This window comes from Vipera ursinii (genome assembly GCF_947247035.1).
Source record: "Vipera ursinii genome assembly, chromosome: 3".
NCBI lineage: Eukaryota > Metazoa > Chordata > Lepidosauria > Squamata > Viperidae > Vipera > Vipera ursinii.
Genome location: NC_139516.1, coordinates 152,163,940 through 152,452,297, shown reverse-complemented (window position 1 = coordinate 152,452,297; position 288,358 = coordinate 152,163,940). Strand labels below are relative to the sequence as shown.

Below are 288,358 nucleotides of genomic sequence, written 5' to 3'. Positions count from 1 at the left end.
GGGAATCATATTATAATTACTTTTATTACAAGAAAACTGCAATCCATATGTAAGTTGGATTGTGCTTCAGTTTCTTGACTCTCATCTAATGCACTGGTAGGAATAGGATACAATTAAAAATACCCACTGCTTTACCCAAATTAGTTGAAAAAAAGAATAAAGCTGGTATTCACCTGCATGTCAGCACAACCACATTCCAAAGCAATCTCTCTCTAGAAACTTAATGTAGATACAGTATCCCATAACTCATGCTATAATGTGAAAAGGATAACCATATAATTGGTCTTTCAAATATGTTTCCATATTTTTTTATGAAAGATAAATCTCAAATTGCTCTAATATTTAACCCTACATCTATTTAAATACTTATGGAAGTATAAGATCTTAGTACCCTGTACTCACTAATATATAAAATATTAGTATAATGATATATACAGTATTTAAAATTGTATTTTCAGGGACTTTTAAACTTAGGAATTCAATTAAAAATCATATTATGTATATAAAACAAACTTAAAAATGGTGAAATCATGCCAATAATCTTATCTATGATTCTTGGTTAAATACACAGCTATAATTTTTAATAAATGAAAAGTCTCAAACTTTATAAAGACATGAAGCCACATGATGTTATTATCTGTCAGATATGTATGTATGTATGTATGTATGTATGTATGTTAAGTATTTATTAAGTCTTTTGAATACCTTGCTGGTTAAATCTTCTTTCCTGTTTCAGCCTAACCCAAGGCTATCCGCAGGCTATAGTCACAACTTACGACAGTTCATTTGAATAATTTGAATAATTTACACACACACACATATATATATATATATATATATATATATATATATATATATATATATATATATGTATGTATGTATGTATGTATGTATGTATGTATGTATGTATGTACTGCTAAGCTTGTAAGCTGCCCTGAGTCTTCGGAGAAGGGCGGGATATAAATGGAATTAAAATAATAAATAAATAAATAAATAAATAAATAAATAAATAAATATGACAAATGCTTGTTAACTATTAGATTACCTTGCTAGGCCCCAAACATGGGACAAATCTTTATCTTCTCCCCTTGCTTCTTTGCTAACAAAGCGAGAGAGATCCTGTGGCTTAGAGGTGAAAACAACTGCCTAATGTGTAATCAGCCCAGGTTCGAATCTCGGAAGGGTATGGCTGACTGATGAAAACTAATAAGTTTGAAATGCATATCAGTCTCCCTTAATTCTTTGTTAGCAATTTAAAATTTACACACACACACACACACACACACACACACACACACACACACACATATATATATATATATATATATATATATATATATATTTACATATATATATTTACATATATATATATATACACACACACACGTGTGAGTGTATGTATATATATATATATGTATTTGAAATCTGCAAAAATAAAAACGAACTGGGATATAAGAAAAAATTCTTTATTGCTGAGCTTTCGTCAACAAGCTGTTGACATCATCAGAGCAAGGGCTGAATGATAAGGGAGTCAGTACATACACTTATATGGTAATAATAATGGTCAAATTGTGGACTGTGGGTGTGGCCTACTCGTGACAAGCTTGCTCGTGTATAATCACAGTGGTTCCGGCTTTGTCTGACCGAGACCAGCTTTTCCAACAAAGCCGGAACCACTGTGATTATACACAAATGAGCTTGTCACGAGTAGGCCACACCCACATTCCACAATTTGACCGTTATTATGCTCAGTGGGTTAGGACGCTGAGCTTGTCGATCAGAAGGTCGGCAGTTTGGCAGGTCGAATCCTGAGTGCCGCGTAACAAAGTGAGCGCCTGTTACTCGTCTCAGCTTCTGCCAACCTAGCAGTTCGAAAGCACGTAAAAATGCAAGTAGAAAAATAGGGACCACTACATTGGGAAGGTAACAGCGTTCCGTGTGCCTTTGGCGTCTAGTCATGCCCGCCACATGACCACGGAGACGTCCTCAGACTAGCGCTGGCTCTTCAGCTTTGAAACGGAGATGAGCACTGACCCCTAGAGTCGGAAATGACTAGCACACGTGTGGGGGAACCTTTACCTTTTTTATTACCATATAAGTGTATGTACTGACTCCCTTATCATTCAGCCATTGCTCTGATGATGTCAACAGCTTATTGACGAAAGCTCAGCAATAAAGAAGAATTTTTTATTATATCCCGGAGTTCATAAAATAAAATAAAAACAATGAACTCTGGGATCTAAGAGAAAATTCTTCTTTATTGCTGAGCTTTCGTCAACAAGCTGTTGACATCATCAGAGCAAGGGCTGAATGATAAGGGAGTCAGTACATACACTTGTATGGCAGTTATAACCACCACAAACACGGAGCCGAACAAAAGCAGCACAACTCACCAGTTCAGGTCTAAGGCTGGCAGCTGAGACCAGCCCATCCACTCAAAACACACCCCCACCCAATCAGAACACAGCCCCCACTCAAAACACACCCCCACCCAATCAGAACACAGCTAACCCCCCACCCAATCAGAGCACACCTCCACCCACAGAACACACCCCCTCTGGCAGTTTAAAAAAGGAACAAACAGCCACTACCACACACTTCTCCCAGAAGAACGAAGCTGAAGCCACCAGCCTGAGGATGACGGATGGGATTTCGTCGAAACGTTGCTCTTACACCTTCAATTCTATGTGGGGAAAAAACCCGAATGACCAGAGATCTACATATATATATTTACACAAATATAAAATTTACACAAATATGAGCTGTCACCGGTGTGACTACTGCCTGTCGATGGCCTTCAGGATAGGCTGACACAGGAAATAAAAGATTTGTCCCATGTTTGGGGCCTAGCAAGGTAATCTAAAAAAATAGTTAACAAGCATTTGACATATATCTCCCCTTGCTTCTCAGCTAACAGAGCGAGAGAGATCCTGTGGCTTAGAGGTGAAAACAACTGCCTAATGTGTAATCAGTCCAGGTTCGAATCTCGGAAGGGTATGGCTGACTGATGAAAACTAATAAGTTTGAAATGCATATCAGTCTCCCTTAATTCTTTGTTAGCAATTTAAAATTTACACAAATATGAGCTGTCACCGGTGACTACTGCCTGTCGATGGCCTTCAGGATAGGCTGACACAGGAAATAAAAGATTTGTCCCATGTTTGGGGCCTAGCAAGGTAATCTAAAAAAAATAGTTAACAAGCATTTGACGTGTGTGTGTGTGTGTGTATATGTGTATATATATATATATATATATATATATATATATATATATATATATATATATATATATATATATATATATATAGGTTTATGACTTATCCCAGCAAAATCAGTATATTCTTCTAATTTAATATAAGCTTCTAATAAGCTATATTAAGAGGAAGCAAACCCACATTCACTAGCATTGATGATATTATTCTAGTCAGGTAATGAAACATCTGTAAGAAAACAGCCAAACTCAAAGAGCATCAATAGCTCCATAGTTCAACCTTGAGCTACACATATTCTTCTCTATTCTTGTAATTGTTTATATTTAGATATTTCAAATAAACACAAAATGTAAAAATGATTTAGCTATTTAGCAATGTAGTTATTAAATATATATATTGCTTCCTTTTAGGTTGGTTTGCTGGATCTTGAACTGAATCAACTGACCAAATCACTATTCTTGGCTCTAGTTGCACTTTCACTTGTTATGGTAACCTTGCACGGATTTGTGGGACCATGGTACCGCAATCTTTTTCGGTTTCTTCTCCTTTTTTCTTATATAATCCCAATCAGGTATGTATAAAATGAAATAAAATATAGATATAACTTTTTAAAAATGTAGTTACAATTCTTATTGTGAATAAAATTGATCTAAAGAGGATGCTATAGAACAGAGGTTTTCAACCTTATCACAGATTGTACCACTTTTAGGACATGACAATATTTGAGTACCACCAGTGCTTAGCAAGGTGTCAAAAACTTGATGACTAAAAAAACCCCGGGGGGGGGAATTTGGGGTTTTACTGATTAGATTAATTTGTTGTTATAGAAATGGCTAGTTTATAATATTACGGAAAAGTAAAAAAGTTGAGGTTCAATGTTAATGCTGCAATAGAGGAAGTCTGTTCTTTTTCTCTTCTCCCCCTCACTTTTCCCCCCCTTTTCCTCCCCACTGTGTTCTACTATTTGCTTTTGTATTTTTGTATTTTATTCTATATAATAAAATATAACAAAGTGTAGGAAAAAAGGGAAAAAGTACCAGTTTTAATTTCTTTGGTGGCTGTTCCTTTGCTGAATCACTGTCCCTTTGCACTGACAAATGTATGATGAATTTATCCATGTTTATTAATATGCATCACTACCAGCTAGCTCAGGGGTCTTCAAACTTGCCACTTTTAAGACCTGTGGACTTCAACTTCCAGAATTCCTCAGCCATCATGGCTGGATGAGGAATTCTGGGAGTTGAAGTCCACAGGTCTTAAAGTTGCTAAGTTTGTAGACCCCTGAGCTACCTGGTTGGCCCTTCTTAGCTCTCCTTCCACAGTGTAATAATAATGCACACACACACCCAATCCCTTCCCTTTGCACAGGAATCAAGTGCAAAGCAAGAGAGGTTCACAAAATAAATACATAAACTCCAGGGGGGGGAGTTTCTTTAAGCTGCCTCATTGGTGTCACGTTTCACAATGTTGCAACCCAGACTGAAAGGCTCCGGCAATTGCAAAAAGCTTTAGCTTTTTTAAAAAAAACCTGTTTACCTTCAAAGCAAACTTTCTAAAAGCCATAGACAGACTCATGATAAAGGGGTAAAACTAATTACATTTGTTTAAAGGGATTAAACCTATGGAAGTCAACACTTTGGACTCATTGCTAGCCTAAAATATAGACTAAAATATTCCAATAACCAAAGCACACAAAGGAGCCTCTGAATTACAAAACACTGTAAAAACTGTACAAAAATCCTTATGGTAACCCAATCAAGCTACCAGCTGATCCAGAACTAAATAAACCCACCTCCTTTCCAACATGCCGGTTTTTCATTTCATCAGCGCTGTTTGCATTCTCCTGGCTAGAGAAAACGAATCAGGGGACCTTTTCTTCCAGCAACAGCTGCTGCTTCTCTGTCTTTGTTTCATCCCTGCCGGCTGACCTCTCCTTCTCTTTCCCTGTTGTCTTTTTCCCTTTCCTGCCCAAACCACCTCCTTTTATAGCCTCTCCTCTGCTTCCCTGCTTTTTCCTCAGTTCACCTCCAGCTCCATGCTGCTTCCGGAAGCACCAATCAGCTGGAGCCAATCAGCTGGAGCCCTGCCGGCTCCTGGGGCTTCTGCCGAGCCCAGACAGTCCTGCAGCTGCAGTTGCCTCTCTCTCAGGCTTGGCTTCCTTCGGCTCATTCCCCTCCCTTGCTGCATTGGGCTAGCAGTCGCGTACCACTTGCCACATGGCAAAGTACCACAAGTGGTACGCGTGCCACCAGTTGAAAAGCCCTGCTATAGAAGATATACTATGTACTCTGTTAAAGGATCATTGTATAAAACTCCATGCTGTTGTATCTTTTATTTATTTTGCTGGAATAGTTAATCTATACTGTACAATATATTTAGTTGCATTAATGTATTTTATATAACATAATCTTACTAGAAAATAAAATTTCTGGAAAGGTGTATATTTGGAAGATTTTATTTTAATTAGATACCTTAAATTTTATTGAATTAAGAATGTCTGTGCTTTACTTTCAGTTATGTTTAAAAATGTTAAAAAGGAATAAAAGATATTATAATTAAAATCTTACGGTTTTCAAAATAGTGTTATTTTATTAGGCAATGGTGCTTAATTTTGAATCTTTTTGACTGTTCAGTTTTCTGCATAATATGACCTAAAATATTATCTGTTTTCCACATAGTCCCAAAACTAGAAAAAGAGCACCCAATTAAACAGTTGTGTCAAAAACATTATATTGTTCATTTATTTATTGAAGAAAATGATCCAAAGCTACATATCTGTGTGTGGCAAAAGTGAACCTTTGCTTTCATTAACTGGTGTGCCTTCATTGGACAGCAATAACTGCAACTAAAGCTTTCTGATAATTAAATTAAATATTTAATTTCCCATCTTTATTATTTTTATAAATAACTCAAGGTAGCAAACAAACCTGTACTCCCACCTCCTCCTATGTTCTCCAGAACACCAAATTTGTGAGTTGCATTGGGCTGATCCAAGGTCACCCAGTCGGCTTTAATGCCTAAGGCAGTACTAGAACTCAGTCTCCTGATGTCTAGCTTAGTGTCTCTACCACTATACCAATTTGGCTCTCTACATATTTGATCAATCCTGCACATAACCTTAGAGGAATTTGGCTCAATCTTACAGAACAGCTTCAACACAGAACTGCTACAGTATCTTCCACAACACTTTTATAGGATTAAGGACAGGACTTTGATTTAGCAATCCAAAACATTAGTTTTCTTCTGCTTTAATCATTCTTTAATCATACAGCTTGTGTATTTGAGCTCATTATCTTGTTGCATGACCCACTTTCTCTTGCGCTTCAGTTCACAGACAGATACCTTGACATTTTCCTGTAAAATTTGTTGGTACAGTTCAGATCTTGTAGTTCCATCAATGAAGCAAGCTGTCCTGGTCCACAGGCAACAAACCAACTCCAAACTATGATACTCCCACCACTGTGTTTTATAGATGGAATAAAGTTCTTATGCTGGGATGAAGTGTTTGCCTTTCCCCAGTATAACATTTTTCAGTCTGTTTTGGTCTCATCCATTCACAGAACATTCTTCCAATAGTCTTCTGGTTTATCCACATGGTTTTTTGCAAACTGTAGGCAGGTAGCAGTGTTATTTTTAGAGTAGTGGTTTTCTCCTTACAATTCTGCTTTATTGTTCAGTGTTCTTCTGATGGTGGTGTCATGAGTGTGATATTCAACAGGCCTTTACTTCCTTAGATCAGGGGTCCCCAACCCCCAGTCCATGGATCAGTACCGGGCCACAGCATGCCAAACAAGCAAAGCCTAATCCACAGGATGCAGGCAGCACATAAAACCACACCCCATCCGGTCCGCGGAAAAAAATCTCTCCACGTAACCAGTCCCTGGTACCCAAAAGGTTGGGGACCTCTGCCTTAGATATTACCAGAGGTTTCTTTGAGACCTTCCAGAGTATGACATGCCTTGCTCTTGATGTGATCTTGATTGGTCAGCTCTAACGGTAGCGTTGAATTACCTCCATTTGTAAATGATCTGCTTGATAGTGGACTGATGGGGTACAATTTTTTGGAAAACGTTTTGTAACCTTGTCTGGCCTGGTAAGCATTAACAACTGTTTTTCAGACTGCCCTCAAAAATCTCCTTTGTTCCATCCATAATACATTATCACATACAGTAATTGTGTGATAAAAATTGATCTTTGATAGTTGAATATTCTGAATTCCACTTTTTAAATTGAGTGCAGGACTTCTCACATTCACACCTAATTATCATCCCATTGATTAAAATGTTCCCTTCAAATGAACTGATAATCCTACATACATACACCTTACATACAAATGCAGTAGGTAGCTTTGGAATGTTTTCCTAAATAAGTAAATGAACAAGTATGTTTTTGATTCAATTGTTTAACTGAGCTACCTTTATCTAATTTTAGTACTTGTGTAGAGGACGGATCATGTTTTGGTCATATTTATGCAGAAAATTGAACATTCAAAAGGGTTCACCAACTTTTAAGCACCATTATATATTACATAGAAATAGAGAAATTACTATATTAAATACCTGCTTTTTATTTGTTTTATATTTTAATTGTTGGTTTGATGTGAAGGTAGTGATCAGTACATCTAATATTGTAAAAAAAACAAATAATAGATTTTTACAATTATAATTAAAGCAACCATATTGTCAGCAATCAAAACAATAAGGCATTTTGCTCTGTGCACAGGAAATACAGCTTCTTAAAATATGAATCACAGCTTCTTGAAGTCTGTTATCCTCATTAGTTCTTGAGAAGAATTATAGCATCTTTCTGATCGTTTGAGATTATGGAATAATCTCTGATGTGTTTTAAACTCTCAAAGAAAAGATGGAGTGTAAATGAAACTAATTGATAACAAAAAAGCAATATTCAGCATGTAGGAGTCTTTAAATTTTGTTTTGCCATGCATAAAGACTTTCTTATAGTCCGAAGAAAAGACTGCAAATTATTTAATAGCTATTGTTATTTAAACAATCATGAATTTCATTGCATTGCATGAAAGTAAACAATTTTATTTTATTTTATTGTAAATAAATTGTAAGGAGCTTTCATATTGTGCACTTCATTGCTAGCAAACATTTTGTCTCTTTTTGAGATCTACATATAAATTCTGGATCTACATATAAATAAACTCTTAGGGCACACAAATATAGTATTTTGAATTTTGAAATGTAAGACTTTCTTTACTCACTAGAATATATCTGATGAGAGAGGGCACGTATAGGATAATTCTCTTAACACTACAGGCAAGAAAATGGATGTAGTACAACAGATTTCAGCTTAATACTGTATGCTGTCCATTTCCTAAACATTAACAAAAACAACTTATATGGAATTGAAGTAGCATAGAGAAATTTAATGCCAAGGGAGGAGAACTTTATAAACTGAAGATTCCCTGAGTAAACTTCATTATTTTCATGTGCAATGAGAGCTTTTTGTGATGGCATGGTACATTGGACTATTGGAGAGAAAACAGTATCAGTTATAACAGTCTATTTTGGAATGGATAAGTGTTCAAGTGCTGCTGTTTCTTTGTCATCCTAACCTTGTTCCAACCATCCTGTGTCTTAATACATAAATACTACTACAACAATGCATAAGATTCAGAAGGACCATAGTGAATACTATAGGTAAATTTGTATGAATGTGCTGGACTTTGGAAAGGGAGCTCAGTAGTGACCTAGATTCAAGTTGCCACCATGCCACGGACGTGCTCATTGGGTGGCTTTGGGCCCGCCATTTTCTCTCAGAATAAACTAATTGGCAGGCTTGTTGTGACAAAATAAGAAACGATCTCTGTGCAAAACAGGCTTGAGGTCTAAGAAAAAGATACAGTCTAAATCAAGAACAAATAAATGTCAGCGTGCTTAAGAAAGTGGTGGATTTTGGGGGGTGTTTGGGCTTAAGTATACGTATGCAATTGATTAGCTCTGAATTAAATAAATAAATAAGGGCACAATTGACTTTGAATGTGTAAGAGTTTGTATGGTTTTTCATGTACGTGCCTTTGATATTTATGTGTCTTCAGTGTTTTAGATCATTTCAACTCCTCTGCCCATTTTTCAGTACACCCAGGCAATTGTTTATATACTCAGGCATTTCTTTACATAACCCCACCTACATTTTGAGCACTGTCATTCACATGCCCCTAAAAGCAAGTCTAGTTTTTAATGGAGGGAAAGTTATGCATCCTTTCTCTAGTCCTAAAGCTAAAAGGATAAGAGCCAAGGCTATGAGAGGCTCACCTTTTCTTGGCTTGCTCCACTTGGGAAGAAAGAGCAAAAACAGTTGCTGCAGCAGCAGGTACATTATCCTAACTTACATATGTGACAGATTCATTATTTATTTAGAGTATTCTAAAATGCTCAGTAACTGTTTAATGCATATTTTATTATATATTGTTAACAAAACAAGTGAATAGAGTGCTTCTGTTTGAGGGTTCATATTAATAAATTTAAAAAGGAACTTGATATTTTAACTTTAAGGACCTAGGTCCTCAGTGAGTTTAGAATCTGCTTGATTTCCCTTTAACCCAGGATGGCAATGTTCTGATTATATTTTTCAAGATATATTTATGGTGCATGGCTTTTTTGAGATTGTATCTTACTAGGTAACCTATAGTTGGCATTATTTCATAGATGCTTATTTTAGCTTCATGAATATTTATCAAAATAAAGTTTTGTCTACATTAGAATCTGAAAAATTACTGCTGTTGGCGAATATTTAAGATTTTTGAGTGATTATCAGTTATTGCTACATTAATGTAAAGCTAAACCACATGATCATATGAAGTTGGCAGTTGTTTATATGTAATCAAACATCTACAATTCATCAAATATTGGGCAGCAGCAAGTAAAATGTAAGCAATAAGGCAAGCTTAGTTAGAGATAAATGGTTTTTTATACTTCCCCTGTAATTCTTTTGCTACTACAGGTCAAAAATTCTCCCAAGGAATTTTATTTGGGCTAAAGGCAGCTGGAAATTATTGTGCATGACACTACAAAACTATTCTAAGTAAATCATTGGGTGAAAGGATACTATTAACCCATCAGGAGATCAGCATTCTACAAAGCTGGCAAGGTAGTGACTAACAGGATAACATAACATTATTGTAGGGTCTTTCCAAATGACTTTTTTAGCACAGCTAATTGCACAGTTGTTGCGCATGATCCTGACATGTTTCTCAAGGTTGCGCTTTTCCAGTGATCTCTCATTTTCTCAGTTTGCAAGTTACAGTACTTCATGCTAAGAAAACAATATTTTTCCTCATCTAGTTTAGTTGTAACAACTCTGAAGAGTGCCATTAGAGTCAGACAATTGTGAGAAATTTATAACAAGCATGATAGTTTACATTCTCATAGCATGTTCCTGATTTACATGATGTGGAGCCTTTCTGTACTAAGAACTCCAAGTTCTGTTCATTGGGAAATGATTAGCATAGGGTCATTTATTAATTAGCATTCCAAGTTATCATTGGTGACAATTTCTATAACTTAAAAAGAAAATTTGATCAAGGTTTACATTCAAGAGTCGTTATTTAAAGAATTTCAAGATTACTATTCTCACTGAGAACTGTGAAATACCTTCTTGAAGGCAACAGATTTAGAATTTTATGAACAAGTTGCAAATTGTTGATTTCTGATTTATTGGACCCGGGAAGGAAATATGAGAGAGAGAGAGAATATTTGGATGCTTTGGACTACAGATTACCTTCAGTTGGAGGTAGATGGTATGAATTGTAAAAAGACAGTGGTAGAAAATCAAGATAAACCAGTAAAAATTACAATAAACGTTTTGTTTTTATTGCCAAAAATTAGTAAAACTCTTTATTGCTTTGCTGTTGGAAAGGTTTTAGGTTTCCATTCTGAGATTATAAACACTCTATTTTTATACACTAAAGAATAAATATTGAATAATCTTGAAAAAATATTTAAAACATTTGAGAATAGTTCAAAATATTTTTATAACTTTTTCAGACTTTTGAACAGTTTTTTTTAAATTCCATATAGAAGGAAGGTATGTACTGTAGTAGCCCTAATTCATTTTACTTAAAAGTTTATATTCTATGTGAACATTAGTCACAAAATTTTTACTGATGAGGTTTTTTTCAATATTTTCAGGATTGTACCTGCGGGAGATTGATTATTTATTTATTTATCAGATTTTTATCCTGCCTTTATTACTGTATAAAAATACCTCCCACATCATTCATGGATAGGTTACTTATTTGATTAAAGAAATTAAATTTACCAAACCCTCTACTACTCCAAACTTCTCTTTTAGATCTTGGGAACAGTTCACATAAGATGTCCAAGTTGTATGAGCAACATTGTTTTTTTGCAGAATGAATCTTAAGAAACAGTGGTTTACATTACATATACTCTCCTTTCAGTTGATTACCCACAGTGTACAAAATATATACACTATTTAACTATGAGACATAACAATAATGCCTGAAATTCTTAATGATTGCTTTTGCTAGCCTGAAATTTCAATCGGTCTGTATTTGGAGATGTCTGGATTGTTTTCTCCAATCAGTTCCTATCCAAAACACAGAAGAAGTTTTGAAGACTGAGAAGAGTGTAGGTAGAAAGAGATTGCTTTCCTGTTATGTATATTTCAGCGTCAGTGCAGTAAATTATATGGATTCTGGGATTATATAATGAAAGCTTCATAAAAATTATTTGGAAGGGAAGTTTTGAACTAAAAGACATAAAGATAGACTTTTGCCCAAATGTATTAATACCTATCTCTCTCTGTACTATGATTGAGTATAATCTCATATAAATCAATAAGTAACCAATACATGGATAGCAATAAAGGACATAGTTGGTAACTCAATTTCAAGTCATAACTGCTCTTTCCCACTGTGTCAACATGAGCTCTTAAGGACAGAGCGAAATCAAAGATTACTTACAACCTGCTGATTGATGCTGAAGACATGCACCAGCTTGAGCACACCAAACCACCATACTATCAGAAATGTCTGAATTAAATTTCAACTGGGTAGGCCACTCTAGAAAGATAGGTTTGGTATTTGAGACAAGCACCATATTCTGGATCACTATGTTCAGCTCCAAGACCTGTTCTCATAGCTTTGGCAACTCTAAATTCCAGCTATTCCTACCTAATGCCAGGTTGCCCTGCAATAAACTTCTCTCATCTATTACTTGATTGCAGAGAAGAGGGTTGATCTTATTTGCATCACTAAAACCTGGTTGGGCCTGTGGGAGGGTCCCTCTCAGGAATGTGCCCTCCAGGTTACAGGTGTAGCACAAATCTACAAATTTGTGTAACCACAAATCCACAGCAAGGATACCAGAGTGGCTCTTCTAATATGGAATCTTAGATAGCCTTTAAAAGCGCTTTCCCAGGTATGAGACCCTCTGTGAGATTGAACCATATAATTCAGTTGGGACTGTTGTTTGTTTATCTTTCTCTTTGCAGTGTAGTGTCATCCTGCCCAAGCTCCTCGATTATGTGGCTAAGTTTGCAGTGGGGTTCCCCAAGCTAATATTCCTGGAGGACTTCAGCTTGACTTGTTTGGACCCACAGTTAGAGATGGCTTAGAAGTTTATGGCCAACATACAAACATGGACACAATCCAACCTCTTGAGTATTCAGCCCACAGTGGAGACCACACATTAAATCTAGTCTTGTAGCATTGGGATCAAGAATCAGAATGTATTAACTTCAGTCCTTTGCCATGGACAGCTGATAGCTTCTTGGCTCTGAAGTTTTCCATGTCCACCCCCCCACACACACACACTGCAGGAAAAGGAGGCTTCTTCAATTAGCCTGCCTGGGCAACTGGTAGACCCAATTGAATATCAGAAGGAATTTGTAGTTTTGTTAAGACTTTGGTTGCAACTTGAAATGAGCATGTGACAAGTGCAAACAAAGAAGCAAGTTCACTTTTCCACTCATATTCTGTCTGCAGATAGCCAACTGGCATCCCTATTTAGTGTCCAGGCCCCTTCTGAGTAAGGAGAGGCCAAGGCAACCTTGCAAGGCTGCTCTAAAGAATATTCTTATGTCTGTCAAAGTTGTTCAAGTTGAATGTTAACTAGGTAACCTCTATAGAGGTTGTCTGGGAAGAGTTTGAGCCAATTACTCCTGAGAAAATAGACAAGATCCTTGGGGCTGTATGTTTTGCCAGCTATGTTCTGTACCCATGACCCTTCCCACTTCCTGGGAAGTGGCATACAGTTGGGTTGGAACAATAATTAATGCCTCATTGTCAGAGTGAGTGGTGTTACTTGCCTTTAAGAAAGCAGTGATATGCCCTCTCCTTGTGAGGCTATCCTTGGACTTGACCAAGTTGGACAACCTTTGCTCAGTCTCCAACCTTTCCACTTTAGAGGTGATTGTTGAGAAGGTGGTAGGCACTCAGTTCCAGTCCCTGGATGAAGTGGATTATATGGATCCTTTTCATTCAAGGTTCAGGCCAGATTACAGGACTGACAAAGCATTGGATGATTTTGTGGGTGACATGTAGAGGGCTCAAGATGAGGGTGATGCATTCATCCTAGTCCTCCTAGAGCCCTCAGCGACAATCTGAATAATCAGCCATGGTATTTTTTTAGACCTGCTTCAGGTTTGGGAGTTGGAAAGTATGATTTTGCAACCATATTAAAAAAGAACTCACTTTAGAATATAAAATATATATATATGCTTACAGTAAATGTTTTTCCCATGACAAGTTATGACTTATCATAAGAGAATAATATGTCATTACAGAAGTCTACGATTAAGGTGCCAAGTATAAATAAAGGTAAAGGTTCCCCCGCACATGTGTGCTAGTCGTTTCCAACTCTAGGGGCCGGTGCTCATCTCCGTTTCAAAGCTGAAGAGCCAGCGCTTGTCCGAGGACGTCTCCATGGTCATGTGGCTGGCATGACTAGACGCCAAAGGTGCACGGAACGCTGTTACCTTCCCAATGTAGTGGTCCCTATTTTTCTACTTGCATCTTTACGTGCTTTCAAACTGCTAGGTTGGCAGAAGCTGGAACGAGTAACAGGCGCTCACTTTGCTACGCAGCACTCGCCAAACTGCCGACCATCTGATCGACAAGCTCAGCGTCCTAACCCACTGAGCCACCGCGTCCCTAGTCTGTCTATTATATATGTGTGTGTGTATTTAATTAATTATAACAGGACATACTTAACAATAAAGGATGGAATAGGTGAAAATAATATTGCTGATTTCAAAGGAAAAAAAAATAAAGCATGGTTTATAGTCATTCTTAGTGATGAAATTCCAGTTTCTAAGAATATCTGTGTATTCTTTATTTACATAAATTAAATTGCAGATTTCATTGCACTATGTCCTTTTTGTTTGTTTTCTATATTCCAATTAAAGTTATAAAATTCAGGAGATTCTGTTTTCTTTCCAGTTTACGTGTAAATCTAGACATGGGCAAAGCAGCATATGGTTGGATGATTATGAAGGATGGTAATATACCTGGAACAGTTGTCAGGACAAGTACCATACCTGAAGAATTGGGACGCCTAGTATATCTACTGACAGATAAAACAGGTACATCTTGGAACTGTATTTTATGGATGAGTTTTATTCAGAAAATATACTAGTGTCAGTATATATTAACCAGTATATCTTGATTAGGTAAAGGTAAAGGTTCCCCCGCACATGCCTGCTAGTCGTTTCCAACTCTAGGGGCCGGTGCTCATCTCCATTTCAAAGCCGAAGAGCCAGCGTTTGTCCGAGGACGTCTCCGTGGTCATGTGGCCGGCATGACTATACGCCAAAGGCGCACGGAACGCTGTTTGATTAGGTGCTTCAATCTAATTGTCAAATTAGTTCCTCTTAATACTACTGTTTTTGGTACATTTAGGTGATTAACTGTGTAAAAAGCACAATATGGAATTTAACCAACCAGAATGTCTCTGTAGATGAAAAACTGCAGTATGTGTGCAAATTACAACACTGTGCTCAAAATGAAAGTAATGTGTAGGATTTTAAGCCAAAATTTCTAAGGCTGTTAGTTATCACTATTCTGTATCTAAACTGGTAGAAATAAATAGGAGAGATGAGAAAAGTTGCAATGGATATTGTTAAGTATTGGATCTATTAGTATTTCCACATAGTTTCAAAGATACTTGAAGTATGCCATAGCATATCTAATTTCCCCATTAAAACCTGGTTGCTTAATTTCAAAAGCTATGATTCTTTCAAGCATTTCTATGAATGGTCTCTTGATAAGTTTATACCTTCTTACCACATACCATGTGGGGGCTTGACTATATTGGAAATTTTACAAGAATAAAGTAAAAGCTTACAAATATCTTAGTATAGCTTTAGTTTCTCTTGAAATGATTAAGAATTATTTGTAAAGTCTAAAGTGCATTACATTACTAACATAATTGCAGGTAGTCCTTTGTATGATTGTAAATTGGGTTTGTGTTTCATCAATAAGCTTTTTGACAAGAAGCGTCCATCACTGTGGCTCTCTCATTTACCACAGCAGAATAGAAAATGAAGTATCCCAATGATTGCATTATAGTTTCCTTATTGTGGGACAAGAAAGCAATGTGGTATAATTAGGTTTGATTGGAGTGCATGTTTCCGGTAAGATCTGAAATTAATGATGTTGCTATAGTGACACATCTGCGGCCACCAGTGCGTGAAACATAAAGTAATTCATTCGACAAGAGAAGACATCTGTTAACCGCAAGGATGCAGAGCATATTGACACTGACCAGAAATACTAGACGTTATGTGATAAATGAACAAATGATGCTTAAACAGGAGGACAGATAATTTGTACTTAATCTGCTGGGAGAACTTTAATCTTCTCACTGGCTGCATTTGACAATACCATTGTTTAAAGAACAATGCTGCAGAGAACTCATAAATTTTAAAACTTAACTCAGGGTGCAGCCTATTAAAGCAATACATTAATTCCTTTGTTAGAGAGTTTTTATCTTCATGTAGAACAAAGCCATTACTAAAAACACCCACTAAAACAACAGGTTCTTTAGGACTCACATTTTAATTATAGCATCCATTACCCAAAGTGCCAGGTTGTTTGGACTTGAATCACATATAAGTTTGACAGAAAGGCGTCATCCATTATTGGGGGGAATGCTGTTTCGAGTGTTTTCCAAGGGCAGCTGAGCATGACATTTCAGTCTCTCTAGGGCATGAAAGTTCCTACAACAAAGAAAAAACAAAGATACTTGGCAATATTTATTTAATGTTTTTGACATCTAGAGTGTGATACTCCAACTTCCCTGCCCTTCCTGACAGCAACCATAGTATTCAATTATAACAAATAAAAACCATCTTCCAAGCACAGTTATTTACTAATGCATATGCGTGCATTTGAGTGCTGTAATTAACATTTTAGCGGCTGTGTGGACCAAATGAGATACTTAACACATGTAATAGTTGAACAGATGCATAGAGTAATGGAATTCATAATCTACTGGGGAAGCCCTGTAATAAGAAATAATGTGTTAACACTGGAGGTTTGCGTTTAAAATTTATCTACAGTTAACATATGTTAAGCATTGCATGGCAAAAAAGGGAATGTCCTTTCATGAAATTAATGCAGATGGTGAGTTTAGTATTTTGGATATCCAAGTAACAGTATTTGCTTATAATTACCTATAATTTGGAATATGTTTGTAATAACTTCTTCTATTTATGCATAAGAAGAAAATAGGAATCCGGGGTAAAGTCTTCTTTGTCATAATATGCCAATTGTAAAACTGTCATAGAAGAGGTCTGATTGGGCCATTGTATTTTTTGTTTACGGTAATTTTAATTTAAAATTTCTCATGGCTTCTGAGAGATTTTTAATGTCTTAGTTCTACCCATTGTCATTAAGTAGTATGTATGTATTTATATATTTATTAGATTTTTATCCCACCTTTATTGTTTCATAAGTAACTCAAGGCAATGAACATACGTAACATTCCTCCTGTTTTCTCCACAATTCGTGAGGTAAGAGAGAATGATTGGCCCAAAGTCACCCAGCTGGCTTTCCTGGCTAAGGCAGGACTAGAACTCAAGGTATCCTGATTTCTAACTTGGTGCCTTAACCCCTACACCAAACTAGCTCTCAATTTTTTGTTCAGTTTTCTGAAATTGTACCCTAATTTTAGAGTTTGAAACTATTGTATAGTCAGTGTTTATTCTTGGGCAAAGGAGAACTCAGAAATTTTAAAATATGTTGCTTATTTTTTTTAATAAATACATGTTTACTATAATTTCTTCAGCTTATCTAGATCAGTGTCAGGTTTCTTCATATATGCTAAACCATATTTTTTGTGGACTCTGGCATGCCTTCTGGTGCAAACACTATCAATCCCTTTATCCTGTTCATCTTTCTTTAGTATTGGATAATGTTGCATATGTTGCCATATTCTTCTTGATACTTCCTCCAGGGAGCCCAGAATATGTAAAATGTTAGAAGAACATCTTCTGAGGAAGATTCAGCATGCCCCCAAGACTTAGACTTGAAATTCTAGTCCTTTGCAAGACTATTTACCTGTTAACTATCTTTCTCATTTCATGAGGTATCTAAGGCCACATGACAATGGATTTATCAATGTCAGCAGTATGGCCATATGAGGATCTATTTTGTCAGTATTGCTTTAAGTCCCAAACTTATTCTAATAAAGAGAGGCATGTTAGGACCAAGATCTACTGGCCCTTCTGGCAATTCTTCCACTTTGATACAATGAAATGATACACAGAGGTCCTTCAGGACTCATTAAAAATCCTTACAAATATTTATTAAAGATTCTTATACCAATTGCATCCTCCATTTGAGTGCCATTAAAATGTTTCTTTATATGAATTGGATGAGTGTTTATATTTCCACATATGGAATGATCAAATGACTAATGCACTTTGCAAGGAACTTCAGTTTTCTTCATTTTTCACTACATTTCAGAGCTGGGAATAATAATAATAATAATCAAATAAAAAACTGAGTCAATTTTACCTTTTAAATTAGTCATAACAAATTTCAGACCTAATTTTAGGCTACCAGATTTCCCCATCAGGCCATAGAAATCTCAAGGAAACCTAGAACATTCCTGAAATATTTTATCATATGTTACAGGCTTGCCACAAAAACGCTTTATCCTTCTTTTAGTATAGCAACCATGGATTTGGGAGAAAAAATACATTTCCTAGCCACTTCCAATTCAGAATTCCATTCTATCTTACTTTCATCAGATCCAGGCCTTCCAACATTTCTATATTTTTTACTTTTGTGTTTAATGATATAATTGCAGGCAAAACTATTTAATGCTATAGAGAACATGTTTGATAAATAGCAGTCTAGAAATCTCTCTTATTAAAGTTTCTGGAGTTCACAAAACTAAAACATTAGTAGAATTCTGAAAACGTGTTTTAAAATGAAGCAGAAAATTCAATTATAACAGTTTGTTTTGTCCAAGCATATGTGATAAAAGAGCTCTGTTTTGGAGTCTAGAAGCTGGTGTTTATAACTTTTCCTCTATGTTGAGAAAACCTACATACATTTGCCTCAAGGTGGCAAGATATCAAAGGCCCATTTTTGTCACCACAGGAACAGTGTTGGGAAGTTATTCTGAGGTGTTTTTCTTCACAGGCGAACTATATTTTGTTACTTGAATTATCTAGCAAAAGACTCCTATTCTCTGATTTATTTTTGGTTCCTTTTACCAACTAAATTTATCACTGCTAGCAGTAGGCAAAATGCTTCAAATGCAAAAACATTTTCTGCTCAAAACAGCTGGCTCAAATGAGTTATCCCAACCATTATGGAAGTGCCCGAAGCAGCTCTATTTCAGGTGCAATTCTGAGCTTGAATTGGCTCCTAATGGTTGGAATGACCCATTTTGAAACTGACGGTACTATTTCAAACTTGAAATGTGTATGTTTCAGGCTCAAGTAACATTTCAAATTTATTTTTCACATCCTTAATTTCTGCCTTCCACCCTCCTACCAAGAAATTTTTGGCATTCACACCTGTTGGTGAAATTTGTTTTAAGAGGTAGGTTGACTGGTTGGATTAAACCATTTATAGGCTGCCCCGCTCCCAGTGACTCTCAATGACATATGAAGATGTCTCATGCCTTATTTTCTAATGAATTGTTTGAAATTGTGGTTTATTAAACTATATTTTTCAGTACATGATGACTTTTTCACTTCAGCTTGAAGAGCTTACAAATTATTTACTTTGCACTCTGCCCCAGCACATGATATAACATACTAATTATTGTTTTTGCTTTTAATTAAGTTGAAACTTTTTCCCCATTTATTTTCTTTTATCCAATGGATGATAACAAGTGCACTTTTTATACTTCTTTTTGCAAATGCTAAGCTTTATCTGAGTAGGTTACCATTTTTGTTAAAGTGAATTAAGATGACCAGGGTTAACATTTGTTAACATGTATCCCACTGATTGTTGCTGCCCTGTTGTTGCACATTGGAGGAAAAAATCTTTTCTTGATTTTATTACCTTTTCATAAGGGAAATGGGTCCCTGCCAGAACAGTATATGTAAGATATATATTTCCTTTTGTTCACCTTTCAACATTTTTCAGATTTTACCTTTTACAGGTAATCCTTGACTTATGACCACAATTGCACCTGAACTTCCGTCACTAAGCAATGCAATTGTAAAGTGGCTCTCATCCAATTTTATGACCTTTTTTGTCTCAGTCATTAAACAATTTACCGCTGTTGTTAAACAAATCACATAGTCGTTAAGCAAATCTGGCTTCTCTCATTGTCTTTGCTCTTTAGAAGCCTACTAGGAAGGTTGCTAATGGTGATCATGTGCCCCTGGGATGTTGCAACTGTTGTAAATTTGTGCCAGTTGCCAAGCAGTCAAATTTTGATGATATGACTGTAGGGACACTGTGACTGTCCTAAGCGCAAGAACCAGGTGTAAGACACTTTTTCAGTGTCATTGTAAATTTGAATGATTATTAAACTAATCAAGAACTATCTGTATATGATTGGAGGAGTATTTCCTTTGCCCGTTGAAACATTACAAGATCCTATACTGTTTAATGTAATTAATCCTAGTACTACTGCTACAGGTTTACTTCAGTGTAGGGACAGTCATGAAATCAGCAAAGGTAAATGAAATATGAGCAACCACAGTCCTATAGACCTGGATTGGATCTCTAGCCATAAGCAACCACAGGAGGCAAGAGAGGTAAATGGCAAAATGTGCATTGCAATTTATTATGCAAATCACCTGACTGGAGAAGACATTAGTAAAAAGAAGTCATTTGCATTCTGACTTTGCAACACACATTTTGTCATTTTTTTTCTGTCAGATACCAGATACCAGATACATATTTCCCCAGCTTTTATTGACCTGTTTTGACCAGATACTTTTACACACAAAAGATGTTGGAACACAGCTTTTATAAATTCCGTGATATAAAAATAAAAGCTGTAGAATCATATATTCCATAATAGATCTTTTTATTTTAACAAAACTATTTTCATTAGTATTAAAATCCAAGTCAAATTTTCACAGTCTCAATTATAACCCATAACTGTTTCAAATTGAGGATAATTCAATATATGGGCAAATAGCAGAAAAATAAAGTCCTTTATATAAGAATTTATTAATCATTAACAGATTAGGTGAAGACTAGAATACTGATAAACCTTGACATCATCATCATCATAATGCATTTTTATAGTTCCTGACTCTGAGATATTGGTTTTTGGAAGGATACCATTTATTGATGTATTATGGGTAAAATCTGTCTGATTGCCTTTAACCAGATTGGAAATTCTTAATATAGTAAGAATGCTACCAAATTCTTACTATATTAATATGTATAGTATATGGAGATGAAGAAAAATAAATAAAAACTTATTTGTAACTTTTATTTTCAACTAATTTCAAGTAATTATGACATATATTCCTCCTTCCCTATTGCAGCTGTTCCATTTCATCTGCAACCCAACCAGAAGAAATACTGTGTGGGTTGGTATTTGCCCTGCTCTTTGAAGCATAAACATAAGAAATATTTTTCTTCTTGAAGTTTATACTATTTTTCCCAAACTACAACAGACATTGAATGAATTAATTCTCAAAAATGTTAACATTTGTGATAGAAAGGGAGTGGAAAGGATTCTTGAGTTAAGACAATTAGTTCTTGGCACTGATGATTTTCCTAAAGGAAATCAATCCTGAGTGTTCTTTGGAAGGACAGATGCTGAAGCTGAAGCTCAAATACTTTGGCTAACAAATGAGAAGAGAGGACTCGTTGGAAAAGGCCTTGATATTGGGAAAGATTGAAGGCCAAAGAAAAAGGAGACGGCAGAGGATGAGATGGTTATATTGAGTTATTGACACAATAAACATGAATTTGGGCAAACTCTGGGAGACAGTGGAGGGTGGGGACCCTGGCATGCTACGGTCCATGGGGTTGTGAAGAGTTGGACACAGCATAGTTGCTCAACAACAACTAATAATTTAAAAAAGAAAGACTCAAGCAGAGTTAGCTCAGTTGACATATCCATTCCCATGGACAAAAAAAATATGTTTGTCCTAGAATTAGAAAAAGTAGATTAGGCAATTGTGTTAGACTGTACTTTTAGATATCTATATATACTGCTCAAAAAAATAAAGGGAACATAAGATAAGACATCCTACTATTAAATACAGTACATTGTGTTGTTTAAGTGTTCCCTTTATTTTTTGAGCAGTATAGTTTGGCTTTTTCTTAATAGTCCTTTTCAGTGAGTTTCATTATTTTATATGAAATTAAATAATATTACTACCGTATATGCAATCTGCTCTGCCTATTGATACTTCTTTCTTTAAGCATATGAGCCCAACTGTGTCCTGTTCTATCCAAACACAAGGATAATTATGCCCAATTAAAAGAATAAAAACCCCAAGTAAAACAGATGTTGGAACTGTTACATCAGGAAGATATCCATTGGAACTTTGGGGTGGGAACTGACCTTGGAAAAAGTCTAGATTTACCAGAAATTAAAAAAAGAGAGAGAGATGGTATGTGAGCCAGAGCTGCTGTTTTTGCCTTCTGCAACCCTAAAATAATAATATTTTCCCTTTGATTTAATATAAAGCTCTCCCTTGATTTTAAATACTGTTTTAAATGTTAAAGTTTGTTCCATTGAGAAATTCAGCCCATTTCTGAAAAGTATATTTGAATTCAAGCGCATTCCATGTTTTTAACCTGTAATCTTGTTTTAGTTCTGAAATCTTCATATCCCTGTTTAAATCACCTAATGTAGGGGTGTCAAACTCAATTTCATTGAGGGCCGCATCAGCATTGCGGTTGCCCTCAGGGGGCCGGGTGGGTATGGCCAGGCTGGCCACACCCACCTACTGGGTGGGTGTGGCCAGCTCTACATCGTTCGCATCAAGGGTGCCTATGGGGGCCCGGGCAGGAGTGGGGACAGATCTGAGGGTCTCTGGCAGAAGGAGGGTCTCTGGGCCAGGGCCAAGGCAGTGGGGGCCATTCCCTCACTGTTTCCAGGATGGCTTCACGGGCCACATGAAACCACTTCGCGGGCCGCATCCGGCCCCCGGGCCTTGTGTTTGACATGTCTGACCTAATGAGACACCATTTATGCTTTCTAAGGAGGTTGGATGTACAAGTTGTTAGAACAGGTCTATTTAATGATAATAAGTTCACATATTTAAAAATCGTATGGCAACTATAAAGTTAATAGTGTATTTGAGGGAGTGGTAAAAATGAGAGTAATTTTAATATCCCCATTGTCCAAAAAAAGGCTTTACCCTTTTCTGAGTCTTAATTATTATGTATATAAACTTGCTTGACTGAATTAACAAATGAATCTGTCCACTGATGACTTCTTGACTCTGCCTTATCATCACACCCTATATCATCCACTCTTCAATTAAAGCTTTCTTGGAATCAAGGATGTCACTGTTGACAGTGGTGAACATAATGTCACTCCTTGACTGACACCCTGTAGTTTCTTACAGATCAGAAGTAATCACTAAAAACATACTATTTGTGTTGATTTTGAAATTCAAGGTTTGGCACCAATTAACAGGCTAAATTTGTTGCAATGGGAAGTAGTTATAATTTTCAGTTGTCTGCTAGAGGTAGCATGCTATCTGCTTTACTACATGATTTTTTAAAAAACATGTTTCCCCTAGTAGTACATTTTTTTTCTAAAGCAGTATAGTTTATAACTAAAGAACTTTTTTTCTGCAATTCTTGTTAATATTCACATGACACAATTAATATTGACAGTATTGAAAGGCTAGAAATGAGGTGCATAAGCATGCTTAAACAAAAAAATATGTCCCATTTTAAATAAGAGCCTGTAGAGTGGCATGAAGTCAGTAGAAAAGTAGAAAAAATAGTTGAAAAAGCTTCTATTAGAGGCCATTCCTTAAATAGAAGGAATGCTTGCCATCATGCCATGTCATATCATGTTACATGCCAGTCGTTAAAACTGAATGTCTTAACGTTTCAAACATTTGCAAATCCTTTCAATAAAATATTAGTACTATCTTACATTCCTTAGAGGATTACAGTATAGCTGCAATGAACAAAGTAAAACTGTTCTATTTCCTTCTGTATAGATCAGTTAAACTGAAAAAAGATAAAAGTTTTAAAGTAAGGAAAATAGAAGTTTGAGCAATAAAGGTTAAAGTATTTTTTTAAATGTATTAACTGTGAATTGCTAATTTAATAAAATAGGTATATATATTGATCTAGAGTCATGATTTACTACTGGGAGAGTAGAAGGTATGATCATATTTCCTACTATATCCTACTATTCTTGTAGACTTATTGTAACAACTAGAGTACCGTACCAAAATAGTATTAGTGGCTAGGTTTTGGTCTGGTGTAGCATGTTGGCTCTTATATTCTATCAGGGACACTCTAGTAACAGAAACAAGAAAAATAATTGTCCTGACTAGGTGATTTTACATTCAGAATTGAAGTAGACATTATCAGTATTGCTTATCATATTTTAGCAATGTGCAAAATGTTTTGAATGTGGTCTGTATTACATTCAAAATGCCCCTCTTTGTGTGCAAATAAGTTTTAAAATATGAAATAGTAAGAAACAGACTTCTATGATCATTTGGGGAGAGTTGATCATTTGAAATCACTTAAATTTAAGTTTAAAACATTCTTTACCTCCAGGCACTTCCAGAATTATTGAAACAGTCCATTTTAACCTCCAGCCATTTCAAATTTTAAATGATTCAAGTTAAAAATATATTGCACATCCTTATGTACTTAGTAATATCTTGATTCTCCAAACAGTTACTCAGCAAATGAAGTCAGAATTTGGATGCAACGGGCAGAATTTTAGTTTTGCATTTCAAATCAGGACAAATTGTACTATGTGCATCAGTTTATATAATTAAAATTATGCAATAGAAATATTTTTATATATTTATATCAGCTTTCATTATATGCATATATGTAGTTAGCATTTGGGCATTGTTGATGTTGGTTCGTGTCATTTGTATAATTTTATTTAATGGAAATTCAGAGGGGAGATTTTCCTTTTTATTGAAATGTGATTCACAAACACTATCAAGTAACACAAATCAAGGATGCATAGAAAAAATAATAAATAAAAAAGAACTATTACACATAAGCATTCATATTTACCATATATCTAAAAATTGCCAGTAAAAGATCTTTTGCAATTAAAATAAAATACAAAGTCCAAACTAACTAATAGAATTGTGATTACTCCCTCTGGAGCTTCATTTAACTTTATGATATTTTCTAACATGGCAAATGAACATGCCTTGTTAAGCCACCTTTCAATTGTTAAATATCTACAATGTTAAGCATTTTTTAACTGCTACAAATAAATACGTTCCTTGTTTTTAAGCTTGAGGTTTGATCCCATGAATAAGTACAGTAACCACATCTCTGGGAAGCATTTAATTCTTTGTTTAGTAATGATGCTTATCTCCCCAATTTCATGCCCAAAGAGTATCACTTTGTCGCATGACCACCACAAATGAAGTAAAGATATGAAAAGCCGTTTCATTTCTGGAGATTCGGGGTTAAAAGGCAATAGCCAAATCGGTTGTTAAATTGTGATTTTATTTTAGTCTGTGTTATCAATAGTATGCCAAGTTGCATATTATTCCTGTGGCATTCTAAAAAGCAAAAATAGTATCTCTACAATCATCTTTATTTACAAGAATGCTTCTGGGTTCTGTGTAAGCATTCATTATTTGGAAGTATGCTTACATGGAAAGAAAAAAAGGGGCATGCTGGATTGGTAGAAAGTAAACAATCTGGTTGGGATTAATTTTATATTCCTGTGTGCTGATAAGTGAGTGTTTTGTGACTAGTCATACCCATTATGGCAACTATTTGGGGAGAACCCCAGGATCAACTTTCAAAACTTCCCTACTTGCCCAAAGGAATTCTGTGGTATATTAGTATAGTACAGGGGTGTCAAACTCAATTTCATTGAGGGCCGCATCAGCATTGTGGTTGCCCTCAGGGGGCCGAGTGGGTATGGCCAGGGTGGGCGTGGCCTACTGGGTGGGCGTGGCTAGAGTACTATAGCCTACTGGGTGGGCGTGGCCAGCTCTACATTGTTCGTATCAAGGGTGCCTATGGGGGCCTGGGCAGGAGTGGGACAGATCTGAGGGTCTCTGGCAGAAGGAGGGTCTCTGGGCCAGGGCCAAGGCAGTGGGGGCCGTTCCCTCACTGTTTCCAGGATGGCTTCGCGGGCCACATGAAACCACTTTGCGGGCTGGATCTGGCCCCCAGGCCTTGTGTTTGACATGTCTGGTATAGTACATATGGTCAGAAATGTACAAATCATTAGAGATCTTTGCTTTTTAGTGTAAACCCTTTGAGAATGCTAGCATTTGATTCTATATTCCAAAAATGACTGTAATTCCACAATCTTTTATATATATTTGGATTATGCAGTATATCTTAAATACAAAGTAGGTCAAATGGATTTATTATAACTTAACACAAATAATATTTTCATCATGAAACTTATAGTTTGCATCTATTAAATGTTTGTACTGCAGGTACACTGACCCAGAATGAGATGATATTTAAGCGCCTCCACCTAGGTACTGTTTCATATGGAACAGACACAATGGATGAAATTCAAATTCATATTATCAATTCATATTCCCAGGTATTTAGTTTTCATTCTTACTTTCCTTACTTAAGTTATGTTTTTTTAAAAAGCCCAATACAGGAAAAGCTAGAGTGCAGGTAGACCTCGACTTACAAATTTGTTTAGCAACCATTTGAAGTTACAGTGGCATTGAAAAAAAGTGACTTACCACCAATCCTTGCACTTGCAACTGGCATAGCACAAAATTCAGGTGCTTGGCAACTGGCATGCATTTATGACAACTGCAGCATTCTGTACGTGGGCACATGTGACCTTCCCAGATGGTTTCTGACAAGCAGAGTTAAACAGGGAAGCCAGATTCACTTAACAAATGCAACAAAATTTGACACAACTCACTTAACAGCCGCCTTTCCTAGCAATGTAAATTCTGGTTCCAACTGTTGCAAGACAAGGACTACCTTGTACTGTAAAATAATCTCAGTGCAATTCATATTTATTTATTTTGTAAATTATATTTTTGATTACATGATGAAAAATATTTCAAATCCATGTGAAATTACCTACATGAAAGACTTAACTTGTATTAGTTCTCAGAGATAAAATTTCAGGTTCAGATTTGAATAGTTAAAGGATACAAGAATAACAAAGTTGCCTCAGAGAGAATAGGACTGCATAAGAATTACAAAATCATTTTGTCTGTTTTCAGTATAAAGATCTGCAAAGAGGCTGTGCCTCTTGGAAAACAACCAGTGGCAACAGCTCGTATATTTGTACCTCATCACATTTCTTTGTCAGTCTGAACTGATATGCTATTAATCAAAGGTCATCAAATGGAGTTTATACAGTCAACTTTGCTTCAAATGGAGTTTATATAGTCAACTTTGCCTCAGTATATTCTTGCATCTGAGTGGCATGAAATGTTCAATAAGCCCTGCACTTGTGTAACTTAAATGTCTGCTATTTCCCTGGACAAGATAGAAGCCAAGCAATAAAGTGAAGCAGGGCATAGGAGATTTCTCCAAAAGAATGCATCATATCATATGGCAACATGGATGGAGCTTATTCATTGTAAGACTTGCTTCATCCTCATAGTCTATGTGTCCATCATGTGCTACCATTTATCAAAGTATAGCAAACAACATTGTTTCAAGATATCTTTTTCTTGAAATAAGTTATATAAATGTAAAACTTTTTTGTAAAAATATTAATATATTTTCAGCGTGAATCTGATACCAAATAAATATATACCCACTTAACAATAAATGCAGTATGGGATATAAAGTATAATCCGCTACATAGATTATTGCCATGAGTCCGTACAGCAACTGTGTTAAATATACTAGTGTAACTTCCATGATAAGTGGTATATTTGGAAAACCGATATATATACAAAAACACCTTTTACTCATAATAATACTGATAAGTGTGTGAAAAAGCTAAGATACTATGTTTTACACAGCATACTGAATTAACTTTCAAAATATTTAAAGACCTCTCAGCTTATAGCCTATGATTTTCATCACAACTGCAATTTATCAGCTACATGATAAGTTTTATTAGTTTTAATGATGTCTACCACACATTGCCTCTTGTTCTGCTTATTTTACTGAACTACAGCTTCCAGAATTAAAACAAAAAACAAATGTTGCCCAATGCACAAGCTTATATACATAAGGATATTAATAAGCCAAAATTATTAAAAATAATTATGAATGGGTTAACATTTGCATTCTGTTCAACACATCTACATTTGAAAGACCAGTTGAGCTGTAATATGATTAGTAATATGATTCAATATTTTTAACACTTTTATATAATAATTTCCCCCATCTTTTTTAGATCACAAAGTATCAGTTACAAAACTATGCAAGTATAAGTGACAAAGAGAAGTCACATTAATGGGGAATTAAGTACAAAATCTATTTAATTTATACAATACATTCCCATTATAAGCCTAGCACTTTGAAGTGAGAATACCACAACAGTGATACTAAATAGTAAAGCATTTTAAAAGGAGAGATAATTTTTTTTATTTTATTTATTTTATTTTAATTCCATTTATATCTCGCCCTTCTCCGAAGACTCAAGGCGGCTTACAAGCTTAGCAGTTAAGTAAATTATTTTATTAAATATCCCAATAATAAATTCATTTTTACCATTTGTTATAAATTAGGGGAAAATAATGTTCCATAAAAATAAATAGCTGTTTAATAGTTGCTTCAAAAGCAACTGTTGTGCATTTATTTACTTAAGCAATAACTATTAATGCAGCCAGTTATACAGTGGTTCTTGTATGGTATTGATTTTTCTCCCTTGTATGTGTTCAGTTTTATTAAGATGACAATAGTCAAGTAGGTCCCCTCTACTGAAGCACACAAATCTATTATAACCTGATTATATTTCCCCACTGGAAGCATTTTGTGACAGAGGGCATAATCTTTAATGGAATTTGTGTGAAATTAAATTACACAAGCATCAATAAACATAACATAATTCAGAAGGAGTATTTCTGCTTAATTTATTAGTAGTTGCAATGGCATCAGAGCTAGTAGATGGCAAAGGCAAAGGTTTAAAGCAACAGCTGAACAAAAGTGCCAGATGATGAGAAACTTAAATCTTTTATTAGACTGCACTGTAATTTGAGGGGTAAAATATTCTCAGTACCGTGTTCAGTATATGAAATTTTTAAAAATGCTTGCTTGCCAAACAGGATTTCAGTGTTATTACCCTACAGAAAATCTAAAGTTAGTTTTGATAATACTGGTGAGAGGACAGAGAATGTTTTGCAGTGTTAACCCAATATAATTCTTTTCCTAATATATAAGACACATGTATTAAGGCACATGTTGAGAGTAACTTAAAGCTACAAGCTTTTGTAGATTTTCAACATAACTCCTAAAGGCACCTACCGGTATGCCTGACTCATCTTTTGCTTCTTGGCTTCCTATTGTTCTTGAGCTGTGGTGACATATATTAGGAAAAGTAACATGAAAAGTTTCCCTTAAGAAAAACTCCAGATTATTCCAAGAATGTCTTTACATTAAAACAATTCACCTACCTATTTTATATGTTCACATTAATTCAAACATGGTAAAAGGAAGCATATGGTTTTATCATGTTTCTTATTTGCACAGTCCTTCTTTATAAGTGAAACACATAACTAAAGAAGGGAACATTTGTCACAAAATTTAAAATTAACAAAATATAAAACTTTATAATCCAGTTATTCCAGTCCGAAGGGAAATAAATTGGTAGTTTTGTTTTAACTGAATATTCTATTTATATTTCAAAGATGCATACACAGTCTAGTGGAAACAATACCAGCTCAACACCCTCCAGAAAGATGCAGCCCTCTGCACCTAAAGTTCGAAAAACGGTCAGCAATCGAATACATGAAGCAGTAAAAGCTATTGCATTGTGTCACAATGTTACACCTGTGTATGAATCCGGAACAGGAGTGACTGGAGAAACAGAATATGCAGAGGTAGATCAGGATTTCAGTGATGAAAATAGAACTTACCAAGCTTCAAGCCCTGATGAGGTAAGGCTGCCAAAATTTTAATTTGCACAATTGTCAAATGAATACAGCAACTGTTCTTAGAGTTTACAAGAAAACAAGGTTTTCTGATATGGCAGAATTAACAAATCATTTGAAGATGTGTTTTGTTTTTGGCAGTACTGTTCAAAGCAATGACATACTTCTGAAGGCTCATTGCAGCCACGCAAAATACTTTCCCAAATTATTGTGCTTGATCATATTTTCACATAAGTTCGTTCTGCTGGAGTCGATTGTTTAATTCACAGGGAACTATGCCAGTTATATACATTACATTTACTTGTGTCTATTCCACGTATTTGATTTATAATCATTTTTCACTTTTGTGGAATAAGCCCATATCAGGGATATTTCAGACATCTTTTCAAATATACCTTTTTATGTTGGGCTTCATAAGCCATTATTTATTTAATTATTTATTACCTTTAGCAAAGTGAAAATGTTCTGATCTGAAGATAGTCATTTCAGTGTCCCAAGCTTGAAACAAAAAATGTGTTCTAAAAGTTTTCTTCAAACCATGAAACAGTATCAAGGCACATAAGTAGCAAAACTGTGGGCTGTTGCTTTGCTACTTGTATTTAGAACATTTTTTTTGCCAAAGTTTTCCTGTCTTGCTAACTTAGACTAGATGGGCTGTTGTGGGAATACAATTTAAGAGGAAAGAAGCTACTTAATATAAGGTCTGATAGAAGAAGAATGCTTACAGCAGCATGGCCGAGTTATTTAGTGACTATGTGTATGCTCTATATCTTGTTGTAATACTAGTATTATTCATAATTAAAAGTACTAGAGACCTTGGGGATTTGTTAAAAAAAAATTAAGTCAGCCAAACAAAAACATCAGAAGAGAACAATGTTTTTGCTATGTATTTCTTTCCAGATTGCCAAGATTAAAAAAAAAAGTCAGTAAAGCCAAGGAGGTTTTTTTCAAATTGAAAATATTGAGAAAAACTTGTAGGGACACATATTAGTAAAATGAATGCTAAAAAGTTGTTAAATTTTGGGTTGGGTATTACAGGGGGATTAATTAATCAAATTACAGAAACCTCTGCTTTTTGTTTTCTGAGAGAACTGTTCTGATAATAGCTGTTATTCTAATGGATTTTTAGCTTTTGAGGCCATAATTGTATTCTTACTGTTTCTAGTGGACATTTATTTTAATGTTTTCATTAACTATATTTTACACAATTTGAAGGGTAGATAAGCATTCAGTGACTACCAGCCAGCCACTGTTACGGACCTGGGTGTGGGAAAAAAGGAACCAGCAACTGATTCTTACTTTCCATTGTTAAATATAGCCAGAATGCTTAAAATGTTTCAAGAAACAGAACACCCAAAGCTTTGAGTGGCATTGTTTGTTCTAGAGATGAACCAAAACATATTTTTCTGCTTTTTGCACAGCTCTATTTAATCCCTCTTAACACCTGTGTTTTAATTTATTGCTTTTACCTGACTTTTTACATTGTTTTTGGATGTATAAACAGTTTTGTAGTCTTTGTAATCTACTATATTTTATTGGTCTTTGCAAGGCTTAATGTCTGAAAACTGATTTGAGGGAACTGGATCATAAAGTGGGCAAAAAGAAATAAAAGAGCAGATCAGTAGAGTGCAGTCTCCTGAATCTGGAAACTGAAAGAATACAGGAAAACCTTGATTTGTGGGTTTCTGGTTTAAGTCATGGCTGATTGAAAACATCTCACAAATGACCAGAGATGACAATCAGTGTATAGAATGAAAGATGAGTGATGAGTGATTAGACCGGTTCTTCCAAATTCTCTAGAAAAGGGGAGAACAGGAGTTGACAATGAGTGCTCCTCTTGAAGCGATCTCCCATGAGTTTAAGCACCAAGAGCCAAGGGAAATGACATCTTTGTTGTTAGCAGTGGCAAGGTCGGTTGGCGACCCCCAGGGGGAGAGCCTTCTCTGTGGGAGTGCCAGCCCTATGGAACCAGCTCCCCCCTGAGCTTCGGATGGCCCCAGATCTACAGTCCTTTCGCCGCGGCCTCAAAACACTCCTTTTCCACCTGGCTGACCTGGACTGACAGGGATTTTAATTATGTTTTTAATTTTTAACTCTTAATTTTTAATTTATTTTAATTTTTATTTTTATTTATTCTACAGGGGCCTTTAATTTTAATTTTTATTTAACTTCTGTATTTATTGTACGTTATTGTTGTTAGCCGCCCTGAGTCCTTCGCGAGATAGGGCGGCATGTAAGTCCCAATAATAAATAAATAAATAAATAAAGTCATTAAATCCAAAGAAGGTAAAATCAGGTGTCAAATTAAGCTTGCCATTTTGAAAGTATGCCCTATAAAGTAGCTAAACTGAACATTTCCAAATCTGATTAGAAAATGAGTTCGGCTGGTAAGCATTTAATATGCAATTGGCAAAAAGCAAAACAAAAAATTAATTTAAGAAAGTTTTACTGGGGAGACCCGAGACATTTGGAATCTTGGTTATCTTTGCTATAAGATTTAAAAACAAGCATATAATTAAATAATATACTCGAGGGAAATGACTGAAACAGAACTGAACCCATATTAGGAACTGAGGCTTGATGATGGTTGCAAATGGATGCTAGAGACAATTAAAGTACCAGGCAGAAAGGAGTTAAAATGGTCAAGCTAGTTATAATCATTTCTTATTTAAAAGAGTTTTTGTAATAACTGAAATAATAGTAACTAAAATATTAGAAATGATACAGATTTCAATCGATAATTTTTTAGAAAATTGTGATATTTTTTTTTAAAAAAAACTTACCTGATAAATATATTACTGTGTTTGAAGAGATGGAAGACAACAAAATTGGTATTACCAAATTGGGAATGCAAAAGATGCATCAAGGAATGAATTTGGCATTGGAACAGTTGCAAAAAGAAATTTTGGAGGATGCCTCTTTATGTAAAGAAAGATTTGAACATGGAACAGATAAGACAAGATATCCTGGAGAATCCCTCTATGGGATTTACAATGTAGGCTGGTGAAAGCTTTGAAGATTCTACTTAAATGCTAAAGATGGATAAGAGATCAAATACTGTGATGCTGTTGAAATTATTTAAATGTTAAGGTTATGAGAAGCAAAAAGAACTATAAAGTTGGACTATTTGATTAAGGATAAATTATTCATTTGATATTTTTGGTAACTTTTTTGCAGAACAAGGACAGAAAAGATTACAATTTCTGGTTTGCATACAGATAAAAATTAAGTTATGGGGAGAAGATTTTTTTTATTTGTAACTTTACAAGAGGGTGAAAGCATATTAGCTTATGCTCAGCAAGATAAAGGTTAAAAGCCACTTTATTATTCTCTTTGTTAGCTTTTTCTTTTCTCTTATACTTTTTCTTTTCCTTTTGTTCTCTTTTTGCACCTTCTAATTTTTTTTATTTATATCTTTTCTAGCTTAGTTTGTATTAGTTTTACAAGCTTATTAAAAACTTCAAGAAAATTATACTTAAAAAAGACAGGCCTTGATTTGTCCTTACCATGCTTTGAGATTTTTAGGCAAACAAATTTTGGATTGTATATCTAATGACAGCACTTTATTTTCTTTCTGCCAAAACTTGGACTATTTAAAATGCAGTCAACCCAGCTTTTTGTTCAATCCCTCCACTTACCCCTGGTTTTCTACTATTTAGCAAAATAGCTTCATTCTGTTCGGGCAGGCATTTGTAGCTAATCTTGCCTGAACAGTCAATCAGGATTTAGATTGCTTAGTTGTGGACTAATCAGCATTATTTTGTAATCCATAAAATTAGTCTTCTAAATGTTTTTATAAATTAAACTTTTTCTAATGATTTTTCAAATTTTGTTAAAAAAAGGAAAAAGTTGCAGAAATCTTTAAAAGAGCCTGCAAGTCTTTGCAGGAGTTGTTTTTTTAAAAAACTAAATTTAAAAGAACATGTCTTCATCACACTTTTTAAAAAGAGCTATATTGATGCAATGCCTGAAAATTACTGGAGCCTAAGGAAAATAATGTAAATGGTTCATTATTTAGCTTTCTTACAGTTTGATTGACAGATGATGCTGGTGTTTCCCAGTCACACACTTACTATTTTAAAAGTAATTTTATTGAATAAAGCTGTGAATATTGGACCCTGGAGCTTTATTTAGCAAAACAGCTCAACTGATTTTCTTTTTCACTGTATAAGTGACCTATCAAAATATGTTTAGTTAATAAACAACCTTTTAGCAAACTACTTTTATGCATTCAACCTTGAGTAATAAAATATCTTCAGTTTTATTTACTGTGGTATGTAATAATATTCTTAGAGTTTATAATATATAGAGTAATTTGCAGGATACGTTCACAGCATACTCTAAGAAAGATACAGTTTATAATACAGCTGTTTCTTCCATTCCTAGAATCTATAACTCTAGCTATTCAAATGCACCCTAATCGTTTAAGAAACTTAACACCAAGGCATCATTATAATGTATATAGCTACTGTAGCTTCAGATTAGTAACTTATTCTGTATTCATAGCATGAGTTCTACTTATACCAGTCTCATTGTTTCTTATGGTAAGTGATCAATATTTCATTTTCTGAAAAAAATCGAGTTTCATTTGTCTATTCCTAATGCCCTCAATAGGATAGCAAAGAAAGCAAACATGTTGAGGACTCAAATAGCATCAGCAGAGTCAGTTCTATAGTGCAGGGCTTTTCAACCTTTTCACCCATTGTATCACTTTTAGGACAAGGCAATGTCCGAGTACCACCAGTCGCCCAGCAAGGTGTCAAAAACTTGACACACACCCCCTCCAAAAAAGGAAAAAAAATGATAAAGTACAGGTAGTCCTCGACTTACAATTGACTTACTGACTGTTCAAAGTTACGACGGCACTGAAAAAGTGACTTATGACCATTTTTCACACTAATAACTGTTGCAGCATCCCCAGGGTCATGTGATTTACATTCGGATGCTTGGCAATCAATTCATATTTATGATGGTCACATTGTTCCAGGGTCATGTGATCACCTTTTGCAACCTTCTGACAAGCAAAGTTAGTGGGGAAACCAGATTCACTTAACAATCATATTATTAATTTAATTTCTCTCTTTCTCTCCCCTCTTTCTTTCTCTCTCCCCCTCCCTCTTTCTTTCTCTCCTCTCGCTCCCTCTTTCTCTCTCTCCCTTTCTCTCCCTCTTTCTCTCTCTCCCTCTCTCTATTTCTCTTTCACTCTCTATTTTTCCCTCTTTCTCTCTCCATTTCCCCCTCTTTCTTTCTCCTTCTCTCTCTCCCTCTTTCTCTCCCTCTTTTTCTCCCTCCCTATTTCTTTTTCCTTCTCTCTCTCCCTCTTTCTCTCTTCCTCTCTATTTCTCTCTTTCTCTCCCTCTATTTCTTTCTCTCCCTCCCTCTTCTTTCCTTCCTTTCTTCCTTCCCTCCCTCTTTGTCCTTTCCTCCTTCCCTCTCTCCCATTGTCATTTCTTTCCTTCCTTCCTAATCCATTTTTACCAAGAAACCTGATGCCCACTTAACTCTTTATGAAGCACCGGAGGAAAGTTGGGGAAGATCTGTCAATGATACTTGGAGGTTGCTAGCTCATTTAATAAGCTTTATTCCAGCAATAGAAACACCTCGTATTCACTCAGAGTCAATCCACACACGCCAACAATGCTGCTGTGGACCGCGGGGCAGGAAGGCACCCTTCACATGGGAGGGATGGAAGACGCACCAAAGCACCCTTCGCCCTGCTCACCTTCTGCAGACATGGCCGGAGTCCGGGTGGGGGGAGACCCGGGGCTGAGGCGCACTCAGGGAAGCACACGCTAGCAACTCAAAACCAGCTGCTCTTGGGGGACAGAGGCACAAAGCCGGCCAGACAGGGCTCGGAGCGGTTGACCGTCCCAGACTACAGCTGCGCTTCCACCTTTCCCAGGGCAGCCCCCACAGCAGAGCACAGTGCCGGGCACCAGCATGCCCCACTGCCACAGAAGCGGCCCACCGGAGCAGCCCCAACTCCTTCACCCCCAACAGGCCCTTGTCCCAGAGCCTCCCGCTGCTGGAAACCTACAGCAGCGGCATAGCAGGGCTTGCAAAAAGCGGGGCAGGTGGTGGTGGCTGCGCCAACTAAGGGCAAGCAGGGCAAGGCCGCTCCTTCTCGAAAGCCAGGATTTCGCTGAGGAAATCAGAATAATTGTACACTGGGCATAGCTATTATGAATGATTATTTCTTACAGTAATTTGTAAAAAAAATGCCCTCCATATTATTATTAAATATTAATGTAATGCAGAGGAAAAATTAAAGGAAGAGCAACTAGGCTAAAAAGGAACATTAAGGCCTTTATTTAGTTATAGAAATGAATATGTTTAGAATAAATTATTTGGATGTTGAGACAGAAGGAAGAATTCATTTAAAGAACAGTACATTAGGTCTTTGAGGCTTCCCAAGCCTTACAAAATACTGCAACTTTTTGAGTGTGTCTCAACTGCTGCATCTATTTTAGGAGCAAGATATGTATTGAGTTTGCCACCTCTAATGGAAAAAAAAACTAGAGTAAAATTATTGAGTATGGCAGATTTAGTAGTTTTTTTACATACCTTGTTATTTAAAGCAGGATAGAAAAGAAAAACAAAAGATTTTGTTAGAGATAGAAGGTATATATAATTATGGCTAGTTATGAAAAAAAGAGATTGATTTGTTTGAAAATGGAATAATGGAATGGCTTAACTACAGTATTTCGCTGATTTTATTCAACTTTCTGTCAACTTTCTTGTAAGTTTGTCCTTTTTTGTGTAGAAGCCTAAAACCAGAAATATCATGGAATAATCAGTTTAAATTTGGAGTAGGGTTGACTGCTTTTGGCGCAGCAATCTTGGTCAGATTGGTCAGAAGGTGAATTGGTGTTCTCTTTTTTTTCACGATGTATTGAGGCTAAGACTTAACAACGGCTACTATTTATGCCATGCTTTTCTTGAATCACAGAGGCACTAAACTGGTGCAAAGTGCAGCAGCACGGACACTTTTGGGGGCCTCCCGATACTCCCATATCACACCTCTCCTCCGTGAGCTGCACTGGCTTCCGGTTGCCTTCCGAGTGAAATTCAAGGTGCTAACAATGACATACAAAGCCCTACATGGCATGGGTCCGGACTACCTACGGGAGCACCTTCTGCCAATGTCAACATCCCACCGTCCTGTGCGCTCCCACAGAGAGGGCCTCCTCAGGGTGCCACCGCTCAAGGAATGTCGGCTGGTGGCCCCCAAGGGGAGGGAATTCTCAGTGGGTGCGCCAGCCCTCTGGAACTGCTTGCCAACTGAAATCCGGATGGCCCCCGACCTCCGCACCTTCCGGCGCGACTTAAAAACTTACCTGTTCCAGCAGTCCGGCCTGGCCTGATAGCTCTAATTGGGGTCCCAGTTTGTTTTTACTATTGTTTTTCACTATTGTTCAATCTGTATACCTACCTTACTCTGTACACCGCCCCGAGTCCCTCGGGAGAAGGGCGGTTTATAAAAACAAATAAATAAATAAATAAACCTATGGTCCAAACTCATATTAGTTCTGGAACAGCAGTGGAATTAATACATGTGATAATATCAGTGGGAAGGAATGTTTTATCTGCTTCTCTTTCTAATATTTCCTCTCATAACTGAATAATTAAGTAAAATAAGTAAACAAGTAAAAGGGAGAAGGGCAAGACAACTGAAGGCTGCACCAGCTTTGATAGTTAGAATGATCAAAATGGTACCTGTGAGCACTGAAGTGCTTGTCTCTAGTGTCTGTGGAGCAAGACTGATTCAGGTCACAATAGACTTGGGGGAACCCTTCAGTCTGCCTGAAGGTAGTAATTCACAGCAAAAGAATTAAGATCTGATTTACATGTGCAACAGATGAGAAAGCAAAATCCTGAATTAGCTCTGTCATTCAGAAGAATTACATTTCTTAATTCTCTATGTATCATCCCTGTGCAAAAAATCCTAAGTCTTAAACCAGGCAAAGGAATTAAAGCTTTTCTCTCTTTAGTGGAAGAGATATATCTGCTTCCAAAATGGTCTCTCTCCTCCCTGCCCTATGCCTATGGAGATCCTATGCAGATTTAATGGTTCAGAAACCTGTAGAAGAGAGCAAGCTGGTGTTTAGCATTGAAAATAAATACTTCTCTTGTTGAATCAAAGAACTAGAGCAAAGGCGGAAAAGATGCTTCTAGAATCAGTCCAAATGTTTCAGTGGTAGTACAGTATTCAAAATAAACTAGACTATGGTCCTATTTCATGCTCATGAATTCTATGAGCAAGAGAAAAAATGTGAGATACAAGGTTATATGTTTATATAGCCATTGCTCACATGATACAGTTAAATAGACTTGGAGTAGGATGCTGTGGAAACGTTCAGACCCAGTCTATTGTTCTGAAAACTAGCCCCAAAGGAGTAGTTGGAACCTGAAATAGACAATTCGGAGCCAAACTCAGTCAACCATGTCAGGAATTCAGAACTCTCTCTGCATTCAAAGCAGGAAAAAGGGGCCTGTCCGATTTATATGTTTTGTGCTATCAGTCCACACAGAAGAAGTTACAGGAAAGAGATGGCAAAAGGGTGGAGTCACAACTCCATACCTACTTTATCCAAGAGGCCATTTCTTTTTTAATTACTGAAAAAAGAGACATTTTGTCTCCTAATTTCCTCCATCTGGGAAGATTCCAGAAATGGCTGTTATACAACTGACTGAGTTGTCTATGAACTGCCCTGCTAGAAGGAGAGTTGATTACCTCAAGGAGTAGCTAACTGTTGGGTTATCTCGTCAGAATTATAATATATTTTCAGTTTTAAGTATTTTTATATTTTTTAATATATTTTGTTAAGTGTTGAGTACTTAATTTTAGAATAACCTAATAACTACAAAAATCAGGTGATTTAGTTCCTTGATTTTTCTGTGCACACAGGTATAGCTATCTAAAATGAGGTTGTGCTATAAACTGCCAACTCAACCAGCATGTGAAGCCAAGCATAAACTAAATAATAAACAGATGTGAGTCACCAAATATAGAACATTCAAGTCCTCCGTTGCAAAGGGGCACAAATGAGATGATAGGGTATTAACGGAAAGATGCAATTTACAGGTCAGAATGTAATAGTAACCTTTCACAGTGAAAATTGAAAATTAACCTTTGGAGTATTGGATCATTTGCAACTAATATAGTAGGCTTCTTAAACTTTAAAAAGCATTGTTCTTGTGGATTCAAAAATGACATTGTAAACTATATTTATTTTGCTGTCTTCCTCCTATAGCAATCTTTTAACAAAATTGTAATTTAGAGATACTATATTAATGCAGTTCTGTGAAAAAGCATTTGCCTCCTTTCGGATATTGCATGAATATTATCAGAACTTAATGTATTACTGGTGTAAAGAGGGATCTGAGTGAACAATAACACCATAAATGGATTTATTTCATACCCAGATTCATCCAAATAGCAATATGCCAATATTATTAAATTTATTTACCTCCCATCTCATGAATCAGGGCAACTCTGAATGGCTTATAGTATCATAAAAAATATACAAATACAAAGATAATTATAAAAACAAATTAAAATTACAAAAAAATAAAACTAAAAATGTTGAAGCAAAGGAATGGAGATGCCTTCTCTATTAATGTGCCAGTCACTCCAGCCAGTAGCTTCTCCTTCAAGACCCAGTGCCAGTCATCAAGCCAGGTTTTAAGGCTTTTCCTAAAGGCTAAAAGTGGGGTAGGGGCAGATCTTATCTTCTGCAGCAAGATATTCCCAAGGTCAGGGGCCATAGCAGAAAAGCCTCCTCTGGATCCCACCTGCAGAAATTCCTTGGCTGAGGGAATTGATAGTAGGCCTCTTTTGCCAGCACAAATAAGCCAAAATTATTACCTCCGGGGGTCAGTACTTGCAATCAGATATTTTCCTGTTGCCATTGATCAGACTTTCACATCATTGTATGGAAATTTGGTTTATTCCTCCATGTAATAGAGGAATTCAATTTCAATTCAATACCTTCTGAAGGTTTTCTAGCATAGACTGCTCTTTTTAGACCCTTCCACAATTGTTGTTCAGGTCTGTGTCTGGAATGTAGCTTGGCTGTTGCAAAATACTGTAATCATTTACTGTACTTGTAGACTTGGCTTTTCTTTCTGTGTGAGCAGTTTGCATTTTAGCTTCAGCTGACAAAGAGTTTATATTTCACAGCTACCTGTCCATCTTTCCAAGAAGGACAGTTTTGTTTATGAAGTAAATTAAATAAGCACCAAACATTGATATCACTTTTTTTACTCAAATTTCCTTTATTGTATTAATAGGATCTTATGCAGCTCCAGAGTCACCTTAAAGGGAAGACGGACAGCATAAAAATTTAATTAATTAATAAATACAAATGTATATGTTTTGCTTATTATCTAAAAGCTTTTCAATTACAGTCAGGTTTTTATTATCTAATTTTATCTGCCTTGAACTCTTCATTTGGATCAAATTAATGAGCATGTTTGCATATTCAGTTTTAATTTGTCTGAACCAGAATGCTGTTCTATGCTAGATATGCAGTCAGATAGACAATATGGTGGCAGACTTGAGCAATACATTTCTGATTTTTTTTTCATGCCAGTATATACATAGCTAGTGCATCCTAGTACTGGATCAATATAGTATTAAATTCTGTATCTCCTCAAACGTTGTCTCGGCCAAAAGAATATATCAGATTTTACTGTCCTACTTTGGAATAATGCTTTGAATATACAGGAAAAAAATCTAATATCAGAGCACTCTCATTGCCAGTATTTGGGTTATACTACCTAAGGAAAATGTCAGTAGTAAGAATTATGATTGAATAGCAAAATTATACAAAGTATGGCAAAAATGATATTTTCATTTTTACGGTATTAGAATTTAAAGGAAGCTAAATACTGGAGAAGTGCTTTGAAAAAAAGGCAGTTGCAAATTCTTTAGTTTCCACAAAATTAAATTGTGGGATATAGTCTTATATTCTTACTTAGTGAAGTCTGCCAAATTGAACTTCTTTAAAAGGGAATTATACAAATTTGTAATGATAAGATTACTAATGGTTACTGAGTTTTCCCCCTAGTTAATTATTTGTTTGCTGAGATTTATGTGCTGTTCCAGTGCAACAGGACTCTGAAGAGCTTACATTTTCTTCTTAAAATAAAAGGATTAAAATACCAAAAAAGCATAATAAAATGAAAAACAGTAATCAAAATGGCAATACAAAAGTTACTAAAACAGAGATTAAGGTTATGAGAACAAAGTGTCCAACCACAGCCAAGTAATTTTTACTGGATCTCTTCCTAGGGCTTTTTTTTTTAAAAAAAAACAACAACCTTGTTTTAATGGCTTTCCTGAAACATTTAACATTGTAGGAGTGAGTTTGATTTTGAGTAGTAAGCTATTTCAAAAAATGAGAGGCTACAAAACTGAAGATTTGACTTAGAGTAGAGGTGTCCAACCTTGGCAACTTTTAAGACTTGTGGACTTCAACATGCTGTTTGGGGAATTCTGGGAGTTGAAGTCCACAAGTTTAAAAGTTATCAAGGTTAAGCACCTCTAATCTCGAGTGTTAGTGAAATGCAACAAACAAATAATAGGTAAAGGTAAAGGTTCCCCCACACATGCGTGCTAGTCATTTCCGACTCTAGGGGCCGGTGCTCATCTCCGTTTCAAAGCCGAAGAGCCGGCGCTTGTCTGAGGACGTCTCCGTGGTCATGTGGCCGGCATGACTAGCACGGAACGCTGTTACCTTCCCACCGTAGTGGTCCCTATTTTTCTACTTGCATTTTTACGTGCTTTCGAACTGCTAGGTGGGCAGAAGCTGGGACGAGTAACAGGCGCTCGGGATTTGATCCACCAAACTGCCGACCTTCTGATCGACAAGCTCAGTGTCCTAACCCACTGAGCCACCGCGTATACATACAATAAGAACACTAATACATTACAATGATTAAAATAGATTAAAGAGAGAATAAATATATAAAAAGGAAACAAGGGGGGGGAAAGGAAGGGGAGATAAAAATAGTTGTTTAAGGATTGAATTTTATAGTGATATAAAATGGTCACTGGTGATGAAAGCAATATATTGTCTCTCACATCAGGGATAGTTTTTTGCTGTTATACATCAGTTGACAAAATGTACTTTGTCTAATAGTTGCTTCTGTCCAATCCAAATTGGGAATCATACAAAACAGCTATACAAAACACAATAGTTATTGATTGTACTGAATCTACCATCATTTTTATATTGTATTTCTTTTTGCTTGTTGATATTTTTTGCACTGAATTTTATTGTGTTCATCTTGATTTACACGGGGTACAATTGACCATAGTCACTATTGTATTTTGATCTAGGTAGCTTTGGTTCAGTGGACAGAAAGTGTTGGTCTTACTTTGGTGAATAGGGATTTGACTTCAATGCAACTGAAAAACCCCAGTGGACAGATTCTGACATACTATATTTTGCAAATTTTCCCTTTCACATCTGAGAGCAAGAGAATGGGTATCATAGTGAGGGTATGTATTGTTCATATTTTCTTTCCTGATTGGAATCCTGGTGAAAATATCTGATCTTGAAAATGTATATATGTGTAATATAAGCACTGGAAGAAAACATAAATGTGCTCCAAACTATTTTCAGAGTAGATTTTGTTTTCATCAATTTTCATAGTATGAATGGATTCATTTTCTAATTTTTATAGATTCTGTATTCTATAAATAAAAGGAATAAATATTGTACATGTGGTTTTAGGTCTGCATTTGTTTCTTTTGAACTTATGTTATCGCTTTACTTATTTTTAGGATGAATCTACAGGTGAAATCATGTTTTATATGAAAGGTGCAGACGTTGCAATGTCTTCTATTGTTCAGTATAATGATTGGCTAGAAGAGGAGGTAAGAAATACTCCTAACAATTGCTTCAATTTTGGAAAAAGCAAGTGTTTTTCTTTACTATTAAAATGTATAACAGTGGAATTTATGAATAGAAACTGAATAATAATCTTTTCTAATCCAGTAATATCTAATTTTGTCTACATCAAATTAAAAAAAACAAACGAGTAATGAATTTGGGAAATTTTCATCTAAATGTTCATCTAATAATTGAAAAGGAGACAAAAGATAAAAAACCAATTTAATGAGTAATGTAAAATGTTTTTTTCTGAAAGCAGTATTTATTAGAAAGCAAGGATATTACGTTAACTCTAAACAGTCATCATAAACATGCTCTCATATATGCTCAATCTGTTTTTGCTTTTACCTTGGATAGAAGAAATGTAACTGAAAAATATATTTAAATTATGTATGAAAGCATATGTTTTTACAAAATAAGTGCATTATACTATATTGCTATACTGTACACCAGCAGTTGTCTTTATTTGACCTTACATACAGATAATATGGTAATGTGATAATCACACAATGCATGTTCATAATGGTATTGGCAATATAAATCAATAGTCGCTTCAGGCAGTTTGATTTAATCAGGGTCATGAATAAATTAAATTCCCTGAAGACCTAATAAAGTGTCATAAAAATTACTTTTGGTGATAATGATGTACAATTAATTGTAAAATACTTGTTTAATTTATTTAGCATTAGGAGGTCAAATCAATACACATTTTGCATTAGCATGACAGAATTTTGCTTTTTAAAAAAACTAATGGATCTTTTTAATTTTATTATTTTACTAGAGAACAATAAGCTTATTTTCCAACTGCTTTTATAATACAGTGTAGACATTTTATGTGATAAATGTACATGTCAGCCTGAAAAAATAATTTTGAAACTATACTTTTTTAAAAAAGGAACAGATACTCACAGATGGTGATAGAATAGGGACTTTGGAAATCAAGTGATCCGATAAGTCAGGAAAAGAACCAAGGAGAAAAACAATATTTGCTCCAATCTGTGTTTATTGCATTGTTCCAGTATATTTATGTGAGATATTGCATTCAAGGAAAGTGATTAATTTCTAAAAGTTTCATAAATAATGTTAAAGCATTTTTTATCCTACACTTAGGACAAAATCTACAAGTAATTTAATTAAAAATTCTAATGAAGAAAACAATGAAGCATATTTTTTAAAAAACCAGGAGAACAAAATTTGGAATAAGAGCAAAATTGGTGGAATGAAAATACTTTTTGGGAACTGTTTAAAACCCATGGTTCAAAGAGCATAGTAAAATTTTTAGCAGAAGAAATTCCCATCATTAGGGCATCAGTAAAATGACTGTCCTTTATACTCATAGCCTTGTTGATCTGAGCAGTATGCCTGATTAAGCTTTCTGCAGCTTAATGTAGGACACTGAGAAGTTTAAATAGGAAAAAGTTTTTTGTCATGTAACTTGGATCCAAATATTCCCATGGTTAATTGAGTTGAATTTGCCGGATTCCCACAAGCATATTGGCATAGAATTTTATGCTGACATTTTTGGACTTTAAAGGAACATTTAGAGAACCTTACAGTATTCTAGACTGGAGTTCTAACTGGTTTCTCTGCTAGATCTTATTTCAGAAACCAGGCTAAGCTTGTGAAAGGTCCTTCTAGCCAAAGAAGTCACCTGTGTTCCAAAAGATGATACAGATTTCCATATGCTTTAGATTACGCAGGGAGAATGTAGACATTCCTCAGACTGATTGCAAATTTGTAACCAGACAACAGTTTTTCTGCCAACAGTACATTCACCTCCAACTATTTTAAGCTTCAGTTAGTTTGCCTACATCATTTTCAAATGATAGATTGATAGAGACAAGAAAAACCTACTTGTCATCTGTAATACAGCCCAAATCTCCATGTAAGTTCCCTCTGTAATTTCCTGTATTATTAAAGGTCATGGACAAAAACCAGCACAGGCACTTCAGAGGCCAAGTGGCCATGGGATAAAAGAATCCCTCAGCACTACTTTTTTTAATTAGCCCTTCAAAAATAACCAGAGCTAATTTAATTTCCACTTGAAGGATGTAGAGAGCATAGGGAATGGCCTTGAAGGACAGGACGAAGAGCTACTACCAAGACCACGTGAGGTGTGAGCCCATTCCCAGAAACTAGTTTGAGTAAAGGTCTCAGGAGACCCCTCCCTAGTTCATACAAAGATAAAGGGAGGGGAGCACATTCAGACTTACAAGGTTCTGTTACTATAGATGTTACAGTAATTGTTATCTACAGTACATGGCATTGGTTCCTTAATCTGGTATAGAGATGACAAAGGGTCAAAGAAACATATAAGGCAAAACTGTTAATTCAAATATCAGGAGGTGGCAGGCGTCAACCATCAGGGAGGACGTAATTTCACAAGAAGTTAAGAACTTTAGATAATACATTCTTAATTGAGAAAGAATTCCAGCAACCGCTCTTTTTCAAGAGCAAGTCCCTTTTGAAGAATCAGTATTTTAAACCCCCCTGTGCCTTTTTCTTTTGCCCACCAAACCTAATATTAAGATGCTTGGCTCCCTCTTTTGAGCAGGAGGTCCAGTTTCAAAGTTTCCTTTATCTTGTCAGTTATCAAATCTATTGTGATATTGCCTTTCTCTGGCAGTATGAGAACGAACTCCCACAATAGGAGAGTTACGGGGGCAGTTTAAGTAATCTTACTGTTGACAATATGTAGCTGGCTTGATGTCTCAAAAATAAAAGCATGGTTGTGGATGAATGTACAACTTAATGTAAATTGACTTGATACTTTTTTTTCTTTTTGTATCAGCATGATTCATAACTATTTTATAATTATTTGCAATTTTAGTGTGGTAACATGGCAAGAGAAGGTCTGCGCACTTTGGTTGTTGCCAAAAAATCCTTAACAGAAGAACAATATCAGGATTTTGAGGTAAAAAAAAAGTTGAAAGACAAATATTACACTGAGCTCCAGTAATGGCAAAAAAATTCCTATTTAATTCACATATCTAATTTCTCTTTACTGTAGACAGTGATTGGTGAGCTCCACCATCACTGACTTCATCATTGCCTTAATTTCTACACCTTTCTTTTTCTGTTTTTCCTCACTTTCCTCTGCTTCATCTGAATCTTTTTCTCTTATTACTATGTTCATAAGTGTTTCCACTTAAGGGGGTGGAGATTTTTTTTATAAACACTTCATTCTTTCTAAAAGTTATCCATGCTATAGTAGAAAATATATCCTGCTCTGTATCCAGTTAAGTCTATAACAAGGTTTCAGTTTCACTCTTATATATTTTGTTGTCATTCTGTTCTCCATTTCTAATATTCCAAGCAATGTTATGATTAATCTACAAAGATATCATATAAGCAACACCTGAATTAACTCACGTGCCTAAACTCCACAAAACTTACTTTTGCTTATCATTCATATTGACTAGTAGTGATACAAGCATGGCCCTCTTTTCTGATTGCAGCGAAGTTTGTAAATTAGAAGAGAATTGTCCCAGAAGACTTTATGTTTCCCTGTGACCTGTGACTTTTCCAGTTGCACCAAACTATAATTTTCTATAAAACCCTCCTTTCATGTTAATTATGTGCCAGGTTTTCAGGAATGCAGTAGTAAATACTGAAATATTATTACATCTTCTCATGTGTGAAACTTCAGTCCAGATAGTGTGGTTTCTTTGATTCTATCAACTTCAAAACCCGAGATCAAATCTTGAATTTTACAGGTATAAACCATTTGGATATTTACATTTGTTTCTGTCTTTGGTATTATTTATGTTCGTTTACTTCTGTATGCACATCATAGGTGAAATTTGAATTTCAGATTCTAAAATGAATCTGTGAATCAAATAACACTCTAGGGCTTGCATTTTGGACAACACAAAAATCTTTCTTATCTACTTGAGGCTACAAATTACATTTTGTTTTGTCTTAGAGTCGATATAACCAAGCAAAATTAAGTATACATGACAGAATGCTCAAGGTGGCTGCAGTTGTAGAGAGTCTAGAAAGAGAAATGGAATTATTGTGTCTCACTGGAGTTGAAGATCAATTACAGGCTGATGTTAGGCCAACACTAGAGATGCTACGAAATGCTGGAATAAAGGTACTAATAATTTTTTTTATTCTTCAGTTATATATATATTTTAAAAAAGAGGAACAAACAGCCACATGCTTCTCCCAGAAGAAGGAAGCAGAAGCCTCCAGCCTGATGATGACGGATGGGATTCCGTCGAAACGTCGCCCTTACACCTTTAGTTCTACGCGGGGGAAAACCCGAATAACCAAAGATCCATATATATATATATATATATATATATATATATATATATATATATATATATATATATATATATATATATGTTTGTGTGTGTGTGTGTGTGTGTGTTCTCTTACCTCAGATCTGTTGCTTTAACTAAGAATCCAGTCTGTTTCATGTGACAAACATAAGCAACTAGGAATGTGTTATTGCTGGTCCAACTCCTATAGGTAAAAGGAACAGAGAGAGAGAGAGCGTGACAGAAAGTTGATTTTTTTTTGTAGAATGCATTTGAATATATTAACTAGAGACAATTACTTTGCCTTATGTAAAAAAGTACAGAAAATTCATTTGCATTTTGATTTTATCAGCTCTATACAACAATACTTACTAAGAGGGACCATACCAATTTTTCTAAGAATACATCCACATATATATCTATTTACATTCTACTGATGTAAATTATATAACTGAATACCTTAGTATTTCATATGCACAGAAGCTGAGATGGAGCAGATCATATTATTAAACACATTAGGATTTGCCTTCCAGGGCGTTAAATTTCAGGGGATTTTTTTACATGTCTTATCTTACTTTTTCTTTAATGGATTTATGCCTTTTGGAGGACATTTAAATCTCTATTCACTATCCAGAGTTCCTTTGGTAGATGGACAGCCATATGAATTTGTTTATAAAAAACAACCTATTGGAACCATAATATTAGTTTATAACTTAGTTATTTCAAGGTTTAATTGGATAATATACATTTCAGATATTTGAATGCTTGTCATGAATAATAGTAATATGAATTACTATGATTTATAACAGGATTCAGAAAATAAAATCTTGCAAGAAACTAATTATATGGAAACATATATTTGTGGAAGGAAGCGTGAAAATATATTTTATTCCTTTTAACTGTATCTGTCCAGTTAATAGATGACCTGAGGAACTACCATATTTGAATAGATAGAATGAGTTTAAATGCTGATACTTCCTATTATTAAATACTCGCTTTTCCCTCCATAGACCCCTACAGCTAGACTCTGCATCTATTTGATGTAAAGCAAAGCAAAAGCAGTAATTTAAATCTTTACATTTTTTTCCTTAAGTTAATTTGAGAAAGATACGTGCACAGTTTTTAATATAATAAATGATTAACAGTTAAATTCTAAAATTATCTCATAGGTATGGATGCTAACAGGAGATAAATTGGAGACTGCGACTTGTATTGCAAAAAGTTCCCATTTAGTGTCTAGGACACAAGATATTCATATTTTCAGACCCGTAAGTAGAACTGTTGATATATTTTCCCATCATTCTTAGCTGCTATTGTCTTCTTTCCTAGAACTGAAAGATGTGTTGGTTTTCTGCACATTTGTTACATAAGATCAAAGAATTAAATGCAGAACAACATTAATTGCCAAACACCCAAATTTTGAACATGTAACCACAAGGCACTGCAACAAGCATAATTTTGTGCACAAGCCATAAGTTCATTCTTTTAGCACCATCATAATTTCAAATGGTCACTGAATGAGTTCATAAATTGAAGACTACATGTGTAACACAGTTGTGCAGATAGTAATACAAAATGGGCATGCATGTGGAGGACAAAGGAAGAGTGCATACTATGCACACACTTCTCTGTAGCATCTTCTGACATGACTTATCCTGCTCAAAATCAAGGCTAAACCCAGTAGGAGTTCACATAATGAGTTGCAGATATTCATTTGGACTAAGCATCTAAAGGAGAAGTTTTAAGCAGCACTTAAAGTTCACAAATCCCCCCATTTTTATGATCCCATAAACACTTCCCCCTCCTCCCCTGTTCATTCAACCAAATTTTCAAACACATGTTTTTGGCTTTTTTTGTGGAAAAGAATAAGGGAGGCTATTAAATATCCACTAGATTTGTTCACTCTTTAAATATTTTGTTGTTAATATAAAATATCTATTTCATGTGTATTTCTCAGTGTTAAGGGGATTTGAAATGATTAAATTGAGAATATAATTTTAGCTACATGAGGCTTGAAATTATTTTGGCATAAGCATGTTGTGCTTCTGTGTTAAAGCTTGCCTTTCACACACTTGTCTTTTCCCCCAAATGCATCTTTCTTCAAGTCTTGAGGACTTGATTTCTGGATGGTCATTGCCAGAACTTTCTTTGGGGTGGGAGAGATAATCAGAATTTTCAAGTTTCTGATCTACAACACATTCTTTCTTTTTGAAGAACTCTAATTTAAAACTCTTTTGTAAATGTAATGTATATGAAACCAAGTGGGAGAAAATGTAAGCCTCCCAGTGCAATATAACTTTGATGCTGCAAAGGTTGTTGTTTCTTAATGAATTTTTATTTAAATCAACAAGTTGTCTTCCACTTTTTACAGCTTCTACGGTATTGGACTGAAATTCCATTTTCATAACAATTTATGTATCTATGCACATCCATTTAAAAGTTGCCCTAACTCTGTTTTACCTTTTATTCATTCATTCATTCATTTATTTAGGTAACCAACCGTGGAGAAGCTCATTTGGAATTAAATGCATTCAGAAGGAAACATGAATGTGCTTTAGTAATATCTGGTGACTCTCTAGAGGTAATGGCCTAGCTTTCATCACTTGCTGATAATGTTGTTTGTGCAGGTAGGTAGGTTGATAGGTTTTCCAAAGGAGTCCCAAGCAGTGCCTTTGGTGAATCACACGAGTCACATTTGTTTTAAATCAAGTATTCTAAACTTCTGCGTATCTTTTCTTCACAATATTATCGTGTGGGTTTCCGTGATATATACAAGGGGTCTGAACAGAGAAGAATCACTGAAGTTTTGTGTGCTTGATACATGTATTCTGTGAACAAACTCATCCAATGTTCAGTGTACTACTATGGGAAATAATTGACCCTTTAGATGCAGTCACCAGTTGTACCATCTGTAACCATGCGTAACCTCAACCAGATTCTTTCTACAATGGATGTTTAGTCCTTCACATCACAACTCAAGAATTTTGGCCCATCCCTCAATAGCAAACTGCTACGAGTCCGTACCATTTAACTTTTTCTTTCATGAACTACTTATTTCAGGTTTGCCACCATTTTAGGGTTCTTTGAATTGTCTAAGTCAAAGTTTACTCTGTTCTTCTTTGTATGTTCTCTTACGGACATTTGTATGTTTGCAATCATGACTCACTTGTACTTCATTTTAACTGATTCTTTCATCAGTAATGGCTCCTTGCTCAGGTCCTAGTGCAGCTAACCATTCCCAAACTATGACATTGCTTTCTCCATTTTTAACAGTTTGTATGGGCTTCTTATTATGCAGTAGTGTTTGGTTTCTATCAGATAGAACAATAGCCGTGCAACCCCCAAATTTCCATTTTTGATTCATCTGCTCATAGAACATTCCTCCCAAAGTCTGAAAGATCATCTAGGTGCTTTTTGGCAATCTTGAACTGAGCATCAATATTCTTTTTAGTGAACAATATCTTCTTCTTATAGGGACGCAGTGGCTCAGTGGGTTAGGACGCTGAGCTTGTCGATCAGAAGGTCGGCAGTTTGGCGGGTCGAATCCCGAGTGCCGCGTAACAGAGTGAGCGCCTGTTACTCGTCCCAGCTTCTGCCAACCTAGCAGTTCGAAAGCACGTAAAAATGCAAGTAGAAAAATAGGGACCACTACGGTGGGAAGGTAACAGCGTTCCGTGCGCCTTTGGCGTCTAGTCATGCCGGCCACATGACCACGGAGACGTCCTCGGACAAGCGCTGGCTCTTCGGCTTTGAAACGGAGATGAGCACCGGCCCCTAGAGTTGGAAACGACTAGCACGCATGTGCGGGGGAACCTTTACCTTTACCTTATCTTCTTCTTTACTGCTATTAAGTTCCCCAACAAGAACTCGTCTTAAATTTGCTATCCCTAACTTTACTGAGCTTCAGCTGGCTGTGCAATTCAAACTCCACAGAACCCTCCTAGAGATTCAGGGCAGAATGCTAAATAAGAATCTAGATTGCAACTGGATTGCAGCCATATTAAACAATAGATTGCATTTTGTCAGCATGAGGATACAGTTCCCTCTTATTTTTTATATATATGACAGCTGAAAAATTAATGAATCTCTTCCCTGAGAACAGCTGGCTCTCAGCAGCTACTCCATACTGAATTCCATTTTTTCCCAAATGCTTTTTTGATGATGGGATCACGAACACTGACTTTATCCAAGGTGAGAGGTGGGGATTACCTAAATTAAGCAGCAGCCAGTTCTAAAAGCAATTTATCATGTTAACCTTTGCGGCTGAAAAGGAGTAAGCCAAATATCTGGGCTAGAGAAAGCATATACAAAACAGACTTTCTCACAATTCTTGCACATCACCAAATACCAATCAGGAAATAAAAGCATATTTAACAATTTTCAGTTTTAATTGAAGTAAATTCCAAGAGAATTTACTCTCCTAGCCGTTTTCAGACTGGAATGCATGGTTAGCCAAGAGACCTACAGAGCTGTGTGACAAGGTATCCCACTAGTAGCAGAAATGTCCATCATCTCCTAAAGAACAGCTCAAAAACATCACCAAAGAAAATTTGAAAAAAATTCTCAAACACAGTCATTTTAGCAGAAGAAATATAAGAAATTTTTAGCCGAGGAAAGGATATCAAGGAACATCTATTTAGCTGCTACCGTGTTTCCCCGAAAATAAGACCCAGACTTTTTTTTTCTCTCCAAAAGAGGCACCAGGTCCTATTTTCGGGGGATGTCTTCTTCCATAGTCTCACCTCGCGATGGTGGCACTGACAGCCTTGCCCAGCAAGCCTACTTCTGCAGCCACTTGCTGCCACTCGCGTGCATCATCCCCTGCCTCCATTTCACTGTCAAGCGCCTTCAGGAGATGCCTCTGCAGCTGAGAATAAAGCTCTGGATTGATGCGCATGGCTCTCTCTAGCCTCCATTTCATCCTCAGAGGACTTCCAGAAAGGCCTCTACAGCTGAGAACCAAGCTCCGGATTGACATGTGCGGCACCCCCAGCCTGCATTTCGCTTATATTAGTCCCACCGCCAAAAAATCAAATTAGGGCTTATTTTTGGGGTAGGGCTTATTTTCGGGAAAACACGGTAAAAATTGTCACTGATAGCACATAAGGTATAACAGGTTTCAGCATAGTAACGTAGAATACTGACCTTGTATTTCATTCTTTCTAGTGAAAACAAGGAAATGGGAAAGTTGGAGGGGCAGCAACTATTGTAGTAAGACACAAAACAAGTGCTCAATCTGACCATAAAGTTTTCCTCAGTAGAGGAAATATGTGTCAGCCATTTTATTTTGGTCATTGATTAGCAAAACAATACACAAGAGCCACAACACTGATTAAAGTAAAACCAGCTATAAAGTCATATGCCGCAAATAAATATTGTAAGCTACAAGCAAATAAAAGTAAAATACAAATTGTAAGTTAATGAATTTGGGATGTAAAAATTAATATAGTAATCTTTTCATAGGTGTGTTTGAAGTACTACGAACATGAATTTGTAGAACTAGCATGTCAGTGTCCAGCTGTAGTTTGTTGCCGGTGCTCTCCCACCCAAAAAGCTCACATTGTAAAATTGTTGCAGCATCACACAGGAAAGCGCACATGTGCAATAGGTTTGTATCAGTTTTGGTTTCCTTTCGATTGTAAAAGTCATCAATTATTTGGCCTCCTAGTCACAATAATGAAAAATAAATGAATCTTTTAAAAAGATTGCCACAGTATCGTGTAAAAATAACATGATGATATGGCAGTCCTTTAAGAAAATGCTAAACATAATAAAGGAACATTTTTTTCACTTTGTTTTCTCAAGATTTTTGCTAAAGCAAATCAAGTACAATTAAATCTCAGAACAATGACCAGACAGAGTTTAAAATTGTCAGCCAGTATTTTTTACTGGACTATACATAGCTGTGGATTTGAAGGCCAAAAGTTACTTTTTTCCTACATTTTGTAACATCTCCTTTGTAGTTAATAGGGCAGCTTTGGATATATCTCCCAAGTCATGGGGAAATAGTGATAATAAGAAGCAATAGCATATTTACTTTTTTTGCTTTCCTAAATTGAAAAAATAAAAACCGTTTTTAATTTAAAATGTAATTCAAATACCTTTATAGTAATACAAGGTGAAATGAAATGCAGCTAGTAAATATGAAACATTGCCAAACCAAACTTAAATATTCTGCACATGTTTTTTCAGGCGATGGAGGAAATGATGTCAGTATGATCCAGGCAGCAGATTGTGGAATTGGAATTGAAGGAAAGGTATATTTTCAAATTAGATTAAATGAGTAATTAATAATAATATTTTAGGATTAACAGATTCAAGTTATAAGACAGCGTAATTTGTGATAATTATGCAAACATACTTCTCGTATGTAATAGATCTTTGCATTCATTACCTCTTTCTTTTGGTCTCTAAAGTAAGCCATATGGTTTTTATAGATGTGCATAAAGTTATAAAACTTGAATTTCTTTCTTCAGACCTCACTACTTTATTATCACTATATGCTGGTATGATTGCTGCCCCTCCCTGAATTCCTGTTTCTGACCATACAAAACTCCAGAATTCACAGACTACTTTCTAAATAATTTTATTTAATTTGCTTAATGTGACTGACCTTTTTCTCACAGTTATTTTATATTTTTGTTTTATTCTTCTCTGGCTTTATTCTTCATGTTTACAAATGTCTTGTGAAGCCTTTTGCCAAACCAACCATATGGCCTCAGGCTATACTTCGAAAATGTCACTTATATAGTAAGGATTCCCTGTGTCTACTTTGTTTAGGTGAGCAGCCCATAATTGATTTGTACGTTCAGTAGACAGATCAGATACAGCAGCTCCTCAAGATTTCAACCCTCTCTCTGGAAAAAAATATTTTATACACCTAGCATGCCCCTGGAAGATTGCAAGGGGTGAGACATAAGTTGACATGTGTTGAATCCTTAAATCCTTCTGTTAAATAGTGCCCAGGAGTTTGCCCTTAAATTTGTTTGGCCCTGATCCTACTGGCTTTTCAAAAGTCCTTAATTTTCATGACGTACAGGCTGAAACTCTTCCCAGATTACGGAACAGGATCCTGATGATGATGATGTTATCCATTCAATCGAGTCTGACTCCTGACAATTCTGTGGGCCAAGTCTCTTCACATCTTCAGATCTTGCACTAATTTGAGTTCCTCTCTGTTCTTGCTGGTGTCAGCTTTGATGGTGAACAGGATCCTACCTCAGCCAATTCAGATGACCCTGTCTAGCCAGAGTCCAATTCAAAAAGGACCCAAGTGATTTTATCCATCCTTAGAATAATATTTTGTGAAGGAATTCCAACTAGCCTTAGGGATAGGGAAGGAATGACTGGACCTTTTGGGACACACTTTCACCCTAGGATGAAGATGACTCTTTGCTTCATACTGTGATGGACCCTCTCGTGGTGGTTGCTGTGCAAGAGGAGGGGAGGGCAGTTTCCAGCTCCATCTAGTTCTGCTTTGCCATATCTGCCCATTGACCCTGTCAAGTGGTTAGGTCCAGGGGAGGGCCTGTGTGGAGGGTAGCAAAGGAGTGATTCCTTCTTTGTTGCTCTTGAATTGCCTGAACTGTCTTTCACAGAGAAGGGGGAAGTGATTTTGACAGGGGAGGTGGTGTAAAGGAATATAAATTTGGCCTTGAAAATGGGGGGAAGACTGAGCAATAATTATGGGGGATTTTCAGAAAAGATGACTCATTCCTGAGAAAGAGGAAAGCATAAAAATAACTCAAAATAACTCTGTAATAATGTGTTTGGTATAATACGGATCATGGACAAACTCTTGACAGGCTTTCAAGATTCTGTTATTCTACTTTGAAACAATGAAGAGCATTTCTAGAATTCCTGTCATGTCTGTTTCTTGACACTGCCTATCTCAGAGGACTGACATATTCAGAACAGTCCTTCAGACATTCCTCTGGTTGGGACTCAGTCACTCTAAATAGGATTTCTGAATAGCATTCTGCAAACAGGATAAAAACAGAAACTAGTTGCATTTTGTTGCCTTCTCGTCATAGTGTAGTCCTGATCATATATCAGTTAAAGTGGGCAGATTCCTTATTTTTCTCAAACCATGAGGAGTATCCTTTGTCATTTCATCTGCGAGAGTTCTGCTTTCTGACTGGGCAAGACAAAAACTGACATGCATGTTTTACTGTTTGTTGTAGACCTAAAAGACATGGGATAAGTTTGTTGGGTCTAATCCAGGGGGGCTAGAAGATCAGCCTTTAATAGTGAGAATTGTTCAGCCCCCAAAGAGATGATACCCTCTAATGACAAAAGCTGATTACTATGGCTAGGAGATTGGGACTCAAATCATCTGCTATCCAGGCTACTAGGTATCTTCCTCAGTTCAATTTCTGCCTGTACCCAGCACCCAAAATACAGCAACCCCCAGGTCCAAATAGATGCTACATCGTTTGGTGAAATGTTAAGCCAATCCTGCAGAATATAAACAAGTGGAGCTTTTGATTTTATCAACTTGAGAATGTACTTTGGGAAACATTTGACCCATTTCATCAAGAAACAACTTAACAACAACAACAACGATGCTTATAAATCAGTGAGGATGAAAATTTCAGCTTCTATACTTGGTGCTACTATAACACTTTTCAACAGATGCAGGATGCAGTACATGGTCATTGTCTATTTCTTTTAGTATGCATTTTTAGGGAAAGCGGCACTGTCCAAATACATGATCTACAGAGAGAAAAATGTTATTCTTTCTAACTGAGCTTCTTCAAGTGATCTATAAATTCAAGTAACTTGTTCTTCTCTTCCTCAAAAGTAATATTTGGGTTTGGATTTTCATTTTAGCAAAAGCTGATGGAGATACAGAATTCATACCAGTATATAGGGCAATTCTGAAAATGCCCAATTTCTGCCAGAAAAAATATATCTTAGTTCTAGAACATGGGTGTCCAACCTTTTGGTTTGCCTGGACTGCATTGAGTGAAGAGGAAGTGTCTGGGCCATATATAAAATATATAATACAGTTTTATAATATAAAATCACATAATAATGTTCAGTTTACAACCTTGTGAGCTGAATTACTAGCTCTCCAAGTCCCCTGGGCTGCAGGTTGGACACACCAGTTGTAGAACATTTTGAAAGTTGTCCTCCAAGTTAATCTAAGCATTTTGAGAATATTAAGCTTAGTAAATTACCAATTCTTCCACTGTTGCTCAGATTTCTCTTTGTTTACATGTTTATACATATCCAAAGTGCTACACTATATTTACATTGATCATTTTACTTTTTATTTAGGAAGGGAAACAAGCTTCCTTGGCTGCTGATTTTTCTATAACACAATTTAAACACATTGGTAGACTGCTGATGGTGCATGGTCGAAACAGTTACAAAAGATCAGCAGCTCTAGGTCAATTTGTCATGCACAGAGGCCTTATTATTTCAACTATGCAGGTACCTATTTTTTGTTGTTTATGTGGAAAACAATTTATAGAACCATTTTTTCTAACTTTGATAACGGCTTCCACAATATTATATGATGTATAATAATCTCCGTGTAACTGCTTATATTTTTCTAGGCCGTGTTTTCGTCTGTCTTCTATTTTGCATCTGTTCCTCTATATCAGGGTTTCCTAATGGTGGGGTAAGTAGCAATCACAATGCTTCAAACACTATTTCACAGAGAAGCAGTTTATCTAAAGACAATATTCAACTATTTTAACATTGTTTTTCCTCTATAAGGTATGCAACCATATACACTATGTTTCCAGTCTTCTCTTTAGTGTTGGATCAAGATGTAAAACCAGAAATGGCACTATTGTATCCTGAGCTTTACAAAGATCTTACCAAGGTGAGAGCATTGCAATCATGCATGTAGCCAGCATTTTTTGAAGTACAAAACTGGAGACAGGACACAAGGCAAAAAAGAACAACTCCTTATGCCTGATGAAAAGTCTGCAAAGATTGGGTGGTTTAACGTGTGGCTTGTGCAGATTTAATAAATAACCTATGTGACTGATAAAAATTGCTTTTATCTTTTGTATATTTTTTCCCAAAAAAGTTCATTTTTAATTTCATGTTCCACAAATATGATTCTTTTAGTGCCTAAAATAAAATGTACTCAATCCACTTAATCATAATAGTAAAGTTGGAAGGGACCTTGGAGGTCATCCAGTCCAACCCCCTGCTCAGGCAGGAAACCCTACATCATTTCAGACAAATGGCTGTCCAGTCTCTTCTTAAAAACTTCCAGTGTTGGAGCATCCACAGCTTCTGGAGGCAGGTTGTTCCACTAATTAATTGTTCTAACTGTCAGGAAGTTTCTCCTTAGTTCTAGGTTGCTTCTCTCCTTGATTAGTTTCCATCCGTTGCTTCTTGTCCTGCTTTCAGGTGCTTTGGAGAATAGCTTGACTCCCTCTTCTTTGTGGCAGCCCCTGAGATATTGGAGCACTGCTATCATGTCACCCCTAGTCCTTCTCTTCATTAAACTAGACATTACCCAATTCCAGCAGCTGTTCCTTAGATGTTTTAGCCTCCAGACCTCTAATCATCTTTGTTGCTCTTCTCTGTACTCTTTCCAGAGTCTCAACATCTTCTTTACATCGTCTTTTTGGTTTTTTACTTTTTTACTTAGTCTTTTTGGTTATTGTTATTTTGTTAAATCACTAAAATAATGCTGCAGTGTAGTTTAAATGACTTACCCACTATATTATAAAGCCAGATCCCATGTGAGTTTATCTCAGCCATTCTTTTAAATATGCATGGGCATTCATACATCATGAGGTAATACTGTCTCAGAGGTTTGCTGAACTCTGGACTAATACACGTAATCTAGAATTATCTTAAGATTAGCTTTCAACAACAAATATCTTGATTTTGGCCTATATCTACAAAACTGAGAACATTAGTTGTCATGTCCCTGGTAATGACAAGCTTGATAAATAATTCTAAAGAAGTCAAATGTTTGCAACTCCTTTGTATTATTTTGGGTTTCTTGTATTCTTGTATTATAGTTGTTGAGTTCTTAACAACTGGGAAGATTCTTAACGGGCCAACATGAAGATTGTTTCTCCTTTTATTTAACATGTCAGATGCCTTTTTCTGCAGTTGTAAAGTAACCTAGTCTTTGTCTTTTACTCTAGGGACGATCCTTATCATTTAAGACCTTCCTCATCTGGGTTTTAATCAGTATTTATCAAGGTGAGTTGTGCTTCATATTTTCTGAACTAACAAACAGTATTATTTGAGTTTCACAGTTACATTTTTTCATTTACATTTTTATTTTAACATTTCATTCACATTATTTTCAATGGCTGTTTAAAATCTGATACTGAAATAACATAAAACCTCTTCTTAATACCATATAGGTCATTTGTATGTTTTTTGTTTGATGCAGGCCACTTTTTTTTTTAATTCCATTTATATCCCGCCCTTCTCCGAAGACTCAGGGCGGCTTACAAGCTTAGCAGTAGCCTTCATTCTATGTATATGCCTGCTTATACTTTAAAATGAAGGAGTTTTTTTTAATAAATTCCTTTCATGCATTCCCATCACTGCATGAAAAACTGAGTGTAGACATGCTTGGGCATTAGATCCTGTCCCCTGAGTCCACATGGATAGTTGAATATCATAAAGGTGTTTTATGTGGTTTCTGCATTGTGTTCATATGTATAAATCTCCCTTTGAATGTATGAATGTCAGGGATATACTCAGCATCATAATGTGAGATCATGGGGGTTGGAAATATTTGAATGGATTTAATCAAGTTCTAACTAACACAACCAGAAAAAATAGACACTTGAATTTCATATACTGCACAATAGTTTTGCACTCTAGAAATTATTTCAAGAAGTTTGCATTGTAGTATTAGTTAAGAATATACTTTCTTTTTTAACATATTTATTTTCATTTATCAACAAGAATAAAATGCAAAACAGAAAAACAAATATCCAATACTAACAATGAAAAAAAAATCTTTCTTTTTAAGTTCACAAATAAATGAAAGCATGTTGTACCCCTAAAGTAACTTATTTCTATGATAGATGCTGGGAATGCATCTAGGTCTTAACATTTACAGCACTGTTCTCAAAATGATTGCAAATCGCTTTTTACAGTGAAATAATCCAAAGTTGCAGTTGTAGGGCACATGCATGTGTACAGTGAGTTGGTAATAAAAATGCGTATGTCCATGTTTTTTAGGTGGCATTTTGATGTATGGAGCCCTTCTGCTTTTTGAATCTGAATTTGTCCATGTTGTTGCCATTTCCTTCACGGCATTGATCCTGACTGAACTCTTGATGGTTGCTCTCACTATACGCACCTGGCATTGGTTAATGATCGTGGCTGAAATCTTCAGTCTTTGCTGCTATGTAGCTTCTCTTGCATTCCTTAATGAATATTTTGGTGAGTAGCTCCCACATGTATAATATTTTTTAAAAAAATATGCATGTTGGAAAGCCTAATAAGTGCATCTAAAACATAAAGATTAATTTGACACAGGTCTTTTAGGAAATTCTTTTCAATAGTACTGAATTTTATCAGCTATAGTGCTACAGCTGTACAAAATTTATTAAAAGAAATTTATTTAATAAAGATCTTAAATGTTATTTCAGAGGCTTACATACATACTAGGATCCTATCCCTTCAAGAGCTGAATTCAGACTTCTGCTGGGCTAACACATTTTCTAACACAATATACCGGTAGATTTTAAAAATAATGTTCATTTATGCCGTATTTTTACTAAACATACATCTATCAATCTTTAGATGCTGCTAATCTCTTTCTATCTTTAAGATCTTTCTAATAATTCCTTTATGATTTTATTTTCTCTCACTTTCCTGCCCTTCTATGAATCTGTCCTTTTGTTCTTCTGCCTGATTGGAGCAGGTATAGGCAGAGTGTCTTTTGGAGCTTTCTTAGGTAGGTATCATTGCTATTTCCTTAATGATAAGATGCCACTTAGGAAATCCTACCCAAAAGAAAAGGCAGCTTGAAGACGTTTGAGTTTGTGTGTATATATGATTTTTTTTTCTCTTGGTCTCTATGCATACACATGTACACAAAGCTGAAGTACAGTATTGGGCCTGTCAAAAAGCCAAGAAAAAATGACTCAGCTTGAATCAATTTTCAATCTGTAATTAAAATTTGGATGGATCATCCATAATACTAGTAGTCCTTGACTAAGAACCACAAATGAGCCCAAAATTTCCATTGCTACGCAGAACATTTCTTAAGTGAGTTTAGCCCCATTTAAAACCTTTCTTGCCACAGTTGTTAAGTGAATCATTACAGTTATTAAATTAGCAACGTGGTAGTTAAGTGGATCTGGCTTCTTCTTTAACTTTGCTTGTCAGAAGATAGCAAAAGGTGATCATATGACCCTGGGACACTGCAACCGCCATAAATACATGCCAGTTTCCAAGCATCTGAATTTTGATCATATGACCATGGGGGAATGCTGCAACAGATAGAACTAGGAAAAAATGGTCGTAAGCCATTTTTTCCAGTGTTGCTGTAACATTGAATGGTCACTAAATGAATGGTTGCAAGTCGAGATTACCTGTACTTGATTTGATAAAATTATAGCCTTAAGAAATATATTCTGTGCTTCTGTGATGGTTATTGTATAACAAAAATGTTTTCTCTATTACTTTTAAAATAAAAATAAATATGAGGTAATCGTATTCAGTCTCTGAGCTACTAAACTGAACAAAAACAAAGTTGCATTTATGTGTTATTTCTTATAAGTATATTGAATACATTTCTACTGTAATATACAAGAATAACAGTGAAAAAGGACGCATGAAGAGATGTACACAATTAAAACATTATTAATTCAAAATTAATTTTTATTTAGCTAATAAATAAAATCAAAGCCATCTTTGATTTTGAAGAGCTGCCTCTGTTCTTTAGTGTATTTGCCTTTGAACAATGATAGAGTTATGTTTCCAGATTTGTCTTGATGGTTGTGTCATTCAGACTGCGGTGAAAACGAGTGATGAAAAACATGTTTAGAAAAGCCACGTAACAACATACTTTGTTGTAAAATTAATCATGTCCTGGCATATATTTCATAATAAATGGTTTTGTGTTGAATCAAATGTCTCTCCTGCATATCCATGTACATTTCTTGGCAACACTGTCCTCTTTCTCTTTCTCTTTCTCCTGATTTTGATCTATTCTAAGATTCTCTGCTAGTCTGCCATCCAAGCACGGTATCTAACCCTGAAGTCCTTCCTAAAACATGTCACAATGCGTCAGTGTCACTTGCCCTTTTTCCCCTGTATAACTGATGTCCTTTTTTTATTCCCATAGATGTTGCCTTTATCACAACAGTGACCTTCCTATGGAAAGTGTCAGCCATCACCGTAGTAAGCTGTCTTCCACTTTATATTCTGAAGTATTTAAAACGTAAATTTTCTCCTCCAAATTATTCCAAACTTACCTCGTAAATGTGACTGAACACCTGTGTTTTCCATCAGTACGACTTTAGCTAGAGATTGCTTCAAGCGTACTCATTCTACTTAAGTCTGTGATAGATTAAACAAGCGAGGGAAATGATCACAAGAAATATGGAGCAAAACAGCACAAAGAAGATGAATACTTCTGTTAAGTATTACAGCAAACTTGATTGACATAACTGTTGAGTACAAAAACTTCCATTTTGTATGTGGCTTTTTAACAGTTTGAGTTAACAGTGCTTCTGAATTATATAATTGCTACTATAAAGGGTTTATTCCTACTGCACTATTTTTCTGATCATGAATAGAAGATGTTGTTTCCTATAAATCTAGGCCTTCCTAATTTCTTTTGTAGAAATATTCACTCCCGTGTAAAGTATATCATGCCTAGAAACTGTAAAGCTCATTGTCTATACTTGCTGCTATATGTAACTCTGATATATGCACTGTATGAATTATGTACAGCTGTCTGTGTAGCACAGTATTTGTTTGGGATCAGTGGTCCTCTTTTTTATATATTCTCTATTACTAGCTGCATTAAGGAATCTGAATGGCTGAGGAATCGACAGCAGCCTTTTAACTGCAAATGGAGACCGGGTTGCACAAAATACTATGAAAATAAACTTCTGTACATAATTACATTACATCTACCGTTCTGTACAGACCACTGTAAAATTAATGTTCAGCAAATGTTTTACAGGCTCCCTATCTGCTTCATAATTGTAAAACTGCACTCTAGAAGTGTCAGCACATTACTAGACTTTTCCCGTATAGAGGTTAATTTTGTATGAAAAGTTCAGCAACAGTGCGTCTGCAGCCTTCATTTATTTTACTGGCAGGATATACTAAAGCCATTTTGAATGATTGGAGGTTATTGCAGTGGCCATGCCTTAGAGATCAAGTCCAAACAATGAAACAGTGAGCAACTATGAATACAGAAATTTCCTCCCTCCCGATACCAAAAGAGAGCTGATTCATGTCTGTTCCTCCCAGGGGTACAGGCTGATTATTTTGGTTTATATGAATGAGGGCCCCCACACTCCATGTGAGTATAGGCTGCATCTAGAGCTTTGAACCAGACTAGTAAATGCACATTGTAATCTGTTTACTTAAGGTAACTCAGGTAAAAAAAGAATGACGTGGGCCTAATAGTGGTAGAAAATCTTATCATCTTCCAGAATATGATTTGTGTACTTTTGAGTTTCTACAAAACAAGAATAAAGTAAAATGACTCTCCTTAGTCTAATGTAATCTTAATAGTTGTCTAATCATACGTACTGTATTGTTATCTAGAACACCTTCCTTTCATTATATTATTTTCTTTTTTCAAAAGCTACATGTACATAGCGATTCCATATAACCTGATACTTCTGAAATAAAGATATAAATTAGTTATTATATCATTTTTGTTAGCCCGATTCACAACAAAATTCACTGTATTTCATCTTGTACAACCATAATCTTATGCCACAGTTAATTTAAAAGGATGTTGAACTGAAACACTCCCAGAAGAAGACTGTTGTTGAACTACTTGAGTTCTGATCTCCTTTGTTTTGAAGATATTTAATAGTCAATCTTGCTTTTAAAATGTTTCGAGCCATTCTTCATTATAAAAGCAATAAAAATTTCCTTTCTACCAAATATTTTTGGAAGTTTGTCAAATAAAATACGTTGGATAGCATTTATTTTATACCCTTTAATAGCCCTTTAATGGGTTAGAGAACAATCATTTAATTGCAACGCCCACTAGATGTCACTGGGAATTTGGGGGGGGTGGGGTGTTTGCTGGCACACTGCTTTTTACCCTGTGCTTTAACTATTACTGAAAAATGGAAACTGAAACACCCCTTGCTGTTTTAAAACCCTGATAAATAATTAGATGCAAATCATTAGCCCTCAATGAACAAAATATTTTTAGCAATGCTATATGCAGTCTCAATATTATCTGAATGTTTCAATAACAGTAAATTCCCATGATGATGATGCTATCCATTCAGTTGTGTCTTATTCTCAGTGATTCTGTGGACCAGCTCTCTCTGCGCATTATCCACTCTTGTATAGCTTCTTTATGTTTATGCTCTGGTTGGTGTTGGCTTTGAAAGTTCCTTCTTCCAAACTTTACTCCGTTTTTTAAAAAATTCTCCCAAGTTCCAGCTTCCTCTGTTCACTTCAGGACACAGTTTGAACAAGAAAGATGCCACATTTCTTTCTCTGTCTTGAATCAATCAGTATTATCCTACGGGGTTTACACAGTGGTTTCCTGATTTGTGTACAGCAACTGTGCCAGCTTGACCAGATGTATTGGCAATCCCAGAACATTTAGGGTTCTCCACAGCTTATCATGATAAGATTCAATGGAAGGCTTTCTTGTAGTCAATAAAGCAGATGTACATATTCTTTTGATGTTCTTGAAATATTTCCATGATCTATTGTAGATTTGCAGTACATAGACAGTGCCATGACCCTTTCTGATGCCAGCTTGAACATCTGGTAATGCCCTTTCAGTGGTCGGTGCCAAATGTTGTATGATCTTACGGAGAATCTTGCTAGCGTGAGGGATGAGGGTAATTATGTGGTAATTGGAGCAATGTTGGAATCGTCCTTTTTTGGCAATGGAATGAACACTGTTTCCAATCCTGTGGCCATGTGTTCATTTCCCAGATTTTCTGGCACAAGGATGTGATGGTTGTGGGTGGTACAGGCCTCAACAATTCTGTGGGGATGGTATCGACACCTGGGGTCTTGTTGTTTGGCAATTGGCTCATTACCCAATTCCCATACTAATATACACAGTTCAACATTGGCAAAATAGTTGTTACCCAGAAAAATAAAATAAATTTTTGGTGCAGTAAAATCCATGAAATCAGTCCCAATTGGATGGATGTAAAAGTTTTATTCAAGTATTAAGTAGTTTTACTCAAGTACACAAATATTCAAAAATATTTATGTATATTTATATAAATGGGTGGGTGGGTGTAAGACACCTATCACAAAACTTTTCTTCTCCAGTTCTTACCTTTCACAAAGATAAAATCCAATTCTACAGAATAATTGTAAATGAAATCATATTTAAGCTGTACTTTCCAAAAAGCTAACAAACAAACAACTACATCTCATGAAATAAAATTGGAAAAAGGCGGAACCTTTTCTACAGCTCTTGTACTTAAGGTTACCTAGCTGCCAACAACCTAACCTAGGTGCTTATCATGTAATTTTCCAAGCATATTATAAAAGACTGGTGGAAGCTGCAGGATTACAGTGGCCAATTTATGCCATGATTTCACTATATCTAAGAGTGTAAACCATGGATAAATGTCAACAACCTCAAGATTTCAGTTTTAACAGCTATGATGATTATGCTATTTTTGTGTGAATAAAATCAGACTGTGCAGGACGTAATTTAACATTCTCCTTTATTACCAAAACTAAAAATACTGCTGTGTTCACCATAATTTCTTCCTTCTATCTGCAATGCCATTTTTGCTTTTCTCAAACGCCTGTTCTCTATGCAGATGCCGGTGTAAGAAAAGCTGAAGAATCAGACCCTGCTACCTGCAATGAGCTTTGTTTTAACAGCATTCTAGGCTGATATTACTATTATTATTATAACTCAGTTGAAAAGAAAATAATAATAAAAAAACCCTTCAATGTGCTTTCCCCCCTGCAGGGAAGAAAATCAGCAGCGGGGAATCTGAGAGGAAACAGTCCCAGCATTATATGTAAACAAACAGGAGGGTACAATATCTTTTAAGGCTATTGAAGATGCCTAAGAATTTCTCTGATAAACAAAACAGCCAGAGCTACATGATTCCCAACCAGTATTAACAACCTAACAGATGCCCTCAGCAGGGTTCACAGCTGTTAACTGTGCGAGTAGGATTTTGCTCAGCCAATTGTGGGTGAAAAGCTTCTCCTTCAGATGCAGAGCTACAGTCAAAGGCCTATTTGCCACTCCATCAGCTGAAAGCCATAGATTTGATGAGTGCCTTCCACAGCAGAGTCAGCACAGTCAGATGCCGGGCTCAGAAAACATTCATGAACTGTTCTACAGTCACATGTCTTTCCCTTCTGCTGTTACTTCTCTTCCAATGTAGGGTATTCAGCTATCTTCACTTTGTCTGTCTGTCTGTCTGTCTGTCTCTATCCATCTATCTAAAATTTATAAAGCTTCCCATCTTACTGTGTAGCTCTGGGCGAATAAAGCTCTAGAATAAAACAAGCAATTAAAACACAAATAACCGTTGAAAACAATATAAAATACAGGTAGTCCTCAGCTTAACAACAGTTTGTTTAATGACCATTCAAGAATACAACAGCACTGGGAAAAGTGACTAATGACCATTTTTCACACTTACCACCGCTGCAGTGTCCCCATGGTCATGTGATCAAAATTCAGACCCTTGGCAACTGACTCATGACAGTTGCAATATTCTGGGGTCATGTGATCCCCTTTTGTGACCACCTGACAAGCAAAGTTAGTGGGGATTCACTTAACAACCATGTTACTAACTGAACAACTGCAGTGATTCACTTAACAACTGTGGCAAGAAATGGGGCAAAACTCAAAAATATTTAGCAGAAATTTTGGGCTCAATTGGGAACGTAAGTCGAGGACTACCTGTATAAATGAGATCACAGGAGAATGCACCAACATTTCACATGAAATATAACTTATCTCCTGGACTCCCTATAATCATAGAATTCCCTGCTTGGAAAAAGAAAAACACGTTTTAAGAGCTTTCCAGAAGGACGTTTCATCTACATTTGCACTTGCCAAACTTACTTTGTACGTTGAGCTTGCTCTGTACGCTGAGCTTGTCGATCAGAAGGTCGGCAGTTTGGCGGGTCGAATCCCGAGTGCCGCGTAACAGAGTGAGCGCCTGTTACTCGTCCCAGCTTCTGCCAACCTAGCAGTTCGAAAGCAGGTAAAAATGCAAGTAGAAAAATAGGGACCACTATGGTGGGAAGGTAACAGCGTTCCGTGTGCCTTTGGCGTCTAGTCATGCTGGCCACATGACCACGGAGACGTCCTCAGACAAGCGCTGGCTCTTCGGCTTTGAAACAGAGATGAGCACCGGCCCCTAGAGTCGGAAACGACTAGCACACATGTGCGGGGGAACCTTTACCTTTACCTTTAAGGAAATGCAATCACATATATTGAGAAGAAGGGGGAGATGAGAAAGCAAAATTTTACTCAATGAAAACTTCTTAATTTAAATTGTCAGAGAACCTCAGGTGGTTCTTCAAATGACTTTCTATCTAGATAAGCCTTTTTCTGCATGCCAGCACTGATACTTTTTTCATAAATAAAAGATTAGGGCTGGAAACTGGCTGGAAAGATTAGGGCTGCCCATGTTGGCTGGGAATGCAAATTCTGAACAGACATAGTAGTTAAAGAGACAAAAATGGAGACTTCTATGGTAGAGCAAGTTCAAAGGGAAATAGTCTGCAGTTTGCATGAAAATAAAGCATTATAATTGGTTGTGGATATAATTTAAATGTCTCTGTCCTAACGTTCAGAAGTTGGTGCCTCAAATTCTAAATTGCCAGTAAAATTATCTGTCAAGTCTCAACTTTGATCTGTTTAACTATCAGAATATATTGAGTTGGCCAAGCCAGGTAAGAAATAGTGGTAGACAAAATGCTCTGTTTCCTTAGGCATATTTCCTTGAAATCCAAAAGATGTTTCATTCTATTCTCCTAAACACTTTATAGCAGGGGTATCAATCTGCCGGCCCACGGGCCAGATGCATCATGCTAAACCTGCACCCACCCTACTGCCGGCAATGGAAAAAAAGTTGCGATACATTGCGACACGTCACGTGACATTGCGAGTTTGACACCCCTGCTTTATAGAGTAGATCAGTGTTTCATTTCATTTCATTTCTCTCTTAGTGAAATGAAAACAAAGAAAAACAACTGATACCACAATTCTAGACAGATCACTTAATATAATAAGTCTTGGTTTTGATTAACATCAGTAAAGCTGTGCTGCACAATTATTTGTCCGAATAAAATGCAATGCTCAGAGAAAACAAAGCAGTCTTAAGAAAAATCACATTACTTGAGATAAATATGAAGTAACATACATCTGATATGAAGTAACTAACATCTAATATGCATGAATTAGACAGGAACTCAAGTAACTTCAAAGAGGTATAACAAGGAAAGGGAGAAGAAACAAAAAAGGAAGAAGACATAAGATTATCCAGAATTAGGAAAGATTGAAGCCCACGGGAAGCAGCGATCTTGGGGATGTAAGCTGTGGTGATTTAAAAGATTGTGGGATAAATTGTGAAGGTATTGAGAAAGCAAATGAATCGGTGAGAGACTTCAGAAAATAATTAGACCAGCAAAGAATGGATGGAAAGAGAGATTAGAAGAGCAAATGTGGTAAGAGGAAATTCATCAGAATGGGACAGTTCCAAGATGAAAGGGAAAGGTGGGCGAGAAAAGACAACCAAGTTGGGTAGTAAATAATTTTGGAGACAATTAGATGTCAGTACTGTTGCCAACATTACTGGCAATGAATCACCGATTTCAGGTATGCTCGTCAAGATGTAGGGCATATTGGATGTGAAAGTGGAAATTCAGGGGTGACAGCAGCGCAAAAAAGATCCCTTAGGAATAGCATTATTAGGCATGATAATTATGCTTCCTATTAATCACTGGAAACACCCAGAACTTGCACAGATACATGTAACAGTACATGAACTGACTTCCACTTATAGAACTGCGAATCCCTCTTTTGTTGGGAAGTAAAATATCAAGTGGAGCATACTATATATATTATAAATTGCCACCTGGTTCAAGGAACACAAAGTTCAATTGACATATTTTTATGGTAAGATCCTTTCAGCTTACCTAGTTGCCATGAAAATCCAGCTACAAATTAGCTTGCACCCATTAAATCTTAATGCTTTCACCCCATTGATACAGCTATCATGAACTCTTGCTTGTCCCAGCAGCTGTGACAATATCTCTGTTTCATCTGATGAACAGAATTAATACCAGGGAAGGTCCATGTGCAGCTGAAAACAGGGAAAAATAATTCCACAGTGCTTATATAATACATAATAAGGAATAAAATGTTTTCCTTGAATACTGTACAATAATCATAGTATTCAATTTGAATTTAATTTAAAATGAATTTGTTCCAAATATCTGAAACTTTGAAGACCAGAACAGTCAAATATTTTCAAGCTAAAGAGCTAAAGATCCCAGACCTTTATTCACAAAACAGGAGCTAAAATTGATTTGATTCAATTTAAGTATTTTATCATTAGATCAGCAGAAAACTGTATTACCACCATCTGTGCAATTGATATTTCACCTTTTTGCCTTGACTGGGCTCAAAATATATCGTATGTTTGCTATCTGAGTGATAGACCACCATCAGATCCCTGGCTCTAGGCTAGACAAGGGAGTCAAAAAGACACCTTGGTAAGCATCTTCCTAGGGTTGTTACAAAAATCTCACAGCTGTGTCCGTGTGGTTTTCAGGAATCAAACTCAACATAGGATCTTCAATCTTATTTTTATCCCAATTTTTATAATGTCTCTGAAGCAGGGCTTTTTTTGTCATAGAATGCTCAGAACGGAGTTCCGGCACCTTTTCTGGATGGAACCTTGTAGGATAGGCAAGGAGGGTTGTATGACATGTGTGAGTTCCGGCACCTTTTTCTTTTACAAAAAAAGCACTGCTCTATATCTCTGAAATAATATTTATTTCAAAACAGTATGCACATATCCAGAGGGATGGGATTTCAAAATGGCGTATTATAATCATTTCAACTGGAAGGCATCTTCACTGGAAAACGGAAGGAAAGGCTGATTGTCCTAGCCTGCAGTTCTCTAATAGTTTGGCAGGAGGGCTCCATTTTAGAAGGCCTAATCCTAAACCATGCCCCTCAATGCTCTGGACCCAAGGGAGACTTCTGTCTAATTAGTCGACCACTGCATTTGGTATACAGTGGTAAATAGCACACAGGAGAGGGCTAGAAATTATGGAGAATGGAAAACAATAATATGCTATTAAAGGCTTTGTGATCCAGTGCAAGCCTCTTCTTCCTCTTTTCTCTGCTTTACTGGCTGATGAATCATCTGCCCAGCTGCTTTCCCCTTGATAGTCTTGTACATGGCTTCTTGACTCAAGTATAGTCTCAGCCTCAGGAGAGTCTGTATCAGTATCTTTTATAAAAGGAAGGACAGCAAGAAATTTCCATAAGAATAGTCATCACAACATGGGATAGGAGAGGAGCTACAGCACTATGGCTTCATTCCAATTTTTTTTTTAACTTTGCATTTTGAGAAATCATTTTGGAGAATTTTCAACATAGTTTTATTTCCAAGGCCGCAATGTATGGTATCTGCCAAAGTAGGAATTAGTCGAGCTCATGACAAGATTCAATTAAAAATGAAAACAAAGATTCTTCTAGATAATATAAAGCTGCCTAAGTTTTGATGTTTTTACTTCTGACCCTTCAGTTTTTGTTAGTGGTAGATGAAGCTGCAAAACGGCTCACTCAAACACATTTTATTGCTAAATAGTAGCTAAAAGTGAAACCTATGGCTAATCCTGTGCGCTACGTGATTCAAATAGTAGTTCAGTTTAGGTTTCAAGTATTGGTTTGGAAGTTTATGACCACTTATGACTATTTAAATTGCACTGAAAACATTCAGCAACATTCAGAATAAGTTACTAGTCCTTTTTAGGACTAAGCTCCTTTTTCTTCTAAGTTCTTTCAACTCAACTAGCTGGTAAGCTCTAGTGCAGGCAAATTCACTGGCAAAATTATATCAGAAAATGCCCAGTATGTTCCTGGGCCTAACATCTATGCACATAAATGCTCAACTCACTGTTGAGTCGTCAACTCTTCACATATTTGAATGCATTGGAGACACATGCAAATTTTTAAGCAGATGGAATAACTTTCCATTTTGTTTTCAGTGATATATGTTTACGCTGAGGTTATGTAATTAGTTTCTTTCTAAAACATCTTGTATCTGAAACAGGAGAATAAGAACATGCTTAATGTCTTCTCCGTCATTTTCATAAATGGTTGTAATCAGTAATGTGGCCTTTAGTTTTCATCTATTATATTATGCTAATGGAGCCAATTTATTGTAGTAATTTAAGTATTAAACTAGGACCAAGAGACCCAGGTTTGAGTTCTACCTTAGAAACACAAGGCAGCTAGGTGACTTTTAAGTCAGTCATCTGCCTCCACCTTAGAACAGGAAGTCAAAGTATATCTTACTGGCTGGAGAATTCTGGGAACTGAAGTCCATACATCTTCAACTTTGAAAAACTACTGCTGATCTATAACTTGCAGACAAGAAGACTTCATCTTGAAGGGATTGATTTGGGCTGGGAATAATGATTTTAATACTAGAGTAAAGTTGTACCAAGTTTCCTCTAGGTCCCAAGCTATTTACTAATGATAATCAGAAAATGCAAGAAATAGTGAAACAATATGAATAATGCAAGATGTTTTGCTGCACAGTAGAAAATATTGGACAAGTGTAGGGGAAAACACTCATTGTTTTCTAAGTTGGTTATATGTACAGAATTTTAAAATGTTGCAATAGCTTCCAGGTGAATACATCTAACCAAATACACATATATGGTAGTTTATGTAGTTGTTCTATTACCCTTTTGTCGAATATGCTATTCAACTTTTTGTTCTTGTTCTTGTCTTACCATATGTAACCCAGAAGAGGGTGCTATACACAAGGAAATGATTTCAATTTTTTTTTTAAAAAAAGACAGCAGAGCAATTTCTGTTTTCAAGATCCTGACGCCACAGAAGTATCACCAGTTTGTTTTACTCGCAATATCCTTATGCTCAGAGGACTTCGTAAGTTAAAATAAATATGCATAAAACTGCACAAGACACATTAAAATAAAAAGAAGTTATGGGTGGACACTTCTCTACGGAATTTTGTTTTTAACTGTGTGGCATCACCTGTTTCAAACAGAAAGAAGAACTTTAAAATTGGCACTTTAAATGCTGCTGGTGTGTTTAGTAGCTACATGTGCTTAAATCTAAAGCTGATTTGGAATTTTTCAAGATGGATGACACTCAGAAGGTCGGTAGCTAAGTTCCAAAGTGAATTTTATTTTCCTCACCAATTTGCTCAAATAAAGAGTTATCCAAGATATGTTGCCAGTGTTGCTAAAATATATAAAAGTCAACGTTGTTTGCTCAAGAAACCAAGCCTGGGATTGCTGGCTTCTATAGTTTGTAGGAGGAAAAAAAAGGTTTTTTAAATCAACTGCATCTTTGTGCTGCTTTTTATTGAAATAAATACATCATGTACAAGAATATACAAGAAATAAGAAAAATGAAGTTATCTTTTAAAAAAATGTATATTTCAATGTTTCTGTCCATGAAGATGTTTATGTAAGTAAAGGAAATCTATGTTTAGTATAGCTCAGCAATAGAATCAGATTTGAATAAAAGGATCCTTAATTGCACACATTTTGCATTGCTCTTTCTTGTTATCTCTATATATTTCTATTTCAGTAAAACAGAATTTCTCTCATTTGCAAATATATCTCCTCCCCAATACTTGTAATTATTTTGTGGTCACAAGGTGGTGGCTAACAACTGAAACTGAATTAATTTTTTAACATGTGCCAGTTACTCAAGTGGGATATAAATTTGTGTCTGCATCTATAAGTATGTTCTTCTGTTTATGTGTGTTCTGGACATAAAGCAAATGATAATTTTGAGGGATGAACAAAGCAGTGCAACACGTGTGCTTTGCTTATGTTTTATTTCTAATAAATCTTCTTTGGAATCTGTATCTTTGCAGCTGGCTTCCTTGCAGGGAAGTGTCTACATATCAGAGATTTGAATCTACATGTCAGCCTGATGTTGCAGTAATAACCTAGAGGGTTCTGATTAATTAAAAAAAGGAGCTTGAAATAAGCTTCTTTCAGTTCATCCCTTGAGTCTCCTCAATGTGACTGTGGTGCTCCTTGCCAGACAGCGGATCATATATTGACTAGCTGCCAATTGAGAGCTTAAACAGGAGGAAAAGCAGATTTTCTCCAACTAACAAATACTGTGCTTAATTGGATAAATGGCCTAGATATTAATATATAGAACACCATATCAACTAGTGTGCTTCAAAATGAAACCTATAACTTATATATAACTTCTTTACTTTACCAAATTGACTACACATTTCTATCATACATGTACCATGGTATTATGTGCTCGTTTTATATATTTTTACTACTGTTACCCATGTATTCTATGCCATACACTAAATATATAATAAATAAATTGGTCCTAAATGAGTTAACCTGCCCATCTGGTAGGCATAACAGGTTTTAGTTCCACTTTGCAATTCTGGTTGAAGAGACGGTTGTTCAGTCGATATGATCACAATTTCATCATTTGAAGTTTTATTTCGATTTAGCGTCCACCTCACTCCAGGCCAAGTCAGAGCGGCTCTCAATACACAAAAAACACAGCATTGAATAAAACAAGATGGAAACTGGTTGCCCTAAACAAGAACATGTTCAGCAAGGGCTTCCCTCCTTCTCATCCCAAGATTTGGGAGAACAACTAGGTCTTCAAGACCTTAGGGAGCTCCAATAGAGTGGCAGCCACAGAGATTTCGGAGGCAGGGGGAGATCTCCTTCCAGATGCCAGGTGCTACTGGGAAAGATGTTGTGCTGCTTTGCATAAAGTCAAGAACTGATCATGATACTCAGAGGAAAGTTTTGAACCCAAGGAAATTGGAGACCTACTGTTAGTGGGGGGAAAACTACTAGAAATGGCAAAAGATAAAGAGTCATGTTATTAAGAGGGATCTTTTCAGCGGTGGGATTCAACCGGTTCGCACCGGTTCAGTAGAACTGGTAGCTAAATTTTGTTGAGTTCAGAGAACCAGCTGAACCCATGCTGGTTCTTGAAGTCCGTTCTAGGCCTCAGAGGCCTGGAGGTCTCCCAGCCCTAGAACAACCTGCCGGAAGTGCATTGACGTCACTTCTGGAAGTCTGTTCTAGGCCTCGGAGGCCTGGAGGAGGCCTTCCAGGCCAAGAACAGCCCACAGGAAGTGCATTGATGTCACTTCCGGAAGTCCATTCTAGGCCTCAGAGGCACAGGCCTACATCCACGCAGAGAAGCGGGTGTTAAGGTAGTTGAATCCCACCACTGGATCTTTCCTTGAACTTTTGGCAGAAACTGATTTAATGCTCAGTTATATGCTCTATCATCCTGCGTCCTACCTCTCTGATGGTTTTCAATGCCCACTTTTCTTTGCATCCACAAACGCCTATTCCAAACCCATGCTTAAATGTGTGGGCAAGCAAACATCCACAAGAAAATTGCACTCGTTAGGCAGGAGGGCATAGAAGTATTATGAATCTACTGTGTGAAAAAATTAAGGATGTTGTCAGACAGCCTAAAAGGAGAGAGATTAGGAATGTCTCTATTGCTGTCTTCTCCGTTTTAAATCCTTGCAGCAGAGCCACATAATCCCCCCCTCTCTCTTTTTTTTTTGCTCTGAATCATCTGGGGTGGGAGGGTAGTTAAAGGAGCTTCCCCTATTCCCCCAACCATTCTATAAGACTCAGACATGTCAAACTCGCGACGACATGTGACGTTGCGCAACGTATCAGGACGGTTTTGCCATTGCCGGCAGTGGAGTGGGCGCAGCTTCCGCATGACCCCTCCGGCCCACGGGCTGGCAGTTTTACACCCCTGCTATAAGTTATGTACAAAAACAAAAAATTCAAGTAGGACTGGGGGCATCCAAATGGTGATGGGTCAACAAAATTAAGATGGTAAGAGTCAATTACACAATTGCTTCTTTACTTTTTCAAACTCCTACCCCCAGGACATCCCAGTCCAGTTCTATCCATTCACTGCCCTAATTGTTTAAACCAGTTGGATATCGTTCTGGCCTATAAAATGCATTTAGATGTTTTTAATTTCACATTACTTTAAAAAAAAATTCCAATGGCTTGAAAAAAAAATTATGTTCAGATAGCTCTGGGTCGAAGTATTGAATATTTTTATTTGATGTCCTTTTTGTGGTACAGTAGATAATGAATACACGTAGAGAGTTAAATTGATTGGAAATGATTTAAGATGACTTGTAAAAATTCAACGGTTTACCTTCCGTGAAGCACAAAATTATAGCATTTTTTCAAAATTGATATAGAGATACATTGTTAATATATGCAAATTTTTATCAAGGGCCAGTGCTGTTCAGTCTTTTAGGGATACCTAACAACCTCCTTGGTATTTTATTTCATCGGCATTCCACCTTATTTCCAGGCAATCCAGGATAATATATGTAGTATTCCCTCTTCCAATTTTTCTCTAGAAGAATCCTATGAAGTACTTTGGGCTAGAGGAGTAAATGGTCCAGGCTAGCCTGCGGTTAAGATCCATTTCCTTGTTATAGCTTAAGTCTAAATATCAGCCCCTGCAGAACAATGGGGTATCAATGGGGAAAACCTACAGAAGGGGCTGAGACTGGGCTGGGGGAATGGAACAAACAACACATGGAACAGACAAATGGGGATGGGGGGAATCCTTCAAATCTCTCTTTGTATGCAAAGACTTGCTTTGTTTCAAACTTTTAAACTGAACTGCTGGTCCAGACATAGAGATGACATCATAATAGGATGGGGATAGCTGATAAATTTCAGGAATGCTCCAGACTGTGAAAGGATTTGGGTACCCTTGGGAGATAGTGTGCTGGAATTTACTATTACACAATGGAAAATTATGTCTTAAAGGAAAGCTGATAGTGCATTTAAATGGAAAGTTAATGAAATGGGGAAGAGGGAGAACTAATCGACCGATGGAGTGAGCCATGATAAAAAGTGCAGGAATAACTATGAAGAAAATGGAATAGATGTAATAACATGCAGGGATAAAACAAATGCTTAAACTGGTTCAGGTTCAAATCCTATGGAATATATGCTGAATTTAATTGAAAGTAACAGGACTGCAGATTGTAGGAGAGAGCACTCCTTCATGGAACAATGTCAAAAAACAATTAGGAATATTTCTTGGGGTAGATTTTCTGGAGATGAGTGACTTTGGTTCTTAAATGAATGAAAATAACTTTTAAAAAAAGTCAGATTAAAAAGTACCGGTAATCTTCAATTTAAGACGACAACTGAGCCCAAAATTTGAAAGCGAGATATTTGTTAAGTGAGTTTTATCCCATTTTACAACCTTTCTTGCCACATTTGTTAAGTGAATCATTGCAGTTGTTAAGTTAGTAACAAATGAATGAGGCTTCCCCATTGACTTTACTTGTCAGAAGGTCGCAAAAGGTGACTCAAGAAACAGCAACAGTCATAAATATAAGTCAGTTGCTAAGCGTCTGAATTTTGATCACATGACCACAGGGATGCTGGCATGGTCGTGAGTGTGAAAAATGGTCATTGAGTCACTTTTTCAGTGTCACTGTAACTTTGAATGGTCACTAAACGAACTCTTGTAAGTCGAGGACTACCTGTATGTTATTTTACGAATGAACTCAAATGTTGGATTATTATTATTTGTTAAATTTATTTTCTGCCTATCTCAACATGAGGCCATTCTAGGTGGCTTACAACAATAAGAAGGAAGAAATGAAAAAACAGAAATATCTGAAATGGTATAGGGCAGGGGTCAGCAACCTGAAAAAGCAAAAGAGCCACTGGGAACTGGTTCCATCACACATAAAAAAGTGGGAGCAAAATGTTTTTTGCGCATGCGCGTGTGTGGATACACACGCGCAGTTCCACTTTTTTCTATGTGGATGCACCTGCACGCCAGCGGCAATGGGTCTCCGTGGTGACGGGTGCTGGGTTGTGGCACCGCCTTCAGCCCGGGCATCGCCGGAGCCACCCCCAGGACCTCCAAACTGCCGCCCGAACACCCGTTTGGAGACCTGCTGGTGCCGGTTTAGAAAGGTGATGCAGGCCGCGGCAGCTTTCTAAACCGACACCAGCAGGTCTCCAAACGGGTGTTCGGGCGGAGGTGCGAGAGAGGTGCGCGCGCAGCTCTCCAAACCTTTGGAGTGGTGCACGCGCACCTCCTCCCGTTCAGAGAGATGCGCGCGCACCGGGCAACTGAGAGCTGCAGGAAAGGGCTCAAAGAGCCGCATGCGGCTCCGGAGCCGTGGGTTGCCGACCCGTGGTATAGGGTTTCCTACCTGAGCAGGGGGTTAGACTAGAAGATCTCCAAGGTCTCTTCAAACTATTATTACTATTACTATTATTACTATTATTTACAGGTAGTCCTTGACTTACAACTGTTTGTTTAGTGACCATTTGAAGTTACAACGGCATTGGAAAAAGTGATTTATGACCAGTTTTTCACACTTGCAACCATTGCAGAAACACCATGGTCACGTGATCAAAATTCAGATGCTTGGCAACTGGCATGTATTTATGACAGCTGACATGGTGATGACATGGGATCACCGTCTGTAACCTTCCCAGCTGGCTTCCGATAATCAAAGTCAATGGGAAAAGCCAGATTCAGTTAATAACTATGTGATTCACTGAACAAATGAAGTGACTTACTTAGCAACTGTAGCAAAGAGGGTTGTAAAAATGGGGCACAACTCACTTAGCAATGGTTTTGCTTAGCAACGCAAAATTTGCTCTCCACCGTGATCGTAAGTCGAAGACTACCTGTAAGATAATAAAACAATAAAATAAACAGTGCAACAATGAAAAAGATTAAACAAGGAAAGATATTATAAGTTGGCATTAAGTACTGTATATCTGGATCCTGTACTGAAGTTTCCTTCTGCAATGCTGAAGTCTAGCTAGACATTATGAAGAAGCTTTTATGTTCTACAAATGCAAGTCCTCTACCTAAGCCTCTGAGATACGCTTTGAGTCCTGCTGGGCAGTCCTTCACATGGCCCTGGTTAGGCCTGAGGGATGTTAAACTGCAGCAGCTCCCTTCAGGGACTCTCCACTCTAGAAAAGTAGAATCCCACCGGTTCCACCTAATGTCTTTTAAGCTGCCTCTGCTACCAGTGGCTTTGGCATCTTTCTGTTGAGAAGTAAAATTGGATGGAACTGTTTGGATTTCTGCCTCCTAATCCCAGAGAGATGGTTGAAACTCTTTTGGGAAAAGGGCCCACAGAAAGTGAGACTATCTGATCAACACAGATACAAACATGGAGGAATTTGTGTAAAGCACACTAAGCTTTATTCCTCTGAACTACCAGAGTTGTACTGTAGCTTAGGACAGGGGTCTCCAAACTTGGCAACTTTAAGCCTGTTGGGCAATTCTGGGAGTTGAAGTCTTAAAGGTGCCAAGTTTTGGAGACACCACCCCCCCCTCTGGCTTAGGGAATCTTTCTGGACCCATTGCTGTTTGGGGAAGAGCAAATGGTTGCAGTACTACAGTAGGCACCAAGATGGATTTTGTATGTCAACTACTATCCAAACTCAGTGCAGGAGGCATGTCCTAAATGACAACAACAACAACAACAAAATACTAAATTTATATGCTGCCCAATTTTCAGCAACTCTAGGTGGTTTACAAATTGTAAACCAAAGCAAGAAATGATACAAAAACACAAAACAGCAAAAAAACTGAACAAACATGGCAGAGAAAACAAAACTAGATGGGAACAAAGAAAAAAGAAGGAAAACGGATGTCAATCATCCTCACCAAATACCTTCAGGTCTCTTTGAAATACTAGTAGAGTGAGGACTGTTCAAATCTGTTAGGCATATGGTGATAGCCTACATAGTTGGGTTGAAAATATATAAACTATGATGTTGTGACTTTAAGATGTTAATTGGCCAATGGGTGTGTAAGTGTGCTCATGGCCATAAGAGGGAGCTAGGAACGTAGCTTCTTTCTCTCTGAATTCACTGCTCTCTCTACTATTACTGTTTTGCTGTACTGTTGGTTTACTACTGTGATAAACCTGAACTGTGTTTTTGACCTCTGGATGGGTAAGACGACTTTGTATTTGGAATACTCCTTGGACTGTTACTATTGTGTATGACCTGGACTGTTTTCTTTTTGACTATGCATTTTTGTTTTTACACCACCTCAAAAGTAAAATACTTTCTGTTTTCACAACTCACTGTACTCTTGTGGTTACTGTGTGACTCTTACTGCTTTCAGTACCCTTTCTTGTCTGTGCAACTCTTTGCTAGCACAAGGAGACCTCTGCACAATTTCCTAACAAAATCTTAGGGGGAACCTCATAATTACATCTAAGGTGGACTGTACTAATGCGCTCTATAGGCTTTTCTCACAATATGTCCCATCTCCCTCTCCCTCTCTCATCTAACTATCTATCTATCTATCTATCTATCTATCTATCTATCTATCTATCTATCATCTACCTATCATCATCCAGTGGCGTAGCGTGGGGGGTGCAGGGGGGCTGGCCGCACCAGCCGCAACATCTTGGGGGGGCGCTCGCACTTGCAGCTCTCTGCCCCTGCCTGGCTCACTCACTCTCTCTCACTGCAGTGCTGGCTGTGCGAATCCGATCCGAGCCGCCGGGTCGCCGCCCACTGTGGAGGGGGAGGTGCCAGGCATGCGGTGCGGTGTGGAGAGAGAGCGAGGGACTATCTGGGGGAGGGACAGTGCAGCGGCCAGGTGCTTGCCCCGGGTGCTGACAACCCACGCTACGCCACTGTCATTATCTGTCTCTCTCACTTTCTGTCATGTCCCTGTGATATTGTCCCCAGGCAGGCTTAAGTTGGCGTTAGCTGTAACAGTATTAGAATGGCACTTCTCACTTATTCTGACACTTTCCAAGTGGTGCAGTCACACATTACTTTGTATAATTATACCAATAACATGGTTTCATTCTGATTCAAATGTAGATGGCATTTCACTGCAGCAGCAGAGATTGGTCCAAGGTGAACTGGAGACCTTCCAGAACTCTGCTAAATATGGGCATAGCTACCTATATTACAGCTGAACAGATACACAAGCCATTTAAAGTCCACAATGGCCCTTCCTAATTAGCCTCTTCCCAAGATCAGTGTTGCTGGCGAACACTAGTGATCCGGGTGGGATAGACAGACGCCCTCCTCACCTTTGGAATGTTCTTCTAAGAAGCAAGTAGTTGATTCCATTTCCAGCTGCTCTTCTGATAAATCAACTCTCAGTTTGGCTCCTGGCAGTTACTTTAGAATTAAGTAATATACGATGACTGCTTTAGCATTGTATTTTGCTTGAACAGTTGTAATTTAAAGCAGTTTGCATGTAACTTTGTTGGTGTTATTTTATTCCATTGGTTTCAAAGGCAGTTATGAAATGGATTAAATAATATATAATAAATTAAAGCATCCCCATTTTCCATAATGACTCAAAGCTACTGCTTCAATATGCTGTCTAACTTGATTCTCCATTTGCTCAACTGTTCATTAAAAAGCCTGGATGGGAACAAAAATCAAAAGGGGGGGGAAGCCCCAACAAATCTTCTGATCTTTACAAAGTATTCTCGAAACCCACAAATATAGACAGTGAATGGTTGTTTGAAAATAGTGGCTGCTTTATGAAACTACAGTTGAAGCATAGAAAGTGCCATAAACATTGCTTTAACCTATAATCTGATTTCTTTGGTTTGGGCTTAGTTCAACAAATGAACTCAGTCACTGGCTGGTAAAGCATAGTAGTTTATTCAAAAAAATCTAATTTTAAACAAACCACGGGTTAACACTGGTGTACTCCATCTTTGAAAAATGCCATAGTCTTTCCTTTAAGGCTGCAACAAACTTTTAACAAATCAGCACTTAATACAAAACATTCCTCAGAGACCAGATACCACTATCCTGTTCTGCAAATACATTGTTTTTGTCACATATCTTGTCATTCTGGTCCAACAAGGCCCAGTCTCACCTTGGGGCGAGTCAAGCAGCAAACAAATTTAATAATAAAATAATAACAATTCTAAAATCTTATGTGTGTGAGATTCCAAAAACTTTTGGGAGTCTGGGAGTACTGCTTATTGAATTTTCTCTGCTTTTCTATAGCACATGTTTTAATTACTAATACCCTTGCTTTCTTAATAGAAAGTGGGGTTTTGATGAGCAAAGTTCTGTATGCTGGTTATGTCTTTTTAAATTTCAGGTCACATTCAGCATTCAGCCTCTTCTCAATTTGGATTTGAGAATGACAAATAATGAAAATCTATCTCCAGTAGATTTTTATTCTACTGTACCAAAGATGAAAGGGGTATACAGATGTTCTGTACAGCAGAGATCACATCCAAAATACTTTATAAAATAGTCCCTATTTACAAAGGTGGTGGCCATAAACATTCATTGACCCTTTTTTATATTACTATATATAAAAGTGGGAAATTGATCACTTTTGTAGTCCCCACTTTTGACTATTTTAACATATGCAGGTCAGGGACAGTCTATACCAGACATGTCAAACACAAGGCCTGGGGGCCAGATCCGGCCCACGAAGTGGTTCCATGTGACCCACGAAACCATCCTGGAAACAGTGAGGGAACGGCCCCCACTGCCTTGGCCCTGGCCCAGAGACCCTCCTTCTGCCAGAGACCCTCAGATCTGTCCCACTCCTACCCAGGCCCCCATAGGCACCCTTGATGCGAACGATGTAGAGCTGGCCACACCCACCCAGTAGGCCATACGCACTTTAGCCATGCCCACCCAGTAGGCCACACCCACCCAGGCCACACCCACCAGGCCCCCTGAGGGCAATCGCAATGCTGATGCGGCCCTCAATGAAATTGAGTTTGACACCCTTGGTCTATACCAGGGGTAGGCAACCTCGGCTCTTTTATGGCTCATGGACTTCAACTCCCAGAATTCCTGAGTCAGCTATGCTGACTCAGGAATTCTGGGAGTTGAAGTCCACGAGCCATAAAAGAGCCGAGGTTGCCTACCCCTGGTCTATACAGTAATGCAAGGTTTTGTTTTTTTTAAAAGTATTTTTGGAGCAAACCATTCCAGAATGCAGGGGTGTCTATTCCAGAAGAGAGGTCTATTGAGGAACACCTGGTGGTATTCTGACAGTTGCATCTGACCCTTCCGTGATGAAAACAGCGGTGGGATGGTCATACCAAATTAAAGTCAGCCCAACGGTATCCATAACAACCATGTGTGGGACTTAGCAAGCTGATTCTGTGTGTGCGTGTGTGTCACTGCGGTGTGTATGTGCGCGGGGTCTGTGGTGGTTTTTAAACGATTACACGTCTGCTGGGGCAAATCCAGGACAGGCCTGTGTATGTGTGTTGTTTCAATTAAGGTTGCAGCCAGAAGTAGCTGGCATCTGGAAGCGAAGGGAGCGCGGGGGGGGGTAGTTTCTACCCCCGAGCGACTGAAACAACAGCCCGACTAAAAATAGCGTTGTTTTCTGTCCTGCCGCTCCTTGCAACTTCGTTAGTCATCGCCGATCCCTAAAATAAAAAGTTCGGTCCGCAGCCTCTCCTGGTAGCCCATGTAAACAAACTTGGGGTGTGTGTGTGTGTGTGTAAGCAGAAGGGAGTCCCCTCGGCTTGGCGACGGCAGCCGCCAGTCGAGCCAGAGTCGGGGCCGCCGGGGCCCAGCGAGCAGGCAAGAACATCTGGCGGTGGGGCCAGCGGCGCGCCGCAGCGAGGCGGCCAAGGTTAGTTGGCTGCAGTTCTTTGCAAACTCCCTCGGCCTTGGAGGCCGGCCACGGTCGTCCCGGCAACGGCATTAAACAGGAGGCAACAGACCGGGGATTCCGTCATTCCGGCGCAGAAGGAGGCAGCAAAGAAAGCACTGAGAGCAGACAGGAAAGGAGGGAGTCGCTTCTGTCCCCGCGCGGCAAGCGATCCAAACCGGCCGGCGGCTCCCAACCGCGGCCTAGTCCCCACCTTGCAGCCCGGCCTTGGGGAGGGAGGGAGGGAGGAGGACGGGGGGGGGGGTTTGCAGAGACGGCGAACGGCGTGGGCTCATCTTGCCCACGCCGAGCAGTGCCTCCTGCTGGGGTTGCCCGGCTGGCATCCAGCTGGCTGTCTTCCCGCACCCTTGTGGGGATGCCAGCGCAAATTCGTGCTTGAAGACGCGTGCTTGCAAAGATATAGCGCCGTGGCCTTTTCCCACGCAAAAAGAAGCCAGGACACGCCCGGCAACTTATTTACTTATTTATTTATTTATTTAGATTTATATACCGCCCTTTCCCTAAGGACTCAGGGCGGTTTACAGGGTATTTAAAAGAAAATCAATGCAAACGTTAAAACAAATTAAAAAAGATTAAATAAAACCCTGAGAAAAAATAAAAACCCAATTAAAATTAAAAAATTCTCAGCCTGGGCCAGAGAGCTCAAAGAGCCAGGTCTTCAGGTCCCAGCGGAATGAACGGAGGTGGGGGGGGGAAGTTCTAAGCTCTGCAGGCAGCTGGTTCCACAGGGCAGGTGCACCCACTGAGAAGGCCCTACCCCTGGGTGTCTTTACAATCTTTAACCAGCGTCACCCTGAGAAGACCCTCCCTGTGGGAGCACACTGGACGAAGGGAGCTTGATGCCAAATATCCTGGACCCTCGCCATTTAGGGCTTTATAGGTCATCACCAGCACCTTGAATCTCACCCGAAGGGCAACCGGAAGCCAATGCAGCTCACGGAGTAGAGGTGTTATATGGGAGTATCAGGAGACCCCCATCACGACTCACGCGGCTGCATTCTGCACCAGCTGAAGCCTCCGGGTGGTCCTCAAGGGCAGCCCCATGTAGAGAGCGTTGCAGTATAAACGGGAGGGGGGTCACGAACGCATGAGTGACTGTGCGTAGGGCATCTCGGTCCGGTTAGGGTCACAACTGGCGCAACAGGCGAACCTGGGCAAAAGCCCCCCTGGTCACGGCTCCTATATGATCTTCAAAAGTGAGCTGCGAATCCAGGAGGACGCCCAAGTTGCGAGCCCTTAAGAGGCGCTTGGACGAGGAGTTGCCTATTTTTGCTGCCTATTTTTGCAGCCTCGTTTCAAAATGGGGGTGGGGGAGAAATAGGATGGGCTCGACAGGCTCGACGGCGCGCTGATTGCAAGCCGCCCTCGAAGGACGCGCATCCCGAGAAGAACCGACTGCAACAGCAAGGGCGTGCGTAGACACACGAGCACCGGCACGTTGGCAGAGCGACCTGCGCGGCCACTGTGTGCACAACCTGTTACCTTCGGGTTTGTGAACCTGGCTCGCGAAACGCGGAAAGTCTCTGCATTCTTAGAAGTGCGGTAACCCCTTCACGCAAACAGGTCGCCTTTGGATGGCCGCCAGCTCTGCGCATTTACGTCTTCTGACGGGGATTCAAAGAAAAATGAGCGGTCCTCGATGAAATCCAAAGCCTCACCCCAGGCGTAGTTTTAATCACGGGAGCGCGAATGTAATTGGGAATAAATCTTTCATCCATCTCTCCATCCGTAATAAAAGCATCTTTTTGCGAGCAATTCAAGTGTGCTCCATTTGTTTCTTGTTCGCGAAACTAGAGAGGATGGAAATGTTGTGTAAATGTGTAATAAGTCTGGGTCCGCAGCTTTGGAGTGGTAATGATGGCAACTGGGCTATCCCGGCAGTGCAGGTGGCCAAGATTATGAACACACAGGCGGGTATAATAGTTTCTGCACAGGAAAAATACGGACAAGGAGGGGTGTGACTCGGTGTGCATTTCAATTGTGCGGCCCTTCCTAACTTGCACATACGTTTTTTGAACGTCCGGACTTACGTCTGCTGACTAATCCGCCGACAGTCAACAAATCCCTATTCTCTTTTGTAACTAAATTAGATTGCTTTCTCTCTTTACGTCTTAACCATTCAATGAATTGTCATTTTACTGCTCAAGAATCAAACGCGTCTAGTCAGTCGCCGGTTCCTCTACCTGGGAAATGTGGCGTATCATGTAATCTTGCACACGGAACGGGAAGTCCCCGAACTCTAAAATAAACCAAAAACTAAATAGACAATTAGCGTTAATCACCCACCCACCCCCATTTAAATCCTTGCTCATGTTTTACCCGCTCTCCGCCTACCCACAGAGAAACATTTTCACGCTTCCCCGAAGTCCTGAAAGTTAGCCGAGGAGAAACAGAAGATACTGGAAAGGGTGAAGCTACTTCCGACAGGCACACACTGGGAGAAGCTGCCTAAGAAGAGGACGGGGTGGGGGGGAGAGGAAGAGAAACTGCTGGGAGACAGAAAAGCAGTATTGGTGGATCATAGGAAGGACTCCAGGACGGTGCATAGAAAGCTCACAGAACTACAACTCCCAGTGGCTCTTGCCAAGATTTTCTGGAGTTGCAACAAAATCAGGGCCAGTTAAACCTGAGCCCTGAACTACCGGGGGCTTTAACCGAAGCAGTTCGGAAAATAAGCTAGAGATGGAACTATTAATTTTTATTGGATCCATTTTGTACTGTAGCCGTACCGCTGCCCAATGTGCTCTGCACAGGACCTAATGGCGATGGCGCGTCCTGTAGTTGGCTTTAACCACACAGTTGCCCACAGTTAATGCCCATTTAACTGTTAGGAGCGACCCCCAAAAAAAGCATTCGGAACCTGTTTGATACAGTGGAGACGAAGGCACTCAGTTCACGAGTGGCCCAGATAATGAGGACAGCGCAAGCTTTCGCATTTCAAAGAAACCTATTCCAAGCGACTGCGACAGGACCCCGTTTTCTTCCCCATTTTCTATTAGTGCCTTCAAACCTGCACACGCCGAGAAACGCACACGCGTTCGCCTTCTTCCTCTTCTCAACTGCAGGGGCGCTAAACTTTGCACAACAGCGTGCGCACGTGGCTGCCACGGCCCGAACTCCTTGCGAGTTCAGCGCTGTGGCTACTTTCTCTGTCCTCCGGAACTTTGTTTGGGCAAGGAAACGTCGCCCCCGCTACGATTTCCATTCCGTTCGGTCAACCCTGGAAGCCGATGCCCGAGGTGACACCTTTCTCCGCAGAGCAGAAGGAAACGAAAACCCGACTTCCCTTTTCGTTGATTTGGCTTGCTTTCCTCTCCCCCTCCTTCCCAAGAAAAAGGAAGGCAGCTTCTGTTTTGGAACTCCAAGCGGCGGAGCCGGGTGGACATTAATTGATATTTTCACCGCCCAGATCTTCCTTTTGCCAACAGGAAAGGAGCCGCGAGCCTCCTTTTGACAATTGGGGAAAAGGAAAGAAAAAACTCGATACAGTATATATATAACGCGTGCACCGGGAGACACGCTAAAATAGAAGCGTGTGTGTGTGTGTATGGGGGGGGGGGGGAAACTGACAGTCACTAACAGCGACTGCAGGCTCTACTGTCAATTTCATCAGGGAGGGGGCGGGCAGTGCCTTTACGTCGGGAAAAGCTGCAAATTTAAAATTCCGATCTCCCCGCTTCGATCGCGCTGCTTTCAAAAGAGTTACAGAACAAGAAGAATGTCAATTACATCTAATTGGTCGGGACCCTCCCACTCTCAATATTTCTACAGAAATGGGACTTTCCTTCCTTTTGCTTGCCGATTGGCGCTCTTTACCAAATTTCCAGAGAATTCGACTTTTCTTTTTTTAAAGCACCCCCCCCATAATTTCAGCACGCGTAAGCTCCCAAACCTTCTTCCACCCCTGCCTCCCTCCCGTATTTACTGAAACTAAGGGAGTCCCCTAACCCTCCCTTGCTCACGTCATCCCCAAACCCCTTTTGCGGCTCTCGAAAAGCCGTGTCAACTTCCTTCGGCACAGAAGCCGGGTTGCTAGGGTTGGGGGGGGGGGGTTATGGGACTCCTCTTTCGGCCTTCCCGCTCGGCTTCCAACCCCCCCTCCCCTTCCCGGTCGCTGGCTCCTTTGCAAAAGCAACGCAGAGTCGCTCCCGGGAGCTGTGACATCACGCTGCGCTGGGCGGGGAGAGGGACTGGGAGGTGGTGTGTGTGGGGGGGTGTTTTCCAGCTTTAAAAAGGCAACCAGCGACGGGTTGCCGTGCGTCAGAGAAAGACTTCAAAAGAGATTCTGCAAACTTGCCTGAGCAAAGAAAACCCCGGCCTCGAATAAAGCGGCAGCAGAAAGGGAAGAAGAGCGCGCCAGACTTAAAACTTCCTCGAGCCGGCGGGGCGGGCGCGCGGGCGCGCTCGCGCTCCCTCCCTTCTCCCGGGAGCAGGAGCCCTCGCGCTCGCCTTGCGACCCCTCCCTCCCTCGCGCGCCGCCTCTCCTGCCCGGGCCCGCTTCGGGACGCCGCCTCCCCCCCCCGGGAGGGGGGGGGAAAGGAAAACCCGCCGCCTCAGAGCCGAGCTAAAAACTTCATTCCGAAAAAAGTCCTCCAATAAGCAGCAGCTGCCGTCACCGCCGCCTGGCCTTTCCAATGCTGTGGTGACGGGGCAGCGCCAACCTCAACTCTGCCCTTTCTGTCCTGAGAGAGGCGCCGGGTGGCCGGCATAGCGGGACGTTGGACCGAGAGAGAGAGAGAGAGAAGCCACATCTACCTCTTCTGCCTTCCCCGCCATCGCCTCGGGCAAAGCGGATGCCCCGGCGGTGATCCGGTTATAACTCCGAGCCGCTTCGCGCCTCCAAGAGCCTGCCGGCGGGGGTGACAGAGAACTCGAGCTCCGCTTGCCAAAGCCGTCTCAGCCGCAGAATGAAATCGGCCGAGGAAGGTAAAAGTCGCGCTCGGCGGGAGCCTGCTCGGCTTTGCTCTCTCCGGCCGGCCGTTCCCCCTCCACCCACCCTCTTCTTTTGACTGACGTTTGCTCGCCCCGCTTCTGAGCGCAGGCTGAGGAGAGCCGCGACGGCGGGAGTTGGGGGGGGGAGAAACCCGGGCGGGCGGGCGCGCGAAAGCCGACGGGCGGGACCGGCTGGCCGGGTCGCGGCGCTGGTGGCCGTGCCTGGGGAGGAGGGAAGCGGCGGTGTCCCCCTGGTGTTTCCCCAGAGCCGCCCTGAGGGTTCGCCCGCTGCGACGCCTTGCCAATAGGTGTCTCCTCCTTCCCGCGGATTTGGGCCCCGAGGATTGGCCAGTCCGGAATCCCTCGACGAGGAGACACTTGCTCTCCCTTGCTCTTTTGGGGAGGGGTGGTGGTGGGTCCTTGGGGTGGGCGACATTGCCCTCGGCTGGGTGAGGCGCGGGTAGGTGGCTTGGATACGCGACCGAAACCGGTTGAAAGCCCCGTCCGGAGGGCAGATAGTGCGGCAGCCCTGGGAAACCAAAGGAATCTCAGTGGGAGTTTTCAAGTGTTGCAGCTGCCGGCCTGCCCGGGTCCTCCTTGTACGTGTCAATGCCTTACACCAGCGTTTCCCAACCTTAGGAACTTGAAGATGCGTGGACTTCAACTCCCAGAATTCCCCAGCCAGCTATGCTGGCTGGGGAATTCTGGGAGTTGAAGTCCACGCATCTTCAAGTTCCTAAGGTTGGGAAACGCTGCCTTACACAGAGTTAACAATGTGCAGAATTCATCCCAGTCCATCCAATTACTTGTAACCGCTAAATGTTATAACATTCTATAGCGCAGGCTGGGTTATGATGAAAAATGCCTTAAAAAAGAAAAAAAAAGCTTTGATAGAGCACACCCTATAATTTAAACCGCTTGTCGTGTTTACAAAAAAAAATATGAATAAATTCTCTTTTAGAGTGGAGGAACAGTTGGAAACTTCAAAAACGGCACCCTCTTGTAGTGACTGCTTTATTGGTTGGGTTATCTTCAAAATACGTTTTGTTTTACTAAGCAGTGTTTTCAGCCATTCCAACTGTAAAGCCTACTTTTCTGGTGTGACAGCTTATTGTATGTCCTTGTGAAAAGGGTTTTTATTATTATCATTAACAGTTGCACAGAAGCAAAGGCAATCTCTCTTGCTAGGTAACAGTTGCACAGAAGCAAAGGCAATCTCTCTTGCTAGGTTTTATTATAGCGATTCAGATATAAGTGGTTTGTAAACAAAGACGCTTCTGTCTATAAACAAGACAGATGGGAATAAGTGGATTCAAGCAGATGGGCAGCCCAATCATATTCATCTTTACTCTTCTGAAATCAGCCTCAGATGCAAGTATGTAAGAACAGAGTTTGTATCCTAACAACACTGCGTACACATGATAATATTGATACTATCTCTTTGGAGAATCAGTTTTTATTAGAATTTTGAATTTAATAGAAGTATAAACATTTAAGAAAAATAAAAAGAGAAGTCAGGAAGAAAGAAAAGAAAGAAAAAGAACATAAATGTAGAATTATGACCTGGTCTTTTTTCTATCAAGTAGTATCATTTTGATATCATCTCGATTGGCTGTGAATACCTATCCTTTCATACCATGATAAGTTGAAAAATTCAATATCCCTTCCTGTGATACAGAAAGTGTATAATAAACATTAAATGACAACATTTTGCATTCTTGCATTGAAAGATAAGCCAAAACCAGAATGCACTACTCCAGAGGTCCCCAGTCTTTTGGTCACCAGGGACCGGTTCCTTGGAGAGAGGTTTTTCTGCGGATTGGATGGTGCATGGTTTTGTGTACTGCCTTCATCTTGTGGATGAGGCTTTGCTTGTTTGTGTGGACTGGTTGCTGGCATGCCGCGGACCGGCACTGGTCCATGGACCGGGAGTTGGGGACCCCTGCACTACTCCATTACCAGAATTAGTACTAGTTACTGAGACATATGAAGAAGTTTTAATGTCCATCTATCCTACTTAAAACTTACCCAAAAGCTTTGTATTGCTTACAATAAGCAGTGTGTGTGGAACTAGACAGGCCTGAGATCAGATGCATCTTTTCAAATGATCTTAAGACGACGTACAGAAAAGCCGTATCTTCATTCTTCAGAGAATTTCTTCTATTTGGAAAAAAAACAAATGCTTTGAGTGGCCTCTAGATGAGAAAATGGATTATAAACTATATAAATACGAGTTGATTTACAAATACTTAATATATTAGTGTGTTCATTGCACAAAGTCATGAAATCCCTTCCTTGTGGATTTCCCAGATAAAACATTGCACTCTAGACATTTGAAGGCAAGCCAAAATCCCACAAATAATGTGATCCTATGCATATTTTGTAGGGAGAACTTTGTGAATCCACTTGAAGTCATTCTTGAAGTGTTGAGGTTCTTTTTAAACCTTGGCATGGCAGTGTCCCATGTTGATTGAGCATGTATGTGTGTGTCAAGGACCCACATACCAGGGCTGCCCGAGCAAAGCCCCCTTCAAATGTCTTCACAGCCTAATACTTATTCTAAAAGACTTCTTATGGAGAAAGACAGATACTATCCAGAAGACGGAGATGCAGCCCTGGCTGAAATCCAAGATAACTTCTTAGGAAAAAAAATAGTTGGATTCCATTGCAAGTCTCTTTTGATCAAAGTGGTACTGTCAAATAGGCAGCATTACAGGTACAGGTTTCTTGCACCAATATTTTTGCTATCTGGATTGTTTCCTCCATAATTAGATTTAATTATTTATGCAGAAACCCACTGTTATCTACCTAGTTTGATTACTGATTGTACTCTGAATTGGAAAACGTCCAAAGGCCTCCTTTTGAACTAATTCATGCCTTTACGCAGTCCGTAGCAGAACATTCTTGTTGGGTCTGACTTCAGCCATTGCTTTGATGGCTGTGGACATTGATGTCCGCCAATCCTAACTGAAAACATCAAGGAACTTAAGCAAAATGAGGCACTTCCTCAAAAGGAGAAATCAAGCCTGAAGGCCCAGCGCAATGTGGGCCTCTGGGAGGAAAAGCAGATATTTAGCTACTAGATTCCATGTGCTTCAGAGACATTTGTGGATGAGGATGTGTGGATAGGCCTATGGAAACAATGAGGTTTTCTGTCATATTTTGGGTTGGTAATAAAAACTAAAGCAGGAGTTAATGAGGCTGCCCTGTATTCCTTTAGAGAAGTCTCATGCCTTTTTTTAGGCTTTTTAAAAAGATACCTTAAAAAACTTTACAGGTCCATATAGCTCATATTTATTCTTTCTTGCTCACAAACAGGCACCTAGATCAGAAGATTGCATATAGAATATTTCTATGTTTTGATTTTATTTCACTTAGGCCCCATCCCATTTGATGACCTTGCCACTTCTGAGTGGCTTCCATGGGGCAGTCCACCCTATCGGACCAGATGCATAAGAAGCCTTTCTTAGAAGTCACATATTCCAAGATCAGGTCTTTTCTGCTGCAACAGTCTAGTCTTATCTTACTATGTGGTTCAACTAGCATTGGCTGATTTCTTTTGGATGCCACATTAGGATTTTTTTTAGCTCACTCAGACTTTTCTTTGTGGGATTTCTCTTTCTTTTAGGTAATCATTAACATATTTTGACAATTTCTGACATTTTAAAATTATTGTTTTATCTGTTTCATTGTATTTTATGACAGCCGTCATTATCTGGATTCAAAATTGGGGCATAGGTCTAAAAATGTAATTCATTAATTGAATGTGAAGCTAGAAATTAATGATTTCTACATTATAAAAGCCTACTGTCTCTATGCAAAGACCACACAATCCTCTATAGAATTCATATAGAAAATTTTCAGAAGATAAAAACAGACGGAGAACATTTTCATCTTGACTTAAGGAGGCTTGTTGAAATTTAAGTCATAAGGCAGAACTCAAAAAGGAGCAGCAGAAAGAAAGGGGAACTGCAAATACTGTCAATTAATTACTTTTTTAACAAGTTAGACAGTTGTGTGTAATATGTATTTGGCATTCCGTGGGCAGTTTTCATTGTGGAAGACCAATAATAGCAGAAAGAATGCTACTATAATTAAGCCTTACTAAGGTCCTGAACTTGAGAGAAAATTAAAAACAGATAAAGTACAACATTACACATCTGCTTGAAACGATTTATGTTTTATGTTTTATAGGCACCACATTTCCAGTTGTTTAGTGGACTTTTTAACCATTGGTTTATCTTCCTAAGCTTTAAAGGAAACAATCCAATGCATTATCTAAAATGGAAAAGCCCAAATGAGACCAAAACAGTTCTGAGCAAATTTGATGGAACTGTGGGAGATGTGCAGTTTCCAGACTCAGGAAGAATCAGTTGGTGCCAAAGAAATATCAGTTGGATATATTTAATGGTAAAGTTCTATTTTGGTTTGTAAGTCATACAAATGTGTTCCATAAAAAATAGTTCTCAAATGCATATACTGTATATACCTGTGGAATAGAGCAGACAGCAAGATTAACATTTGGTTTGCACTATAACGCCATAATTGTAACATTTTTTTCATTAATCATGCGGGCTAAGGTTGATGGGAATTATCCAAAACTCCTAGAGGGCATCGGGTTGTCTGTGTGGTCTGAACTGTATTCTCTCTTGCATACAAAAATGGTAAGCCAGAACTTCCTATACTTTATATAGGTGAACTTCTTGTACTACATTTCCACTTGGATAAACATATCATTTTGATAATGATATTGTAATAATAATAACAATAACTGACAGCAGATGCCACCTTTGTACAGAAGCTGAAGAAACAGTGGACCGTTTAGTTAGCAAGAAGATAACACAGACTGATTACAAACAATGGCATAACAAAGTAGCAACAATGGTGTATTGGAATATCTGTAAGAAATGCCATTTGCCTGCAAGCAAGAACTGGTGAGACATAAAATAGACAAAGTAATAGAAAACGAAGACACTTAAGTGCTTTGGGACTTTAGAATTCCAACAGACAAGCACCTGCCACATAACACCCCAGACTTAGCAGGTGGCAGTACCTGGAAATAACAGAATAGAAGAGAAAGAAACACAAAATGCAAAGACCTGCAAATGGAAGTAGAACGACTGTGGCAAAAGAAAGTAAAGATAGTACCAATAGTGCAGGCGCCTTGGATGCAATCTCAAAACATTGGAGCACTGCTTAAGTACCAATGCTTAAGCATTGACAAAATCACCATCACTTGCAAAAGGCAACATTACTTGAAACAACTTACACCCTGCGACAATACCTTTAACACCATCAAATAACAACATCTGCCTATCCCAGGTCCTTGGGAAGGACTCAATAGGTAGATAGCTAAATCCAGTATAAACATCTGGCTGACTGCAACCAACTGTAATAAGACCTGAATAACAAAGTACAAATATAATTAAAAAGTTTGTCAGGAGATAAATGAGTTTAACAAATTAAGTAAGTAAGTAAGTAAATAAAATAAAATGAAATGAAGTTGCTAATTAACAATACCCCCAAACCTGAGATTGCCTTAGTAGAATCTGTGGCCTTTCCCAAATGGGCCTCAAAAACAAAAGGAAAAGAAAGTAAGGTTCACTGAGCCAGAATGTTCATAAATATTCCTAGCTAAAGGCTGCCCACAAAATTTCTGAGCGTGAGAGTCTTCCATCCAATTTTTCACACCCTCAGCATTTTGAGGAAGTTTGCTAGGCTAGTTTTACACTATTGATGACATATAAGATGGCTGGTGGTTAAGGTGCCACCAGATTTTAATTTATGCACTAGAGACAGATTCCTTGTGTGTACAATCACACTTGGCCAATAAACATATTCTAATTCTATTCTGCTCTACTGTATTCTGAAATGGCTTAAAATTATCAGCTACCTTTATGGCTTCATACCCATTACTAGATTTTTCCAGTTGATACGCATTTATTTGGTCAGATATTCCTATCCCACTTTTTATCCAAGAACTGAAGGCAACTTGCATGGGGATCTTCCTTTATTTTATCCCCATAACAAATATGAAGGTAGTTGGATTTAACTTTGGTTATAGTCCAACAGTAACTCACTATGCTGGCTCAATTTTCCTCAGAAAGCCAACTTGTGAATCACTAATCTGATTCATTTGCATTTGATCAGGCTATTCCCAGGTGTCTAATCATGAGCTCGTGAGCATACTGGATTCCCCCCCCCCAGTGTGTTTTAGAATGCAGAACTTTATATATGTGCATGTGAGCAAGAGCCAGCTAAAAGGTATCTATTAAAATATTAGGCAAATAAGTCTTTCAACATTACACATGCAACATCTCATTCCTCAGCACCTTTTTCCTTCAGGACATAGACACACACACACACCCAGTAATCAGTATAATACTGTTCCAGTTTACGTTAATTTTCAACCATTGTATCAGATATTTTACTACTAGTTCCCGCTAGCAACAATTCTTCCTATATTCACTGATCTTAAAATACTTCCAGCTTTGGGGACCAGGTCTCAATTGGTGTTCTGTGATGCACTGCTTTCTTCCTCCACTAAGTATAAATCCCAAAGTCAAAATTTCGTTTTTCTCTTTATCCTATCCAATCTAACAGTGGTTTCCAAGCCACAAGAAATTTAGTCAGACTGTTGTCTCTAGCTAGCTCCATCAATGTCAAAATCCCTTTTTCCATTTGTAGGTACCGGTATATGCTCCTCTTTCCATCTTTGTGCATAGAATATTCTTGCAGCCAACGTCATGTATAAAAATGAAGTCCCATGTTTCCATTTCACTTTTGTATTCACCATCCTTAAAAGCTTCATGTATCAATTTTACATCCACTTTCAAAAATTGGATACATACCTGATTCCAAAAGTTCTTTAGCCCTCTTATGTATTCACCAAAGATAAAAAATACCTTTGTACCACCCTTCAGTGGGACTTCCAGGATGGATTTCAGACAAACAAAAACCAACTCCAAGATAAATTATACATAGTGTTACTAATACATTACTAAATAAATAACTCTTGCTCGATACTAAAAGAATTCAACAATGTGACAGCAGTCATCTTTCTCATAGGAGGCATTCTAGAAATAAACATCACACGTTTTACACAGGTAGTCTTTGACTTACAACTAGTTGTTTAGTGAGCATTCAAAATTATAACAGCACTGAAAAAAATGACACGACCTTTTTTCACACTTAGGATTGTTGCAACACCCCCATGATCACGTGATCAAAATTCGGACAGTTGGCAACTCGCTCATGGATGGTGGTTGCAGTGTCGGGGGGCATGTGATCACTTCTTGCAACTTTCTGACAAACAAAAAGTCAGTGGAGAAGCCGCAATCACTTGACAGCCGTGTTACTAACTTAACAACTGCAGTGATTCACTTAACAGCTGTGAGAGTAAAAATGGTAAAATGGAGCAAAACTCACAACTGTCTTGCTTAGCAAAAAAATGTTGGGCTCAATTGTGGTTGTGAGTCAAAGACTACCTGTACTAGTCACTCACTTTACTTTTGATCCTAGAAGCACAGATTAGCTCAACAAAGATTACTTCAGTGATCGGCAAGTTGAAATAGGAATACTTTAAAACGGGTTCCCAACCACCAGTCCGCGGCATGCCAGAAACTGGGCCACACAAACAAGTGAAGCCCCATCCACAGGATGCAGGCAGCACACAAAACCACGCCCCCTCCAGTCCGCAGAAAAACTTCTCTCCATGGAACCGATCCCTGGTTTGGGCGGGGGGGGGGGGGCAGGCACTGCTGTTAAAGTTCCTGCTGTTTTTCTAAACTTTCTAGAAGGGGTTCACATTGTGCGCCAAGAGGGGGGAAATTATTTAAATGCATGAATTGCAATTATGCCAATTAATTAAACAAATTTAATTACATTTAAATAAAGTTTAATTTATTAATCTTTCCTACTGTTCCCAGCTTGCTGCACATTTTTAAAGTTCTTAAAAAAATATTCCTATCCCAATTTCACATTGCTTTAAAGATAGACATTGTATGCACGTATTGATCAAAAGCTGGGGTAGTTCTTTTAGTACTGATGACTGCTAACTTTAGGTGTCATTGCTACAGACAGCCAAGTTCCCCTTAGTGTCTGTAAACTGGAGACTGCAAATTTCCTCATAAAAATCTGATCAATACAGTCTCACCTGGATTATTTTTCCTGGTATATTGTGCCTAGAGAACCATATCATGGCATCCCAAATTATTTTAAAATAAATAAGCAGAAAGAAACTGTTTCTACCACAATGATATAAGAACTATTGAGGTTGGGGCAGATTTTTCTTTGTTATTAAAGCCTGGTTGCATGTCATTTATGCTTAAGTGATTTATGAATTAGGTCCATCCATGCCCAGTGCTGAGTTTCAAAAAATGTTTTTTAGTAATCCCGTTGATTCATCCAATCGGATTATAAATAAGATGTTTTGTTAAGTATAGTAGTCTGCTGCCATCATTTGGGGAAAACCTTCCATTAAATGTTCACATAGGGTTTTTCAGTCTGAGATCTAAAGCTCATGGCTATAACTAATGTTAAATTAATATATGGTGGGCATCTTTTGGCTTCAACAGTTTTTGTATATCTAACTTCTAGATCAGGGGTGTCAAACTGCCGGCCCATGGGCCGGATGCATTATAAAGAAACTGCACCCACCCCATTGCCGGCAATGGTGAAAAAGCTCCAATACATTGCATGACGTCATGTGACGTCACGAGTTTGACATGTCTGTTCTAGATGGATTGTGGACTATAATGTCAAATTTACACCTGATATAAAAATTATCCTGCTTTTTATATGTGTGTATTTCACTTAAGGGAGCAGAAGGATGAAGGATTAAAAATAGCAATTCCTTACTTAGACCTGTTTGTATGGGTTCATTTGTAAGCATTTTTATCAACTCAAAAATATGAGATCAGAAGTATGTAACCCGCAACCCCAAATATTTGCAATCTAAGTTCTTTCTTGAATCTTTTGGTCTTGTTTGCACCATAGCAATGCTAGGATGAATCTTGATGAACCCATACATAAGTCTTCCTGAGGCCTTCTGCAAGAAAGCAGATTATTTTCCAGTTCAGCTGCTTCTCCAGCCATGAATAACATTGCGCACTGGTGGTGGGAACTCTGTCTATGCCAGGGATCCTCAGATCCCTCCCTTCTGGAGTGAAGTCACCATCTTTTATCCATAATTGTTGGTTGCCTTAAAGTATGGCATTGGCTTCATTTCAAAACAAGGGCAGAATAATAAAGATAGAGGAACGATGGCTGGAGAACACCATTTTTATGCTCTCTCATTGGCCAGCTAGAGGCAGTACTGATCTACTCATGAGAAACAATCATGAGGTACTTTGTAGGAGAATGAGGAAGATGCTGGAGGGGTGAGAATGGATGGTGTGTAGAAATATAAATAAATATATTTTTCAAGAAGATAAAACAGATCTGCTGCTAAGAATAACAGAAGCCATTGTGATAAGAGCCAGCATTTCCCAACATATTCATATTTATATTTATATTCATTATTTGTACTACTAAATGGGAAACCAGGAAGAGCTGTTTGATGGAGTAGAATAACTATTGCAGAAAATGTGTAAGGCAGTATAGCATTTCTTAAATGGAAATTGAGAGGAGAATGAGAATAATGACTTTCACGGAATAATGATATTTTCCTGATGATGGGCTTTTCAGGTCTCAGACTGGAAATGGGATTCCCATAGTCTACAGAGAAATACCATTTCCATCATTAAAAACATTTCTTTGAAATATAGCCTTAGTAATCTAGGAGCTCCACAGTCCTAGTTTCTGGAATGGTGAGGTCATTTGCATGTGGCAGACTTTAAAACTATTTTGGCAAACACAAAAGCATTATGTCTCCCAACACAGAATTAAAACCTTGTCTGTTACAAGCTTTATTTTTAATTAGCATCAAAACACTGAAATGACTGCTTCTAGTTAAAAACACATGTAAATACATCCCAAAAACAGTTACTAAGCACTGTTCTACTAGACAACTTTTGTGAAACAAGTTAATAATAAATGTATAGTTACACCCTATTTGTGCATGTCAAAGAAAATGAATTTGTGTGTGTGAGAGAGAGACAGAGAAGGAGAAAAAGAAATTAGAAATGTTCTTTTCTGTGCCCTAGTTGTGCATATCAAAGAAAAATGAATTTGTGTGTTTGTGAGAGAGAGAGACAGAGAAGGAGAAAAAGAAATTAGAAGTGTTCTGTTTCTGAATTTGGGGAGTTAAAACTAAAATCCTACCATCATACATATTACTTGATTTTTTGAATAAAGCTTCAGCCCAATTACATTTCGAGCTCCCTGGGACCAAGCCTCACTGATCTCAGTGGGATTTATTTCTATGTAAACACATATAGAATTGTAGCATAATAAAAGAAAATGAACTTCACGTTTGTCTTAGCTCTTTGGTTTAATTATCCTGAATTTTCATCTCAAAGTTATCATGCTTTTTAATGTAATGATCTGACTTAGTGCATTGGAATCTGTATTATTGATACATAACACATGAACATTTCCTATTGAGCTTTCCTTTTATAGAGTTTTATAGCCTTTGTTATTATTAGGGACGCGGTGGCTCAGTGGGTTAGGATGCTGAGCTTGTCGATCAGATGGCCGGCGGTTTGGCGGGTCAAATCCTGAGTGCCACGTAACAGAGTGAGCGCCTGTTACTCGTCCCAGCTTCTGCCAACCTAGCAGTTCGAAAGCACATAAAAATGCAAGTAGAAAAATAGGGACCACTGTGGTGGGAAGGTAACAGCGCTCCGTGCGCCTTTGGCATCTAGTCATGCCGGCCACATGACCACGGAGACGTCCTCAGACAAGCGCTGGCTCTTTGGCTTTGAAATGGAGATGAGCACCAGCCCCTAGAGTTGGAAACGACTAGCACACATGTGCGGGGGAACCTTTACCTTTACCTTTTTATAGCCATTATAGTGAGTGGTATTGCAACTGAGTAACATATGGTAATAATGATAATTACTAAGTTTCTGCCATTTTCTTCCTAAACGACTTGGATATTTTTTACCCCCACCCTCATCTCTCATGAATACACCTGGTTCTTGCATTTATGGCAGTATCTAATTAATCTTAAACAGGGCCAAACCTAATCTGAAGGCTGTAAGCTTGCCTGGAAAATCAGAGTGAACGTCACTGGCAAACCACTTCTTTATTGGTGCCAGTCTAGACATCAGGAGTTGATACCTGAGTTTTCTGATCAGTGTGATCTAAGAAATTGGAAACCTTCAGCAGTTGGAATTTTGTCTGCTGGGGAAGTGAAATACAAACCTTATCATTAATTCTCCAAGTGAGATTTTTTTTCACACTTTTCAGCCAGTTCATTATTTCACCTCCTACTTAACCTCTGTATATCTTGAAAGATGACTCTTTATGACATAATATAATTTTTACCCTTTGTAGGAAGTTGGGCAATTACGTTTGTAGTTTTCAAAGTCCTCATTTCCTTACAGAAAAAGATTCCAGAAAATTAAGGGAAATGGGGAAAGATATTTTCAACAAATATAGAGATGGACCAAAATTAAATACCCACTAGAAACCACCACACAAGATTTCCAAGCTGTGTTAAAGAATTTTAGGCAACATTTTTGAAAGTCCATAGCAATACACTTAAAAGTGAATTTGATGCATTAATGTTGACCTAATCGTGGCAAATTTTCCAATTTGTTTAGTAAGTAGAGACTAGCAAAACTTGGGAAATGCAAACTCTGAGGAGGAAGGATCTCTGTTTCAGGTGAACATTGAAGAGAGGGAGGGCCAGTTCCAGTTTGGAGTTTGTTTGGTTTTTTGCTTTCCTTCTAGAGAAGGGTTTGGCTTATCAGGTAGGATAACCTGGGAAGACTTGGGACAAGCTGAAGGAAATAGCTATTTTACATGCATGTGGAGCTAGCATTATGAATCAATAGCAAACATGCACGAGCTGTTATTGTTATCTTTGGACTTACTTTGTTCTACCTACCTTGTAATTATCTCACCCTGATCAGGAATTCAGCCTGCCATGCATCCTGGGTCTGGGCTAGCTAGAGAAGTCTAAAGAAGAGAAGAAAGCTGGTTCCAGTTTTCTCCTGGGTGATGGTGAAAAAAAGGACTGGCTGCCTCCCACTTCTGTACTCACCATGTTGTCATTTCATCTTTAGTTTCTGGGTATAATCATGTAAAATTAGGATAAATCTCTCTAGATATAAATGCATATTGTTTCATTTCAAAACCATGATAGGGTAGGTATGTGTCTCTTCATTTGGCTGAGTGAATCTACTGAGTTCTGCCCCAAATTCAGATCAGTAAGCACCACTGTTGACATTTAGGTATTATCATAGATGCACATATATTACAGTGTTGACAGCAGGATTAAAGTTCCCTATTAAGCAAGGTGAAGCCCACAGTCTCAAGTGGTGAATCTTTGATGAGAGAAATAAAGGTAAGAAGTGCCTCACTGAATGTCTAGGACAGTCAGGTGTCTTAATATTTAGAATACTATTCTGTTTGCTGCCAGCACACTGCTATTACTTCAAGGTTCCTCAGACAATGACAGAAAAGAATGTTTTTGTTTGAAGACATCCTATTGCTGAAGGATGATCATCTGAGAAAGGCTAGTGTAATAACTGGGACTAATTAATATAGCAACCTCTTTAAAGAAATACAAATAATGTTTTGTTTGATTATATCTTATCTCCTAGTACTGGGTTGCTTGACAATCTACAAGCAGAGATTGAGACAACGTATGTGAGTTCTAACAAAGTTAAGTTGGTTAAAAGTTCTTAAAATTGCAATCCCCTGAATAAAAAAGTGTGTGTTTGTATGCGTCTTAGTCTTTGTTGATTCCTGGCACCACCTGGACTATTCCCTGCAGTTTTCTTGGCAAGGTTTCGGAAATAGTTTGCCATTGCAACTTTCCTAGGGCTGAGAGAAAGTGTCTGGCCCAAGCTGGCTTTGTGCCTAAGACCGGACTAGAATTTACAGCCTCCTGGTTTTTACCTTGGCGCCTTAAACCACTACATCCATCGGGCTTTCTCGAATAAAAATCGGACAGCAATAATAAATTATTGTTTAATTTATCATTTCAATTTAATTATAATTGTTAATTTATAAATAATTAAACCCCAAACCGGGCTGATAAAAAATAAATAAATCCGATTCCAATTCCTCATTGCCTTTTTCCATGTATTATATTTCTACTTCCAGGTTTAACCTCACGGCCCTGGCATTCCACTACTAACCAGGTATAATTCAGAGGCCCCCCCGGGCAAAGCTGTTGCCCTTTTTCTAATTAGCCCAAGCCAGCCGCCATTTCACTCCAGCTAACGGTAAGGCCGGCTTTGCCCAGAGGTCCCCTTAGCTAGGTGGCCCAGCCCGGGGTGGGAGCGAGGCCAGGGCCGAACCCCTTCGGGCTGTAACTCGAGCGGCGAGGGGTTATTTTAAAATGAGGAACCCAGAGAGGCTTGCCGAGCAGAGCAACTAGATCAGGGGTCGGCAACCTCGGCTCTTTTATGACTCGTGGACTTCAACTCCCAGAATTCCTGAGCCAGCTACGCTGGCTCAGGAATTCTGGGAGTTGAAGTCCACGAGTCATAAAAGAGCCGAGGTTGCCGACCCCTGAACTAGATTGTTGATGTTTCCGGGTGTAGATAAACAAAGGGAGGAGGAGGAGGAGGATCTCACAGACAGGCAGCGATAGCGAGATAAGGGAGCCAGGCGCGCTCGTCAAAGGTCACGTTCCAGCGACCCGGGGAGGCTGCCTGGGCGTCCTGGGACCTGCCAGTCACAGACGCGGCCGGAGTGGAGCGCCCGACCGCGGAGAAGCCGGCGCGACCCCCCCGAGGCCGCGAGTTCCCTTGCCGGGCTAGCCAGCAGCAGTAACGCTCCCTCTGCAACAGGTGCCTGCGGGACTGGTGGGGGGAGGCGGCGGACATTCCGGCCCCTTTGCAGCCCCGGGAGAGGAGGAGGCGGCGGCGGCGGGGCGCACTCGTGCCCTGCCGGGTCTCTCTGCCTGTCGAGCCATGAGCGGCCTGGAGGAAGACCCAGAGTTTGACTTCGATTTCCTCTTCGAGTTTAACCAGAGCAACGAGGCTGCCGGCGGCAAAGGTTGGTGACGAGGCAGCGGCGGCGGCGGCGGCCGTCCTCCAGGGACGGGACGGGACCGGAGAGGGGAGGGCGGCGAAGAGCGTTTATTTGCAGCGCGTTAAATATAGCGGTTCTTCTGGGACGGGAAAGAGCCGTCTCCACAATAGGCTGAGCCCGGGGAACTGGAGGGAGGGAGCTCGAAGCGCCGCCCGTTGCTGGGCTTGAGGCGTCTCGCTCGCTTTGCCTTCGACGGCTTTCTTCCCCTCTCCGCCGCTCCTCCTTCAAAGCCAGCGGAGTCCAGTCCTAGGGAGTAGCTGGGATTTGGGGATGTTTCTCCTCACTACTTCCTAAAGGACGAACAGAAGCAGAATCTTTTCTCACGAAAGGCTTGGGGGGGGGAGAGTCGCGGCTTTTTTTCCCCGTGGGGAGATGGGCTGGAAATGAAGTTGAACCCTCTGCCCTTGTGCTGTCTCGGGTTGGTATTGACGCCCGGCTTCGAGGGTTCCCCTTTTTCAAAAATGCCCGACCTCCCCCGCAAAAAAGACAATTCCACCATGTTACGGTTTCACTAGAAGCGGAAACTGGCAGAACTCTTGCCAACTCCGCCCGGTGGAAACAAAACAAAACCAAAGACAGTTGTTCTCTGTTCCATCAAGCAACTTCTAAAACAAACAAACAAAAAAGACAAGAGGCAGGTCTACTACTGAAGTGTCACGGTGGATTTGTGAAAAAACAACAACAAAAAGCATTACTGTTTCATTGGAGAACTTTTAAGAAAGGACCAGTCCTTCGTGTCACTGCTCCATGGTGGAAATTGTTTTCTAAAAGCCAATTTTTTTTATCCTCCTGCTTGGGAACTTGTGAAAAATGCAGGACAGCAAGCAAGGGGGTAGGGGTGGGTGTCAGGTTCCCCTTAACTACCCACCTAGGACTTGTGGATCAGCCTTGAAGTTCTGTAGAATAAAAATTGTTAGAAGCATGCTGTGTTCCTGGACCTGTGTCCTAAGTCAGGTGGCTTGCCAAATTTGCAAAAAAGAGAGTAGGGGGTGGAAATGTCATGCAGGGACCAGAGATAAGCAACTTGTTATTCCTGCATTGGCTTTCAACAAGGGAAGAAATGTATGTATGTATGTATGTATGTATGTATGTATGTATGTATGTATGTATGTATATAATTAATTTGTTTGCTGCCCATCTCACCACAAGGTGACCCTAATATATAGATTATAAATATCCCCTCAGGTTGCCTGTTTAATCCAGGATGTGATGAAATTCAATTCACATAAGTGGCTGTAAGGAGATGGTCCTATATAAACTATGGTTTGAAAAGATTTCTTTTGTGAAGCTGTAATTCTTTGATATGTACACTAGTACCTGGATCCACCAAGCCTCTGGATTCCAGTCCTCATGTAGCCTTTGTATATTACTAGTAGCTGTGCAGTGGCATTAGTGTAATTGGATACAGAAAAACAATCTTGAAAACTTTCCCGTTTATATAACGTATGTATATATATAACCCAGTATGTTTCCTTCCTAACCCAGACTGCATCAGGCATTTAGACAGTAGGTTGCACTGCTCTCTGAGCATGAAATTTCCATATTATAATGCAGCTGTTGCAAAGAAGGTGTACAGTTGTATGGATCTAATTCGTATACTTGCAGATTCTCTGTTGTGAGTCACAACCCCTAAGAGGCACAAGTAACTTGGATGGGGTCTTTTAAATGTTGCCTTGGCTACAGTAATTGAGCAGGAACTTTTCAATATTACTACTACAATGAAACTTTTTTTTAACCTCGAGGGTTGCCCAAATTCACTTTCGGGAGTTGTGGAATCACATACTTGAAGAATGAGTGATAATAACCAAATCAGTATATTATCGGTGCAATCAGGCTGGAAAGTAATTGAACAACATACATAGCTGTGACAATGAAATAGATAATGGCTTGTATTATGGCTACCCTATTGTAAATGAAATAGATTTTGAGTCAGGTTTCCCACGTCTGCTTTAAAGGTAAAGGTTCCCCCGCACATGCGTGCTAGTCGTTTCCGACTCTAGGGGCCGGTGCTCATCTCCGTTTCATAGCCGAAGAGCCAGCGCTTGTCCGAGGACGTCTCCATGGTCATGTGGCCGGCATGACTAGCACGGAACGCTGTTACCTTCCCACCGTAGTGGTCCCTATTTTTCTACTTGCATTTTTACGTGCTTTCGAATTGCTAGGTGGGCAGAAGCTGGGACGAATAACAGGCGCTCACTCTGTTACGCGGCACTCGGGATTCGACCCGCCAAACTGCCGACCTTCCAATCGACAAGTTCAGCGTCCTAACCCACTGAGCCACCGCGTCCTATTCAGATGTTCCAAATCCTCCAAATATTAAGTGTGAATGGAGTTGTCTGTTCCAAGTTCATCTGCCAAATACTGCTGTTCTCTACCAGCTGGGAAGGCATGGAGTAGAAAAGTGGAGATAATCCCAATTCCATTAATTAGGTCACAGGTTTTTCCTTATTATTTTATTCCAACTATTTTAGTGTATTTAAAAACACAGAAAAGTGCACTTGTTATTACCCATAATATATGCAATTTTGCATAAAATATTATATGACATTAAAATATTATACGAATGGTACAGGAATTGAATGTACATATATTAATTGCACCCCCATACACACTCTGTAAAATGCTACAGTGCAAAAGTACTGTATAGGCTTGTTTGTATTCCACTTTCTTCACTATACCTTCTTCGATGGATACATCTTTCCTAATTATTTGTCCATTGTACCTACTTTTAATTAGAGAAGACTCCATGCTGTTCATCCGAAAACTGTTCTTCTTGTGTTAATTCCTCTATAATAGATTTAACATAGGGTATCTTGCCTTCTCATAGGAAAGTAACATTATCCACTAAGGAACAGAGGTATAGTGTGTAAATTGAGGGTGCCAAACTGTGAGTCTGATCTGCTCCTGGAAACAATTTCAGGAGTTGGTAAGCACGTGGAAAAGGCTGAAAGTGCTCTTCCATGTATGAATTTTGCTTGCATTTTTTCTCATAATGACTGATATTCTGTGTGGGTTTTTGATTGAGGGTAATTTTTGAGTCATTTCCTGCTTTCTGTGCAGGTCAAAATATTCTATGTACACAAACTATAAGCAATTAGGCCTCAGTATTTTAGAATACAATGGTTTTAGATAGAACGCCAAACTGGAAAGAGAAAAAGCCCTGTTTTATTTGTGCTGCTCCACACCTGGATGTTAATGGCCATCCTTTGGTTAAATAATAGGCGTATAATAGGTGTTGAATGTACTAATGGTGTTTAACGTGGAAAAAAAGAAGAAGCCCCAAATGTCACAGAGCTACTTCTGTAGCAGCTGGAGTAATATTGTATATCCTTTGTCAACATTGTCATTTAACTAGCAGAGGAACATTGGAGTTCAGTTGGGAATAGAGCCATGATCATTAATGGAGCTTTTCCGGATCTCAGTGTATATGTTAGGGGAGTGACATCGCCTGGAGCATTTGCCTCCGGGGCAGAGGAAGGAAGCAAACATTATATGTAGAGGAAATGAGAGGACGCATTGCCTTTTTGCTTCAATCACTGAAGAATTCTTAAAAAGCAACCAAAGCTAAAGGCGTGTTGAAACTTGAGGTAGGGCTGATAACAAAAAAAAAAAAAGACAAGCGAATGGTTGGAACAGTGGAAATGGCAGCTTGTAGTTTGTAATGGATTCATAGCCTTTTATGAATACCTAGAATTGTTATTGTGTATATTCAAGCATACAGTATCATACGCACATGGAAAAGAAAGGATAGAAAATGTAATTACAATAGGTCCAAGAACTAGCCATTGTGAGTCTGTGTTGAGGAGCTGCTCAATGGAATAATGCACCTTTTCACAAGGATTATGGGAAATTGTGTACGCCCTTAGAAAGAATAACAGCAGGGTTCAGAGAAAAACTGCAGCATGTTGAATTTTGCCCCACTTTTTTTGCTCATTCTCCCTCCTTTTATTGGTCGGCAATGTAGCTCAGCCGTACAGAATTGCACAATATGAGTGTTTATTTATTACAGCAAAGGCGAGAGGACAATTTAATATGGAAAAGAAGGGTGAAATTAGATTATATGCTGTGTTAAAGCATAATTGATTTCCACTTAGTTTAGTATATTAAAAACACACAATCACTCAGATTCAGCTCAGCAGGTGAAATTTAGCAAATGTTAAAAAAGGTGCTTCAACATTCAGATCAGTATTTAAAAGCACTTCCCTCTCCTGTGTATTTTGTAAATTGGAGTCAATTTCTTGTAGTAAATAACTCATTTAATATTTTTTTTAAAAAGTTGGATGCAATTTTTGGCAGGTAAGAAAAGATAGCTTGATTGAGCAGAGCATTAGTTCGACTTACAGTAGCAAAAGAATAAAGGGGAGATAGGGTTGTGATGGTTGTTTTATTCTATAGAATCTGTTAAACTTTCCTGTGGAAGTCTTTTCTTCTCATCAGTTGTAGAGTGTATGCAGGATTGGCCACTTTTCTGGTGTTTGGAAGCCTGCTGCATTTTGAACCAACTATAATTTCCAGGTGGTAGTTATAATTCCACAATACAGCACAGTGATAGCTTTATAAAGAGCACATTGCAGTAATTCAGTCAGAGGTGAGCAGGGCATGAATAACTGTCTGAAGGGCCTCTTGATCAAGGAAAGGGTAACTGGTGCACAAGATGAACCTGTGTGCAAAGACCCTCCTGGCCACAACTGCCATGCACTCACAGCTACTGTTCTATGAGCAGTAGCTGTGAGTCCAGAAAGACCCCCAGTTGCATACCAGTCTTGAATCACGAAGCTGTCATCTTTTCCACAGCCTTCCCAAAAAAGGGAAGATTGGAGATTGGCTGATAGCAGCACTGACCTTTTGAGAAAGGTTTTCCTTCAAAGTTGGTGGGAGCACCCCCTCTTTCAAAGAGGATGATGCCACTATATGGATTCACCCCATGGTCACCTTAATAACCCAGGAGGGTCCATGTTCTAACAAACAGATGGTCAGGCTAACAGAATTGAAAACTTTGTCCTTTTCCTTAAATGTAATAAAAATCAAAGTCTAGATCAGGGGTGTCAAACTCAATTTCATTGAGGGCCGCATCAGTATTGTGGTTGCCCTCAGGGGGCTGGGTGGGTATGGACAGGGTGGGCGTGGCCTACTGGGTGGGCATGGCTAGAGTGCGTATGGCCTACTGGGTGAGCATGGCCAGCTCTACATCGTTCACATCAAGGGTGCCTATGGGGGCCTGGGCAGGAGTGGGACAGATCTGAGGGTCTCTGGTGGAAGGAGGGTCTCTGGGCCAGGGCCAAGGCAGTGGGGGCCGTTCCCTCACTGTTTCCAGGATGGCTTCGCGGGCCACATGAAACCACTTCGTGGGCTGGATCTGCCCCCCTGGCCTTGTGTTTGACATGTCTGGTCTAGATAGTACCACAAAAATTCTGCGGTTAACTCACTTGAATTTGACCAGTCAGAATCCAATTCCAAGCAAATCTGAAAGATTTTGTCTGCCAGATAGCATGAATAGTTCTTGCCACAGCTCTGGAAATGTTCTTGCTGTCCTTAGTGCCACGACATAGGCCCTAATATGGGCTCTTATTCATGTTTATCAGTTATAACAATGTAGTTAGAATATAGAGTCTGATGGGCACAATAAGAAGTATCTGTGGGTGCATTGGTGCCCATTGGATGCTATGGGGATCCTAGCTGTAAAGGTAGGCCTGCAGACTTCTTCTGCAGTACCACAGTACATTGAAAAAACTTCAAATTACAGAAGCCTACAAAGAGTATGCATCATTACAATCTAGCCATTTCTAGAGAGGGTAGCTCTGTTTACTTGTACCAAATTTATAATCAAAATATATCAGCGTAAACCTATTGGCATTTAAACTGCTGCAGTTTTCTGTTCTTCATACTTTTAAACCATAATTTCTAAAAAGATTGTTTGTAATGCTTCCTGTATGTCACATAATTTATGATACTGTAGAGGAGGTTGAAGATGCCTTTGAATGTTTTGAGGGTACCAAGAAAGGTTACTTGGATAATTTCCATTCTTTCTGCTCAGTTCAAAAGGAGTCTCCAAAGAGCAGCTTGTATCCTTGCTGTGGGGTGCAAGGTGAATCACTGCATTCTTCTTTATACCAGAAATGCTAAAGAAAGTGCACAATACACACTGACTTTCATGCAGTAACATCCAAAGGTGTGTTCGCTCTACAGATTTCTGCTTGTTCTACTATTCTGTACTAACAGCCTCCATGTTTTGTTTATGTGGTTGAAGGAGAACAATTTATTATTTTATATTGGAGAGTGATCATACCGTATTCACTGCATTCAGTTTATTTCTGTTTACGTTGGTAATAAATTAAGTGTACTTTATGTCCTGGCCACTGGCCCTGGTCTGATTCTGGCACACCATTTAAAGGTTAAATACTTCACTCTGCTCAAAAATAACTTGATAGTCCTGTTATAAAGAATGTCATTGCAAATTCTGACTTGAAAAAAGGTAAATGGAGTCTAAGAACTCAAGTGCTAGTTAATTTCCAAGCTTATTTCACTGTCTTTGTCTAGAAGTTCAAGGCTGCATACATAGCTTTCCCTTCTCCAATTTGTGTGGGTTGTTGTTGTTTTTTTGCAACAATTCTGTGAGGTAGGTGGAGCCGAAAGAAGGTGACTGGTCCCAAATCTTTAATGAGCTTCCACGGTTGAGAGTGGACGTAAACCCAGAACCTAGAACTCTTTGGCCCTAGTTCATTCTTGAATAGCTAAATGACACTAGCTCTTTGCCTTTTCTGAAATAGTTAAGGTAGGCTTTGATTCCAGAGAAAGCTGGAATCATGACAGGAATTCAGTTTACTAATAAATTAATTTGTTTGTGTGTATGTGAGCAACATCTCATGTCACTTTTTGTTTTTTGTTTATCTTTTTACAGAACATTATAACTATGCATCTTCAAATATAAATTCAACTTTGCCTCTAAATGTGGCACATTCTTCACTGCCAACTCCATGTCACGGCCTTCAAACATCTATTCCAGTCATTCCAAATGTCTCATCAGCTAATCATCTTTCAGGTTATGGAGGGCATGCTGACAATAGCACTGCTGGATATTATTTGCCTCCAAGTGTCAGACCTAATGGAGTGCCAGCATTAGAAAGTCCTAGAATTGAAATAACCACCTACTTAGGACTGCATCAAAACAACAATCAGTTCTTCCATGAAGCTGAGATTGATGAATCCACCCAAAACACAAAGAGATCGCCTTCTACCGCTACTTTGAATTTACCAAACATTGAGGCTTACAGGGACCCATCTTGTCTGAGCCCTGCCAGTAGCCTGTCTTCCAGAAGTTGTAATTCAGAAGCATCTTCCTATGAATCAAATTATTCCTATCCTTATACTTCGCCCCAGACATCTCCTTGGCAATCGCCCTGCGTATCGCCCAAGACCAATGAAACTGAGGAGAGGTATCAGCGAAGTTTAGTTCCCTGCACACTCCTTAGTTCACCCCGACATTCTCCTTCCACGTCTCCCAGAACAAGTATTACTGAAGAAAACTGGCTGAGCTCTCGCAGCTCTAGACCATCATCTCCCTGTAATAAGAGAAAATACAGTTTGAATGGCAGACAGACTTCCTACTCTCCACATCACTCCCCAACTCCTTCTCCCCAGAATTCTCCAAGGGTTAGTGTGACTGATGAGACATGGTTGGGAAACACTAACCAATATACCAGCTCAGCCATTGTCGCAGCAATCAATGCCCTCACTACTGACAGCACAATAGATATGAATGATGGAATTCCTATCAAGTCTAGGAAAACCGCAATAGATCACACTCCCTCCATGGCACTCAAGACTGAGCCTAGTGGAGATGATCAGGGGACCATATCACCGATTACCGATTTATCACCAGAAGAGTTTCCTGGGTTCCAGCACATCAGGAAAGGAAGCTTCTGTGATCAGTATCTTTCAGTTCCGCAGCATCCTTGTCAGTGGCCCAAATCAAAGCCTTTGTCCCCAACATCATACATGAGGTACAGTTTCTTTAGATGTAATCTTTAAAAGAAAAGTCTATTTTCTATTTTGCTTTACCTCCTCCCAATAATGTCTTTGTTTTTAGTACTTCAAATAGTTAGTCATAGACATCTAGAATCATTTTTATAGCGCTATGTTTTTGCTTTTGTTACATGGTATTATTCATTTTCACTTTGGTTGGTAAATTCAAACCAATTTCAGTAGATTCTTAGGTATCCATTTGTTTCCCATCTGGGTAGTATTTTTAAAAATCCTAAATCAAAACAGTTACTTTTACAAACTTGAAAATAGATTGTGAATGCTTGATTACAGGGGAAAGTATCATGCAATGTAAAATAGAATTACAGTAATATTGCAGGTTTACTTTTAGCTTGTTTTATTTCCTATTATTTTTAGCTTGTTTTATTTCCTATTATAGCAGTTTAAAAGCACTGGTTTGTATGGGTTTTGTTGGTATTTGTTTTTTTATAGTATGTTGGGTGATTTTGTTTCAAAAATGTCCTCTATCTATCTATCTATCCATCTATCCATCTATCCATCTAATATATTTAACTTACCTAGAGGCAATTCTAAGCAGCTTACAATCAATAAACACCAATATAAAACATTAAAACAATAAATAGTAGCATTAAACTTGATTTAAAATTGACAGAGATGGGGAGGAAGGGCACAAGATGCACACAGGGAGGAGATGGGGGTCTACCTAATCTATTTACTGTCTCCAGCATGACATGCCAGGCCAATTGGCAGAGCCAGGCCTTCAGGCTCTTCCAGAAGACTCGAATGTGGGTACAGATCTCACCTTGGGGAGGGGAAGAGGCACGATGTTCCAGAGGGTGGGAGCCATGGCAGAAAAAGCTATTCTCCTGGATCCTGCCAGCCAGAGTTTCTTGACCAATGGTGCCTGCAGCATGCCTCTTTTGCTGGCACAGATGGGGAGGAGTAATCCCATTGAGGTGAAACAGTGCCTCAGATAACCTGGACCCATGCCATGAAGGGCTTTAAAGGTAAAAACTAATACATTGAATTAGACCTAAAGCAAACTGGCAACCATTGTAGTTCATGAAACAATGGTGTAATACGGGCCACCCTACGGACTCCAAGAACTATCTGCGCAGCTGCATTCTGCGTCAGCTGTAACTTCTGAGTACTCTCCAAGGATAGTTCCATGTAGAGTATATTGCAATAGTCCAAGCATGAGATGACCCTGGCTTGATTGACTGAGTGCAGGGACTCCCGATCCAGGAAAGGGCACAACTGTTGCATAACCCAACATTGCGCAAAGGCTCCCCCATCCACGACTGTCCCCTGTTCTTAAGCAAGTGCCACAAGTCCAGGAGAACCCCCCAAGTTGCAGACTGATATGCCTGGGGCAGTGCAACCCCATCCAAAACTAAAGATGTTAATGTACCAGATCCCAAAGCTCCACATACCCAAAGCCACTTGGTCTTACCAGGGTTCAGCAGAAGTCTGTTGTCCCCTATCCAGATCCCCACAGCCTCCAGACATCAAAAGAGGGCAGTGACAGCATCACTTGGGTCACTGGTGATTCTTTCAAAATAATTTTATTTGACTTCTTTGTTTTATAGTATGGGTTTTATATATAGTCATTAAAATAAAATAGTTCTAGCCTGCGGTCCTACATCGAGTTGTCTACATGGTGTGGTCAAAAAAATCAAGAAGGTTATGATGGTACAGTTGAAGCTCCACCTGCTTTTTTATGTGCAATGCCACCACCTTGACTTTTTTGACCCATACCCATTGGTCACTCCTGTCTACATTCAAAAAAGTCATAGCATAAAAGTACAGTAGGAAGAAATGAAAAGAGAAGAGATGAAAGAGGCACCAAGTTCTAAATCTGAAATGAAAATGGTTCAAGGAGGGGAGAAACCCAATAAAAATTAGTCTTTCTGCAGAGCTCACGGAATCCTGCTTTCCATCTCCTGTAGTGTAATGGAAGTAATAATATAATAATAGAAAGATAACATGCAAAATAAAATTAAAATTAAAACACAGATCTTAGGGTTATGTTGCTCTGTTTGTTATTAGACTGTCTTGTCTTGCTTTTTGGTGTTTGTGTATATAATGGCCAACTCCCCAAAGACATATTAAACTAACAACATGCATACACACAGCTGTAACTTCTATTCCATAAAGCTCATGTCTAATGTCTACTATTCAGACATTGTTTTGCTATTTTGCAAGCTGGGAAGCCTTAGCAGCATTCTGGACTTTTTGTTTTTTTGCATGTGATAGATAATATGGGCCAATGGTCCTTTGTTATATGCAAAGTCATCATGCTGTTCTGTATTTTTGAAGACTAGTCAAGAGTCCAAATAGCAGTCACATGTTGTAAATTCTCTTGTACACTTGAGAGAAAAGGAGTGGTAGAAATGTTTGAAAGTAAACAAAAGTCATTATGGCTTTGAAGTAGCCCAATTTTTCTGATACCCCCAGTGATGAGTTAATTGCTTTCAATGCCCTGAAAAGTTTTGGTCCAAAAGCAGGACTTGTTGAAGTATTCTCTCTTTTCTCCAGTGGCAGTCAAAGCATTGGTGCTGGAGATTTGATTTTCTATAGAAAAACTGTACAAGAGAAAATATTAAGAAACCTTTCTTTTTTCTGTGATTCTGGCCTTTAGTATGAAGCAGTAACGTTTCAGCAATTGTCTTGCATAAATATAAATGGGTTAGTGTTTGCTCAATTACCTTTATGCAGGACTGCCATATTCATCCACCTTTCTATTTGCTCTGATCTTATGTCCCTTCTTACATCCATCAGTCTAAGTTGCCTTGGTGGAGCAGTGGGCTAATGCCTCCTTAAGTAACACCAGCTGCCTGCAATTAGTGCAGGTTCGCATCCCACCAGGCTCAAGGTTGACTCAGTCTTCCAGCCTTCTGAGGTAGGTAAAATGAGGACCCAGATTGTTGGGGGCAATTAAGCTGACTTTGTAATAATGCCGCTTGGGGGAGGTGTGAAAGCCCTAATAAGCAGGCATATACATAGAATGAAGGCTACTGCTAAGTTTGTAAGCCGCCCTGAGTCTTCGGAGAAGGGCGGGATATAAATGGAATTTAAAAAAATAAAAAATAAGTTCCTATAAGCAAATTATAATTTGATTAAATATGTATGTATATATGTACGTATGTCTGCATTGCTTTTGGGTGTCCAGAGGGTGAAGATCAAAAAAGTAAAAACGGTTGGTACAATTAAACCCTTTGCAAACATATGTCTTTAATGTGTGTTGTGAATATGTAAAAAAGAGCTGGGCCTTTGATCGTGTTGATGTATCCATGATCTTAAGGTTTCTGCACGCTCACTCCAGATGCCCTTATGCAGCAGAGCTAAGACATGATGATACCATGTAAAGTGGGTGATGCTAAGGTTTCCATGGGACGTAGAGTTTTATATTTTTGTAAGGGCTGGTTCCTTTTTCAGGTGCATAAATCCTGCTTGAAGATTTATATATTTCTGTTTTTTGCTTTTTTCTGGAAAAAAAAGCAGGAGATCACACATTTGTGTTTTGGTGAATTGTTACTAATTTATAGAGGTGTGATTAAGGCATCAGAAAGGGAATGTATCCAACCCATGTTTAATGTATCAGACCATGCAATCTATTTTTGTCTCATCCTTTTGAAGTATATGTGGGTCTGTCCAAAACTGCCATGTGATCTTTTTAAGGTAGGTGTAAACATTCAGAACGTAACTTTTCAAATCAATATTGGATTTATAAATAAAATTTTCTTCCTGCAAATCCTCTAGTACCAGCTTCTTCTCAGGCTTTATTCTACTAGGACTTCCTAGGTGCAGAGTATGTGGGCAATAATATATAATATGTGTATCAAGATGATGGTATCTGTAGTGTCATAATATGAGGAAATGTGTATCTCTTAACATTTGCTTAGGTTATAAAACTTAAAATGGGGTTTAAAGAAAGTTTTAAGCCACTTCTCACCAAGTTACTTTAGTTGGAAAAAAATAAAGTATTTTAAACATCAGGAAAAATCCTATGATGATTGAACATATAAATCTTTTATCATTCACTAATTTACAGAAACATGTTTTTCTTTTGTTGTTTTAATACCGCATGGAATTAAAATGAAAACAGCAATACCCAGAGTGATAATGATAATAAATGCATTCCACTATTATGCATATAATAATTTTCCACTGTTTTGCTTTTGTTTAAAAAATGTGTTTCCTGATTTCTTTTTCCCCCCAATATGTTTCCATGTGCTCTCATTAACTTGTGCTCCAGAACATCTGGAAGCTACTGTAAAAGTCTGATTTTTACCAATCTGATGCCCTGGACCTAGTTTCCTGTAACCCATGAATGCTTTCATTTGTGTAGGTAAAAAAGCTGAATTGAGATGTCAGCACAGTCTTAAGATGCTTGCTTGAAATTTAGTGTTTTAAATATCCTAGCAAAAAGTAGCCATTTGTCATAGTATATTTGGAATCATTCCCTGCTCCTGGATTATTTTAAGTGTCTGTTCTGTTTCAAAGTCTAGGTTGAGTTCCAACAAATAATACAGATTCCGATATCCACCCTGTCATGAGGTTTATTTGCCAAAACTATTATATTACCTCCTTTGTCTTTTCCAGAAAAAAATACCTAAAAAGGATTATTGGAAAATTCCTAAATTAATAGGGTTTGTTTTTTTTAACATAGATCCAGTGATGATATGGACAATTAAGTTAGCCAATACTTTCTGACAACAGCTATCTACATTCAAAGATAGATCACTGTTGAATCTTAAGATTATAGAATATTACAAATATGTCATTCCAAAGAACTTATTGAAATTAGTGCTACTTGCACTTTACAGTATTCATGGTTAAGTGACATACAGGCATTTATTTATCCCTTATATAATGGGAGGAGAACAGTTTTATGGGAGCCAAATATCAGCAACTCAGCCAACTAACTCATTTTATTATGAAAGCTTATTCCTCTGTATAACATATGTTAGTCAGAAAAGGCGCTACCAGGTTTCTGCTGATTACTTTTAATTCCTTAAGTAATCTGCTGAGTATATCTATAATCAGTTTTACAAGAGAAAATTATTTTTTAAAAAAAACTAGACAAACTACAGGGTTGCAATGTTGCAAGCAAGTTCAAATGTTAGTTACAACGCAATGTTTTCTGAGATCCTAGCTGAGCACAACTATGGTTTTAAAAAAAAGTTCCATGGTCACTCTATAGTCCCTCAGTTACGTGAAAGTGGCTTCAGTATTATGACCTGGGAAGACTACCAACTGCAGTCAATCAATCCAATCTGAAAAACTTAAGAGAAGGAACTTCCACCTAATTCTTCAGAGCCATAATAATCTGTGGATTCTCATTGCACATTTGGCATTTATATTCTGGTTCTGGATAAATCCCAAACATCTGGGTGCTGTTTTTGCACAAAGAGCCACAGTTAAAGCCTTATGTGTAGATGTATTTTCTGTGCATTTAATGTTCTGCTCTGTTTGCAATCAGGTAGCCTTTTATCTTGCATGCCAAGTTTTAGCATGTAGAAAACGTTTACAGCAGAACCAGGAGTTCATAAGGGAAGTATTGATACAAGCAGATTAATAGCCATGTGAATCATGCTGCTCCCAGCAAAATGGAATAACTTATCTAACCTTCTCCATCTATGATGGAAAATACTCTAGAGGCAAATGATTACAGTTTTGTGAAGCAAAAGAGAAGCTAAAATATTTCAATAAGCTGTTCTTAGCTTTTGTTTAAGTGCCTTTGACAACAGGATTGTTCAGTGTAAGAGAAGTAAGTATGTGAGTTTTATATGCCATAGTACTCTTAGTACAAACTATGTAATGCAGAATTATAACGACAATATTACTTATGAACACCAGTCCTTAGAATTGCATGGTCTTTCTTCTCTTCTTTTGATTCAATAGAAGATTGAAAATGAAAATACCTACCTTCCCTATAATTTTCAATCTTCTATTGAATCAAAAGGCAGAGAGCATCATTTACAGCAGGGGTCTTCAAACTTGGCACACTGGCTGGGGAATTCTGGGAGTTGAAGTCCACAAGTCATAAAAGGGCAAAGTTTGAAGACCCCCTGATTTACAGTTTGGAAAGCCAAACATCAAGTTCACAATGATAATGTTGATGAATCTCAAGTTTAACTAACAGAAATAAGCAAAGAAGACCACCATTAGATTTTATTTATTTATTTTATTTTTTAAACTGGACCTGGACATTTACTTTGAATACCAGAGCTGAGCTCTGGTCTTTGATCTGGAATTATGTGAGGTGATCAACATGTATGCATGTAAGGAAGGGCAAAGTTCTAGATTCAAAGGGGTAAAATGTGACTTGGGATACACATGGCCATGCATGTGGCACCAGCCAAAAGCAATTTAAAGCAGCTGCATTTTTCCTTGACTTACATGTGATGTACCAACCTAGGAAGGATGCTTCGGTTAAAAGAAGAAAAACATTTAACTTAAGTCTAAATAATGTAAATCAACATACTCTCTATAAATCTTCATATCTTTGTTCTTAAAAAACATCCTTGCTCCACTATATTCCTAACCCTTGCAGAAAGCTATTCTTTTCGCCTTCATCTCTCTTTGAACATCTCATCAGCTGCATCCAACCACAACATTCTCAAGTTTCCCCTTTCTCACTCTTCCTTCCACAATTATTTTGTAATTCAATTCTCTATTACCAAACCATCACAACGTACTTTTTTATGTTGGTCAGTTGTTTGTGTATTCAGTCCACATATTTTCAGCATCCATTCATTCTGGACCCCATTGTTTTGTTTTTCACCGCAGACACTCCTGAAGTAATCTTATTCCTGCTGCATTCAATTTACTTTTATCTTTTTTTCCTGACATATCCAGTTCAAGCTTCCATGTAATGAAATAGCTAGAAACTATTGTTCCTTCCCTTATATAATTTAGCATGTGGGTGGAATTTTGTCACTGTTACTGTTAAATACGGTAACTGGGACTTGAAATCTGGGACTTGCCTGTCTTTTGCAAACAGTACAGATAAATATAATTTTACTCTTTATTTAGAGCCACTGGTAGAAGTATTTCAAACTCTTAAGTCACGCTGGGTCATGTTCTTATCAACCAATCATGGATTATAATTGGGTCTGAAGCAGCCCCTGAAGACTTCTGTTGAAAATGATGGGGTTTTTTAAACAAGTTGGTTCTTAACATATAGTACTCTATGGAATATATTCCTCAGATTTTTCTCTTGAAGAATCTGATGTGTAGTATATAAGCATCGAGGTTACTTTTATTATTGTATTTGCCATTAAAATATATTTCTTTTATAACTAAAAATCTTGGTGCTTTTTAAACTTCCAGGAGGGCTGTATAACTCATGAATTTCTTCGCAGCGTTAATTTGTAGTTGAGAACCACAAGATTTATTTCCATGAGAATAGGTATAAATGCAGTTGTAGTAATAACCATTCATTTACAGTATTTTTTATGGAATATTAAGAAGCCTGATTTTTTTCTGGGGACCTATTGATCTATTGATGTATATGCTCAGCCTTATCTTCCTTTCTTAATGCAAGGGCTGGAAAGGAAAAAATACAGTAAAGGAAAGAATAAACTGAAATGTCAGTGAGAAGGTACAAGCTATATTTTTCTTACCCATTGACGAAATGAGGAGATACCTCTCCCCATATTGTTGAGAACAAGATAAATTTATTCCAGAATCCAAAGAGACTCCTTTTGCAGTTACACAATGTATGGTAATTTAGAAACAGGTGCTGATGCATTCAATGGTACTTATAAGAAGACCAGTGTGGAAACTAGTAAAATACACTTATATGGATCTTCATATTAGATTGATATTTATTTCAGATAGGGTTATGGCCATCTAGGCATTTTAAACTGTTTATTTTTGGAATGGAGTGGTTGAGAAGTGCTGACGCTTCTGTGAATATTGCTTCTCTTTCTGCATAGTATTGGGGGATCAGCTGTTCAAACATTCTTATTTACCATGAGAAGATGAACTGACCAGTATGTTTTTACCAAAATCTCTGATATGTTACTGGTCAGAAGCAAAGGATGTGTTTTCTTTCTATATTCAGTTGCATCATCTACAACAAATATGGTACCGTATTGGTACTGAATCACATTAATGTGCTCAACGTATATTTTTTTTTCCAGAATGTTTTCACTTTTCAAGGTTGCAATAAATTGGCCATATGCCTGTTCTCTCTATACTTTAAACACATGGATTGGAGAGGACATTTAGCTGCTCTTTAGCTCAAAAGTTCTTCTGCTACATTTCTCATTAGATGATAAACAGTCAGCAGAATAGCCTGATCCCATAGGATAAAATGTGCACCTTATCTGCCAGAAGGTTCAACAATGAGAACTACTTTCATGTGCCTGAAATAATCACAGTGAAGTTATTTTATTGTTTGTCATGGCATACAAGAAATTGCTTGTGACTTCTCCCCCATTTTGCTATCTTATCGGTTTATTCTACCGTCATTGTGTTATTGGCATTTTTTGATTATTGCAGTAGTGGCTATCTTTGTTCTGTTTAATTTGAAGTTCTTTACATCTATTCATCTTTGTGTCTTCTCCTTCTGTCCTGTAAGAAAACTTCTAATATCATAAATAGTTGGGTGGTGATCAACACGATTTGTAATGTATCTTGCAGCTTTTTCTTAGTAAACAGCATCTGAATTACCTACCCAGCTGAATTAAATGAAAATCTTCCAAGGTTCCAGAACAACTAGAAAACCCACATTTTCCTTAGCAAAAGTCAGCAGGACACTTCAGTCGGTCTCAATACAGGATGCTGCAATCACATTTGCTTCACGCATATACTATATTTTAGATGTATTCTTAAAATACCTTATTGGACTGGGCTTGGGTTTCATCCTCAAAGGAAAAAAAAAGTCTGTCAGAAGCACACACCTTTCAAACTCAAATGCTGCACAACCATAATACTTAGAGGAGAAAGTCATTTAGGGTCAGCTGATAGTCCTCTAAAAGATTTGTAGGAAATGAGTGAAGTCGTCTGACTCCCAAATGTTTGACAATACCAACAATAAAGTGACATTATGTCTTATCCTAAATTACAGTATTGAAACCAGGAAAGCTTCATATAAACCAAAGTGGATATTTGTGCAGAAGAACTGAACTCTATTCACTTCTCAAATTCAGATCTAATCTCCAGTTCTTGGACTCATTCTAGTCATTTCATTCTAACTGAATGTCTTCTGCATTAGTCTCCAGATGATGCATTTCAGCTTTCTTATGAAAGCAAAGATGGGCAAGTCTGCCCTTCCCTGAAGGATACTTGTTAAAACCAATGAAGTTTAACTTAGTCATGTTGGGCCCAATTAATTCCAGTGGAGCTACTCCAAATATGATTACCAATTTAGTGTTGTTATTCATGCTTACATTAGAATTTTAATTAAATGTGAACTGTGTGGCTGCTTTCTACAAAATCAGCAACTCTCCTTTTAATCAAGGTCTCTGGTATGGTTCAGAGATCTAAACAGAGATAATGAAGTGTATGTGTGTGTAGACATAAACTCACATGTATACACAGATTTGTGAGGTTAGTTTCTATTTTTATTATTTTTTTCTCTTTAAAATTTAAAGCACTTGGACCATTTTGTTGATTGATGGATTAGTGCTTTTAAGAAAGAAATACCATCCACATGTCATAATCTGATATATATTTTGTCCTCTGAGGGGGGGAGGTGGGGGGGAGGAGAAAACCCTTCTTATGTATGAACTGGCTAAAGAAGAGAAGCATCTGTTTCATAATATATAGTGATCATCACCAGGAGATATACAGCTGCTTTATATTATATAAATTATTGTGTAGTCGAGCAGGATCTCTCCAGATAATTATCCAGGAATGCTTCAAATGACGGCATATGTAACAAAGCATTGCATGAACTGGACTGAATCTTTGTAATTTTCCAGTTATGCTTAAAGAAGTCTAAATCAGTCACCTATATGCAGGCTACTAAATACCACATTCCCATGGGCCATGGGAAGAATGCAATCATGAAATTCATTGAAAAAGGAAAGACTCTGAAAAAGATTTCATTGTAGACAGCCACCATTGAAATCAGGAATTTGAAGAACAAGAAGGCTTGTATGCTATACACATAAAACCTTTGACCTATAAAACCTGAAAAAGCTGGGTGGGGGATCTTATTATTGCAAGAAATGCTGATTCTAATAGAAGATTGCTTTTTTCTTAAATTCTTCTTAGAGTATAAGTCAAAGTATTTCTGTGATGAGGGACCAAGCTTTCTTAGTTGTGGCTTCTTGGTTATGGAACATATTTTCCACTCCATTTGGTCGGTATCCTTTCTGATATTGCTTAGTTTAGACATGGCTACCTATGCAGATTTTGAACAAAACTGAAGATATTTTAACTATGGAGCCTGTTCTCCCCATATTGAATAAGAAGATGCTCAAATGACCGTGAATCCATCTTCTTCCAATCTTGACATAGTATGCTAACGGATAGACATTTGTTTGCATTTGAATGAATGCACGTAGAAACATCATTCAGACCTGGATTAATGTAGCAAGCTTGGGAGCAGCATAAGGAAGATTGACCTGTGCTTAGAACAGCCACTGAAAAAAAAATCCAACTAATATTCTATAGTGTTTTGTGGTGTGTATTCACTGTTAGCCACAGATTAAGGGGGGGATCCTCTGTGAAAGCTTGTTAGTCTTGTAATACTGTGTGGTATCTTGAAAATCGTATAAAACCAAAATGAAGAATCTGTGGCCCTTCAGAAGTTGGTGAATTACAGCTACCAACATTCTTCACCACTGAAGTTTTTGTTTGGTTAAAACCACTGGGTATTCTAGGTCAGCTATAACTGGAAAAGTGAAGACTCCTACCCATCCACCCAACCGATAGTTTTATTAAGATACTCACACAAATGAGTAGAGAATTATCGTTAACTGAAGTCAAGTCAGTATTTGGTTTCCCTAAGAGAAGGGAGCACAAGTTTGTTCAGGCAAATTAAAATTAAAATTGACTTACAATTTAATTTAAACCATTTGATTTTATTCTCATTGTATTTAACATTACTCCTTTATATTACATAAAATATTATAATTGGGCAAGCCAGACCCAACCTTTGTGTCTTCTGTCTGACCCTCAGCCTGCAAGTTGTACATTCTTGCCTGGTAAAATGATAGTGTTAATGGAAAGAGACCTTTCGTTGAGTCAATTTGTGGGGCTGATTGGAATTTTCAAAAATTGTTAGTAAAAGAATTTTTATTGCTGACAAGTTGTTCAAAAGGTGAAGCTTATTGAATACAAATTGAAGGAACTGAAGTACTGATATTCCCCAAAGGCTATTTCTGCACAAAATTGAATTTTAGGTGGGGGGTATTTTTCCACATCTTACAATCCACCTTTATCTATTATGATTAATGGGTTGATGTCTTAATGTATTGTATTTTTAATTCTTTTTAAGCGAAGCTTAAAATGTTTTCCATTTTGTTTAAGCATCTGATAGCATTTGGGCCTATCTAATCTGTGTCATCCATAAATCTTCATAAAATAACCATTACCTTTTAAATTACTTATGTCATACCATTATCTCCATTGATGAAATTTTAAATGTAAGATGGTGACGGATGATCTGCTAAAAGTGGCCTCTAAAGTAATAGTGCCAGATTCTTGTGGTTTATGATAGCAGAACTGTTGTTAATATTTAATTCCTGCTGTTCTCTATTATAGCCCATCTCTGCCTGCCTTGGATTGGCAGTTGCCATCTCACTCAGGACCTTATGAACTCCAGATTGAAGTGCAGCCGAAGTCCCATCACCGAGCCCATTATGAGACGGAAGGCAGTCGAGGAGCTGTCAAGGCGTCTGCTGGGGGACATCCAGTGGTGCAGGTAATAGCATTATTCTTGGCAGCATGTGTATTTTTTTTAAAAAACCAACATCCTTAATAAGGCAAGTAAAATGACCTTATATTTAATGTAAGTATGTACTCTGTTTTGGTGGATGGAAAAAGTCTTTTATTTGTTCGACCAAGAGCAGCTCAGTGGGTATTTCGTACTTCATGATAGGTATGCTAGTTGCTCCTGGAATTCTTCAGAATAGGTATTATATGAAAGGTCTAACTAAATGCCCAGCCTCGGTTGGTGCCAGTTCAATGCAGAATCTGGTGTTTCTTTGTTGTTGTCTGTTGAATTAGTCTACTACCTAAAGGGAACGGAAAGTATTGTTATGGAGGAGGTAACAGTTTTCATCTGAGGCTTGGGGTACCAAGAAACTAGCCAAGGAACTCATCACCCCTTATAATTCAATGTAAGTAAACTAGTCTATAATGTTTCTTTATTGACATAACTAATAACCCAAGATGAACTATGAAGTAAGGCATCAGGCTAGAAGCCAGGAGACCATGAATTCTAGTCCTACCTTAGACATGAAAGACCAGCTAGGTGACTTTGGACCATCCTTACAGGGTTGTTGTTGTGAGGAAAAGGAAGGAGGACAAAAGAGTATTAAGTATATTCACCGCCTAATTAAAAAAAACAATAATAAAGGCAGGATAAATGTATACATACATACATACATACATACATAGGGAGAGGCAGTTCTTTATATTAGATTTCCTCATATTCCTAACTGTAGATTCATTTCTACCTGTTTCTGCATTGTTTGTAAATTTTCTCACACATACACACACACAGGGGCATTCTTCCTGCTTCTACATTGTACACATTTGAATACATTCTTTTGCATATGTGCTATTTGCAAGTGATATCCTGATACACTTTGTATTTTCTCAAATATGTGCCTTTTTATTACAATATTTTCAGTATACAGATTTCTGTATCCATGCTTTGAATTGCAAAGCATAATATTCCACATAAACTTTTGAAAAGTACGCATTACTCTGTATAAATGCATTTTGACTTCCTTGAAGGGCATAAAGACAGGAATTGGGGCAGATCATAAAAAACAGAATTGAACCAAAAAATGTCTCCTCCATCCCAATTTCTATGGTGATATCCTCCTGATAGAATTTCCTCCTCATAAATATCCATTGGACATTGAATTTCATTATATTTTTAGTATAAAATACTTTGAAATAAATATAATTTATTATTTTGCTCCCTTTGGTTTTAAATTGAGAGTTGCATTTTTGAACATTGTTATTAATCATGTTGCAAGCTTCATCATCTGAAAGCAATTGAAAATTCTAAATTCAAGGGCGACATCCAGCAAAACTTGGGCCAGTCTTTTTGCAGTTTGATTTTAGTAATATATTAGCATGAAGTACTCTTAGCATGGTTCACTATTAACAACTGCTGTCTCTTCCTGTCTCACAGTATTGCTCTTTATTTCAGGGCTTTTCAACCTTTTCACCCACTGTACCACTTTTAGGATATGGCAACATCCAAGTACCACCAGTCGCCTAGCAAGGTGTTAAAAACTTGGTGACCAAAAAAAAAAGGAAAAAAGTGATGAAGTACAGGTAGTCCTCGACTTACAACAGTTCGCTTAGTGACTGTTTGAAATTACAATGGCACTGAAAAAAGTGCCCACCAAGCCAGAGCCGAGCAAGACACCTGCCTGCCTACCCGGCGGCGCTCTTCCTCCTGTCCGAGGTTTTCATTGTTGTGAGCATTTCTGTTGAGGATTGGCGATGGGGGGAGGGTGTTTAGTTTTTATTCCCCCTGTCTGCTGGGTGGTTGCAGCAGGATTTGGTCACTTCACATAACCCTGGGACACTGTGACCGTCATAAATATGAATCAGTTGCCAAGCATCTGAATGTAAATCACAAGACCCTGGAGATGCTTTAACATTCCAGCTGATCGGTGCTTCTTCTGGGCTCCGAAGCACCGGGATCAGCGCCAAGCTCCAGCTGGAGCCTGGCGCTGATCCTGGTGCTTCCACTCAGCCCTGAAGAAGCGCTGATCCTGGCGCTTCCGCTGAGCCCTGACAGCCCTGCAGCTCCAGCCATCTCTCGCTCAGGCATGTGCAGTGCTGCCACTGGTTCAGCTCATTCCCCTCCGCCGCCACTTTTCTAGGATGGTCACGTACCACCTGCCAGGTGCCAATGTACCACAGGTGGTACCCGTACTGTTGGTTGAAAAGCCATGCTTTATTTTACATGTGATATTTAAAGTGAAATTTATACAGTGCGCTAGTTCCTTAGGATATATTTTGGTAGCTGCCTAAAATGTGTGAGGAGATAGACTGTAGATGGGAGGCATGAATTCACAATAGCCAATTTGTCATTTAAAATTTCCACTCAGTGATTGGAAAAAAACAAAATGCAGTGCCAACATTTAATTGAGTTAAATGTATCCAGGAACCACCACCACCCCCTCCCCGCAGTCTCTTTCTACGGTGTACGGAAATAAAATAAAACAAGATGCATGTTGTATTTAGATAGAATTGTGGAAAAGAAAAAAGGGAAATGCCGGAAGGAAAAAAAGGAAAGCAAAATTCTGATCAGTGGAATGATGCCGAACTTCCTCCTGTTTTTCATTCCAAGCGACAGATGACGTGCTTGTTTTGTGTGAAATATAACAGGATTTTGAAGGGTTCCCTTCCCACCCACCCACTATACTTTTTGCCTATTTGGGCAGGCTTGTCCTCTACTAGTGCATACAGGTAGTCCTTGACTTATGAACACAATTGAGCCCAAACTTTATGTTCCTAGGTGAGACATTTGTTAAGTGAGTTTTGACCCATTTTATGATCTTTCTTGTCTCAGTTGTTAAGTGAATCACTGCAGTTGATAAATTAGTAACCCGGTTGATAAGTGAATCTGGCTTCCCCATTGACTTTGCTTGTCAGAAGGTCACAAAAAGGTGATCACATGATCTTGGGACACTGCATTTGTCATAAATTCGTGTCAGTTGCCAAGCATCTGAATCTTGATCACATGATCATGGGGATGCTGCAAAGGTCATAACTGAAAACTGGTCATAAGTCACGTTTTTCAGTGCTGTTGTAACTTTGAACTGTCACTAAACGAATTTTTGCAAGACGAGGACTACCTGTAGTGTCTGATCAGTCACACCCTCTAGAGATGTGCCAGGCCAGGGGTAACCCAGTAGGCCCAGCTTACATGTAAAATTTAGCCCGTCAAGAAATACGAACATGCAGACCTTTGTAATGCATGCCATCATGGGCATTTTCTGAAAGAAAGAAAAAAAGGAAATCTGTAAACTGTTATTAAAGAACAAAATACCCCAGAAGAGGTGGTACCAAGACAGGGGCTGGGCAAAGAGCTTAGCAGAACACAACAAATACAATGCTTTTCCTTCTGAAATATTATTAAAATAGTCTGTAGAGTTAGAAAGAAACAGTTGGACAAAGAAATTCCAATCGTAGTAGTGGTGATAATATTTGAGCTCCCCTCAACCGGGCTACAAGAAGAAAATCTAATCATGAAAATAGATCAGGGTTGTATCATCATGGGTGAGTCTATGACCATTTCCTACATTCATTTTATGAGTGAGTATAAAAAAAAATCATCAGAAATGTACCTTAACACAGGTGTGGGGAGGCATTAAACATTACAACTCCTGTTAAAATACCCTCTCTTGTCTTGTTCCATATTACAACAGTCCCTATTTGTTTCCATAATTAATTTCTGTGTTGGTTCTATAGTTTTGAAGCTGGACATTATTCTCCTTCATCACTCTTACTCAATGTACAGTAGTAAAATTCTGAACATATTCTGGCTGAGCATACATGCCTAAACATCTCCCTTTTAGGTGAAATAGTTGGGATGTTCAGTATTCTTGCTGCCACATCAGATGGTTGCTGTATCATTATAACTACTTAAGTGGCTCACTAATTCTCACTTTGTTCTTAGTTCAACTCATTGTCCCCCAGCACTGCTCTGATGGCTATCACCTGTTTACATGGGAGCACCTTTGGTACGTCGTTCTTCAGAGTGAAAGTACAAGAAGTCACCTACACATTTTTTTTGTAGTTTCATACTCCTACATGTTTGCTCTTCACTTGTTTGAGTGTTTGGCTACCATAGCAGCCTCCAGTTATCACACGGATTTCTAAATGCTTGAAGAGTGAGATGAGCTGACACACCTAGAAAGTGCTAAAAACGTTTGAGAAGAGTGGCTAATCAAAGGTGGTGGTTAATTGGTTTGGTGAGGTAATGCTTGGCAGAGTACTTCATGCCTTGTCCTAAAAGCAGTGTTACTAAACATAATCCTCTTCAGATATTCAGTACTTTCCTCCGTGTTATTTCAAAGGAGGAAAAAGATTCTTCTGTTCTGGGAATTTAAGATTTGGGGTTTCAAATCCTGCCCTCCCACCAACATCCTGTACAGCCTGAGGCGACTCATTTCATTTCTCTGTTGATATGAATGTAGAAAATATTTTCATGTTCATGTACTGTGAGGTTTGTCAGCACAAGAGCACTGAGGCTTTGTACACAGGAAACAGAAGAGGAAGGAAAGGTAATCAAGGGTTAGAGCCAAAGAAAATCTTTCATTTCTTCGGTGCCTAAAGAAAATTGTTTCTCAGTTTGTAGGCTCTTATTCTTAATATGGCACATTGACTGGCATGTCCACAACACTCTGTACAGAAAGGAAGGGAGAGCAACGTGGCAATAGCCGTGGGTCTTGACCAGGGGGTCTCCAGAGTTGGCAACTGTTAAAAGTTGTGGACTTAAACTCCCAGAAATTTCTCAACCAGCTATGCTGCCACAGTACGTGCCACACTCACTGCAGAGATTAGCAGCAAGTGAATTGTTTGTACTTTTGTCAATGCCCAACCGGATAAGCTATTAACCTATAAGGAAGAAGTGGTCTTCCTCACACAAATAATTACCTTTGAAATGGAGAGGTCAGCTTGGATTCAGATGTAGAGAAGACAGAATTGGAAGTAGGGAGATAGACCGAGCTGCAAACAGGATAACCAAAAATCTTGAAGGAGGTCAGGGATAGGTTGCCAGGGGATGTGGAGGTCAAAATTGTCAAGATAATGATTTGATTTGAGATTGATGCCCCACTCCTTTTAGGAATGCTATGCATATGACACATATAAAAATGGGCTGGGCTTTGATCACATGGATGTGGCCACCATCTTAATTGTTTATGTCTTCCTCCACCAAATATCCCTGTCTTTAATTATGATTATAGTATCTCTATTCCATTTCCTTACGTAACATTTGGGAAACATGAATAAAGCCATTGTCATTGTCATCAACCATTCAGTCATGTCCGACCCTCTACCACTCTATGGATCAGTACTCTCCATGCCGCTGTATCTCCAACTGCTTCCTTCAGATCTGCCATGATCATCCTGAAGTCATCCTTTACAGCCTTTTTCCATTGATCACTCCCAGCATGATTATGAAATCATAATGGGAATGAAATCCTAACTCATAAAATGCAGAAAGGGCATGAGTTAATTTTTAGATAGAACCCACGTTATCTCCTCACCACAAAAGCCACCACAAAAAGGCTTTAGAAAGTGACAAAAATTCATATACAAATATATACTAATTCTGATAAGTCAGTAAACTATTAAAAATACTTTCTCTATTTATAGGTGGTTTAATTTTAAAGAAACTCATAAAGTAGCAACTGAGAAAACTAGCTATATAGCCTAATTGTAAAATATTAAAATATATGAAGATTTGTCAATGCTTGCCATTAATTGTTTCCTAGGCATCCTACATGTTTGTTAAATATTTGGACGGAATAATCTTATTTGAGGGTATATAAGGAATTTCTCTTACAATGTGTTTTGCAAGCTATTTAATATTAAAGGGCATTAAACAAGAAGGGAATTAACTCTTGGTGAATTGAAAATATACGAAAAAGTCACTGGATTGCACATATGCCATCATAATGTATGTCTTTTACAGACCTCTTAAGTGGCCTGTTAAAGAATCAAATTTATCTTTTCCTTGGATAAACTTGGCATCAATTCATCTGTGTTCACATGTTGCCAAGCACATAGCAGAAGGAAAAGTGATTAGTGTATACCTCCTCATTTTTGTGCATCTAGTCAGCATAACTCAATAATGAATTCAGTGAGCTCTTTCAGTATATAAGGGAATTTAAGTGACATCCTCCAAGATCAAATTTATTTTGCCCCAGAAGCAATGTGATCTTTTTCTTTAAGGTGTTCAGCAAATTCTAAAGAAATTTGTCACTGTCCCACTGATCATGGCCCATAGTTTTAGGATTTGGGATAATAGTGTTTTTCTCTGCTTGTGAAAATGTAATCCTAGTAACAAGCTAATCAGTGTTTAATGAGGCTCATTTCAACTTCATTTTGTTAAGTTTTTGCTGTAAGGTCAGAGATGGGCAATGATGGCAACTTTACGAACCATGGATTTCAACTCCCAGAATTCCTCAGCCAGCGTGTGTTACATAGATGATAGTAAAAATGAAAATCTTTTAGAAGCTTTATACTGAATGTTATATTATTTTAGTGAAGTTTTTTTTAAAGAAACTTGCAACAAAAATTGGCCTTTTTTAATTATTTTTTTAGAACACTAGGTTGAAAACACTTGCTGGTTAAACAGAGTTTAGTAAATATAGTGAAAAAGATTTGACACTGTAGCAGACAGAAAAAAAGGAAATGGGTCTTTTGCAACTTCTTTGAAGGAGGAGGAAGAGTGTGGAACTTCATGAAGGTGCCATTAGGGAAAGGATCTGTACCTTTCATGGTAAAACTTAGTCCATCCTTCAAAGAATATGGTTGAGGATGATCTTGTGTGCAAGCCAGTGATAATCAAGAAGTTCTGTACATCTGCTCGTAAGGAATTGCTTTGCTTAATTGAAAATGCAGCTGGTGTAAGAAATATAATCACAGGTGAGTATAGTATAGAAGCATAATGCACAATGATTTCATACTGTACATCACAATCTCAAACACAGATATCTTTAAAAAAAGACTTAATGAAAAGAACCCATTGTTCCAATCTTATCCCAAAATGATGGGTTTCCATCATACACTTCTTGTAACTTGCAGTTGAAAGAAAGCGTTACCTTTCCAGCCAGGGGGAAATTTAAGTCTTTCTTATACTAAGAATACAAAGAAATTGGCAAGCACCTGTTAGTCAGGTTGCAGTTAATAACGTCCAGCCACAGAATTGTATTGCAGCCCAGACAAGGAGCCTATATTTAATAGCTCTTTTTCAGACAGATGGTACTTCTTAAGAATAAATTCAAGCTGAATGGCTCTCACACATCTTGCATCTGGTTAGTTAAAGCTCACCGCCAAGTAGCAGACAGATAATCAAACTTGGAAAGGAGAATAACTTGGCAGATGTTTTAATGAATATTATTGCTGTCATAAATCTAATAAAAGAAGTATGGCTGTGTACCTTTTGGGGTGAGAAGTTTTAATACCTTACATAAAGCTGTCCTCCTAGTATTGTTACAGAACCACATTACTTGAAGGTAGCTTTCTACCCTTCCTTAAGCATTTTTTTCAGGAAATCCTGACAATACTGTCAGGGCTGAAGATTGTCGTTAAATATCTGTGTAGACGAGAGATTTGAGGGTAATGTTGATCATCTGCTATGGGGCATGCCTCAGGGCTCTGGTTTCTTTCCCCTCATATTTAACATAAGCCACTGGGAGAGGTCATCCGATGGCATGGGTTTCAGTATCATTAGCATGCTTGCTGATGGTGCCCAATTACACATCTCTACCCAATTTAATAATAATAATAATAATAATAACAACAACAACAACAACAATAATAATAATAATGTTGGAAGGGACCTTAGAGGTCATCTAGTCCAAGCCCCTGCTCAGGCAGGAAACCCTATACCATTTTGGACAAATGGCTGTCCAGTCTCTTCTTAAAAATTTTCAGTGTTGGAGCATTCACAGCTTCTGGAGGCAGGTTGTTCCACTGGTTAATTGTTTTAACTGTCAGGAAGTTTCTCCTTAGTTCTAGGTTGCTTCTCTCCTTGATTAGTTTCCATCCATTGCTTCTTGTCCTGCCTTTGAGAATAGCTTGACTCCCTCTTCTTTGTGGCAGCCCCTGAGATATTGGAACACTGCTAGCATGTCCCCCCTTGTTCTTCTCTTCATTAAACTAGACATACCCAATTCCAGCCACCGTTCCTTATATGTTTTAATCTCCAGTCCCCCAATCATCTTTGTTGCTCTTCTCTGTACTCTTTCTAGAGTCTCAACATCTTTTTTACATCGTGGTGACCAAAACTGGATTCAGTATTCCAAGTGTGGCCTTACCAAGGCATTGTAAAGTGGTATTAATACTTCACGTGATCTTGAGTCTATTCCTCCGTTAATGCAGCCTAGCACTGTGTTGGCTTTTTTGGCAGCTGCAGCACACTGCTGGCTCATATTTAAGTGATTGTGCACTAGGGCTCCGAGATCCTTCTCACAGTTACTACTATTGAGCAAGGTACCACCTATACTATACCTGTACATTTGGTTTTCCTTGCCTAAATGTAGAACCTTACTTTTTTCACCATTGAATTTCATTTTGTTAGATAGCGCCCAGTGTTCAAGTCTGTCCAGATCCTCCTGTACCTTAAGCCTGTCTTCTGGAGTGTTGGCTATTCCTGCCAGCTTGGTGTCATCTGCAAAGTTGATGAGTTCCCCATTTATCCCTTCGTTCAAATCGTTGATGAAGATGTTGAAGAGCACTGGGCCCAGAACAGAGCCCTGGGGCACCCCACTACATACTTCCCTCCATGTAGATGCGGTTCCATTGAGGACCACACACTGAGTACGGCCGGTCAGCCAGTTACGAATCCATCTCGTGGTGATTCTGTCTAACACACATTTTTCTATCTTATCAAGTAGAAGGTTGTGAAATTATATCCACAGCATTCCTCTGATCCACTAATTTTGTCGCTTGGTCAAAGAATGCAATAAGATTTGTCTGGCATGATCTGTTTTTGACAAACCCATGTTGGCTTTTAGTAATGACTTTGTTTGGGCAATTTTGGGCAACTGAGTTCAGGACCTGGAGGAGGTAAAGTGGTGGGGGAAAGGAAGCAGCTGTGACTCAACCCTTGCATGTTGGAATAGTTATGGGTTTGTTAGTTATAGATTTGAGCAGTTATGACCCTGAAAAAGGCTGGTGGTCTCCAGCAAAGCCATAGGAAGAATAAGCTAGAATGAACAGAACAAGCCAGTCACATATTTGGCATGTGTAATTTTTATCCAAGCTTCAAAAGACACAACTTTATTATTCATCTTTAGTACAATCCTTTTTCTGTTTCTCTCACTGTTAGACATTTTATCACCAAAATAAATTTTTACAAAACTGGCTCATCTGTTCCTTGATTTTTTTTGGGCATTTTAATCAGGATTTATTTATTTTCCTCTTGAGTAAGTTGGTGGGGACGCAGTATGGATGTCTGGGAAAAACATGGGATTGACAGGATATAGTTAGAATTGGATAGGAATTGGGAGGATGTTTGCTATGCCTATTTTAAATTTAACCATGGGCAGATATTCAGAAATGTTGGAAGAGAAACTTACTTTTGCTACAGTGTATATACCTTGACCAGTAAGAAAAGTTTCACCTGCTTATTGTTGTGTGAGGTGCTACTCTTAAAGGTATACCAGCAGGACTGCCAAAAAAAGCTGGCAACTCTAAAAGATTGAGAATATCTCTTTGTGAGAGCCAAAGTGGTGGGTGTAAGGTTTGGGCATGTTTCAGAGCCATTTATTATATTGCAATAACTAATAGTATTACTAGGTAGGGTGGGGCTGGTAGGAGAAGATGGGAGTGACTGATGGAAATGGGAAGTGTACATTACTATGCATGCAAGTACAAATACCACAAAATGGCATTGGACAAATAGAGCCGTGGATATATACAGAAGAGTGTGGATCAGATCCATGATTTCCCATGTTTGCTTCATTCAGTTTGGTACTTAGAGACTTTTTTATTGGATTTCATCAGTGTGGTGTTGTTTTTTACCCTAATATGCCACTCTAGGAAATTTCATGAATAAAAACCCTGGTGGCAAAGATAGATATATAAGATAATCATCGGTGCTACAGATACATGGGTGTGATCTTTGTTTGATCAAATTGCTCTTGCTGGTACTCAGTTTTCATATGAGTTTCACATATGGTTGCAGAAAATAGAGCAACTTTGTATTTTGAAGGGGATTGATAATACAAAGTAGTAAAAAAACAAAGTTGACCTGTAATACCTGGCAACCTTGTGAGGAATGGAGAGACCAAAACAGGTTGGAACAGCTACAAAAAAAGATACAGTCAAGAGACTCAGTTTGTCTGTAGTGGCAAGAGCTTGGAGCATTGTTTTCCAACCTTACCAACTTTAAGATGTATCAACTTAAATACCCAGAATTCCCTGGTTCGCATGCTGGCTGGGGAATTCTGGGGATTGAACCCCACATGTCTTAAAAGTTGTCAAGGTTAAGAAATACTGGCTTGGAGGTTCTGAATATGGGATTTTCCTGTATCAGAACAGCTGAAAGAAGAGTATAACTATATACTATGTCAAGTCCCCTCTGTGTTTTAGGACATCTAGATGTGAGATAGGCTACAAATATACTCATGGTTGTCAGCAACAACATCAACAAGAAGAAGATTAGGAGATCTACTGATACCTGCCCATGATTTTCTGTTCAAAAAGACATCTAACCTACCCAATGCCTGGACTGATAGGCAGGAGAGAGTCACAATGATCACTTCCAGAAAATATTTACTGTATCACCTACTTGAATGGCAATTTTTGCATTCCAGATTCCCTAGACCAAAATTCTTCTCCTTAAAATTGGTATAAGAGAAGTATTCTAGATTATAATTTGTTCTTTTTCCATTATGCCACAATTACTAAATCATGTATTAAGAAAAATATACATGGATGAAAACTGCTGCTCTTAAAGAGTTCTCTGGGAAGTCAATAGTACATTCATTAGTAAGCCCCACAAGTAGAATTGCTAATGAAGTATCATTATCACCACTTACATACATTAAAGTTGTATTTTAAAGGTTGAAACGTCAAATTACGTAAGGTTATTTTATTATATTTTACTATATTTGTGTCTTCAAATTTTTGACTCCTGGCAAATGCCTATACTAGCCCCTGCAGTTTTCTTTTCCAGAAGTGGTTTGCCATTGCCTTCTTCCTAGGGCTGAAAGACACTGACTGGCCCAAAGTGACCCAGCTTGGTTTGTGATGGGTAACAGTAAGAATGTTACCAAAAACCTTTTTCTTTGTGCAGTATTGGAATGAGGTACTTTACTGCACTAAGACAGATGGAGTAAATCAAAGATTGCAATATTTACTTACACTTTTCTGAATGGAATTGTCATACTTAAAAGGCAATACATCTGGTTTTTAATTTCCTCATTGTTTTCATGGTTTCCTTTTGTTTATTTGATTGTAAATATCAGGGTCTCCAAGGATACAGCCACCAAATTCATCAACCCACAGGTATGCACTGAACTTTTAGCTGTTGCCAAATCTCATTGAAAGGAGGAGCGGCAGCAAGACAGATTTCACATAGTTTCGTGAATATTTCCCTTGATAACTAAAACTCAGAAGACAGGAAGGGGTATGTTTGGGAAGAAAGAAAAAAGGGGACTTTTTACTATCCTATGGTATCTTATGTATAACCTCACTCTGAAAAGTGGGGTTATTCTTTCTCTTTCTTGGTGAAATGAGAATTTATGGGCTTTAGTTATTAGCACAAGTCATAATTTCTCTGCACAGCCTGAAAAGCCAGTGGCCTTAAGGGGCCACTAAACAGCCATTTGTTGTTCTTGTCCTAGTTTGACCTTGTAGCCATCTGTTCATCATCTCTGGGATATCTCTTCATCCTTAAACATGCATGGCTGTGCATGTTGAACGGTACCCACATGTTTCTTGAATTGTGCTGATTCTAATTTGCAACTGGGAAAAAGAAAGAATTCAGGTAGCTGCTGATAGATTTTGCAGTGGTAGAGCAGTATAAAATAAATCCACAGAAATTCCTTTGCTGTTGCTTTAATTTTTAAAAATACCTTGACTGGGCATGATTATTGTTAGTTCTGATCTCAGAGATCTTCACTTTCTAAATGTTCCATCATTGTTACTCATATAATTAGTCCTGCAAGATTTGGATGGCAGTTGTATGCATAATTCCAGGTTACTTATGTCTGAGTAATTCTCAACATTATTAGTTAGCGTAATGGCCCTGAATTTGAACTTCAGTAATAAAAAGTGTTGAACTCCAAAACTACTTGCAGGAGCATTTCATGGAAGAAGAATTCTATGTTTTCTTGAACATTAAAGAAAATAGATTTTCAGAGACTATATAAATTGTCATTCTTGTGCACGTCATCAAAACATGAAAAGTATTACTTACCTTTCTAATTATCTTGGAGCAAATTTAACATGAAAATTTTGATTCTTTTACTATGCTGATGAAGATTAATTTGGTAAAAGTTCTTCTGTTGTTTATTTATAAGATACCGTGTACATTTATTTATTTATATCCTGGCTTTATTATTTTTATAAATAATCCAATCCAGTGATCACATATTCCTTCCTCTGTGTACTTTCCCCACAACAACAACCCTGTGAGGTAAGTTGGGCTGAGAGAGATCTTTCTTGCCTAAGGCAGGATGCCTCCAGGCAGCTTCTAGCCTGGAGCTTTAACCACTAGGCCAAACTGGCTATCATATTGATATAGCACTTAGGCTTATATACTGCTCCATAGTGCTTTACAGCCCTGTCTGAGCAGTTTACAATGTCAGCATATTGCCCCCAACAATCCGGGTCCTCATTTTACTGACCTCAGAAGAATGGTAGGCTGAGTCAACCTTGAGCCAGTCAGGATCGAACTCCTGGCTGTGGGCAGAGTTAGCTTGCAATACTGCATTCTTCCCACTGTATTAATCAGTATGAGGAGTTACAAAATATTTTTTTCTAAATATTGCTAATAATTTTTTCAGCATTATAATGTAAATCCATATAAGCAATTAGGCACGTTTCAGAGACCATTAGTTGTGCTGAGTCCAGTGAGATTTACAATTTTTATGTCATCTAATCAACTACTTAAAAGTACTTCCCTTTAACATCTGTAGCATTTACCGTTAATTAGGAGTGTAGCCTTAGAGCAGTTGTGAATCAGATTACTTATTCTGGGCATTTCTGATGTACTTGTTATCAAAATAATGGTACTTGCATAAAAAAATGAAGCAAAATTAATTTTCTTTGGTCCTAGGACATTAAAAAATAATTCTGTTTGTGCATTAGTTTAAGACCATGGCAACCCACCTACTGTGATGATTTATAATTTATATTTTCCATTAGTTATGAGGCTAGCAAGTTTTTAAGTTCATAACTATATTGATATACCATCAGTAATAACAGTACATTTTTCCATTTTAGTTCATTGTTCTCTACATCCATAAAGTGAGAATAGAACATGAAGAGTTCAACCTGTTAGCTGAACTTCTTCTAAGGATAATGGTTCATCGTTTCTCTTTCCATAAAACAGAGATTGAGATCTTGCTGATAAGAAAAGATAAAGCATTATAATATCTACTATATAAATAAATATAGATCAAACTTCCTGCATATTGACATTGCAATGAAAACCACTGTGCATTCTTCACTTGCTTTAGAAATAAGTTAGGAAGAGTTTTCCATTTAAAGAACATAGTAATAACTGATCATATCATACCTTCTGCACTTATTGACACGTGGGGAAACTGCTACAGGCGTTGACATATTTTATAGATTTTTAGACATTATTGTTCTAAAACGTTATCTAAAAGAGACTTTCCCAAGATAGACTTCTCTAACATTCTCTATAAGGAATATCTTCAACCATATGTTTTGTTTATGTAGAATTGATCTATCCAATTGGTTTATCCTGGGGTGCTAAGACTGCCTCCCTCCAATAAGAGAATATTTTATTTATTTTTATTAATCCAATTTATATGACTGCCAATCTTATGAAAAGTGATTCTGAGTGATGTACAATGATCCAGTAAAAATTTACCTTCAGAGATATAAATAGCACCTTCCCTTACAGTCTTTTGCAAAGTAGTACAATTTGAACTTTTTTTACAGGACTAAAAATGTGAAGAAGTAATAGAAAGTGCTGTTACTATTCTGAATTTTTGCATATTTTACTATGTGGTTATATCAGATTCCTAAACTGGTAGGAGTCCTTAGTACAAAAAAAAAGTCTTTAGTCATTATGATCATTATCAATGCTGTACAATAAATGCTTTCTTAATATTCATAACAACAGTAGGATATTATAGGTAGAAATATTTCTAATCTTACTAGCAAATAGCTTTGCAGGATGTTTACATTGCCAGAGTCCCAAAAATAAACTAGACAGATAAAAGTACTAGCAGGGTTTATTGCTCCTTACTGCAGTTTTTGTAAGAGGATTTGTTAATGACAAGCTTGCATCTTTTTAAATCCAATGCTATGATAGTAGTTAGCATAAGGGTTTTTTCCCCAAAGATCTCTGTCACAGCTGTTCAGAATTTTTTTTAGAACTGGCCCACTTTAAAACCATGTAAGACTTGCTCCTCTTCCATATTCAGCTGATACATTTCCTCTGTCCCTCTTTCCTACCCACATTTTTTTTTCATTCCCTAAATATACTTTAGAAAGTCTTTCAGTCCTTTGAACAGATTTTGAGGGTCTACAAGAGGAAACAAGTGAGAAAGAGGAATTGCCAGTTCTACTGCTAAAAGAATTTTTGTACATTGCTGGACATGATTTTGACTCCATGTCACATGTTGGACCAACATTATATGACTAATTCTGCTAGAAAGAGAAATTGCAGACAGGAAGCTTTGTTCATGGGCTGGGCCACAATCTGAGATTCTTTTAAATATTATGCTAGCTTTACAAAATACAATCATTTCCACATGGAGTTTGCCACAATTAAATTGAGTCTTCACTGCAGTTGCTGCAGTAGCATGTAATAGAGTAGCATTATCCCAGTTCAATCTGGAGTAAGCAGAAAGCATAGAGATTGGATGAATAAACCCACTAAATCACCCAGCCTTGATGACAGATATGCAACTTGATATCTGCCACTAGTTATGGAGACTTTTTTGGAGTAGGGTGAGGTGCCTTTGAGCCAGTGTTGACCCCAGACATGGACTATCCTCTGCAGTTCTTTTGGTAAAATGAAGTATTTTGCCATAACCTCATTCCTGTGGTTGGGAGACAATGACTGGCCCATAGTTATGCAGCTGGCTTCATGCTTAAGATGGGACTAGATTTCACAATCTCCTGGCTTCTGCTCTGGTACCTCACCACTTCACCAAATAGGCTTTCTGTTAATGGACTATAACTCCCAAATCCCTGGCCTTTGCTAACTGGCTTTACAGGAGTGTAGTCCTAAATAGGACAGGCTCTAGGTTATTGATCCTTGATTCAGGCAATACTGGGGATGGACAGTGGTCCATTGAAGCCAGTAACTCTCATTATTTTCTGCAGGACCTTACCGAATATACATAGATGTTTAATATTCTATGCAACAATGTATTCTTACTTTCAAGAAAGAAACACCATAAGCAGAATAGCTTAGAAATACAAATATACGTTTATTTTACTCTTTAGTTAAAGCTTCTGGGAAATATACAAAAAAAAATCAGAATCTGATATGTCTGATTAAAATCAAGCATAGCTCTCAGAAACTTATGCCTTTTAATAAAATGTTAGTTGGAAAAAGGGCCATCAGTCTTCTTCTGATTTTTTTTTAGTACTATAGACTAATATGTCTCCCTTCCGTAGGAAATATGCAAAGAAGCTAAAAATATATAATAATAGTTACATTTTATTGTTTTATTTTTTATTTTATGATGCAATTACATGGAATCAATGCATATAAAAATTAAGAGGAATGTGAGGACTGTTGCACCAAGATAGCAAAAGTATTAATAAATAAAATAGTATAACAGATATTTCATTTCGCTCAAGTCATAAGCATAGTCTTTTTTCTTCTTCTGGACTTTTTATTTGAAAATTGTGAGCTCTGCAAAACAAAGTAGCAGTAGAATGAATAAATTGCAAAAGAAATTATGGCTATCTGAAGCCGTCTGATAAAGCTGACTTAATACAAAGTGGGAAGCAGTTTTTGTTGGTTTGAATTCCAGCTAAGTTTGCAAAGCAAATTTTGATGATTAGGATCTGTGGCTAATATGGTTGCTGTGGAAATCATTCCAGTCTTTCAGCCATTGTGCTGTTTTTCTTCTTCATGTTGCTTAACTGGTTTGTTAAAAATAAAAAGAATCACAAATAGGATTGATCCTGATAATAGAATATCAATTTCATTTTTTTTCCAGGAAAAATATTCTATAGCTGAATCATAATTTTGAAACTTTGTTTTAAAGGCTTTCCTACAACAATCTTCTGGACTTCACTGCATTATCTTTTGTTTGAAACAGCTTCATAAAACTGCTGTCACCTTTTCAGATCTATATACTCTTCAGAGTGAGTTTCATGCTATAGATGGCAATATTCAGATAGTACGGGAAAGATGCCTCTATAGTCATCTACTTATAGGCTATGTTTTCCATACACTGCTGCTATGAATCCAATATTTATTTGCAAGTGTATGTCTCCCATGTGGCAATTGCAGTCTGCAAAATGCATTGGTATACAATTGGCAAGCATTTCTATGCCATTATTAGCCTTAAATGCTATTTTTCGTTTAATGTTTCTTCAATAATTGGTAATATGTTTAGGATGTATAGTCCCTTATCTCATCTTACTGTGGTTCAATTCAGTCTTTCTGCTTTCTTGGCCATGCTAATTGCAAATTCTTGCAAAGATATCTGGGGAGACAGATTTGCTTAGGATATTGGCAGCACTCAACTTTGAATATAATCCGTGGCAATACTCCTGGTTGGAACGCTTGTATTAGTCTCCTTAGAAATAGTTTTTGGGGATTATCTAAATAATTTTCAACATGACTTCAAGTTTTGTAATTCTGCTAGAGAATATGAAAACTGCTTAAGAGGTCAGGTTTTAGATTGAATGGAATAGCTGTTTCTTTTACTCTCAACTAGTTGGAAATAATATAAACATGGGTTCTGAGCTCATATAGATACAGGAAAGAGAAATGAGCTGTTTTGGCCCAAATAATGTTTTTGGATGCTAGATGTTTTTTAGAAATTTGAAAGGAAAGTGGTGACATTGAGGTAGGCTGTAGTTCAATAAATAAATATGTTACAAAAAGCCAGTGACTTCAGTCCTGCAACACCAGATGTTCAATGGAAGCTGCATTGGGCTTAGATTAGTTTATCTAGATTTTTTTTAATTTTTTCACATGCCTTACTTCTAAGGTACACAGTCATGATTTGAAAATATAATAAAATCAAGAAAATGACCTGTTTAAAACCTATATTAGCTTTTAATGTACAGTGGTAATAGAAGACTCCAAAACTGCATAATAATACAGTGATTCAAAATGTTTCTTCAAAGATTTTACTGCGTCATATTTTTTGTCTTTTTCTAGAAGTCTCCGAGGATGTCTTGTTAATTATTCTAATATAACCAAAATTTCCATTGAAGAATGATTGATGATGCTGTGACTTGATTCTGTGTACTCTTTGCTACCTGGAAATGAGATATATATCTTAAGAAAAAACTGAACAGATTTCATTATTGTGTTTTGACTATATAATAGCTCTACCATAAATCAATTACTTAGTTTTCAATCAGTGGGATAGGATAATTAAGGTGGTATTGATTTGTATTCCCCAACTTTTACATAGAAATAACCATTCTGTTCAGAAATATAAAGGTTAATTTATATATCATAAGATTCTGTAAATATATAACTTATACAAAAAATTCTAACTTGAATCCTTAAAATTACATTTTTAAAGAAGAGTTATCAAATTCCAGTAACTTCAGCATTTTGCACTTCTAATACACAACGTGGTTCGTCTGATGTTTTCTTCTCCACTCATTTTCAGGTATTGAAACATTATCATCATTAAAAATATTATGGTTATGATGTGGTATTTCCCAGTACTTACTTTTATCCAAATATTTACAGAAATGAAGCTTTTAAATATAGCTTCTAATGTTATCTACTCAAAGGACTGCCTCTTTTAAAATAAGCTAAGCTTCCTGTTCACAGGAAGACCTTTGAATGTGTTAATGTAGTTATAAAACTTTGTCTTAATAATAATTATTCAACGTACTGTTTTATGATCACCCATTCTTGTCTAATTTTCATCACATCAGGACTGCTTCTTGCCTTCCCTCCCCCTATGCAGACTCTTGATGATTTCAAAATACACCTCCTTTATCTTTACCATTTTTACAAAATCTTGCCAGCCGATATACAGTGGCTATGAACTTTAGAACCCCATATTCTGTAAGCTTGATTTTGTATGGGGATTTGGATAAACATCTCAGTTCTCTCAAACAGCCAATCTTGATCATTAAGCATTGGGGACAACAAAAGAAACTGGATGCAGCTTGCTACCATATGAGAAGTAGATGATCTAAAAAGAGACACCTGACACCTGCTCAGCCCTTCTAATTTTCACATCTCCTCTTACAAGGAAAAAAACACACCATGAAGTTGACTGTTGATTTTTGTGGTCACTCTTGTCTAGTTCATATTTCCCCACCCCAATTGATGTGACTGGCATTACTAGGTGTTTCAAACTGATCTGCTCTTATCCTCCGGTGACCCAGGGGACACAGTGCCTATATGTGAATTGCTCATTGATGATTACATAATTATCTCAAAGGTTTTGCCCATCTGGATTCAACCTGCAGAAGAACTGCTACTTCTAGGAAGCGTTGCCAAAGAAAGGGTCTTCTAATGTCTTTAAGACCAAGCTATTTTTTTTAGTATAAACTTTCAGAGAAGACTAATTTCTTGAAGAAGCCAGTTCATTATTTTCTTCCCATTATCATCTTCCCTATGCATGAAACAAAGAAAGAGCACTGTTGGCACCTCACACTGACTTTTTTCATCAGGAAGCATTGACTTGACAGTGGAATCTTTGGGGTTCTGTTCAAAAAAGCACTTTTATATTATTATTATTTTTATTTTATTTTACCGTAATTCCATTTATATCCCGCCCTTCTCTGAAGACTCAGGGCGGCTTACAAGCTTAGCAATATTATGCTTGTGTTTTATCCTAGATCAAGATAAATATCTTCCATTCAGCTTTTTTAGATGCACGATGCTCAAGACTCTAGCTCAGGGGTCTGTGGACTAGTACCGGTCCATGGCATGCCAGCAACCAGTCTGCACAAAAAAGCAAAGCCCCATCCGTGAGATGCAGGCAGCACACAAAACCACGCATCTTCCAGTCCGTGGAAAAACCTGTCTCCACGGGACCGGTCCCTGGTGCCCAAAAGGTTGGGGACCTCTGCTCTAGCTCATCCACTGTGGATGCCTTTCCTCCTAAAAATTGCCTAAATAATATTGAGGCTCGAAATGGAACCGTAACACTCATTATTAAGGAGGATGATCTGGATGACACCGATAAGCACTTTTCTTAGGCATAACTAGTTTCCCTTTTTGGGAGGCTTAATCAGATAGCCTCCAGAAAAGGAAAAATCATGGGAGATAACCACACACAATTCAACTTTGAAAGGCATTAGCATAGGGTATTGTGAGAGGGATGACTGAATTGGAGAAAATGAAAAGTGGATTAGGCAGTAAACTGAACTTGCCTTGAGTGTCAGAGAAACTTCTCATTGCCAATTGCTGGAGAAGCTGAGCTGAAAGTTATTACTGTATTCGTGTTTGATTGTGGGTTTCCTGAAGACATGTGGTTGGGCTCTGTGAAGAATGCTAGAGTAGGCAACCCTGTGGTCTAAGCCAGCAGAGCCTTTCATATGTGCCTCTATTAGTAGCTATTTAAGTAGTGACGAGCTGTACACAATTAAGAGAAAGTTTCTCTGATGAAATCAGCACAGAATTATGTTTTGAACATACTGAAACTCAAAATATGGGTGTGATCTTAGGGATCTTAATTGGATGTAAAATGTGTTCTGAAATCAGGTGGGATAGGGCTTAAATTAAAAGAAAAGCAATATTTATGGAGACTAGTTATTATGTAGGTTAAAGAAATGTGTTGTTGTTTTTTAAAAGCAAATGTTGCCTTCTTTAGCCAGTGTATAGGGCAGGGGTCGGCAACCTCGGCTCTTTTATGACTCGTGGACTTCAACTCCCAGAATTCCTGAGCCAGCTGGCTCAGGAATTCTGGGAGTTGAAGTCCACGAGTCATAAAAGAGCCGAGGTTGTCGACCCCTGGTATAGGGGCTTTGCCAAGTCCCATCCAACTTACAAATTGTGAAGAAAAAAAATAATAATAACTTATTTATTTATTTATTTATTTTATTACATTTATATACCGCCCTTTCCCGAAGGACTCAGGGCGGTTTACAGGGTAATTTAAAAAACCAAGATACAAAAGTTAAAAACAAATTTAAAAAAATTATATTTGTCCCTGTATAAATAAAACCCCAGTTAAAATAAGATTAATCCTCAGCCTGGGCCAGAGAGCTCGAAGAGCCAGGTCTTCAGGTCCCGGCGGGATGAACGGAGGTCGGGGGCAGTCCTCAGCTCCACTGGCAGCTGGTTCCAAAGGGCAGGCACCCCCACTGAGAAGGCCCTATCCCTGGGTGTCGTCTGCCGACTTATTCTCAGTACATGTTCTAGCATGCTTAGGAAGCCCAGTTCCACATTCCCTGGTCATGAAAAGTGGGTCTGGTGTAATACAGCACTGTAAAGAGCATTTTATTCTGGAAGGTTGCCCAAATACCTGTTAAGCCAGTTATTGAATGCAAAACATCTCTATTACTCGAGATTAATAGTTCCTTATGGCACACTGGCATTAAGATTATTGTCTTATAGGTATGAACAATCTGCCTGGAGGCATATCATCATATGCATACATTTTTATTTACTGCACTGTTTGGATGCAAAGCACACATGTGTTTGAAAACTTTGCAATGTTTGATATAAAACTTCTGCAATTTTTATTTTAAATAGCTTAGTTTGTGCAGCTGTTCGCCTTCACTTCCTAGTAATCCTATTTCTGAATATTGCTATAAAAATAACACTTCCCTAAGTTTCTTTTAATTTCAAGATAATTCATCAATTGATTCTTGAACCTAATTTCAAGATTTATATCTGTGGTTATTCTTACAGGGATACAATCTGGGCCTAGCAGATAAACTGTAGTATTAAGTGTTTTCATTTGGCAGAGGCTAATCGTTTCATATTTTTCTTAAATTATGGATGGAAGGCAGTTGGAGAAGAGATTTTGATTCAGAGGATATTCATTACCTTCCAGAAGTGCCTCTGAACTTTCCAGATATGGACATAAATGGCCCAAACGTCTACACAGACCCCATGAAATGATCGAGGTTTGTGCTGATTATGCAGTTCCTGTTCATTTCAAGAGTGCTTACGCTCAGTGTCAAACTTCATTTGAGACTCAGGAAGCTTATAAAGTCATGATTGTTCTGATAAGTTAGAAGTTTTCTTCAAATCCCAATTCAGCAGGTATGGTTTACAGATTTATTCTCAATTAATGGTTTTGTTTGTGTGTTAGTAACTGTAAAGAATTTGCTACATCTAGGGGCTAAATCCTCATTTTCCCAGATGGCAGACTAAGGAAAAGAGTTTTGTGATTTATCAACGACACATATTTACTGTCTAGACAGAAATAGCTTCCAGCTTTTCTGAGCTGCTTCAATAATGTCACTAGAGGCTTTCCCCCAGCTATGGCTCAGTCAAATTGAATAAGCTTCTGTATTGTTACTACCGAGTCCTCTGTGTGTACTTTGTTTACAAAGTAAATGATATGATAACCCTGGATCAATGTAAGTGTATTGTAAAGTGTGCTGTGTTAATTTAAAATAGTGCTTTGTTAGCATCATTTGGAGTATGAGTCATAGTTATAGTGTCATCTGTGTGCATAGTTATTAGTGTCATCTGTGTGCATGACACTTTAAAAAGTATAAGGACAGATCTCTCTTTCCCCTACATGATTTGGGCAAATTCTGGCCATTTCTGCTTTTTGCCTGATAAAGCAACTAGTTCAAACAGCATATTTGTGAGACAGAAAGAAGTTTCTTAATTCTTTAATTTGTTTTGAGGGTATTTTCATCACTAGGGATGGGTAGAGACACTGGCTTTCTCTGAGTAAAGTTGAGGACACCTTTTGAAGTTCTAAGATGGCTTAGGACATTTTTAATTATTTCTTTTACCACAAAAAGAATAAAAGTGATACAAGTCAGGCAGAGGATACACAACATGTTCCTGATATGTTTATTATGTATCTCTTTTACTAAAATGGTCAAATAAATTATCAGTGTTAGGGAAGGGATCATTAGCTGCCTTCTCAAAGTAGCAATAACCCATTGGGGCTTCCTGTGTTTCTTTAGGTACTCCATTTTTTAAAAGTTTTATGTTTTTCATTAGGTTGCCTTATCACCATTCAGTAATGTGCAGGATGCTCACCTTTCTTGAAGAAGCTCAAATTAAGATCAATCAAATTTATTTTATTTATTTTTATTTTAATTCCATTTATATCCCGCCCTTCTCCGAAGACTCAGGGCGGCTTACAAGCTTAGCAGTAGCCTTCATTCTATGTATATGCCTGCTTATTAGGGCTTTCACACACACCCCTAAGCGGTATTATTACAAAGTCAGCTTAATTGCCCCCAACAATCTTAGTTGTTGCTGTCACTAGTAATATTTGTTGGCAAAGGTATGATACAGCTATATGTTGTAAAATACCATAGGATCATTTAGAGGGTAACTGTGATTCTTCAGGTCTTGCTCTAATATTGCAGAATATTCTCTGTCAGCAGCATTTAGTCACAGAAAGACTGATAGTGGCACCTTAGTCTTGGGGCCATGTTAGAGAAAGAAAAGGATAAAAATAGAATACGTGACACATGCTTCCGTACTGCCAGCCAGGAACAGAACTGACTCTTCCAGAGCATGTGTGGAAAATATGTGAGAGTGTGTGTATGCGTATATAGTTCTCTTTCCTACTGAACACAAAGGCAACCGATATACAAACATAAAACCAATCCTGTAACAGTGGAGAAAATTACAATATTCACTATTGGGAAAAATATTTTTCCTAGCAGTTTGCATAAATAGTTCCTAAATGATTTCCTAATACATTCCTAACAATGTAGAATGCTAATTTCACCTTTCCAGTCACATAGTGGTCTTGTATATTTGATATAACTGTTCCATTTTGAGGTTTTATGTGCTTAAGAGGAGAAAGGAGGGACAATTATTTCTGTAAAGTGGGGTAGGAACTTGAGAAATTTAGGAAGTTGGAAATCTTCCTTGGACGGAGGTCTTAGTAAGCAAAACCCATCTGAAAGCGATGGCTTCCTACTTTAAAAACACAATACCACTAGATCTAACCCAGTTATGAAATGGGTATGTAATCTAAAATTAAACACATAAATATGTTGTTTTAAAATATTAATTCTTATATCACGTTTTATTTCATAGTATGGTAGTAGGTGTGTAATATAATAATAGAAAATATTATGTAATCAATGGAGCTGGAAAAAAAAGAAAAGAAAGAAATAAAATAAAATAAATGGTATCTCTCATATTGGCCATGTTGAGTGCAAATAATGGGAGTGCACATATTAGATTCAGCAAATTTGGGGGGGGGAAGGTTGGGGAAAACCGATCTATATGCTTTTCCCAGGTTAGTGTCAAAAGTAAATGCATTTTGAGATAGGTATTTGATATGTTTGTAGTGAGAACAAGTTTTTTTTTTATTGAAAAGTTTTATAAAATACAATTTTCCTTTAAAAAAACCCCCCTTCCCCCTCCCTCCTCCCCTCCCTACCTCCCCCCTATCTCCCCCCCTCCCCCTCCTCCCTCCCCTACCTCCCCCCCTCCACTTCCCCTCCTCCCCCCTCCCCCCCCCGACTTCCCAGAGCAAAATACAAGGTATATATCTAAAAGGCAATCATAAACAATCATATACTAACAATTATAAACTCTAAAATCCATCACTCTCTAGCTTGTATATAGTAAACCAATCCTTAATAATACTAAATATATATAAAAAACTAAAATAAAAGAAAACTAGCATCATTCCCATCTATGTTCTTCCACAGTTCACTATTACCTTAACATATTCTCATTTGCACATTAATAAATAGTTCTTACACAAATTAACCCATATTAACCCACAAAACTTTCTTCCTCTTCCTCTGTAGTAAGTTGTCCATTAATTCCAAATTTAAAAAAAAAAAAATCTATTACCATACATAGCATCCCAAAACTTTTTTTTCTTTTTTTTTTCTTTCTTTCCCTTCTTCCTTTATTCTTTTTTCTTTTTTTTCTTCTCTTTTTCTTTTTTAAAAAAACACAACTACCACTTAACTATAAATATTTTGTGGAAGTTCCATAGGTTTCTACTAGTCTTATTATTTTTTTTTCTTTTTTGAGCGTTTTAAGGCAGCACGCGTCACCCTCTGTTGTCTAAGATCATCCAAAAGAGTTGCAGCTTGAACTCCTCCTGTACCCTTCTCGTCTATCTGTGCATCTTCATCCTCTTGATGTTCTCCTTCTCCAGATCCCTCTGCAGCTTCCAGAAGTGTTGATGGGGTTACTTCCAAGACATTATTATAAAAATCATGCGCTTGCTTCACATTACTCAAACAGTATCTTTTGCCATCATACATGAAGCTCAACCCAACTGGGATCTCCCATCTGAACCTTATATCTCTTTGCTTGAGCTCTTGCACAAGAAATATAAAATCCTTCCTTCTCTTTAAAATCTTTGGAGGAATTTCTTTTAGAACCAAAACTTGTTGACCAGCAATCACAACTTTGGTATCGTAGGCAGCTTGTATAACTTCATCTCTAATTTCCCTTTTTACAAAATAAACCACCACATCTCTAGGCAACTTTCTCTGTTTAGCAATCCACGAATTCACACGAAACACTTTGTCCATACCTTGTTTTAATTCAGATGCTGGATGATTCAATACTCCCTCAAAAGCCTCAGAAACCAACTGCTTTAAATCTTCCTTAATATTCTCTTTTAGGCCTCTAATTCTCACAGCAAACTGCATCTGGTAAAATTGGGTCAAGCTCTGTTCACTGTCGATTTTGTCTTTTAAATCTTCAATTTCCAATACTTTTGCTTCTAATAAAGCATTCTTTTGAATCAAGTCTTGCACTTGATCATCCAGCACCTCCACACATTTAGCAACTTTTTGCACTGAGGACAAAATGTCTACCTTCATTTCTCTAAGTTTCTGTTCCATCCTTTCTTCCATTCTCTGCTCCAATTTCTCCAATTTCTCCTCCATCTGTAGAAATTTAACACCCATTGACTCCAAAATTAACTGGGTATGTTTTTCAAGATCCTTCGATGTCAATACATCAGGAGAATGCAACGCCTGCAGCAATGATTGTTGTTGCACCGGAGAGTTTCCAGCACTCCGAAAAGTTCTAGGGGGAGGTTTAGCCGCCATCTTTTACTTACAATTGTGACGCACTTTCACTTTAAGTTTTAAGCAAAGTCCATCAAGCTTGAGAGTAAAATAAAATCTTCTTCATCTCTTCATCTTTCCCTCTTGTACTGCTCTGCCTGCTCTTTCCCTTTCATAGTCTCTCCTTCAAGCAGGGATGGTCGCAGACGCCTGGCTCTGCTCCATAAAGTCCGGAGCAGAGACGCTGGTCAGCTGGGAGCAGCCCAGGCTACGGGGGAGTTCAATCCTTCGGCCGCCCAAGCTCCAAGCTCAGGCGGCCCCGGAGAACTCAACCCCCACCTGGGGGCTCACCCCCTCCTCTTCTCCCGAGGAGGGGGCTTCAGATTCGCCCGAACAGCTGATCGGCGCTGTTTCGGGCGAAAAATCACACAGCTGAGCCGCGGGCAGCCCGGGAAGGCTGTCTCCGGCGCCGCGGAGCCACCGGAAGTCCCCTGTAGTGAGAACAAGTTTTTATATTGTGACACACAAATAGGTGGCTTTGATAACAGTTTAATTCTTTTTCTGGGCCTACTTCTGGGCTTGATGTAAGTGGCTAACTAAGCACATAATACATTTATCGGCAAATATCTGGCTTGAATAAGTAGCCGAAATAATTGCAAGATCTGTTTTCAAATTGAAAAGAAAGGGGATGAGAAGATGTGTGGCAATAAATGTCAGAGAAATATGAACTCATGCACTGACCACAGGCTTCTTGGTCAAGAACTGTAGAGCTGAAAAGCTAACAGGCCAGTCTTCTGCTCTGCTACACAAAGGGAGCACCAGAACTTTGAAGCATATGCTAGCATTTGCTCTAGATGAGCAAGATTCCTGCTCATCACTTGGACTCAGAGCTGGAATAAGAACAGCCATGGATGTACTGTACTGTACTGGTGTTCTAGGAAAGGTCTTACTGTCTATGACATAAAAAACCTTTTTAGCCTTTCAGGCAGAACTACAAGTTTTAAAACCAAGCCTATCATAGATGGACATTGAACAATGCCATAGTTCTAAATGGTAACTATTTTATCTATGTTCCGGTGTTCTGCCATCACTACCTGTGTTAATGAAGGTATACCACTTAGCAAGTGGGTATAATAATGAGTAATGATATTGTTTAATTAATTTTGAATCATCTGATATTTCTCCAAGTGAAATAAAATGCAGAAATAGTAAGAGGAGGTGATTTTTGTCAAAAATGTTCTTTTTAAAATTTGCAACTGTCAAGAGTCTTGTCTTCCACGTGACATCATTATAGATCTTTATCGGAAACTGAACCTCACATCTTAGAAGTATTGCTCATAACTCGCTAGGAAATGCTATAAATCATAGGAAAGATATCAATATTAGCATTTAGTAAAATGAAACATTTTTTCCTCTCCTCTTGTGGCACGTGAACCCTTGAATTTTGCTGAGAACAATTAGAAAAGGAGGCCCACTCATCCTGGTTATATCAAATTGGGGTGGATGTGGACCATTGAATTTGTCTGTTATTGAAGCTTTAGTTCAAAAAGGGGTCTGTAATGCAGCATTATGATTGACTACAAGCCATATTTCTGAGTAGTTCATAAGAATTCATTTAAATAATACTGCTTTCCATTTTTCCCCACTGTATATTAATACCTGTTTTTATATGATGCCGGCAGCTCAGCAGCTGGTACACAAATAATTTCAAGACGATGTAACAAATCTAGTTATTAAAATTTACACATGTATTTAAAACCCAGTTTTCCTGTGCTAATGTAAATAAGCTACAAGGGAAACTGCTATCCCAAGCTTGCACACCAGTTTAAGGCTTTCTGTTTATGCCTAATGAGTTTTGCATTGACTCCATGTAGTGATTTCTGCATTTAAGAGATCTATTAGTACAAGGGTGGGCAACTATGGCAACTTTACACCTGTGGACTTCAACTCCCAGAATTCCTGAGCCAGCATAGCTCAGGATTTAAAGTCCATAGGTCATAGTTGAAGTCCACAGGTCATAAAGTGCCATAGTTGCCTACCCTTGTACTAGTATAAAAATCTTGTTATTGGCCAAGCTAGAGCCAATTGGAGTCATAGTGGAAGTTACAGTCAAAACCTTGAGGGCACCCAGCTGATTGGCTTTGTAACACAACTTAGGTTAATGAAGCATTGCCCATGCCCCCAACTCTGCATTACTTGTACAGTGAATGGCCCCCTTTGCCTTCCTTATTCTTTGCTTTCAATCTGTAATGGCAGCTCCTTCCATCATTGCAAATAAAGATTTGCCAATATTCCGAAGGCTCTTTGGTTAGTACTTCATAGACAAGAGAAAAAACAACCCACAGTCTCCTTCCATATTCTCATGTTTCCTAACATTTGGTGGGGTTGAAACTGCCTAGTGCAATGGTTCATTTAGAGAATGTAACAACAGAATGATGTGTTGGCTCAGGAACCTTCTCACCACGCCCTTATCCCTCCTGCAGCCTCCCTAATTAGAAAAACACTCCATGCAATAGTGTTTGGACACTGATACAGAAGACCTTTGTTTAATTATTCCCCACCCCCTTTTTAAAAAAAGGTAACGTTGGCTTGTTATAGTTCTGTACCTGTGACTTGGATAATTATGGAGCAAATAAGCTTACGGAGGTTGTACAGTTAATAATCTGATTGTACCTTTAACTAGAAAAAGTCACTTTAGCTGCCCTTATATCTGTGGATTACTGCAAGATATTAGAATTTACAATTTATACAAATGTAAATTTTGCATAAACGTAAAACACTTGGGTTAATATTCTTTTTTGAAAAATAACCCAGTTTGTTGAATGTATAGTTGCAATATCAGTAGACTCCAAAATTAAAAATTCCATTAAATATCTAGGAGACTATTGTTATTAAAAAGAATATTACCACAAGATAAATATATTTTATGAGGGATTCCACTCTTAATCCCCATTATATACTTCATACAGAGATGTTAATGAGGTCTTTCTACCAAGTTAAAAACCCTCAATTTAGCAAGTTAAGATCACATTACGGTTATAGTGGGCTTTTATTTTAGTATCTATATTCTTTTGAACAAGACCTTCTATGAATATTCTCTTTACACTTCTGAAATCATAGAAATTTTTAAAATCCAGGTATACTAAACTGAGATCTTTGTCTCCAGTCTGGAAAACTGCCAGGCAGATTTGGTAATAGATAGGTCAGTGATTACATTTTGATCTGGAATCAATGAGAAATTGATTGCTGTGAAATATCTCACATTTGAAATTAATAGGGAAAAATATATATTGGATGCTTGATGTAAACAAGGAAATGAGTTTGAATCATTGGATTTTTGTTGGCTCCTTGAAAGACCTTGAGAGATTGAGTTTTGAATATGACTATAACGTTAATTTGGCAATATATACAACTGAAACATGTTGTAGCCTGAATTCTTTAGCAACATCCAAAGTTCCCATAGAAGCAAATATCTCAAGATTGAAATGTGGAGTTCTTGATGCTCCCTGAGCTTGGTTGTTTGCTTGCAGATGTTTCATCACACAATCAGATAATATCAGCAGTGCAAGGCATCTGCAATATTAGGATCCTTAAAAGAATCACAACAATTCAATTTTATAAAAAATTAAATGAACATGTAGTACTTGTTACGACTATAATGGAGCCTGTGCATCAAGGTAATTAGTGACAGTAATAAAAGGGTGGTTTTATTTTACATTATTTTACAAGATTATTTTACAACCTTTTTTATGATAATCATTAAGCAAACCAATGGAAGTAAATGCCAGTTTTCAGCAAAACCAATATAAAACACAGAATGCTGCCAATGGTCATAAATGTGGCCCACTTGTTGACAACCCTAATAATGAATAGGAGTGAATTCCTGGAACTGAAAGTTTATACCGTTGATGTAGTATACTTAGATTTCAGTAAGGCATTTGATAAAGTAGACCAAAACCTACTTCTTGGTAAGCTAGAAAGAGGCGGAATAGACAACCTTACCACCAAATGGATTTGTAGCTGGCTGATAAACTTTACTCAATGAGTAGTCCTCAGTGGTACTACATCCACAAGGAGAGAAGTAAGCAGTGGGGTATCACAAGGCACCGTCTTTGGCCCAGTACTCTTCAATATCTTCATAAATGACTTAGATGAGGGAATAGAAGTGGAACTCGTCAAATTTGCAGATGACACTAAGCTGGCAGGAATAGCCAACGCCAGAAGACGAGCTTAGGATCCAAAAAGATCTTGACAAATTTGAACTATGGGCCCTATCCAATGAAATGAATTTTAATGAGGGGAAAAGCAAATTTTTACATTTAGGCAGGAAAAATCAAAAATCATTAGAAGAGACCTGGCTCAAAAACAGTAACTGTGAGAGGGACCTTGGAGTCCTAGTGGATGATCACTTGAATATGAGCCAGCAGTGTGCAGCAGCAGCCAAAAAAGCTAATACAATCCTGGGTTGTATAAACACACGCATAGAATCAAGATCACGTGACGTATTAGTACCGTTTTATAAAACCCTAGTAAGACCAGGCCTGGAATACTGCAACCAATTTTGGTCACCATACTAGAAAAAAGGTGTTGAGACTTTGGGGGAAAAAATTCAGAGAAGAGCAACTAAAATGATCAAAGGCCTGGAGACTAAAACATGTGAAGTATGGCTGCAGGAATTGGGTTTGGCTAGTCTAAAGAAAAGAAGAAATAGGATGACATGATAGCAGTATTCCAGTATTTGAGAGGTTGCTACAAAGAAGAGGGGGTCAAATTATTCTCCAAAGCACCAGGACAAGAAACAATGGTTGAAACTGATCAAAAAGAGAAGCAACCTGGAATTAAGGAGAAACTTCCTAACAGTGAGGACAATTAACCAGCGGAACAGCTTGCCTTTAGAAATTGTGGGCACTCCATCACTAGAAATTTTTAAGAAGAGACTGGACAGTCACTTATCTGAAACGGTATACGGTCTCCTGCTTGAGCAGGGGCTGGACTAGAAGATCTCCATGGTCCCTTCCAGCTCTATTCTATTCTATACTTCCAGAAGATACCAATGTTGTAATCAGCAGCCAGACTCCTGAGGATTCAGAAAATGGCTTTATATACAACTATCTATAAGCTTCTTCAGAATTAGGGAAGAGACCTACCTATCAGTTCACAGAAAGGCACTAAAAATTAAAAGGAAAGATGAGGAAGTTTCTTCTCTAATGTATTATGATGTATTGGTTGTAGATAGGAAATAGTTCAGTTGCCAGAATTATTTGTAAACCTGTCCTTTTCTACTTAATAAGTCTTGGTAAAGAGACACTGAGAATCATGCTTGCAATAGGAATTACTTTTGGTTTTAGGCGGATGCCAAAGAAGTGACTCCCTGGTTGGAGAAACCTGCTTCAGAGAGTAAAAGCTCATCCATCCTTTTTCCTATTAAGCCCAGATAAGAAAGAGGCAGAACCAAACACAACGCAAGCTTGTCTATTGATTGACTCCCGTTATATGTTTTAAGCTAGTTTCCCTCTTGAGATGTCATTCTACAAATGTGCTGGGATCGTAACTCTTAAACTTAAATCTTGCTTATAGAAACGGCAGGAGTTTCAGTCCAAGGACTTCTGGAAAACACCTGGTTGGGGAAGGCATCTCTAAGCTGCTGTCATAGTCATACCTGGGAATAGGTCCCGTTGAATTAAGTAGGAGTAGTCACATATCTAAGGGACGCGGTGTGGCTCAGTGGGTTAGGACACTGAGTTTCTCGATCAGAAGGTCGGCAGTTTGGCGGGTCGAATCCCGAGTGCCATGTAACAAGAGTGAGCGCCTGTTACTCGTCCCAGCTTCTGCCAACCTAACAGTTCAAAAGCACGTAAAAATGCAAGTAGAAAAACAGGGACCACTATGGTGGGAAGGTAACAGCGTTCCGTGCGCCTTTGGCATCTACAGTAGTCATGCTGGCCACATGACCACGCTGGCTCTTCGGCTTTGAAACGGAGATGAGCACTGGCCCCTAGAGTTGGAAACAACTAGCACGCATGTGCGGGGGAACCTTTACCTTACCTTACCTAGTCACATATCTGGCATTACCAGGTCCAGCAAAGATGTTGTTATATTCTTTGGGCTTTCTGCACTGACAGTGTTTGGTTGCATTCTGGCTTTCCAAACCAATGGAAGATGTGGGTACGTAAGGAAGACTTCCTAGGACTGTGTTTTCCCCATACACCATCCCATCCAAAGGTGGCTGATATACCTCTGGAAGCTAGATGCTTTTGTTTCACTATAACTTCACTTTTGTGATATTTTGCTGGCTCAGGCATTTTATGAATGTAAGTGAAAATAGTGCCAGTTGTGCCAGCTTTAATGGGCTTCTGCATGCAAGGGAAGGCTTCTTTTGGCAGATCTTAGCTGTGTGGATATCAGGAGCTCCTCTCATATGGCTTGCCAAGAGGTAGCCAGACACTAGTGCAGATTGAACTACTTTGCTGAGGTTTCCCTCTTCCCTGTCTCATCCAATCTCTTATTTTCATTTGCTATGTTTAAGCATCCCATATGTTATCGCTATGAGGCTCTAGCTGGTGCTTTTCTCTTTCTTTAAAGTTGCAGTTGAAAAAGGTAAGCAACAGCTGTATAAGCTCAGTTAAAATGGTGTCTCTGATTATTACACAGAATATGCAGTATGCAAAAAGCCTGAAAGGGGCTTAAAATAGCAGCTTTAAAAATAGTCAGGTAATGCAAAGAAGTCTTCAGTATTGGACCCTATAGGACCTAATTGCTTGGATACCTAAAAATGTGGCACAAACTTAGAATTATCTGTACCTGCCTGTCTCCTTTATGCAAATTCCTTGATATATTATGTTGCTTGTTATTCGTTTGGCCACTGATAGTTGAAACCCTGCAAGATCGAATTACTGCAATGCCTGAACCTGGGCTTTTCTAGATAAAATACTGATTCTGTTGTTTTAAACTTGATTTTTCTTTCTTTCTGCCTTTTCCATTAAAAAGTCTTCTATGACATTACTGGCAATTTGAAGCAGCACTGTTAAAAGTCTCAATGAAATGCTCTAGGACAGGTTATTTTTATTTATTTTTTATTTTAATTCCATTTATATCCCGCCCTTCTCCGAAGACTCAGGGCGGCTTACAAGCTTAGCAGTAGCCTTCATTCTATGTATATGCCTGCTTATTAGGGCTTTCACACACACACCCCCAAGCGGCATTATTACAAAGTCAGCTTAATTGCCCCCAACAATCTGGGTCCTCATTTTACCTACCTCGGAAGGATGGAAGGCTGAGTCAACCTTGAGCCTGGTGGTTATGTAAAATAATGAGACATTCCCTAAGCACACCTCTCTCCAAGTAGCTCTCGACTTACGACCACAATTTCTGTTAAGTGAGACAGATGTTAGGTGAGTTTGCCCCATTTTGCAACCTTTCTTGTCACAGTTGTTAAGTAATCACTGCAGTTGTTAAGTTAGTAACATGGTTGTTAAATGAATTTGGCTTCCACATTCACTTTGCTTGTCGGAAGGTCGCAAAAGGGAATCACATGACTCCAGGACACTGCAGCTGTCATAAATATGAGCCAGTTGCCAAATGTCTGAATCTTGATCACGTGACCAGGGAGATGCTGCAACCATTGTCAGTGTGAAAACGATCATTAGTCACTTTTTTCAGTGTCGTAACTTCAAATGGTCACTAAACAAATGGTTATAAGTCGAAAACTACCTGTATTGGTCCAATATTATATTACAAAGAAAAAGAAAAGAAAATGAATGCATCCGTAGGTGGGGAGAGATTAAAACTTAACTCTATCACTGGTTTTCTCCTTCAATTTGACTGCTTTTTGTATAAAACATTAATAAATTCATAGTTGTTGATGTACATGGTGCTCAGCAAGAACTGTATATTCTCTTCCCAGCTGCATGGTTACTTAGAAAGTGAACCACTCACACTACAGCTGTTCATCGGGACTGCAGATGACCGTCTGCTGCGGCCCCATGCCTTCTACCAAGTTCATCGGATTACAGGGAAGACTGTTTCCACAACCAGCCATGAAACCATATTTTCCAACACCAAAGTCTTGGAAATTCCACTTTTACCTGAAAACAACATGAAAGCAATGTAAGGCCTACCTCCTTTTTATGTTCTGTCTTATAATTTTATTAAATTTTACATGTAAAAGACAACATAAATTAACAATCAAAAGAAAAGGTGTAAAAAGTAAGAACAGAATAAGAATACTGTAGAAGTACAAAAAGATATAAAGAGAAAGAAAGGAGAACAAAAATATAAACAAAGAATGACTTCCAACTTCCAAGAATATAAAGCGCTCTTAAGATTCGGCTCTCTGATATGATGTCCATTTTCCTCAAAAAAAAGGAAAGAGGAAAAAAATGTTTTTAAATTTTATAAATCTTCAAATGCATATGTCAAAATTTGATTTTTCTCATCTCCTGCAAAAAGTTCACAAAGGACTTCTAATTATAGATCAATTCCTTTGGTGTTTTTTCCTCTTACAAGGGCTGATAACCTAGTCATCATTGCCAGTTCTTTTATCTTTATTAACCATTCCTCTATCTTAGGTAGCGTAGGATCTTTCCAATGCTGAGTATTTAAAAGTTGTGCTGCTGTTGTCATAAATAATAATAAAACACCACGTGGTTTTTCCAATGTTTTATCCATAAGCCTTCACAAAAAAAGTTTTTGATCTGAGTTGTACATTAATTTTTTGAAGATTTTTTGAATTATATTACTAATTTTACTCCAATATTGCTTAGCTTTTTTTTCAAATCTACCAAAGTTGGTAGAAGATTCTTATTTGAGTTTTACATCTACAGCTACTATTCCTGTAGACATTTTAGCCAATTTATCTGGGGATAAGTACCATCTACACATCATTTTGTAAAAATTCTCTTTGAGGTTAATTCAGTCCCTTCATCCACATGGTGTTTTTTTTTAATCCCATTTACATCCCGCCCTTCTCCGAAGACTCAGGGCAGCTTACAATCTAAAGCACAAATCAATGTGCTTAGCAATAGCCTTCATTCTGTGTATATGCCTTCTTATTATTAGGGCTTTCGCCCCCCCCCCCCCAAGCGGCATTATTACAAAGTCAGCTTATTGCCCCCAACAATCTGGGTCCTCATTTTACCTACCTCGGAAGGATGGAAGGCTGAGTCAACCTTGAGCCTGGTAGGACTCGAACCTGCACTAATTGCAGGCAGCTGGGGTTACTTAAGGAGGCATTAGCCCACTGCTCCACCAAGGCTCTTTTCAGTTTTCCCACTGATCAATTGAGAAACCTCTATTTTTATGTCAAGGCACTTGATAGGGTTCTGTTTATCTTATTTTTTAAATTAAATTAATAATTTTACATTTTTTCCAGCTGCAGAATTTTGTCCAGAATCTTTTTACTGTTTTTTCAGTGTTGAATAAAATGTGTAAATATTTTATTCGACACTTAATAAACACTGGTTGTTGTTCGTTCTCTCCCTCTCTGTCTGTCTGTCTGTCTGTCTGTCTGTCTGTCTGTCTCTCTCTCTCTCTCTCTCTCTCTCTCTCTCTCTCTCTCTCTCACACACACACACACACACACACACACACAAACACACACACACACACAAAAACACACACACACACACACACACCCCAACACCAACATGCTTCCTTGCCATTTAAAATCAGCATATCGGTTACAGAGCTTTAAATATCTCCTACCTCAGCTCCTGTTTTAGGTACTTAACTTGACACCATCTTATTCCCGCAATCTATTCTGCAGGAAACACGTTTGCTAGCACTCTCACAAAGAAAAGAGAGACTGAATGTTTTTCTGTTAAAAGAAAAATTAACCAAAGGTGGGGATGGGTAGGTTTGAAGCTGCAACTAAAAGAGACACACAAATATTAGGGGAAATATATACAAAATCTTCTTGTGGAATTTTTAACCTTCAGACAGTATTAAGAATGAAGAACTCATCTATTTAATTCATAAAGAATGGTTCTGCCCAAGTGAATTATGTACAAATAGAGCCGAAATGGAAATAAATACTAACATTTCAAATAAATAATTGCATAGGTTATGATAATTTTCCTAGACCCAAATTATCTCACTTGTAAAAGGGCAATGTGGCAGATAGTTATACAATCAAGACCTCGCTCCTTTTTTCTGTTGCCATTGTGCCCTCGGGTATTGTTAAAAATTGGTTTGGGTGAATTTAGTGTGTATTTTAAATAACATCTGCAAATGTTTTGTAATATTAAATGGCATATGGAGCTGGAGGGCAGGGAGCTAGAATAATAGCAAGGCACATTGTCACAGAAAGTGATCAAGAAAAAAAAAACCTCTAGGTACTTATAAAGTGATACCACATGGAAGCTGTAATCAGAAACATATTTATCTGGCAATCAGACCCAATAAAATGGAAAAACTTGGTTTTGAAAATTGACATACAATTTTAAAATGAACAAAGCAAGCAAATAAATCTGAATTAACATGCCTAAGATTGCATTTTATTTATTTATTTATTTATTTATTATTGAAAAGTTTTAGAATACATTTTAAAAACATAAACTCCCTCCCTCCCCCTCCCCCACTTACCCTCCCTTGCCCTCCCCCCCCCCCGACTTCCCAGAGCTGAATACAGGGTATTAACTTTTACAATCTTAAGCTAAAATATGCTAACTAACTAAAAAAACACATTAAATTCTATCACACTTTAACTCCCCTTAAACATAACTAAGTAACTAACTAATAATGAATACCTAATAATACCCTAAGATTGTGTTTTATGAGTGGCAAGAAAATGGCTAAATTTGAACAAACTATTGACACTCTTACAAAGCAAAAATGTGTAAGATAGCATTTACTGTAGATATGAACTGTCTAAACAAGATAATGCATATTAATAAAAAATCCCTTGTAGCTTCACTGCAGGATCAGCTTCTTAAACTTAATTATTATGTATCATTATCAAAATTTCATTGCCTGAAACTCTTTCACTGTGCATTAACCAGTTTAGCCTAGTATCCATGTAATATAAATAGTACTGCAGTTTGGTGGAATGTCAAAATTAATGAAGTGTGTGATCCAAACAACTTGGATGAATAAAGCTTTTGTTACAGACATATTTATACTGGTTCTGTAAGGTTGTAGCTGTCTCAGGAGTTGCAGTTACAACCAATCAAAGCCTTGAAAGAAAAATTAATCATGAACTACAGTAGCTTCTTATTAGTCCATTTCTCATCCTCTTACCTGAAAATGGTAATATTCAAAATCTGAGACAGGAAACACCTCAGTGCCTAAAACATGAATGTGTCTGGTCTTAACACTGTGGCAACAGCTCCATAGGGCAAATTAGTATTTGCTGATACATTGGTAATTTAGAATAAACAATGTTAAAAAGGAATTGGTAGAGAAGATGGCTATGCTTGGAATGGACAGCTGTAAAAGGAAATGAAGCCGCCAGAAACCATGGTGGCTAGACACCACCAAAGCCAACATGGGCAAGAGCATAAAACAACTGAAAGAAGTTTTACAAGATCAGAAAATATGGAGAACGGGCCCATAGAATCACCAAGAATCAGACACAATTGAATGGATATCATTATAAAGTGTTGCATTATAAATCCATGATGCATCTGGCACCAAAGTTCTTGCTAGCTCACTTATAGCATCTCAGACTGTGCAACATCCTGACTTCATTAGTAGTCTTGATTCACCATTAGGAGTGATGATGCTTGGCTGTGTTTCAAATCTGACTGACTTGTTTGCTACCGCAGCAACTCATCAAATAGAGCATTTTTTTTCCTTTTCTTTTTTTTCCTGAAAACCAAGACAGAGACAGCTCTGACCATTCTTGATATTTTATAGCAGAAGACTTGTGCCAAATTCTAGTTAAAACTGCTTGTGGGACTGGCTTTATTCCACCAAACCGAATGGCAAGGAGTCAATTTGTATAAATGTAGCATATGGCCAGTCGTCCTCTGCATTATTGAAATGTAGTTGCTGTTTTCTTGTCTGGCAGGCATATGACAGTCCTACAATATTTTTATTAGGGAAGATTCACCTATATAATTTCTTTGTAATAAAATTGATAAAAGTTACAGGCCCTTAAGAGAAGAATATACATAACAGACATGATGTGAAGTCTTCAAGGATTTTCTGGGCAAATACATAATCTACCCAAGATATGCAATAATTACCTCCCTTCATTCCTAATTTGAGATAAACCATAATTTTCCCTTTCATTAGTATCATCCCTGGTTTAGATGATTGTCATTCTGGAAGCGCACAAAATTTAAAACGGATTGTTTGTTGTTGTTTTTTGAATAGCATTGACTGTGCTGGAATACTGAAACTTAGAAATTCAGACATTGAACTGAGAAAAGGAGAAACTGACATTGGGAGGAAAAATACACGAGTTCGGCTGGTCTTCCGTGTTCATATCCCTCAACCTAATGGGAGAACCCTTTCTTTGCAAGTGTCTTCCAACCCTATTGAATGTTGTAAGTATCCTTTCTTTCTCAGTGTGTTCATGTTTGGAGTTCAAATGGAAGTTCTTCTGTTGCTCTAAATTCCAGAAAAAGTGGCATCTTGTATTCAGAATATTGAATTTCTCTTGGGAAGAGTTAATGGCAAAAATAAACACACTTTGCTGTTCCTCCAAAGCAGACATGTCAAACACAAGGCCCGGGGGCCAGATCTGGCCCACGAAGTGGTTTCATGTGGCCCGCGAAGCCATCCTGGAAACAGTGAGGGAACGGCCCCCATTGCTTTGGCTGTGGCCCAGAGACCCTCCTTCTGCCAGAGACCCTCAGATCTGTCCCACTCCTGCCCAGGCCCCCATAGGCACCCTTGATGCGAACGATGTAGAGCTGGCCACGCCCACCCAGTAGGCCATGCCCACCCAGTAGGCCACGCCCACCCGGCCCCCTGAGGGCAACCGCAATGCTGATGCGGCCCTCAATGAAATTGAGTTTGACACCCCTGCTCCAAAGATATCTTGTAATTGGACTAAGGCACAAGTAACTCAGCATTTGTCTCCTCAAACCAAATCTTACTAAAAATTTACAAATGTTGTTTGCCTAAAGTAGAATACTTAAACTTAGGTATGTTTTTTTATTTATTTTAATTCCATTTATATCCCGCCCTTCTCCAAAGACTCAGGGCGGCTTACAAGCTTAGCAGTAGCCTTCATTCTATGTATATGCCTGCTTATTAGGGCTTTCACACACACCCCAAGCGGCATTATTACAAAGTCAGCTTAATTAAGAGCCTTGGTGGAGTAGTGGGCTAATGCCTCCTTAAGTAACACCACCTGCCTGCAATTAGTGCAGGTTCGCATCCCACCAGGCTCAAGGTAAAATGAGGACCCAGATTGTTGGGGGCAATTAAGCTGACTTTGTAATAATGCCGCTTGGGGTGTGTGTGAAAGCCCTAATAAGCAGGCATATACATAGAATGAAGGCTATTGCTAAGCTTGTAAGCCGCCCTGAGTCTTCGGAGAAGGGCGGGATATAAATTGAATTTAAAAAATTGAATTAAAAAAAAATTGCCCCCAACAATCTGGGTCCTCATTTTACCTACCTCAGAAGGATGGAAGGCTGAGTCAACCTTGAGCCTGGTGGGATGCGAACCTGCACTAATTGCAGGCAGCTGGTGTTACTTAAGGAGGCATTAGCCCACTGCTCCACCAAGGCTCTTTTTAAAAATGTGTTAGTATAGATTCACATTTATTATTATTATTATTATTATTATTATTATTATTATTATTATTATTATTATTATTATTATTATTATTATTATTATTTTCATCAGCCCAAAGATCTGCTCAGGAACTGCCTCTGGTTGAAAAGCAAAGCATTGATAGCTACCATGTGATGGGCGGGAAGAAAATGATTCTGAGCGGACACAACTTTCTTCAAGACTCTAAAGTGATATTTGTGGAGAAGGCTCCAGGTACTTAAAATACTATCAGTGTTTATGCTTAAGTTTCCAGCGTAAATATATACGTAGCTGCAGTGTTGCACTGGAATAAAGATTTTTTTTAATCACACTCTCCTATATTGTTATCTAGTTCAAGTATTTTGTGACACTAGCAGAAAGATCTTGAACATGTGCATTTGGAGTTAAATCTCATTCTGTTTCTGTTTTTCTGAAATGCATAAAACAAAAATAATTTGTTACTATAACTATTCTGGAGGAACAAGCATATGTTTGTATCTTGAGTACAAGGGTAAGGAAGATTGCAATAAGTCTAACTCACTGCTTTTGCTGCTTTGTTCTAAATCTGTAAAATCCAGATTTGGATGCTGAGGAATTTTTACAGAATCAATTTTTTTTTTACATTTTAAGAACCTAATATTGTACAGATATTATGCAATGATAGATAGGACTGGTTTAAACAGCAAAATTATATACTGTATTAAATCCAATTATACAATTCCAGTCTCTGCAGAGAAAGTATATATTAGAGCCACAAAAATAGAACCATTATTTGTGCATTTGTAGCTATCGCAAATAAAATATACTTTATGAATAAATTGAAGTCTCAATTGCCAGGTTAAAGTAATTGAAAAACCAAGAACCTCACTTAGCCAGGAATATAAGGAGAGCCAGCAGGAGATACAGAAAATTATCCTTAGAATTAAAGTGTGTGTGTGTGCTTTTGTGATATGGGGAGGGAAGAATTTTGTCAACCATTATAGAAAGCAAAACAGATTTAATAAACGCACCAGAATACAAAATCACATATAATCTATCCCTATAAAGATTGTGTTCATTCTGTTATAAAGCTTATGTGCTCTCTATGTAATTATACATTCTTTTATATAATTTAATAAACATATATTTGGAAAATTCATAACAAACCACCTTATTGTGTAGATTATCTACAAACAAACTCCTGATTAGAAAGAATTTCCATCCTAGACTCTGTAAATATTTTCATTCAAATTCTCTTTTTTTTAAGTACAGAATACGGATTTGTTTCTTGTGTTACATATCATTTTGTTTTTTATTCTATTCTTATTTATTTTAATCTATGGAAATCTGTAAAACTACTTAAATAGTTAGCAAAGTCCACTGATGACAGCAAGTAAATCTCAAAAATTATTTTTCCCTCAACAGTAAAAAAGAAAATCAATATTATTATAATTTTAATCAGAATAGAGCTGTAAGGGACCTTGGAGGTCTTCTGGTCCAATCCCCTGCTCAAGGGGTCTTCAAACCTGGCCCTTTTATGACTTGTGGACTTCAACTCCCAGAATTCCACAGCCAGCATGCATGGCTGAGGAATTCTGGGAGTTGAAGTCCACAAGTCATAAAAGGGCCAAGTTTGAAGACCCCTGCCCTATACCATTTCAGACAGGTGGATGTCCAGTCTTTTCTTAAAAACCTCCAGTGATGAAGCACCTACGTACAACTTCTGAAGGCAAGCTGTTTCACTGGTTAATTGTCCTCACTGTTAGGAAGATAGACAAAATGTTATTAAATACTCATTTGAGATGGCTAAGCTACACCAAAAGGCTGGCTAGAAGTGGAGTGCAAAGACATATATTTCCAGGGACAAATTACACCAATTTTTGCCTCGCTTTTTCTAATCTGAATTTCCTCTTCTGAAAGGCTCTATTTTCATTTCCAAGGATCTGAAAACACCTGACGCTTTTCAGGATCATCTCAGTCTGCTATTTTAGAACCAAACTGTTAGAAGAATTGGGAGCTGAGTAAAGATAATGCAGGCAAAGAGGAGCTTTAAAAAAGGGCTGATAGATAAATGGGGTAGTGGGGTGTATAAAAAGCCCGGGTCAATGAAGGCAACAATGAAAGAGGAGGAGCATTTTTTTTAAGCATTCTTGTTTTGGAAACAGTTTCCGTGGTGCTGGCACAAATGAGGCATTCTACAGCTGTTTGCTGAACCCCCCTGAACTTTAAGCTGTCTGCTGAAATGCTCAAACTCTTCACTTCTCCCAGTCTTTCTAAGAAGGCTTTGATAATTAGGACCATTTCACCCTCAGCATTCACTGAGTTCCAAAGTGATTGCAGTACCACACTGAAGCCCAATTGTCCTTAACTGTGCGGTCTGTTAGAACAGCGTTTCCCAACCTTAGGAACTTGAAGATGCGTGGACTTCAACTCCCAGAATTCCCCAGCCAGCTATGCTGGCTGGGGAATTCTGGGAGTTGAAGTCCACGCATCTTCAAGTTCCTAAGGTTGGGAAACGCTGTGTTAGAAGGACATGCCTTTTCCTGAGTAAGGCAGCTTTTTCTACTGTCAGATGGAGCTACAGTATTTGGAGATGCAAGCTGACTGAGGCAGACCAATGTCCCCTCATGCTTGCTTATATTATTTTTTCACCCAAGTGCAGATAATTAATAAAGATAACTCAAGAGGGCATCTTCAGTTGTCAAGTCAACAGAGAGAGAGAGTTAAGTGGAAAAGAAGAGCAGAAAAGGGCAGACTGAAACGGGTCTGGACATTTCCAGATTCTTCTCTATCTATTTAATCAGGGAGTGTAACAGGTTGATTGGAAGAAAAGCATTGGAGCAGCATTTTGATAGAGCAAATCATATTTATTTCTTTGATTGATAGTTAAAAGCTACCCGCCAGTTTGTTAAAAATACTAAGAACACTGTGGTCTGCAATAGCTATGTTTGGGACTACAAATCTCCACCCAGCATAGTTATAGGGGATGGAGTTCTGGAAGTATAGTTTCATGAAAACTTTAAAGGTTTCTTTATTAAGAATATTTGACCCAGATCATGAGGTGTTCCTACAGAATATTTCCATCAGATAATAAAAATAATGGCCTAGTGTATAATCTGATAGCTCACCATATCATATTGTAGTTTAAACTACAGTAATTGGTAGCGATCCAATTCAGCTAAACAAAATTGTGGTTTCAGTTGTATAATCTAAATAATGAACCAGTTATAATATGTATAACAATAATTCTATATTTCAGTATTTCTTCCTATTAAAAATAAGCCAAAATTCTTTAATGGGACAGGTTGCTATGCATAGGAAATAATACAGTTTAATGCATCATTTTTAAATCTTGAGATGTCTGACAAATAGGCCAGGCTTTTCTTTCTTTTCTGGGTTTAGTAATGGCATTGCTAATGACTTCTTTTTAAAGTGATTAAGTTACATTTGATGTGTATTTGTATCCAGGGCTTTTTTCTCATAGAACGCCCAGAACAGAATTCCAGCACCTTTTTTGGATGGAACCTTGTAGGGTAGGCAAGGCGGGTTATATGATGTGTATGCGTTCCAGCACCTTTTTTTTGTTACAAAAAAGCACTGTTTGTATCTAAGTTGTAGTTTTTGTTAATGAATGTGATTTCTAAAAATGATACTAATTGGTATGCAGACCACCCTAGTTATTTGTAATTGGCTGAACATTATTTTGTGCTGAAGTCTTGAACTATGCTTGCCGTTTTGGGCTATCTTTCAGCTGCTGTGATCTCCTGAGAAATGGCATTATTCTTGCATAGAAAGAGAAAAGGGAAGGGTTGGCCTGCCTTAACAATGACTCATATGAAAGGGAATCCCTGAAGAACGATCAAGTCCATTCTTGAACTTGAAGTCAACAGCAGAAACGTGCTTTCAGTTTAACTCCTTGAAACACAGTTTTTTGGCAGACGAGTAGGAGATCAAGGAACGTTAACATTACCTATGGTGTTCTGTGTCTCTTGCTTGAAATGGAATGACTAGGCAATAGTATTTGTTGCTTAATTTTTTTTAGCTAAAATGGGTATCAGAATAAAGGGACATATGACACAAAGGGGCTCATCCAAATTAATTAAACAAAATTAATTTCTAAGCGATAGTGGTGGAGGAAGATTGCTATCTGCAAGAGGCGCAGCTTTTCTTCAGAAGCATGCTGTCATCTCCTGAGACACACTATAGTCTTGTTGAAAGAATTATGGTGTTGATATTTATTGCTTGTGCATGGAGCTATTTTTCCAGGGATGAAATTCAATATTAAATACGAATTCAAGAACATGATCGCCCAGTTGTAAAGAGAGCAAATGAGAAAGTGTCCGTTCTGTTCTAAAGGTTCAGCTTTCTTAAAATGTTATTTTATTTCCAGCAATGATTTCAGCAGCTAATTGGAATCCCATGAGTTTTTATTTGGTGCTATTGTTCAGCTTACATCACTATTTTAATTTGGAGTAAATTTGTGTGACTTTCAGAAGAAATAAAGAGTTGATTTGTGAGGGAAAGCTTCTTGTAATATTAATCTAATTTATTTTCCAATTTAAGTACCCACAACTATAAACTACTAAAACTCGTGTGGCTGCTTGTAATCTTCAGTTGGCAAAATTGGAATGGGTGGGGCAGAATTACTGAATAAAGATAACTTGGTCATTCTCTGTTTAAGGATCACTGAAAAGGATGAAATGATAGGTTATGGGTGGTCTAGCATTTGCTAAGAACAATCTTACAGAATCAGTTCATGCAGTGAGAAGCACTTACTTTCTAGTCTCCTGGCACTGTTTATGCCCTTCTCAGAACCTGTTTCAGTTTCTCCGAATTTTTTTAAAGTGTGGTGCCTAGAATTGGACGTAGAACTCATGTCGGAATCTGACTAAAGCAGAATAAAGTAGACCTATTGCTTCTTTTAATTTGAAAATGATTCTTCTTGTTGATCCAACCTAAAATTGTATTTGCCTTTTTTGCAGCTGTGTCATGCTACTGACTCATAGGGAGTTTGTAATGAAATACTATTGCAAAATATTATTACCAAGCCAGGTATCCCCCATCCTGTACTTGCACATCTGATTTTTGTTTCCTAAGGGAATAACTTGCATCATATTACTTTCAGGCCATTTCTTTAGCAAGATCATTTTTAATTTTATTATTGTCTCGTAAAATATTAAGTTTCCTACCATACTTTGTGTCATCAGCAGATTTTATAAGCATTTCCTCCATTAACAAAATACTGAAGAACGGAGAGCAGAGTATTTAATGCTGTGGCATGCTCTCAAGAGCTGTCTTCAGTTTGAAGCTGTATTGATGAGCACACTTTGAGTGCAGTTTTTGAGCCAGCTGTGTGTATCCATTTAATTGTCATGCCATTCAGCCCACACTTAATTAGTTTGCTAATCAGAATATCATGGAGTACGGTTTAAAATGCTTTGCTGAAATCAAGATATATTATGTCTATAGCATTCCCACAATGGAGTTACTCAATCAAAAATTAATTATTATATTAGTCTGGCAAGAATTGTTCTTGACAAATCCATAGAGATTAATTACCACATAATTTTCAAAATACTTACAAATCAATCTGCTTATGATTGATTGTAGACTCATCACAGATAGCAGTGCCAAATTGACTGGTTTACAGTTCTCTGAATCCTCTTTTTTTCCTTTTTTGAAGGCATCTCTTTTTGAAAACAGTACTGTATGAAGATTTATTGAACTTTGTTGTTTTCTTGCAGATGTTTCATTACTAGGCTAAGTATCATTACCAGTGCATCAAACATATCAAATATATTTATCAATTGAACCAATTTTATGGTAGGACTGTGTTAATTCTCCTTCAATACGTGTCCAGTGAATTTTGTTTTTTCCATTTGCTCTTTATTTAAAGTACGTAAAGTACTTTGTTTAGCCCAAATGAAACAATATTGAAAGAAACAAGATGTCAAGTATTATTTATGTATTTATTATTATGCTCTCTCTCATACACATGGCTATCCATCAGCCACAAGGAAATGTTGGGGGTTTTCTGTTGCTTTCTTTCCTTCTTCTGTATCAATAATTTACTTACCTGAGATGAATGATAATAAACATCTTGATGGACTCACGCATTCCATAAATCAAATAAATATATCCCTCCTCACTTTTTGGAATGGGATGCTAATAGGAACAAGATCTGCCACAGGATCAGATCCATGGATAAAGCTTTTCTAATTTGCCTTTAACTAGTGTATATTTTATATTCAATGAGACACACGTTTTCATAGAAAATTAAGGCAGTAGGTGGTTAGAATAATGCCATTCCTGTATTCTGCTTTTGGCACCGCTTTCTGTAGCTCTACTGAGAGAATAAAGGAAAACAGCATTTTGCTTCTACAGTTTAAATTACATGGGTTAAGATTTAGAAAACTAATGATGATTTTAAAACGTTCTTAAAAATAAAGTACATTTAGGTCCCTCAGTCAATATAATGGTATTTGGGTACAGATTGAGCAACAGTAGAGAATTTTCTTCTTTAGTGCTGCATTAGAAGGCTGAAAATTTGGCATCTCTTTTGATGAGATGAGATGTGGAGACCAGTGAGCAGACTTTTGGCTGCCCTCCATTTGGTAAAAGATCTTACGTTCCCAGAGATCTTTCCATTGGTCTTTCCATTGCCAGTAGCAGTCACAGTTTAAGGGGCAATTGGCCCAAAAAGAATCAAGTTTCAGACTGGTAGTGAAGCTGTAGTTCACATAATAAACCAAGTGGCAGAATAATCCCTTGAACACATACTTTATGCATAATGTTGTTTTCTGTGTCTGGCTCTCCAACTGAGGCCACCACACCCTTTTCATTTGCTGTTGTTTCAATTTCTGGGTTAACCCACTCACTACTGGCCTAAAAGCTGCCAAGAAACTGCGGATTGCATACTTCAGAATACATGATGATGATGATGAAGAAGAAGATGGCATTAAGATGAAAGACACGTGTCTTCATCCCAGCATGGCCTGGGGTGAAAAATGGTATCTGGCTTACTAAAAACAGATATCTTTAACAGGATGTTTCATCAGATGATGGAACCATTTTCTCGGTAGAGTCCATTCACTCCTGGGCAGGCCCAGTGTTGTGGCTTAGCTTGTAAGAAATTGATTTCAGATTCTGCTAAATTTGCAGCACGTAAAAAGAGTAATATAACATGGGATGCTTTCCATACAGATGATACTATCATTACTCACCATATGGGAGCCTTTCCTAACACAGTGTGTGATAGTTGAGGATTATGGAAGGAACAACCTGAAGTATCTGGAAGGCTAAAGGGCAATGCAGTATTTTCTTAGATATGTTAAGATCAGTTATTATACTAAATAGCTGTATTACTGAATCAGTTTTGGGATAAAAGGATACTTTTTAAAGCAAAAGGTAAGTATAATCTGGATTTTAAATACAAACCCGGATGAATATTGGGCAGTGCTAAATGACTGCTTCTAAGGAAAAGTAGTATATTTCCCAAAAGATCATTGTGAATGAGATTTCAAGCTTTTTATGTTATTAAACACTACACTCAAATAGTTTGGATTACAGAAGACTTCCCTTCTTTGATTTTTTTTTCTCTTTAAATTGTATTTCTGTCTCGCTTTTCCTCCAGGAAACTCAATTTTTCTCTGTTATCCTCACAATTATGTTGTAAAGTAGGTTAGATTAAGAGTGAATGACTGCATCAAATAATTTAGTTGTACAAAATCTGAGTTTGATCTTGCAACCAGAGCTTTGGAGTCCATGATCTTTCTTCAGCATAACCGCATCAGAATAGTCTAGAAATTGTGAGATTTCAAATAACATGGGAGTTAAGAGAGAAGGCAGGCAAACTGTACTTTTTATTTGTGATAGATCAGACATGTCAAACACAAGGCCCGGGGGCCGGATCCGGCCCGCAAAGTGGTTTCATGTGGCCCGCGAAGCCATCCTGGAAACAGTGAGGGAACGGCTCCCACTGCCTTGGTCCTGGCCCAGAGACCCTCCTTCTGCCAGAGACCCTCAGATCTGTCCCACTCCTGCCCAGGCCCCCATAGGCACCCTTGATGCGAATGATGTAGAGCTGGCCATGCCCACCCAGTAGGCCATACGCAGTCTAGCCACGCCCATCCAGTAGGCCACGCCCACCCTGGCCATACTCACTCGGCCCCTTGAGGGCAACCGCAGTGCTGCTGCGGCCCTCAATGAAATTGAGTTTGACACCCCTGTGATAGATAAAGGAAATTTCAACTAGACAGCCTCAGGTAAAGAATCACCGAAGCTTCCCCAACTTAATCCCTTTCAGATACTTCTAAGAATTCCTACTCTGCATAGCCATTGCTATCCTCTTATATGGCGGTGCTATTTTCTGCAGTTGCTTCGCAAACATATTTTATTCAAGGAAGCAGGTGATCTAGCCACCTTTATCTCTTGAGAAATTATGGTATTTCAGAGCACAGGTATCCCACACACTTGTTGCCATGGCTTTAAGCTTGGCTTCCCATCTTCCCATCAGCTAACTTGAGAACTAGCCTTTCCTTTAGGATTTAATCACAAGACCACAGCTCATAAAGAAGTAAGATCTGAAGAGTTAAAAAGAGGCAGCTACCATTTAGAAGCCAGGTAAGGCCAAAAGCCTTGGAAAGTAGCTGCCTGTTTTTTAAAGTCACACACACAGTTTTCACACATGTGCAGCTGTGATATGTGGTGCTAAAGCAATGTTGGGCAGAATCCAGACATGAGAGATTAAGAATGGCTATCACTATCTGTGGCAAATTTGATGGGGTTGCTAACTGATACTGTGGGGATGGTAGAATATGTATGGCAACTGCCAGTAAAGGTGTGGTTAATGATCATCCCATTGTCATGATTGGCTTCTTCCTAGCTTCTCATAATGCCAACACTGATGTATAAACTCAAACTACTGATCTCTGGATAATTTTTTTTCTTCACTCTTGACACTAATTAAACAAGATTTGCGTGCAAAGACTTTGTGACCTCTGAAGCCTAATACCTTATCCACAATCATTTTAAGATGACTTTGGAACATGTGCTCTATTGCATGAGAATTAGATGTGCAAGAGCAGAATTAAATTCTCAGCTCCAATTAAATAACAGAAACATTTGTAGGCAAATTAGTTCTTTAATTGGAGACTGATTAAATGCAACGCTAGTGATGCAATATTTAAAATACATCAGAAACCAGGTTGCTGAAGCACATTTAAACATATTTAAATATAAAAATATAAATGTCTATGGAGATTCCCAATCATCCAGGTCACAATTGTCCCAAAGGTGCTTTTTCAAAAGGCAACTGGCCTTCCTTGGCTTTTTTTTTCCTTTGAAAACATGAGAAGTGAAGAACTGAAGAAGTCTTGGATGAGAAGTGAAATGTTTTCAAAGGGGGGGGCCAAGAAATTCCAGTTGCCTTTTGGAAAAAGAGCACCTTTGGGACACAAAATACAAAGTTTATATGGCAGGACATTCTTAGTAGCATTCTTGGTTAGGTCAGATACACCCAACCTAGGTTCTTTACAATGTATTGGATTATGACTTTCATAAATGCCAGCCAAGTCATAGTAATATGGTTATAGTTCCATGCATACCTGAGGGGGGGAATCAGATTGATGAAGGTTGGCAAATGTACCCCCTTATTAAATTAATCAGCTTTGTCTATCTGAACATAGTCAACTCCTTAGGGAAGATATTTGTGTATTGAGTCATCCTTCCAGCCAAACTCAGACAGATTCAAAAGTGCATTTAATTCTATAATTCTGTTTAAAGTCAAAAGCTACTAACACATTGCATGAAATTCTTGCATTTACACTCTGAAGAAAAGAAAACCAGATATTGCAATTCTGTGAGTATTATCTAGCTATCTGGGTTTCAGTTCCAAGTTTGTTTATAGGGAGACTTTTCCAAGTTGTGGCTTAAACTTAAATAGGACCATCAAACATACAATATGTTTGCAGCTTATATGCAGTTTACGATACAGCGTATTATGAGTAATATAAGTAAAGCTTAATCATTCATTAAGAATTCAACGTATTTCTAGTTATATTTCTTCCATATTACTATTGAGATTTTAATAAATAAGAAAAAATACTGAATGGAATGCTGCTTAATAGAACGCTGCCTAGAAATAACCAGGGTGATGAGATTTACAAAGCACCTTTTAGTTCTTTTGCTGTTATGTTAGAACAAGCCTCCAGTGGCTTTTTATGTGGAAATCTTCTCAATGGGTGTGGTGGGGAAGCCGTTTCTGTGACTCAGTGCAGGGAATTCCCTGATGATTTTAGGATTATTATTTTTTTTACTTCTGCCAAGTTTCCTTTTTAACTGCAGAGAATGGTGGATACAGAGTGAATTACAAAGACCTATTCAGAGCTGAGACATTCCAGTCTGGAACTTTGCTTTTATTTTTAGCCATTAAAGCCAGCCTACAAAGTAATGAAATAGGGGTGCAAAATGCCCTGCCACCAATCTCAGTACCAAAAAATGTTTCCCCCCCTTTGCTTGAATAACAGCCCATATCCCTGAATGATGACTGAATCACTTCTATCCTATAGGAATATTTTTATCCGCCTCCTAATGAAAAAAAATTGTGTTGGCGTTTGTTTTTGCTGGGAAACAATTCCTATTAGACGTGAGGACGCACACGCAAAAGCCAGAACTCTTCTCGGCAATGCACAGAAGTGCGTGTTAGAAGGAGTTAATTGTGGCTTTTTCTGGTAGGCTGCCAACATGAAAGCCACTCCAGAACTTTAGATTCTAAACACCCTCCCTTAAGCTCTTTGGATTTGTATGCAAACAAAGCCCACTTAGGAAAAAAAACTGGGGACTTCAGCACAGGAAGTGAATGTGAGAAGCCACTCTTTAATCTCTCTAATTAATTGTATTTCAGACCCTGTTAAAACGAAAGGAAAGCTTCGGTTTATATTTGTGAATTTAACTTGTTCTGGGATTTTCCCCCACCTTGCCTTCAGCTGTATAAACAGGAAGGCTGTGCCTCTGTTTAGTTAGCCTGTTTCCCTTAGGTAAGAGAAGAAGCTAATGAACAGCTTCAGAAGTGTCAGGACTGAATCTGTATTCCCTGGATGGACATAACCTTAGGACTGACTCTCCTGTGCAGAATCTGGCATTAATTTGAGCAGTTGGACACAAACAATAGGCAAGGAACCCTTTTTTTTTTCTTTTCTTTTTAAAAAGACATCTTACTTTGCTAACATGCTTTTGTTTAGAAGTAAGTTGTGCATTTGCCATTTCAACTTCTGGACCCAAATCTTAAATTAACACAAAGAAACCTTAAATCATTGTGCGTCAGATTAATTAAATATTTAAAAATATTTAAAAAATAAAATGACAGAATTTGCCAAAATCTCTCTCTCTCTCTCTTGCCCCCAACCTGCCTGCGGGTTTTTTTTTTGTTTTGTTTTTTAGAGGGTAAAATAGGTGAGGAGAAGAGATGAAAGATTTGCTACTTTTTGCTTTATTGGCATAATGTATATATATAATAAGCAACATTTGAGAAGAAACCCTTCAGTAAGTTCAGTTCAAACAGAGAATGCCTGAAATGTGTCTGTTTCAGCTTTATGTTATGTCTGTAATTTGAATTATTTGCATTTTGGAAAGGTATAAATTGCTCTGGTGTACTTTCGTTGGATTTTAGCCAGGTAGGGAGTTGCCTTCGGCTGTGAGTCAGCCAGGCTGATGCAGATGTGGCAGCTTTACAATGGAAAATTTTGTGGTGTATCACTCCTCACTCTTCCAGCACATTTTGACAAGAGATACTTGGATAGGATAGCTGGCAAATGCTGTACTGACATAAAATGTTTTTCCCCAGGATAAGCAAGTCTTTTTAGCATTCTGAGATCCCTAAAAATTATTTTATCAAGTCCTGTATCTTTTCTCAAAAATAAACAGATTGATCTTATACACTTACCAAACATGTTTACTGTAGAGATGTTGGTGTAGGATTTCTCTCTTGGAGTTGATCCCAGTCTGTGGGTGTAGAGATTTCCCTTTTGGTTCACCAGACGTAATGTGAGGAATTGTCTTATTTTCCTTTCCTTTCCTTTCCTTTCCTTTCCTTTCCTTTCCTTTCCTTTCCTTTCCTTTCCTTTCCTTTCCTTTCCTTTCCTTTCCTTTCCTTTCCTTTCCTTTCCTTTCCTTTCCTTTCCTTTCCTTTCCCTTCCCTTCCCTTCCCTTCCCTTCCCTTCCCTTCCCTTCCCTTTCCACAATTTTTGTGGTTAAAGGCCCTGGATTAGGAATGGGAGATAAGTTCTAATCCTCCTTAGGCATGAAAAACAGCTGGATGATTTTGGGCCAGCCATTGTCTCCCAGTCCCAGAAAGTACTGGCAACTCACTTCGGAAATGTTGCCAAGAAACTGCATGAAACTGTCCATATAGGCACCAACTGACTCAAAAGCACCATAACTGATTTATTCTGCTTTTGTTAAATGAAATTTATTCTTATTAAGTAATTTATTTTCACCCTCCTTTTCTGTAATAGAGAAAGCCTGGAGATTCTCAGGGGAATTTCATAATACAGCAGCAGTAATGCTTGCTTCTTTCAGATTGCCAAGCAGTATCATTCCTACTTTTGGACTTTTTAAAAAACGTATGCTATTCTTAAAATGTACTTTCCTGAACGCCCATATACGCTTTACCAACCTGAAAGCAGAACAGAGCAATTCCTCTTTGCAGAACAGATTAAATATACCAAATATTAAAAGTTCTGTTGCTCATTTATAAAAGTGACAAAGATAGGTGGATATCAGTTTAGATTATTCTACCCAGAGTATTTTTTTATTCAGCCTTACTGATGGAACCTTGGGACAGAAAGATTTCCCCCAGTTTTAATCATCCTAATAACCTGGAGAAATCAATTAAGATGTGCAGTCATGACTGGCCACGGTTATCCTATAATTTTTATGGTTGGGTAGGCATTTGACCTGGCTTGAATCCACAATGTAATGACCACAATATAATGTGGGAAGAAAGAATTAAGAATTCAGTCTTGAGCCAGAAAAGAGCATGGTTGGAATATACTTTTACTCAGCATTATACCCATTTAGTGTCTCCAAGGCATTCTATTAAAATCAAAAGCCTGAGAATACATTTGACTTTCCACTGGTCAAATCTCTTTAGCACAATTGGCCTCAATCAAACTTTGAGATTTCATCATTAGCCCAAGAAGCTATAATAATAACGTATCTTTCATGTGGAACTTCTGACATTACAGAATCAGTTGGTGGTTCATGTAAGGCCAACACGGACACTTCATGTTACCTACTCAATAACCTCACTCTTATCCTCTATATATAACAGGGGTCTCCAAACTTGGCAACTGCAAGATTGGTGGACTTCAATTCCTTGAATTTCTCAGACAGCCATGATGGCTGGGGAATTCTAGGAGTTGAAGTCCACCAGTCTTGCAGTTGCCAAGTTTGGAGACCCCTACTCTATGTCCTGCAAAAAGTTTCCATTAGACACAATATAAGCTACAGTTTTAGTTGAATGCTGGTATGAAGGAATAGATAAAACCAAACAAACCACTGCATTACATTATATTTCATAAAATATACATTTTTTTTAAAAAAATTAAAAGCTAGCAGGTGATAATTACTTTGCAGTAGACTACTTACCACAAATGGAAAGAGACCCTACTTTTTTCTTTTATGAAGGTTTTCACAAATTAAGCAGCTCTAACCAATTAGGCAAAAGCAAAGAGCATTCACTGGTGACTGAACCAGGTCATTGGCTGTGGAAGCAGAATCAGTGGATAAGTCCTGTCCTTCCCTTCTCTTCCTCAAACTTTTTAAAATAGAAGTATTTATTTCTTTATTCACTATAAAACTGAACTCATCTCACATATCATATCTGCATAATAAAGATATTTTAAAGGGGGAGTCCTCCCTCCTATCTGTGTGATTTATAAAGCACTAAGCACATTAATTTGGATCTTTCATGTCCTTATCTTTAGATGGTCATCATGTGTGGGAAATGGAAGCCAAAACTGACAAAGAGTTGTGTAAGCCAGTAAGTGCCTCTTTTTTAAAATCATTCATTTATGAAATGTAGATGCCTCCCTAATCTGTTTTGATACTCAGTGGATCACAAATTCAACGATGAAAGTACAATAGGAAATAAAGCTATCAAAACTCAGGAAAAAACAGCAGTCATGTCTAAAAATAAAACATACATATAAGGACCCATCCCCCATCCTAACCTGGTTCTGGAAACAGAGCCAAGTTTTAAGGGCTCATTTAAATAGGGCCAGAGCAAAGACCATTACGAGTAGAACAATTGAGGTTGGAATGATTAATTTGGATGACTTAAAAAGGACTCCATACTATATAAATGTGTGGAAGACAGCCTATCAATACACTTACTTCTGGAACGTATGGAGGTGGCATGCCTTCAAATACTAGGTGTAAGTTTTCTTGTATCCACTATGAAAATCTAAATACTAAGCTAAGAGTTCCTCCATTCTGTTGATGTGCTTTCCTCCTGCTCTTGAGAAGGAATTTTTAAAAAGTACTGTTCTCACAGTCTACTATTTCCCTCATCTCTGCAGTGAGGCTGGTATTGATCCTGTCCTATTTTCTGTAGTGGGAGGAGGCAGGGGCATCAGAGTGGAGAAACCAGCATGCTTGGCATTCTCTGGGCAATGGAAATATGTGGATTGACATTAAACTCACTTCCATCCTTTTTTAAAGACCATTATACCAGAACTGCCACCACCAAAGTAGCCAGATGTATTGAGATTCTGCTGTCACAAGATAGATGGGATGATATAGGGGAGAAGAGGGGTGGATGAAAGAGGGACCCCAAAGTTATCTGGTTCTAGAGCATCAAGCAAAAATGAGAGAAGCACCATTTCAGTACTGAGGAGCAGTGCAGGAGTTGCAATCACAACTCTGGAACTGTATTACCAAGGGCCCTGCCTACAGTATGGCTCATAATTGCTATTGGATTTGGGGGAAAAAGCCTTTAAGATCCTTTCCCTGTTCACCTTCTTTACTTTTCTGCACAAATTCTGTGAAAATTGGCAAGCTCATGGAAGTCCTACATTTGGTCTTCTACAAAGCCTTGTATTATGTATTCTGAAAAAAAGCATAAGAAAAAGGAAAGGAGATGATGGCAGAAGAGCTGCAAAGTGCACCCTGGCAGCCATAGTAAATATGGTCATGGAGTTTCCAGCGTCCTCAGTCTGATAGGAGGTTGGGTCCTATATTGAGTAGGAGCTCAACAGGTTTCCAAACCAATTTAATGTCTGCAAAAGGGTCTTCTTTGTTTTTCCCATGGATTACTTGATCCAACTTTAGCCTGTCTCAGCAGAAAGCCACCTGCATGATAGGAGTTCTCTTAGGAGGATACTGAATGTCCTCAAGAAATGTTAATGATGATAATGATTAGAGGGCTAATCTTACATTCCAGTGTTCTTAAAGCAGGTAATTTACCTTTTTCAGTGCCAGCCAAGGCATTTGTTTGTTTTATTCTTGTGAACCAAATGTTCTTTAACTGTGCTTCACTGTTAACCTACTTCTATCCTTTTTTTAGACTTTATTAGTTGTTGAGATTCCACCATTCCGCAATCAGAGAATTACAAGTCCTGTCCAAGTCAATTTCTATGTTTGTAATGGAAAGAGAAAGAGAAGCCAGTACCAACTTTTCACCTATCTTCCTGCTAATGGTAACAACTGATTTCTAATTTTAAGTGGCATGAAATAAATTTTGTGTGTTTTATTTTAAAATATACAGCAAAGTTTAAAATTGAAGATAAAATCAAAACATTCAGTGGCATAATAGAATCAAGAAAAGTGTCTTGCTGTACAAATTGTGGAATAGCCTTGGAAAATGTTTCCGTCCCATCTTTGCGGTAGACATATGAAAAAGCTTAATACAAGTTCTGTCTCCTTGCAGATACATACATCTACTAACATCCAATATTTGTTACTAACATCCAATATTTGTTAGTCTCATTAAATAAGATTCTGATAATACTCCGGTATGATAGACTCTTAACTGTTATCAATCCGTGACCTTCGAAGTTGGAACTTTGGGGACTTGAGAATATACAAAAAAGACAGTTTTCCCATACCTGCTTTTAAAAAAAAACAAGACATCAATCAAGTTGCCCAGAGGAGAAAATGGGATAGTTATATGAACATGCTGCCTTGTAATTTTCTCTATCAGTTATTGGCAGGAAGTATATTCAGCACCCTAAGAAGAAAAGAAGTTAATTAAAGTATATGGGTGAATTAAGACAAACTTCAAGTTGGGGCTGTACACCGCTCATAAGCTGCTGGTTACTGATCCTGGTCTAAGAGTTCAATGCAATGTTCCCCCAAAGCTGTAGAGACCATAAAAGTAAATGTCTCCAGAGTTTAGTGATTGGTTACATGAAAAACTCTTCTAAGTCATTATCCCACAAACCAAGTTGTCAGCTATTTAGGTGACAACTCGGAATCCATTGTCTCAGGGATGAGGGCAACAATATTTTAAAAAGAATTGCACATGTGATTCATGCAGCACTGTTCTTTTTGTTCCTGCCTTAAGCCATTCAAAAAACCCTTTATGCATTTTTAAGATAATCTGTAGTTTGAGAATGCAAACAGTGCAACCCTTCAATCTTACTCCCCTCTTAGGAAAGGGTCGATTCGTAGGACTTTATGAACTGTGTCAGTGCATAATTTCATGAAGACAGACCACTTCCTTTATCTTTGGTTTTTTTCCTCCCCTTTTTTGAAACCAACAATGTGTGACACTTGGCAATAGAGGTGACTGTTCATGTGCTATGTTGGCACCATTTTTCTCTTCCTTTCACCCAATATGGTAGAAGCAGAACAGGAAGCACAAGGCCATAATAGGCAGTGTTCATTGTGCATCAAATGTGAAATGTGCTCTTTTACTGAATTTTTAAAAAAAAGACTATGAATCCATTATCTTGCAGTCTTTCTCTCCCATCTCTATTCCAATCCAGCCCCAAATTAATAACATTATAGAGAATATTACAATATTCTTGAGAGAATGGAGTAATTTTGATCCTTTGCATTGCCAGTATGTATCTCACTAACCATTTTCCTTAAAAGAATGACTTCCTTGATGATAAAATTATTCTCTAAATTTCTTTTAAATTATCATGGCCCATGTTTTAAAAAGGACATCTTGTTTTACAAACAAACAAATATTCCATACAGAACTTCAGTAAAGAGGAATAGAGTTTGTGGCAACATCTCAAAGAAAAGCCTAAAATGCCTTTCATCTCTAAAATCACATGCAGTTTTTAATTTAATCTAATTCCACTTCTAATCCTACTAACCAAAATAGTACATCTTTTAATTCCCCAGTATATGGATGCTAAATAAGATAATATATCATAGAGTAAATCTGTAGTTTGAGAATCCAAAGAGTGCAACCCTTCAATCTTACTCCCCTCTTAGGGAATGGTCTTGGATTTGCTTCAGAGGACACAGTTTATGGCTGTAGACATAACACAGTGAAGGAAAAGAGAACATGAAGATAGCAATCATCATCATATCTGTAGTGGCCTACTAATAGCAGGATGATACTGAGATGGTTGAATTACACCCAAATAACTTTTGGTATGTGAATATAACTGTGATATGTGATTGCAGATTTTGAAAGTGAAATGAAAAAATGGGTGCAAACTTGAGCTGATTTAGGTAGCAGATTTCTGATGGTTGGTTAGAATCACATGGAGACATAGGGTATGATTTTAATAGAATAGATTTTCTAGAGTCTATCCTAGAAAAGTAGTGGTTGAGTCTTTCTATTCCTCTGTGTCACTTCCCCCTCCACACACATACAATGATAGAAGAATATAATAGCAGCTTCACTTAGAACAACGGTCCCCAACCTTTCCACCTTGGTGGCCCAGTGCGGGGGGGGGGAGGAGGCGTGTGAGTGGCAGGTGCACATGCATGCAGACGGCTCTATTGTTGTGAGCAGCAGGCGCGCAAGCCCTTCACTTGCGCAAGTGGAGCTTCGCAAGGCAGCACAAGTGCCCTCCGTTCAAACACCCGCCACTCACACAAGTGGAGCTTCATGCATGCGCGCTGGCCCATCAGTCACATGACCCGGTTTGAAACAGGCCGCGGCCTGGTAGTGGGCCATGGCCCAGGGGTTGAGGACCTCTGGCTTAGAAGCACTGTTCTGTAGGGGGGGGGGAAATCTACAGTATAACATCGGACACCAAAACTTTATTTTCAAATACTAGTGAGCTTTTTAAAATATCTTTTTCCACTCCACATGTCTGTTTTCTGGAGGAACAGTACGAATGCTTCCTTTGCCATCTACAGTATCCATATAATGCACTCCTTTCCATTGATCTATGCCTAAACTACAAAGTCCCTTCCAGATGTGCTGCTGGATTTCTTTATCACAGAATTCCTTGTTGAAATGGTTGTTGGCCAAAGTGGCAAGGAATTCTGAGAGTTTATACCACACTTCTACAGGGATAGTTTAGCAAAGCTGATGCACACCTGGGAAGCCTCATTATAGGGGTCTCTTTTTTGCTCCATCATGGTGGTAATAGTACTGTTACTATAGGTAGTAGAAGCCTCTCCATTGCCATTACTCTGCTGGCATTAATTCAAAATAACAAAGAGTAGATTCAGTCCCACATCTATAGATCTGGATGAATAGCTGAAGAGTAGAACTACAAAGTTAATTTCTCCAGATTGGCTAGAACAGGCAACAATATCCCTTCTTAATGTTTGATTTTAATGCCAATCATTTTGATAGAAATTTCTACTATAATAATGAGTCATACTAGATCATTCACTTTTACAATTTCACCAATGCGAAGGTAGGTTGGTTTCTGATTTTTAAAATGTCTTTTGCAACCAACATCTGTTTTAAAACTCATTTAAGGCCAAGTAAAACCACTCATTCTGCTTCAAACCCTGTGCCAGCGACATGATTGACAGTGTGAAGAGCGCCAGATATATTTTTCCAGATAACAATACTTTCTTTTTCAGTTGTTTGTAATCTTGTCTGTCAGTATTCATTTTTACTAAATACTGAGAGTCTCATTCTTCCATTTGATATTCTGGTCTTATGCCAGTGTTATACTATTTACCACCAGACCACCTCAATGATGGTTATAAAAATTAATGAAGTGACGCATGAAGTATCAAAGCAATTGACCCAAGATACAGCAAATTTTATAACCGTTTTATACTAAAGAACAAAGTTACAATTATTACAGTTAAAACCTCAAAGGAGATTAGCAAAAGTCATGTTAAAAATGAAGCAAGTGCTGCCTATCTGAAGTTTTGAGGTACAGTCCACCTTACTTGAGTTTAGGCAATCTCAGCTAGTCATATATTTATATACAAAATGTGATGTGTGAATGCCAGTAAATAAACCCAACTAGAAACAATTACCATTGCTGTATATGTGTGTAATTTTCTCACCTGCTGTGTATGTAATTTTCTCACCTCCTTTGTTCCTACTTAATTTTTTCCATATGATCCCATTTAATTATAATGTCTATGGAGATTCTCAGTCATCTGAGTCATGGTTGTCCCAAAGGTACTTTTTCAAAAAGCGACCAGACTTTGTTTTTAATATTGAGAATAACTCCCAATCTAGTTGAATAGTAGAAAAAATATTATTTATATATTTGGAATGAAAGGTTTCATTTATTAATTTTGATATAATACTATTCCCAAAGGCTGAGTTGCCTCCACTGTAGGTTGAAAAGGGAGTGGAAGGTAGTGGCTGAATCAAAGAGATGGTAACACCTGAAGGTCATTCTCTACTATCATGATTGAGCTGTATTTCAACTATTGAGTCCCTGCATAATGATATATTATTTCAGAAGAGCTGAAGATTGAAAGAACACCTAGTTGTTTCTACCCCATGGCCTGATACAGCCTGCTGACACTGATTTCAGTTGAAAACTACTGAAAGACTGTTTGGATTTAGCATTTTGTTGTTTGGATAATCTAATTTCCCACTGAGATTTCTACTCTTAAAAAAATATAAAATGATATGCAACCATAAATTTGAACTTCAGCTAATAACATCCCTCTCCATAAGCTTAAATAATCATGTCATTTGGCATGTCATCCTTTGTGAAACTGAAATATCAACTACATTTAGCATATGTGGGCCTGTAAAACTAAAAGGGGATCTCATTTACAAAGCTGAACCTGACCTTTCAATTTTTCAGAGGTAACTTTCTGCATCGCAGAAAGTAAGTCATGTGATTCTGAGGATGCTTCTGAAAATAGTGATCAGAAGTCAGTTTTGTCAGTGTTGGGCTCGACTTCCTGTTTTGTAACTATAATTATCTCTTGACTATTTGCAGTAATAGTTCTCTAGTAATGACATTTAAGAGACTTTTTCGCATCCTGCCTCCACCCACTGTATTTCATTTTCTAAACCAGCACATTTTGGTAGCCTGAAGTAAGGCAGCCTTTCCAACTGATACTTCCAGATTCATTGGATTGTACTTCTCATAATTCCCATGTGGGTGGACTGGGAACTACAATGAGATGTAGACAAAGCATTTCTGGAAGTTTCAGGATTGGGTAAACTGAATTAGAGAAAAATAATTAATCTACAATACAGTGTACTTTGCTCTCTTTGTTGTAATAACCATCACCATTTTTACTATTAACCTCCTGACAATGTTCATGCAGAGTTGAGCAAATTTCTTAAAATTGCTTGGTCAGCAGAATTTGCTGTCAAAGGGCAGGAGGATAATCTTACAATCTTATTGTAAAGGCAATAAGTGTGTGAAGCAACTGGATATCTAACTTAGATTATTTTACAAGGTAATAGCTATTAACAAGGAGGCAATAGAGTCAAAAATGATCAGAGAAACCAACTAAAACTAAAAGTTGCTGAATAAGGTAGATTACCTTGCAGCAGGATGAAACATTTGACCCAAAGTAATTCTGTAAGATAACACACTTTGTAAGTATACAATATGAAGTAAATATAGTTCAGCTTTTCAGTGAAACAATGACTTCATTTACTGTCAGGGGCACAAAATCAGGAACCAGAATAGAGCTCAAAAGTACTATGAGTTTATCTCATGCTACCTATGCACAAGAATTTGATCTACTGAGAGTCAAGGCAAATTGGCAGTAGATAAGAGTCAGCAGAATTCACAGGGTCTGGACTTAGGTCTCTTATGAGAGCTTAGCAACTCCAAACTGATAATGCATTTGACCCTATCCTCTGACTCAATGTGGCCATTTCCTACATTTATGCACTATTAACAGTGGGTTGATTAACATGTCACAAATGGCTGAATTCATAAGTGGCGCTGAGCCAGAAAATCATAGTTTACAAAATGCAATTCACACAAAGTAAACCCAAGCCATTATATTATCTTTAACACTTTGCAAATTAGGAACATAAAGAAGAGTGACAAAATCATAATGTAGCGCAGAAAACTAGTGGAATGAACAGTTTTTACTATCTACCTAATCAAATGTGGAATGAATTTATCATAATTGCTTCATAGGGAAATCCTCAGTCAAAATAAGTGCTACTAGATGCCTAGCCTTTATGGCTGGTGGTTATATGTATGGATTTTTATAAATTTATATGTAAGTATATGAATAATTCAAAAGAAAGTTAAATCCTTGTGTTCAGTGTGGCTGCTACTCAATAAGTATTCTAAGAATTGCTGGTTTAAGAATTTGGCTAGTCATGAGATGGTCAACTGATGTCCAAAATTATTTTAATAAAGTAATTTTATTAACTGGGATTGACATGGATTTCATAGAAAAGTGGACTTCTGCTTGCTTGGAAATATTTTTAATATTCTTTTATCATTCCTTAATTATATTTTATAATGTGATTACATTTCTATCCTGCTTTGAGAACTCAAGGCTGCATGCATTTATGTAATAGCCCCACAACACCTATCACTGGATGAGGTAGTAAGGCTGAGAGAGAGTAATTGATCCACAGTCATCCAGTGAGTTGAGTAATTTACTGGAACTTGAACCTTGGTCTCTGGGGTCCAAATCCAAGACCTTAACCAAACAGTAAGGATATTTTATGATATATGTTAAATGTGTCTGTATATGCCTGTGTTTACTCAATCAAACATGACAGCAGTATTGAAGTGTTAACATTGACACTTTCAGTTATGTGAATTAAAGGATACTGAGCCTGCGTAAAGACCTGTTAACAGTTACATTTACTTTAGATCAGAGGCGTCCAATCTTGGAAACTTTAAGACTTGTGGTCTTCAACTCCCAGAATTCCCCAGCCAGTTGAAGTCCACTGATGTTAAGGTTGCCAAGGTTGGACATCCCTGTTTTAGATTAAGGTTATTATTAAGTATTGTCCAGGTGCTTGAGACCACGTAGTATTAAGACATTTTTTTATGTGTTTACAGTGTTCTAAAATCAGATAGTATCACTAGTGTCATGATCAACAATTCAGAGTGTCTAGGATTACTTGAACAGAAATGATTTGCAATTGACTTTCATTTTTTTTCTTAAATGAAGATTGCAGATGTGTGGCTCCTAAAATGTGTCTGTAGTCTGTTCATGTATTTTTTACATATGGAAGATGACATGTCTGGCATGTAAATTATGCAGGGGATTTTTATTTGATGTAATAAGTTCTGCCAATTGTACTACTTTGGAAGGTAGCAGGGTTTAAGCACAGGCTATACATTTATAATTTAATATAGTTTAAGTACTACTGTCACTGGTAATCTGCACAGATGTAAAGGTTGGCAGAATGTTATATAAAAAATTATAGATTGCTTTGAATTAGATTTGGCTAAAAATGATTCACTTTTGCTGATTGCCAGGTGACATTTAAATGATACAAACAGGAGATTTTTGTTGTTGTTGTTGACTGATTCCCCTTTTTTAAAAATGAATGTTTTGGTTATGGTTGTGTGATAAATTTTGCAATGATACGTACAGCAGATGTTCTGTGCTAAAGATATTTTTATTGGTTCTTTTTCTATAGTACTCTTTGTTGTAGATTCATTGGATCTTGAGAGCCAAAGTGTAGGTAATATTCTTTATGTAATTGGGATGATAGGATTTCCAACTTAGGTAGGTCTGAGCATAAGTAAATTTGTCGTACTTCCCAAAATTCTTCAAGCAGCACAGCCAGTATTGAGAATTCTGGAAGTTAAAGTCTGCATATCTCGAGAATACCATGATTAGGAAAGCTGCTATAAGGAGATGTGAAAGTAAAATGCTTGATTGTGAATATAACATTATTGGTTCCTTTGTGATTAAGTGATTATCTTTTTTATAATATCAAATTTTTTAAAAAGTCTATATATAAAAAAGTCTACATGAGATAAAAGAGGCTTCTGATTAGTAATTTGCTGGCCTTGGCATTTTTAGTTGTTTCTCGGGGGGGGGGAGGTGTCTTTTTGGTAAAAGGTAAAATCTTTCAGGAATGATGTGAATTAATAAAAAAAACCTGGCTGTCACTTTGTTATTGGTAGGAAATGCATGACATACTGAATACTGCACAGTTTCGATTAATGACTGAAACTGTGTAGTTCAATTGGAAAAATAGTCCAGTATTTTCATCAGTTCAAGATTCTAGTTGCTTGGTTAAACAGTCTTTTTAATAGATTTCTATTGCTGCCTGTAACAAAATTCAGTTTATAGATGGTTTCATGTCGAGAATCAATTGGCCAGTGATCACTTTCCACTGTTATTCTATCTGAGTTGGTCCAAGACAAAGAAAGATAATTTTCAGCTGAAAGTGATTTTTACCATAACTAATCGTAAGGTGAAGAGAAAGTCATTTGGTGCTTTTTCCTCATTCTCCTACAGATTTGCCTAAATAAGAGGCTTGCATGTGAGCAACAAAGGCATTTGAGGCAATGTTTGTCTTTATGGCAATCTGGCTAATTTTCTTAGATATTTTGGCAACCCACTGTAAATCAAGTTCTTCATATTATTCAGGAGATAAATGGTAAAGAACAGCATAATATAGTAAACAGCCTTATAGCATCTACAAAAATTATAAAGCAGGTGATAAGACTCTCCCGGCCATTATTATGAGACAAAAAAGAGAATGTAAACATGTAAAAGGTTTATTAATAGGTAAGAAGCAAAGCTCATCTGTAAAAGGCTACTGATGCTTCTAGAAATTAAGTCAAACCTAGTGGAGATCATATCTAGGACTTTGGAGAGGCATTCTGAACATTCCACATATAAACGTTCTGCTGGAATTTGGGGAAACCATTTTTCAGAATTTACAATGACAACCATTCCTTGGAGACTACTGTACATTTTGGTACAGGTAAACTTTCATTGTGACTTCCTGTCTTCATAAAGGAAATAGAGATCTTAGAAAAGAAAGCATTAATAAAAATCAATTCAAAATGGTAGACTCCTCATCAGATTTTTTTATTTCTACCAATAATACAAGAGAAATTCCAGAGTACGGTGGGGGGGAGAGAAACATCTGTATTTAAGAAAGAATCTTAACCCTTCCCCCCCCCTTTAAGTTATTATTCTATAGCTCTGGTATCCGTAGATTTGATTGCTCTGTACTGGATCACTTTGTGGTCTTACAACATCTTGTTGAGAAATCTTCCTAGCAACTACAATGCGATCTTTTTGTGAGTTTCATTGGTCTAAGAGCAACTTTTGATTCTATTCCAGGAGTTTTCTATGAGAGAAAGTCAGATCCTCAATGGACATAATGGGGATGCTTTTTTCATATAAAATAATCATAGGGCATGACTTGGCTCCAGCTTTGTTTAATTTTTATATGAATACTTCAGCAGTTTCAGTGGAATTTGAAGACTTCCCTGACCCTAAATGGCTGATGTACATATGCCTCTCTTATCATACGTCGATGATTCTGTTCTGCTATCCCTATGCAATTAGGATTGCTGTGACTGCTAAAGGGCTTTTTGCAATACTGTTTATTAATAATAAGCTATCAATAAATGGATAGTGGGTCAGAAGCACATTAAGCGGTTATACCAATATAAATATTTTGGTATCCATTTCCACTATAATTTGAATTGGAGTATACCCAGGTCACCATGATTATCATTAGCCAAAAACATATTAAGTGCTTTCTTGCAATTTCACTACTACAAAGGAGATTAGTCAGTATTTCAGGTTTTTCATTCAAATATTTTATCCTAACTTTATGGGGCTTCCTTGTGGGTGCAGGGTATCACAAAGAGCTGGAAAGAATGCAGTCTATTTCTCTAAGAACAATTATGGGATTTCCTAAGTGTGTATCTTATTCTGTCTTGTGTTATAGATACATTCAGTATGTTAAGCTAATTTCATCCATTTTAAGAATGAGAGTCCCACTGTAAAGTTTACAGCATTTCATGCTTGGCCAGTAAAAAATAGTTTGTCATATTATTTATCAGTTCATTTATCATATGGAAACTTATATGAATGTATTTTATCCTTTTTATCATTATTATTTAAGTTTAACATTAGCTTAGCATTTTTCTATTGTGCATTTCACATTTCATTATATTCCCAAAACACAGACATGTAAATTATTTGATAAGTTTGATGGTGGAGCAGTGGGCTAATGCCTCCTTAAGTAACACCAGCTGCCTGCAATTACTGCAGGTTCGAGTCCCACCAGGCTCAAGGTTGACTCAGCCTTCCATCCTTCCGAGGTAGGTAAAATGAGGACCCAGATTGTTGGGGGCAATTAAGCTGACTTTGTAATAATGCCGCTTGGGGGTGTGTGTGAAAGCCCTAACAAGCAGGCATATACATAGAATGAAGGCTACTGCTAAGCTTGTAAGCCGCCTTGAGTCTTCGGAGAAGGGCGGGATATAAATGTAATAAAAATAAAAAATAATAAAATTTTCTATATCAGTATCTATGTCAGACAAGTGAGATGTTGAATTGTATTGGATTGCAGATACAAACAATAGAGAAGGTATCATTTGTTAAAATTACAGGAGTCTGTCCATACTCCCCACAGTTTGATTACAAAACATGACATGTAATGGTATCAGGAATGAATGAAGAATGAAGATCAGACATTGACATTCTGTTCTGGTCTTCATTCTTCATTCACTTCTGATACCATTACGTGTCATGTTTTTCTAAACAAAAAAAAAAGTTTAATTTCCATAGAACAATTAAGGAGGTTGTTTTTGAGATACAGTGGGAAGAACCTAACAAAACAATATACTGTAAACATTAGGGTGATACGTATTTCCATGCTTGGAAATCTTCCTTAAGAGAATATAAAATGTAGGTTCCATTTATCCCTTGCATTGTTACATGAATAATGTCTTACAATAAAAAAATGCATCAGTTCTTCTATGATCTATTAACAATCTAATGCACATTTTGGCTTCATTAATTGCTCATAAGCAAGTAAGCTGTGCCAGGACTCTCCTCTGAAAGAACCTCTGTTTCCATGCCTCAATGTCCTGTCTCTTTGGTAATTTTTGAAGAGCTGAACATTTTAACGGCAACTGAGAAGCCCTTCATAACTAAATTATTTAGGAAGAAATAATAATTGTAAAAGCTCAGAATAAATGACTTCAAAAGATAATGATGCTTTATAAAGATTCTAATAGAAGATAATTGAGGCAAGATATAATACTTTAGTATCAATTTTAAGTAAAGATAAGTTCTTATTTCCTCTAGCATGGCCAGTTGATGAGAATGGCTATTTCCGGTGACAATTCTTGATGCAATAAGCTAACTAGACTTTACTACTTTTGGTGTCTTTCATCTTCCTAAAATATATGTCTTTATTTTTCACTCATCTTAACAACCATGAACCAAAAGAGGACCTATGTATTATAGAAAAAACAAAAGTGGATTTAAAACTCATATTTAAAAGAAACCTCCCACTTGTTCTCCTTCAATGAAAATGTTTTAAGTTCTTCATTAAGATTTTATGAACTCATCTTTTATAGTTGACAACTTTTCATTTCAAACATTATAACTGGCATTTCTCTCCCCATATCCAAGTATGCATAGAAGTGTATTGCCTTTATCAACTGGTCTTGCTGTGGGGTCTTCATATGGGGTCCTCTCAGTAAGAACAACAATTTATAGTTGATGGTGCTTCAAACATGTGATTCTACTATTAAATTGACTGATAATGTGATACAAGAGCCTTGGTGGAGCAGTGGGCTAATGCCTCCTTAAGTAACACCAGCTGCCTGCAATTAGTGCAGGTTCGCATCCCACCAGGCTCAAGGTTGACTCAGCCTTCCATCCTTCCGAGGTAGGTAAATGAGGACCCAGATTGCTGGGGGCAATAAGCTGACTTTGTAATAATTTAATTTAATTTAATTTAATAATTTGATTTCTATACCACCCTTCTCCCGAAGGACTCAGGGCGGTGAACAGGGCAATACACAATAAAAATCAGATACAAAAATTAAAAAACCATTAAAAACCAATTAAACATCATGCCCATAAAATCAATACATATTAAGTTAAAAACTAATTTTAAAAAACCCAACCCCACCCCGTCAGACCAGGCCAGCTTGTTCGAAAAAGAATGTTTTAAGATCGCGCCGGAAGGAGCGAAGGTCGGGGGCCGTCCGGAGCTCAACCGGTAAGCTGTTCCAAAGGTCTGGCGCGCCCACAGAGAACGCTCTCCCCCTGGGGGTCGCCAATCGGCATTCTTTGATCGGTGGCACCCTGAGGAGGCCCTCTCTGTGGGAGCGCACTGGACGGAGGGACGTTGACGCCGGTCGCAGGTGTTGCCGTAGGTAATCCGGACCCATGCCATGAAGGGCTTTGTACGTCATAACTAACACCTTGAACCTCACCCGGAGAGCAACCGGTAGCCAATGCAGCTCGCGGAGCAGAGGTGTAACATGGGAGTATCGGGAAACTCCCAAGACAACTCGCGCGGGTTGTGTGTGAAAGCCCTAATAAGCAGGCATATACATAGAATGAAGGCTACTGCTAAGCTTGTAAGCCGCCCTGAGTCTTTGGAGAAGGGCGGGATATAAATGGAATTAAAAAAATGGTTTAGCCTAAAACCATTATAGTTATTGTGTATTAAATCTTAGCTAATTAATTTGATAGGCTAAATATTACTATTAATTCCTAAAATTAGGGCAGTATATTAAAATCTAACAGAGTTCAGGATAATATAAAAATTACAGAAAGTCTGGAGCAAATCTGATCTCCCATTTGTCATTTTAAAACTTTTGAACAAAAATTCATTAATTGATGGTCTTTATAAAAAAAGTTGGTATATAGCAGTGATGGCGAAACTTTTAGAGACCGAGTGCCCAAACTACAACCCAAAACCCACTTATGTGCCGGGTGGGTGTGGCCCATTGGGTGAGCATGGCCCATTGGGTGGGCGTGGCTGCGATGGTAACAGCAGACTGGGTAGGACTAAAAAGTTCAACCAATCAATTCCAACTTTGCGAGATCTTTTTTTTTTCTCCATGAGAAGTTGAAATTGATTGAACCTTTTTTTTTTTTTGCACACGGCGGCGGAGGCCTAAAGCGAAAAAGTTTTATAAAACCCAGCTGAAGGCCTAGGACTGGGGCAATGGTGTGCATGCCCACAGAGAGGGCTCTGCGTGCCACCTGTGGCACACGTGCCATAGGTTCGCCACCACAGGTATATAGCATCATTATTCACCATTTTTATTGAGATTATGCTTCTAAAAAAACCTTGTTCAGTCATTTCAGCAAAGTATTCCCAAATTCAGGTGTCCTGAATTTAATTTTCCATCATCTTAGCTAATGAGGTAAATGATCATACTAGTTGAGGATGATAGGAATCATATTATATCCAGGAGACAATTTGTTAGCTATTACTAAGTTTGAATAATGATCATTTTTGATAAAATAAAACAATACCACTGAAAATAAATATGTCTAAATAATTAGTTACTGAAGTACCAATCTGATGTAGTGGTTAAGGCATCAGGCTAGAAACCAGGAGACCGTGAGTTCTAGTCCTGCCTTAGGCACAGAGCCAGTTGGGTAACTTTCAATTAGTCACTCCCTCTCAGCCCCAGGAAGAAGAAAATAGGAAACCACTACCAAATCTTGCAAAACAAAAAAAAAAACTATACAGAGTTATCCAGACAGTCGCCAGCAGTCAAGACTGACTTGAAGGCCCTTAAATAAATAAATTACTATATCACTTACAGTAATATTTATCTCACCTTGAAGGTAAAATCTGATGTTAATCTGCTGATATTATTCTAAATATTACGTGTACAGCTGTGTTTTTTAAAAAAAAAATTCAAAATATATCCGCTTAAGGTTAATATAAAGATTCCAGTGAGTAAAATATTTACATAATAGTTAGAACATCTGGGTATAAGCCAGATCTCAGGCTATGATGCAACGAAATATCAATGAATTAACTAGATAATCAGATCTTATATTCTGAAGAATTATGTAGCAAAATCAGAAAGCTAGAGGCATTTACTAACTACATAATTCCAGTTTCAAACTTAGCATCCCTTGATAAAACCCAGAAAACCTGTAGATCTTCTCAAATGTCCTTCTAAATATCTAAAAGCAAATGGCAGCACCTATTTGATGGGTTGTGTGTTTGTTTGTGTGTGTGTTTTTTTGTGTGGATTTAAATTACTTTTTGCTAAACTGGGTATATGTAAAACTTATATATAGTGACACTTCTGATATTATATCCATGACTTATTGCTTGAGAACAGGTGCTTTTTAATTAGATTCAGAGATTCCTCCGATTCTTGTGTCAGCTACCAGGCAGAAATAAGCAATCGTTACTGAAAACTTGCCTGATGTATGGTATCTATTAGGAGGATGGTCCACTCTTTGGTTCTAATTAACCAAAGGAGAAGGAAGGAAGAATGAAGAATGGTTGTCTTAAAAGATGGAAGGAAGAATGATCATCAGTTATCACCTGACTAACAGTCTGAACAGTCACACAGGTTACCTGGAAACCAAGTTCCTTGGCATCTCCCTAAAACTGAAAATCCTTTTTTTTTTACCAAGTGTAGTTTTCACATTGGATCTTCAGATATATTGAGAAGAATGGGCTAGATTTTATAGGAATTCTGGTGATTGAACTAAAGCTGATATGTCCTCAGTGTTCATCGGGACATAGTTTACTCATTTTATTTTTAATATTCTTTCTATGAATCAGCAGACTGGTTCATATATAATCATTCTCCTGTCATCCTCAGCAAGCATGGCCATTCACCTTTCTATTGGTAAATATCTATGGAGATTCTGGGTCATTCAGGTCATGGTTGCCCCAAAAGTGCTTGTTCAAGAAGCAACTGGACTTCCTTTTTTTCATTAAAGATGTTTCACTTCTCATCCAAGAAGCTTCTTCAGATCTAATTAGATGGCGGGGAATGGAAGGATTTATATTCCTTGCAAATAGCTGGTCGTTTGCATTCTTTTAGAGAGTCGTTGAGGCCACTGGAGGTTTATTACCCTGAGGATACAGATAAACCTCCAGTTACCTCAATGACTCTCTAAAAGAATGCAAACAACTAGCTGTCTGCAAGGAATATAAATCTTTTCATTTTCCACCATCCAGTCAGAACTGAACAAGTTTCTTGGATGAGAAGCAAAACGTATTCAAAGAAAAAGTCCAGTTGCCACTTCAAAAAGCACCTTTGGGACTTTATTGATAATGAAGGCGCTTGCTGGTTGTTGTTTTCACATAACTATCTTCTAAATGTTTATTGGGTGGGGAAGCCATTGTTACATTTAGCCACAGTCTTTTTCATTATTGTTAATGTTGATTTCAATTAACCTGTGTCACTTATTTTTAAATATACAAGATTTCACATTCACACCAGTGATAATTAACTGCTAACTCTAAGCCCAAAACTTAACTCGTATCTTACTCGCAAACAAAGTATCTGTGAAAATGCTATTTAAATCACATTTCTGTTTATAAATTGTGTTTGAAGAAAATATTAAATATGTCTGGGAACTAATACAACTGATAAATTTAGCTTAGTCCCAAAGTAGTCTTCTGAATTCAATAAATGTGACTTGGAAACTTACCTTCATGAAATATCTCTATACTGTCACAGGGATTATAAAAATTATATATAGACACTATTATTATTTTTAAGGTAGTTCAATTTTTGTTTCTAGAAATAAAAGCTTTATGACGGAATTGTATGCTTTTTCTTAAGCTTGTCGTTCTCTCTGAAGTTTTGTTTTTGTGAACTCTGAAAGCCCCTTCGCAGACTCCCTATGCTTGAATTTACCCATTGTGCAGACATCTATCAAATGGGCCATCAGTAGCAGTCGATAAGCAGTAGTACATCCAAGTTTTAAAAAATTCCTTTGATTACTACAGATCCATAGAGCCCTTGGGTCCAGGGCTTCTACTGTAGCACAGCTATTTGCAAATAGATTTTTATAGCACATTAGAGCTGGCGGAGAGTCCAAAAAAAATAGCCTTTTCCAGTATTAGAACCAGCTGTGGCTTTCTTGCTTGGATGAGTCATTCGTATTTTGGAGAGGGAGGGGGAGAGAACTAGCAAAGGACACACAGAGTCTTATTCAAGACTTTGTTTGTTTTTGCAAAGAGTATCCTAGCCACAAGCCAACTTGATCATATTAACTCTAGGTTTATTCAAAGCACTTTCTTTTTATTTCAACAGTTCCAATTATAAAAACAGAACCCACTGATGATTACGAGTCTGCTCAAACCTGTGGACCAAGGAGCCATGGATTAAGCCCTCTCTCCAAACCGTATTACAGCCAGCAGATCATGATGCCTCCTGATCCTGGCTCGTGCCTTGTAGCTGGCTTTGCTTCCTGTCAGCAGAGAAACACTGTGATGTCATCATCTCCCAGCTCTAGTCCTAAGCTGCATGATCTGTCCTCTCCTGCTTATAAGTGCATCACCAACCCAGGCCATAATCATCTAGGACTTCAGCAGACGGCTGGAGGTGTCCCCACCATACAGGAAGTGCCAAGGTCTATTGTTGTGCACCCAAGCTCTCCTGATCAGTCATCTCACATCATGCTGCAGCCGCAGGTGAGTCAACATCTGAGCAGTACCTGTTCCCTTGGTAATCAACAAACACTCTATCCCAACAGTCCTTCCTCTCCAGTTCCATCTGTAACCCAAGAGTCAACCTATTTGCAGTCCTGCAGTCCAACTCACTCAACTGTAATGGGCCAACAGCAGCTGCCGAACATTCAAAGAAATGAAACTCCAGCAAATCAGCCACTGTCATTGACCGACTTGCATGAGGACAGTAATCATAATTTGGCCCCTATACCCGTAATGATCAAGCAAGAACCTGAAGAATTGGACCAGTTATACCTGGATGATGGTAAGTTTGTAGATGTAGAGGTTTGTGTTCAGCCATTTTGTGTTGAGCCATTGAGTTATTGTAGCCTCGTGGAATATTCAGGAAAGGGGAAGCTGACAACTAACAGCCTTGTGGAATGGCACAGAAGTCTGCTTGGATGACATATGTATAGAAAGATGTATTTACTGTTGTCAACATTAATGAAAGTCCATAAGCTAAACATTAAGCACTATTAGTCATTGTTAAAGTATGTGCATGTCCAAGAACTACAATATAATAACATTAACCATTATTGGTCTTGGCTTAAGCTATAGCCAAGGGCAAGTAGAATGACATTGAAAGCTAACCATCATATAGCAGCTTGAAATGGATAAGCCTACAAGTTAGAATTAAATGATGAAAAGTCTAAGAATACCTACATTAAAAAAGGCACAAACATTATTTTCCTTCTCTAGCATCTAAAGTTAAAGCTGTTTCCATTGCTACATGAAAAAAATCTTTGTTTTGAATTATAAATCATAGATAATTCTGTACCTACATCTACCTATTTCATACATATATATTCTCCATGCACCACTGCATTGCTAAAATGCTACACTGAGTTTGTCCAGCTTCCAAAGATAGAATCATTTCAAGCAAGATGAAATCTGGAATTTTATTGCATTACTTCACTGAATTGTGATGCGGTGTTTAAAGTCTTGAACGTTGCGATGTTTGACCCAAGGCAATGAAAGAAGTCCTTTCAAAAGACAAAGAAATGCCTTTGAATAGACTTAATTTTTTTCAATCAATATAATACTTAAAATTCTCTTGTAATAGAAATCAACCACAAGATAGCCTGTTTGGTTTAATGGAAACCAAACATTAAGGCATCATGCTAGAAACCAGGAGACTGAGAATTCTAGTCCTGCCTTAGGCATGAAAGCCAGCTGAGTGATTTTGGGCCAGTCACTTTCTCTCAGCCCATAACGTAACTCTAAGGTGACAAGCCAATTGGATAATTCCTTTTGTAACTAGTGGATCAACTCTCAAGTGATTGGAAAAAAGCAGATTGTGCACTTGCAGGAAAACACTAGGAAGGAAAAAGAAAAAAATAGTCACAATTTGTTTCTATGTGTTTTTACAAAAGCATTTGTAATATTTCACTCTAACTCTAGGCAGCATGACTAAACCTAAATTCTCATTTTAAAAATTGAAATGTGAAGCTTGACTAGCAATTGCATTTTCTTGTTCCAGGGATTGCAATATAGTTTTTTAAAGTATCCCACTAATATTTGCTATAATTCTGAAAAGAAATTCAAAAGGTATTCATCACATCCAAAATGGCACATGACTCCCCAGTTGCTTTTAGTATAATATTTATGTGGATAAATATTGCCTGTACAAAATATTAAATTAAACAATTAGAAAAATTCAGGAAAGCCCTTTTTATATTCTTATGTCAAGCAGGATGTCTCCATGCCAGAGCATCTGAAATGTATCTTTAATCTAGTTACCTCTGCTGATTTATTTATCTCAGTGTTTTCCGTGGTATTGTTGAGTCACTCATGCACATATTTTTAATTTTTTGCCAAATACAGACAAGCACCTGCCATAGTACATCCCAGTTTTAACCATTGTCAATAAGAAAGACAAAAAAGTCTGATAATGGACGCAGTAGTACCTGGAAACAGCAGGATAAAAGAGAGAAAATTGGAGAAAATCACAAAATGCAATGATCTGCAAACAGAAGTAGAATAACTATGGCAAAAGAAAGCAAAAATAGCACCAATTGTAGTAGGGGCCTTGGGTGCAATCCCCAAAAGTCTGGAGCTCCACTTGAACACCCATCAGCGTTGACAAAATCATCCTCCGTCAAATATAAAAGGCAGCTTAACTTGAAACAGCTTACATCATGCAATGATACCTTTAACATCAAATAACAACATTTGTGTATACCAGGTCCTTAAGAAGGAATTGATGGCTGAATAAAAATGCCAAATTGAGTCTAAACATCTGGCTGATTATGCAAACAACCATAATAATAATTTCAATCAAAATAATTTCAAAAAAACAATTTTAATCAAAATTGAAAGATTATGGCATAAACTGGCTATCATGATCCCAGTGGTTATTAGCACACTGGGTGCTATACCAAACAATCTTGGACAGTGCATTGACAAAATCTCTGTCAATTACAAAAGGTCACACTGCTTGGATCCACAGATATACTACACCAATACAACATCCTAGGTTCTTGGGAAAAACTCAATGTGTTATACAGGACAACACCAACTAAAAAACTGGCAGCTATGATTTCACAGTTTGGGGCTAAATAATAATAATAATAATAATAATAATAATAATAATAATAATAATAATAATAATAATAATAATAATAATATCATCGTAGTAGTAGTAGTAGTAGTAAGTGCCTTGTGTGCAATTCAAAAAGAACTGGAGCTCCATTTGAACACTATTGGCATTGACAAGTTCGCCATCAGTCAATTGCAAAAGGCGGCTGTATGGAAACAGCTTCCATTCTGCGACAATATCCGACAATATCCATAACACCATCAAATCTAAATAAAATAAATAAATAAACATCCAGATCTGCCTATCCCAGATCCCTGGTAAGGACTCGATAGATAGACAAAAATGCCAAACCCAGTCTGAACATCTGGCTGACTATGTAAATAATAATAATAACAACAACAACAATAATAATCAACAATCATAAACAATAATCTAGAAACAGAAAAAGTGACCATATAAATCAATATACCACTACATCCCTTTTAAAATAATACAGAAGAGGGAAGGCTACTTTAGCTCACAAAGTCCCTGTTCCTAAAGCTGAATATGTTTGGTTTTTATCAGAATGTCACTTTTCAAAAGTGTGTAGCTCTCAGAATAAGTTGGCATTTAAGATTATTTTGAAAATGATAGTATTTGCCATTTCAGCATCAAAGGGAGGCCATTTGGATTATTACTCTTATTAATGTTCTTTTGGTGTATTTTGATTCCTACTGCACAATGCCATTCAGTTGTGAAGTTATTTCCTACCATTAAGGACATCAAAGAAATTAGCAAGGGTTATCAATAAATGTTATCTCTATAAGCGACAAGGGAACACGTCAGCACTAACAGGAAGAGAAACTGGAAACTAACTGATGAGCCAACTTTTCTACACGGAGATACTATTAATCAGTGTTTTCTTGAATATGTTGATAACACTTCATGTTTTACAGAAAAACAATGAACAAATAATAGTAATTCTTTAAAACATGAAGTGTTAACATTAGGTTGACATTTCAAACACAATCTATTGGTTTCTGTAATGTGAAATCGATTGTGCCTTTAGGGTTGTGGGAAACTGCAAATGAAGACTTTGAAGAAGTAATCTTGAACACTTTAGGTAAAAATCTGAAACAAAAAGGACTAGTATAGGTTCCAATTATCTTAAGGGATGGTTCAACCTTTGACAAAGTTCGCATGCTTAGTTATAGTTACATTTGAATAAACATAATGGTCTACCCATCATCTAAACCACAGATTATTATTTACAAACCATAATGGCTGAAATCAAATATGGTAAATCATATCATAATCTGATTTAGCATAATGTGTGACTCAATTTAGCTTATCCCTATAGCGCTGTTGTTTGGCATGGGGAAGGTAACATCGGATTGGAACTCATAAAATATTTGGCATTTGCTATGGAAAGGTCAAACTGCACATTCTCTAGAATGGCCTGTTGCCTTCCGGATTGATCCTCTTCCTGTTCTCCAGTAAGCATGGAATGGTGAGAATTATAGTCTGATCCATTTGGAGAGCAACAGGTTTGATGAGACTGCTCCACAAGAATCCTTCTCTGGAAACAAGCAGAGAAAAATTGGATCATCAGAACGATCTGTAACTGTACAAAAAAATTCTCCGTGCTTTGACTTTGCTAGAGATAATTCAGTGTTATCCTACTGGGAAAATACAGGTTTCATTCCCAGAGTGAAATTTCAATATTAAAATAACCGTAGTTAGCTTGATAACAACAAAAGACAACAAAAATGTTTATTCATCATGGTTGCTTTCACCAGTTAAACTTATCAGTGAATAAAAGGAGGTAGGGTCAGTTGCCAGGGGATAGAAGGGGGACAAAAAATCAAAATGGTGGTCACAACTGCACAAGAAAGCCCCACTCCTTTTCTACCTGTGTTGCATGTAAAAACGGAACAAGACTTCAACTCATGTTCATGGCCATTGTTTGTTTATCTTACTCCTGCTGGTTACCTTGAGAGTGGTGCTATAGGAAAGAAACTCTTTGGTAAAATAGGGGCAAATTCAAAGTATAGTCACAAGCTAACTAGGATGATAAATCGCAGTGGGTATGAAGATATCTCACAATGTGTTAGATGATTTTGAAAGAGGAAAGATAATTAGATTCACCTTCAGTTAGTGCAAATTGACAGAACTTTTAGGTTTAGAAAGTTGAAAATCCTGTCAACCATAACTCTGCTGAAGACTTAACAGATTTAATAAACTACAGTGAAAGATTATGTCCTTGGTAATCTGTAAAGTCTTGCAGTGTCACTTTTGCACCTGAAAAATCAGCTAGAATTACCCTGAAACTGCTTTAGGAAACTGAATTTAGAAACTCAAATTGTTTTTCCACTGCACATATATTTACTCCCTCTTCTTTCTAAAGGAAGGCTTAACTTAATCAACTTATATAGAAATGTTGTCCAGAGCTATACACCATGCGTCTTCAAACTGGTGCCTTCTGGAAGTGTTGAGAATACAAGTCTCTGATTTTTCCAATCAGCATAGTCAATAGGCTTGCGAAGCCTGGCACATCATAAGAAAGAGGTCCTTGGATTTGGAGTCCTGGTTGGTAAAGGGTAGATGTCACTCATCAGTAGATTTATTCATTGTCAGTCAGTTCTTGCTGTCTGCAATTATGAGGGTCTGTAATTGTCTCTATGTACTTGAGAGTTTTATAGCCCTTTGTCCTAGAATACATACTGTACATAACATTTGTGTTGTTATTAACAATAAAAGTGGGGGGAAATTAGGCATGTTAAACACTCATACAGGTATGTAAAAAGGCTGGAAGGAGTGGGGGGAAGAACCTGGTAAAAGCAAAGTGTTACTGAAAGCTGCAACTTGGCCAACTATTTTTAAAGTTTTCTCTTAAAAATAAATGCTTGGAATTGTGAAGGCTATCCACTACCCAAGAATTGCTTATACTTCCCAACTGTTAGAAATCTCCCTTGGCTATATTTCTCCTGTTTAAGCCTGTGCTTTTTGCACCATATGTGTAGGAAGAGATGGAGTGTTATACACACACACACACACAGTTATACACATGGTTTAGTCATGTAGTTTATTTGAACAGGAACTGTACCAGACAGAATTCTTCTTCTGTTGAAATATATCCTTTTCATGCACCTCAGCTTTGTGATTAGAATGATTGGCTCTCCAAGCATTAAGTTTAGTCTACTGGTGCCGTAATTAGCCCTTTCCTAAAACCTTGGTGGGTGCTCACTAATTTCCAGTAGTACAGATGTCATTAGAAAAACGTACAGGTCTTCTGCGAGGTCCAGTAATACTGTCAACACACACTGGACTAGATTTCAAACTTCCCCTATTGCTCCCTCCCTGCGCTTCCTTTTATTTGGCCTAGCTTAGCAGCTTCAGAGAAGAAACAAAAGCCTTTTCTAGTGGAAAGTTTTAGTAAAACTGGCTGTGTGCCCAGATTGAAGACCCCTCCTCATTTTATAATGGTGATTGAAAGCACATATACTCCTGTGATAAAATATGCTGGATCACTAAGCCTGGAGGTGGACATTCATTGTGATGGGTAGGCAAGAAAATTTTCAAATATTTAATTAGGGTCAAACCTTTAATGAACCTTAATGTCTACATTTGAGTGGTAGGCCTTTAAATGACATTCATGAAGTTATGATTTTCCTTTCTTTCTGTTGCAATAAGCTGTAGGCAGTACCTTTTCAGTGATACCACCCAAAGAGACATTTCAGGTAGGAAATATTTAGGGTCGTCCTAAGATGTTTCAACAGCTACATGCCTCTCTAGGTTCCCTGGGCTGGAAAGTTTGAGATTTCATTCAGAATTCATCATATTTTATATAAGTGTATTATTATAAGTGTATTCTATATCATTTGCTTTAGAATATCGGTAGTCCTCAACATGCATTTAGTGAGCTTTCAAAGTTACAGTGGCACTGAAAAATGTGACTTATAACCAGTCCTCACCCTTACAATTTTGATTTGAATGTAAAATAGGTTGAGTTTAAATAACTACACAAGAAGCTCCCAAGTGTTCAAGTCCTCCAAGGATTGGATAAACAGACTTAAATGAAAAGATATGGAGGCAATTTGAAATATTACAACAGAGCAAGTTGCATACATTTGTAACTGATTCAATATGGAAGGAGAAGAAAGATTATTGTAAAATAATGCCAAATCATCATGCTTGAATACTAGGATAAATGGTGACTTTAACTGTCTTTTCAAATTCTGGGAGTTGCCATTGCAATCTCTAGAATGCACCAGGTTAAGGAAGATTAAAATGGCAACTAAACACCAAATAAAGAAGTTATCTAACTGGTGAAAAAAGTTTTGTCAGTGTAATTCTAAGCAATTGTCTTCAACTTGAAGACTGTAAAGAGAAGTAATGGGGAACAGTGGCCATAAATGTTGTTTATGTGTAGCTGTAGAAGAATGTTAGGTGAATGCCTACACAAAGAATCTAATTTCATTGTCACACTTGGCTAGAATTCTACTAGAATACACCTTAAAATCTTTAGACATTGACAGGGAATCCCCATTAGAATAGTCAAAACAGAATGTGTTGGCTGAGAACACTGATAAGCATCACACTAAAACTGAGGGTCCAAAGTTGCCGAGTTTGTGTAAAAGGACTAAAACCTTCGGTGTTCCTCTTGTACTGATGTTCAAGTATAGTTAAGTATTGTTACTGATATGAGTAACAAACAAAATTAAGAGCAGAAAAGAAATAAATAAGTGTCCTGTGATTTTTTTGCTGCGTTGTAGAAGTGATTTGAAAAGAAAACATTTAATGTGCATTAAGGGGCAGCATTCAATCCAACAAATATGCTGATCTTTGTGACATTATGTGCAACTGCTTCCTTTAGCCCAAATATCTCTCACACAGAAAAAAATGAAAGACAGTTGAGAGTCATTTCCCATTTCAGACATTTGCTTCCTTTCATCATGCCATTCTAGATAGGAAGGATGTTTAAAATGACCATAATATTGCTTAGTAGATAAGATCGTGTTGCACATAAGTTTCAGAATTTTTGTTTATTTATAAGCCTGGGATGTTGCCAAAGAAAACATATATTATCCAGAAACTTACAGAGCTTTCCTGAAAAAGCTTTGTTCAGATGCTTGCATTCATCACTGAAATATGATATTCATTTGAAATATTTCTGGGGAGTGTCACTTGAGAGTTGCATAGTGTTGGCAGGTCAGTCCACAGCCACTGTGGGAGCTATATAAACTCTCATTGCTCTAATGACCTGGTTTGTCTTGACAGAACTGCTTCTGGATAAGTTATTTTTCTGAAAAATAACTTCTGAAAGTCAGCCAGCAGCCATGTTGGGGCCAATGAAGGGCCTTGGTCTTCAAACTTTTGGCCATCCTTACTCATGGTGCTCTTTTTTTTCAGTCATAGCCAGATGCAAAAAATATTGTTGTATAGAAAACAGTTTGTTATATTGTGGATGGATACAGACCCGATTTTTATTTAGGAGCACATCTCATAAAATATCAGAAAGCTCTTTGGCAATTTTAAGGCATATAGACTAGCTGATCTATTCATTTTGGACTGGGGAACTCTTTACCGCTGGAGAAACCAGCAAGAGAAATGATTACTAGGAAACACATGATTTGTGCCTGTAGAGGAAGACAGTCTATGGTGTGGCGTAAATTAGGAGAGGATTTGCAAGATAACACAGTGGTTTTTTGGGAATCAAGACAGAAGATACAGAAAAGAAGAGGGGAGAACCAAAGATGGCCATATTAGAGGGTAGAGATATAAAAAGTCCAAGTAACTAGAAAGGTAAGAGCAGAGCTTCAGAAGTTTGTTATTGTGTGTTATTGTTTTCTTGTTTTCACTATATTTGAAGTGTTTATGAATAGTAAATATGTTCAGCTTTTAAAACATAAAGCTTCTTTGTCAGAAATTAAATGACCAGTTCTCCAAGTTCCAAATAAGACCCTAGAGTAATTCTATTATTGGAATTAGCCTTGATGACTTAATATTTCCTAGGAAATATTTTGCTCAGTATCAAATCTCCCATCTGGTTTAATGCAAATTGCACTAGGCCTGTGATCCTGCCTAAAATGCAGGATTATTATGTTTACTGAACATAGTGCTAACCCTCTAAACCCAGCATTGCTTTTAGAGATCTCCAATGCAGCAAAGAAGATTGTTTTTCTTAGACATACTTGACAACTGTTGATTTTGTTTTTTGTTTTTTTAAGAAAATGGACACATTCTTAGTTTGTTTCTGAAAGATTAGTCTGCTCATTGTAATCCATGAGATTGCTGTCATTATGGTCTTTTCTTTGTAATGTCCATGATGTCACCGAAAAGACAGATCTCGCAGAGGTATCATATCAAATATTTTTCTTTTGTCTGAAAAACAGGAAAATATATACATATGTAGATTTCATTGGAAAAGTTATAAGGGAAAATTAAGCTGGTGGTCTCTGTCAAACAGGATGAGGCATAATATGTTTGCATCATTACATCTGGATCCTGCCTTTTTGCGTAGTTTTTCAAATAACATACAGGAGTATGTTTCCAGTTTCCTCTTCCTAGCATTGATTTGACTATAATCTGCTTAGATTTAGCAAATTGCTACATCATATGGTTTTGTATCATCATCCACATGTAGCCACTTGGAGTTCTCATCTGTCAGTTCAGGTTAAGGAATCATCAATAACTGTACATTGATGATACCTAATTGTGCATCGCTACATGGTGATGTTGAAGGTCTTCTTCCACTCTTGTCAGTGTGATGAACATCTTCAGACATCTATTGAATATAATACACAATAAAGAGAAGATTAGGCAAGAATATTCATTTCTGCAGCACTGATACAGACAAATCTAGCTTCTGAATGCTCAGGAATCTTAGGGGTTAGGGTTAGGGTTAGGCTCTTCGTTTGGCTGGCAGGAGGGAGAGTAGAACAGCCTCTTCCCGTTCTCTGATCCTTGCCTCCTCAATGAGGAGTTTATTTTAGTAATACAGCAAGAGGAACATGGCAGGTAGTTACTCCTTCCAAGCTGCATACTTCCCCCTCGTCTTGAGGATGGGAGGAAATCATGTTTCCAGAGATGTGAGGAAAAGGCATTTCTGAAAGGCTGATAACTCTCATGACAAATGTGTTGGGATCTAGTCTATTTTGTTTTTCTGGGTTGTTTTTTTTAAAAATGACTTTTAAAAATATTTTGATAGTTGATTGTTTCGATTAAAGGCAAGATATAATAATACGCTTCTTAGTTTCTCTGGCTAGATCCAAGAACTGAACCACATAAGACATATAGATTGGCCATGTGGATTAATTAGATACTAGTGAGTTATATTACTGTGAGAGATAAAGATTAAGGAATGTATAGAGGTTAATTGGAGTAATGAATGTGTGTGTATTCAAAAAATATAAAAATTATAAATATATATAAACATTTTAGCATATTCATAGTTGCTGTTGCATAAATGGGAAAACCCGGGGCTAATATAACAGAAACTGAAACTACATAGTTTTTAAAAATATTTTTAAAACTAATTTGAGAAACACCTGTGTAAAGTAATTTTCAGACAGTATTCTGGTTCAGAGTGTTTATTTTAACCTGGAAAAAGAACAAAAACTGATTGCCTTAACTATGGTACCTAATAGTGGGTAGGTATATGAGATTAAAAATATCAAAAAAATAATTTTGTCTGTCAGCTTTTTCAATCCAGCCATTTGAGGATTAGCAAAAATTTGCAAATTCATTCTCTTGTGAAAAAAAAGTCTGCAAAAAATGGCTCGCTCACTCTCTGCCAAAAATAAAAATAGGAATATATTATCCAGTTTTCTACTCTCAATGAGAAATAAAATACTGTTGCAAACTTCCACTTTATCTTATCTGCAGCCTTCTTAGATATTTGATAGCTAAGAATGTACCACATGATGTGCTATGTTACATATAGAACATTATTATTTATTTAATTAGTTAAATAAATTAGTTAAATTAGTTAATTAGTTTTGTTCCTTCAAGGAACTTTGACGCCTAACAACTGCCTGAACTACTATGAGTACTTGGTAAGGTTTCAGAAGTGGTTTGCCATTGCCTCCTTCCTAGGGCTGAGAGAGACTGGCTGAGGGTCACTTTGTGGCTAAGGAAGGACTAGAATTTACAGTCTCTAGCCTGATCCCTTAATCATGACACCAAAATGGCTCTCCTTGAATACGATATACCACTGCATAGTATCCATACATAATTACAGATCTTTAATATTATGCTAAATGTATTTCCACCCCCCTCCCCAAGATCAAATTCTGTACCATGCTATTTATCCAACAGAAAAATCCAGCTAAATTGAATGCACTAATTAATATAGATTCTTTGAGTCAAATAATCATTTAGTTCTTAGGAGAATATATGACTTCTTAATTTCTGGTGCTATGTTCTGGTTGGAGAGAGGGGGCATAGCCAAGGACAAACCTCCCTCCCTACCTCTCACCATTCTCTAATTAACAAAGGATGATGCCACAACAAAAATATTTTAAAGCACTAACATCAGGCACTGTTAAAATATGGCTCATTTGTACTATTTTAAACTCTTGATCCTGAATAAAATTAAATTTATTTCGATTGTGAAGATTTCTTGAAACTCTGGCTTTGGTTGCATTAGCATACCTCTGTTGATTAAGACTAAGCACTTGTGGTGGCCCTATCTTCCTTTAAAGCGAAGATTGTAGTGTATTTCATGACACGTTTCTTTGCTGGCGTATGAGAAATATTTTTGGATTATTGTGAATTTTACTTTTTCCCGGTTAGAAAAAAACTAGTAGCCTCCTTCATATCTTCTGTTGAAACTCCTTTGAAGACAATCTGCAGTGCCACAAGCTTGCAAACCAAGCTTAGTCTGATCCTCTTTTCCTAATGTCCATTTCTTTGATCTTCCTGGCTGGTTGAGGAATTCTGGGAGTTGAAGTCCACAAGTCTTAATGTTGCCATGTTTGGAAACCCCTGTTCTACTGCATGACAGCTCTTTTTAAATACAGAGACTAGAACTGAATTTGGAGACACAGTTGCTCTATCTTTTTTGCCTGTTGATTTTATGATTTGAGGCAAGAGATCACATCTGAGTATGTTTGTATTCCTGTCAGCAATAAAAGAAAACAACTATCATCAGTATGGCAGCTCAACCTTATGATTGTTGTCCTGGGCTTGTCCTCAAATCTAGAAACCGAGAGGCAGAACAGGTTGAAAATAGCACTGTGACATTTCCTGGTCCTTTGTTATTTCTTTTCTCATAACCCAAACTTTTCCCTAATGAAAATATTCAAAACACTTTCAAAAAGACAGTCAGAGTAAAGAAAGGGACAACAGCTTTCACATCTGAGTCACTTATGCTTCCTTATCGGTCCTTTGGAGACATTAGCTAATCAACATATGATAGGCTGTACAATAGAACAAGTGCTTTGAGGCTTTCCCTGTTTTCCTAGCCAGCTTGGAAACTTCTTATTCCCATGGTCATTATAGAGAGCTTGCTTTTGTTGCTCTCAGCATAGAGGCTATCGTCGACAACAAGCTATATGTATGCATGTGTTATCTCTTCTCTGAATAATGCATTCTACCTCCTTCTCTTCCTGCCCCCCCTTCTTTTTTTCTCTTCCCCCCCCACCCCAGTTGTGAAAATTTTCACTTTGGGATGCTTCTCTATCAGGCTGAACCAGCTGCTGTTGTTTTAGATATGGCAGGAAGTAGGTACCGGAAAACACTTAGTGTTCACAGCCCTTAAAAAAATCAAGAAATTCTGCTGATTTACTCAAGTCTTTGGCTCCATTCAAAGCCAGTGACCAAGACAAGGCTTTCCATCAGACAACTGTGTCTGGGCTGTAAATGTCAGAACTGAGGTTTTTGCCATCACCTTCTTGCAAGGTCCTCCAGAGATATTTGATACGTCTGTATAAATCATGAAATACTTGGCTTTGAGAGAAAAAATAGTTCCACTTCAGCTAACATTGCAGAAGTGGGACTGACACGTGTGCATTCAGCACAAGCAAAGGCATCTGGTTACAGAGTTTTAAGCCAGCTGAGGAAAGCCCCCCCCCTGCCTTTAAAAAAATAAAGTTCTCAGAGGACAAGAACTTCTCTACAGTCTCTCCATTTTATCACTTTTTAGGACCAAAATTACATTAAAAAGTAGATTGTCTCCAATGCTTCTTTGCTGGAACACCACAAATGCATTTAACTGGGCACTGAAAAGAAGCTGATTTGAATATACAGAACATTTACAGAACTTTCTCATTGTTCATTTAAAGTTAGGGTAAGGATGGAATAACTTAATTCTTAATGCCTGCCTGAGAATATAGCAATTGGCTGTAATTTTGAAATCAGCCAATTTAAAAAGAAATGCATTTGACGTTGGGTGCTGGTATAAAATTCTCAACTCTGTTCATCACACTTGTGTGATACCACAGTGCTGTTAGATAAGAAATGGGCCTTATCACCGTTAGGAATTAGGAACCCAAACTGCAGAAAAACCCTTTATAAATTTGAACTCGATCTCTCCTGAAATTAATAGCAGTGGTGTAACAGCACTACCAGTTAGCAAATTGCCTCACTAGTTAACATCTGTAAATGTTTATTTGGGGGGGAAGGGAATTACCGATTAAAATATTTCTTTTAATTATAGTCTCCAGATGAAATTGGTTAAGAGATGAAATTGGTCATTGCATGAACAGGCCCCAGAGTCGGCCAGAGGCTGGGAGAGCACTGCTGCTTTTGGCTTGGCTCCCTCTTTTATAATGTCAAACTCAGAACACTCTTTATGTACTCTTATTATTTTTTTCCCCCTGCAGCGGTCCTTGCCAGCAAGCTGTAAACTACTGTATATCACTCAGATTTAAGAACCTCAACTTTAAAACAAATTAAACACTTGTTGACATTGTAATAAAAATCAGAACTGAACTGAAGGGCTCACTAAAACTACACTAAAATTATTTCATAGATTTAAGATTGCTTTCTAGGATTCCCAGGCTCCCAGTGCTACAGAGTTATTTCGGTAAATGGTTGGAAGAAATCATTAAAGGGGTCTAAAAGTGATCTAATCCAGTGAGTAAAAGGTTAAAGCCTCCATGGAGAAAGTGATTGTCCACTCTTCATCTGGCCTGCTAACAATCTGCCCTGTTTTCACCGGATAGAATCTCTTTAAAGAGAAATCCAAAGTAATCTGTGTTTGTGAAAGAGGGATTTCAAGTACCCTCTGTCCAAATTGGGCTCTTTTTGATGTGAGAAGGGCAACGAGCGAAAGTTTGGCCCAGATTCCACTTCAAGCAGGTAGCGGTAAGACTTTTGCTTTTATCCAATTTTTTTCTCTCACTTCCATCTCCATACTTAGCTGTAACCTTTAATGTCCCTTTTATATCTTTTCCCCTTCCTTTACAAAGTGGAAACTTCTTCATTCCAGTTGAATTTAATGCCAGGTTTCCATTCCTCTTGGATTATTATTTTTTCCAAAATAGGTTGGAATGAAAGTATTTCATAGAAACTACTTTTGATAACAGTTTGCTAAATGGGGAGTTTAAAAAAAAAGATAGTGGAGGAGTAGCAAAAAATGAGCATGTATGATAATTAATAAGATATTTTTGAAAATCATCCTTCAAAAATAATGATACTGTTTTTGAATTGGCAAAGCCAAAAGCCTAAACATTTAAAAGTACGTTGCTCTTTGTTTTCCTAGGGGAGAAAGTTGAAACCATACAAATTTCTCTGTATTTCAAAAGGTACCTTGAGTTATTTCAAGTTCTACTATAGTGACTGGTGCCACTGAGAAGACATGTTGCTATTTACATTTTAAATGATCAGCATTGTGTGTAGTGGTAATATTGATATTTTCTTAAGCTACAGTAAATGCATATTTCTTTCCTTCTTGCTGTTGTCCAGGCTCTGCCATTGTTATGAAGTAATCTGGAAAATATGTTGCTCTTACAGGGTGAAATATTAAAAAAAATAAGGAAAGAAACCTACACCCCGTGATTGGCAGGCAAATCATGGTATATGTGTACCGTGCAATCTTTTATGCTGTAATTCACAACTTCCAGAGAAACTGACATTCAATAAAATAGTTCCAAGATTACTCAAATGAAACACAACATTTTCTCCAGAAAGATCTTTACATATCTAAATGGAAAGAAAGAAAGAAATATTTAAAATGGTTATTTAAGCATATATTAATAAATAAAGGGAGATGGGCGGTTTAAAAAACATGATAAAAATAAAATATACTCAGAATTTTAAGATAATTCAGTATCATAGAATGCATATGATATACTAATGGAAGTCCCTTAACAAAATGCAAGATACATAGAGACTATTCAAAGAAATACATAGATATCTATGCAAAATATTGATAATGAAAGAGGCCCATTAGGTGAAACATAGGTGCCGATTATGAAAGTATAATGAAATAATCTTTTTTAGCAGTCTACATACTAACAATTCATAAAAGAATATTAAATACAATAGAAAAACTTAGGTTTCTTGTAACTGCATATTACTAAGTATTAGTTACTTCTCAGTCAAATCTACAGGGTACATATGTATTCAGACTAATTGATTTATGTAAAAATAAATGAGAATACTAGTTGTTGCAAGGATTGGTATAATCTGACACACACAACCTTAATTAACAGGTCAAAAGGAAAAATTGAATAAGTGCAGATGATTTTAAGACCACAGAGATCTGCATTCACAGAACTAAGTAAAACCTTAATTCATTGGAACGGTCCAGTTTTCATAAAGAAGTACCAGAGGTATTTACACCAAATACAAACTAATTTATCATGTATTTAGGTGATATTACACCACCAATAATATTTAAATTCTAATAACAATTTTGTATTAGGACCAAAGAGTCTATGGCACCATAAATCAGACAGAACCAGCTGAGGTGACAAGTTGCCTCAACTGTATACACAGGAGCAGAAGCACCTGAATCTCTATCTTATTAATCTTTTCATACTTTGGAAAATACCATTCTCTCATTTTACACATAGTCTTTGGAACTAAAGTCCTATTGGTTTAAAGGGAACTTTACAAACAATAGATATGTATAGCAAATGTAATAATATTAGGATTCAGGAAATACTTTTGAATAGCAGATAGTGCCGAGGACGTATATTCTACAGTGTGGAGACACTGCCCACCATTTCAACTAAAATGACAGCCCCGCACCTAGAATTAATTAAAAGTAGGAAACATGAGTGAGAAGGAATTATCTGAAGCATCCTTTCTTCATAATGCAGCTCCTCTTACTTAACAAAACTGAAACAAAGGTTAACATTACTCTATGTGAGCAGGCTGCTACTGTGGTTGAAGAAAGAGTTTATTGAGAAAAAAAAAGTATGTACAGCAAGCAGGCTGCAGCCACTCATTCTACATGCATATGCTTTGTGTGTGTCCCGTTTGAACTTGCATACAATTAGACAGTATATTGCTGACATCTGGCCTTGAGAAGATGTCGTTTGTTCATAGCAAAAATGAGTTTTACCATACATGAGATTAGAAATCTGTAAACATTGTGAGCTTGGACTGATGGGTACACAGTGTGTGCTGACAAGTGATATGTCTAAGTTACATGCAACAAGGTTTGGAGTGAATCTATCATTGGTACCAGATGTTTGCAATAAGATGACGTGTCCTTAGCCATAATTTGAGCTGTACTTAATTCCATCTGGTTTTAATTTTTACCACAGAATGTCAATTATTTAAAAATCCAACAATTCTAAGAAACCTTAAATTCTACTTTCAAAATAGTTTTGTATCAAACACAGAACGCCTACTGGCATAATGTTTGTCAAACAGTTGGAAGCAAGAGGGGAAAAGAATTGTGTTTTTTGTGCCTATACAGGTGTGTTCCATTTTCACAATTCAGTATATGAGGTTTGCTATTCTTCCTTTATGTGAAAACCAAAAGTTTATAGTTTACTGCATCTCAAACATTGATTCAGACTTGGGTTGCAGAATTGTGGGGTGGGATGCGGTGGTCCAATACCTTTGGCCTTTGGAAGCATCACTTCAGACCCAGATGAAGAAAAGGCAGCTGAGATGAACTGACTGTTGCTGAAGCCCAGATTAGATTGGAGGACAAAAATCAGCTGCAAGAGAAAATTCTTCTGCTTTAGTGGGTTTTTCATATAATTTAGGACCCTGATAGCTCCAAATTCTCAATCACAAATCAAGTCGGTCACTGCAAATCTTCTCAAAGGCAGGAAGCTATGCGAAAAGTAGTCTTGAAAGTCTTGTCTAGCTACGCAGTGCACAACAATGCACTATAGAATTAAATATAGCTGTACACATAGCAGCTGTCTGGGCAGCTATGAAACAAGTAGTCACCAGAGGACAGACTCAGATGATGGGCTTCCATCTTAACCTTGTGCGATTTTAATCACACAAAAACTTCGATGGCTGAACAGAAATAACCTGATCATGATTAAAAAAAAAACAAGTGCAGCAAAAGAATCAAAGCACAAAGGTCCCCAAAGCCCCAAAACAAAAAGTATTTTTATATCATGTTGAAATTCTCATCTGAGATCTATTCCATAATCCTCCTATTCCACAATTGGGATATATGAAGTTTATCTAGGGAGAAAAGGGGTTATTTCAATTAAGAAAATTCTTCCATTATTAATGAGTAATGAACTGCACTCACAGGTGGGATGATCTTGTTTTATTAAAGCCTGTTATTTGTCATCACTTCCTTCACTCGCATTGTGATAATGGCATAATTGAGATTAAATATATAAAAACAAATTAATGTAAAGTCAGAATGCCTGGAGTAGTACGAGGTCAGGTTCTTTAAGGGAAAGTGTGGTTATATTTTCCACTGTTCTGTAATCCTATTTTATTCTTGATTCATTGTTTCATTTTGTTTTGTTTTGAATTTTGAAGCTTTTAGGTTAATCCCCCATGCAGTATGTTGCATCCTCCTTACCTCAGGGGCTAAATATTGCTTGCTTCTCAAAAGGGCTTTTCACCCATGAAAGAGATGTTCCCAACATCAATACACTTTTGTGATGATGTAATGTTCCTCTTTACATTTTCTTGTGTAAGAGAAGAGTGCTGAGTTTTCATTTGTGGTGAACGGGCAGCCAGGCTATACTTTTTGCAGTATGGTTAGAGACGTTGTTTGTGCTGATCAAAAATGCCTTGCATAAAGGTAAAGGTGCCCCTACTGTTTTTACTTTGCTAGTCATAGACTATTTTAAGGGGTGGTCTACATCTCCGTTTCTTTAAGCAATTGATTCAGCGCTATCCAAAGATGTTGCCATGGTCATGTGGCCAGCATGACATCAAGCCACAGCGCAGGGTGTACAGTGAAACACAGAACCTTGCCACCGAAGCCGTATCTAATTATCTTTTTGCGTCTATATGCTTTCGAACCATGAGGTTGGCAGGAGCTGAGGCAAGTAATGGGATCTCAGCTCCTTATGCAGAGGTAGGACTCCATCCGTGGGAGCATAGGCCTTCTTCAGCATCTTTTAAGCCACTGAGCCATCGTGCCTCATGATTTGCATAACATGAGCCAAATTCAACATGTGTTTGACATCGGAGATCAGAGTGGGAGATTTATTTAAATTAAAATCATGGGACCCCCTCCAAAAGTACATTCTAATGGGATAGACCAGGGGTCTACCCCATTGTGTAACATTATGGTTACTTTATGGCCTGTGGACTTCAACTCCCAGAATTCCTGAATGCTGAACAATGTTTCCTCTGCTAAAAATCATCGCTTGTGAAAATATCTTTCACTTTTATTGTTATTTAGCATTTATTTTTAATTCTATCCGCTTTGTTTTATAACATTGCACTTCTGTCATTAGTAATGAATGCAATTTTATAACTCTCTGATTCTATTTATTCATATCTATTTGGGTTCTTTTATTGACATTAGGCCTACTTAATTGAGAAATCAAACAATCATCAACAGACTTTATAAAAGGCCTAGCAAAGTATTAAAATCAAAATACAAGTAATGATTGATCTCTGTGTTTTACTATGTCAAATCCTTGTTTACGTGGTTGTTATTTTTATAATCTGAGAATAGGTCAGCATTGTAAAAATCAAAGAGGATTTTATTTATATGGAAGTTGTTTTACAATATATTATGAACCTTTGAAAGCCATGGATACCCAGCTGGCATAAACAAAAGTATATAAGTATAGCCAAACATTTTATCGATATTAAATGCATGTAAAGATGGTAACATTATTCTTTCCCCTGATAAAAGCTGAGCATTTTATTATATGTTATTGAAATGGAAACGATCTAGTGAAGGTTTCTTCTGTATTTTAACTATCTTTGGGGCATATCATAATTTTTAAAAATAGTGATAGCTATATTTTTAAAAATTGCCTCTGTAGGATTAAAAAACAAAGCAATTAGAATATTTCTAGTTAGAAGCAAGAAAGAAACAAGCATCCATCTGTTCCCCAGGTTTTCAAGATTCTTTGGGAACAATGTTGGCCATGGCATTGTCATTAGACCATTTTCATACACATTCTCCTCAGCCCCCATCTTATATTGTTGTGCCGTTATCAGTAGCCTGAGTCCTTGCTATCCCGTGGGATGTTTAACTTTAGTAATTTCCATGTTGTATCAGATAATCAGATGGAATTTAAAAATACCTGTTGATTAAAGTTGCTTAATGATGTTGTTTAATGCCTACTTGGTAGAGAACAGGGGACCTGCAGGAAACAATTTGCGAACACATGTTCTGCACTGAGTTTGAAATAGAGTGTAATATGCATCTAAACTGGCTGTTTCTAAATATTTTGCCACACAACCATTTTGTCCTTAATATGGGATTTAGCTAAACCACAATGACTTGACTTAGAAATGAGGCTACTATGCATCCTACTCTTTAAACATCTCTTCATTAATTGTCAATCAAAAGATAGAAGCTCTTAAAACTTTAACTGAATATTATACTAATATAGCATAGCATAACAACATTAACATAACAACAACATAACACAGCATGTGATATCATTCCTAGAGTTCTCAAGCTGTATTATTAATTTAAGCATTGCTAAATTCTTTTGAAATCAAACTAGGAAAAAAATCTAGCATTAGGTTTTTCAATAGGAACATTAATCTTGAGTTATAAAATTCCAGGTTCATCTTTTTTTGTAGTCCATATTTTAAATCCTTTTACAGATTTATATGACACAGTCCTTAATTTACACACTCATTATGTAAAGCCATAGCAAGTCTGAACTTGTATTTTTTTTCCTTATTAAATCATGCACCACCATAGATCTACAGTTTTATATCTCCTTTGGTTTGAAATCAATTTCATTGCCATAAATCTGGTTCAGATTATTTTAGGAAAACCTGGGCCTTTTAAGTGAAAATGATAGATAGATAGATAGGTAGATAGATAGATAGATAGATAGATAGATAGATAGATAGATAGATAGATAGATAGATAGATAGATAGATAATATATATATATATATATATATATTGCATAATTTAGCAATATTACAATTAATAAAAAGTTTAATAGGTTTCCATTGGGATCAAGATGATATATACATGAGGTTTTATATCATTAGAAATAACACAGTGCATTTGAAACTTTATTGTGTTATATTTTTTTCCAATATTAAGTAAAAGACATTTAAAAACCCTCTTTGTGAACTGTAGTGTAACAGCTTGCCACATCCTGTTGCAGTGGCTTCTTATATGTTGAGCAACAGAAAAGTTCCTTTTTGAGGCCTTTCACAGGTAATGTGACCACATGATAAAGTGCTTCTCTTTCATTCTTGTGACTTTTTTGTGCTCATTCTTAAACTTTATGCTCACTTTAAAAAAAATGATGTCAGTGGAAAAGTGAGCATGACTATGGAAACTTCCACATTGTAAAATGTTTTGGGCAACTGTGGGTGTTAACTTGATAATTTCATCAGATAATACATATTTTTAAAAAGTATGCAAAGCATTACTAGGAAGAACTGCTCATCTATAGGAATATTCTAGGGTGCAATAGGAATATTCTACGCTACAATGTTATATCCCCTTACTTAAAATAAGGTCCATTGAATTAATTTGTGCTTATTGCTGAGTTTACACATACATACTGTATATGGTTGCATCATAACTACTACATATTAAATGTGTCATAAATGTACGGTATGATTTTCAACTTTTCACTTATCTTCCTTAGCTCATTTTGAAAATCAACATCGACCTAATTAACCTACATAGAAAAATATCTTATTCCCAAAAAGATATAATTATCACATTTGTCTCCAAGTGGGAACAGAAGTCATCAATGGAAGAATGTAGTATGTAGGAAGGTTTATGAGCCAAATAGGCACTAGAACCTTATATTTCTAGTAGTTTGGAATCAATGTTTCAGAAATAAAATAATCCTGTATTTAAAAATAAAGTAACCAAAATAAATATCAGATAAATGGGTCAGGACTCATATTCTACATTCCATAAATGGTGGCATTAATAAAATAAATAAAGACAATGATGTCTTTTCCTGTGGTTTTGGATCCACTGAAAATGTACCAGAAAACAGACATTAACATTAAATACTTCATTTTCAACTTGACATGAATTACAATGCTACACACGTCCTTACGTGGGAATAACTCAGTTGGATTTAGTTCCTAAAAACTCTCCACAAAATTTCACATGAAATTTCTTTTCTGTTTCAGACACTTCCTGAGGGAATGAATTTAAAAACCACATTTTTATCGATGCTTGTGTATTGTCCTATCAGTTTCCCTCAGAGCACTGGTGCATAGTTTGCATCAACAGGGATTTCTTCTCAAAGCAATTTTATCCTCATTTACCTGGAACTAAGCTGTAATGGATGCAGGAAACCCTGCTTCCAAGTAGACATGGATAAGATGGTTCTGTTCCTAGTAACAGCTAAATAATTGATTGGCTAGGGTTCACAAATCAAAGCTTCATCACATATAGGAAGATAATTCTTACTTTTTTAATTTGTTTGGCATGGAACCTTACAGATTTCTCCTTGTGGGAGGAGCCCACAGTGCCTCAGTTTGTGGAATGGCAGTAGTAGCATGTAGTAGATATAAACGTCAATTCCTTCCATGTGGAATTGGGCTTAAACGATTTCTGTAGGAGCAGGTAGAATGAGCCATACACCAATAGGATTTCATAGCAGGCAAGATAATGGAACAAGCACTGGAAATAAAATATTTCCTCCCAGCTGCCTTTACTGGTGAAGGACACTGTGATCCATCCTTACAGTTTCCAATTCTATTCCAGGAGTGTTAAAGACGAATATTAACTGCTGGTTAGTTTGTGGCACCTGCCCCTAATGTAACTAGCACCATGGAGAAGGAATTGACTCTCCTGGACTTTTCAGATTTGATGGAGAAAGATTTTGAAAGATATCTGTATCATATGCCAGATTTATGTTTTCTTAAGTAAGCCTAATTGATGAAATATTCCTTTTGTTATGAACAGGAACCGTCTCATTGTAAATAAACGAGGCTAGACTAAAAGTCAATTTAGTGCATCTGCATTGCATATTCATTCTCATATTACTGGTGTTGGCATAATGTTTTGGAAAATTGATTGTGAACAGTCAGGGATTTTCCTGGTTTTGTTCAGTTTTCCCCTAATTCACTTCTGTTAGCAACTGTGTTTACTATAGCATACTTACCTACTAAACTACTCCTTTCTTTCCAGCTCTTCTGCGTCTTTGGAGTACTGATGACACATGGACTGGACCTGTACATAATGCAGGCGGTTATGTTTGTGTTTGCATAAAACATAGTCTCTATTAACATTTCTCAAAGGTCCAGCATATTCCATGTATGTGTGTGTGAGAGAGAGAAAGAGAGAGAGACAGAGAGAATCTATGGGTTTTTTTTCCATTACATTTGTCTGCCATGTTATAATTTTGTCACATTATAATTTTCTAAGGTATCAGATCTTGGTCAGATGTGCGGATACACCACTATTGGGAGTCTAGTTTTGACACAAGCTGATCCAATGTTTAAGAGGTGGATGGCAGAGCCAAGGCCAGGCTAAGAATCAGACTAGGTGGAGATGCAGGAAACACACTTCAAGTCATATATTGGGTCTAATAAGGCAGCTTGTGTGGCCAGTCAGATCCACCAGTTGTTCAAATTAAGCTGTGGAACAGCAGAACTAATCAGGCACAGCTCATTTCTCCAGTCATCCAGCCCAGCTTAGTTTAGAGCTGGAGTATCTTTTTGGAGGTTACTATGCATGCAGGTTACTATAAATTTTGCCGCAAACTGCTTTGTTGGTGTAAAGCTGTGTTACTCAACCATGGCAACTTTAAGATGTGTGGATGTCAGCTCCCTAGCTTGGGAATTCTGGGTCATCTTAAATTTGTCAAGGTTGAGAAACTCCTTGAGTAAGTAAGTAGGTAAGACACCTCTGGTGCAAGGCTTTTGAGGAGTTTATAAATAAAATGGCAGGTTCCTTTCCTCAGTATCTGTTCTTTCATTGGCAGTCTGGGATTTGTGATTTAAGTCCTTTCTATGAAAAATACTAAACCGATCTCACATGCTTTTAAGGAAGGTTCAACAGTGCAAATCTGCAGTCTGTGTGGATTCCTCTTGCATAAACACATGGAATTATCTGGACAGGAATGATCAACAGCTTTCAAGCAAAGGGAAATATGGGCTTTCCCAGGATGGTTCCATGACGTGGGCATGTGTTTCCCCTTCCCTGGGATGTTAGGAAAGCTACAAAGTGGTGACAACAGTACTGATGACATTTTGCCTATCTCAGTGTCAATCAAGTCATGGCAGGGGCCGCCAAGAGATGAAAAAAGAGGGATGTTGTGCAGGTCACTGTTGATGGCCTTTGCCAGGTTCAGTCATTTCCTGTTCATTTGCCAAAAATCACAAGTGCTAAATGGACATAACCAGAGTGTGGGAAACTACGCAGCCCAAGAGGAGAAAAAGATCCACAAGCAACAATAATATTGTGCTATCAATCCATGCAGGTTATGCTGTTATTACTACTTTCTCTCAAAGTATTCTTTAGATAGAAATACTCCGGATGGATTTTTTTTTTTAGCGTATGCACGTGTGCAGTTGATCATTAAGGAAAATTTATGCATTTTGTAAATACCATTTTTGACAAAGCAAAAACACCACTTTCAGTTCCTTCCTTGCCTCCCTCTTTCATCAGTTCTACTGTGGAAATATCAGCCTATGGAATCCCACTTAAAGAATCTTAGAATATTCAAGGATTCAGGACTGCACCCTATAGTTTTCGATACTATGCTTGCAAACTTGGCCGTTTATTTGCAGCACATGAGTGTTTATATAGAAAGTGTGATACAATATTTGTGTTCAGAAACATCCCTAATATTTTTTTTCCTGTAAACAATAATGTAATGAATGCATTATAGCCAAGACCCAAGTCTTTTTCTTATGGGATCCCTGATTTTGCATACAAGTTAGCATGACTGTTTGGGTCAATGTTATCACTTATGTCACTTGATATCTGTTGCTTGCTTATGCCAGTTAGTCTGAAATGCCCTTGGATGTTACTTTAGCACAAGAGAGTGCTGGAAGAGTGTAATCAAATGATCTCTAATTCTGTTTTCTCTCTCTCTCTTTTGCAGTAAACGAGATAATAAAGAATGATCTTTCCAGCACCCATGTCCACTAACAAATGGTCAGCTAGAAGTTTAGCTGAGATATCCACATCAAATAATTGGAAGATAATCCCGGGTACCATTTTAGTCTTCCGTTTTGTTGACTCGTTTGGAGCTGACAATTACCTCTTCTCTTTGTCTATGCATATATATAAAGGAACTGGTTGACTTCAGCTAAGAAATGCCTCCTTTTAAAAATCATCTCAAGCAAAATGGAGGAAATGAATACAGTGTGGAGTATTTTTATGGTTAAAATAGGAAACGTGATAAAACTGATAACCAATCTCAAAAACTGATTTTGTTTCTTTTGGGCTCTACTGGACAACAACCCTGGAAGTGCCTTATTTTATTAGTTTGTGGCATCAGGGAATTGTATTGGCAGTGTTGAAGTCGTTGCCATCCAAAGTATTTCTCGGCACAGAAATTGTCAATTGGTATAGATAGAGAAACCCTATTGAAAGATAAACTGATGTGTCTGAATTCCAGGGTTTTTTTTTTCAGTTTTCTCTCTTGAACTGTATTTGACATCCTGCTGCCTTATTCCTGGTGCATTTTTAAACCAAAATTCTCATCTCAGCTGTACATTTTCAGCCAGTCTCATTTCTTTCCTTAGGTATTGTAGAACAGTTAGTAATACTAGCTTGTCAATATATTGACTTCTCTTTGGTTTCAGCATAGCACAAGGTAACTGAGCAGCACAAAATATTAAGGTTGATGGACAAAAAACATTTGAAGAAATCTAACTTTTGCTCAACTGATTGATGTATATGCATGTAGCGACCTAGCATATACGCATGCATATTGTGCGTATGTGTGTGTGTGTGTGTGTACACATACACAAACATAATATGCTTAGTATATTGAGCTGCCTTTTGAAAGTTTTGAATTTAGCAATAATTTCTGCTTCTAGGAATGCAGTCCAGATCCCAAGAAATGCCATTTTTGTTATTGTGAAGTTGTTTTGTTTTAGGCAGTTCTGATTTTTTTTTTGTCTCACGCTGATAAGCAAGCACTTTAGACAGTGGAGAAGGATGTGTATCAAATATGCATAAATTCCCAAATGACAAAGAATGGGTTAAAGCAATTGTAAATACCGCTACTGAAGAATGTAAAATATTTGTTCAGTTATAAGATGATTATTCCACTTGAAGCCTTATAATTCTCGGCTAAACGTACAAGAAATATTACCAAAAACAAATGTTTTAATATGCAACCCTGTATATTATGATTTTGGAATACAGTAGTTTCGTGTTAATAGATACAAATAGACTTAAGCAAGTAATATAGTGTTTAACGTTGTATTTTGTACAACCCTGTTACATTTAGCTAGTATATTCATTCACATAAACAGAAAAAGCATGGCTTCATTTTTAAAGCATCTTAACATTAATATTGTGCCTTAGGAAATACGTGTGACCACAGGAATAGAAGTGGCAACTTAAGTGCACTGTACAGTTAATGGAAACTGAACCGGTTTCACAAAAAGGTGAAACAGTCCTAACTATTTAGAAATATTACATAATCTGTACAATTATGTCTTACTTCCTTTTTTAGAAAAAAAAGCCATATTTGTAACATTTGCACATTACTGTGAAAGTATAAGGATATAATATGGCTGTATGTAAATATTATGTTAGTTGGCTGATTTTGCAACTGTTTAGCAAACCATTTATCTTGTACTTAGCTTTGAGGGGGATGCATGCATAACTTCTAAATGTGATATCATGTATAGCTACAGCTAAACTTGTAGCTGGAAAAAAAAATCCAATAAAGCACAACTTTCTGCAGAAAGCTACTTCTGGGGTGCTCTGTTTTATTTCTGGGTCAGAATGTTTAATGAATGAATGATGTTACATGTTACATTGATTTTTTTAATTGTATCCTGCCTTTATTATTTTCACAAATAACATACCTAGCAGAAAACATATCCAACACATCTTCCTCCTCCTATTTTCCCCACACAACAACCCTGTGAGGTGAGAGGCTGGATGAAAGTGACTGGCCCAAGGTCACCAAGCTGGTTTTCATGGCTGACGTGGAATTAGAACTCATAATCTCCTGCTTTCTAGCCTGGTGCCTTAACCACTAGGATCTAGATCAAACTGCCTACAGGCTTGGGTCCGGATTATCTGAGGGAACACCTGCTGCCGGCACCAACTTCCCATCATCCTGTGCGCTCCCACAGGGAGGGCCTTCTTAGGGTACCGCCGGTGAAGGATTGCCGGCGGGTGACTCCCAGAGAGAGGGCCTTCTCTGTGGGTGCGCCTGCCCTTTGGAACCAACTTCCGATGGAACTTAGGACTGCCCCCGACCTCCGCTCATTCTGCCGGGACCTGAAAACTTGGCTCTTTGAGCTGTCGGGCCTAGACTGAGGGGTTTTAATTGGGTTTTAAAGTTTTCACTTTTTAAATTTTGGGCTTTAAATTTAATTAATTGTTTTAAATTTTTTAACTTTTGTATGGTATGATTTTATTTGCCCTGTAAACCGCCCTGAGTCCTACAGGAATAGGGCAGTATATAAGTTAAAATAATAAATAAATAAATAATAACCATTTGTTAAAGTGACCGTTCAAAGTTACAACAGCGCTGAAAACAGCGACATATGACCAGTTTTCATACTTACAATCATTGCAGCATCCCCATGGTCACATGATCAAAATTCAGGCACTTGGCAACTGGCATATACTGTATTTATGATAGTTGAATTATCCCAGGGTCATGTGATTGCTATTTGTAAGCTTTCAGCTGACTTCTCATGAACAAAGCCAGAATCTCTTAACAACTGCAGTGATTTGCTTAACAACTGTGGCAAAAAAGGTCATAAAATGAGGCACAACTCACTTTAACTGCCTCACATAGCAACAGAAATTTTGGGCTCACTTATGATTGTAAGTTGACTAGCTGTGTTTAGCTCTCTAAATGACTTATTTTCTCCATACTTCAGGCACTTCTATTTTTTAATTATTTTCAGTCCACTAAAAAATCATTTAAAAAGTCATACAGAACTATTTCCACATAACTTCTATTAATTCATTAACAAAAAAAAACCTTGTACAGAGCTACAAAGCTTTGGAAATAACTTGCCAACAGAACTGGTTTATTTTTATGTTTCTACATTTAAAATATGTAGTTGCCAAGAAATAAATGGATATCTATTGTAATTCTCAGATGTTCCATTCTTACTTTTTTAAAAAGGTAAATTGATTGCCAAAGAACTTTTGATTCGGATACAATAGTATGTTGGGTGAGGTCCCGACCACACAAGCACAATGTTTGATTTTCAACAAAAATCACACCATAGTGTTTGATTTTCAACAAAATCAAATACCTTGTTCACACAATGTCAGACTTCTTTCTTTGCCATTGTTTTTTATTTACTTCTTTTAAGCTACTTTGCAGATTCATTACTTCCAAGTCTCATTCTAAAACACAATGCATCTCTTGTATATGCATTAATGAATAAAAACTGATATCTGAAATTCTGCTCTATTGGGAATTTTGCATTTAATTTCTGGTTAGTTTGAAGACTGAATGAATACCATATGAAACATAATGAGGTGGGAACAAGGTCAAAGATTGAACAGTGCCGTGAAAATAATACATGCATATGGGATAAACTCTACTGGCCAGTTTCTTACTTTATTCTACTGCCTCCATTAGTGCCCAGTTACTTATTTCTCAAGACTGAACTACCAAATTTGGGCTGCAAAAATCCACATAACCACTAGATAGGAGGAAATTAATACAAACAATGCTAACACTTTGCTGCCTTCTTATGGCCTTGTGGGTTTTTGCAGGCCACCTTATTTGAGAAAAGCAAAATGCACTAACTTCTCAAATTTTGTATCTAGCAGAAGTTGTAGATTGTTTCCACATTGGCATTTTATACTAGAGACCAGCATCTTGCCTGTCCAGGACCACAAATTTCCTTTCTTGATTTTTTCCCCCCCAGAATTAATGAACCAGTCATTTTCTCTGACCCCACAGCCAAAATGTCCCATTTTGAGGCAGGTAACTTATTAAATCTGTAGCATTAAACCTAAATAATTAAAATTAAAAATAATTTCCCCAAGGGGAATAAAAGGAAGTTTATTTTAAACACTGGCATGCTGATATGCACAATATGTTTTCACACTGACTGTGCTCCCCAAATCTTAAAATGTGGTCTTCAAAAATCTGTTTTGTTTTGTTCCCCGCCCCCAAAATGATTTCATAACCTGCAGAAACTTGTATCACCCAGCACCAATTGCAACATGGTACACATGTTCAAGTCACTCCCACCTTTTTAGTGTTTTTCACATCCTGAATAATGCCTTGTAAGGAGAACAAAAATCCTAGTTTTGATCCTATTGCTAAGAGATAAATATACATTCAGCCAGTACAAATACACAGCTGGACAGACTAGCTGTTCCTTAGAAGTTCATGCAACACAAAAGTGAGCAATAAGGACAAACTAGTGATAGAAAATGCTGTTAGTTGAGCAGCTACATTCAGACATTTCTCATGATTAGGGCTTTCAGGCTTTGTAGATTTAACTTCATTGTTCCTCTATCATTCTAGGACAAAAAATGTCCCAATTCTCTTGAAATTCTGCTAATGATCTCTGAGTTTTACAGCCCTTCAGTGCAGCCAGTCCCATTAATAAAATTATGTCAAGATCCAGCTGACAAAAATTCATTACATAAGCTATATTCTGCACGATCGGGGAATGTAATATCAGTGGGAAAAGGAATACACTCAAGAGCATATTGTGAAATACCCAGATAGCTCTTTTACATAAAGTAGAATACATAGCAAAAATAAGGTCCTAAATTCAGTTGGAGTGCCTCAGATAACAGGGCTGTGAAAACCTTGAGGTTTTGGAGAACTATTACCAGAGTACACAGCATCAATAATGAATGGCACCATAACAATCTTAAATATATTATTACTGTTAGTTTAAATATTTGACGTGTCTCCTGAATGTAACTATATTGGAACAGAGTTTTTTTTTCAGGATTTGAATTACTTTAATCAACACTGACTAATTAACATTCTAGTTGAAGATACAAACTAAGCCTTAAAATATACTGTATATGTATATAAAAAGGTAAAAGGTAAAGGTTCCCCCGCACATGCGTGCTAGTCGTTTCCGACTCTAGGGGCCGGTGCTCATCTCCGTTTCAAAGCCGAAGAGCCAGCGCTTGTCCGAGGACGTCTCCATGGTCATGTGGCCGGTATGACTAGACGCCAAAGGCGCACGGAACGCTGTTACCTTCCCACCGTAGTGGTCCCTATTTTTCTACTTGCATTTTTTACGTGCTTTCGAACTGCTAGGTTGGCAGAAGCTGGGACGAGTAACAGGCGCTCACTCTGTCACGCGGCACTCGGGATTCGACCCACCAAACTGCCGACCTTCAGATCGACAAGCTCAGCGTCCTAACCCACTGAGCCACCGCGTCCCTTGTATATGTATATAGCCACTACTAAAGTGGGTAAAACCAGGTGGGCTGACGTGCTACCCTTGGGCCACAAGTCTTATATTTCTCAAGTTTGCTTATAAACAGTAAGTAATAACATATTGGAGTTTAAGTAATATATATATATAATTCCATATTGAATTGTTAGCATCTATAACGGGTGTCCAACCTTGGCAACTTTGCTCTCTGGGAAATTCTGGGAATTGAAGTCCACAAGTCTTAAAGTTGACAAGATTAGACATCCCGGATCTATAATAATATATTATACTATCATTTTTTTTTCCAAAGGATACACATGGGAAAAGAAATTCTTTAAAGAAACATTGAAATACAAACCAGTCCTTTCTAATGCCTTCTAAGAACTATTTCCATCATTTAACAGAACATCATTGATTGAAGACTCATACTATATATTTTTACAAAATATTTCCATTTATTTTACCTGTTGGGTACTAATGTATAAGAACAGATATAAAGTTTTACATGTATGAGACAATGTTAAATAAGTACGATCCAAGCTGAAATGTTCCTTATGCCTAACATACTGGGCCACCCAACATACTTATTCTCTCAAAGAAAAGCTGAACAATTGAGTAAGAAAGAAAGAAGAGTATTTTTAAGACCCAATCGTTAGTGGTGATATTTTCATTTTATACAATCAAACAATATATGGGACTGGTTAAAAAATCTAAATTATTTGTCTTTAACAAAGGGTAGCTACCTATAGGTCTGGTAATTGACCTAAAACCTTAACATTTCCCTTTCCGTTTTCCACACACCCTGTATCACAAGATTTAGGAATAATAAACATTCCATCCATTTTTGGCTGACGCACTTCAACACAGGAATTGAGTTACAGTATAACTGCAAAATGTAATGTTAAATCATTTTTCTAAAGGTGACAAAGAACAAAGAGGGATGGTTATTTATCATATCAACCTGAAGTTTTATTTCCCTAATGTAGCTGATCTATTTGGATCAAAATTAAAGCCATCCTATATCCAGATTTACTTTTTGTACTTTTGTACGTCCAGATGGAGCCTGGAGATCCTTGGAATAGCACCAGATTTGTCACTGACTTCCCTATACAGTATGTTTACGTGAAACGTTATTTGGTCCTAATTTTCATATGCATCATGGCCATTAAAAAAATAGCATAATTGTTGGAATAGCATTGTAAATTTGAAAAAAACAAATATAAAATACCTCCAATTCTTTGAATGTTTTCCACTCTGCGAGTGGGAATTAGTTGCTCAATTTGCTTCATAATTTAGTTAAGAATTTCTTTAGGTAAGATTTGTCAATTTGTCACAAGAAGAATATGGTGGCTGCAGCTGTTGCTTTTTTCTTACTTCTTTGCAGCCCTGGTTGTCCACAATTTTGAAAAAGCCCCACGCAAGATAACAGGCTATTTCCTTATGATATCTTCCCGTTGATTCTAAATGGAAGGTGTGAAGCCAGGGAGGCTTCAGATGCATGGAGATAAAATGATACAATGACAAAAAGGATATTGAAGTGTAAGAGGAAGAATAGATAAGGGTAAGAAAGAGTGGGGGTTCCTGCTTCTTGCAATTTTAAACGTAAGATAAACCTAAGAATCTATAATAAAGTCACCAAAATAAGGGAAGGGAATGGTGGAAGAAAATTTTGCTTCACTATTATTTGTAGTATCTTCCTGCTCTTGCATCAATTGGCAAGCTGAAATTCAGAGCACTATGTCATCCTTTAATGTACATTTTCAAGATCACGTAATAAGGAGTGTTCCATTTGGACATATATAAGAACAAAACAAATCACTGTTTTGTTCATATATATGATTGTCCAGACTGATTGTCCAGACTGTGTAAAATTAGGACATACAATTTTTATATTTGAAACTGCACATGCATAAAAAGCAATATTTGAAACTGACATGATCCTTGACCAATGGTCGTGCTTGCTAGAACTTTAGGGGAGTTGGCGAGCCATGAAATCCACTGACTGTCCAGTGCCTTTTAAATAAAAGTGTCAGAAGTAATATATTCATACTTATCCTTTCTGAAACACATGACAGTTTACTGCAGAGTAAATGAACACAGATATGTAAAGCTTGCTACTCATGCATACTGGTGATGTTCAGGCTCCAAGATCGATTCTTACATTGAATGAAAATGGATTTTGTATATATTATACACACGCACACACACGTGTGTGTCACTGTTTTTTCAGTGAACCCTTCCTCCCTCCCTCCCTCCCTTCCTTCCTTCTTTCCTTCCTTTCTATGCCATTCTTTCTTCCATAAGAGCAATACGCTTGTATTCTTACAAGATCTCTTGTAGTTGAGCCAGCGGATGATTATTGCAGGTTAATTGTATCAAACAAGGGATTGTTGCAAAATGAGTTTTATAAGATTAATACTGAAAATGCAAGTCAAGCATTTTCTCATTAAGAGGAATTCTCATCTCATCCCCGTTCCCAGCCCTTCCACCACTTCTGAAGTTAAATGACAAGAATAGCAGTGGTAAAGCTCTCAGTTTGCCAATGTGGGGCTGTCACTGGTCAGCTGGACTGAGGGATGGTTGGCTTATGGAGAAGGCAGACTGTTTGACAGTCACAGATTAGGGTGGTGGAGGTGGTAGTGGTTGAAATATATCTATTGGTTTCTATTCTTTTTAGATGTATGTGAAACGACAGAAAGTTGTTTTGATGTAATGATCCGGGCCCTGAGATGACCTATGTCCTTAACAAAATGAGTCAGGTCAAACCACTCCTGCAGGAGAAACAGCCTCTTCATCTCTTCTCCCAGTGCTGGCCAAAGAACTTCCAGGCTGGGCAGCCTTGGGACTGTCCACAACCTACTCTGAAGTGGCCCACCTAAGTAGAAAGGCTTTAACACAAATTGAGGGGACCCTGGATTAGTAGCCCAGGAGCAGCTCATCAACTATTTTGATGTGCATGGAGTAAGAACTCTTCCAGGTCACCCAAAGCCCCTGAGCAGCTGCTGGAATTTGGGCTTCACCTAGAGTCACAATATGGTTATAATTTCAAAAGAGCATGTTACATTTCGTCAGTCTGGCTGAGAAAGGTAAGCCAAACATTTGAAACTGCACACTTTCCTATCACGGCTGCAATGAGAAGATTAGAAGTTTTCACATCTTTTTAAATGTGGAGCATGAATTATAAAATTAAGTTGTTTTCAACTATCGTAGAATAATTAAAATTAAAATTACCCATGGTTGAGTCACAGTGCTAAGCTGGTGCTAAACTGTGATTAACAGGAAAATGGATGCAGTTAGGGGAAGGAAAGGCATGTGTCAGTAGCTCCCAGCAGTTTATCATAATCATGATTTTAGGATGTATCACTATTTGTCCCACAATTATGACCAATTATAAATTATGTACTATTACATTATCAGAATTCAAAATGAAAACAGGAACATAGAATGCATTTCTTTATTATATACTACATATTGGCAGACTGCTAGACGTGAGGTTTTGGAGTTTGGAAATATTTTAATTTTGTTTCAGAATCATAATATTTCAGACATTTAATTAGCATTTTATTATTTAGTCTGTTGATTGGTATTGAGAGCAGTTGCTGTATTTTACTGCTGGAAAAATACTTCACTGAATACTGCACTAGAAACAATGAAAAAGAAAAAAGAAAAAAAAATCTGCCCTAGAAACAATGAAAAATGCATGTGTTGGAAGCAAAATGGGCATTATATAGCTAGGAAAAGCTGCAATAAGCAAAATAATCAAAGGGCTTGTTTACTTTAGGAATAAGATTGAGTAAGAAGGATGATTAGAGACAGGGAAAAACAATGAATGCAAACGTGTTTTTTTTCTATTTTTCCTAAGTTTAGAACTGGGCCACCCAACGCAACTGAAGTATGATACCTGGAAAGAAGCTTTTCACAAAGTACAAGTTTGACCAAACTGAACAAGTCAAAGACTAAGGTTATGAGAGAGGCAGTCTGGTGTAGTAGTTAAGGCATCAGGCTAAATACCCCGGGATGCCATGAGCTCTGATACTTCTCTAGGCACAAAGCCAGCTGGGGTGATCTTGGGCTAGTCCACAGGTCTGCAAACCGCAGCTCCGGAGCCGCATGCGGCTCTTTCAGCCGTCTCCTGCGGCTCCCGGTCCTCTGCCATGTGCAGTCCAAAAAAAAAAAAGTGGGACTAAAAAAGTTCAACCAATCAATTCAAATATGCAGGGTAGGTGCATATCTCGCCTTGGCTCCACTCTTCAGTCAAACCCTGTTCTGCGCATGTGCGCATGTACGTGCATGCGCACACATTTTTTGCGGCTCCCAGTTTTTCCTTTTGTGAGGGAACCGGTTCCGAGTGGCTCTTTCACTGTTTCAGGTTGCTGACCCCTGGGCTAGTCATTGTCTCTCAGCCTTAGAGGGAGATTATAAATTGTGCCATAGGATAGAACAGGGGTCTGCAAACTTGACAACTTTAAGACTTGTGGACTTCAGCTCCCAGAATTCCACAAGTCTTAAAGTTGTCAAGGTTGCAGACCCCTGGGATAGAAGATTCTCTACTGGTGAGTGCAGTGCATTCAATTAACCAATGGCATAAACTAGTATCTTATATTTATATTTCCTGTTCTTCTTTGTCCTAGCCTGCCCGGCTGCCCTTTTAAGACCCCCCCCTTTTTTTACAAGTGGATAAAGTTCCAAATCTGAAGGCTAGCCAATGCTGTGGTTACTTTATTTCCCAGCTTTGTTGGAAAGGATGAATGCTATTTTCTTTTCCTTGCAACTAGCAAGTTTGGAGTGTTGCTAATAGAGTATGTAGTTCAAACCCTCAGTATCAGCGTTTCTTAAAGGCAGACCACCATCAATACCTGAAGCCACTTTGGACAGCACAAATGAGATTTGTTGTCAGAGCTGAGTAAGTAGGAGTCAAATGTGTACTGAAGTCAGACTCGCTAAGGATGGAACAATCAAAGCTATCAAAGCACACCACATAATGGCACAAGACAAGAGGTCTAGCTAATATTGTTCTAATATCATCCTAACCACAAGGGCTATTCAGATGTGGTTCTCAGAGACATTTAAATTAGCAAGGAGTGCTTGCCATTAATCATTCATAATAGCTTCTGGGAGGCACAGCTCATTTAAACATTTCACATTTTTATTACTTATGTATGTGGGGCAGCAATTAAAGTTGTCGCGGTCACATAATGAAGACTAATGAAACCAAGAGATAGATTGACTTTCATTTGCTGTCAGTCTGAATAATCCCTCTTTGTTTAGGTGTGTAGAGGAGCTGCTGAACATATCAAAGATAAACTCACAATAACTTCATGAACTTTAGGACTGTTTTAGCCTATGGCTAATGTAGCTCCACACCTTTGTGTACGTTGCCTTCCAATTGTGTTGGGATCAACATCAGCCAGCACGGTGTTGTGATCGCAGTCCATCCAGAGATGTGCTGTTCTACATTTCTAACATCATAAACTGATTGGCAGAAATGATTGGCAGCCTCAGATCAGCTCATGTGGAATGTAGATGATCCTTCAGTAAAGCCACATGATCCAGGGTCAGTCTCCTCGCATGATAGCAACCACAAATGACAACATCTGATACAAAACTTTGCTGCCTGAGACTCTGAGGAGCCACTGCCAGTTAGAGTAGAAAACAGTAGGTTAAAGGGAATAGCCTAGAAGTCAAAGGAAGCCTCTGCTTCTGTAAAACCATGGAAATAACTTTTAAGTGGATTCATTTTAAACTGGAAAGATCAAATTTAATACAAGGGCCAGAGCACATTTTAACTTTAACCATTAATTATGTCATATTTTTATTTCTTAATTCAACTTAATCTCCAACAGTGTTTTGATGTTCTTTTTTTATGGACAGTGAGCAAAATATTACTTTTGAGGAAGTGTACATGTGCACTTAAAGGAAAATAACCCAGCTCTGTAGACCATAATCACAGTTTTGGTCTTGTCAAGTACAGTATGTGCAGAGATTTGATCTTATATAAACCATAGTCAAAGCTAACAACTCAATGCCAGACTCCACTCCTACAACTGTTTCCTCCACTCTTCTCATTCTTGAATAGTGGTAGGCTTTAGACACAGTTTCTTAGGAAGCCTCACGTGAGTTCCTTTTTCCATGATCCTCTTTGACATAATCGCAGTAAACTCACAGAAACTGCAAGGAAAGAACGGAATCCAAAATCAGATGTATTTTCTTATACAGAAACAATACAATTAAGAACCCTCAGCCCTACATTCCATCATCTGTGTCCATGGGAATGCACTGCAATAAAGCTGTTTCCTTAAGGCAATACTGGGCTAGAAATCATGTGGCGGCTCCACAGTCCAAGCCTCCATGTGCTTTTTTGTTTCTAAATTGCACTAATCAGCTGTTGGGATGGGTTTGTAGTTCTGATGGAGTAGAGCAGGAGTCTCCAAACTTGGCAATTTTAAGATTTGAAGACTTCAACTCCCAGAATTTCCCAGCCATGAAGTCCACAAGCCTTAAAGTTGCCAAATTTGGAGCCTCCTGGGGTGGAGTGAAATTTTGACACCATATCCATAGCTGAAATCATACGCGCCATGAAACTTTTATTTGCCTTGTCTTAGTAGTAGTAGCAATTAATTTGCTTAGGTCTGGAAACTAAGGAGAGTTAAGTCTGGTCAATAGGACAGGGCCTACAAAAGAATTCCATCTATTTAAGTTGTTTGTGTGGGGGGTAATCCCATTTATCAAATATTGGCAACCCCCCTGCATAGATGCATCTATGAGTCACCAGAACTTCCACTCAATTCAATGGACTCTTTACTTTTTCTCTGTAAACCAAAAAAGCCTCTGTGGTTGGCAGCAGCTCTGTGAGCAATTTATCATTAATTCTTTCCATCCTTCAGAATTACAGATTCCAAATGTGGAGCAAAAATGACTCTCAGGTTGGCTAGCAATAATAAAGACACTTTATATTGGATGTGGGTATGTGTATCATTTATAAACATCTCCTGATTCTCTTAATATTGATACACCAACAATAGACAAAACAGTAGAAAAGAACCACCGACAGCAAACCAATGAAACACCAGAAGAGAAAGTAAAGACAAAGAGAGGCATATTCAAGCATTTTATGTCACTAGACTATTAAGGATACCAAGTACCCTCTAAAATGCAGCTTTAATAATGATGACGATGTTATCCATTCAATAATGTCCAACTCTTGGTGATGCTATGGGCCAGGTCTCTCCACATCTTCTGATCTTGCGCTTCTTTGAGTTGCTCTATGCTCTGGCTGCTGTCAGCTTTGAGGGTCCAGCCACCATATTCTTTGGTGGTCTGGTTTCCTTTTACCGCTAAGTCTTTCAAACATAATTGCTTTCTCCAAATGCATTTCCCCACATGACATGGCCAAAATAAGTGAGACGCGGTTTTGTGGATTTTGCCTTGCTATAATGTGTCTGGTGTTGTGAGCTCCAGTACTTGTTTGTTGATCGCCTTTGCTGTCCCAAGAATATGCAGGAGCCTTCTCCAGCAGCACAGCTCAAACGAGTTGATTTTCTTCCTGTTTTGGTTTTTTAAGGTCCAACTTTCACAACCACTGGTAGCCATGGGGAACATAATAGAGCAGAGTAACCTACGTTTGGTTGCCAGGCTGATGTCCTGTGCAACCCAGTGCAATCAAATGTTTTATTCCTGGGCTGCATTCACCGCTTTGAGCAATCTGCATTTCTGGGAAAGTAAATTTTTCCACACATTTGATCTCTTCACCATCAATTTCTATTTTGATGTTTCCATTCCATGCTTTAATAATACATTAGTAAATCATCGAAGATATAAAAATGTGTTAGAAGAACAATTTAAAAAATCTTCCTCTGGCCAAGACACTTTCAATGTTTACCCATCATCAAACATTTAGTTAGCCACACCTCACTTTATTCTTTGGCCCATGGTGCTTCCAAAAATCAACATATAAATATCCATGGCAGCGCACTGCAAATGTGGTACAGGGATAGTTAAGGCAGGGATTTAAATATAATGTTATTTACAGCTTACTAGAAAACCATTACAAATCTTTAATGAATCTTTTGTCAATGAAATGAAATTCCACTTTTCCCTTCCTTCTATTTCTCAGGAGAGGTCCTTTTTTGCCCTCTACTCATAAAACAAGGAAGGGACACAGTGGCTCAGTGGGTTAGGACGCTGAGCTTGTCGATCGGAAGGTCAGCAGTTTGGTGGGTTGAATCCCGAGTGCCGCGTAACAGAGTGAGCACCTGTTACTCATCCCAGCTTCTGCCAACCTAGCAGTTCGAAAGCACGTAAAAATGCAAGTAGAAAAATAGGGACCACTACAGTGGGAAGGTAACAGCATTCCGTGTGCCTTTGGTGTCTAGTCATGGTGGCCACATGACCACGGAGACGTCCTCGGACAAGCGCTGGCTCTTCGGCTTTGAAACGGAGATGACCACCGGCCCCTAGAGTCAGAAACGACTAGCACGCATGTGCAGGGGAACCTTTACCTTTACTTTACCATAAGAGGGGAAAAAACACTTGTAGTATATTTTTATACTTTCATGCAATGATGACAAAAGCCACAGCTGGGCCAGAAATGCTCTCCTTCGGCAGATTGATTGCGAGGAGAAGCTGGGAATTCCAATGAGGACAAAATGGAAATTGAATTAACTAGCCAAATTCACTGTAGACAGAGAAAGGAAATTAGGTCTCCTTTCTTCAAATCTGTAGAAGACGTGACAAGTCTGCCTAGTAATCAGACTTCAGTCTGCTTCTCTCCTGTGGTGGCCGCAGTCATGATTTTGAGAGACACAATGTCAAAAGCATTGAGACTGATTTTAGACTTCTGTAACAGCTGAAACAGGATTGCCTTTCTTTGTACATACTCAATGGTGGAGCCTTGGTGGAGCAGTGGGCTAATGCCTCCTTAAGTAACACCAGCTGCCTGCAATTAGTGCAGGTTCGCATCCCACCAGGCTCAAGGTTGACTCAGCCTTCCATCCTTCTGAGGTAGGTAAAATGAGGACCCAGATTGTTGGGGGCAATTAAGCTGACTTTGTAATAATGCCGCTTGGGGGGGTGTGTGAAAGCCCTAATAAGCAGGCATATACATAGAATGAAGGCTACTGCTAAGCTTGTAAGCCGCCCTGAGTCTTCGGAGAAGGGTGGGATATAAATGCAATTAAAATAAAATAATAAAAATAAATGTGCTTAATCGCCTTTTCGTGAAGCACAGGACTCAGACTCTGTCCATTTAGTCTTTTCTGAAGTGGGACAGAGTTGCATTTTCCCGTTTTGATGTAGAGCCACGTCAGATCTGCTTTTTATAAAATAAGCGCATAATAATGTGAAGACCGCTAAATTTTACTTCATTCAAGATGCAAAAACAATTCTGCATAATTGTGGGGTGAGGTTTTCACTGCTAGTGATGAGATAGGAACTACTAGGATATACATTTTGGAGGGGGGGGAAAAGGCATTAGTTAACATAAAATTAGTCACTCTGCAGTAGCCTTAATTAAAATGAAAAAGCTGCCTCATGAAGTGGGCAGGAAAAGTTAACAATTATTGCCATTTGGGAAGCCCCACTAAGGTCAACAAGTGTAGCATACCTACTGCTAAGTCTCGGAATATCTTTACTACATTTCATTTGCATCGGCATCAGTTTCACATTTCACTTTTTCCCTTCCCCACTTCCTCTTCTTCCTCCTTTCTGCCTTACAGAGAACTATTTTTTTAAAAAATGGAAAACACCTACCACCCACAGAATGCACTTAATATACTTTTCAGTAATTTCCCCCAGCCTTTCCCACTCTCTAAGATACTTCTGTAACCACTTTAAGTGAATAGAGAAATTCACTTCCGTTCCCTTACTGCAGGACTTTATCATTAAGCGTGTGTGAAATTCAGTTTTTCCCAAGCTTGTACCTATATGTTGAACTATAAACTCCACCATATCTATATTACCAGCTCTAGCTCTGGGGTCCAATATCTTTTGTCAGTTCTTCAAATGACTGTTGTTGACTAATTGTTGCCTCTGTAGTTTTTACCATCATGGAGGTAATCTACACTTCATATCCTGAATTATAACATCTATCCTATTGCAATTCTATGGCGCCATATTATGGTGATTTTATCATAGTTCTGCCTTTATTTAATATTTTATTTCTGTTGTATTGTCCACATATTTATTTATTTATTTATTTGTGTGTGTGTGTATCCATATATATCTATATCTATATCTTTAACTATATCTATATCTCTAGATAGATAGATAGATAGATAGATAGATAGATAGATAGATAGATAGATAGATATAGATATAGATATAGATATAGATATAGATATAGATATAGATATAGATATAGATATAGATATAGATATTTTCTGATGCTTTGCTTAAACTCATACATTTGTGTATGCATGTACAAAGTGTTCTATCGGTATTGTATATCAGTGATTGTATGACCTCTGTAAATGCCATATGCTAAATAAGTAAATAAAAGCTGTAGCTTTTAAGGCCCAAAAAATACTAGATGGGACAATTGAAAGAGAAATACTTTTTCCTATGAGATGTTCAGAAATGCTGGCCACGGTGCCCCTGACACCCCTAAATTCCAATCTGAGTTATACTTGATTGGTTGTAATCCATTCCCTTTGTGGGAATAGACATGTCAGCCATGCTTGCCATATAAATTGCATACAATTCTGTTGGAAGTGAGCTCGTTTCAAAACCTAGACTGCCTTTCACAACTCTTCTTGCCTTACATATGGATCCTGCGTCCTTCTCCACTCAAATCATGTGGCAGTTCCTGAGCATCATCTTATTGTCAAATTACTGGTGCCGTTTTCCATTTCCGAGGCAAACTGTGGCTCAAACAAAGCAGCAGCCATAGGGAGTTGTGCAGGGCTCTTTCTACAGCAGGGACGTCCAACCTTGGCAACTTTAAGACTTGCTGGCTGGCAAATTCTGGGAGTTGAAGTCCACAAGTCTTAAAGTTGCTAAAGATTGGACACCCTGGCTGGACAGAGTTGGAAGCTTTTGAGCTGAGGAACATAGGATAAGAAAGGCTCAAAAGTTCTTTCATCCAATCTTCTACGATAACTGTGTGAGATGAGATTAAACTCATGCCTTCCAAATTCATTTTCCTCTCATCGTGGAATGCTGGAATTTGGCCCACAACTATGAAACTCACTGTGTGACCCAGATGTCATGGTTTCAGCTTATCCCAGCCTTCTTCAACCCGATGCCATCCAGATGTGCTGAATACAACACACAACCCAGACATAACGCAGCTTACAGCTCCTGTAGTTGGAGTTCATTGTAGATGAATTGCAGAACATTTGGAAAACACCAAATGGGAACAATTGCTCTCTTGCAAGATGGTGTAATGTTATTTTCCAGGTAAAGACAAGTTAATAACCTGGTTGTTAAGTGGCTTCCCCTTGACTTTGCTTGTCAGAAAGATTGCAAAAAGTGATCACATGAATCCAGGATACTGCAGCCGTCATAAATATGAGTCAGTTGCCAAGAATCTGAATTTTGATCACTTAAACATGGGGATGCTGCAATGGGCATAAGTGTGAAAAACAGTCGTAAGTCACTTTTATCGGTGGCACTGTAACTTTGAACGTGAAATGCAAGTCAAGGACTACCTGTATCTACATAATTTTTAAAAAAAAAATTGAGTGACAGCAGCAAAAAGAAATATTACCTTCACAAGACTTGCTAGAGTTGCTATTATGAGGTGGAGCTTTAGAGTGAAAATGACACCTTGAAGAATGGACATGGAGCCGGAGCTTATTCTTTCAGACAAAAATGATAGTTCAGTAATAGTTTTTGTACTTTACCTGTACAAAGTTTCAGGTGTCCCAACATCACCAAGTGAAATGTACTTCAGGGAATCCTTAAGAAAGATTTCCAGGCATGATCAACAATCATCAGGAAGTGGGTCATTTGACTACACATATTGATTCATTCGCCTATGCTTTTCCATTGTAGCATGATTGCTTTTGTTCCTATAAGGTTTTGGCATCGACGTTTTTAGTCTCTATTGCGCCTGCCTCTTGTTCATTCTCTTTCACAGAAGATGATGCTGTGGAAGAAAGCGGCAACAACTTTAGAACAGAAGAGAGTGACTGGGCATTGTATTGGGGAAAGGAACAACTCTCCTCAGGCTCAGAGTCAATTCTACAGCCTCGCTGTCAAAAATGGAGATTAAACTTTAACAATACAAAGAAAGTAATTCTAAAAACCACAGGGAACTTTCGTCCAATGGGGAATCTAACAGATGCTCTTCCCATAACGGTAACATCTTTAATTGGCAGACGTGGCCGATGACCAGTGATACCATCTTGCATCATAAAGGTAAAGGTAAAGGTTCCCCCGCACATGCGTGCTAGTCGTTTCCAACTCTAGGGGCCGGTGCTCATCTCCATTTCAAAGCCGAAGCGCCAGTGCTTGTCTGAAGACGTCTCCGTGGTTATGTGGCCAGCATGACTAGTCACCAAAGGCGCACGGAACGCTGTTACTTTCCCACTGTATTGGTCCCTATTTGTCTACTTGCATTTTTACGTGCTTTCGAACTGCTAGGTTGGCAGAAGCTGGGACGAGTAACAGGCGCTCACTCTGTTACGCGGCACTCAGGATTCAACCCGCCAAACTGCTGACCTTCCGATCGACAAGCTCAGCGTCCTAACCCACTGAGCCACCGCGTCCCTCTTGCATCATAAGACTTTAAAATGGGATGTATTTTTATCATGTTGTCTGTAACCTTGGGGTTCCACAAAAACTTGATGAGGTTCTGTGAACTATTAAGGGAAAGGAAGAACTTGAATGCAGGTTCCAAGCACATCCATAGCATTTTTTTTCTAAGATGCAGCAGAAAGGGGTGGGACTTGTCAGCTGACATTCATATGAAGGCTTATTATTTTGCCTCTTGATCAGAACTTCCAGGATTTTTTTTTAACCAACAAGTTCTACCACCTGAAAGAGTAAAATGACAACAAAGCTGATTAGAATATGTTCAAAAATATTTTTAAAGAAATGAATTTCTTTATGGCATCTCCCTTGCTATCGTTTACTTTCTGAAGTAGGTCGTTGCTATAAATTTACAGAAGTACAGTGATCAAGAAAAGCTGGATTTTAGAATAAGGATAGCTTCCAACTTTCAGTCTTAAACCTAAGGATGCTTATCCAGAAGTGATCAAATCAAATCTTTATTAGGTCATAGATACAATAAATATCTAGAAGTGAATCTGATGCCTTTACAGGGACTCATCTGTCAACTGTCCTTATATGCAAGATGATGGGTGTCAGCTCAACCTAAATCTCTTGAATTCACCTACCGTAACTAAGTGTGCACACAACTCAAGCTTTAGGAATGCAGCATTTACTATGTCAGTCCTTGTTTTTGTTTTTCTTATGTCCAAATGTATTTAATTATGCTGGCTTATTTGGGTTGCTAGACAGACAAAGTTTACTGGTGAGTCACCTTAGATCAATTTTAGGGATGAGGAGAAATAGAACATAGCCTTTCGCAAGAGATAAACTGTTTCATATTCAGAGGCACCAGAACTGTATAATTCTCTTACAAGTAAGCAAGAAAGTGAGAGGTGTACAGTTCAGGTAAAACAAGGGAGAGAACAAAAAGACTGGCACATGAGCAGTAATAATAAAGAGAATATGTATAAACAGGATTGGCTCGGAATACAGCGACTCATAAATATAACACTGCTTCTGATCTGAGGTTCTTGCAAATACTTTGGCAAAGTACAAAGCTATATTGAAATCCATATGGATGACAAAGTAAAGTTGTAAAGGTTATTTATCTTTCTGTAGATTTTAAGAGCAATCATGGCAACAGGTAAGTACTGTCTAAGGTTGAAATCAAATAAAGGTTGATGCCTAGAAGGTACATCAAAGAGCCATCAACTTTTTAATGACTATTGTAGTGAATGGGCACCTGCTCCCATTTATTCAATTAGGGTATGGCAGGTTATTTCCTCCCCGACATAGACTCAATATTCCATAGCCTGGGATATATATGTGGGCTAGGTTGGTACATCTGCAACCTATCAGCCAATACATAGAGTCCCAATTTCCCAGGTAGGAGAGTTCATCTTAACTGCAAAATCCAAGCTAAAGTAATGGGGGTGAACACACTTGTCTGAACTTGTCCAACAGGTTCTCCTCAGCCCTGCCCTTGCTGGAAAAAAAAGTGTATATGAGACTAAGGGGAGGGAAAGAGCTAAGAGATAAGGAAAAGGGCAGATCACTTGTGAGGAGAGTAAGGTATGGAAGAGGGAATGGAGGTACTCATTAAGCAAGGTGGAGATTGGCAGCAGCCATGTGGTTTTGTTAAATTAGCTTTTGATGGAAGTACATAGCCAAGCAAGGCTGAGACTGGAGGAACCATGGCAAGAATGGACCTAATCTTCCCTGGAACTAAAGGTGAGAAAGGATGTAATATCAAAGCCAAGAACATCTTCAGGATTTCAGAAGCAAAGAAAAGGCCTGCTTGAGTGGAGCAGAAATTAAATCAACAGAATGGACTGTCTGGGCCCTCAGGCAGGGCAGAGATAAGTGTCTCTGAGCTGAAGGTGTGATAAGGCGCCAATATTTCTAGGGAGTGCACAGGACCGAAGAGGAAGTTTTCCTAAAACCTTGATGAGGGTTGCAATCTCTAGGAATTAGGGATTAGTCAGAACAAGCTACACTGAAGAAGTAAATTGGGAAAATTCCTTTTCTCCCAGGTTAAGGAAATATTCTAAATCAAGATTTGCCTGAACTTAGATTTCTTTGTTTGAAGGAATGATGTTCTCCCTTATGAATTTGGATGATCTGAATCTATCTGTTAATTACTTCAAGAGTTTCCTCTGGATTGTTTCTTTGTCTTTAACCATTTTATATGTCTTGCTCCATCTATGATATTTAAACCTCAGTTCCTTTCCATCTGGATCTGTGTCCAATTTCCCTGTAGCATTTTATGGGAGATTGATGTTTAAAGTGTTGTTTGTAATCTTATCAGTACCAAATGTTTTATTTCATCCAATTGTAATTTGGGAGGAACTGAGTACCTAAAGTTGAAAGGAATCCTATTGTCCTACTTTAACACTGATTTTCAAATCATTAAATCATTTTATTTTTATCCCCTCAAAAGGAGATGCGGCTGAAATGTTCTGACAGATGAAAATGTTGTCAATGCACGTATTTTATAAGTGCCATCCAAGATTTTTTGGTATGTTACCCAGTGTGCCTAACCACTGGCACTACCACATTATGGTTTATGCCATAATCTTTCAGTTTCAATTTTCAGATCTTGGTACTTTGTGATCTTCTCCAATTTTTGTCTTCTTTTTTACTATATTCTGGTATTGCCATGGCAATCATCCACCCTTTCTTCTTTTCAATCAGTTAAATCTGGTGTGTCATGGCCTCAGACCTCATTAGTTTTTATTCAGAAATCCCATACTTTAACCTGCTCAATTTTACTACTTTGTCATTTCTATGTTCCCACCAATTTTGAATTATTGGCACATGATAACTTTTCAAATGTTCCAGTGAATCATTTGGCAACTGTGTTATGCTGTTGTTTGTAATCAGTTTGTGCAATCTTCTTACACAAGCTAGTATATGATCTACTGTTTCTTTAGCTTCGTTGTAAAATCTGGACTTTGAATGATTTGATTTTTTCAATTCTGATCTCTATTACATTAGTTCAAATAGCTTGCTCTTCAGCAGCCAAAATCAAGCCTTCAGTTACTTTTTAAATATTCTTGTCATAAGCCATTGCCAGTTTTACCTTTATCCACTTTCCCCTTGAACTTTTGTAGAAACTGACCATGTAATGCTTTTCCTTATCAATATTCTGTTTTTGTTTTTATTACAATATTTTGATACCCATGCTTACTTTTCTGCACTTACAGTAACTTCTAAATTTTAACTTGCATCAATGCTTGTTCTTAGCTGTCTTTTACGTAATCAGGCAATGCATAATTTAATAATAATTTGTTGTCCAATCTCTTCTTAAAAACTTCCAGTGTTGGAGCATTCACAACTTCTGGAGGTTGTTCCACTGATTAATTGTTCTAACTGTCAGGAAATTTCTCCTTAGTTCTAGGTTGCTTCTCTCCTTGATTAGTTTCCATCCATTGTTTCTTGTCCTGCCTTCAGGTGCTTTGGAGAATAGCTTGACTCCCTCTTTGTGGCAACCCCTGAGATATTGGAACACTGCTATCATGGTCAATCTTTTTCAACAGATTATTAGACTTGTGTTGGTAATTTATAGTTAAGGTTCAAGACTGATAGAAACTTTATAATTCAAGTTATAATGAAGGACCTAAGATTTATTAAGGTAGCATCTAAATATATACACAGTTCTGAGTAGGGTGATACATTTTTTTGTAAAATTTGGGTGTTCGGGTCTGATAAATTCAATATTTTTAAACATCAGCAAAGTCCTAAAGATATCGCTCTGAAGCCTATAATCATGTCTGTTATAACAATGGATTTCATTTTCCTTTTTTAAATACAAATTTTATTGATTTTCTGATATTACATTCACATATTTGAAAAGCAACGTGGTGGCTGGGTAGTAGTAATTCAATTACATGCAGATATCATTAGTACAGATTTCAAATTGCTATCATAAATATTTCCTCTCTTTTTCCCTTCATATATACTATATATTTATAAATTAAAAGAAAAGTTTTATCCTATCCATCACATAGAAAATAACTTTCTTACATATATCCATAGTTTTTAGTTTAAACATATTCTAATTGTTTCAACATACAATCTTTTAGACAATCAATGACCTAACAGATTTCTCAATTTTAATTTCCACTAACATTTAGATTTAATGTTTTGATATTTATCATTCCCAAGATTCTTAGTATACTCCCAATTCATCTATCACCATTTCTCACAAAATCTAACATTCAAAATATACATCCCGTTTACTTAACTTCTTACCCTCTATGTCAACAAGCTAAGGATACAGTATGATATCCTTCCTTTTTGCTAATTTTCAGTTGTTTTTTTAAGTAGTAATCAAAATTTCTTTTTATTTCAATATTTAATGCTTCCTCTCTTCCTCTTTATATCTGCTATCTCTTGCTTAAACTGATAATTTTTGTTTTTAACATTCCTTATAGACCTATTTATTACTTATTATCAACAATAAGTTTTTAGCTTATCTACATTATTCACCTTTACATGACCTTTATGCACAAATCAATATTCAAATTAGCTATTAGTATTTATACTGCTAAATTTTAATAACCAAATTTTTTTCTTTATCTCAGTTCATAACAATGTCTTGTGTTCAACATACACATCTTATCTATTTAAGTACATTCTGTTTCAGATTTCAATAAGATGATCAAAACTCCATTCTTCTTGAGTCTTATTCTAGCTTTTTTCCTTTGCCAAATCATCTTCCATGTCCTTGTTTTTGGGTCATAGAACCAATCTCATTGCAATATCATGTATATTAATTGATATTGGCAAAACCATCCAATCGGCATTTTTGAGAGGACTTGTATGTCTAGTGGGTCGTCTCTTTATTCTTCCATATCGATGTAGTTGTTCTGAATTGTTTGTCTTCTCATCCAACTGTTCTTTTTCTAGATCCTCTAGTTCCTTCTGAGTTGTATAAGAAACCTTTTCCTTTTTCCAGGTTGTCAATGTCTTTTCTGGATTTTCAAATATCAATATTTGTTTAATAGTAGATTCTTCTGTCATGGTACTTGAATGTTTCATTTTTTCTATTGTATTTTGTATAGATGGTTCTTTAATTGTGGTCAAACTTTGGGCTTTCATATCTGGGCTGTCTTCTTGTTCCTTCACATAGTCTCTTAGTATTTCATTGGTTGTGGTAAGAATTTGGATTAGTGTTTTTAAAATAGCAAGAGTTTGTTGATCTTCATCTACAAATAAATTTTGTTCCTGGTCTTCTTCCATATTGGTATTTTAAAATAAAGGCTTTACACTTAGAAAATCCAAAATAAAGGTTTTTTTTCTGGTTAGGGAACACAAAGCCTTTCACAGCTGTTGTTTCAAAGTTATCAAGGTTATGTATCTTATCTATTTCCCTGGGCAGTCAGCCAGGCCCCTTTTAAAGTTTCCCTTTGAGTCCCAAAGTTGTCTTAATCTTTTCAGTTTTTCTTTCTTTTTTTCATAAGAAAGAATCCAGATTTCCAACAGAAGTAGACAATGAACAATAGGAAATAAACAATCTTTCAATCCACATGCTTTGAGAAATAAAGTTCCAATTGGGATTCAGTTACTTTTTCAATGTTTAAAACGCCCCTGGGTATTTAGTCGCAGCTCTTTCTGGAGGGAGGGCTGAAATCCCCCTTCCCTCACCGCAGGGGGGAAATGCTTAGCAGCTTAAGGAGGTATAGAAAGTAATTAGGGTGTAAAAGAGGTAGATCTCACCCAGTCTGATCCACGCTGCTTTAAGAGTTGCCTGCTGGAAAATGTGACTTTGGCTGTTCACATCCTAGGGACCAGCCATAATGGCTGGTCCTTTTGTCTGCTGGTTTGGAGGGATCGGCAGGTCCAATGGGAGAGTTGTGGCTCTCCTGCATTCCAGTGAGCGCCCCTCCTTGCTGGTCTACTCTTCAGGGCAACTTTTGGCCCTTTTCAGGGCCTCCCAGCGATGCGAAACTGGACGGGGGAGAGAGAGCAAGTCTCTCAGCCATCCATAGCGGCTGTGCGACAAACTGGAAGCCTGGATTTCATTTTCCATAAGTGTTCAACTTCAATCTGCAACTCTCAATATTGCATCATTTTTTCCAATTGTTTTTCCTCAGTCCTAGCATCACCTGGGCTAGCAACATCAGTGAACCAGGCTTTCTTCCATTCAATAACTGTTATATCAGGTATGCTACAAATAAAATGCCTGTCTGTTTGGGTCATAATTCCCATGAAATCTTAACCTGCTCATTGTCCCAAACCTTTTCCACTTGAGGGCCCTGATAGTTTTTATCACATTCAAATCCAAACGTTGGGCAAAATTTCCAATGAATAATTCTGCCCATTCAGTCTTGACACTGCTTGTGGTCAGTTTGTGAAATTTTGACTCAGCAACTGATCAGAATGATTACTTGTTTCATCTTTTTTACTATACTATTTACTTTTTAAAGGTAAAAGGTAAAGATTCCCCCGCACATGCGTACTAGTCATTTCTGACTCTAGGGGCCTGTGCTCATCTCCGTTTCAAAGCCGAAGAGCCAGCGCTTGTCTGAGGATGTCTCCATGGTCATGTGGCCGGCATGACTAGATGCCAAAGGCGCACAGAACGCTGTTACCTTCCCACCGTAGTGGTCCCTATTTTTCTACTTTCATGTTTTACATGCTTTCGAACTGCTAGGTTGGCAGAAGTTGGGACGAGTAACAGGTGCTCACTCTGTTATGCGGCACTCGGGATTTGACCCACCAAACTGCTGACCTTCTGATCGACAAGCTCAGCATCCTAACCCACTGAGCCACCGCGTCCCTTATTTACTTTTTACTACGCTATTATTATTAACCATATGCTAAATAAATAAAATAAATATTTATGTATTAAATATTACAAGTAACCCTCAACTTATGTCCACAACTGAGCCCAAAATTTCTGTTCCTAAGTGAAACATTTGTTAAGTGGAGCAGTGGGCTAATGCCTCCTTAAGTAACACCAGCTGCCTGCAATTACTGCAGGTTCGAGTCCCACCAGGCTCAAGGTTGACTCAGCCTTCCATCCTTCCGAGGTAGGTAAAATGAGGACCCAGATTGTTGGGGGCAATAAGCTGACTTTGTAAAAATGCCGCTGGGGGGGGCGAAAGCCCTAATAAGCAGGCATATATTTTGAATGAAGGCTATTGCTAAGCACATTGATTTGTGCTTCTTAGATTGTAAGCCGCCCTGAGTCTTCAGAGAAGGGCAGGATATAAATGGGATTTTTTTTAAAAAAGTGAGTTTTGCCCCATTTTAGGACTTTTGCCACATTTGTTAAGTGAATCACTGCAGTTGTTAGTAACATGGTTTGTTAACTGAATCTGGCTGCCCTGTTGACACAGCAACGGTGTTAAGTATGAACCAGTTGCCAAGCATCTGAATTTTGATTACATGATCATGGGGATGCTGCAAAGGTCATAACTGTGAAAAATGCCCATAAGTCACTTTTTTCAGTGCCGTTGTAACTTTGAACGGTCACTAAACAAACTGCTGTAAGTCGAGGATTATCTGTATTGTATCAGTTCACAGGCAAGTAAGTTGCTAAAACTGTGAGCACCCCATCTTTTCAAGAGAAAGGACAAGGGATTTTTTTCCTCCAAAAAAGTTGAGGATGGAAGGTATTACATAACCCATAATGAGAAATTGCTCCAAGGAAAAAGTAAGGCTGGGGTCAACAGCACAGACAATAATGTTGAGACCACGTCTCTGGACATTTACAACTGTTATCCGTAGACACTGTATTTTTTGTCTCACTGTCTTTTCTAGTGAAGAAAAAGAAGCGAAAAAGCCCAGTATGAGAATTATTGCATTCCCACTGAGGGCCTGAGTTCCTGAACAGGTTTGAAAAATAGTTCTTCATTTCTAGAACCAAAACAAACAAACAAACCCTCTTGCAATCAATCACTGACCTATTTATGATCTGTTGATCCAGGAATCGTTCTCATACTTACTTTTATAACCCATTGCTACCTAAAACGTGTTTCATTTTATTTTATACTCAGCTCTGTATTCAATGAAAATGACATTCAAATACATCGGTGCCCAGAGAACCCTCCGGGATGAGTCATCCGCAGCTAGCAACAACATTTTAAACCATTCCTGCTCTTCTCCCTCTGGATATATGGACAGACGATTCTGCAAAGGAGTTTCCTCTCCTTCATGCCAGGATTTTTCCTTCTCTCTGCTCCTGAAAGCATTCCCCATTCCAGCTGCAGGAATGTCTCTTGAAGCAGAATTTACTGCAAGGGCCCTTGTGCTTTCAAGGAGTAGGAAAACAAACACAGATGCTCAAGTGAAGCAAAAGCCATGAACTAGCCCTTCAGCCAGTTAGTCATCATCACTAGCTGAGGTTTTCCTTTGTACTACAATTAATTAGCTAGTTTAACCACTTTTGCAGACTGACTTGTCAGCTGCTCAGAAAGCCCATTCTTCCCCTTGTTACTGCATAGTCCTCATCTCTTTCATTCCTCGCCTCAAACTCATTCATGCTCCCAATGGGATCATTTGAACTGAAAGAAGACATAGCTAAAAAAGAATTTCAGACACCCCCCCCCCAAAAAAAAATGCAGCATGGCATTTTATCTATTTTCCTTGCCATATTCTGGACATTCTCAAGAACGGCTGAAAATTTTTCATAAGTGTACAAAAAAGAGGGCAACTCTTAAGAAGAAGAAAAAGCAGATTGGTGACATATTTCAGGCATGGCTATTTGCAAATATGCTTCAGCATGATATATTATGCAAAAGAAAAAAAAACCAGAATCTTTGGTGGCAGTTCAAGAGACAAGTTTCTTCCCATGTACAGTACTTATTCTTATTTCGATTCTCACTGAGATCCCTTCTTATCAACTGTTGCAAAGATTCCATGGAAGCTGACATAGATCATAACAAATGAATGGATTACACATTTTACAAATGTGCAAAGATAATTTTATATTCTCTGATTAAAAGAAAGCAGCTTGGTACACTTAACACACAGTTTATGAGAGCAAGGAATAATGAATCAGGTTTTATAACTAGAAGGGAACTGAGATTTATTGATAGGAAATATAGGATAGGCAAATCTTAGCACCTAACTAGCTACATGTCATCAAATGTCAAAAAAACATTTGCTTTATGTGAGTCTAGACTTCCCATTTGCCTGGGAAATCAGGCAAAAGGAAGTGACTTTGGATTAGCAATCTCTTAGACAAAAGAGAGACAAAGTGACAAGGGGGAGGACATCAAATAAACCCTCTCAGCTCTCTATCTGCATCCCATTTCCTCTCTCTGGAAAATTATGAGTTGCTGAAGAGTAACTGGATTTGGACTTCCAACTGATGAGAGGAAAATGGAAGGCCAGCACATAAATGGCATGTGACTCAATTGTTGCAGCAGTTATGAATGCTGACCTTGGAGTGGGCTCTACTGAATGCACTGAATGCATTGCAGGCCTGATCTATTGAAGATATACAGGCTGGGTTATCTCCACATTCTTCCTCCTTTGGGGCCTTGTGGAAGAAGACCTTCTGGATATTGACACCTTCCACACAAGATAGCAGAATTCTAGGTTGATCTGCAACATGGTGGATACTAAAATCAAAGCCCTCGCCTCTCTTTATGCATTACACAATGAGAAGGGGTGCAGGTCAGTCAGAGTCACATCTGTCATTTTGAGGTCATTGGTAGCCAGATGCTTAAACGAAAATTCCTTGGTTGTGAGTGAGAGGAAGAGGATATTGTCACAAGCAGGATATTGTGAGTGATATTTAATTTTAATATATATGAATGAATGAATGAATGAATGAATGAATGAATGAATGAATGAATGAATGAATTGGGGAAGAGTCTCATCGTCCATCTCCATTGCAAGGGAACAATAACTTAGAGACCAGCACTGACTCAAGGCAGGTATCTAGATTAGTTTTTCCCTTTGAAATCTCCATTGGCCGTGACTAGAAATCATACTGTATTTTTTTCAGGATATCATGAGACATTTAAATTCAAATCTTGCAATCCATAAATAAAACTTGAGAGTTTTCAAGTCGACAGGATAAATTGGGGGGAACTTTTGTTTCTACCTCATAGTTGATGGATTATTTTTCAAATTGTCTTTCTACAGTTGGGCCGGGTGGAGGAATACATAAACATATTTATTTCAGGCAAAGTGGGAGGCAATGCGGGTTGCAAGTGGTGAAATATGCTTAGTTCATTTTCAACATCTAATATTACAAAGAAGCAGACCAAATGCTGCCCTGAAAGAAAGGCTGCTCTAGACTGTAACGTCACCGCCTTCTCTGTTTTTGTTTTCACCAGAGATTTTCTCCAGCTTTCCTTTTCAGTTTTATATAAACTCTGGGGTCCTGCTGGATGAAAGCAACCTCTGTTTCACAGTCCAGTTGTGGCTTTTGGATATTACAGCACACTCCCTGCCTCTCCCCACTACACACACTCACACACACACAGTCTTAAATTACTTCATGATTATCCAGTGCGCACATCACAGCCCAGAATCCTCCCAGGGCTTGTGTGGGTAAAGGAAGCTGAGAGTTGCTGAAGAAAGCCGAATTAAAATTTAAAATGGTGACTTGGGCCTTGTCTGGTCTTTATGATCCTGTATAAAGTGAATTGCTGCTTAGTCACCCAATTGGTTGGCAAGATTGGTTGGATTAGGAAATACATAAAAGTTCAGACAGTAGGAGTTTGTCTAGACATCCTATTTTGAATCCTACATGGGGTGGTGTGTTTCTGTGACAACTCCTGAAAAACACTCATGTTTCAGTAATATTTTTAAAGATCATACCTAGAGGTGTGTTTTCAGCACCAAGTTACATTTTAAGGTAAAGTTTTTATTTACCCAGGTTGTCCCTGGCAGGTGACTCCAAAGGGAACGTAGCTCACTGTCCCACTTCACTTTCTCTTACTCTCCCCCCAAAACTTTGGCAACAAGAAGATTCCCTGAGGGAAGACTTAGAGGCACTTAGGGAAATTCAGCAAGGATCGGCACTTGTATTTTATTTCAGCTGCTATATTCAATTAATGTACAGTTCTTTTTCTTCTTGCAGCATTAGAGACAGCCATGAACCTTTCCAAAAAGGAGAAATGAGAAAGAAATAATAATGAGCTTGTCACCAAACTGTTCTTTTTAAATAGTTCATAAAAGTTACACCTGGAAATATGAAGAAGAGGGAAAATCCAGACCAAAATGTTGCAGTGAAGGCAGAAGAAACAACCTGCCAAAGAAAATGCACTCAGTAGGCTGATTTTTAACTTCTGTAACATTTTTATCCTTTGTGTTGTTTTCCTCCTCCTTCCTTTTACACGAAAAGAAAAGGAGCGTTTCCAACTTCAGACTTCTGCCCATACACTTTTTTGTTAAATTGGGGGTGGGGGTGGGGGGAATGAATGCCAGGAACTTTACTGACATTATTTGGGAGCCACCAGCATTTTCAAGGATGACAGAACCCATGAAAGTGAATTATGCAATGATTTTTTTTTCAAAACCAAATCAATTACATTTCTTGTTTGAGAAAAAATGAACGAAAAAAGCCATTCTTGATAGGCCTTTCAGTGATGGCGGACTGAAAATTTTGGCATGTCTTATTGTACCTGATGCCTGTCACGTGACACCTACAAAACAGGCTTTTAACATAAACCCAGAGTAATCTGATTTAGTTCATAATTGTATAACTTTTAAATAAGTAAATCGAGTTCAAAGGACTCTGCCAACTGTTAACAGCTGCCACTTAGGAAGTCACACAATGAGGTCTCATCTCTACAAAATTTGTTGTAGAATAATATACTGTAATGGAATTCCTCCACTTAACACTCAAGTGAAACTTTGCAAACCTAAATCATATGCTCTCATTCTATAAATGAAGAACAGATGAAGGGAAAATTTCATTGTTTTCAAAGTGCCAGGTCTCTAGGATTCATAGCGTGCTTTTCTTCATTAGTTTTTATTATTACCCTAAAATATTAGAAGCTCCATAGCAGGTCTATATTAATTTTGCTAATAAGAACCATTTTGGTGTAGTGGTTAAAAGCACCATCCTAGAAAACCGGAGACTGTGAGTTATAGTCCTGCCATAGGCATGAAAGGCAGCTGGGTGTCTTTGGACCACTCACTCTCACTCATCCTAGCTGGCTCATAAGGTTGTTGTTGTGAGGAAAATAGAAGGAGGAAGGAGTGTTATTTGTGTTCACCTCCTTACATGTAGAAAACAATAATGATGGGATAAAAATACATAAATAAGAATAAAATAAAAATAAGTAAAAATAAAAAGGTACTAAGAATATGGACAATGCTACATTTATACTACTGTTAAATGGTTAAAAATCAAAGGCTTCCTTAATTTTTGCCTCTATGGCTAATTTATAATTTCATAATAAACAATCCTTATTGTCTTAGTAAAAATGCTCCTTGAGGAGCTATTAATAGACTTGTAAACAATAAAAGAGAGTATTATAAAGAGCTCATAACTTGTAAACATCTTTGTTTCCTCTCTATTTTATTTTTATTTTATTTTATATTTTATTTTATTATTTTATTTTATTTTATTTATTTTATTATTTTATTTATTTAATTTATATGCTACCTATCTTGCTGTTGAAGTGACTCTGGGTGGATTTATATTATTTTATATATATTCTAAAGGTTAATCCATTTTTCCTCACAATGCCCCTATATCTGCAATAACTGCCTAGTCAGTAGATTTTCAGCAGTGAGGTTCGCTTACCATGTCATCACTTCAGTGTATGCATTTCTCTCAGGGGTCAGATAAAACAATCAAGCATTTAAAAAGTTGCTGTGCTATAGTTTATTTTATTAAAAATATTACTAAGAAAAGTTACATCAATTCTCACACACATGGTCTTCAAAAATCAAATTGAATTGCTGGAAAAGCACTTGACTATTCTGTAAATCAGAACATGCTTAACACAATGGTGTAAGCCTAGCTCAAGGGTAGGCAACCTTGGCTCTTTTATGACTCGTGAGCCAGCAATTCTGGGAGTTGAAGTCCACGAGTCATAAAAGAGCCAAGGTTGCCTATCCATGGCCTAGCTATTACAGTTTGCAAACCATTTGGCTTATGACCTGTAGGCATGTGCCAAATCTCATGAGTGTTCAATGTTCTTGTTTGAATCTCACAAATTTTGAAACAATATTATACAAGATCTGCTGGTAAGATTTATCTTAAAATTCAGACAATTTTTAACACTTGTTATCTTGACTAGTAATGCCCACCACATGTCTTCTCTGATCCTGAGTGCTTGTTAGTAGAAAAAAATACAGCACCAGCGGCAAGGAGATGCTATAAAAATTGAGGGATGCACCCAAACAGGTTGTGTTACATAGCAGAAGCGATGTCGTTTAGGGAAAAATATTCAGAAGCTGCAAGTGAATGAGAAAAGGCTCTGAAAAGGATTCAGAAGAAATCTTGGCTACAGGGCCTCAAAGTAACAAGGAGCCAATGTCGTAACTCAGCCTTTATCTCAGTGTCTTCCAGTAGAGCAAATGTTAGCTGAGAAAATATAGGGTAGAAGCATCGGAGGTGTTTTGTTTCTTTTCAGTGATCCTTCATTCAGTTGGATAATTTTATTAGTCACCTTCTCCCCTCCCCTTTTGTTTGTTCATTCATTGTTAGCCTTCCTATGCATATCAATCTAGGCCTCCCATAATTCAGCTTGCTTTTTCACGGAATATCCAGTCCCTAACGGTGACGTAGAAAGCTGCATTCTCATGGTCTCGTTAATCAGGTTTACTACCCTGTTATGCTAGCTCACACAATCCAAAAATAGAATGACATCTGCCTTTTCAAAAATGAAACTTCTCCATAAATAGTTCCAATTTCACTTTGAACCAGCATGACAAACATCATGTGATTTTGCAATGCATGATGCTAATTCAATCCGGTATTGAAGCACCAATGACTAGACAATTTTTAGTTTAACAAATACACTAAAATCTAATTGTTGGGGGCAATTAAGCTGACTTTGTAATAATGTCGCTTGGGGGGGTGTATGAAAGCTCTAATAAGCAGGCATATACATAGAATGAAGGCTACTGCTAAGCTTGTAAGCCGCCCTGAGTCTTCGGAGAAGGGCGGGATATAAATGGAATTAAAATAAAATAAATAAAATAAAAATAATATAAACTGAGTCTGGATATGAAAATAGATGTTTACAAAGGAAGATACTGCATTTGTATCATAAACAGTGAGCCAAGCCACTTGACAGCAAGATAGACGGCATATAAATTTAAAAAATAAACTGCACTTTAATTAAAATCAGAGTTAGCTAGAGAATCAAAGAATCCTTTTGTGCCATCACTCTGCTAAACATCTAATTTCCATTGTACTGTCTTATATCTAGGGATATTTACTCATGTAATAAGGCTGTGTTACTATTATCCTTCTCATCTTTCGTACTAACTTCTCCTATTGGTATCTTATGATTATATTACTTTGTTGTTTGAATGTACATTGAGAGCTTATGCACTGGAGACAAATTCCTTGTGTGTCACACTTGGCCAATAAAGAAGAAAGAAGAAAGAAAAGAAGACCAGGGGCTAACAATGAATAAACAAAGGGAAAAAAAGAGAAGAAAGGAAAACTAATACAATAAAATGTAGCTCTCAACCCAGAAGTTACACCCCTCTGTGTTATGTATAATGTGGTTGTTTTGAGTTTGGCTTAGCACTAGGTGTGGGGACATTAAGTTTATAATAAATAGTTTCTTGGGTTCACATGTCAAATTAAGCTATAATGTGTCAGTATGCTTTTTTTATGACCCCGTAATTCCTTAATTTGGGGTAGAGTCAGGGTGACTGAATGGAGCCAAGCATTTATTGGCCAGATGCCCTTCCTGACGCCTACGTGGAATTCTCAGCAGATAATTTCTCTTTGCATCCTGAGAGAGAGAAAAACATCTGACACTACCTAGGATTGAACTCTCAACCTTCTGAGTGGGAGGTGAGCATCTTCATCACTTCTCACGCTGCTCTGTCAATGTGCTTTTATTTCGACTTAATATGATTTTTTAAAAATATATTTTACTGATTTTTAACATAATCACCTTAATATTTGGTAAACAGTGTGTTGTCTGAGTTAGTATTTAAAAAACAATGACAATTAATTTCTATAGTCCATATTATGGCTTTGCTTGATTTTCCCTTCCATCCAATAATATTCTCTTTTGCCAAGCTTAAATTAATACAGTTCTTATTATTTGAATAAATGACAATTAAATATAAACATTTTGCTCATGTTTCTGCAAATAATAACCACGTCAATATAAAATTTCTTTTCTGATTAATCATCTTGGATGCCTCGCCATAGATCCTGTTTACAAAGTTCTTATTTAAGTTTGTTTTCCCCACAATATTCAAAGCATTCTTACTGGTTAAGTTTTTCTCAAAATTAGTTACAGTTAAGTATTTAAATCTTTTTTCTCATACAAGCCATCCCAACGTTTTTACATTTCTCATAACTTAAAGAAAAAAGGAAAAAAAAACAGATAAAACATTTCTTTTATATAAACCATCCCAGCATTTTATATTTCTCATATCAAACAACCAAACACAAAAGAAAAAAAATGTTACTTGAGAGGTTCATCCCTCTTAAACTAATCTTCATTTATACGCAAATTCTTTCTATTTCTTTAACCGACCAAATCAATTTACGGAGGATGCTATTTCTTCCATTCTCCATCTGAGCTTGAAGCGCTTAGAGGAAAGAAATATTCATGTGTGTTTGTTGTTTGTCAACTTTAGTTCAGCATTTAATACAATCATTCCTCAGCATCTAGTAGACAAACTGGGACTTTTAGGCTTAAACTCTCCTTTGTGCAACTGGATTCTTGATTTTCTTACCAACAGGCCCCAATATGTGCGAGTTGGAACAAATACTTCTAACACCATTTTCTTGAGCACAGGTTCTCCTCAGGGTTGTGTTCTAAGTCCTCTGCTATTCACCCTATTGACCCATGACTGTTGTGCTAGGTTTGCCACCAACCATGTTGTTAAGTTCGCAGGTGATACAACAGTAGTGGGTCTTATTCATGATGCTTATCGGAAGGAGGTTGAATGGTTGGTGAACTGGTGTAAGGAGAACAGCCTAGTTTTAAATACCAGAAAAACCAAAGAGATCATTGTTGATTTCAAAAAAGGCAGGTACAGCCACACTTCTCTGTGCATTGATGATTCACCTGTGGAAATGATTACCAGCATCAAATTCCTGGGTGTTCAGTTAACAAGTAGGCTAGCTTGGTCGCTCAACAGTGAGACACTGATGAAGCAGGCACATGAGAAAAGCACATCTTCCTTCCCCTATCCTTATCACTTTCTACAGGGGGATGATCGAGAGCATTCTATCATACAGCATCACAGTCTGGTTTGGAAGCATCACTGCTTCAGATGGGAAGACGGTGCAGAGAGTGGTGAGAATGGCTGAAAAGATCATTGGCAGTTCCCTCCCTCCCATCCAGGACATAGCACAGAAGCATTGCTTGAGCAGGGTCCGTAAGATTGTCTGAGACACTACCCATCCTCTTCACAACCTGTTTTCCTTGTTACCTTCTGGGAGGAGACTCCATGATATCTGAAGCAGAACATCCAGATTCAGCCACAGTTTCGTTCCATACAGTATAAACCTGGTGAACTCTCAAGCTTCCTCCTTCCATTATATATTCAAGATGGACAATGTTTAATATTCATAAGTTATGTATATGTAGGGGTGTAGGTTTATATATATGTTGTATAGAGTATGTATATGTTGTATATAGTATGTTTAAGTGTGTGTCATGTATGTGTTCACTTTGAGAGCGGGCAACTAAATTTCATTTTTGATGTGTGTCGTTGTGCCCACAGTAAAAAATAACAATAAAGGTTATCTTATCTAACCATATTCAAACAAAGGTTTAATTTTTAAATATTCCCTCTGGTAAATCCCATCATCTAGTTTCTTAATTCTCACTTTAGCCTCTTTTCTTTTTGCCAAACATCTTTCCTGATCAATATGCTTTGCTGAATCAAAGAATCTTCCCATAATCTTGAAAATGTTGTTGCAGGTATAAAAGGCAAAACAGGTAAGATGTTTTTATAGGAAGGTTTCACCCCTTCATATTCATTGAGTCTTTTCCTTTCTTTCTTTCTTTCTTGATTTTATTTATCATTTTTTGTCTCTCAAGTTCTTGTAGTTCTCCTGACAGAATCCATTTTGTCAGATCTTTTTTCTCAAACTTACTTTGTGATCTTAGAGTGTAGGTTATCTTTTCCATATCCAGTATTTCCTGTAGGTTTTTTCCTTGTGTGTTAAGTCATACATTCTTCTGTTGTTAAATTCCATCTTAAAATCTATCTCCTCTGTCTTGTATTCAGTTGCCTGTTTTTTCTGCTCACTCTCTATTTTTATTTTCTGAGAATTTTTGTATTGTAATGTTAAATTAGAGATGTGTCCAATTATATTTTCAAAGTTATTTTTGATTTCCTCATGGTTTGAGTTCATTGTTGTTTTAATTAGTTGCAACATAGCATAGATCTCCTTCTGAAAAGTTTTTTTTCTTGATATATTCTTTCTGCAGATCTCTGGGTTTTCATGATAGCCAAAAGTCAGGGTTTTCCTTTCTCTGCAGACAGCTTTAAAATCAGAGTTGAGTTAGTATTTGTAATCCAGAAAGTTCAAAAAAAATTAGAGTTTATAGTTCTCACTTTGTAGACAGCCCAAAATGTTTTCTTTTTTTCTTTTTCTTTTGTCATAGCTGTTCTCTGTTATTAAGACATTGAAGGTCATCAAGAAGCAGTTATCTCTTCCTGGGCTTTGCCAATCCCTGTAATAGAGCAACTGCTCTATTACTGTATATTTTTATCCACCACTAGATGTCAGCACCAGTTCATTTTTTCCATTGTGCAGTAACAGACAATTGTTTACTTCTATTTTCATGATTTAAAAAGAAAATCTTAACAGATCCCAACTATTTCAAACTTATCCAAGTTAAGTCTTATAATGCTTTCATTTCAATATATACTGCTCAAAAAAATAAAGGGAATACTTAAATAACACAATGTACTGTATTTAATAGTAGGATGTCTTATTTTGTGTTCCCTTTATTTTTTTGAGCAGTATATTTCTGTTCCCCCTGAACAGTTTAATTTGCTGCTTCCATCTGTAGGAGAATGGGGCCAAGATCCCCCTCCTTCTCACTTTCGGAGGCTTTTTGCTTTTGGGGGGGTTCTTTTTTTCCCCCACAGGGAATCAACTTTGAAGTAGAAGAGAGAAAATCACTGTTCTTACCCAGTTCCAAACACGTTGTTTACAGTCAGCTTAAAATAGTGCTTTTGGGCTTCAGCTGCTTGTAGCTTGGGCTAGACTCTGACGTTAGCTAGCCTTTCTCCTGCCAGTTTCTGGAGGGCTTTTCCCAAACCGATCAGATCAACCGCCCTCTCTCCACAATCAGCAGGACTTCCTTCCTTCTTTGTTGCCTCTACAGGGCAGCTTCAGGCCCATTTAGGGTCCCCTAGCAGGCAGAAGGGATGCGGTGGCTCAGCGGGTTAGGACGCTGAGCTTGTCGATCGGAAGGTCGGCAGTTTGGCGGGTCGAATCCCGAGTGCCGCGTAACAGAGTGAGCGCCTGTTACTCGTCCCAGCTTCTGCCAACCTAGCAGTTCGAAAGCACGTAAAAATGCAAGTAGAAAAATAGGGACCACTATGGTGGGAAGGTAACAGCGTTCCGTGCGCCTTTGGCGTCTAGTCATGCCGGCCACATGACCACGGAGATGTCCTCGGACAAGCGCTGGCTCTTCGGCTTTGAAACGGAGATGAGCACCGGCCCCTAGAGTCGGAAACGACTAGCATGTATGTGCGGGGGAACCTTTACCTTTACCCTAGCAGGCAGAAATCAGCCGTAGGGTGCGGAGCCCTACGATCCAACAGCTGCTGCACTACTGCACAAAACCGGAAGCCTTGATTTAATATGATTTTTAATTCCTGCTTAAAGTTATCTGTTGATAAACATGGTTAATTGTAGCTTATTCAAACCATGACTAATAAACTGTTACTTTACATAGTATTAATCCAGTTAATATGTGCATCATCTGCCTTGCAGTCATTTATTAGAGACTTCTAGCTCAATTAATTATTTATCCTACTTGTTGCCTTTTTACAAATCAATCCATATCCAGTGAAGTCCCCACTAAAAGAATAAAATGTTTTTTGCTAGATGGTAGGCATGTGTACTCTATACTCACATGTGGATGTGTTTAGCTTAAGTAGTCTGGTCATTTGGCATCATGATGCAAAATAATTGCAAGCAAACCAGCCCTTTCTTAGTTCAGGGAGGCTGCCAGTTGGCAGCATTTGATTAAAATTATTTCAAGAAAATGCAATAAGAAATTATGGAATATCATCCAAGTTGCACATGAGCAGACAAACACCTTTCCACTTCCAAATTGCTTTCAGGCATTCTATTTTGTACTGCAAGGATAATAGCCTGTAAAACAAGAGCTCACTTTTGCTGAAAAGAACAAAACACTCCACAAAAGTCCTGGGAGAAGCACATCAAATATCCTTAACTCCTGGCTAAAATCTGCTCGTTATTATTATTACTATTATTACTCATATAATTGTCTGGGGAAACAGTGCTACAGTTTATCAAACAAGTCAGGATTTAATGCTTAAGGACAATTTTGGCCTCCTTTTCAAAGGTTTTGACCATCCATAATTTACACAGACAATAGTAGAAGTGATAGTAGTGGTAGTGGTGGTAATAGTAATAGTAGTAGTAGTTTAAGTTCTCAGCACCTTTGAAAATCTAGTCAAAATTTGGATAAATCTACCTCTTTCATGGGGAGCCTCAACGATATTTCTTTCTAGTAACTGAAGCCAAGTCTTTGAATCCTTCCAAAATTATACATAGAGACACATCTGAAAAAAGTCAATGGTAAGTAAAACCGTGGATATATCAGTAAAGTCACTGAGAACTGAACCTGACTTGAGGGAGACGTATAGTTCATAAAAAAATTACTCAACTACTAGATTTTCCCAAGTTGTATCCATCTAATGAACACACATAGAACTATCGTTGATAGAAACAAACAGACCAACATCAACAAATGGGTGACTTCTAGTACTGAAGAGGACATTGGATGATCCTAAGGATCTAAATATCATTTAAAACTCATCTCCTGGCAACTTTTCTGTATAGGGACCCCCCCACTTCTCAGAAAACTAAAGTAAAATTTTTCTGTACTTGAAAAAGATAAATCAGTTCACACTTATGGTACTTATAGGTGCCTATAAGCCTGCAGGTAGTCTTTTATTCATATCAATGGATATTGAGTACATCATCATAAATTTATTTATTTATTCATTCATATTTCTTAACCACCCATCTCCCTTCCTTAAATGCCAAAATAAGAAGATAACATCTTGAGCAATGCAGTATAATTTAATATGTCATTCTTGTTCAACTCAAGGGAGAAAAACATGAAACGGGCAGGGGAAGAGCAAAGAATAACAAGCCATCTTGTGGAAAATTGCTGGTCTTTTCCTGGCCATTGCCCAATTCCCTCCCTTATTCTTTCTATATGCCAAATGCTGTCAGAATTATATAGTCAAGGTCTTCAAACAATTCCAAGCACCAGAGTTCTCTTACTGTGCTTCTGAAGAAATAGGAGAGCCAGCTACTTTTAAGAATTGGTCTTGGGCTTCCATTTAACAATAGCTAAAGCTATATATAGTGATCATTTTTTCCCATTAATCTGTGACTGGGCACTCTCACTGTCACTTTCAGTATTATTTCTTTCACTATTATAACCCAGGGGACACGTGTTCATGTTGCCTATAACATGCTAGAAGAAGGTGACATGCCTCTAAATTTCTTTCATAGCTGCTTTGCTTTCCATTGGTCTTATGGGCTATTTACCATGAGGCCTTCTAGCCAAAGCCAGAGACTATGAATGGAGAAAAGTGGAATTTCTGCAACTACATCATTGTGGCCAATCCTAATTGGTCAATCCTTATAGCAAGAAGATTGAGCCTCGTTAATCCCTCTTGCCCAGGCTCAAAAATCAAGACTAAATCCTTAAACTCATATATAATCAGAGAATCAGAGTGTGATCAAACTAACTGACTTGTCTTGCATTCTACAATCAGTTACTGTACTTTTCTCCCTATGATAAATAGGAGCATTTAAAAAGAAAAAGGCAGTGATTCTTGCTTCAGGCTGAATCCCTAAATATGTACACAGAACACTGCTCTAATGATATGCTAGTAATTTAAGGACTCATCAACATGCACTCCAACAAGCTAGCCTGCACATTAAATCATAACCAAAATAGCACTTACGGTACTTATTCTTACCATGAGATAGCAGAAAATTGAAAACAACTACACAGACTCCTCCAAGCAGTGGGGCCTCATCCAGAGAAAGTTAATCATTCCAAAACCTTTCCAAAATCAATGGGATGTTAGCAAGACCAAGGTACAGGTGTTGGTCCCACTGACATGAGTGGGACAATTGCACAAGTCACACATAATTAACCTTCTTTGGAGACAAGCCTAAGAGTGAACAATTGCATTTGGAATTTTAAATAAGACAGTATTGATTAAGGAAGGCACGAAACAATCAGAAGCATTTTAGGGAGTAAATCAGAAATATTGCTCTAATGTTACATATGCTATACATTCATTAGTTCCACATGGCAGGATCAAGAGCCAAAGAAATGAGAAAATACATTATTTGGTAAATTTAGTGTGCAGATTTTTCTTTCATCTTTACCTTTTTATCTTAATTTAATTTAATTTAAAAACAACAGAGCAGTTGATTTTCCTTCTTTCTTAGTATTGTCAGTGAAACAGTTATTATAGCCAAGATTAGAAAAGAATATTAAAAATGTATATGTGCGTTGCAGATAGCAGGGTTTTGGGGGGGGGGGTAGATGAGCAAACTGGTCATTTCCAGAAAAAAATGGAGTTGAACTTTCACTTGCTTCATTCAAGCATGCCAATAGCATAAAGCTGGTGGAATTGTAGTTCGTTCCAGGTTGTTTCTCCCTGTTCTAGGATCTCTGGTAGTGATCTTTTCAATTCCTATATCTGATTTTTCTTTAACTGAAAATATAAGAGCTGGAACAGTTTGCTATTGCTTTGCTGCTTGATTATATTTCTTCTCCAGTACAATGATGGAATTGCAAAGAATAAAGAACAACTGGATTTTTCTCTTTTACTTTGCATAGCATCTAGTTTCCATGATGACACTCACCAAGCTATGTATTCCTAAATGATCAGAGTTCTCGCTCGCTTTTGTTCTGGTTTTTAACATTGTGATCTATTGTGCTTTATATTAAATAGTATACATCACAATCTATCGATATAGGGTTTTAATGACTTTGTAAAAAAAGTTACATAAAGCATGGATGAAACTCCCAGCACCAATAATAAACATGAAGCCTATAATAGATGAAATGTGCATCTCCTTTTGTGAATCAGAAAGATAAACAATTTTAAGTTGATTCCATCAAGGCATTACCTTGGCGGGGGAGAAAAAAAAACTCACCGAGTTTTATCCACAAATTTAAATGCAAGCCAAAATTTAAGACTTCTAAAGTACAGAAGAAGGAAAGCTTCTCTGGGGATACCACAACAGTTTTTCTGGACTGCAGATGAAGGATTAAGTGTCTTTTTTCCCATGGAAGGTAATGAATAATATTTAATAATGTCCTGATGTTGGTTCTGGCAAATTTCTGTATATACCCAGGCTATTTAGATGGCAAAAAATGTACTTGTTTATGTACACCTTGGCTAGTACTCCATAGCTGATGCATAGTTTTATTAGTTTATGAAAGTTGTATAATTTCACAGTCTTTGTTCTTCTGCAAAATAATTGATCCATTATCTAATGACGCCCCCTCCCCCCCCTCTAAAAGCAGAATTATTTCTCATACATCAAGCTCAGTAAAACTTCTCAACCGGTATCTATTTTTGGTCGTTTAAGCTACATTTTCCACTGTCTATATTCAAGTATTTTTTTTTAAAATGTGGTAAACTATGAATCTATATACAAATTCTGTAGAAGAAAACACATAGCAGAGCAATCAGCTGCAGTGTACTAAAGGGTGGAGCACATGACCAAAATAGTAATATTGTGTTCTATTAGTCTTTCTCTATATATCTGATTTAAAAAAGCAAAAGAAAAACCATGTTTCAAAGTCATTCATATGAAATTACTTTAAATAAACAAAAGGCAATGAGTGTATTGTGCACTAGGGTGTGGTGTAAACCACATATTAGACAGACCATTGTCGGATTCTTTCTGAGAATTTAAAACATTTTGTTTGATAAAAATTTTGTACACATTACTCATGACAGTTGTGCTCCAAAATAGTATAACTGTGTCATCAGTGCACTGATTAAACTACAGGACAGCTTCTGTAATGGCTTCTGATCATTCTATCACAGCTATATAATTTAGAAATATTACAGTTTTATTTTAAGGTGGCAATTTGAATTCTACCATAAAGAAAATCAACTTAACAATGAAAGAAGAAAATATTATCGCATGAAATAATGCATCACTTATATTATGCAAACTGTCCTAAGAGAACAATCTGTGAAAGTAATTGAGAAAGGCAAATTTTACAGAAGGAAATGTTTTAAATGAAAATGCCAGGAGTGAAAACTGCGACTGCACCTAAGGTAAACCATTAATATGTGGACTTTCAAAAAAATATGATCTCTAAGAAGGTACAGTCTTATATAGATTTTATGTGTTCAAGAATCTTAGTGAGTTTGGTTTTGATGCTTTCCCATAGGAAGCAGAGAAAAAAATGTAAGAGCCCCAAATTATGAAAAAAGCACTTTCTGAACCAAAAAGCTGCCATACGTCAAGTCATTCATTACCTCAGTATCATCTGAACCCACCCTGGTAGAAGTCACAATGATCTAGTTATCGGTGTCTAATTTGTTCTATCTGTGAGATGAGATCATAACAGACATGGTGTTACTTGCATCCTCTTGCTCTTACCAAGTCCTCACCCATGATACCAACCTTCCCCAACTCAACGTTCTCTAGATTTGATAAACTGCAGTTTCCATTGTTCTAGGTAAGCACATTGGCTGAGAATGATGGAACCTGTGATCTAATGTACTGTAACATGTGTAGAAAAAGCTCGTTTTATATCAGAAGAAACCAGTTCTGTTGGAAATGATTGTCGTATCTGCAGTATGTAGGGAGTATATCATGGTAAACTCGATGTGTCACCAAACACTCAGACTATTGAAAAGAAAGACTAGGGAAGACATGATAGCAGTGTTCCAATATTTAAGGAGCTACCATAAAGAAGAGGGATGGGGGGGGGTGTTCAACCTATGTTCCAAAGCACCACAAGGCAAGAAAACAAACAATGGAACTAATCAAGGAGAGAAGCAATCTGAAATGAAATGAACCTTTATTGTCAAAGTACAACTATGTGTACATTGAGATTAGCTGAGCCTCCCTTTCTGCTCCCACCCCCCAACACACAGTGACAACAAACCCTCTATCTTACTACACCATGTGAACCAACTACACCACACACCGGCCTCCCAAGTCAATTCTGCATAAAATTCACAAAAGTTATTTCTCATTCAAAAACCTAACAGCCCACGGATAAAAGCTGTTTTTCAGCCTGTTGGTGCGGCTGGCTATACTCCTATATCTCCTACCGGATGGTAGGAGAGTAAAGAGATACCGTCCAGGGTGTGAGTCATCCCTGAGAATTTTCCTCACTTTTCCAAGGCAACGAGCCCTGGCGATGTCATCCAGTGGTGTCAGGGAACAGCCCACAATGTCTTGTGCTGTACTCACCACCCTCTGTAATACTTTCCTATCCGCGGCTGTCAGACCAGCATACCAAACCACAATACCATACGAGAGGACGCTCTCTATAGTAGACCGGTAAAAGAGGGTTATTAGCCGTTGTTCTACCCTGTTCTTCCGCAAGACCCTGAGAAAGTGAAACCTCTGTTGGGCCTTTCTAGCCACCTGGGTTGTATTAACTTTCCAGGTCAGATCTTCACAGAGGTACACTTCCAGAAATTTAAAGGAGGAAACTCTCTCCACACAGTCCTCCCCAATGTAAAGTGGGGCAGGTTCTTTTTTCTCCGGAAGTCTAGCACCATCTCTTTCGTCTTGCCGATGTTCAGGTGCAAGGTGTACTACACCATATGGATAGTTTTTGTACCTCCGCCCTGTATGCTGTCTCATCCCCACCTGTAATGAGACCCACCACAGTTGTATCATCTGCAAACTTAATTATCGCAGTGGATGGGTCAGATGATACACAGTCATATGTGTATAAAGAGTATAGGTAGGGGCTAAGCACACAGCCCTGTGGCGAGCCGGTGCAAAGCTTCAGGGGGGTGGACAAAGCAGACCCAACCCTCACTGTTTGTAACCAGTCCCTGAGAAACTCTTGAATCCAATCGCAGATGGCGGGGAAGAATTTCAAGTCAATCAGCTTCTCAATGAGAATGCTCAGCAAAATGGTGTTGAAAGCCAAGCTATAGTCAACAAAAAGCATCCTGACATAACTTCCAGGTTTCTCAAGATGACTTGCTACAGAGTGTAAAGCAGTAGCTATGGCATCGTCTGTCGACCTATTTCCCCTATAGGCAAATTGATGTTTATCAAAATCCAGTGGGAGGCATGTCCTGAGATGTTGGAGAACCAATCTTTTGAAGCATTTCATGACTACAGACGTTAATGCAATAGGTCTGTAGTCAATAGGTCTGTAGTCAATCTGGAACTAAGGAGAAATTTCATAACGATGAGAACAATTAACCAATAGAATGCCTTGCCTTCAGAAGTTGTGAGTGCCCCATCACTAGAGGCTTTTAAGATGAGACTGGACAGCCACTTGTCTGTAACGGTAAAAGATGTCCTGCTTGAGCACAAGGTTAGACTAGATGAACTCCAAGATCCCTTCTAACTCTGTTATTTATTCTAGTCTAGTCTATTCCTCTAGCTCTTCCTCTTGCTTCGAGGATTCTCTCAACCATTCCCAGCTTGTGTTTATATTTTTTGGGGGGGCTGGAAATTACACATTACCACTTTTATTCCCTAAGTATTTCCTACATGGAAATATGGATCCCTCTAGGTTTCCTTGAAAATAAAAAATGGTTACCCATTTTGCTAATGGAACTCTCGGCAGCTAACAAAGATTTAAAAATACAATATAGAAACATTCGTGCCATTAAAAGTGGTATGAGGGGAACTGCTTATCGGTGAGACAGCTTCCCATCTCATTTTTTAAACAAGTAAATGGACAAAAAGGCCAATGGAGGAAAAAGCTGCCTGTAGGCTCCTTGGTATGCATGGATACTATATTGCCTATCCTTCTAGAGGACTTCAGGAGAAACCACGGTGACATCACCTGTAACATGATTCTATTCTGTTTCCATAATTTACCTCAGTTGTGTAAAAATGTTAAGAAGTAGGAGATTTCACTTGCACTACAGATATCCTTGCTATGTTCTACCCTATATAGGTTCTACAGCTGTAAGTTTTACAGCAGGTGTACAAAGAAGTGTGAACTTTGGTTACATGATCCAGTAAGATTCCTTTGGTGATTCTAGAGTTCCAAAATTCAGATAAAAAATATGTGCCCATTTTTGGTGTTTATGACATTTTCAGGGGCAGAATAGATGCCTTAAAACACACATTGCAGAACATCCCTTAAAACTCCTGCACATCCCCCCCAACCCCAGACTCTAGTTCAGAGGTGTACAATCTTGGCAACTTTAAGACTTGTGGACTTCAACTCCCAGAATTCCCCAGCCACCCTTGCTCTAGTTCAGAGGTCCCCAACCTTTTGGGCACCAGGGACCAGTCCCGGGGAGAGAGGTTTTTCTGCAGACCTGAGGATGCATGGTTTTGTGTACTGCCTGCATCTCATAGATGGGGCTTTCTTTGCTTGTTTGTGCGGACTGTTTGCTGGCATGCTGCAGCCCAGTACTGGTCCTGCTCTAGTTCAACCCATGTTTGGTGAGTAGCATTCAATATGTCCCTTGATATGCCCTACAAGTTAATTAAAGCTGTGCCCATGCTCGATAGCAATGGAGAATAACCTTGTGTGGTTTTGTTGCAAAGTCTTTTCTTGATGTCTAGGCTGAATCTAGTACTTTTGTACATATAAACCATAAATTACAGTGTGCTTACATGAAATCCATTTGCCACGAGATACTTATTTTGGGATGGATTCTATTTTATCCACATCAAATTGCCACCCACCAGCAGAAACTGAGTGGACCATCAAAATAAACCAACTTTCAAGTTGTATATTTATTTGTAATATTAATCTTTGTAAATAGGGGGATTTTCAAAGCCCAATACACTAAATAATTTTTAAATAAATACATTCTTACGCATGGGATGCAATACAAATATGAATATTAATTTTCATATTTGACAGCTGTGTAAACAATTTGCCCAGCCCAGCTGTTTACTTCTTGGAAATCATCTCCTTTAATTACTTTTGCATGTAGTCCTAGGTCTTCAGGTGAGTTAGTACAGCTGCATTCTGAGTCAGACAACCAAGTTGTTATTGTTGTAGTTGTTGTTCTGAAGAATCTGCCAAAATATGATTCAAGATTTCTGTACTCACACTGAAGCATTTGGTTAATTTCCAAGATTTGTTCTGGAACAGATTATATCCAGATTATCAAAATCAGTATTATCCAATATCCATAGAATAGATTTAGCATAATAAAAATATTGAAATTAGGAATATCCACCCACTCTGCTTAATGCAGATCTACTGAGTCATTTCTAGAGGAAAGTGTGAGAACTCTCTGCAAGTGGCTAGTGTACAACTTTTAGGTTTGATTGTTTGACTATCAGTCTTTAACAATTATGGCTGTGAAAGTTGGACCATAAGAAAAGTTGAACGCCAAAGAATTGAGGCCTTTGAACTAAGGTGCTGGACTCCTGCGAGTCCCTTGGACTGCAAGGTGATCAAACCGGTCAGTCCTAGAGGAGATCAACCGTGACTGCTCTTTAGAAGGCCAGATCCTGAAGTTGATACTCAAATACTTTGGACACCTAATGAGAAAGAAGGACTCACTGGAGAAGAGCCTAATGCTGGGAAAGGTTGAGGGCAAGAGAAGAAAGGGGAGACAGAGAATGAGGTGGCTGGATGGAGTCACTGAAGTAGTAGGCATGAGCCTAAATGGACTCCAGAAGATGGTAGAGGACAGGAAGGCCTGGAGGAACATTGTCCATGGGGTCGAGATGGGTCAGACACGACTTCGCAACTAACAACAACAACTTTAATAATTATTGTACTGTGGGATTATAAACAAAGGAAATCAATCATTCAAAAGCAAACCAGCCATACAGGACTATATTTCTTACATTCAAAATTTGATAGAAAACGTAATTAACTTTATTGATGAAAAACACACTGGAAAAATGTGATCTGCAGCAAAATGTTATAATGGGAAATATATTCCTTTATTTGTCTGTGTTCACTTCCATATCGCCCCATTTTACAGTCCTTGACTTACAACCACAATTGAGCCCAAAATTTATGTTGCTAAGTGAGAAATTTGCTAAGTGAACTTTGCCCCATTTTACGACTTTTATTGCCCCATTTGTTAGGTAAATCAATGCAGTCGTTAAATTAGTAACACAGTTGTTAAGTGAATCTGGCTTTCCCATTGACTTTGCTTGTCAGAAGGTCACAAAAGGTGACCACACAATCTCGGAACACTGCAACTGTCATAAACATGAACCAGTTGTCAAGCATCAGAATGTAAATCACATGACCATGGGGATGCTGCAATGGTCATAAGTAGGAAAAATGGTCATAAGTCACTTTTTTCAGTACCGTTGTAACTTTGAACAATCACTAAATGAACTGTTGTAAGTTGAGTAATATCTGTACTATCAATATCCCTGCCAAATAGGAGGTAAGCATATCCTTACAGTTAAAACAACTATATTGTTTTTCTTTTGTTCAGTTGTGTCTAGTGGTGGGATTCAGCCAGTTCACACCAGTTTGGCAGAACCGGTAGCTAATTTTTTGTTGCCCAGGCCCAGAGTGGACTTCTGGAAGTGGCATCCACACAGAGAACCGGTTGTTCATATATTTGAATCCCACCACTGGTTGTGTCTGATTTTTGGAGACTGACTAAGCCAAGTACTTGCAGTTTTGTTGGCAAGGTTTTTCAAAAGTGTTTGCTATTGCCTCCTTCTTAGGGCTGAAAGAAAGTGAATGGTCTAAGGTCAACCAGCTATCTTTGCACCTAAGACAGGACTAGAACTCCCAGTCTCCCAGTTTCTAGCCTGATGCCTTAACCACTGCTCCAGACTGGCTCCATAATTAAAATAATTATTGATTTTATGATTTATAATTGTAACTTTATTATTATGTATTTAAATTATTTATTTATGCATAATTAATCATAAAATATAATGAAGCATAGAATAACTTACAGATTATACAATTCAACAATTGAAATGGTTGATCCAGACAAGCTTCCCAAATTCTCTTGACCAATGCTTAAAGCAGGGGTCTTCAAACGTGGCCCTTTTATGACTTGTGGACTTCAACTCCCAGAATTCCTCAGCCAGGCAAGCTCCCAGGCAAGCTCCCAGGCAAGCTGGCTGAGAAATTCTGGGAGTTGAAGTCCACGAGTCATAAAAGGGCCACGTTTGAAGACCCCTGCCTTAGAGGAACTGAAAATGTACAAGAAATGTAGAATAAATGATTGTATAAAATAAATGTATATTGAAAGATCCTTGATGGGAAACGCTCAGCCATTTATTTTATTTCCTTTTGATGTGAAGAGATTTGTGTTGTTCCAGGACTGGCAATGACTTACAATGAGGCATTGGGGCATTATTTTTTTGCAGTTCTTCATCAACTACAGGGAGATTCGTTGTGACTGGCTCCCTGGTCTAGCATGGAGGGCAGGTTCTGTGTCTCTTCTGTCTAACAATGCCATCTGGTTACACCCTGGGTTTGTGCCCTTTGTAGCAGTACCCACCTGTAGTCCAGCATCCCTAAAATCACATGTGAGATGGGCAGCAGTGATTTACAACAATGTAAATAAAATAAATAAATAAATCCCTCCAGAGATCTGGATGGCCCTGAACCCATTACCTCTCCTTAATCCTTGGAAGACCTGGGTGTCCTTCCTGGCATTTGGTCTTGGACAGGGTGGCAACAACGGCAACTTTACAACCTGTGGACTTCAATACCCACAATTCCCGAGCCAGCAGGTCCACACAGCTCATAAAGTTGCCATTGTTATTCATCTCTAATCTAGGAGGTTAGGCAAACTCTGCTGGTAATATGTTCTTCTTGATCTGGAGGTTGCATTTGAATCCTGGGCATCATGGGTTTTATTTTCTTGCTGTGGTTTTGATTTCTGTACACTGCCCAGAGCCACTGCTATGAGATGTATGGCTCCATAAATGGTATGTATGTATCTATTTATAATAAATACATCTGAACATACCAGGTACTACTGCCCTGATAGCACCTAGATTTCTCAGTATTTAGTACTGTTGAAGGAACATTGAGCAGAACTAAATTAAAAATTAGAAATAGTATATAATTTTTGTATTAAAAAAAATAATCTTCAGCCTGTTTGGTTTTGGTGCTCTCTCCCATCTTTCTTTTTTCCCCTCACTCGCCTAGTTGATATTTGACATAGCAAGTGGGAAAGCTATGTCTTTTACTCTTTCCCCTTCCTTTCAGATTGCATCTGATGACGAGAGCTGCAACTCACCAAAACATATCCCTTTTAACAGCAGTGGGATTCAAATATGTGAGCAACTGGTTCTCTGTGTGGATGCCACTTCCGGAAGTCTGTTCTGGGCCTAACAAAAAATTAGCTACTGGTTCTGCCGAAGTGGTGTGAACCAGCTGAATCCCATCACTGGCTTTTAATAATTTTTAAAGGACACTGGCAAACGTCTCCTGGTATTTTCATTACTGCAGATCAGAGTCTCCAAACTTGGCAACTTTAAGCCTTGTGGACTCCAACTCCCAGAATTTCCCAGAAATGGAATTCTGGGAGTTGAAGTCCACAAGTCTTAAAGCTGCCATGTTTGGAGACCCCTGCTGTAGATTAAAACAACTTTGCTCCCACAATTTCATCTCTCTATTACCTTATATAAATTGTTCTAGTCTGTGTTTGCAATGGTAATTAGTTCAAAATAGGTATAAGCAAACAGAATAGAAAAATTAATGGAAATTCATGTAATTTCCCCATTTTGAGGAACATTTCATTAGAGATAATGGATGATATCTGGCCTAGTACACCTTAATGTTACAAAATCCAATGAAACTCTTACTATTGGGCAGTGCTGGGCTTCAGCTTTAGTGATTGCAGCCTAAAACAACGTCATGATTGATGCTGCAACAGTTTCAAGGAAGGAAAAACTTTCCTGCTTTCAGTTGGTTCTCTTAAGTTTTACTAAATGAAAGGGGGCAACTCTTTATGTATGCTCAGAACTGTCTAATTGACTAATATGAATAGGGACGGCCACAAATGCATCATAGCCAGTGGTGTGCTGGTAAATGTTTAACAACTGGCTCTGCCAGCTCCATTTATGTCCCTGTGCTGGGCTGCTAGTTTCCAAATAGCTGATCAGTGAGTTCAGCATTGTGGCTCAGCTCTGCTTTCAGCCAACTCACAAAATTGCAGAAGATTTAGCAACCAGCTCTCACAAGCCGATACAAGCTGGCTCCAGCACATCCCTGATCATAGCACAGATAAAATGTTTAGTTGGAACAAGTGTATGTTTCCAAACTAGTAGAGTTCTTAAACCATGTATGAAGAGTTCTACTACCTTATTGCTGCTTTAAAAAAAACCCAATCTCTCTTTCCTTACGAGAACATAAAACTAATATCACCATTCATAGCCGAGAATGAAAGATGGAATATTAAGATGGGTCATATAACGTTCAAGTAGTCTCATTGTTACCAGCTGCCTTCCTTGTGACCCTTTCATCAATTTACAGAATTTTATAATCGTCTGCTTCACATGTAACTCAAAATCAAATCTCCACAATAAATTCACTAGGCCGACACTACATAATCTCTCTAGGCTTGGCACACAGCTGCTGAAGCTTGTATAAGATTCTTGGTAGTGAAGTGATAGCTTCAAGACTTTGCCTATGGGGAATCAACAAATGTCTGATGGGTTTTTCAGTGTTAAAATATTTCAAAGCAAATTGTGCTAGAAAATCCTCAAAACCATTGGTATTTTTGAGTTGGTTCATATCCTCATGATGTCCATGACTTTCAGACCATTGCCTTGCTTTCCACATGTACATTTAACTGTATGAAGTTCAACAAAGACAATGAGTTCATTCTGAATTTACCCAGCCTTAAGTGGTTATATCAATGGACATTTTACAGATGGGTTTGGATCTGCAGTCACAGGAAAGAAAACTTCATAGTAGGAGGAGCTGCATTCAATGAATTAAAAGTGCCTGAGTGGAATTTGAGGGTCAGATTACTTAAGGGACAATCTATCTCCCATGGTTCCTGCCCACATTTTTTTTGGTCATAATTTCTCATTATGTTTTTGATGTACTTATACTGCTACGATTGTAGTTTTCTTTAAAAAAAAAAAGTAGGAGAAAATCATTTGCTTTTCATTGACCGAAGAGCAACAACTAACCTGAGCTCTCTGAAGCCTTCCAAAAAAATTTCTGCTAGAAAAGGATTTAAAGGCTAGGTGGATGTGGGGCTGCCTGAACTTGAATCAGCTGCCATTAATAATCTTTAGACTGACTTTAATTGCGAGTTCCATTGACCTCTTTTATAAAAAGTGCTGAGGGATATAGGTAGAATGTGCTCGTGTGATTTCACATTTTTGAGGTTGGGAACAAGGCCCACAGTTCCATATGATACTGTGAGAAAAAGTGGTTAACCAGCTCATGCTCTGCAGGTTAAAAAAAAGAAAGGAAAAAAAGAAATACAGGAGTGTAAATAAAGGCAAACACACAAAGGCAGTTCAGAATATAACATAAGGAAGAATTCTAGCTTGAGTGATCTCAGAGTAAGTTCTTTAAAGGACAGAATTCTTATAGAAGCTACAGTGGGCCCCGAAATTGAATGAACAATAGCAGGAGGGAGGGAGCACACCACAATTAATGGCAGGTCTTGGCAACCACAATTATATCAGGAGAATAGACCACCTACAAAGCCAAATGAATGAAATAAAATTTGCCACGTCTTCTATTCATTGTTGCCCAGTTGGAACTTCAGAATTTTTCTTTGATTTAAATACCAACAAGATTTCTTTTGTTTCGCTTTCCTATCCATAGGACATTATTCACTTTTATTTTGCTTGATTTAAAACAGCATTTTTCAACTTTGGCAACTTTAAGATGGGAAGACTTCAACCCTCATTATCCAGCATGCTGGCTGGGGAATTCTGGAGGTTAAAGTCCACACTTCTTAAAAGTTCCCAAATTTGAAAAACACTAATTTAAGAGATCAGTGCTTACCATTTAATTATTTTATTTATTTATTAAATTTGTTTGGTGTCATCATGTCACAAGGCGACTCTGGGCGGTTTGTTGATGGCATTGATAAAAGTAGTTAATAGCTTTGCAAAACTCAGGCTCTTTGGCTCTTCCAATTCTGCACAACCTATTTTAAAAACAACCTGCAGTTTTCCATGTTGGCTTTCCTACTTGCAGATCACTTCTAACCTTAAAATGCAATGTATATTTGCAAGTGTAGAGCTTGTAAGGAATAATGTCAAGCAATCAGTGCTCATCCTGTCTCCTTACTGCCTGGCCCACAGATAACTGTCCTAACCCTAAGTTACATTCCCTATTGTGAAATAACAACCCTCTTTCTTCCCCACTGCATGCAAAAATAAAACCAACTAAATTGCTAGCATTCCCACAAGCACACCCCTAATCTGTTCATGATATGTGTCTTTGGCTGTGTTTATCTGATGGTGTCTGAGCCAGAAAGCAAGAATTTATACACATTTCAGTAAGATATCTTTAACACAAATTCTTGGAATCTGCAAGAGAAATATTCAACCTTCAGTTACAGCGAGTTCATTTAAGGTAGAGTTTCTCTGAATGAACTGATATGCTACTTCCCACATTTCTTGTCACCTGGGCCATATTACTATTAAACCAGATTGCCAAAGAACACAGAGGCTTGACACCATCAAAGCTAACACCAGCCAGCACATAGAACAACTCAAAGTACTGTAATATCAGAAGAGGTGGAGAGACCTGGCCTGTGGAATCGCCAAGAGTTGGACATGATGCAATGGATAGTATCATCATCAAGATAAGCTATCAATGAACTCCACTTGTATTTCTTGGTTGTTTATGTCTAATCTCCTTTCCATTATTCCAGGGGTCTTCAAACTTGGCCCTTTTATGACTTGTGGACTTCAACTCCCAGAATTCCTCAGACAGCATGCCTGGCTGAGGAATTCTGGGAGTTGAAGTCCACAAATCATAAAAGGGACAAGTATGAAGAGCCCTGCATTATTCCATTATTTTCACAGTTTTGCTACAATCTCTCATAGATGGTTTACAAAACAAAAAGTCCCTTGAGATTGTTATAAGGAGAAGCTCAACAAGGGAAGGTCATTATAAAAAATGTAAATATATTTCTTGGCCACCACATCATTATTAATAGTTTAAATTTATTATAGCCACCCACTCCAGAAGACTCAGTCAGAACTTTGCTTGAATTCCAGGTCCCTATGACTTGTCATAAACCACTAGCACTTCTGTACCAGGCACTTTCCCACCACCTGTGACCAAAGCAACATGTTCATATAGCAGATGGACTGTGTTTGTGGTGGAAGGGAAATTAAAGATGATACATTCTAATTAATGCATTCACAAAGAGCCCCCAAACAAGATAGCCTTGAGTCAGAGGAGAGAGGTGTATCCAAGAAGCATCCTCACTTCTGACTGAATGGCAGAGAATGGAAGGATTTATATTCTTTGCAGTCCTTAGAGCAGGGGTAGGCAACCTTGGCTCTTTTATGACTTGTGGATTTCAACTCCCAGAATTCCTGAGCTCAGGAATTCTGGGAGTTGAAGTCCACGGGTCATAAAAGAGCCAAGGTTGCCTACCCCTGCCTTAGAGTCATTGTAGTCATTGTAGCAAGTTCAAAAACATTTTGATTTAGAGAAGAATGGGTTTTCTCCAAAACTGACTGTAGGGGGAAAGCATTTGACCTCACATCTGAGATCCTATTGATGCCTTCAAATGTACAGAAGGTTTATCCTGGCATGTGAAGTCTCAATTTCTCATAGTTTCAGGCCAAAATGGCAGTTCATTTTATCAAACCAGCAAAAACAAAAACCCTGATCCATCACAAATCCAGTTTTGCTCCATGTAGAATGCAGTAAGTTATCAATTTCAGCAAAAATCCACTTAAAGTGTTTTGCTAGTCATTTATTTTATTCATTGAACAAACTTCTAACTTGTAAAAATCAAAGCAACTCTTTGGCAACTTACAATGGCTTGTATAAATTTAAAAAAAATTATTAAAATTTAAACAATCAAGACTAGATTAAAATCAGTCCTAATCCGCATTGAGAGGCTGTTCTGGAAATAACACCTTCTAGCTTCAGCCCCCCCCCCCCTCCGCCCGCCCGCAAATCTCTTGAAACTATGGAATTATATATAATTTCTCCCTCGCAGATCTAATTGGTTGGGTTGCTAGTAGTTGGAAAAGGTGGTCCCATAAGTTCCCTGGTACCCAGCTATAGAGGGCACCATAAGTAAAAACTAACAATTTAAATTGTGCTTGGAAGCCAATCAGTAGCCAGTGCAAGCCTACAAAATTACTATTAATTGTCCCAGCAACGATAGCTAGTAAGTACAAAAAAATGTGCGTTCTGGAACAACAGCCATTTTCAGGTACTGTTCAAAGGCAGCTCCAGCTAAAGCATACTGCAGTAGTCTGCAATATATATAGTACTGGATTGAAGTGGCTGACAATTCTGCAAGCTTTTCAATCAAGGTGAGACAAAAGGGTGTTTCTAGCATATCCATGGAGACTCCCAAACCCTCAGGGGGAGCCTGGAGTGACTCCAAACGTTGGCACCAAATTGACATTCTTAGTGTAATAAAGAAGCGAAATAATTATACCAGGAGTAAAAATCTGAATTTTATTTTATTATGTTTAATTACACCTAAATTAAATCAAATTTAGTTTTTGTTCTGGCCTGCAGCATTTCTATGTCCTGGGCAACTAATTGTTTAATGTGTCTCAGCCATACCATCCGAAGGTCACATTCAGCCTTCAGCTCAAAACAATTTGTGCACTGCTGCCATTAAAGTCTATTATATATTAGACTTTATTATTAAATGATAATATTAAATGATAATAATTTTTCAAAAATATTGGGCAGGACTGGTAGGCAGCCTGAGGTCCAGCAACAATTTGCAGGGAATATTAGTTCTTTATAGGTAGATGATCCTGAGTCAAAATACAGGAAAAATGCTTAGCCAAAAATAACCAAAAGCAGGATTCAGGGCTTGTCCAGGGTTCAAGACAAAGGTTCCAGTAGAGCTAGCAAAATTCAGAGGCTTCAGTGGAAAACGTCCTCCAAATTCCAGCAGATGTTGAGTTCTCCAGCATTGATTTCAAGGATGCAGAACAGCAAATAATTCATGCAGCACAATCCATATCTATCAATAAAAAATTCATTATATGGGCCATGAGTAAATTATTCCTGGCTTAATTCTGAGACATTGGTGGGAAGAGCTCAGGAATCTCCACTTTCTCGTAGAAGGTTTGTTTTTAGAGTTTGTACAGGAAATATTCTGTAAAGTATTTTGACTTGGTCTCTTCTTGTTTTCCTTCTCCTCCACCCCCAGATCATTTTTTAAAAAAACCACTGACAACACCAACCATCAATAGAGGCAACTGAGGATCAATTATTAATCTGTCAAATAGTTTGAAATTGGTCTCCAGTTCCAGAGTGCAGTTACATTAAATATTAGTGTGTGGGGTTTTTTTAAGCTACCTAAGCAATGGGAGAGAGGTTTAAAGAATCAAATCTTTATTGTATCAAAAATGGAAAATTACTGTCTAGGCATGAAAGGCCAGAATCTCTGGAGGCAATTATTTTTCCTTTTTCCCCCCTTGCGGTTTCTCTTATGATGGGTTTTATCAGAAGAAACCTATCACTGTCACGCCATATGAAAATTGGATCAGAGGAGATGGAACTGAGAAATAAGTGCACCAGGGCCAATGACTTGCAATCCCATACCCAGAATATTTACTATACCTGTTTCAGATTAATCAAAAGAGATGTTTGCTTCACATATCATTTAATGGCATGTTGTTGGTTGAATTGCTTCCTCTCCTCCTCTGTCTCTCATAGACGAAAATGAAAATACCATGTTCTTAAAACTTTAGAAAGCTTGCAGACAGCAAGAACACTCTTTAGACCAGGGGTGTCCAACCTTGGCAACTTCTAAGACTTGTGGCTGGCTGGGGAATTCTGGGAGTTGAAGTCCACAAGTCTTAAAGTTGCCAAGGTTGGGCCCCTCTGCTTTACACTATGTATTCTGACTAGGCATTTTCATGGCATAATGAGATTATGAATACGTACCACAAAGAGGAACTTACTCTTAATGCTGGTCTTAAGGAGGACTCTCTGGTATCCTTCTGAATGGGAACTAGCTCTTGCAAACAGATTAAAGGGGAAATTGCAGACAAAAAGGATTATTTCCAGTTGTTCCAATTGGTTACATAAACAGTGTTTGCTACAGGTAGAGGAGATGTGTATCTTGGGACTGTTCCAGCAACAAGCCCTACTCAAAGTTAAGCAGATGGCAGCCATTGCCAACATTATTCTTCATGATTTATTTTATTAATTGACTATGGATAGCTCTTTTGATTCTTTTAATCAAAAGACTAGATAAAAGTTCTATCATCTGGTGTCTTGTTATATATTTTAGTCATAAACTATCAGAATTCCCAGCTAGGGCACCAGGTGAGAAAGATTGATGTAAATACTGGAAAAATAAATCCAGGGCTAGTGATTTGATCAAACAAGTTCAGGCATCCTGCCTATTTAGGTGTAGGAGTATATTGTTTATATCCAGCTGCTACTTTTTTTTAATGGTGGCCAGAAAAAAAAGTGGTTTTGCTGACTATTATATTGTTGACAAGGGACGCGGTAGCTCAGTGGGTTAGAACGCTGAGCCTGTCGATCAGAAGGTCGGCAGCTTGGCGGGTCGAATCCCGAGTGCCGCATAACAGAGTGAGCGCCTGTTACTCGTCCCAGCTTCTGCCAACCTAGCAGTTCGAAAGCATGTAAAAATGCAAGTAGAAAAATAAGGACCAATACGGTGGGAAAGTAACAGCGTTCCGTGCACCTTTGGCGACCAGTCATGCTGGCCACATGACCACGGAGACATCTTCGGACAAGCGCTGGCTCTTTGGCTTTGAAACCCCTAGAGTCGGAAACAACTAGCACACGTGTGCGGGGGAACCTTTACCTTTACCTTTATATTGTTGACTGTTATACTGAATGAGTGACACTGAATTCATAAGGCTGGCTTTATACAATAAGTTAAATTAAAAAGGAGTTGGTTAGTTTATGCCCCCAATGGGTTATAAGAATATAATTACTGTAGTGTCTTAGTTTATGAGCAAAATGGAGGCAACTGAATTAACTGACTTAAACTATAGTTTAATTAATCATCAGTGTATTGTTTTCAGTTTAAGAGAAGTAGTTGATTAAGCATGTTATCCAGAAGATGCTTATTGTTTTCCTGCAGTCATTTAACTGAAAAGGAAGAATATTCTTGCTAAACTTCAGCTTCTCTTTCTATCTGAACAGAACATAAAGCAAGCTAAAACGTATAGCTGCTTGAGTGTAGGGGTTTTGTTTTTTTACACTTTTGTGTGGTAACATAAGAGAGAAGTGACTGCTAAGTGGGTGTTACATATTTGGAGAATAATTATTCTTAGTGCAGCAAAGAAAAAATATAAAGCAGCTTTGTGTGCATGTCTTCCTCTGATGTATAGTTGCCTTGAGTTTTCAAGTCATTTATCCTAAAGTACTTGCAGGCCCTCTAGTGGTCACAAAATGCCAGTGCAAATGTTTGATTAATAATAATAGACCATATTACTATATTCCATAGTAATCTGAATTTGAAAGAAACATGTGCAAAACCCAACTTGCTTTACCAACTCCAGATGAACTTAACCTTGGAAACTCTTTCCCATCATTTTATTTCTGTAACCCACTTTTGTCATCCAGCCAGAAGCCGTGTTCTAAAACAAGGTCAGGAAATCTAACATATTTATAAGGTAAAAGTAAAGGTTCCCCCGCACATGCATGCTAGTCGTTTCCAACTCTAGGGGCCAGTGCTCATCTCCGTTTCAAAGCCGAAGAGCCAGCGTTTGTCTGAGGACATCTCCGTGGTCATGTGGCGGGCATGACTGGTCGCCAAAGGTGCACAGAACGCTGTTACCTTCCCACCGTATTTCTCTACTTGCATTTTTACGTGCTTTCGAACTGCTAAGTTGGCAGAAGCTGAGACGAGTAACAGGAGCTCACTCTGTTACGCGGCACTCAGGATTCGACCCGCCAAACTGCCAACCTGATCGACAAGCTCAGCGTCCTAACCCACTGAGCCACCGCGTCCCCTAACATATTTATATCAACTGAATAAATATAGATTACAGTTAAAAGGTAAAGGTAAAGGTTCCCCCGCACATGCGTGCTAGTCGTTTTCAACTCTAGGGGCCGGTGCTCATCTCCGTTTCATAGCCGAAGAGCCAGCGCTTGTCCGAGGACTTCTCCGTGGTCATGTGGCCGGCATGACTAGACACCAAAGGCGCACAGAATGCTGTTACCTTCCAACCGTAGTGGTCCCTATTTTTCTACTTGCATTTTTACGTGCTTTCGAACTGCTAGGTTGGCAGAAGCTGGGACAAGTAACAGGTGCTCACTCTGCTACGCGGCACTCGGGATTCGACCCGCCAAACTGCCGACCTTCCGATCGACAAGCTCAGTGTCCTAACCCACTGAGCCACCGCGTCCCTAGATTACAGTTAACTACCTGTAAAAGGAGGTACCCCATTTATAAAATTGATCTACCTGAAAATAACAGCCACTGCCTCATACATTCAATCTGAAGGAACCTGGTAGTACCTTTTCTGACTAACAAATTTTATTGAAAAGTATAAAGTTGCAGCTCACTTCCTCAGATGCAGAGAGTGAGTAGACTAGACTAGACTATATTGTAAGTTTGCCCAGAGTCACTGTATTGGGGAGATATGGGGCATAGAAATTTAATAAATACTAGTGCAGTAGACTTTCATGCTGCCATTTATTGGGCAATCTTAGGCTTCAAGGTTTAGTGACTATGGTCTAAAGAACAGATTTCCTGATGCATTGACTGTATCTGTGACTGGCAGCTTCAGAGGCATGGTGCCACAGTTGCTGGTGGAACTTCAGGAAATCTGTTGTCTAGACCAGTCACTAAACCTTGAAACCCAACATTGCCCAACAGGGGTTGGACTGATATACATTTCTGTGCCTATGGATACAGATTTAATAGATATACCAATGTAGTCACTCTGTGCATCTGAGCAAATGAGTTGCAATTCACAAAAGATGTGCTTTCTTAATCAAATCTATTAGCTGAAAAAGGTGCTACCAGACCCTGATTTTTTGCTCCTGTAAACAAGACTGTCTGTCTCTCCTGCTACAATTTCCTTTTACAAATACACCTGTGCCTTCCTTCCCTTCTTCCAGCAGAAATAGCAAAGGAAGAAGAAAAGAAAAGGGCTGAAGAAGGGATATGGGCAAGGGGTGGCTGCAATGGAGAGAAGCTGTAAAAGAAACAGGAGGACAAAATTGGACTGAGATAAGGGGAAGGAGCAATTGGACAGGCAAAGAGAGAAAAGGCCTGTGCTGATGTAACAACAAAGCTTAAATTCATCGAGCTCACCAAATCAAGTGTAATCTTCAAAAGTGTCAGCCCTTCTCCATAGCTTTGTAGCTTGGCACTTGTGTCTCTTTTCAACAATTTTTTCTAGTCGCAACACCTTTAATTTCACAACATATGGACAGACCTCACCATGTTTCAACTGGAAAATTGTGACCATCCTAGACTAAGGCAAGTCCAAAACTGCTAGGGAATTTCTATAAGCCCAACAGTCTGACAGATTAACCATCAAAAGACACATAGACAATATCTACACCAGGGGTATGAAACTGCTAGCCCGCAGGCCCGGATGCATCATGCCGAGACTGTGCCCACCCCAGCTCCAGCAATGGGGGAAAAGTCGAGATATGTTGCGACACGTCATGTTTGACGAGTTTGACACCCCTGATCTATATAGTACTGTATACAAAAGAGATTATCAACAAGCCAAAAAGGGAACAAAAAGATCAAAACAACTCCCCAGCAGCAATCCGCACCCAGATGAGCATAGAATAACTCCAAGATTAACCTCAGACCAACAATCAAGTAGACAATACCCCAATCAAGGAACTGCCAAACAAGCTAACCGTAAACAGCCCAACCAAAAACCACCAAGACTGCTCCCACCAACACTGACAGGGCAAGTCATGAGAATATAAACTGAGAGCAAACCCCACTCCTTTCTAGCACTTATCATGTTACCTAGTTTGGGTAATGAAACATCTGCAAGAAACAGCCAAGCTCAGAAGACATCAGGGACCCCTCATTTTTCTATTCTTTACAGCTACAGTAAGTTGATCATTTTGCTATCTGGTAAATGTTTGCTTTTAAAAAAATGATTCTTGTATGGCAACATTCAGGAAGAATGCTTTCCTTTCATTAGTGACTATGATTTTTTCTAGTTAGCATGTAGAAAGATAAGTATTTGCATAGCGTATATCTGAAAGACAAACAAAACTTTAGCTGTTCAAACAACTTTGCTTGCTAAGTTATGGGAAAGATGAATTCACAGGTCTGATACAAAGTTCTTAGAGATGATAGATGGCAGGTTTGCAATGGCAGGTGATTCATTAAGGCAGCCTGCTGGATCTGACTGGCTACGATGCAATTTTCCCCAGCCTCATGCCTTTCAAAGGTGCCAGATTGCAATCCCATAATTTTTGGTCCCCCAATCATTTGTTATTATCTTTATGAAGAAATATTTCTGCAGTGTAAATTGGGTGTCATTAAAAGGGATGCGGTGGCTCAGTGGGTTAGGACACTGAGCTTGTCGATCAGAAGGTCGGCAGTTTGGCAGATTGAATCCCAAGTGCTGCGTAACAGAGTGAGCGCCTGTTACTTGTCCCAGCTTCTGCCAACCTAGCAGTTCAAAAGCACGTAAAAATGCAAGTAGAAAAATAGGGACCACAACGGTGGGAAGGTAACAGCGTTCCGTGCGCCTTTGGTGTCTAGTCATGCCGGCCACATGACCACGGAGATGTCCTCGGACAAGCGCTGGCTCTTCGGCTTTGAAACAGAGATAAGCACCGGCCCCTAGAGTCAGAAACGACTAGCACGCATGTGCGGGGGAACCTTTACCTTTACCTAAAAGGCCTTTGTCCTTTTAATCTTTGCTGTCTTTCCTCTGGAATCTGAAATTGGGCTCAGGAGTTCCTATTTATTTAGATTTATTTATATCCCAACTTTATTATTTATACAAATAACTCAAGGCAGAGCACGTATCCAATACACCTTCCTCCTATTTTCCCCACAACAACAACTCTGCAAAGTACTTGGATGAGAGAAAATACTGGCACAAGGTCACGCAGTTGACTTTCAGGGCTGAGGTGGGATTTGAACTCACTGTCTCCCACTTACTTGCCTAAAACCTTAACCACTAGACCAAACTGGCTCTTCTCTTAGAAGCCTCCATGTTTGTTTTTTAGAATATCTAGTGGACTATACTATCAGCCTAGCCTGGTGCTATATGTATATTTTATCTCTTTCCATACATGTACACATGAGCCTATATACTATATCACTTTATATGTAAATTACTTGTATTAATGGGTTGTTAGTCACTGGTGAAAAAGCTACATGGAAAACATTTGTGCTTTCTTTGTTCATTTCTCTCTAAGGCTTGCAAATTCTTCCTGCTAATAGCCCTTAAGACACAACAGGCAATAAACCCACAGATAAAATCCATAACAGTTTGAAAAACAGATAATGAAACCATCAATTAACAGCAAAAATAAAAGAAAGGCTGCAGAGGCTTGTAGCCCATAAAATCTAAAAATACAATGGGTAAAATGACTTAAAAATATACTATAAATATATAGCAAATCAGAAGTTGTTGTGTATTGTGGAAAGTATAATGAAATAGACACTTGTGCTGACTTCCTTGGAAAGCATATATATCACTGGTTGCTCCTGAAAAGGCTTATTTCTAAACAGTCAGCTATCATACCATATAAATATAAGCATAAGATTGCTGCACTACTTAAGTTATTTCTGCCAAGCAATCATTTGCGTTACCTTGATACCCAAAGTGGTAAAAGAGGAAGTAAAGAAGAATCATTTGTTCTGTAGTTTTAACCCACCAATGAATAGTGAAATAGGAAACTGTCTCATATTTAATTCAGTATTTTAGGGCACAACCTGAAATTCCCAGATATTTTTTGCTGAATTATCTCTCCTCACATCCCTCATTATCAATTACCCCAGGGATTGGCAAATTACATCCCTTGGGCCAAAACCAGCTTGCCACCTGTTTTTATACAGCACCCCCCCCCCCAAAGCTAAAGACAAATGAGCCTTGGTGGAGCAGTGGGCTAATGCCTCCTTAAGTAACACCAGCTGCCTGCAATTAGTGCAGGTTCGAGTCCCACCAGGCTCAAGGTTGACTCAGCCTTCCATCCTTCTGAGGTAGGTAAAATGAGAACCCAGATTGTTGGGGGCAATAAGCTGACTTTGTAATAATGCCGCTTGGGGGGGGGGGAAAGCCCTAATAAGCAGGCATATACATAGAATGAAGGCTATTGCTAAGCACATTGGTTTGTGCTTAAATTGTAAGCTGCCCTGAGTCTTCGGAGAAGGGCGGGATATAAATGGGATTAAAATAAAAAAATAAATGGGCGGCTGGGCGGCTGGCAAATCATTGGGCCTGAGCCTCAGATGAGCTCCCAGGGTGAAAGGACCGAGGCGCAGGAGTAATCTCCTTCTTGGGCCAACTCAGTCCAAGATTTGATGCAGTCCTTGGCCTGCAGACTTTCCAGATGAACCCAGGGAGGCGAAGTAGGAGAGTCTGGCCCTTTACAAGAAAAAAAAAATTGCTGAGCCCCAAGTTATTCTATGGGGCTTGTAGTTCAGCATCATCTGGAAGGCTACATATTTACACTCTTTCTCTCTGGTAAAAGATGCCACAGGCTGCCTACCTGAGATTCTAAACCAGGGCTCTTCAAACTTAGCCCTTTTATGGTTTGTGGACTTCAACTTCCAGAATTCCTCAGCCAGCATGCCTGGCTGAGGAATTCTGGGAGTTGAAGTCCATGTCATAAAAGGGCCAAGTTGGAAGACCCCTGTTCTAAACTTTGTAACAATTATTTGGGCTTCAAAGAATCCTGTCATAGATCCACCCCTTCACCTCTCCAGGTGCAAGTTCAGAGGAGGAAGGTGCACTTGAGCCTACAGGAGAAAGCATGGAGCCGAGTATTGGTCAGGATTGGGGTTCAGAGAGTGCTAACCTTATCAAGGGGAGTGCTAACCTTCTCTCCTTTCATACAACACAGAGTGCTAACCTGATGGAGCAACCTCAGCTGGATGAGTGACAGGCTGAACGAGGCATCCCACTACTGCAGCAAGTTGGCCAGGAGGCTCCAGGCGAGGACTGGGTGCAGCTGCTGCCCATTAGCAATGAGGGAGACATGTAGAGCAGGCACAACGCCCATCAGCTAGACTACTCATAAGGAGGCAACCTTGCCTCTCATGAAGGGTTGCACTGGTGTTGCCTACTTAATCCCACCCTGAGGAATGTTGCTGAAGCAACATGCCCAGTTCTACACCTAGTGTGCTTGTGCCATGTACCCTGACCTGTTTGACTTGTGGACTCTTTCCTGGACTTTGTGTGGGCCCATTACACTTGATTATCCAGTGATTTTGCTTGGAATCCAGACCTGTGCAATGGGGGTCCTTTCTGAGGACCATTTGGGGATTTCAATAAATATCTATGGAACTTTTGCCATATATGTGGGGGTGGGGGGAGGAAAGCAGGGCAGTATAAGTCTTTTCTAAATCTACATAGGGATGCCAGAGTAGAATATGTAGCTGCCCTTAATAATCTTTGGAGTGCTCCTTATTTGCCACCGATGTGCAGCCAACTGGTCCACCTGCCTCCAACCATTACAAAGTTAACATAGCCCTGAAGAATAAACCACAGGCACGCCTTGTCTCCAAGGGTGCCTTGTCTCAGAGAAACAAAAACAGCTAAATTAAACATGCTTTCTATAGTATGGACAGTCTGACTTTGAATGCTGATGGATTTGGCCATTAGGGATCAAGATTAGATGTGTGTTTTGCAGTTGAATTTCTCCACCATTTAAAACTTGACTTCAATCTCTTGTAGACTGAAAAATTAGCCTTTACAAAGACTTTAATATAATCATAATAGTAAAGTTGGAAGGGACCTTGGAGGCCATCCAGTCCAACCCCCTGCTCAGGCAGGAAACCCTATACCACAGGTCTGCAACCCGCGGCTCCAGAGCCGCATGCGGCTCTTTCAGCCGTCTCCTGCGGCTCCCAGTCCTCTGCCATGTGCAGTCCAAAAAAAAAAGTGAGACTAAAAAAGTTCAACCAATCAATTCAAATATGCAGGGTAGGTGCATATCTCGCCTTGGCTCCACTCTTCAGTCAAACCCTGTTCTGCGCATGTGCGCATGCGCACACATTTTTTGCGGCTCCCAGCTTTTCCTTTTGTGAGGGAACCAGTTCCGAGTGGCTCTTTCACTGTTTCAGGTTGCTGACCCCTGCCCTATACCATTTCAGACAAATGGCTGTCCAGTCTCTTCTTAAAAACTTCCAGTGTTGGAGCATCCACAGCTTCTGGAGGGAGGTTGTTCCACTAATTAATTGTTCTAACTGTCAGAAAATTTCTTAGTTCTAGGTTGCTTCTCTCTTTGGTTAGTTCTCATCCGTTGCTTCTTGTCCTGCCTTCAGTCACTTTGGAGAATAGCTTGACTCCCTCTTCTTTGTGGCAGCCCCTGAGATATTGGAACATTGCTATCATGTCCACCCTCGTCCTTCTCTTCATAAAACTAAACATACCCAATTCCAGCAGCCATTCCTTATATGTTTAGCCTCCAGTCCCCTAATCATCTTTGTATATAACCCTTTTTACCCAGAGGCTTCATGTATCTCTTAAAAAAAAATCACATTGCAAAAGGCAGGTGAAGTAAAAGAAAGGTTAAGAATTTTTTTCCCACTTTTTAATAATTAGAGCTGCTGTTTTTATAAATTAAAAGGGAGTGTTCCTTCCAGTCAATTTTTTAAAAGCAAGTGTTTATAAACTTGTTCGCCATGTTGGCTGGGGAATTCTGGGAGTTGAAGTCCACACATTTTAAAGTTACCAAATTTGAAAACCCCTTTTTTAAAGGTTCTAAAACTCATTCAGATTCCTGATTTAACGTGGCTAAATGCGCCCAAGTTAGGGTATGAACTTAAAAACTTTTGTTCTCAAGAGCCGTATTAGGTGATTTTATTATAAAGCAACATATTCAGGTCCAATTCTTGGCCATTTAATAAAGTTTTGTGGCTGCAAAAACAAATAAGCCCTTGTTAAAGATGAAAAAATTGCTCCCTCTGTTTTCTTCCTGCAGCTTAAAGCTTATGGAGGAAGTGCAGTTCAGAATGATATGATATAAAAAGGGAAAAAAAAGTGGTGAGTTCTTTTGCCTTCTTATCCCCTCTTTCCCCCCCCCATGGCCCATTCCAAATCAAAATTACCTTCCTGCTTTGAGGAAATTACATAGATCCACCCACAGACGTCTCGTATAATCTTCAGTTAAATGTTTAGAATCACTTAAAGTCACTGTTACAGACAATTTCTCCTATACTACATAGCGATCACTGATATATGTGAATATTTCCCACAAGAGATTGTTGTGGTTTGCTGGGCAGTATTTTAAGATGAATTATTAGCCCGTCTTTATAGCACAAAGAAAATACAAATGCAGATTGCTGCAGTGCTTATGTTTGTTGTAGCCATCTAGCTATTTTAGTCATAATTTGTCTAATAATTGTATGGTGTCTGGGCTATAATAAACAGTGCTGCCACACTTAAGTTGGCTGCATTGTTTTAAAAATAAGAGGGACAGCAGAGCTAGCAAAACACATTTTCCAGATAACAATAAAAATTAGGATTAAGAATACAAAACTGCAGCTATATTAACTTTATTAATTCGCCATATATAATAACTTCCTCAAGTGTATGATCATTACTGTTGAAATCCATAATAATAATCAAAAATTATTTTTAAGGCTAATACTAGAGGTTATCAAACATTTACTGGCCTATTTCCTAGATTTCAAGTCGCTGCAGAATTGTAGGGTCTAGCAAAAGTTTTCAAGGAAAGTATTTGGCAAGCATTAAAAAAAAAGTGAAGGAGAGATCTGATATTATATTAGCCACAATATGATTAATTAATGGACTACAACAGCCGACATTACTTTTAGAAGAAAAACTGGAGTATCCTTAGAAACAGTTTGGTCTAGAAATGCCAAGGCTGATCAAATTAACAGCTTGAATAAGATGTCCATAAAAAATGGGTATAAATTATACAAAAAACACATCGTGTGCAGTACCAACATTAAAAAGAGATTTATTTTATGTTGCTGAAAACACTGTGTTTTCTTAATTTCCAAAAGAGATGGATCTGATTCACACAATCAGAAAGTCATGCTGAATATGGAATTTTGGGTATCCTGGTGCACCTATTTAATCCAAATTAGACTTTGCTTTTCCTTTTGTTACAAACATAATCACTTTCTGTAAGTGGCTGGATGTGGTTTCCCTTTCTAATAGCAGCAATCCTAAGCCTTTTTATTGAGGGGATACAGAAGTGCAGAAATATTGCCTACCTACTTTGCATGTTGCAATGCAGTGCCAATGGCCTACTTACATTTGATCATCCATGAACTAGGATTTCAGTATTGATCTAGACCAGGGGTGTCGAACTCAATTTCATTGAGGGCCGCATCAGCATTGCAGTTACCCTCAGGGGGGCGGGTGGGTGTGGCCTACTGGGTGTGTGTGGTTAGAGTGCGTGCGGCCTACTGGGTGGGCGTGGCCAGCTCTACATCGTTCGCATCAAGGGTGCCTATGGGGGCCTGGGCAGGAGTGGGACAGATCTGAGGGTCTCTGGCAGAAGGAGGGTCTCTGGGCCAGGGCCAAGGCAGTGGGGGCCGTTCCCTCACTGTTTCCAGGATGGCTTCGCGGGCCACATGAAACCACTTCGTGGGCCGGATCTGGCCCCCGGGCCTTGTGTTTGACATGTCTGATCTAGACCTTGATTTCTAGACCTGGTTGCTTGCCTCTCTGATTACTTTTTATGCAAAGAAAGGACTCTGCAAATTATTTGCTGGGCACATGTGTTACTAGGTTCTAATAAATTTCAAATCCTGGTTTTTGTCGTGTGAGGCATAGCTACTATACAGTATTTGTTAGAAACATCTTAACACTGCTGAAACAGGGTAAGATATTTAATCCAAGTCTTGGAATAAGAGAGAAAAATGTCCTGCATTGAACTAGATTATTCTATTAGAACAGGTATGTGTGACTTGGGGAAGGGAAGGATCATTCTTGGTTGCTTTGCTGGGGTAAGCATTTATTTAAATTATCCTCATAAATATTGTTGATATGACTACTTCTACCAAGTTATCAAATTAAAAATTATAATTTTAAAAAAAGTTTTGGAAGGGCACTGGTAGTTTTGCTAAACAGCACAAAACTAAGATGTTACTATGAATTCACTTAAAACTAAGACCAATGAATCAAGCAGAATGCCTAATTGTATTTTTAGCCAAAATTAGCAGTTTGCCATATTGTTCCTGTTCTCTTCAGGATGATATTTTGGTGAGTAAGATATAACTGACAAAAACAAAAAAAAACACACTCAAATGACTCTTCGTAATATCATACTCCCTCATTTTTAGTTTTCTTGCTGGGTATTACTTATAAACATTTTTTAAAACCACTTCGTGTTGCATAGGCTATTAAGCAATATACATTCTAAAACCATGTTTCTCAACCTTGGCAACTTTAAGATGCATGGACTTCAACTCCTAGAATTCCCCCAGGCAGCATGCTGCCTGGTGGATTCTGGGAGTTGAAGTCCGTGCATCTTAAAGTTGTCAAGATTGGGAAACATTGTTCTAAAACATTTCTTTTTATTTAGCTCTAAAACATCATAAGACTATTTTATTTTTGCAGCAAGGAACCCCGTAACATAGCTATGTATTTATATATAATTACAAATAAATATGTTTAAATATAATAATGTAGATGTAATATCAGCATCAAGAAGGGACGTGGTAGCTCAGTGGGTTAGGACGCTGAGCTTGTCGATCAGAAATTCGGCAGTTTGGCGGGTCGAATCCCGAGTGCTGCATAACAGAGTGAGCGCCTGTTACTCGTCCCAGCTTCTGCCAACCTAGCAGTTCGAAAGCACGTAAAAATGCAAGTAGAGAAATACGGTGGGAAGGTAACAGCGTTCTGTGCACCTTTGGCATCTAGTTATGCCGGCCACATGACCACGGAGATGTCCTCGGACAAGCGCTGGCTCTTCGGCTTTGAAACGGAGATGAGCACCGGCCCCTAGAGTTGGAAATGACTAGCACGCATGTACGGGGGAACCTTTACCTTTACCTAATATCAGCATCACCTTCAACAATAATGCTATTTTTCAATAATGCTATTTTTCAATATAAAAATTCTGTCTAGTTCCTTCTGCTTTTTTATTACTGCTTCAGTGCATGTTTTAAAACTGTGAATGCATTTTCCAAATCAGGACTTTGAGGGACTTTCCTCAAATGGGTTCACTATATATCTCTTAGAAAGGCAGACATCATACAGTGCTTTTAAGGAGGAAATAGCTTGTTTAAAAGTAGATACAAATAAACATGGTGATCCAAACTTCCCTTTTTGTTAAACTTAGGGGGAAAAACCCTTTTATACTTTGAAGGAAAATATGCCTGGGTGCAGAATCAATCCTGCTTATATGGTCTTTGACGAGACAGACTCATATACAGAAGCAAAGCGGTGGAGAACTATGAGCAATTTCTCCCATTAATCATGGAGATGAATTTCTCATTTCTTATCAAGAAGAACATAGTTTCTGAGATTTCAAACCTGAGCTGGCAAAACAGTATTTCCAGTGTGTGACTAGTTCCAGGAACCTAATTTAGTTTATTGTGTGTCCAGGGATGACAAGTTCATCAAATAAATATATAATTATTCTTAGGCAGAAACATATACTGTACTATACATCAGGATTCTAAAACATTTTCTTAGATATAATTATTCTCTATTGTTTTTCCTTCCTTTCAGTTATGTCTGATTCTTGGAGACTGCCTGGACAAGTCCCTGCAATTTTCTTGGACAGTTTTTTCAAAAGGGGTTGCTGGTAGAGCTGAGAGAAAAGGACTAGCCCAGTGATGGTGAACCTTTTATAGACCGAATGCCCAAACCACAACCCAAAATCCATTTATTTATCGCAAAGTGCCAGGGTCCCATAAGCATTGTGGTGCCCTCAGGGGGGGGCATGGGAGCGTGGCCCACTGGGTTGGCATGGCTGTGGTTGTCATGGCAGACTGGGTGGCATGGCTGGGGTGGGCACCTCGATGTTGCTCATGGGGGATGCCTGTGGGGGCCGGGCAGGGTTGGGGGAGATCCAGGGGGTCTCTGGAGGGTGGGGCAGTGGGCAGGAGGCCCAGCATAAATGGGGGGAGGCACACAATCCTAGCTGGTACTGGGGGGCCATGGCACCAATGGGATCTGGCTTTCCCTGCTCGGGGTGGCCTTTGGCTTGCTGGGTGTGGGTGTGCTCTACCACCTCTACTCCAGCTTGCTAGCTGGCCGCTTTGCTTCCTTTGTGCTGGGTGGGGTTGCTGCTCCAGGCGGCAGCAGCCTAATGGTCCTGCGCAAGCTGCTGGCAGCAGTGGTGCACGTGCCCACAGAGAGGGCTCCGAGTGCCGCCTTTGGCACATGTGCCATAGGTTTGCCACCATTGGACTAGCCTAAGGTCACTCAACTGGTTTAATGCCCAGGTGGAACCAGAACTCATGGACTCCTTGTTTCTAGCCTGTTGCCTTAACTATTACACCCACCTGCTTGTCATTCTGCTTGCCACTACACCAAACTGCCTGTCAATCAAGCTCAGAAAGCCCCAAGGACCTCTCATTTCAGCCTGAGCTACAAATATTCTCCTTTATTGGCTGCTATTCATTCTCCAAGTACTACTGTATAAAATTTACAATCTGTAATCTATATTTGCAAATATTTGTGTTTGTGCAAGGAGGGAGGGAAAGGCTGTTTTAGCTCATTTTCTCCTTGGTAATTGCTCTCAATTCTTTTAAAAAAACATTAAACTCGACATTTGCCTGGTGAAATGAGTGGGAACTGATTCAGTGGAATCAATATATCGTACCTTAGCTACGTTCAGAATATCTAGTGCAAGTATTAGGACACATTGATTGAAAGGGGGGAAGCTGAATTAGAGCTGTTCACCTAGAGATTGTTTATGCATTGTTTATACTACCACCTCCTTGCATTGATAATATAGTCTGTTTTATTCCTCTCTACTCCCTCTGGTAATGGTCACATATATACTGTAAATCTCACTTTGGTTTATGAAAGAGTGTGTTAACAACAAAGAATCACTGGATTAGCAGAACTAGTTAGATTAGTCTCCGGCTTCACTTCATATGGCAAGGGCATATAGTCCAACTTTTTCCTTCTTATTATTTCCATTTCCAGCATTCTAGTCTCCAGTCACTATTAGCACATCTTGCTTGCATGTACTTTCAATTCTATCTGGGCATGTGCAATTCCATCCAGATGAAACATAGAAGGTACACATTTAGGTGGGGCAGAGGGGGCTGAAACCTGCAGCCACTCACTAGAGTTGAATCTAAGTTTGTTCCTCTCCATTCAGGCCTCCACAGCCTTCAGATGGAATGGGACAACTTGGCGTGGCTAACTTTCCGTAGCCAACCCTCCGTGACCATCTCGCCGTAGCCACCTCGCTGTGGCCAACTCCCCATGGGACAACTTGCTGTGGGACAATTCAGCAATCCAATTGAAGTAGTTAAAATAATTAAAAATTATTTTAATTTTTGTTATGTATTAAGCTTTATTGCAACACCTAAAGCTGTGTATAAGAGTCACCACCAGGAGGCGTTGAACTGTAACTGTTTTGGCGGGAAGCATTTCGGCGGGAAACAGAGGTTCAAACCGATTGGTTGGTTGAGTACCTGGCCAGGTACTGGCCAGGTATATATAAGAGTGCAGGTAGCCCCTATTCTCCAGTACAGTCACTTCCACCTAATAAAGAGCTGTTATGTTGTACTCATCGTCTCAGCGTCCTTCCTGCTCTCCAGAACCCACTACACAACAATTTTTATAATTCACATTTCATTTTGTCCCTCCTCTTGCATCCTTTCTTTTATGATTCTATTCCACTGTTTTTTAGATATTAGTGTGACTCTTATCCCACGGTGAGTTGTCCCACAGTGAGTTGGCTGTGGCAAGTTGTCCCACACCAAGTTGGTCACAGCAAGTTGGCTGTGGCAAGTTGGCCAGCGTGAGTTGCCCTAGGCCCGCCTTCAGACACTGAAAAAGAACCCTGATGGCATAATTTGATTAGCCTGATGATACGTGACCCTGTGCCATTGGATTACTTCACCCAGTGACTTCAGTTAGAAATTAAATGAAGTAGAAAGTGAGTAGAATGCTATGGAAGCTCACAAAGCAAGGGTTCAACAGCAGACTTCTCCCCCTACCAATGTCGACTGTGACTACAGAAGGAGGAGAAGAACCACCACAACATTGTGCTGCCCCCCCCCATTCCTAACCCAAAGCGAGACCACGATGGTATCAAAAGCCATTGAGAGATCAAGGAAACTCAGTCCCATCTTACTGATTTGAATTTATTGTCTTAAAACTGTTAGTTCACATACAGAACAATATTAACTCACTAATGACTGAGAATTACTGTTGCAAATATAAAACTGTCATTAAAATGAGTTTAGATATTTTAGGAATATTTCACTAGAATGTGCACACTTAACTCTTAATCATTATAATATAATTATAGAACAATTCTTTTTGCATTATACCAACAGACTGGAAACTTTCCCTATGTTAGACATCCTATTGTCAGTGCTTAAGTGGAAATAACGGGAACTTTAGTTCAGCATGTTTTAACAAGGGACGACTAACCCAGATGATACTTGAGAGTCCCTGGTTTGACAAGATACTAACAGGATGTAACGCTGTGCAGGGACTGAACAAATGCAATTTATTTGATCTACAGAGCCAGCTTTTATAAACTGTATTTACTAAATGCCAAATTACCCACAGAAGTAAAAACTTCAGCAAACCAGACGCAATTGGGCTTTTAATCTTCCTTGTTTAAAAACCTGCTGCCTATTTACTAGAGCTGGTATATAAACTTGCTTCAATGTTTTGCATCCAGACATGTGTAAGACAGCAAACACTTCCTCATCCATTCTCTTAATGGGAATATATGCATTTTATGCCAAAC

At 38.0% G+C, this 288,358-nt stretch overlaps 2 protein-coding genes across 9 annotated transcripts in view; both read left to right on the top strand.

Annotated features, from left to right (window-relative positions):
- ATP9B (ATPase phospholipid transporting 9B (putative)) overlaps window positions 1-65,710 on the top strand; it is a 151,850-nt gene extending 86,140 nt beyond the window's left edge. For 2 of the 3 annotated variants that reach the window (XM_083359959.1, XM_083359961.1), the window contains exons 12-30: window positions 3,623-3,783; window positions 14,644-14,786; window positions 26,277-26,389; window positions 29,625-29,873; window positions 42,214-42,375; window positions 42,661-42,753; window positions 45,600-45,683; window positions 46,695-46,865; window positions 48,207-48,305; window positions 49,529-49,618; window positions 52,501-52,645; window positions 53,230-53,294; window positions 56,320-56,475; window positions 56,601-56,665; window positions 56,764-56,872; window positions 58,164-58,221; window positions 59,221-59,424; window positions 61,337-61,392; window positions 65,150-65,710. In XM_083359959.1, coding sequence (XP_083216085.1) covers window positions 3,623-3,783; window positions 14,644-14,786; window positions 26,277-26,389; window positions 29,625-29,873; window positions 42,214-42,375; window positions 42,661-42,753; window positions 45,600-45,683; window positions 46,695-46,865; window positions 48,207-48,305; window positions 49,529-49,618; window positions 52,501-52,645; window positions 53,230-53,294; window positions 56,320-56,475; window positions 56,601-56,665; window positions 56,764-56,872; window positions 58,164-58,221; window positions 59,221-59,424; window positions 61,337-61,392; window positions 65,150-65,233 — 2,307 coding nt within the window. In that variant the 3' untranslated portion in view covers window positions 65,234-65,710. Of the gene's footprint in view, window positions 1-3,622; window positions 3,784-14,643; window positions 14,787-26,276; window positions 26,390-29,624; window positions 29,874-42,213; window positions 42,376-42,660; window positions 42,754-45,599; window positions 45,684-46,694; window positions 46,866-48,206; window positions 48,306-49,528; window positions 49,619-52,500; window positions 52,646-53,229; window positions 53,295-56,319; window positions 56,476-56,600; window positions 56,666-56,763; window positions 56,873-58,163; window positions 58,222-59,220; window positions 59,425-61,336; window positions 62,719-65,149 lie in introns of those variants that run through there. The other variant, XM_083359960.1, reaches the window with a different exon arrangement.
- A 20,905-nt stretch (window positions 65,711-86,615) lies between these two features.
- Window positions 86,616-218,278, top strand: NFATC1 (nuclear factor of activated T cells 1). Of its 6 annotated transcripts, none has more exons than XM_083361185.1 (10): window positions 86,616-87,046; window positions 108,105-109,206; window positions 120,935-121,094; window positions 154,518-154,720; window positions 158,930-159,102; window positions 160,415-160,555; window positions 174,286-174,341; window positions 175,866-175,998; window positions 191,896-192,576; window positions 216,455-218,278. In XM_083361185.1, the coding sequence occupies exons 1-10, from the start codon at window positions 87,028-87,030 to the stop codon at window positions 216,499-216,501; spliced, it is 2,715 nt and encodes a 904-aa protein (XP_083217311.1). In that variant the 5' UTR covers window positions 86,616-87,027; the 3' UTR covers window positions 216,502-218,278. The 6 variants fall into 6 exon arrangements, with proteins under 6 accessions (XP_083217311.1, XP_083217310.1, XP_083217312.1 ...); XM_083361184.1 differs by having other exon boundaries at window positions 214,534-218,278; XM_083361186.1 differs by lacking the exon at window positions 86,616-87,046 and adding an exon at window positions 100,733-101,170 and having other exon boundaries at window positions 191,896-192,275.
- The last annotated feature ends 70,080 nt before the right edge of the window (window positions 218,279-288,358 follow it).

Coding starts and splice junctions, on each gene's coding strand:
- NFATC1 (XM_083361182.1), top strand. CDS start 101,086: ATGAGCGGCCTGGAGGAAGACCCAGAGTTTGACTTCGATTTCCTCTTC. Junction 174,342..175,865: donor ACAAAGAGTTGTGTAAGCCA/GTAAGTGCCTCT, acceptor TCCTTTTTTTAG/ACTTTATTAGTTGTTGAGAT. Junction 175,999..191,895: donor CACCTATCTTCCTGCTAATG/GTAACAACTGAT, acceptor TTATTTCAACAG/TTCCAATTATAAAAACAGAA.